General features: G+C 47.2%; 34 protein-coding genes, 1 non-coding gene and 1 pseudogene across 57 annotated transcripts in view; 18 read left to right on the forward strand and 18 right to left on the reverse strand.

Moving 5' to 3' along the window:
• The first annotated feature begins 712 nt into the window (after positions 1-712).
• Positions 713-1,980, forward strand: LOC112890149 (protein MKS1-like). Its single transcript, XM_025957025.1, has one exon. The coding sequence runs from the start codon at positions 802-804 to the stop codon at positions 1,444-1,446; it is 645 nt and encodes a 214-aa protein (XP_025812810.1). The 5' UTR covers positions 713-801; the 3' UTR covers positions 1,447-1,980.
• A 1,076-nt stretch (positions 1,981-3,056) lies between these two features.
• TRNAP-AGG lies at positions 3,057-3,128 on the forward strand. The gene has a single exon. It is a non-coding gene; the product is annotated as a tRNA-Pro (tRNA).
• An 11,380-nt stretch (positions 3,129-14,508) lies between these two features.
• On the forward strand, positions 14,509-15,932 carry LOC112889936 (heme oxygenase 1, chloroplastic-like). The gene is made up of 4 exons (XM_025956740.1): positions 14,509-15,003; positions 15,099-15,322; positions 15,462-15,569; positions 15,700-15,932. Exons 1-4 carry the CDS (start codon positions 14,607-14,609, stop codon positions 15,790-15,792), a joined length of 822 nt encoding a protein of 273 aa, XP_025812525.1. The 5' UTR covers positions 14,509-14,606; the 3' UTR covers positions 15,793-15,932.
• Positions 15,933-18,585: 2,653 nt separating this feature from the next.
• LOC112889740 (heme oxygenase 1, chloroplastic-like) lies at positions 18,586-20,337 on the forward strand. The gene is made up of 4 exons (XM_025956506.1): positions 18,586-19,203; positions 19,376-19,599; positions 19,956-20,063; positions 20,171-20,337. The coding sequence occupies exons 1-4, from the start codon at positions 18,663-18,665 to the stop codon at positions 20,261-20,263; spliced, it is 966 nt and encodes a 321-aa protein (XP_025812291.1). The 5' UTR covers positions 18,586-18,662; the 3' UTR covers positions 20,264-20,337.
• A 9,553-nt stretch (positions 20,338-29,890) lies between these two features.
• Positions 29,891-33,635, forward strand: LOC112888922 (heme oxygenase 1, chloroplastic-like). Its single transcript, XM_025955316.1, has 4 exons — positions 29,891-30,517; positions 32,636-32,859; positions 33,183-33,290; positions 33,387-33,635. Exons 1-4 carry the CDS (start codon positions 30,106-30,108, stop codon positions 33,477-33,479), a joined length of 837 nt encoding a protein of 278 aa, XP_025811101.1. The 5' UTR covers positions 29,891-30,105; the 3' UTR covers positions 33,480-33,635.
• Positions 33,636-34,769: 1,134 nt separating this feature from the next.
• LOC112888920 (NADP-dependent alkenal double bond reductase P2-like) lies at positions 34,770-38,081 on the forward strand. The gene is made up of 4 exons (XM_025955315.1): positions 34,770-35,423; positions 35,515-35,868; positions 37,402-37,484; positions 37,561-38,081. The coding sequence occupies exons 1-4, from the start codon at positions 34,842-34,844 to the stop codon at positions 37,931-37,933; spliced, it is 1,392 nt and encodes a 463-aa protein (XP_025811100.1). The 5' UTR covers positions 34,770-34,841; the 3' UTR covers positions 37,934-38,081.
• Positions 38,082-38,231: 150 nt separating this feature from the next.
• LOC112889190 (protein STRICTOSIDINE SYNTHASE-LIKE 10-like) lies at positions 38,232-39,758 on the forward strand. Its single transcript, XM_025955693.1, has one exon. It carries the CDS (start codon positions 38,715-38,717, stop codon positions 39,756-39,758), a length of 1,044 nt encoding a protein of 347 aa, XP_025811478.1. The 5' UTR covers positions 38,232-38,714.
• A 733-nt stretch (positions 39,759-40,491) lies between these two features.
• LOC112889439 (beta-glucuronosyltransferase GlcAT14A-like) lies at positions 40,492-44,799 on the reverse strand. The gene is made up of 4 exons (XM_025956078.1): positions 43,917-44,799; positions 43,235-43,310; positions 43,044-43,159; positions 40,492-41,530 (listed from the first exon to the last, which is right to left on the reverse strand). Exons 1-4 carry the CDS (start codon positions 44,518-44,520, stop codon positions 41,016-41,018), a joined length of 1,311 nt encoding a protein of 436 aa, XP_025811863.1. The 5' UTR covers positions 44,521-44,799; the 3' UTR covers positions 40,492-41,015.
• Positions 44,800-52,514: 7,715 nt separating this feature from the next.
• Positions 52,515-58,488, forward strand: LOC112889572 (GPI transamidase component PIG-T). 2 transcript variants are annotated; one of them, XM_025956286.1, is made up of 6 exons: positions 52,515-53,182; positions 53,499-53,823; positions 54,819-56,012; positions 56,173-56,322; positions 56,443-56,623; positions 58,000-58,488. In XM_025956286.1, exons 2-6 carry the CDS (start codon positions 53,581-53,583, stop codon positions 58,167-58,169), a joined length of 1,938 nt encoding a protein of 645 aa, XP_025812071.1. In that variant the 5' UTR covers positions 52,515-53,182; positions 53,499-53,580; the 3' UTR covers positions 58,170-58,488. The 2 variants fall into 2 exon arrangements, with proteins under 2 accessions (XP_025812071.1, XP_025812070.1); XM_025956285.1 differs by lacking the exon at positions 52,515-53,182 and adding an exon at positions 53,200-53,383.
• A 921-nt stretch (positions 58,489-59,409) lies between these two features.
• LOC112888466 (adenine nucleotide transporter BT1, chloroplastic/mitochondrial-like) lies at positions 59,410-63,045 on the forward strand. Its single transcript, XM_025954688.1, has 4 exons — positions 59,410-59,649; positions 60,066-60,720; positions 62,018-62,179; positions 62,257-63,045. Exons 2-4 carry the CDS (start codon positions 60,094-60,096, stop codon positions 62,731-62,733), a joined length of 1,266 nt encoding a protein of 421 aa, XP_025810473.1. The 5' UTR covers positions 59,410-59,649; positions 60,066-60,093; the 3' UTR covers positions 62,734-63,045.
• Positions 63,046-63,450: 405 nt separating this feature from the next.
• LOC112888468 (uncharacterized protein At2g34160-like) lies at positions 63,451-65,432 on the reverse strand. Its single transcript, XM_025954691.1, has 5 exons — positions 65,113-65,432; positions 64,784-64,832; positions 63,990-64,052; positions 63,846-63,910; positions 63,451-63,774 (listed from the first exon to the last, which is right to left on the reverse strand). The coding sequence occupies exons 1-5, from the start codon at positions 65,227-65,229 to the stop codon at positions 63,679-63,681; spliced, it is 390 nt and encodes a 129-aa protein (XP_025810476.1). The 5' UTR covers positions 65,230-65,432; the 3' UTR covers positions 63,451-63,678.
• A 3,723-nt stretch (positions 65,433-69,155) lies between these two features.
• On the reverse strand, positions 69,156-74,509 carry LOC112888465 (DEAD-box ATP-dependent RNA helicase 52A-like). 2 transcript variants are annotated; one of them, XM_025954687.1, is made up of 6 exons: positions 73,954-74,509; positions 72,118-72,201; positions 71,549-71,791; positions 71,051-71,218; positions 70,826-70,939; positions 69,156-70,146 (listed from the first exon to the last, which is right to left on the reverse strand). In XM_025954687.1, the coding sequence occupies exons 1-6, from the start codon at positions 74,503-74,505 to the stop codon at positions 69,508-69,510; spliced, it is 1,800 nt and encodes a 599-aa protein (XP_025810472.1). In that variant the 5' UTR covers positions 74,506-74,509; the 3' UTR covers positions 69,156-69,507. The 2 variants fall into 2 exon arrangements, with proteins under 2 accessions (XP_025810472.1, XP_025810471.1); XM_025954686.1 differs by having other exon boundaries at positions 70,826-70,945.
• Positions 74,510-77,478: 2,969 nt separating this feature from the next.
• LOC112888464 (putative cellulose synthase A catalytic subunit 11 [UDP-forming]) lies at positions 77,479-81,392 on the reverse strand. Its single transcript, XM_025954684.1, has 6 exons — positions 80,813-81,392; positions 79,919-80,525; positions 79,714-79,851; positions 79,459-79,584; positions 79,154-79,369; positions 77,479-79,045 (listed from the first exon to the last, which is right to left on the reverse strand). The coding sequence occupies exons 1-6, from the start codon at positions 80,890-80,892 to the stop codon at positions 77,630-77,632; spliced, it is 2,583 nt and encodes an 860-aa protein (XP_025810469.1). The 5' UTR covers positions 80,893-81,392; the 3' UTR covers positions 77,479-77,629.
• A 44-nt stretch (positions 81,393-81,436) lies between these two features.
• On the reverse strand, positions 81,437-84,536 carry LOC112888467 (transcription factor HY5). The gene is made up of 4 exons (XM_025954689.1): positions 84,232-84,536; positions 83,688-83,886; positions 81,927-82,083; positions 81,437-81,835 (listed from the first exon to the last, which is right to left on the reverse strand). Exons 1-4 carry the CDS (start codon positions 84,317-84,319, stop codon positions 81,764-81,766), a joined length of 516 nt encoding a protein of 171 aa, XP_025810474.1. The 5' UTR covers positions 84,320-84,536; the 3' UTR covers positions 81,437-81,763.
• Positions 84,537-89,177: 4,641 nt separating this feature from the next.
• Positions 89,178-90,033, reverse strand: LOC112889316 (uncharacterized protein At1g15400-like). The gene has a single exon (XM_025955883.1). It carries the CDS (start codon positions 89,905-89,907, stop codon positions 89,488-89,490), a length of 420 nt encoding a protein of 139 aa, XP_025811668.1. The 5' UTR covers positions 89,908-90,033; the 3' UTR covers positions 89,178-89,487.
• Positions 90,034-90,266: 233 nt separating this feature from the next.
• On the reverse strand, positions 90,267-93,713 carry LOC112889315 (protein OVEREXPRESSOR OF CATIONIC PEROXIDASE 3). 3 transcript variants are annotated; one of them, XR_003228069.1, is made up of 5 exons: positions 93,492-93,713; positions 92,731-93,090; positions 92,276-92,581; positions 91,854-92,150; positions 90,267-90,352 (listed from the first exon to the last, which is right to left on the reverse strand). XR_003228069.1 is itself a non-coding variant. In XM_025955882.1 (4 exons), the coding sequence occupies exons 1-4, from the start codon at positions 93,669-93,671 to the stop codon at positions 92,001-92,003; spliced, it is 996 nt and encodes a 331-aa protein (XP_025811667.1). In that variant the 5' UTR covers positions 93,672-93,713; the 3' UTR covers positions 91,750-92,000. The 3 variants fall into 3 exon arrangements, 1 of the variants encoding a protein (XP_025811667.1); XR_003228068.1 differs by having other exon boundaries at positions 90,267-90,397; XM_025955882.1 differs by lacking the exon at positions 90,267-90,352 and having other exon boundaries at positions 91,750-92,150.
• A 734-nt stretch (positions 93,714-94,447) lies between these two features.
• Positions 94,448-95,846, reverse strand: LOC112891044. The gene is made up of 4 exons (XM_025957942.1): positions 95,678-95,846; positions 95,330-95,596; positions 94,972-95,242; positions 94,448-94,903 (listed from the first exon to the last, which is right to left on the reverse strand). The coding sequence occupies exons 2-4, from the start codon at positions 95,546-95,548 to the stop codon at positions 94,614-94,616; spliced, it is 780 nt and encodes a 259-aa protein (XP_025813727.1). The 5' UTR covers positions 95,549-95,596; positions 95,678-95,846; the 3' UTR covers positions 94,448-94,613.
• Positions 95,847-97,573: 1,727 nt separating this feature from the next.
• LOC112889191 (peptidyl-prolyl cis-trans isomerase CYP63-like) lies at positions 97,574-103,533 on the forward strand. Its single transcript, XM_025955695.1, has 11 exons — positions 97,574-97,740; positions 98,440-98,571; positions 98,868-98,922; positions 99,166-99,254; positions 99,450-99,474; positions 100,501-100,539; positions 101,077-101,193; positions 101,905-101,944; positions 102,623-102,967; positions 103,038-103,109; positions 103,236-103,533. Exons 2-11 carry the CDS (start codon positions 98,494-98,496, stop codon positions 103,252-103,254), a joined length of 879 nt encoding a protein of 292 aa, XP_025811480.1. The 5' UTR covers positions 97,574-97,740; positions 98,440-98,493; the 3' UTR covers positions 103,255-103,533.
• A 169-nt stretch (positions 103,534-103,702) lies between these two features.
• Positions 103,703-105,752, forward strand: LOC112888771. Its single transcript, XM_025955093.1, has 2 exons — positions 103,703-103,851; positions 103,968-105,752. Exon 2 carries the CDS (start codon positions 104,238-104,240, stop codon positions 105,291-105,293), a length of 1,056 nt encoding a protein of 351 aa, XP_025810878.1. The 5' UTR covers positions 103,703-103,851; positions 103,968-104,237; the 3' UTR covers positions 105,294-105,752.
• A 335-nt stretch (positions 105,753-106,087) lies between these two features.
• Positions 106,088-107,764, forward strand: LOC112888773. Its single transcript, XM_025955095.1, has 2 exons — positions 106,088-106,468; positions 107,655-107,764. The coding sequence occupies exons 1-2, from the start codon at positions 106,246-106,248 to the stop codon at positions 107,657-107,659; spliced, it is 228 nt and encodes a 75-aa protein (XP_025810880.1). The 5' UTR covers positions 106,088-106,245; the 3' UTR covers positions 107,660-107,764.
• A 21-nt stretch (positions 107,765-107,785) lies between these two features.
• On the reverse strand, positions 107,786-116,418 carry LOC112889192 (annotated as a pseudogene).
• Positions 116,419-136,802: 20,384 nt separating this feature from the next.
• On the forward strand, positions 136,803-139,615 carry LOC112888772 (protein CutA 1, chloroplastic). The gene is made up of 6 exons (XM_025955094.1): positions 136,803-137,012; positions 137,667-137,758; positions 137,985-138,047; positions 138,899-138,930; positions 139,029-139,123; positions 139,240-139,615. The coding sequence occupies exons 2-6, from the start codon at positions 137,692-137,694 to the stop codon at positions 139,322-139,324; spliced, it is 342 nt and encodes a 113-aa protein (XP_025810879.1). The 5' UTR covers positions 136,803-137,012; positions 137,667-137,691; the 3' UTR covers positions 139,325-139,615.
• Positions 139,616-140,056: 441 nt separating this feature from the next.
• LOC112888770 (protein GRAVITROPIC IN THE LIGHT 1-like) lies at positions 140,057-143,253 on the reverse strand. Its single transcript, XM_025955091.1, has 2 exons — positions 143,070-143,253; positions 140,057-141,740 (listed from the first exon to the last, which is right to left on the reverse strand). Exon 2 carries the CDS (start codon positions 141,674-141,676, stop codon positions 140,408-140,410), a length of 1,269 nt encoding a protein of 422 aa, XP_025810876.1. The 5' UTR covers positions 141,677-141,740; positions 143,070-143,253; the 3' UTR covers positions 140,057-140,407.
• Positions 143,254-145,216: 1,963 nt separating this feature from the next.
• On the reverse strand, positions 145,217-148,446 carry LOC112889837. Its single transcript, XM_025956613.1, has 2 exons — positions 147,689-148,446; positions 145,217-147,249 (listed from the first exon to the last, which is right to left on the reverse strand). The coding sequence occupies exon 1, from the start codon at positions 148,290-148,292 to the stop codon at positions 147,720-147,722; it is 573 nt and encodes a 190-aa protein (XP_025812398.1). The 5' UTR covers positions 148,293-148,446; the 3' UTR covers positions 145,217-147,249; positions 147,689-147,719.
• A 2,434-nt stretch (positions 148,447-150,880) lies between these two features.
• Positions 150,881-158,170, forward strand: LOC112888665. 12 transcript variants are annotated; one of them, XR_003227894.1, is made up of 8 exons: positions 153,764-153,882; positions 154,145-154,256; positions 155,921-156,320; positions 156,456-156,528; positions 156,642-156,758; positions 156,983-157,069; positions 157,236-157,272; positions 157,723-158,170. XR_003227894.1 is itself a non-coding variant. In XM_025954940.1 (4 exons), exons 2-4 carry the CDS (start codon positions 151,733-151,735, stop codon positions 153,772-153,774), a joined length of 666 nt encoding a protein of 221 aa, XP_025810725.1. In that variant the 5' UTR covers positions 150,881-151,194; positions 151,712-151,732; the 3' UTR covers positions 153,775-154,030. The 12 variants fall into 12 exon arrangements, 2 of the variants coding, with proteins under 2 accessions (XP_025810725.1, XP_025810724.1); XR_003227892.1 differs by having other exon boundaries at positions 156,642-157,069; positions 157,236-157,482; XR_003227891.1 differs by having other exon boundaries at positions 156,642-157,069; positions 157,236-157,337.
• Positions 158,171-158,599: 429 nt separating this feature from the next.
• On the forward strand, positions 158,600-161,509 carry LOC112889767 (BURP domain-containing protein 12-like). Of its 3 annotated transcripts, none has more exons than XM_025956539.1 (3): positions 158,600-160,678; positions 160,823-160,870; positions 160,998-161,509. In XM_025956539.1, the coding sequence occupies exon 1, from the start codon at positions 158,717-158,719 to the stop codon at positions 160,625-160,627; it is 1,911 nt and encodes a 636-aa protein (XP_025812324.1). In that variant the 5' UTR covers positions 158,600-158,716; the 3' UTR covers positions 160,628-160,678; positions 160,823-160,870; positions 160,998-161,509. The 3 variants fall into 3 exon arrangements, with proteins under 3 accessions (XP_025812324.1, XP_025812323.1, XP_025812325.1); XM_025956538.1 differs by having other exon boundaries at positions 158,600-160,673; XM_025956540.1 differs by having other exon boundaries at positions 158,600-160,650.
• An 11,224-nt stretch (positions 161,510-172,733) lies between these two features.
• LOC112889655 (cytochrome P450 734A4-like) lies at positions 172,734-175,672 on the reverse strand. The gene is made up of 5 exons (XM_025956393.1): positions 175,004-175,672; positions 174,670-174,893; positions 174,311-174,558; positions 173,826-174,222; positions 172,734-173,659 (listed from the first exon to the last, which is right to left on the reverse strand). Exons 1-5 carry the CDS (start codon positions 175,317-175,319, stop codon positions 173,195-173,197), a joined length of 1,650 nt encoding a protein of 549 aa, XP_025812178.1. The 5' UTR covers positions 175,320-175,672; the 3' UTR covers positions 172,734-173,194.
• A 29,724-nt stretch (positions 175,673-205,396) lies between these two features.
• On the reverse strand, positions 205,397-208,927 carry LOC112889579 (26S proteasome regulatory subunit 8 homolog A-like). The gene is made up of 8 exons (XM_025956296.1): positions 208,637-208,927; positions 207,892-207,989; positions 207,140-207,364; positions 206,995-207,057; positions 206,739-206,902; positions 206,343-206,598; positions 206,123-206,233; positions 205,397-205,741 (listed from the first exon to the last, which is right to left on the reverse strand). Exons 1-8 carry the CDS (start codon positions 208,842-208,844, stop codon positions 205,601-205,603), a joined length of 1,266 nt encoding a protein of 421 aa, XP_025812081.1. The 5' UTR covers positions 208,845-208,927; the 3' UTR covers positions 205,397-205,600.
• A 4,537-nt stretch (positions 208,928-213,464) lies between these two features.
• Positions 213,465-216,692, forward strand: LOC112890242 (the record flags this gene model as incomplete). The annotated part of the gene is made up of 4 exons (XM_025957144.1): positions 213,465-214,416; positions 214,528-215,051; positions 215,205-215,965; positions 216,092-216,692. Coding segments are annotated over exons 1-4 (2,838 nt in total), but the record flags the coding sequence as incomplete, so codon positions are not given.
• Positions 216,693-235,966: 19,274 nt separating this feature from the next.
• On the forward strand, positions 235,967-244,089 carry LOC112889529 (serine-threonine kinase receptor-associated protein-like). Its single transcript, XM_025956221.1, has 7 exons — positions 235,967-236,389; positions 239,669-239,804; positions 240,605-240,686; positions 241,314-241,489; positions 241,599-241,736; positions 241,814-241,953; positions 243,379-244,089. Exons 1-7 carry the CDS (start codon positions 236,272-236,274, stop codon positions 243,603-243,605), a joined length of 1,017 nt encoding a protein of 338 aa, XP_025812006.1. The 5' UTR covers positions 235,967-236,271; the 3' UTR covers positions 243,606-244,089.
• Positions 244,090-245,327: 1,238 nt separating this feature from the next.
• Positions 245,328-247,693, reverse strand: LOC112890009 (3-ketoacyl-CoA synthase 11-like). The gene is made up of 2 exons (XM_025956836.1): positions 247,508-247,693; positions 245,328-247,352 (listed from the first exon to the last, which is right to left on the reverse strand). Exon 2 carries the CDS (start codon positions 247,349-247,351, stop codon positions 245,786-245,788), a length of 1,566 nt encoding a protein of 521 aa, XP_025812621.1. The 5' UTR covers position 247,352; positions 247,508-247,693; the 3' UTR covers positions 245,328-245,785.
• Positions 247,694-251,187: 3,494 nt separating this feature from the next.
• LOC112888841 lies at positions 251,188-263,815 on the reverse strand. Of its 4 annotated transcripts, none has more exons than XM_025955199.1 (10): positions 263,212-263,815; positions 262,992-263,129; positions 261,841-261,909; positions 261,687-261,758; positions 257,626-257,708; positions 257,400-257,531; positions 256,978-257,188; positions 255,593-255,712; positions 255,352-255,404; positions 251,188-251,817 (listed from the first exon to the last, which is right to left on the reverse strand). In XM_025955199.1, the coding sequence occupies exons 1-8, from the start codon at positions 263,662-263,664 to the stop codon at positions 255,665-255,667; spliced, it is 1,206 nt and encodes a 401-aa protein (XP_025810984.1). In that variant the 5' UTR covers positions 263,665-263,815; the 3' UTR covers positions 251,188-251,817; positions 255,352-255,404; positions 255,593-255,664. The 4 variants fall into 4 exon arrangements, with proteins under 4 accessions (XP_025810984.1, XP_025810982.1, XP_025810981.1 ...); XM_025955197.1 differs by lacking the exon at positions 251,188-251,817 and adding an exon at positions 252,796-253,104; XM_025955196.1 differs by lacking the exon at positions 251,188-251,817 and adding an exon at positions 253,424-253,704.
• Positions 263,816-263,901: 86 nt separating this feature from the next.
• Positions 263,902-267,340, reverse strand: LOC112888839 (protein FAR1-RELATED SEQUENCE 5-like). 2 transcript variants are annotated; one of them, XM_025955193.1, is made up of 2 exons: positions 267,093-267,340; positions 263,902-266,390 (listed from the first exon to the last, which is right to left on the reverse strand). In XM_025955193.1, the coding sequence occupies exon 2, from the start codon at positions 266,301-266,303 to the stop codon at positions 264,288-264,290; it is 2,016 nt and encodes a 671-aa protein (XP_025810978.1). In that variant the 5' UTR covers positions 266,304-266,390; positions 267,093-267,340; the 3' UTR covers positions 263,902-264,287. The 2 variants fall into 2 exon arrangements, with proteins under 2 accessions (XP_025810978.1, XP_025810979.1); XM_025955194.1 differs by lacking the exon at positions 267,093-267,340 and adding an exon at positions 266,528-267,075.
• Positions 267,341-269,086: 1,746 nt separating this feature from the next.
• LOC112888400 (aurachin C monooxygenase/isomerase) lies at positions 269,087-270,881 on the reverse strand. The gene is made up of 4 exons (XM_025954609.1): positions 270,543-270,881; positions 270,143-270,450; positions 269,805-270,015; positions 269,087-269,721 (listed from the first exon to the last, which is right to left on the reverse strand). The coding sequence occupies exons 1-4, from the start codon at positions 270,765-270,767 to the stop codon at positions 269,194-269,196; spliced, it is 1,272 nt and encodes a 423-aa protein (XP_025810394.1). The 5' UTR covers positions 270,768-270,881; the 3' UTR covers positions 269,087-269,193.
• Positions 270,692-273,283, forward strand: LOC112888399 (pentatricopeptide repeat-containing protein At1g31430-like). The gene has a single exon (XM_025954608.1). The coding sequence runs from the start codon at positions 270,867-270,869 to the stop codon at positions 272,499-272,501; it is 1,635 nt and encodes a 544-aa protein (XP_025810393.1). The 5' UTR covers positions 270,692-270,866; the 3' UTR covers positions 272,502-273,283.
• A 265-nt stretch (positions 273,284-273,548) lies between these two features.
• The window catches only part of LOC112890227 (protein argonaute PNH1), a 13,831-nt gene continuing 13,533 nt past the window's right edge, over positions 273,549-273,846 (reverse strand). For both annotated transcript variants that reach the window (XM_025957124.1, XM_025957125.1), the window contains one exon: positions 273,549-273,846. This exon is cut by the window's right edge and continues 100 nt beyond it. In XM_025957124.1, the coding sequence (XP_025812909.1) occupies positions 273,777-273,846 (70 nt within the window). In that variant the 3' untranslated portion in view covers positions 273,549-273,776.

Genomic DNA, 273,846 nt, shown 5'->3' on the forward strand with positions numbered 1-273,846 from the left:
AATATATTAGTGTGTTTCATGATAATAATTTGTACAATGATGATGTTAGTCTTATAATTTTTAGCTTATATGACAATTCCTTCATGAAACAACCACACCCCACTCTCTATGTATCTTACCAGAAATTTCATGATGTAACCTACTCCTTCTGTTTTAAAATTTAGCTACGTCTAGAATTACCCAATCTTTAACTAACAATATCTCTAAAATAATTAATTTTAAATAGAAAACTTACATATTATGATAGTTGGTTTCATGATAAATCAACTAATACTATTTTTATATTGTCACTCTTTATTTTTTTATTCACAGTAAAAGTGTAAAGGGTTTGATTTGTTTAAAAAACTAAATATAGCTATATTCTGGACCGAGAGTGTGTGAACTGGTGTTATGTACCAATACTCGATCCTGATCCAAATATAACTGTACATGTTTCGCAAAATATGGAGAGAGCGAAATCATGTGAGTGAACTGTCGATACCGGAGAGAATGCCGTTTGCCCCACATCTAGGGTTACGGAGAAACGAGCACAATCGATGGCTAGGAGGCACGTGCCACGCTCCATTGCACTGTTGTCCCCTTCGATTTTTCCTGGTTGACCAAAGCCAAAAAACGCCAAGAGCTCAAGACGCCGTCCTTCGCTATATATCCATCCATGGTCCCCCGTACAAAGCCTTAGCTTCTTGCTGTCCGTCAGCCTGTCCCCTTCAAATCTTTCGTGTCCACTTCTACTTGCTGCCTCCATATCATCATCCCACAATAATCCATCAGTCCGTCGATCGTCGTCGTCTCCTCGATCCCATGGCCGCCGCGAGCTTCGACAGCGACGTCCCGCGGCACGGCGGGGCGGCCGGGACCGGCCCCCTCGGCGTGCACGCCGCGTCGCGCAAGATCGGGAAGCCGGGCGGCGGCGGGCTCGTGCAGCATCAGGAGCGGAAGCCGGTCATCATCTACATGGTGTCCCCCAAGGTCATCCACGTCGAGGCCCACGAGTTCATGCCGCTCGTGCAGCGGCTCACCGGCCCGGACGCCGGCCGCGGGGACAAGAAGGGCAGGCCGTCGACGTCCGGCGGCGGCGCTGGGTCCTCATTCCCGAGGCGGGAGCAGGAAGGCGCGGGCAGCAAGGGCAGGGCGGCGCCGCCGGTGCGCGTGAAGGCGCGCGCCCTGAACCGGCCGGCCGGCCCCGCGGTGTCGGTGTCGGTGACGGCCACAAGGCAGCAGCAGGCCGCCGCTCCCTCGGCGGCGTCGCCGGCGGGGCTCATGTTCCACGACCTCAGCCCGCTCCGCGGCGCGGCGCTCAAGGGCGAGCACCACCCCCTGGTGTCCCCCGGGTGGCTTCACCACGTCGGCGACCATTTCCTGAGCCCCGGCGCCCCGGGCGCGCTCGGGTCGCCGTCCGCCGGCTTCCTCGACATCTTCGGGCCGCTGTCCTCGCAGCAGCAGTGATCGGACCGGACCAGCCGGTGAGTGGTGACATGACATGCATGTGGTGGCCAGCACGCGCTAGGGTTTCCCTGCATGCACCAGTACTCGCATGATGCATGGCCACTTGCTCCTTGAGGTTTTGATTACCAGGCTGCAGGTTCATCAGGAAAATTGTACGTAGTATAGGTTTTTTCAGTTTTCCCTTCGATCCAATCATCCAATCGCTTCGCAAGATCAGACAAGAACTTCAAGCCGGTGCCGCACTTGTCCAGAGGGAATGGAGATAGAGATCATGGAATTGGAAGCAAGCTAGTAGGAGGAGGGGAGCAAAGGGGGTAACTACATCATATGTAGATTATTGATGTTCTGTTTGTTCTTTGTTTGCTTTATTACCACAGTTAATTAGTAGTTTTGTGATGTGTATTCTCTCAATTATAAGAAGATGATGGCATTGTTTTGATCTTGGTGAAATCCTAGTCGTGCATTAATAATGTATGTAATGGTACCATTTGGTACGCTGCTCAAGGAAATGACTTATTTTATTGGTTCGTTTTAGTGGCGTGCAAGTAAATCGTCTATCAGCTGACAGCTCGCTAGCTGGCTGGCTAGCGCAATGTATGCAGTGATGCGCTCCGGTCCTGGGGCAGGGGGTGCAGCAGCTGGTTGGTTATGGAATTGGGGGAGCGCTACTTGAATATACCCCCCCTCCTGCTGCAGCTAGCTGGTGTGCCTACCCTGATGCAACTCTTGTTTACTCGTGTGATCTCTGAAGTCATCTAGTATCATCATGGGCACCACTTCTGACCCAGGAGATCGAGAAGAGCAGTTTGGGATTATATTGCAGCAGACATCTCTCTTCATTCATCGGTTATAATAACCTTTGAGCTGGCAACTGATGTATAGTAATATAGGTAATGTCCTTAAATTAGAATCAGCAGGATCCTGCGTGTATGTATGTATGTATGTATGAACTCAGGAGCTGCAAATTTTTTTGAAGCGGCCCTAATATGATTTAAAACAGAATTTGAATCCGAAGAGGTGACATTTTGCCCGCGAAAACGACATTTACCCGCCGGGCTACTTTCACCCTTGCTTACTAATATGGCATTATCATTATTTTTTCTGGCTCCGTTTTTCTCCCCTTACTTGAATTGCTAATTTTCAATCGCGGGGCTCGTTTAAGGGTCTAACCATATACGAAATTCTGCTGTTTCGTTAGGTTCCTTAATTAAGGCCGTCGCCTTCGAAGAAAAGACTAGGGTAGTCGGAGAAATTTTGAATTCACAAGAACCTGCAAACGTGTCCCGTTTGTCTGTACTAGTTCTGAGGATGAACGTGTTTCATCATGAGCTGCTGAGGCAACTTTGGTGATGATGGAGGTTTCGCAAGAGAAACATGAGGGGGTGACGAGGCATTGCATCGCCACGCTTATGCATGCATGTTTAGGCCAGCACACGCATGAAACATACGGATTATATATTAGACATGCCACATCGACACACACCTAGTATATTCTGTAGGCCCACGTACTTATCATAAGAGTCGTGCAAATAACAGGCGCAAGTAAAATAGAAGGCTGACCGCCTATGCCACTCAATGTATAAATTTGCCGGTCCCTCTTATCATCGAACGGGCATTTGGTCTAGTGGTATGATTCTCGCTTAGGGTGCGAGAGGTCCCGAGTTCAATTCTCGGAATGCCCCATTCTTGTACCATTTTTTTCTGTTTCTTTTTTCTTTTTAAAAAAAGAACAACTTCTGCTGACCTGCTCACACCTGCTTAGCAACTAACACCGCCCATCCCAGACGATATAATAAATTTCAGTTCCAGAACGCGGATTACGTAAGGTTGACCGGCAGCACATTACGCGAGGCGACGACACGGATCCGAGATAGAATACTGAAGCTTTCGATAATCCTTCACAGGTCAACCGTCTCTTGCTTAACCGGAGAGAAGAGCTCGGCTGCTGCCGGAGCTGGATCAAAAAAAAAAAAACGAGCCACTCATCAACTTTTTTGCATGCATGCGGTTTAATATTCCTCAGCACAAGTTGATTTGAAAACGAATGTAACTTGAAAACTTTACGGCGTCAGCTCATACGAAATCATCAGGTATTCTCGTTCGAATCACATGTTCACAGACAGGTTTACGATGGCGCCACGACATTATTCTTTTATTTCCTTCTCTCTCTCTCTCTCGAGAAAAAATCATCATCAGGTATTCTACAGTTTTTCTACTAGCTAGCTGTCCGCTGAGTAGTCAGAAGGCCCGCTAGTTTCAGCCAGGGGATTGGAAAGGCTGAAGTACCCGGGCTTAGCCCAACTAGCGAACCAACCTGGGCCCACCCCAGCGGCATAAACTTTGTACATCATCTAGAACAAAAGGTTTCCTTTTCTCTCTAAAAAGACAAAAGGTTTCTTTTAACAAAATTAATCGAACAAATTAAAGTAACTTATTTTGGAAGTGGAATAGTAAAAGTGAAATTAAAATAAAAGATCAGAAAATGAACAAGGAAGTGTGAGTGTGCCCCTCGCTCAGCGGCGGTGGGAAAGGACAATCCTGCCATGAGCCCATGAGAGAGGAGACGACGAATATTGCATCCATGGGCCAACAAAGGAAATGGTCCAACTTCATTCGTGGGCCAGAAAATATGTCGTGCATCCATGGGCCAACAAAGGAAGTGGTCCAACCTCATTCGTGGGCCAGAAAATCTGCAGGGGTCGCAACGCCTGACGGCCTTCCAGTAGCTAGGTAGCGAATGCTGTAAGATTCGTGCACGAGCTAGAGGCCGTCCAATCCTCCTCCTCCTCCTCCTCTGCTCTTCCTCCAATCAGTCGTCGCGCCGCCGCCGAGGAGTCGAGTCCGGAGGTGGGGGGGGGGGGGGGGAGCGGCCGCCGGCGAGGTTGCTGGCGGCCGGATGGTGGTTGAGGTTGGAGGGGCTAGAATTAGGGTTAGGGTTTCGAATTTTTAGAGCTCCATGCACCGCCGGCCGGCTAGGGCCAGATATCTGGTGCGGTGGGCGGCGGCGAGGCAAGAAGAAGAGCGGGATGGAAAGAACGACAACGAATGGTGGACGGACAGCGCGGCGGTGAATGGGTGGGCGGGGCGGTAGCGGCGAGGTAGCCGCCGGCCGGAGTGGAAGACGAGGGGTGGGGCAGAGGACGGCCAGAAAAGAAGGAGAGGAAAGGAAGGAAAAGGAGAAGCTGGTGGGCCTTAATGGGCCTTTAAACTATTTGCTCCTATCTGGCTTCCACAAGCGTTCTCCTAGTGCTTGTGCTTGCTGCCGGTGATTCCAGGGGGCGAGCTGCTACTGGTGTTCTTGCTTGCGCCTATGTAATGCAGTGCAAACCTGTGTTTAGGTGGTTGTTTGCCTTGGACTGGTACTTGAGCTTCCTACCGCGTAGTGTTCCTATGCTCTTATTAACGTGTAGTGAGACAGAATGTGATTGATAGTCTAAGGCTTAACTTTGATACATTATTTGCCTAGAATTCTTGCTTTGTCTTGTGAGCATATTAGTACTACTGTTAGCACTGTCTTCCGAATCGCAGTAGCTTGCGCATGGTAATATAGATGTATCTGGGCTTTTAATTTTTTAGAAAAAGATAAAGATCCGACCTTTTGCATGACTAAATGCTCCTGCTCATGCATTTTGTTTATTTTAATAAAGCTTTTACATGAGTGAAATATTTGTTATATACAGAATTTCTTTAAACATAGTTGAAGAATGTCATTTGTACCTTTAAAATTTTAACAACTGCACCTAGCTTAGGCATTCTTGTTCTCATTAGCTTGCGGAGTAGGAACCGTCTTGTAAATCGATAGGTGAGCAACTTCAAAACTTCAAAAGATTCTCTATATCTTTTCTCGTTGTTAGGAATAGATATTTTGATGGAAAAATACTACCCAACAGCTTCTCTATAAGTGGTTATCCAATTGTAGCCATCTTCCATTCCGTATTTCTCGCTAGCCAAAGATAGATAATAAAAATGGCTTTCTAGAGTGTACACAAGATATAAGAAGCTGGAGAGTGAAAACATATAGAAAACGATTTATATGCAGAAGATTCTCCAAATGATAATTTAGAGAGTGAAATTTAAAAATACTCTTGAAGATGCTATCAAATTATTTTTTTATGGAAGAAGGGGCAAGCCCTTAGTGATTATACATATAAAAAAATAAGAAAAGGAATTGTTTCATTGCAACAAGGCAAAGACAAAAAGGGATCCTATATAAGTAACTCTAGCCATTGGACCAAACTGGGGAAGTATTTTTTCCCCCTTGTTCTATGGATAAACATGGCGAACTTATGTTTGAAGATTGCTCTGCAAGTGTCCAGAGCTACCAGATCGATGCTGCTGGAAAATACAACCATTTCATACTGTCCATATACTCCAAGTATTATCAACAATGACCTTTGCAAATATATTAAATCCATAGAAGCAATATTTGCATACCTTTTTTATTTTTCATTTTGTACCTCGATCTCCCTTATTTCAAGCCCGGTTGGCTCTGCAACGCGCCAACACGCAATACCTAGCATCTCCAAAAGACTCTTTATATTATCTTTAGGAATAAAGATTTGGGTTAAAAATTACCCTCCAACAACCTCTTTAATTAGATATTTAAATATAGACCTCATCTATTTTGGATTTCTCGCTAGCCAAAGATAGAGAGCAAGAATTGCTCTCTAGACTACCCATGAGATATATAAATATTGTTGGAGAGTACAAAGATGTAGAAAACGATTTTTAGAGAGTAGATTTAAGAAAAGCTTTTAGAGATAAGATAGTATCTTATTAAAACCACGCTCGATCCGCCCCCGCTCATATAAATGCAAGCATACTTACTTTTATAGATGCGCATACATATACCTAGTCCCACAGACATCTCTAATAGACTGAAATGGTTGATCTCTTATTCCCTCCATTCCAGAATATAGCTACGTTTAAACTTTTTTAAGTAAAATATTTTCAATTTAACTATAAATAGCAAAATATTCATAGAGACTAGTAACATAAAAATTATATTAGTAGATTTATCATGAAACGGACTTATAATATATAATCTTTTCTATTTGAAATAATTTATTTTTAGAGATATTGTTGGTCAAAGTTAAAAATAATAATTTTGGAAAAATCTAAATGTAGCTATGTTCTGGGACGGATGAAGTATATTGAATTGGTAACAATTAAAATGTACTTGACTTGAGGTAATCTAAAGGTCTGATTATACAATGAAGACATTTTGAAATTTTAATACCCTCTGTAAAAGATAGAAAACAGAGGCAGTACTAGCTACGGTACTACAACTGCTATAGTCGCAAAGACATTGCTCTCCTGAATGACGTAAAGCTTGAATTCAAGACTCTCTGCAAGTAGAAATAACTCAGATACAGACTAAGACTCTCTTAGTCGTCTTTTTGTAACTTCGGTGCCTCTTTCTGACCGTTACTAATTTTTCGTTTCTAGAAACCTGACCATGGCCAGTAATAGATGTTAATTGTGTGTTTCGGACTGAGTCAAAACGTTGGCGCGGTACAACAGCAGGCTGGTATGAGCAATTGAGCGGATTAGTTCAGTTGTATAAGAATCAAACATGAGAACTTCTGGACACAATTTAAAGAAAATTCAGTTGGATTGACTTTTTTTCTTTTTTTTTTCAGAGGAAAGGCCGCAGAGGGGCCTCCCGATGCTAGCGCCAGGGCTCAAACCCGGATCGCTGGCTTGGGGATTGGCTTAAGGAACCACTCGGATTCACCAGCCCCTAGTTGGATTGACTATTGCAATAAGGTAAGATATGAACACGAAGTGGTCAGTGATTGCATTGTCACTGACTCAAACCACATGGACTATTTCAAGCGCGCATTTTTTTACCAAGGAGAGCCGGCCGTTGACATTTATACATGCATATTTCAGCATGTGGGAAAATATTCTTGTTGCATTGCAAGATATGAAAAGGTCCAGTAAGCAGGAAGATATAGAATGGTGCTGCACTTCTTCTGTGGCAGTGACGACGGGCAAACGGATATAGAAGGAACTGTCCGAACACTCGAGATAGAGTGAACACCCAAGGCCAATGCACAAAAACTGGATCTAAAAAGATTGAAGGTGCATCTAAAGGTCATCAATTCGCACCTTTATCTATTATATATATATACTCTCCTGATGAACTGTCCATTCTGTTAATTTTCCTTATTGGTACATGTGTCTGCATTTATTAGAATTGCAATTTACATTTTGCAGGTTATAATACTACAATTTTCATACTAGATTAAGATTGAAACTAGATTGCAAAGTTATGTGCCCAATTAGATAGATGAACCTTTGAACCATAGGTACTAAGTTGAAATTGGTGATCAACAGATTTTTAGAAACAGTGAAGCTGAAAGATAGCAGGAACCACTGGACAGATTTTACACATTGATGGCGTCGTGCATGGTCGCCCGCCGTCGCTGTCCTCGTCGGGCGACCGCGACCGGATCAGCAGGTTGCGCGCGGTCGCGCGCTGTCCTCGTCGGGCGACAGTGGCCGCCGGATCAGCAGCTACCGCCGCCTGTGGCTGTCAGGATCTGGACCGCTCGCCTGTCTAGTTCTGGCCACTAGTTCCTCTGATTGGAAGGGCCAGCCATTCTTTCAGCCGGTTATTTCTTGCACGAGCATCCTGTCGGGATACATCTGGCCATGCCTTAGTCGTCATGTCCGATGAGGAGAAGGCAACCCGTCCGTTTCCCGCCGACGATCCTGTATTCTTTTTATTTTATCCTATTTATTAAATTGAAATGAAATGAAATTTGTTGTTATTGACGCGGTGTGGCACATCAACGCGCCACGTTTCCCAATCACTAGCTAAAGTTGATCAACCTGATAAAGGTAAAGAAATTATCTGCATTTGTGCTTTGTTAGGATATAAATAAATTGGAGAGAGATAAGTAATTTTAGTAGTTGTGGGCGTAAATTATCCATAAATTTTTCTAACACTTATATCTTAAAATTATTAGCCATTATGTGTCCTGCAAACATTGATGTTTATTTTAGACAAGACACGGTCACTAGTATATTCCTTTTTTGACCTTATTTTCATTGAAATTGTATTTATAAAATCCAACAAATTTACGAGATTATAGAAGTATCATGGAGCACAAATATCCAAATTAGCAACTTTTACGTTCCCAGCTAAATATTGAAAAGGTATGTTTTAGGTCTGAATTCAATTATTAATGACAGCATGGGAGGAATATACGAAAAGCATTTTACACAACTTTTCGTTAATCACGCTTGCAGCTTTGCGCGATCTTAGGGATGACAAACTACCACTTAATCCCTTTTTTTGCTTTGAAATTCTTTCTTATATATACACCTCCGTCCCAAAAGCCTATTGTTTTCCACCATAATATATACACACACACACCATGAGTGAGTATGAGTTCGCACAAGTAGCTAGCAACCTCGGAATCCTTGTGGGAACCATTGGTGTGACACATCTTATATTGAGCTATTTATGCTAAAAATAAATGCTTACACTATTTGGGGAATATTTTTGAGGGCATCTCCATCACAAAGGATTCAATATAGCTACATGTTCCCCTACGGCTACTGACTTGTTACCACTATTTTTCCGGAGGAAAGGCCGCAGAGGGGCCTCCTGGTGCCAGCGCCAAGGCTCAAACCCGGATCGCCGGCTTGGGGGTTGGCTCAAGGAACTACTCGGATTCACCAGCCCCTCTAGTTGGATTGACTATTGCAATAAGGTAAGATATGAATACGAAATGGTCAGTGATTGCATTGTCACTGACTCGAACCACATGGACTATTCCAAGCACGCATTTGTTTGTACCAAGGAGAGCCGGCCGTTGCCATTTATACATGCATATTTCAGCATGTGGGAAAATATTCTTGTTGCATTCCAAGATATGAAAAGGTCCAGTAAGCAGGAAGATATAGAATGGCGCTGCACTTCTTATGTGGCAGTGAAGATGGGCAAATGGATATAGAAGGAACTGTCCAAACACTCAAGATAGAGTGAACACCCAAGGCCAATGCACAAAAACTGGATCTAAAAATGTTGGAGATGCATCTAAAGGTCATCAATTCGCACCTTTACCTATTATATATATATTCTCTCTTGATGAACTGTTCATTCTGTTAATTTTCCTTATTAGTACGTGTATCTGCATTTATTAGAATTGCAATTTACATTTTGCAGGTTATAATACTACAATTTTCATACTAGATTAAGATTGAAACTAGATTGCAAAGTTATGTGCCCAATTAGATAGATGAACCTTTGAACCATAGGTACTAAGTTGAAATTGGTGATCAACAGATTTTTAGAAACAGTGAAGCTGAAAGATAGCAGGAACCACTGGACAGATTTTACACATTGATGCCGTCGTGGTGTCGTGCATGGTCGCCCGCCGTCGCTGTCCTCGTCGGGGCGACAGCGACCGGATCAGCAGGTTGCGCGCGGTCGCGCGCGGTCCTCGTCGGGCGACGGTGGCCGCCGGATCAGCAGCTACCGCCGCCTGTGGCTGTCAGGAGCTGGACCGCTGGCTTGTCTAGTTCTGGCCACTAGTTCCTCTGTGATTGGAAGGGCCAGCCATTCTTTCAGCCGGTTATTTCTTGCACGAGCATCCTGTTGTGATACATCTGGCCATGCCTTAGTCGTCGTGTCCGATGAGAGAAGGCAACCCGTCCGTTTCCCGCCGATCCTGTATTCTTTTTATTTTATCCTATTTATTAAATTGAAATGAAATTAAATTTGTTGTTATTGACGCGGTGTGGCACATCAACGCGCCACGTTTCCCAATCACTAGCTAAAGTTCATCAACCTAATAAAGGTAAAGAAAGTATCTGCATTTGTGCTTTGTTAGGATATAAATAAATTGGAGAGAGATAAGTAATTTTAGTAGTTGCGGGCGTAAATTATCCATAAATTTTTCTAACACTTATATCTTAAAATTATTAGCCATTATGTGTCCTGCAAACATTGATGTTTATTTTAGACAAGACACGGTCACTAGTATATTCCTTTTTTGACCTTATTTTCATCGAAATTGTATTTATAAAATCCAACGAATTTACGAGATTATGGAAGTATCATGGAGCACAAATATCCAAATTAGCAACTTTCACGTTCCCAGCTAAATATTGAAAAGGTATGTTTTAGGTCTGAATTCAATTATTAACGACAGCATGGGAGAAATATACGAGAAGCACTTTACACAACTTTTCGTTAATCACGCTTGCAGCTTTGCGCGATCTTAGGGATGACAAACTACCACTTAATCCCTTTTTTTGCTTTGAAATTCTTTCTTATATATACACCTCCAACGTCCCAAAAGCCTATTATTTTCCACCACAATATATACACACACACACACACCATGAGTGAGTATGAGTTCGCACAAGTAGCTAGCAACCTTGGAATCCTTGTGGGAACCATCGGTGTGATACATCTTGTATTGAGCTATTTATGCTAAAAATAAATGCTTACACTATTTGGGGAATATTTTTGAGGGCATCTCCATCACAAAGGATTCAATATAGCCGCACGTTCTCTTACGGCTACTGACTTGTTACCACCTCACAAGAGAATGGCATGCATGTGTAAAACATGTCCTCTTAAATCTAAGCCTATATATATTGTAACTTTTTTTAAAAAAAAGACTAAAAACTCTTCTGCCACTCCACTACGGGAGAAGCCTACTTTGCCGAGTGTCTGAGACACTCGGCAAAACAACATAAGCGCTCGGCAAACACTTTGCCGAGTGTTACACTCGGCAAAGAGAAAACAGCAAAGGAAGGGTTGGCAAAGGCCTCTTTGCCGAGTGTTTTTTGTCGGGCACTCGGCAAAGACTTTGCTGAGCGCCTTATCCTACACTCGGCAAAAAATATAGACGTGATGGCGGAAGAAACGGTGACGGAGGCTTGCCGAGTGCTTGTGCAGGGACACTCGGCAAATATTATACACTTTGCCGAGTGCTGGTGTAGAGACGCTCGGCAAATCTTATGTCACTTTGCCGAGAGCTGGATAAGAGACCCTCGGCAAATCTTATTTTATGCTCTTTGCCGAGTGCTGGAGCAGAGGCACTCGGCAAAGGTTTTTTTTTAAACGTCTGTTTTCTTTCTCCCCGAAACCTCACACAGTTTTACAAGTTCACAATAGCCACACAGATGCATCAAACAATCTGATTGACCACAAGTTTTATAAGAGTTTAATGATGAAATTAATAAGCAATGAAAAGTAGTTTTACAAGAGTTCAACGGATAAATTCACAAAGTTCACAAACAGTTCTCAAAACCACTGATTACAATAAGTTCTCAACAAGTTCACAACAAAGGATTAATTGACTAATTTCGGAAACCATCACCAAGTTGGCTAATTACTTTGATTTGGAGATACATGAGGATCATTTGAGGCCGCCGATTGATTCTGCACAAAGTAGAAGAGATTACATGTGAGACAAGAAAAATGACGATCATACATGACTAAAACTTATCCATACTCACAGGAGTAGAAAACGGATCAGGAGGTAGAGGTGGTGGTCGAGGTGGAGAAAATAACGAAGCCGGCGGAGCAACACCCGTTACGGCGCCAAGGCTCTTCATGTAAGCAAGAATCTCGCTCATCCTCAGCCGCTCGGCCTCACGCTCGGCGCTCATCCTTGCCTCCAAGGCCTCACGGTCGGCGCTCATCCTCGCCTCCAAGTCCACACGTAGCATCCTCTCTTCTTCTAGCTGGTCCTGCAAAATTTTCACCCCAACGTTACAATAATGCAAAGAAAAGATCTATAATAATCAATAAATGACATAAAAAGAAATAATAACCTGGAGTTCCTGTATCCGGTACTGTGAAGTGTCCTGCCGAGGTCGTATGACTGGGCTCGCGCTGGTGCTCCTTGCTCTAATCTGAGATAGAGTAGGAGTAGAGGACGAGTCGATTGCGCCGTCGGCAATCCAGTACCGCCCATGCTTCTTACCTCCTCCAACCCTCATGACAACTTCACCGTCAAGGTCCTCGATGGTCGGATCAAAATCTGGACCATGGACCTCCCTTGCCATCGATGTGTACTCACTGAGGCGGCTGTGGGCGGTCGCGTTGCTGTATGCCTCGGGCCCGTCCTCCGGGTTGTAGTTGACATGGGACGTCGCCTTTCCCTTGTGGGCCATAGCAAATGTCTTGAAGAGGGAGTAAGGCTGGCCACCTTGTGACGACGACTGCGAGAAAACCAGCAAGACAATTACAAATCATGCATAATTGAGTTTGTGAAATTAAATAAATGAATTCGCATACCCATACTTCTGCGTATCCGCTGAGGCTGCGGCTGCCTTGATGGTGTGGTACACCGGACATCAGCAAACGCCGCTCCCGGCAAGCGTTGTGCGACTCCTCCCACTCGTTGGAGCACCACTTTTGCACCATCTGTTGCCAGCACTCGGCATGCGCAGCGCACCAATAAGGAATCATCTGCAGGACAATAAGTAGATGACATATTAGAAGATTACATTAATCGTACATAATGTAAAAAGAAATGAATACTTAATGTAAAAAGAATTAACATTAATATTCTATATTTACCTGCAAGTACCGCTCTTCAGTCAACGACATGGTTCTTGCGTCCGTTTTGGTGACCTTCTCTCCAAGGACGGTGGCGTGGAAACTTATAATGGCCTGGAGACGCGCCTCATAGTGCATGTCCACGACTAGTTTCTTACAGCATCTGGCGGCCACCACATCAGCCTTGGCCTCAAACCCATTCTGACATTTGAAGAAATCCTGCATGCAAACACGATGTATACCATTCATTATTTCAAAAATTTGCAATGATTGCGATGTACTTAACTTACAGATAACTATTATTGTGGTTCAATAATATTGAAAGTTTGCTATAATTGTAGGCTACACTTGGTTAGAACTATTTCCTCGTACAGGAAGAAAGCATCACGAAATTGTAATACTCCTATGTCAGTTTTCTGTGAACAAACTAGTTTCATCTTTACTTACTTGCAAGGTATCATGATCATGCGGGGTCCATTGTGCGGCGGTGGCGGCGGGACGGCAGGGGCCGGGCGGCGGGGGCGCCGCCAGGGCGCGGCGGGCGGGGGCAGCGGGGCCGGGGAGGCGGGGGCGGCGGCGGCGCGACGGGCTGGGCCGGCGGGGCGCGGCGGGGGCACGGCCGGGCGGGGGCGGCGGGGGACGGGGTGGCCGGGGCGCGGCGGGGGCGCAGCCGGGGCGCGGCCGGCGGGGTGCGGCCGGCGAGGGGGGGGCGGCCGGGCGGGGGCGTCGAAGGCGCGGCCGGCGGGGGCGCGGCGGGCAGGGCGGGGCGGGGGCGCGGCGGGCGGGGCCAGCGGGGGCGGCGGGCGCGGCGGGGGCAGAAGTGTACAAGTGCATAAGTGTTTGGGTTGTCTGGGAAGAAATAAAATGGATCTTTTGCCGAGTGCCCCAATCTGGCACTCGGCAAAGGGTCTCTTTGCCGAGCGCCAGATCACGGGCACTCAGCAAAGGGAACTTTGCCGAGAGCTAGATCACGGATACTCGGCAAAGCTAACGACTGTGTTCGCATCTGACGGAGCTTTGCCGAGTGTCTGTCTTTGCCGAGTGTAGGGCACTAGGCAAAACATGATTTGCCTAGTGTTACTGTTTGCCGAGTGCTTGACACTCGGCAAACTTATTGTTCGCCGAATGTTTATTTTTGCCGAGCGTTGCACTTGGCAAAGTTGTTATTTGCCGAGTGCTCGATGAAATACTCTCGGCAAAACTGTTGACACTTGGCAAAGAATTTTTTTCCGGTAGTGCTCGAAGGGAACATCATGGCCCGTCCCACCAGATCCCCCGCCCTTTCCACTGACTGGTGGGGCCAACCAGCGATGAGGGTCCACCAGTCATTGTAAGCAGCACCTCCTCCTCCGCCACCGTTCCTCCGCCGATCATCCTGGTCCCGCTCGCTTCCATTTCCACCACGCGTCCTCTTCTCATCCTCGCGCGCACGCTGCGCGCCATCCGGCTGCCACCAGCGGCGCCTTCCCCCCGCGTCTATATAAGATCTCCAACCCTTGCTGCCCGATGGCCACCCGCAAACGCTCTCCTCCGCTCCACCACGTTCCCCCACCCCCAGACTCGCCCACGCCTCGGGAGTTGCTTCCCGGCCAGAGCAGCCTGCCCGTGCGGTGTCCCGGGCGCCATGGCGGCGCTCACGTTCCTCTCCGTTCCCCGCGCCCAGTCCCCACTCGATCGCGCCCCGCCCACCCGTGCGGTGAATGCCGTGTTCCGGGTGCAGCCAAGGACGGGGTTCCTTGTGGTCGCGGCGAGGAGGAGGCTGGTGGCCGCGGCGGCGGCGGCGGCGGCCCCCGCTGCGAGTGCGGCGGAGCGGGACAAGCCGTTCATCGAGGAGATGCGGGCGGCGGCCATGCGGCTGCACACCAGGGACCAGGACAGGGGCGGGGAGAAGGAGGCGCCCATGGAGCCGCCCGTCGACAAGTGGGAGCCCACCGTCGAGGGGTACCTCCGCTTCCTCGTCGACAGCAAGCTCGTCTTCGAGACGCTCGAGGCTGTCGTCGACCGCGCTGCCGTACCCTGGTGTAAGCGATACATTGCCTGCAGTCCTAATTTGGTAGCATGAGATGCTGCATGCATGATGCTTGTTGACATTCAGTTATCGACGTCTTTCGATCAGATGCCGAGTTCCGGAACACTGGGCTGGAGAGGTCAGAGCCACTGAAGAAGGATTTGGAATGGTTCAGGCAACAAGGTCACACGATTCCTGAACCATGCGCGCCAGGCATTACATATGCTTCCTTTCTGGAAGAGCTCTCTGTGAAGGACCCCCAGGCATTCGTCTGCCATTTCTACAACGTGCACTTTGCTCATACTGCTGGAGGCCGAATCATTGGCAAAAAGGTGGTCTGATAGGAAAAATTCATGTCAGCTTTTTTTTCCTGTTCAATAATCAGGGCAGTTTATAAATCAGAAATAATTCAGTTGCTGCATTTGCTTATCTGTTCCTAACCGAGAAATTATGTGCTCTGGTCGTCAATAGGTTGCTGAGAAGATTCATATCCAAAAAGAGCTGGAGTTCTACGAGTGGGAGGGTGATCTGTCGCAGCTGCAGCAGGATGTCCGCGCCAAGCTTAACCAAGTCGCTTCCGTAAGGACCTGCCTGAAACCTGACTTTGCAAATTGTGCCTCCCCCCCGCCCCCCGCCCCGTTCATCAGTTTCTGAAAATGCGTATGCTCGGAAGAAAATGTCAACTCGGTTTGATTCACTTGCTCTGCAGGGTTGGTCTCGAGCGGAGAAGGACCGCTGCCTGGACGAGATGGAGAAGGCGTTCGCCTGTTCAATAGATCTTAGACGCCATATGTTTCCCTGATAAGATCGTTGTCTGATGCAACCATAAGCACCGCCCATTATAAACAATTGTGTACTAAACCCTTATTGTTGGGTATTCACTAACAAACCCTATTGTTAAGGTGATTTACAATACAGCTATAGATACTATGTTTCACAGAATATGTTATAGAGAAGTGACATGAAGATGATAAGTGTTTTACAGTGCTTGCAAAAAATCATTTCCGAGAACTTGCCTGGACAGCATTTCATTAAGAAGAAGAGAGAGTTAAAGTATACGACCTTGCAATAAGAAAAAGGAAACAGAAAGATATACAGCGAAAGAAAAAAAGAAAAAACGACCTACAACTAGTGATAACAAGAAACTAGCCATTAAAACCTAGGAGAAGCGACAAATCCGCTAAACCTGCTAAGATCCAGCATCTTCCTTCTGCGGATACCTCTGAGATGACGTCCTCCGTCTGAAGCGCTACTCCACTTAACGCCCCCGGTTGTTCCTTTTCCGCCAAATCTTCCAAACAGTGAGCACAACCAGAGTGTTGAAACCCTGCAAATCGACTTCAGTAACCTTTCTCGACTTTGCAGCCACCATACTAACAACGCGCACAATGCGCAGTTCCCATGATTCGGTAATCCATGTCACTACAGACGATCAGAGGTCCAACAGTGCTGCAAATTACCATGATGTTTTTAGACAGGAACATAGGTGGCGATAAACTCTACGAGTTCATTGTCATTAACATTTTTACATTTGCATTCTGCTATATGCAGAGGTCATAATTGCTTTTTAAGACGTATCAACTAGATGTAATTAATGTTCTTGAATATCGCCAATAAAACTTTCTTATGGAAGAAAAAAATAACTGAAATAGCGAAGTTGAAAGACAGGCAAGAATCATGGGATAGATTCAGCACACTGCTGGTGCTGGGGAGTGTGTGGAGTCGCGGTCTCTGTCCGGCCTCTTCAGGCGACAGTGGCAGCCGGATCAGCAGCTAGCGAGCTACAGCCTCCTAGTGCCTGTCAGGAGCTGGACCGCTGATCTAGTGCTGAACTGCTGATCACTAGTGATCTGTAATTGGAATGGTCAGCGATTCTTTCAGCCGGTTATTTCTTTCACGTGGACCTTTTGTGATTCGTGCCATGGCAGTACCCTAGTCGTCGTTTCCGGAGCTGGCAGCCCCCGTGTCATATATCAGCGAAAAAGACAATTGGGTAATTAGTTTCCCACCATAGCTATGCTTTTTATTTTGTCCTGTTTAAATTATGATAGTTTGGTAGATACAAATTAGAGAGAGATAAGTAATTTTAGTAGATGTGGGCTTTAGACCTATCCATAAATTTTTTTCTAATGAAATTACTATCGCATGCATCATAATGTGGACTAATTATGTTAGTATTACAAATAATTGGTGTTTTAGAGAAGACACAGTCCCTAGTGTATTCCTTTTACCACACTTCCATGGAAAATATAATTATAAAATCCGATGAATTTATGAGATTACAAAGTGTCTTAAAAGACAAATCTACATGTGCAACTTTCACATTTTCAAACTAAATATTGAAAAGGTGGTCGTGAGTTCGAACTCCCCTCTGCCCTATTTTTAGCTTTTATTTCTCTTTTTCCGTGCTCCCTCCCACGAAGGACGTTTGTCAGCTGGCGCTGGCTGGTTCATCTTGGTTTCTAATACGCAAAACCGGCCAGTTTTGTGAAAAATCAGCGGTCGAACGGTAATTTAACCGGTTCGATTGCATGCAGGTCTTTTATCTCAAGTGGACCAAGGATGGTTCCGGTTCTCGGTTTCACCGGTTGGACCGGCCAGTCCGATCCGGTCCAAATAACTGTGGTTAAGAGAAGATCTTGTTTTCCTAAGAAAATGAAAAGAGGGCCCTGCTGACATTTAAATTTTTTAAATCCAATGCATCTCCACAGCGGCAGCCTCTACACACTGCACACCTGATGGAGTGGGAAGAAACCTGGTTCGTGTATGCCCCTTGCTGCCTTCGGTTTACAATTAAATATTTTTGTCAGCAAAGTCTTCTATTAGGTTTAATTACCTTTGACAATTAGCCTAAGATAATACTGAATAGGAATCCCGTCATCCACTTGCATAAAATATCTCAGAAAATGTTGCTAATCTTGTAGTGAATGCAACTAGTTGAAAAATAAAGTTCTACAATTTTCCAGCAATATAGCGTATGTGCGCTTCACGTGGGGCGAAGAAACAAATTTGGAGGTTTTGTGTTACTATGTCTGAGTGCATGTAGTTTTTGTGCTTAAAAGTTTGCAGAAAATGTGGTTTTTGTTATAAATAGCCATATAAGTCGTGTTTTGTGAATTTTGCTTTAGTAACCGAGTTCAATATACACGGACTATAAAGATTATTTATTAGTTGTATGGTAAACGCCTGTAAGTAAAAATGCACAAATCTAAAGGTGCCACTACTATAGGTCCAAACCAGTATAATTAGTGCAAACTTAGTCTATCTGGCACATAAATATGGTATCTGATGTGCCTAGAGTGTCATGTATGTATGGAGCATTAGTTGATCAAGTGATTTGGAACTAAAGAGTAAAGACATGCTCAAAAATTTATAGATCCAAATGTGTCTAGATGACACTATGAGATAAGTTATGAACGGTTCCGGCATATTACTGGAACCAAACTGTATGGAAGCAGGAAGCCCGGTCCCACCCTTTCCACTGACTTGTGGGCCGGTCAATGAGCCCACATATCAGCGTCAGCACCTCCACGCTCCCCTCCTTCCTCCTCGCTTGTGTTCCCCATCCCGGCCTCCTCTCCGGCGCGAGCACATCGCTCCAACGACAACGCCCAGCGCCCACCGGCACCTCCTCTCCGCCCTCTCTATAAGAACCCCGGCCCTCACCAAGCCATGGCATTCCCAGGCAGGCTCTCTGCTTTCCCGCGCCAGAACAAGAGGATAGCTAGCCTGTGTCCGTGTGGTGTCCCCCCGGTCCTTGATCCGTCCGGCAGCATGACCATGGCACCCGCATGGCTCTCCGTTTCCCGCGCCCTCTCCCTCGACCGCGCCCCCACGAGCTGCTTCCGCCCTGAACAACCAGCTCGCCCTGTGGTTCCTGCCGTGCTCCGGCGGCCAGGGACCGTCGTCGTCGTTTCTGTCGCGGCGGCGAGGAGGAGGAGGCCGGTCGTCGCGGCGGCCGCGGCCGCGACGACGGCCCCTGCTGCGAGCGGGGAGGAGCGGGGGAAGCCATCGTTCGTTGAGGAGATGCGGGCGGTGGCCATGCGGCTGCACAGCAGGGACCAGTCCATGCACGGGGAGAAGGAGGTGCCCCTGGAGCCGCCCGTCGCCACGTGGGACCCCACCGTCGAGGGGTTCCTCCGCTTCCTCGTCGACAACAAACTCGTCTTCGAGACGCTCGAGGCCATCGTCGGCCGCGCCGCCGTCCCCTGGTGTCAGTGATGCATCCGATAGCTCTCAGCTCTACTCTTTTAATTTCTTCTGTAACTGCTAGCTTGTTTTAGCAGTTTAGTATTTTTAATCAAGATTAGCAAGAAGATCGATGCTGCCATGCATGCATGCTGCTTGTTGACAATCATGTCATGATCTACGCCGTCGTCTTCCAGATGCTGAGTTCCGGAACACCGGGCTGGAGAGGTCAGAGGCTCTCGAGAAGGATTTGGAATGGTTCAGGCAGCAGGGTCATACCATTACTGAGCCATCTGCTGCTGGCATTGCATACGCCTCCTTCCTTGAAGAGCTGTCCGAGAAGGAGCCCCCGGCATTTACAACTCACTTCTATAATTTTTACTTTGGCCATTCTGCTGGGGGCGTAATCATCGGCAAAAAGGTGCACCCTTTTTTCTACGAGAAAATTACAAGTTTCAACGTCACATATGAAACCTCTAACATTGGTATTTTTTTTATTACTATGAAACACTCTGAGATTTGGTAGTGATGTAGCTTCTCACAAAGTAGTTTTTCACAATGTTTATGGTGATGTAGCTTTGTTTGATGTCATGTCAAAATACCCAAGCGTGTTTCTTCCATTTCTATGGAAAGTCCACAACCACTAGAGTTTTTCTCGCACCATCACTTCACGTAGAATTCGTGCTAGGAATATACATGAATTACTGTCACTTTCCTTTCTAATCATGAAACCCGATCTGTAAGCCTGTCGTAATTGCATGGTCTGGTTGACAACAGATTGCTGAGAAGATCAATCTCCACAAGGAGCTGGAGTTCTACCAGTGGGAGGGTAATCTGTCGCAACTGCAGCAGAATGTCCGTGACAAGCTTAACCAAGTCGCATGCGTAAGGCCCTTACTGAAACTATGTGCCTTTAATCTCCTCTCCTCGATCTTCTACTGCCGATCTGTTGCCGAGATGACAATCCCGTTTCACGTAATCGCGCTCTGCAGGGTTGGTCTCGGGAGGAGAGGGACAGATGCCTGGATGAGATGGAGAAATCATTTATCTGCTCAGTAGATCTCCGCCGCCACATGTTTACCTGACTATGATCCTTGTATGATGCAACCTAAGCGTTGCCCATTCTATAAATAAACAAATGTCTGCTAGACTCTTATCACTTGGGATACGCCACTTAAAATATTGTGTTTCATGAAGTATCATGGGTGATTGTATCACTTTCTCTCTCTCTATATATACCTGATACACAGGTAGAAATAGCTACAAATGAGTGTAGAAAGAATTTTTCTACAATAACTTTTATATATATACATATACATATATATATATATATGTATAAAAGGTTGTACATTTCAGTAACTTCTTGTTATGTTATTTCGACAGCTACCACTTATGAAAACGTGCAAGCGTGGACTTGAGCCCATTGTTTTTACATTAATTTCATTTAAAGTGACCCTCTTAGTTCAGTTGTTATACTTACTCTGATTGGAAATATAAGTTGTCCATCTAGCTTTGTCCTAAGTTAGACCGTTTTGCCTTTGACTATGAATATCTAAATTTTATATAGATTGCTAACATCGTATCGGCATTACTAGATTCATTAAAAAAATATTTTTAGTATAGAACATGATATTAGTTCTTGTTGGGAAAATCCCTTCAATCCTGGTTTCTACAACCGGGACTCAAGGATCAAAGGTCCCGGCCTTCTGTCCCGGTTGGAAAACTGGGACTAAAACGTCTACAACGCCTAAAAATAATTGACAAGCACAGCCAACCCATGTGGTCCACCTGAATCGAACTCAAGACCTCCTACCTAGCATATATAGTTTCCTTATCACCCCACCTATACAGCACATGCGAGATGTGATGCTTTCCGTTTAAACTGACCTGTGAAGAACCCTTTAGTCCCTGTTGGTAACCCCAACTGGGACTAAAGGTGACACCAACCAAAACTAAAAGAGTTATCTTTTTAGTTCCGATTGGAGGCTCCAACCAGGACTAAAAGCCCCACCCACCCATCCCCACCCCCCGCGCGCGCGCTCCCCTAACCGTTGGACCCCGGGACTAATGATTTCACTAATCCCGGACCCACGGGACTAAAGAGGTGGATGAAAGGCCTATTCTGTACTAGTGGGTCTTTTTTCTAAGAAAAAAGTTTTATCCTATGTATAATAGTCATGTTAATAGCAATTTTAAATGAGCGGTGCTTGACTTTGTCCCATAAATAAATTATCTTTCATTGTATGCTTCCACTAATAAGGAGTACAATTTGCAGGCCACTGACATATAATGCGTCATTTACTCTTGTTGCTTTGTTCCTGTCTGTTTGCCAAGCATGCCTCTAGTGTTTGATCTCGCTCAAAGTCCTGCTCAGCTAGAAGTAGCTGGAAGGCACCATGCGCGGTATTCAAGATTCAGAACTCGTCACTGCTGTATGTGCGCCGACTGACTTTTTGAACTGTCCAAGTTCTGGATATGTTATCGCTTGACTTCTCTCCATCCCAGATGCCGGTCCAGACGCAAACTATGACTGTGTTACCGAGTCGTCCGGTCTTGCGTTGAGCTACACCTTCAGTATAGATCCAAAAATCTGAGGTCATCTCTCTCCAGTCTCCACCACAAGAAGAAACCTATGTTGAGCCTGTCTTGCAATTTGTCATGGCGGCAGTTCCCAAATGAGTTGAACCCAACGAAGGTGATGTTTATTTAAAAATTTGTGCAAGTTCTTTAGCAAATATGTGTTTTGTTTATTGTGTAGAGAAGTTCATAACAACAAGTTGCCCATGTGATTTGGGCTTACATACTGCTTTCCGTTTGACCAAAAGGTGCATTGGATCACACCATGATGCCAAAGATTCCCCTAAGTGTTTTTTTAAGGCAAAGGCTGATAAGGAGTTTTTATTCTAGTTTGGATATTTTCTAAGAGGGAAAGCAAAAATTAGAAACCAAGAATTCCTGACTTTTCCAACAAAAAGAAATTTATAGGCCATTCGATAAATGACCTTTCATGGATGTGGCTCAGTTAGGTTAAAAACCTATAGCCGCGTGCCGTTCTTGGTACGCACTCGAGGAATTACACATGGAAATCTTGTAGCGGGCCGGGTGAGCAGCCGACTATACATATATGAAAAGTCTACTTGGGTTAGTCAGTTCCGGCAGCGACTGCTATGCAAACAGAGCATAAATGCAATCATGCAATCAACTAATCACCGCCATTAGATCTTAATTCAACGTCATTAGGCTGTTTTGCAGATCAACCCTCCCACCATCCGGACTGTTTTGCAACTCTTCTTGGCCCAGTCTCCTTCCGCGATTCCTCACGAGCCGAGCCGATCCGCCTGGGAAAGCCGTTGCCGCCTGCCTGGGACCGCCGCCGCCGCCGCCTGCCTGGGAAAGCCGCCGCCCGTCATCATGGCGCTGAAGACTTATTTTGTGTCAATATCGATAGTTGGATTAAGTAGTACAAGTTGTCAGGTAACTGATAATGTATCAGTTCACGAAAACTGGTAGGCAACCCTGGGTCCGTATGCAAGTGACAAGCTCCTATACGTCCTACTTCAATTGGGTAACACCAAGTTGTTTGGAAACAGCAAGATGGCTCAATCATTTTATTAGTCATATATGCCCCTTGTTATAACAGTTTTAGTTGAGGCAATGTGACAGCCATGAAGGCAATGTGCGAGCAGCAGATGTCTATTTGCAAAAGAAAATAATTGAAAGTATATATTAGTCCACTACTCTTGAAACGAAAATTACAACATTTCAACAACTCATGGTGGGGCTGCATCTTTATTTGAGCAATTGCGCCTATCGTGTCCAATGCCTTTGCATGATGAGCATTTACGCGGACCTGAACTTTGAGTCCTTTTGTGTTTATCAGCATGGCCTACTGTTCTCTTACACCTCTCCTTCGAACGAATGTCACTAGGTGGATGTACTTGTACATTTTCCGGAATGGACATCCTAATAAAACTTTCTTGTTCCTCCTGTCTTGTACGAGATATAGGCTCAAATAATAAGGACAGCCTCTCCAAATTCTGTATAAGAATGTCCAGACCTTCCTCAGAAGTCTTAGCCATTTGAAAAATATCTTCAAATTTATTACGAGCAGTTGCCATCTTTCTTCTCGTACTATCTTCCATGGACGTAATGGACTTCTCAATTAATAAATTTCCTTCACTGTCAAATGCTGCTTCTCTGAAAGGTAGTTCATGTGAGGATGTTAGTTTATAAGAAATGTTTGTGACGCTACCAAAGTACATGATTTATATTAGTAGAAGGTACCTTTTGCAATTTTTGGTCCATCTCTTGGTGATGTAGTGCATGGGTAGTTCACTTATCCTTGCAGATCTTAGCATCCGTATAATATGGCGATATGGTATTCCTATGGACTCGAATAACATGCATGAACACTTATGTACCTGAGCAGCATTAAAGAAAATCACCTCTCTTGGTCTGTTGGAGTTGTCGACCACTTTAACAATTGTTCTATCCTCCATTCCAGTTGTGGTCTGTATATCACAGTGCTCTCTTGCTGCTAGCAACTCATTCTGAAATCTTCTAAAAACCTCATGTGTGAAAACGGCACCACCATGTCTCTCTAATTCCCACGATGTCAAAAGCTTTGGGTTCGTATGCATAGAAGTGTTATCATCGATCAATTCATCCTGCCTCTGACATTTTAATATTGTATCAAACCTCATCCAAAATTCTACAAGTGCAAGCTTGCAACCAATAAAGCTACTGAAAAACAAATTAGCACTTTCTGATCTAGAGGTTGTTCGGAGTATACCTCCAAGCCATATTTCCCTGAAGTATGTAGGTATCCATGATTTGCGGATTTCATACCTTCCAACTAACCATTCATTGTTCTCAAAGTGATACTTTGCAATCCATGCTTGCCATCTGCTCTCCAATTCTTCTATAGTTTCTGAACCCCATACACATAAGTTGATCGTCTTCCTAAACTCATCATCTTTCAGAAGGTTGGCATCAATTTTCTCAGCCAACTTTTTCATAATGTGCCACATGCACAACCTGTGTATAGTGTAAGGAAGAATGATGGCAATGGCAGCCTTGATGCTAGCATCCTCATCTGTTACAATAAATGATGGAGCCTTCCGTCTCATAGCTCGAAGAAAGGTGTTAAACAACCATACATAGCTCTCAATCTTCTCATCAGCTAAGAAAGCAGCACCAAAGAAAATGGAACGCATATGATGATTCACCCCAGTAAAAAGAGCGAATTTCATGTCATACTGGTTTGTGCTGTAGGTAGTATCAAAAGACAACACATCACCAAAATGGATATAATTCTTCCTACTAGTTGTATCAGCCCAAAACACTCGAAACAACAGACCATCCTTTACCTCATATTCAAAGAAGAAATTATGGTCCAACTTGTTGAGGGTATGTAAATTCTCAATAAACATCTGAGCGTCTGCGTCCTTTATTTTGTGTCTGAAATCACTGTAGTAGTTCTGCAAATCCTTTTTTTGCGCATCCAACATACTCAAAACCCCCTGCACCAATCTGAAGTAACCTGAATGCTTGTGATGTTCCTATGCTAGCCTTGTGACAATTGAAAAGAGCAGTTTTTGCCTTCTCATTGACAGAACGGTTGGATCGAAGGAGGTGACGTTTGCTAGGTGTCACAAAGGCATGGTTATATTCCTCATATAGTGCTGCAATGACATACTTGCCTTCAGGAGTGCGTTTAACATAAATATAAGCTGTACATCCACATCTCGACTCCCTACTTCTGCGACCCTTTGATGATGAACCACTAGCTCCTTCTTCTTTTTCTGTTTTATACCCTTCTCTTGCACACAAGAACCGCTTCCAGATAACCACTCCATTAGCATCTAATTTCTGCTGACCTATACGAACAGAGAAAGCAAGACTATGGGCATATTCCATGTAAAATTTATGAGCCGCTTCCACGTCATCAAACAACATCCCTTTCTGAAAAAATGCAGCATATTAGCCTTTAAGCATTTGAACAAATTTGTAATGAATGATTTTCTGGATACAAATATGTCACCTCAAGAACATGTTTTTTCTTCGTTGGTGTTCTAAATGCATCATTCATTTTGACAGTAGTCTCGTTATCTAATGAAAGACACGACGTCAAATTAGATCAGCTTATACACATATACGCATACGTAAAAAACTTGTTCATCGAAGCCAACAATTACCTTCACACAAGAAGTTCTCTTCGCGAACAGGCGATGATTCACTGTTAAAATCGGCATTCAAGAGTCCCAATGCATCTACCTCTTCTACGGAGATCATGTTGTGAGGCATGGAAAGAGACACGTCAACGTGGTCGACCTCCTGAATGTTAGTCCGTTCAACGACGGCGGCGGCGACCTCCTGGCCTCGTCGATCATCGAGTTCCATGGGATCATCGAGAGCCATCTTCCTTGTATCACCAAATTAACACGCACATACAGCCTGCCTTGCCCTGATTCCGTGACGTCCCCACCCACGAACCCCACCAGCGACCCGGCCCCAGCTATATCCGTCGAACAGAGTCTTCCCAGAGCAGGCGAAGCAAGCGAAAGCGGAACAGAGGAGGGCGCGTGCGCGTGGGGGAAGAGGATGGCGAGGCGAGGCGCGGCAGCGAGATCACGGCGGCTTTCCCAGGCGGCGGCGGCACTGGCGGCACCAGGTGACGGACGGCGGCTTTCCCAGGCGAGGCGGCGGTCCCCGGCAGGCGGCGGCGGCTTTCCCAGGCGGATCGGCTCGACTCGTGAGGAATTGCGGAAGGGGACTGGGCCAAGAAGAGTTGCAAAACAGTCCGGATGGTGGGAGGGTTGATCTGCAAAACAGCCTAATGACGTTGGATTAAGATCTAATGGCGGTGATTAGTTGATTGTATGATTGCATTTATGCTCTGTTTGCATAGCAGTGGCTGCCGTCAGTTCCACTACTTATTTGTACTGCGGGGAACCGGAACCGGAAGCCACTCTTTAGTCTTGAGCTCGCAAAGCACGATTTGTGCGAGACCACCATGCATGGGCCGCACGTAGTTCAACATTCTATACCCCCTCGCTCTCCATGTTCTCGATTACAAAGTCAGCTCCTCATTTTGTTTTTTTCTAATCACTTGCAGAATTGCAGCAGCAAATCCTTGTCCTTGAGACCTTAATTGTACTGTTAATTTCCTTCCCTTTTTTCTCGCTTGTTTTTGCCCCAGTTGCTCCGTTCCCCTGATCCGCCGTGTGTGACGAACTCCAGCGAGCGATCGAGGAAGGTGCCGCCGTGCCGCAGGCTTGCTTGGCGCTCTTATAGAGTCATAAGGCGTGTTTGGTTCTACGCCACAGCACGCCACACCTTGGATGTGGCGCCGCCACAAATGTTAGGCTACTGTTTGATTCATTAATAGAATGCGGCACACCATAGCTTTTCAACTTCCTGCTACTTATTTTTTCTGCCACAAGTGTGGCGCCGGATTTTAGCGCCGCATCTTAGGCGGCGCTACATTTGTGGCGTGGCGATCCACGGCTGCCAACCAGACCTATAGTCTCGCGGGCACAGCACACGTGTGCACATGTGCCCGGCGCAGCTATCCAGGGGTTTACCGTTTAAGCCTCATTCGTCATCATCGATACACGAGCATACGCAACAGTCATTGACCGGCCGATCGATACACACATCGATCTGCGCACATGCACGTCCGGGGTTTAATTAGGGGAATAAAAGCAAAGTGATTAAAAGCAGCAACTAAATTTTAATCACCTCCTGTTTGGAACCTCCTGTTTGGATCAACTGACTAAAAAAGTTCTAAAAAAGTTCCAAACAAAATGACTTGAGGGACAAACCCTCTCAACTCCTCATTTTAGCTCCTTTTAGCTACTCTTTAGGAGCTAATATGACTAAAATATTTTTAGTCATTTTGTTTGGAACTTTAGTCCCTAAACTGACTAAACTTTAGTAAGTTTGTTTGCTTTAGCAAGTGGAAACCAAACAGGACCTTAGGTAGTCTCGATGCACAGTTTCATAGCACGGTTATTAAGACTGAGAATTAGATACCTGTGCCGGCTGGGTTGGGTTTTATAGGAATAAAACTCGTCTCTCATCCCATAAAACTTCTTCCTTCTCTTTTCTCGCTGGGTTTTATGGGAATAAAACTCGTCTCTCGTCACATAAAACTTCTTCCTTCTCTTTCCTTGTCATATCAGCAAAATTGATGATATGTACTGTAAAATTTGCCTTAAGCAAATAAGCTGATCCACATGCATGCAGATCTAGTCCACGAACATAAATTAGATTTGACTTCTCCATTGCCTTCTGTTTAGATCTTTTAACTGCAAATCTCAAATCTCATTTGGTGATAGGGGTAAAAGAGTCACTTCATATTATTTTTAACACCGTTATCGAACTCACGGAAGGATCAAGAATCAAAACAAAATTCATTTTTAGGTCAGATAAGCAAGTTCAATCAAAAAAGGTAAGAAACTAAACCAAACTTTTGTTAGGGTAAAAAAAAACTAATTTACTCAATTTACTCTTGTTGAAGTCACCAAACGTGTGGGCCATTCGGCCTGCATCCAGTTATAACAAAGGGCCCAGATGACTACACATGGGCTCAGAGCACGCAGGTTGGACTAGGCCCGTTTTGAACGAGGAGCTTGGAAGACAAAGTTAAAGAGAGTTTTGTGTGCACTCAACAAGGAATAATAAAGAGAGTTTTGTGGAGTATGTACTGACCTTTCCCAACAACGACATCCAGCGTTTGCATCACAGACCAGAGTACACTGCTGCTGCGGCTCGCAACAAAATTGTAGCGAGTCTTGGATCTAGTACGGGGCAGGCAGCCCTTTTCCACGATCGAGCCCCGTTTCCTTGGATTCCTACTACAGAAGAAGAGGATCAGGATTGGGCAACCTGTTAGTTTAGTTACGCCCCTATCCGCAACTCCCCGCGCGTCGCGATCTCCAGGAAACATTTTTAAAATTCGCACGCAATGATCAAAGCAAACTGATGGAGCACCTAAAACCTTTTTCTTTCTTGAGGGCATGGAGCACCTTCAACTAGAAGTCTAGAACACGCCACAAAAGCGTCGCCAAGGTATTGACAAAGATCGACGCGCACGCCTGCCGTGAAAAGAAAAACTCTCCCGGCCAGGGCCGGCCGGCGCCGTGATTCCGGTGCCAACCTCGCTTTGTTTAACGATCCGTACAGATGGGATTGAAAATTACTGCTAGCAGGTACCCCTACGCGAATATAAATAAATGAGGATCTATTGCTTGGACGGAAGTTCAGCCCTATCGTATAAAGAATTTTGCCATTTAAAAGTATTAAATAAAATTTAATTATAAAATTAATTGTGAAACTTCTAGACTATTTCGCGAGATGAATCTAATGAGATATATAAATCTATGATTAGCACATGTAGCAAATTATAGATTAATTAGGCTCATTAAATTCATCTCGCGAATTAGCACCCATACGTAAAAAAGTTTTGTAGATAAATTTTATTTTATACTCCTAAATTGTAATATTCTCTTTGACGTGACGGGGCTAAACTTTAGCCCTTTGGAACCAAATAGATCCTTAGAGGCTTAGAGGCCATTTGGATCCACGGAATGAACTTTAGTCACCGTCACAACGGATGTTTGATACGAATTAGGAGTATTAAATATAGATTAATTACAAAACCAGTTGCATAAATGTAGGCTAATTCGCGAGACAAATCCATTAAGCCTAATTAGTCCATGATTTGACAATGTTGGCTACAGTAAATATATGCTAATTTTGGATTAATCAGGCTTAATAATAGATTCTTATAATAAATTAGTCTCCATTTATATATTTAGTTTATAGTTCATTAAAATTTAGTTCTTCTAATTACCCTCCACCACCACCACCACCACCGTCGGCTAGCGGTGGATGTGGAGGATCCCAGGGCGTTACGTGTACCCCGGGCACAACTACCGCTTTGCCCAGCCTGATGGAACTCCCGGTGGTGGGTCAGGGCGTAACGGCACCGAAAGCCATGACTCCCCCTCAGGGCTCAGGCCCCCACAAGTCACAACTCACAACGCAGCATTTCCTGCACTGGAGATTCAGGGAAGAAGAAGGTCGTCTGCAACGAGCAACCTGGACTGAAAATCGACGAGCCGCAGGACGAGGACGACCAGATCGCGCTGGAGAAAAGAAGGCCGTCTCCAGTGAGCAGGTTCATGAGAGGAACCGCGCTAAGATCTGCAACTTTTCACGGCCACGCGAGGGCAGGGCGAAGAATCCATCCGTCGCCGATTTGCAGGTGAGGTGCGAGAGCTGATGCCGTACGTGCACAATACGGTGCCTACCCGAGAGGCCTTTTTCTTGCTAAAATATCCGAGAGGCTTTTGCAAAGACAAAAGTAGAATACTAAATACAGCTGTGTTTGTTTATTTTTGGGCATCATCAGTTGGGCCAATCAAAGTGGTAAATTACTGCTCAACAGGAGGATATGGGAGGAGACAGGCCTCATCGCAGTCCCCAGGTCGCCGTCACGTGAAGACCCATTGGCCCTCCATGAGCCAGCGGGGCCCACGGTCAGCGACCAACGCCGGAGCAACACCTGTGCAGCAACTTCACGGTCCCTCCCCCGTTCCCACCAGCAACCCACTGACATCCGGACCCACCGCGACCCTGGCCCCACATGTCAATGAAGCCGTCGCCTCCCCCGCCTCGCCATCGTCTTCCCCAGCGGGGCGTTCCAATCCGTTCCCCCCGGTTATTCTATTCCCACCCCCGCGCCTCCTCACCTCCCTCATCGTCGCGCTCACGCACGCTCCCACTCCACCGCCACAGCACCCGTTCCCCCGCGCGCGTCGCTGTCGCTCGTCACCGGCGCCTTCGCTTCCCCCGCACGGAAGCAAGCGGGCAGCGGCTGCCCCGCGCGCGCTATAAGGCGAAGGCGCACCCCGCGGCCATGGCGCCCGCCCCGGCATCGCTCTCGGCCCCCCGCGCCCTCTCCCTGCTCGCGCCCGCCGCCAGAGTCTCCCCCGGGAGGTGGAACGGCCTGTCGTTCTCCGTCGCGGCCCGGCCCGTGACCGGGGTGGTGTCTGCCGCGCAGACGCGGCTGGTCGCGGCGGCGGCGGCGACGGAGATGGCTCCCGCGGCGAGCGGGGAGGAAGGGGGGAAGCCGTTCGTGGAGGAGATGCGGGCGGTCGCCATGAAGCTGCACACCAAGGACCAGGCGCGGGAGGGGGAGAAGGAGCCGCAGGCGCCGCCCGTCGCCAAGTGGGAGCCGTCCGTCCAGGGCTACCTCCGCTTCCTCGTCGACAGCAGGCTCGTCTTCCAGACGCTCGAGGACATCGTCGACCGCGCCGCCGTCCCGTGGTGTGAGTGGCCCGCTTTGCTTTTCCATCCTCCTTTTTTTTTGTCTCGATCGGGGAAGAGGTGCGGCTCCTGTGCGACGCCATGCTAGTGTGTGGATGATGTTCGTTGTGCTTCGTGTTCCTCTATTGAATCGTTGAAATTCGATTGTCTCGTGGCCATAAAAAATATGCCTTTACTAGTACTTCTAAGATACTGGTAAATTCGATTTGATATCAACGGATCATGTAAAAAAATAGAAATTCTCTGTAGATGGTGCAAAAGATGTCGAGAATAATCTGTGAAATTTTAGAATTTTATTAGACTGAAGGTTCAGTGTCTGGTAGGGTACTAGTGGCCGAGGTTGACTCATGGCACGAAACGATGGAGCTGTATTTTGGTGGTTTTATTTCTGTTTTTGGTTGTGAGTTTAGGTATCTGAAAAAAGAGTTTGTTTCATCCGTCCAACTATAGGTTGCATATTCTTGCAAGGAAGAAGTTAGTTATGCTTCTAGTGAACTATAGGCCTGCTATTTTAGCAAAAATTGCTTTTCCCTTTTTGTGGAGACTTTGTTGCTTCACATCAACAGCTAGTTCTTATATACCTTACTAAGAAATTAAATGTTTCATTTGAATTTCAGTTTGCTATTCAGTACGTGCAAACTGTACATACAAATTCATCAACTCTACTAATTCTTGCTAACCTCTGTGGCTCTCGGAGCCATCAAATTGGGCAATTTATGGATCAAATCACTCGAAGCATAATGATCAGATCCATCATATTTTCATGGCTTTCAGTATTGTTGTAATATTTTTTCTGCACAGCTATCCCTTCTCTCTCTCTTTTTTTTGAAAACTATCTATCCCTTCTTTTTTGCAGTAGCATCAACAGTGCAACTGTTAGTCATTTTGAAAATTCTTCAGCAGCCTTCTTGTTTGTTTTGATATAGAAACTTGAAGATAATATAACCTCTTGAAATTGAAATGTCTAATGTCAAATTACAAAGGTAACATCTGCAGAACCCTTCTCCCCAGGGCATACAAAAAAGACCCTTTCCTCATATTGTTGCCTTGGCGTTCAGCTCGTGCTATACTTGCATACTGTACGCACTGCCTCCAATATTGAGCTAATATATAGGATCAACATGGTTAGGAACTCATGTAGGAAAAATGTTTCTAGTCTTGAGGTATATACAACTCCATTTCCCTTCTTAACATGTTTAATCTGGAAAAGTAAGAGATCATGGTACTGTGATACAAGTATTCAGTTCCAATTCGACACTGCCCTGCCACCCTTCTCTTGTTAGACCCGGAAAACTACACATATTTTATACTTTAAAAATGACCAACTTTCTATAGGGGCATATCTGGAAGTAAAGTAAGAGATAATGGTAGTGTGATACAAGTATTCAAGTTCCAATTCCACACTGCCCTGCCAACCTTCTGTTGTTAGACCCAGAAAAGCTACACATATTTCTGTAGCGGCATATCTAGGGAAAATGGCCAACTTTTTAAAAACGGTATAAGTTCATCCATTTTGGAAAATTTTGAACATGAGTAATTTTTCATTTTTGTATGAATTAATCTAGAAAGATTTTGAACATCAACTTTTGCAGCCATGTACATCATAAGATGAGCTATGGATATGGCGAGTTTCAAAAGAATTTTGAAACACTACTTTTGGATGAATTTCCACCGTTTAAAAAAGTATGCCATTTTCACTGGATACCCCCCCCCCCCCCCCCCCCCACACGCACACACAAAAAAAAGAAGAAAATTCTCTGACTGTTCTTTTTGCTCTCGTTCTTATGCTAGTTCTTCTTATAGATTGGCTTGTCTGACAGAGCAAATCTCTTTGTTGTTGATTTGCATTGCATTTAGAAAAGAACGATGTTTACTGAAAGAAGCACAGGTAAAAGGGTGCAATCAAATTATACGCACCTTTAACTGAAGCAAATATTGCATTACTCTGTCAACGCTTTAGTCGTCTCTGAAAAACGAAGTGGACTAGAAACTTCTGCACTTTTTCATCTACAGGACATAGCTGATGTAATCTCATACTTAGTAGTAGTTGATGGGTGATTACTTCCATCAAGATTTTCAAGATGCTGCTTGTTGACATTCTAGTGGTGAATGTGTTTCAGATGCTGAGTTCCGGAATACTGGATTGGAGAGATCGGAGGCACTCAAGAAGGATCTGGAGTGGTTCAAGGAACAGGGCCACACAATTCCAGAACCATCAGATCCTGGCACTACATATGCTTCCCTTCTGGAAGAGCTGTCTGAGAAGGACCCCCAGGCATTTATCTGCCATTTCTATAATGTGTACTTTGCTCATACTGCTGGAGGCCGAATGATTGGAAAAAAGGTGAGCCCCTCTTATGAGAAAATGACAAATATCTGACATCATGTGGAAACCTTATTTTTGGCACACAAAATTTACACGGCATCAACATATTCAGGATGTTTTCCTTATGTCTGATTTCATCAAATCCCCTAGCATTCTTCTGTGTTTTCTATTGAAAGTAGAAATGCTAATTTTTGGACAGTGCTACAATGTGATTCTGATTAGGAATATTAATCGTTGTGCTTTTCCTTGCCAATCTGGGCAGTTTAGAAGTCTAAAAAGTACTTTTTAGCCCATTAGCGTGTATCATTTTTACCAAACGTCATGTGCTCCTGGCATCGTAGGTTTCCGAGAAGATTCTGAACAAGAAGGAGCTGGAGTTCTACAAGTGGGAGGGCAATCTCTCCCAGCTGCTACAGGAGGTCCGCAACAAGCTCAACCAAGTTGCATCCGTGAGTCCCTAGATCTGAACATTCCATTTCTTCTCTTCTCAAACGAACAGCTTTCTAACGAGGTGGAAAATTCTGCTCCATCTGCTGGATCCGCAGAGCTGGTCTCGGGAGGAGAAGGACCACTGCCTGGAGGAGACGGAGAAGTCCTTTGCCTACTCTGGGGCGCTCCTCCGCCACATATTCACCTGATTTTCACATTGCCCTCTGATCCAATCACAAACGCTGTAAATACTGTTAAGACTCTGTTACTGGGGAGGAGGTGGGTGGGGGATCTCCTCCACCAGGTACGATTTACCTTCAGACGAAATGCCAAAGTGTTAAATAAACCACAGCCCCATTCTCCCATTGCCTTTGTGCTGCCCGCAATGTCAATGCTAGGGTTGGGAACTTGGGGTCAGGTGTGTCTCTTGGGTAGCGCTGGATATGTTCTCTTGGGTACTTGTGGTTGGTGAGCGCTGTCTGCCTGTCTCTGAAGCAAGCGATCTGTTCTGCTGTCACGAGGCCGGACGGCGCGGAGCCGGCAGGGCTGCTGCCTTTGGTGCGCGCCGAGCAGCGTGTGATCACGGGATGGGACGGACCCCCGTGGCCGCTTGTGGTTTCGCCTGGGAGAAGATCCAATCCAAGCGGTCGCACGCTTGCCTCTGTTTGGATTCTGGAACGGCGTCGTGCATCCGTGTGTGCGGTGCCGAGCACGCATGCATTCGGACGGGCACGGCTTCGGCGGACCAGAAGAGACAGGAGGGCGGGAGAATTTATGCGTGGTTCGTTGGATGGCAGTGGCAAGGCTCAGCACTGTTCTGGTGTCGTGTATGTGTTCGTCCCACCTGCAATTCTGAGCGAGCTACGCCGCCGCTGCTGCAACAGTACCCTCCGTATGCAGATTTTCCAAGCCTTGTTCCTTTGGCCTTCCACCGCGTGCGCTTTGAGTGATGACCGGAATGGTCACTCCCACCACTCCAACACACGGCGAGGAGCGGTGTAACAACGTTCACCGATGCCCGATTAAATAAAAAACGGAGATGGAGAAGAGAGACAATGCAACTGTGAGATGCTGAGATATGTGACACTGGCTCTCGTGAGCCAGGCTGAGTGCATGCAAACCATCGCGTTTGGTTGTTTGTACGTGTCCAGGCTCGCTGAGAAGAGAAGAGAAGGTGTTTGGTCACCTATGTGTCATGTCGCATGAGATAAGATTAGAAAAAACAAGTGATTCTATAGTGCTTAGCTTATGGAGTTGTGTTTTAATAGTTTTATTTTACCTTTGTAAATCTTAATCTAATTTAAAATATGTTAATATTACTTAACATATGCTAATTATGTTCTAATACTGCAACGTACTAAGAGTGATGCCAATTCTCATATGTGGGTCCCAATTTTTTCCTGGTACCACTCCACATTGTGGAGAGCCTTAGTTTCCCCCCACAAATCTGTAGATCGTTTCCTGACCACCAGTAATAGATGACCGCTTGTTTTTCGAAAAAAAAAATAATAGACGACCGTTTCGGCAACGCTCTGCCGGATCAGAATGTACGTTTCATTTCATGGCGTACAATGCGTGATCAGGACCGAGCCAAACAAAGACACACTTGCCCGTACCGTCGTGCTCTTTCTGTGCGTGACAAAACTGACGGGAGCCGCATCTCCGCCGGCACCCGCGGCCGCCCCTCGGCATCTAAGCTCGCCGTCGTCTTGTCCTGCTCTCTCCTCTCGTCGGAACCAACGCGCGGCTGGCCGGCTGCGTCCCTATATTTTAGGGAGCCCAACCCGTCTCGCCTCACCTATCACCTACCTCCGTGCTGCACTTGTTTCTTCTCTTCTCGGTCTTGCCGACCATTGTCCGGCCGGCGGCCTTGGTCGATCTTGTGGCAGAATCTCCGAGCGTTGCTGTTGTTCGCCGCCGCTGCCCTGCCGGCGATGGAGGTGAGGAACAGGTACGTGGCCACCCGGCGCCACATCGAGGGCGCCCCGACGGAGGCCGACTTCGAGGTGAGGGAGGAGACGGCGCGGTGGTCCCCGGACTCCGGCGAGGTGCTCGTCCGGAACCTCTACCTGTCCATCGACCCGTACCAGCTCAACCGCATGAAGCGGAGCAGCGCGTCCCACCTCGCCGTCGACGGCATCCTGCCCGGTCAGGTAATAAGCAAAGCAACTAACGAACTCCCCCGCTCTCTTCTAGCGTGACTCACCGAGAGGCTCTTGTCCGATCCGGCCGTCTGGACTGAAGAGGATCGCGGCGTACGCGGCCGGCGAGGTGGTGGCGTCGGCGAGCCCAGAGTACGCGGCGGGCGACGTGGTGGCGGGCGTGCTCGGGTGGGAGGACTACTCGCTATTCCGGCCGTCCCCCGCCGTGCTCATGTCCAAGGTCGACGCCTCGGGGGCCTTCCCGCTGTCCCACCACATCAGTGTGCTGGGCACCAGCGGCATGACGGCCTACGGCGGCCTCTTCGAGGTCTGCAAGCCGGCCAGGGGGGAGAAGGTGTTCGTGTCCGCGGCGTCGGGCTCCGTCGGCAGCCTCGCCGGCCAGTTCGCCAAGCTCGCCGGATGCTACGTCGTCGGTTGCGCCGGGACCAAAGCCAAGGTGATCCAATCAAACTTCTTGTTGTTCCCCCTCCGTCGTGGCAGCAGCCGTGGTTCAATTTATGTGGCTACGTTTATGCGGTGCCTCTCAAAAAAAAAAAGGCTATGTTTATGTGGTGCCCTCAGCCACACGTGTCGACCAATCGGACATGCAAATGGACAAGATTTTCGATAAGACTATTTCCAATAGCACGAAGCAGTAGTTCAATTTAAAATTCCCTATTTTACACTGATAAAGTTAAGAATTACTTATTTAAAATTTAAAAATTCATACTCAACATTGGGTTAAAATTTTATTTTCTATTTGACATTTTCATCCATTCTATTAGTTAACTTGCACAAACAGTAATATATGGATCCTCCCCTCTCATTTTCTAGCTTAAGAGTATCTCTAAGAAACTCTTTATATCTTTACAAATAGAGATTTTTTAAAAAAATTACCTTCCAACAATCTGTTCAATTAGATATCTAAATATAGACCTCCTCAGTTCCAAATTTCTCGCTAGCCAAAGATGGAGAGCGAGAATTGATCTTTAGACTACGCATAAGATATAGAAAAGCTGTTGGAGAGTACAAATATGTATAAAATAGTTTTTACTTAAATAACTATCTAAATGATGATTTAGAGAGTAGATTTTAGAAAGATTCTTGAAGATGCCATAAAATAACTATCAAATCATCTCTAAAAATTATGGATTTGTGTAGGGATATAACGAACGTAATGAACTCATTTTTGATAAAACCACACATGTTGAATTTAAAATCTTAAAATAAAAATTCGCTAAAATAGGTTACTTTTGAAGATTATCTGAATTTTTATGGAAAACAAATATTTTCCAACAATTATGTAAAAATGCATAATATTCCTACATTGTGGGATGAAAGAATTTATAATTACTTTACATGATAAATTACAAGTAAATTTTGAACTTTAAGAAAAATAAATTTTAAAGTTGTTTCACAAAAATAAAATTTTAAAATAACTTTAAGATTCTGTAAGTAATTTATGATTGAAGATAATTTTACAAATAATTTCATGTCATGATAGGATTATTGGGTATATTTCCATAATTTTTGGAAAGTAGTGTTGTGCTCTCGAAATTTAGATAAGCTTGAAAAGTAGCCTATTTTGTGAATTTTAATTTTAAAATTTTAAAAGCTACATATGCGTTTTTATTCAAAATGGATTCATCTCTATTTATTATATCTCTACAAAAAGTTTCATAAAATTGAAGGTGATTTAATAGTTATTTTAGCCTAGAAAAGTGAGAGGAGAGTCCACATTATGTTACTGTTTGTTCGTGTGAGTTAACCTGAGTTAACTAACGGAATGTACGGAAATATTAAATAGAGGATGAAAGTTCAATTCAGTATCAAATAGGGATGTTGAAAATTTTCAATGTTAAATAAGTAACTTTATCAGTGTTAAATGGAGAATTTTCTCTTCAATTTAACACGAGGCACTGAAATTCTTTCAAGATGCAGCGTTCAGAATCCAGCTGATTACTGATGAAACTCTGAATCAATTTCCCAGGTCGACCTGCTCAAGGACAAGCTGGGATTCGACGACGCGTTCAACTACAAGGAGGAGCCCGACCTGAAGTCAGCTCTCAAGAGGTAGTGAAACTGCTGCTCATCACGCTCTCCGCCTGAACCTGAACGGTCTCCTCACCCCCACAGCACATTCCGGCAGGTGTTTCCCCGACGGCATCGACATCTACTTCGAGAACGTCGGCGGCGAGATGCTGGAGGCGGCGCTGGCCAACATGAACCCGTACGGCCGGGTCGCCCTCTCCGGTGTCATCTCCGAGTACACGGGCGCCGGGCGGCGCGCGGTGCCGGACCTGCTGGAGGTGATCTACAAGCGCATCACCATCCGGGGCTTCTTCGCCTGGGACTTCCTGCCCAGGTTCGCCGAGTTCAACGCCGCCATCGGCGAGTGGATCCGGCAGGGGAAGGTGCAGGTGCTCGAGGACGTCTCCGACGGGCTGGAGAGCGTCCCCTCCGCGTTCGCCGCGCTCTTCAGCGGCCAGAACGTCGGCAAGAAGCTCGTCAAGCTGGCGTAGAAACAGGGACGGAGGCTAGCTGCTGACCGTGCCAGTAATTCAGCACCTATAAAGTTTACACGGAATTGATGAAATTTTGGACTTTTGGCCAGCAAACAAAAAGTAAACATAAAAAACAGTTCGTCCTGGTGCCCTTGTGACTAGTTAAGTTCTTGCTTCTTTTTTTTTTTGGTATTAGTTAACTTGCTGGTTAACGCAGCATACTGATTGGAAGAACAATACAGTATGTGCAGAACTGTAGGTTCATGCATAACCAAACAGAAAGACGAGCAGAACTGCATGTTTATGCGTAGGTAACCAGAAAGAACAAAGGGTACTAGATAGTAACTGGAATTGGTTCCAAATCAACACAAACAGTTCCAGATCAACTGAATGTAAAATACTAGAAATCAACGACGTCGCCTGCTGGAGCGGGAGCACCAAGCGGGTGGGCTCCGGCGAACCCGCCGCTGGCGGGGCAACCGAGTCCGTGTGGGCGGCCTGCTGCGGCCGTTCTTCCTGCAAGCCTGTTTCTACTCTGTCCTCTCGATTACACACATCTGATCGTATCGGGCACACGGCCGAAACGGATTCGGAACTCGCTCCGTCCCCTTTGTTCCCATTGTTCGTCTTCGGCGAGAGCGATTCGGAGCTCGGCTGGGCTTCTGAATTCTGATGCCGATTCGGAACTCGGCCCTGCCGGGATCGCCTCCATAAAAGGCGAGACGGGGCATGACCAGCACCAGCAATCGCTCGCACCGATCAAACAAGAAACCTTCAGGCACTCGACGGAACAGCAACCATGGGACGGCGGCGCACGCCGAGGCTGCTGACTCTGCTCGCGTTCTCGCTCGCCGTCCTGCTGCTGCTCGCCCCCTCTACCGCCGCCGGGGCAGTGATGCCAGCGAAGGCCATCGACGCGAGCAAGAGCCAGCGCCTGGAGCTGCCGGAGTCGATGGTGGGCCCGGAGAGCGTGGCCTTCGACGGGCACGGCGCCGGGCCCTACGTCAGCGTCGCGGACGGCCGCGTCCTCCGGTGGGGCGGCGGCGGCTCCGGCTGGGCGACGTACGCGTACAGCCCGAGCTACGCCGAGAACGGCTGCGCCGCGCCGTCCGAGCTCCCGCCGGTCGCCAGGGAGAGCGCGTGCGGGCGGCCGCTGGGCCTGCGGTTCCACCGCGACTCCGGCGACCTCTACATCGCCGACGCGTACATGGGGCTGATGCGGGTGGGGCCGGGTGGCGGGGAGGCGACGGTGCTGGCGACAGAGGCTGGCGGGGCGCCGCTGCGCTTCACCAACGGGGTGGACGTCGACCAGGTGACCGGCGACGTCTACTTCACCGACAGCAGCAGGACCTACCAGCGATCCCAGCACCAAATGGTCACCGCGACAGGGGACTCCACGGGGCGCATCATGAGATACGACCCGCGGACCAACCAGGTCACCGTGCTCCAGTCCGGCGTCACTTACCCTAACGGCATCGCCATCAGCGCCGATAGGACCCACCTCGTCGTCGCGCTCACAGGACCGTGCAAGCTGCTAAGGTACTGGCTCCAAGGGCCAAAGGCTGGCACGTCCGAGGTGTTCGCCGACTTGCCAGGGTACCCAGACAACGTGAGGCCCGACGGGAACGGAGGGTACTGGGTGGCGTTGCACCGAGAAAAGTTCGAGTTCCCCTTTGGTGTAAACAAGCACTTGGTCGCTATTAGGATTGGCGCCGAAGGTGAGAAACTGCAAGAGATGAATGGCCCTAAGAATGTCCGGCCAACCGAGTTGGTGGAAAGAAGAGATGGCAAGATATATATGGGATCCGTAGAGCTGACATATGTCGGCATTATCAGCACCTAGGAAGTTAAAGGAGAACCTAGCTCATTATGAGATTTTCCAAATAATTTGGATCTAGTTTTTATTGACATTTTGGTGTAGGTATTTTGTAAACATTTTGATTCTTTATAAAGTTGACTGGATGGTTGCGTTCGTGAATCATTATGAGTTCAAAGTCATCATTGTTAATCTTGCTGCTTGCCACAATGGTTAACGCACACGATGTTCTGTTATGGGCGGCTGGCAGTCTGCAGGCTCATCTCAGAGATGCACAGATCCTGTGAGGCTGTTCGCCTGGGACGTCAGACATACACGGCCAGGAAAACGGAAATATTGGCAACAAGCTTGTGAAGCTGGCATAGAAACAGAACCCAGGAGCCTGTTGGCTAGCTCTGTTCCACACATAGACAAGAACATACTGGAGTGGTAATTACTTTAATAAAGTGAAAACATACTGAAAACACATACTAAACTGAAAACACTATCTGAAGTGGCGTCGCTGCGACTGAATGCAGTTCATATATTTAGTGCACATGCAAATTAACGCGTACTGATTGGAAAAATAGGCGCAGGCGTATGCACAGCCAAGCAGAGAGAATCTCACCTGATGGCTCCTAGCATTGTTGCCTGAAAGTAGCAAACCAGTTTAAACGATCCAGACTCCAAACAGTACAAAAAACAGGTATTCAAATTTCAACAGCATTTCTAACCCTCACTCAACCAAAACCGCAAGGCACAAACAGAGACGCACGTGGTCACCAAATGCAGGCAAGACAACAGCACAAACATTTTGCTATACTCATCAAAAAGGAGAAGAAATAAAAGAATACATGTGTGCAATCAAATGTATCAGTTTTCCCAGAAATATCCGCTAGTCAATACAACGAAGTCTCTCGCGCTACCAGTTGGTAAACACCCGGTGGTTGGTGCCATGGTTCCCAGACAAGACAAGCAATGGGCCACCTTGCACAACCCGCAGCGCAGAGATGTCAAAAATTCCAAGATTATTGATGGTTGGGGGCTGATATAATCATCTACCATAACCTAATGAGCTACTAGTTCTGTATAATCTCCGCCTGCTACATCCGTGGTCTCCCGCTGTACGGTAACTCAACTCAAGCGGTCTGTCTATAAGAGCACCTATCTTATCGTTGCATCCGCGCGGACATGAGTTTTGTGCTGCTTCTTCAGCTAGTAGAGATTACTAGCAAATGGCTCAATGCCCTCACCTCAAATTTGACCGTGTAAACCTAATGCCCCAGAATCATCTTACTGGGAGTTTCACAAGCAATGCTTGTCATCAAAACCTTCTTGGGTGAGCAAGCCTGTGACAAGTTTCTTTAATCTGTCCACACCAGGCCCTGGGCGGAGATCTTGCACACGTTCAACAGTGAAGGGTCCTCCTTTCTCAGTTGTATTCAATAGATATGTCCATCCACCAGGCACAAATCCATCAGGCTGGCGGCCCAATAGTTCCTGGTCAATCTTGTCTAGCACCGGATCTTCTCTTCCGAACTTCCTTGCAAAGGGAGCATTACTGTTAAGCATACCTTCAAAGTCATCGACTGTGAGATAATGAGGATGTTGCTTTGGTGGGTTGTCCCAAGAAATGAAATGTAGATCATGGTTGACTGTGGTGTTGCGGAACTCCGGGACATTGCAGATAACTGTGTGGAAGTAACCCTCTGGTGAAGAAAGAAAGTTGGCATAATACATCAGGACTGTCCTTGGTAGGTTGTCCCATCCCCATATGCAGTATTCAATAAACTGATGCGTAAGCATCATCCATGCTGAACCTGAAATTGTAAGCAAGCATTTATATTCAACAGGTGCAAAGTAAAGAAACGAAGATATGGAACAAAATGCTAAACCATATAGGACGATTCCAAGACCCTTTCAGAAGTAACCAAACATGTAGCCCTTTCTTGTTTTTTAGAGGAGCATGTAGTAGTTGGTTGTGCTGTCTTTACAAGATCAAAGTGACAGAATTTTCTATAATGTCTCATGTTTCCAATTTGGTTGCTTAAAAGGTAACCAAATAAGAAATAGGAACTCCAACATCACTCAATAAATACTATTAGCATGGTTCCTCCATACATGGAACATGCTGAGCAACAACCAAGGACTTCTGTGACTAAGCATAAAATAGAGTTGTTTGCTTTGCATTGAGCAAATTGTGAAATTGGAGGGGATGCAGATAATGTCATAATGATTTTAGATGAAGAAGAAAGCTTTCACCAATGCAAGATGGTGATTGCCAAGGTGATAACTGGATGCTATCTATATGCAGCCAATCCAATGTTCCTTCTGCAGCTCCTCATCCTTGTCTCTACTTGTTAATTGCTCGCATGGCTCATCATGCCAATACACACAAACAACATAAACTACACATAATTTTCTATCAAACTTTTATGAGACCCTCACTCCCTCTCCATTAAAAGGCTGTGATAGTTAACCATCCAAAATCCAATAGATCTATAAGAGGAAGCAATTAAGCTTAGGTGGAGGCATTACTGTCGGGACAATTTTAAGATTACAAAAAAGAATAAAATGAGGAGAAGGGCGTCTTATATTTAGATAACTTCTATTCGCAAAGACATATATATAATAATTTGATTACCAAATATAAGAGTAAAGGATCCGAATTTGATAGTTGGTTGCAGATCCTTGCTACTGATCGCGGAGCACAAAATGAAAAGGTTACCATCTGAGTCATATTTGTATTGAAGTTTTTTCCCCCTTTATCCAGAAAACAAGTACCTCTGCTAATGTACCACTAGAACTAAAAATAAAGATTACTGGCTCCATACTGTTAAATAATGCTCTAGGTTGCTATAAAGCAAATTTAGTGTCTCATAAAAATTGGTGACCAAATTGTTAAGTCCATGGATAGCTAGACTGAAGCTATCTAGTGCCATCTCAACAGTCTGCTTTTAGTTTCTTTTCCTTTCTTCGAGATATGGTACTGGAAATGATGTATCATCCATTTTCTAACTAACCATTTTATCTAAACAAGAAATTATGGTAGTGCAGCAATAACTCATATATTTAATCAAGCGACAGTAATTGATGGACCATGAACATCACAATAGTGTCTAATTCTTCAACTTGGCACTAAGCCAGCACTGCTGGACAAACTAGGCCTACAGTATCTGATGACAGAAGTACCAACATCACAGCTGATACTCCACCCAAATAACACACCAAGGTAAGCGAGTGAAATATAGTGAACATCCCAGATGGCGCGGAAGAAGAAAACTCAAGGTGAGAGAGCTCATGTCAGAACATCAGGAAAGAGGATGTATTTACCAGTAAAGAGCTTGAATGCAGTTGGGACACTTCTTTTCTCTGTAATCCAGAAAACGTCAGACTTCTGCAGGCTGTATAGCCCAGGGTCGATGATCACTGGTTTTGCCCTCTGCCACCTATATAGACAAATTTAGCGACTGCACAGCTCACTGGAGCAGATAACAGAACTTTCAGAGAAACTCCATGCTTACTCCTTCCATCCGATGTCGCTGGTATGCTCGATGAAGTTAAGCTGCCTGGGCAACTCAGAGAGCACATGCAACAGATCTGCCAAAAGGATAGGCAAGTCAGAAAAACAAAGAGGCATGTTGATCACAAGTTCACAACAACATTCCATGAACAGGCCCAATACAGTGAAATGGAGAAAGATATGCACCAGGGCGCTCCTGAATCGAGTAGATCGGAATAGGTGAGGCAAAACAAGACTACAATCAGGTGGGGCGGAGCAGAGAAGGTCTCTATTTAAGGGGGAAAAAAATACGCCTCAAGATTTGACTTTCCCCAGATAGTACCTAGAAGGGGCAAAAGTAACCAAATCTTACCAAATTCCCAGACCAATTGGGAAAAAAAATGTCATAAATTAATCGAAACATCACTCCGTTCCCCACCTGGCAACTCGAAGCGTATAAAATCGCATCTTTGCAAAACACTTGCTGGCAGGCACTGTACGCCAAGTTTCAAATCCCCAACCCCACTGGTATCTCCTCCAGTGGGGTGATGCCCCAACTTGGAATCGATCTAGCCTAATCGGCACGCAAAGATCGCGCCTTTGGAAGCACCAGAAAATTCGGATCAAAGGTCGCGGCTTGGCGCGATCGATCGATCCAATCGCGAACCTGGGGGCGTAGGGAGACAGATCGCATCTGCGCTTACCGTCCTGGGTGACGAGCGGGTAGTCGGATGCGGAGAGGTTGATGAACCAGTCCCAATCGCCTCCCTCGCGCAGCAGGATGGCCGCCGCGTGCAGCGTGTTGGCCACCATGGTCGGGCCCCGGTAGGTGACGAGGTTCGCGCGTGTGACGACCCTGACGTTGCGGAACCTGGCGTAGACGGGGTCCGCCCGTATGGCGGCGGCGAGCTCGGCGCGCTCGGCGGCGGGGGCCTCGAGGTCGAGGTGCACGACGTAGGTGTTGGCCGGGTGGTAGAGCGCCCTGAGCGTCCGGCGCAGCGCCGCGCCGTCCCCTGCGGAGCCGGAGATGAGGTAGGCGATCCTTGGCACGGCGGGCGGCGGCGGGCGCTCCTCGGCGCGCATCTGCTGGCGGAGCTTGGCCTCGACGAAGAGCGGCTCGGCGGAGGCCGCGGTGGGGAGCGGCGAGAAGGAGAGGAGCAGCGCGCGGGAGGAGGAGAAGAAGAGCGACGCGGAGATGAGGAGCGAGGAGAGCAGGACCGACGCGAGCAGCGGCGCCGCCCACCGGCGGTGCCCGTGGATGTGCGCCGCCGCGCCGGAGCCCGGCGACGGCGGCTTCGCCTCTAGCATCCCCCCCGCGCTCCCGCTCCCCCCTCCCCTTTCCTCCTCCTCGCCTCCGGCGGGGCAGCAGCGGTGGCCACCGGATCGCGCTGCGGGGGCGGCTTAATTGGGTGGGGGTGGGCCGGCGACGGTTGGGGCTCGCACGCGATGCGGCGTGGCGTGGTGAGTTTACCGCGGGCGCTGCGGAGGTGGAGGACTGGAAGGGGGGGAGGAGGTGGGCACGGGCAGGAGCGCGTCGCGGCGGGCGGCCTCGTGAGTGGGTGTGGTCGGGGCGGGTGGGTTAACCTTTGGCTTTGCGTTGGTGCGCCGCTGCCCGCCGGTCGCGTCGGGTTGGCGTGCGCGCAGGCGCTGCCGTGGCCTCGTGCCACGGATGGGGATTGGGGACGGGCCGAAAGGGTCGTCCCGTCCCGTGGACACGGAGCGGATCTTGGAATTTTTGGTTGTCCGCTAGAATAGGTTACTTTTGTTTTTAAACAAATCATTTCTTAGATTTGCCAAAGATTAAAATCAAATTGAGTTTCACCGGTTTGTTTGCTCGCTTTAATCAAACGTAAACCAAGGGCATTATGTTGTGTGTTTATTTGAGTGACATGCTAGCTAACTGCTACCCGGCCGGCTTTGCTTGCATTAATGGTTCCCAACCAACCAAATTTGATGCGGTGGATGGGTCAAGTCGGTTGGGTTAGCAATAACGAAGCCGCGGTTTTAGAATAATCCCAAACCAACCACATAACATACTTTTTTTTTTGCGAGGAACCAAATAACATGCTTTAGCAAGGATAATATGATCCGGCTAAACTATCTTAACACGCAAAACTCACGGTTCTTGTTGTGTAAGGTTGACAAATCATTGGGCCCTGACGCTTAGGGATGGAAACAGGGATACGGATATTCGAAACATCCGATATCCGTATCCGTTTAAACATCAATATGGATATCACTATTTGAATTTAATGTGGTAGTAAAGTGGATGTGTACGAATCCGATTTTTATTGGTTTTCCCTATCCGATTATACATTCGTATTCAACAATATCCAACACTATCCGTATCCATATTCATTAAAACTATTTAAAAGTCATCTCCATTTTCCATAATCAATGTTATATTAATTTTATAATAAAAGTAGAAGGAGATTAAGTTTACTTTTAAATATTCTTATTTTTCTAAATTGGACAAACTACTTTATAACTTTTACTTATATATTAATAAAAATTGTTTATAAATTTATTTAAAATATTTTTATTTTTAGTTTACTTTTTATATATTTATTTATTAAAATATTTGTTGATCAATATGCTATTTTTAACTTAGCTATCTTTATTATATTGTTACACTTTAGTTTCTACATGTATAACGATTTTGTATTTTAAAACTACCAATAAAGAAAATAGCAAAACATTTCTTACATATCGAGTAAATATCCGAATCTAAGGTATCCGTTTTGCATTCATATTCGAGAATATCTGAATCTATATGCGTAATCGAATTAAAAATATAATAAAAATGCTACTCGAATATGATTTCATACGTATCTGATTCATTTCCATCCTTACATGTTGTACAGTAGGGCCTCTATATACGTATTTTTTCCCTTCATCTTCATGAAGCATGACTTGGAGCATACAAGCAACTACTTTGTATAGTAGGTTTGACAATTTAATTATTTCTTCACTTGCTTGTTTTAAGAATGTTTCTTCTTTGCTAAATGCACAACAATGCTGCATATGTAGTTTTCTTCGCGGAAAGAACTAATTAACATGTGTATTTTGCCAATGCAATATGTTTGGCACAAGAATCTCTCTTGCCGTCATCCCTCAATTCAATGAACCTCAAAGCCATGAGCCATGATCACCTTAAGAACAAGTCTTTGCTGCCATCATAGCACTAAAAAGAGCAAAGCCTCGGAGAGAATGCAGGGCAAAGAAAATTTCCCTAGTAAAAAGGGAGGAAAAAGGAATACAATAACAAGGAACACACCGTGTTGGATGCTATCACCTGCCGTGTACTACTTCGATTTCGTCTACAACCCTTTTTGGGCTAGTACTCAAGTCTCGCTTTACTTGAGTGGCACTAAAAAATGCCATCCTGGTAAGGGGGAGGTACACGTGTCCAAGAGTGCGCGAGCGCATCTTCAGCCATCCATCAGAAAAGTGTTTTTAGTTGTTCCAGAAAGGACTGCTAGTACAGTTGAAAATCAGCCCCCACTTGTTAATTTGCTGTTCAGTTACTGATCATGTTAGAAATCTACACGTTTTTATAGACATCCTTTTATTAATGGCCTAATAGTTGATACCTCTGTTCACAAAACGTATGGATCTTGTTGTTTTTACTAATTTCTTTTTTTTTTGACCACTGAAGTACCATCTAGCAGCGCTGCGCATACGTGGCTTACTTGGAGTGGCATGTCAGACCAATGGCCGGCTCGTTATATTTCTGCCAACGAAGGTTAGGTTAATCTTATACTTCTAAATGTTACTGTAAGACGGATTAGATCCATGCAGATATTCTCGTATACGGAGCCGTCGCAAGATACAGTGGGTGGCACCGTTGTTGCTTAGCATCTGCCATCTGGAGCGGAGTATTTCTGCTTGAAAGGGGATTGGATGCAGCGGAGCTCACGCCACGTTTAGATTGCAAATTTGTATAACATTTGGAACTTTTTGCTACTGTAGCGTTTTTGTTTGTATTTGACAAATTTTATCTAATCATGGTCTAACTAGACTTAAAAGATTCGTCTCGTGATGTACAATTAAACTGTGCAATTAGTTATTTTTTTACATACATTTACTGCTTCATGCATGTGTCCCAAAATTGATGTGATGGAGAGAGAGTGTAAAAATTATAACATTTGGAAGCGATCTAAACGGGACCTCAACCTGCCCTAACAGCTGACAAATGGTGGTATCCGGTTAGCCCCAACCTTTACAAAAAAAATTGCTCCTAGAATCCTGTGACATTTGCAACAACGTGTGCAGGATTCCCTGATCGTCTGAGATTGCTTTGCCATGTGGTACCTGCTGCTCCACTCTAGACAGATAGTGGTGCTTCTAGTGCGGTTGTGGCTTACTGAATAAAGCGAGGGGAAAAACAAAAGTAATAAACACATTGTGATGGGCTCTGATTATTAGAAAAGTTTGAGTCTATCCATATATGTGAATTAGCATGTCTTCATCTACTCTCCTAACCGGAGCTTGAGAAATAATTTTTTGAAATAATTTTTTTAACAACTCCGATTTCATATGTTGTTGTCTACCCGTAAGATAAGATATACGGTGATACACAATGGCAGAACAACAATCCCATCAAAACTGTACAACGGACTGATTTTAACCTAGTTTGGAACAGCGTTCATCGGACGCGCTACGAATAGAAGCCATAATTAGCATAAGAGCCTCATTCGTATTTTTGTGCAGCGCCGTTCGACAGATTTTCCTTCTTTTATCCATCAAAAGCACCGCCAACCCGATTCCGGACATGGTCATGTCCATAGTACTCGTGAGTGAAAATTATGGTGAGCTGAATAGTAGAAGCAGAAATACACACCGCGAGAGAAAAGAAGAATGCCACCTGTATTTGCCATCGCGTAGTACGTTCCACCACGGAAACAGCTGCAGGCGCGTCTGCCGCAGCGCATCCGGAGAAGGGACGCGACGCCAGGTGTGGTGGACCACACACCCCGCCGCCGCTGCGCAAAGGCTGACGGGATAGCCCGGCTGGCCCGCCGCCGTGACGGGCCGCGCCGCGCCCGGACCTAGGGCGACGAGGCCGGGCCAAGGCGCCAAGCCAACGGGAGGGCGCCACGTCCGTGCCAGCTCCGCATGCCACGGCGACATCCCGTTTTCTTCTTCTGCTTCTTCCGTTTTCCCTTGTAATGCAGCTCGACGCTCTGCACGCTCATGCTCCCCTGATCGCGTGTCGTTACTCCTAGTACCTGGTGTTAGGTTTGTCACCGGGGACGGACAACGACGTGGCCGCTGGCCCCACGGACCGGCACGACGGCCGTACGGCATGTTCTGTACGTTGCTGTGCGTAGAGAGTTCGACGTCCATCCTGAAGCTCCTGCCGGATTCAAATTTCAAACTGGACTCAGGTGTTGTAGCTTAGGGTGTGTTCGTTTGCTATTAGAGTTCTCTAAAATCTTTAGAGTGCTCCCCCTCTAAAGAATCGCAGTCTTATTAGAGGCCGAATTAGAGGGCTGTTCGGTGCCGGACCTCTAAAGTTTAGATGTTTCGGGTTTTAGAGGGGTAAAACGAACACACCCTTAGTTTCGTTTGAATCCACCAAGCTAATCAGGAATTAGCTGTATTAGCTAGTTAGAAAGATTTTAGCTGAGTATTAGCTTGTTCTGATTAAATCCAACTAGCTAAAATTAACCATCTACCAATTAGATGGATCCAAACAAAATCTTAGTTGTATTCTCCCTACTTTAAATTTTAGATTATTTTAACTTTTAGGTGCATAGATTCTGCTTACGTATAACTATACGCTATATTTAAATGTATAGAAGTTACATATCTAAAAAGAATAAAATGATTTATAAGACTTGCAACTTAGAACGGATGAAGCACGTCCAAACGCATCAAGATGTTGCTATCGGTGTCGGTGCATTGTACCCTCACGGATATGATGCGCGGATTATTTTAGGTACTCTCTGTCCCAAGTCAATTTGATTTTTCTAGATATATAAATATATATTATATTTAGATGTATTAAAAAATAATTTGAAATAAAGAGAGTAGCGCTGATTCTGATTCGGCAGCACCTTCCCTTTGGTGGCGTGCAGTCGCGTGCAATGCACGGCCGGTCCGGCCGTGGCGGCCTGGGTACCTAATCAACAACAGGAAGCCAGCTAATAAACTCGGCTTCCACCATCATCAAATCCGTTCGCTTGCACTGTTGTTAATTTGATTTTCTTTTTGATGAAAAGTTGTTTCTTGATTTTTCTTTTGGTCACGCTGACTAGCAGGTAGCTGCAGCCTGTACTGCACGCAAGAAATGGATCCGGCCGGCCGTGGCCATCCTTGAACCGCACGCATCCATCTTGTTCTGCACCCTGCCCCGTCCGTCAGCAGCAGCAGACGTCTGCGCCCACGTGGTGAAGATCGGACGTACCGGATCAACTGCGTGTGCATCCGCGTCAGTGAAGAACCGAAGCCCTCGGTACGGCCGGAATGGTTGCCCGTTGGCCGTTGTGCGGTTACCGGCAAGGCGCGCGCGCTCGACGCCGACGAGCTCCTCCGCCTTGGTGGTGGCGTCGACCACCGCCACCGGCCGAGTCGGGCCGGCCGCTCCCCGTACGCAAGCGGAGCGGGAGGTTGACGAGACGATGACACGGCAGGGTGGGTAGTCGCCGTGGTCGTCGTCCGCACCAGGGTCCTGCCGCGTGCCTGTGTACCACTAGTACAGAGCACCGTATCTATCTTTAGCATTTATCTCGGGTACAGTCGGGTTCGAGGCTAATCTAGCTATCCTCTGGTAGCACCAATCGGATTAAATTGATATCCTCTGGTAGCATCAACCGGGATTAAATTGATAAAAATGAGAATACTACACTAGCTACCGTGTTTTTAATAAGAATCTTATGTAAGTGGATGATTATGGATCATTATCACTGGATACGCAGCGCAGCGAAACTAGAATTGGGGTAGCTCGCCCCAACGTAGTCTCGTGTCAGTGAAGAGGAAGCAGATCACTGCTCGCACCTCCTCCTCCTTATCCTGCCGATCAGCACCACAGCAACGCAGCAGCGTCTCCTTGAAGTCCACACGTACGAGGCAGGAACGCCGGTCACTGTTGTGCTAGCACCGCGTGCTCGCTAGGATTGCGTGGAGAAGAGGGACGATGGCAGATAGGGTTTGTGGCGCAAGAGTGTTCACCACCACAGCCCCACCTCTCATTATGTAGACCCTACTCACGGACCTTCACGCCAGAAGTCCATTAAGATTCTAGTCCTCCTTAAATCAATATCCGACCCACGTATGATTGCCTCTTGGGCATATCACTAACATAAGGTTCTCTACGGGTTAGTTCAAAAGAAAACATTCCAACTAGAATTATACGTGTTGCGTGTCATATATGCTGCGTAGATAGGGTGGTAAGAAAACTCTGCACAAGGTAAGGATCTCGGATTCAAATTTTACGAGACACGGTCGTCTGACCTGTCCTCGAATTCGGCTAGCCTCCTGCGTCCATAAGAAATCTTTTTGGCTAACTATTGTTACCTTGTAATAAGCCCGATCTTGGTTCCAGTGCTGCCATGGTAACCGGATCAATCTCAAGATTAATAGTTAAGCACAGGTTGAATTTGAGGTACGATGAAGTTTACATTATCAAGAAACAAGAAACAGTTCATGCATGTGGATTAATTATAACTTACACAATCAAGATCATTTTCCATCAGTTTAGGTCCTAGAGTATGTTTGGAGGAGTTAAAATTCGATACTAAATTTTAGCATAAATTAGCACTCATGCACATGCTAAAATTTTAAGTGTTAGCTAAAATTTAACCCATCACGCTATCACTTCTATTTGGATGAGCTAATGCTAAAGTTTAGCATTTTTATCTATTAGCACTTGGATCCAAACAGAACTTTAAATAAATAATCCTCGCAAACAATCTTTGTGCAATTTTATCATCTTGTTCTGTTATTGCCCTTGGTATATGCAGCAGCAACGACGATGACCAATTGGACTCGGTATGCAGCATGCTCGAAAGTTTTTTCTTTTTAAGAAAATCTGCTTGAAAGAAAACCTGCTTGAAAACCTGCTTGAAAGGTTGTTGTAGCTGTGCACGCCCATAGCACATCCGGAAAAGGGATGTGAGGTGTGGGATGGGGTAGCCGAGCTGGCCGCCGTGACGAGCTGCCACACGCGCCATCGTCTGGTCCGCGCGTCTGGCCCGTCCAATCCAACTTCCGGAGCGGCTGCAACCTGAGATATCTTCGCTTGGTCTCCTCGTCGGCGCCGCTGCCGCCGGCGGTGTCAGATTCGGCTGACAGGACTGTGCATATAGTCTATATTTTTGTTCCTTACTTTTTCGAGTTTCTAATCTCGACGATACTCTACCTACAAACTCACCATCTTAAGATATTTTTTGATGGGCGTGGTGGTAAAACACCGATAGATGGTGCCCAGACCGTAAGTGATGTCCAGAGATTTTGAGGATGGGGAAAGGTTTTGGTGATCTTGTTTAGGATGGGTTTGTTTGGGTACGGGTCGAGGTCAGAAGAGAGGCCGTGTTCATTGCATCTGCCCGTGCTTGTAGTGTTGTTAGGTGTTGATGTCCGATTGTTCCATCAGAATACAATTGTTTTGACCACCTTCCTCTTGTGATTTCGAAGTGGAGGGCAGGGTGTATTCTTGGTTCGTAGTGGAGGGTAAGTTACAGCGTGACTTTTACTGAATCTCGCTCGTCTTCGCCACCCAGTTCCCGGAGCCAGATTCAGTGACGTTCCTTCGTCAAGTCACGGCGTGACTGGCGGCCCTCTATCCGACGTCCACCTCCCATCCAACGGTTGTAAGTAGATTTCTCCTTTTTTTTTTCACTGGGAAAGCAATGGTTTGACCGATTGACTCAGATTTTGCAGGGGCGGACTCTCGTTCTCCTACGTAGCGCCATGCTCCTGGACATACAGATTGCTAATGCAGTAGTCCAGTACCTACACGCCACGCATGCTAATGCAGCAAGCAAAGGGACTCAAACGCATCACCAATTGTGTTCACGGCTGCGAGTACACCGGCGTGAACCAGAAGTCCAGAAGCACGGCGGCTTGTACCAGTCCGCCGTCGAAAGTGCCTCACTACAGATCTCGATCCTCTGCTTGTGCTTGCCTGTGAAGCTGTACCTATACACCCATACCCCGCGTCTCTCCCTCGAGGTCCACGGCGAAGTACACGGTGACGACGATGGTGTGGGGTCGCAGCGCGGGGCTGTCCGTCGCGTCCCCGACCACCGCTGCCGGTAGATGGCGAACACCATGACCCCGCGCCCAGGACCGCCCAGGGTGCGCACGAGACAAACCTTAGCATCGACAGGGGCAGCACCGCTACTGCTTTGATGGACCTGTGGAGGCCCTCGACGTCAGCGATGAGCGAGAGCAGCTTGCGCCCCCGGTGAGCAGGCACATCCCATCGGGATTGTCCGCGGCCATGATCGATATCACACCGCACGCGAAGCCCAGAAGCACGAACAGACGCGAGGTCACGAGCGGGCGAGGCTTGCTGGAAGGGTGGCCATGAGGACCTCGCGGGGCAGTAGCTGGCCATGGTTGCGGTCCGCGGCAACATCGGTGGGGAGAAGCTAGGGGCGTTCAGAGCACGGTTGGCAGCCGCAGGTGGTAAAATTGATGATGGTGTGGAAGCGGAGGAGGCCGAGGGATAGGTGTAAGCGATGGCGCAGCGGAGGAAGCCGAGGGTGGCCCCCTCCTGAGTCCTCTTGAGCTAAATCTGAGTCAATTCATTTCTTTCCTTGAGAAAATTCCTTGAGAAAAAGAGAGGAATCTGCTTGCAACCCTTGGATTGGAGGTGGACGTCGCCCGCCAGTCACGCCGTGACTTGCTGAAGGAACGTTACTGAATCCTTCTCCCCAGTTCCCCGTCCGAGCTCCGTTGCTGCTCCCCTGATTCGTGCTCGTCCAGCACCGGTGGGCAGTGGTAGACGGCCTGTGACGAGGTGGGTCCTCCTCTCTCTCGGTTTGAGGCATGGTGCTGGCTGGGTTAGGGTTAGGGTTTCGGGTTCGGGGTTGTCGGGGGAGGGCTCCATGGCCGGCGGGCTTTTGAGGAGCATCTGGCGGCGGATCGAGGGTGGCGAGGCGGTGCGGGCGCCTCCGTCCGGGCGGCGGATGAGAACCGGCGGGGGCGAGCGGCTCCCTCAGTTAGTGAATGGCGGGGTGGAGGGTGGCTTGTGGGAGGCGCGGCCGGCGGCGGGGACGGCGGCGGGGCCTGGAGCGGGCTTAAAGGATTAACTCTTCACTTTTTTGTCTATGCAGTCACGCTACTGGCGGACAGCCCCCGGAACCAGTCCACGCGACGCCACCCTTCAGCAGCGCCTCCCTTCCCTCGCCGGCGCTGATGGCGCCACCGTCTCCACCTCCCGGGACGGTCCTCTTCATGCACCTCGCCATCCTCTTCCTCCTTGCCGCCGCGGCGGCGGCATCGGCGGCGGCGCTTGAGGAGGAGTTCACGGAGGAGCTGCTCCTGCGGCCGCTCCCCGACCGCAAGGCGCTGGCCCACTTCTACTTCCGCTCCTCTGCGCCCCCAGCTGCCTCCGTCGGCCGGCACCACCACCTCTTCCCCAAGGCCATCTCCCAGCTGGTGCGTGCCCCGTGCGGCCCCCTTCCACTCAGGAGCAGATCTCTTATGCCCCTGACTTAGGGTTTGTGTTCCAATTGTCTATGGTTTTCAATTTGGCGTGCATATTGGTGGATTAGCTTGGACTAGCATATAACTAGATAGGTAGCTATTGATGTAGAACAATTGACACGAACAATCTGTTTGCGGGTACTTCACTGGGACAACGAGATTAGCAATTGCTGCAAATTTACGCTTTTGACACATTCTACGTAGTTGCAATAATATGAGGATCTTTACTTTTCATTTATTTCATTTTTTGCGCAGAATCGTTATGCATCAAGTTGCCGAGGCACTAGTTGAATTTTGCAATCCAAGTGCCTATTTGTTCTATGCAAATTTGAATTGAGCTGCTCTGCAATCTCTGTAAAGTCTGATAGTTGAGATTGCATTTGACTACTTGTCTTACTGTTTGGACTTCTTGATCATGCTTTGGGCTATGGCTATGCTACCATAATTTAAGTGGTCCTGTGAAACACCGTGTATGTGTTGATACAAGTCATATAATATGCAGAGAACCTCTGTGTGTAACAATTTGGCAGATACCTTCTGGATTGTTGCCTTAGAATGCCAATGCTGTAAAACATATCATCAAATTCTCAAACCTTCAATTGCCCCTAGTGTGAACTAGATCCTTGAGGAGCAGCACATAGGTAATATGAAACAATGGAGAGATCTGTGTAGCATAAAATTTGCATTTATTTGTGCTTGCTGCCATTATTCTGTGATATGCAACTGTTTAGATTAGCAAGCTTTCTTCGTCATGCACTTAGTATCTTCAGTAAACAACCTGAAAATCTCTGTATATGTTTTTTCATTGCCTGTTACTCATTTAGGCTTTTAAGTCACAACAGAATGCATAAGGGGCTTCCATTTCTTAAATACTGTCAATACTTTATACCACATTTTAAGAATGTTTAGGTACCACTATTAACATCATTCTGTTTTGTCAACACCAGGTCAAAAAATATCATATTAGTGAGTTGGAGCTATCTTTCACCCAGGGAAGATGGAACTATGAGCAGTGGGGTGGATTTGATCCTATGTCAACAAGTAATGCAAAGCCTCCTGGTGTTGAGCTGTGGGCGGTTTTTGATCTTCCTTTGTCAGAGATTGACGCAACATGGAAGAACCTGACCCATACACTATCTGGTCTGTTTTGTGCATCCATCAACTTTTTAGAGTCTTCCACTTCATTTTCTGCTCCTCGTTGGGGATTTAAATCAAATGAAGGCAATTTGCGATATGGTGCATTGCCTCGTGAAGCAGTATGCACTGAGAATCTGACACCTTGGCTGAAACTTCTTCCATGTCGTGACAAAGCTGGGATAGCTTCTTTGTTGTATAGACCTTCAATTTACAAAGGATATTACCATTCCCAGAAACTGAAACTAAGGTCATCCCAGTCACTTGGTATTATTCTTGATCAAACACTGACTGTTGTACTGCAACCAAATACTATTAACGGTAAACAGCTACATTCTAGTCACAGACAACTTCAGCCCAGCTGGTCCATGAGACATCTTTTCAACAGAAAGTTGTCAGGGAAATGCCTTGTTTCTAAATCCAGCAGAATATTCATAGAGGTTGATAAAGGTATTGTTGACAAAATTAACAAATCTGGAAGTGATCTTTCTTGGAATAATGAATTCTTTGTATTGTCCAATGGCCCGGATAGGTTGACCAAAGACCTAAATAACTTGGAAGTTCAATCTTCTTCTATATATGAGTATGATGTTAGTAACTGCAGTGAGGAAAAGCCTTTTGATGTGGGCATAACTTGGAAGCTTCCCCTGATATGGTCTTGCACCCCCTCACCTTTTCATGTAAGCAGATTTCTTATGGGTAGTGGAAATGAAAGAGGGTCAATTGCTCTGTCCTTTACATCCACTAATCTTCATAAGAAGATATTTGGCAGCCCAAATGATTGTTCAATAAAGGCAATTATTTTCCAGATTGTTCCATGGTATGTTAAGGTCTATTATCACAGCCTAGAAATATTTATAGATGGGAACAGGAAGGCTGTATCAGATGTAGTTGACAAGATTCATGTCACTCCTTCAGAAGACAAGCTTTTGCCTGGTACACTGGAGATGCTACTAAGGTTCCCTTGCAGTATGCGGTCGGCTACTCTGGCATTGGATTTTGACAAGGTGTGTTCTGCTGCTTAAATTACTTGAGTGTACCTCCCCATTGGGTAGGAAATTCAGATATTTGTTACTTGGTGCTTCTACCTGTCTTCATTTGTTATTTGTCCCTTGAGCAGTCTTAATAAGATGTTCATGACTAAACATTTCCTTCATGAAATTTCAGGGATTCCTGCATATAGATGAATATCCTCCTGATGCTAATCAAGGATTTGATATTCCATCAGCTCTGATTAGCTTTCCTGAGTTCAACTCCGCTAGAAATTTCCCTGAAACTGATCCATTACTTGGATCTCCTTTACTAGAAAATTTCCAGGTACATCCTTCAGAGATGTCATGAGCGGATCAGTGGCCTAGTACTAGCTTATTTCCGTGTCGTACGTGAATATAAATATTTTTTGCTTCATTATCATTGTAATATCTTTGTGTTCTGCAGGAAGATACTGTTGTGAAGTCATATACGGAAGTATTGCTCGTTCCCCTGACAACTCCTGATTTCAGCATGCCATACAATGTTATCACCTTCACCTGCACTGTTTTAGCTCTTTATTTTGGTTCATTATTGAATGCTTTGAGACGAAGGATCAGTGAGGAAGAGAGGGAGTTGAAGAAAACAGGTATTCATAAATATTTATGTTGCAGAATACTCACTCTGTTCCAAATTGTAGGTCGTTTTGGCAAATCTAGATACATAGTTTTTGCTATGCACCTAGATAAACATTGTGTCTAGATACATAACAAAAATTATGCATCTAGATTTGCCAAAACGACCTATAATTTGGAACGGAGGGAGTAATGATCAATTCAGTCTTCAGATGATAATTTAGCTGATGGTATTCTTCCTTTATACCTGAAATGTAAATTTAGTGCTCCAGGATGATAATAACGTAGGCATCAGGGGATGGTTGATGTTATTTCTTTGTTTTGAATCTAAAATTCAAAACTAGTGTTCTTCTAGAGTCATTAAATTGTCAAATTTTTTAAGATTAGAATAGGTTGATGTGTATGGTACAACACAGCTTGTGCTCTAAATGTACGGAAACGAACGATACCTGTACAAAAGTTATATTCAACAAAGAAGAAACTTTATTTTCGTTACGCTTTCATTCATACCTGCTCTTAGAGAGATAAAAAAGTTGTTTCTTCAAAATTTGATGAAAAGTATGAAATGCACCTTGTCCTTTGGATGTTGAATGAATTGAATTGTTAAAAAATATTTGTTCTAGTTCTACTTACAAGTTTTAGCCCTACCTCGAATTACACCCAAACCAGATTACTTCTGCACAATATGCCCGTTTGCTTGCCCTAGGTTTAGCTGGTCAATATTTCTGCTACAGTGGTTATAGTGAAGAAGTGGCGACTCTTAGCGAGCATCTGTTATAGAAAATTTGTTGATGAATTGTTCTAGGAAAATTAGATGTAATGGCAAAGTAGACAATACCTGGTTTGAAGAAAGTATTGTTCAAAACAGGTTCAGAACTATGCACTATTTTATGAATGTGCTGTTTCCGAAATTGCACGGTCTCTAAGACAGAAATTTACTGTTTGATCTTTATAACAGTATATTGTACTTAGATTCTTAGAACTGCCTTTCTATACGCGAAGAGAAAATAATGTTAGGAGCAGGACCTTTTTAGAGAAGAGGTTCCCTGTTCACTATGTGTATTCTAGGCCTGCAAATCTACTTAGACTCTCTTAAATCATCCTCGATGACATCACAAACTGCTCTATCATCTAGACCAAGTTAGGAGTGGGACCTTTGTTAGCTGAACCCTCACCACTAAATTCACTGTGAATCCTTTGTATTCTGTGAACTGACCTTGTCATATTTTTCTGCAACCTACTTTACATATTTTATATTGATGTTTACCTCTTATTTCAACTTTATTGTGATGTATATTAACCTTCTGAATTTCTTCATCACAAATATCGTCGATAGTTTTTTCCCCTGGATAAAAGTAACATGCTTCTTACCAGTCTTTAATTCTGTCAGCCACAAGGCATGGCCTCCTTCCTCTGTTGCTAGCTAAGCTAAGGGGGCAGAAGGTTGATCCGACGGAGTCAGGGTCTTCATCTGAATCGACTGGATCAAAGAAGCTGTTATTCAAGGTTGTGTTTGTTGCCGCAGCTGCAGTTCTGTTTCACTATTTCTCAAACAGTTGAGAGTTAACATTGTTATCAAGAAATCGGCTAGTTTGGACTGTGGAGCCACAGCGGTAGAATGTACCATCTGTAGTATATGTATTGCCTGCCTGTAAATTTGGCTGCATCCAGGCATTGTTTTGCCACCCTAGATTCTTGAAAGCAGCAGGTCGATTTTTTCCAGGGACCCAATACACATTTCTGAAGTTGATGTAACCACATTTTTTGCCGCTTTGTTTTGTGGCATTGTGCATTTGTATGTAACAGCTCACATGAATCTTCCATGAACTGCGCCAGTGCTGATCTTGGATTCAACCTTAAAGGCACCGACCTGTTTGTTGACGTGCTCCGCACATCCTTGACCTGCACTCATCCATCTTATCCGTGTCTCTTGCACCTGGCCCTGCCCTTCAACAGCAGCAAAATCAAAAGCACGCGTGCACGTGCAATCGATCGGAGCAGATTGACTACATGTGCTTGGTTCAGTTTGCCGGTTGTGTTTACAAGTTTCGGTGAGGCATCACAAACGATGCGTATTAAGCTTTAGTTCTGGAAAACTAGATGCTGTCGGTGTCGTGTCCTTCTCCACGGTCCACGGTATAAAAACGCGTCCTGCGTTTCATGGCAAGTCAGAAAACATGTTTTGGTCGTAGTCTTGGCCGCCACCGCCGACGTAGAATTTGAAGGTTCGACACATCGTCACTCAGGTCATCGAAAGTACCCTCTCTTGTCCTTGAACGTGACCAGGTGGTCGAAAGTCGTAATCTTATTTTATTTGTGTGCCAATCAAATCTCCTTGTGAATCAGCAAAAATGGCTAGCTATTAGCTAATCCTCGTAGCACTTTAGCTAGCAGAATTTGACTAACTATTACTTTAGCGGTAGATGACGTGTTCGTCGATCTTATTCCGATGTGTACTCTTTGTGCTGACTTCGTCAATTTTAACGTTTATCATCCTAATTTTATAGGGCATATGCTTGCGTGTGTTTTATAAAATATGTGTGTGTATGTATGTGAACTTTATGTAAAAAAAGATCTCTGTAATTGCGCTTTAAAAAACTTTTTTCCGAAATTGAAACAAAGTTGTAGTCTAATTCCAGCATATAGGAGGAGTACTCTGTGAAATCGTCGCCTATGGGCCGACGGCCCATACCCGGGGTCTCGAACCAGCGTCCAACGGTCCAATCCAGCACCCTAAAAATCCTCTGCGAATTCCCGGAACTGCCCTCAAGTTGGTCCAGCAGTAGAGAAAATTCTGGAACCAAGCCCCCAAAAGGGAAGGGGATTGGGCGCCTCCCCTTCTCCCCTCACAAAAGGCGGCAGCACCTCCTCTCCTGTCGAGTTCAGGGAGCAGCGCTAGGCGGGGGAGGAAGACGCCGCCGCCCGCCGCCCCCCTCCTCCGGCCTCCACCACCACCAGCCCGCCTCCTATCCACGCGGGGCCGAAGGAAAGGGGGAGAGGCGCCCGCCCAATCCAGCTTCCGGAGCGGCTGCAACCTGAGGTATTTTCGCTTCGTCTCCTCGACGCCGCCGCCGCCGCCGGTGCCCAGGACGTAGGGTGCTGTCCTGGGGGTTTTGGGATTGGGGAAAGATTTGTTGATCTTGTTTAGGATGGGTTCGTTTGGGTACGGGTTGAGGTCGGCGGAAGAGAGGCCAGGTTCATTGCTTCTTCCCCGTGCTCCTAGTGTTAAGTGTTGCTCTCCGATTGCTCCATCAGAATATCAACTTTTTGACCACCTTTCTCTTGGGATTTCGAAGTGGAGAGGGTAGGTTGTATTCTTGATTCGTAGTGGGAGGCTTTTCATTTTATAAAAAACAATGGTGTCTAGCTTTTGGAATTGGTGGCTGAGAATATGCTCCTTGTTGTGACCGTCAATGCATTGCGGCTGAAAGCCTGAACCCCCACTGTCTGCTGCAGGTTGAGCCAGACCTATATTTTCTAAGCAATGGCGGCAACGATGGTGGCGATGATGGCCAAGAGCAAGAACAGCGTATTAGCCATGGAGAAGAAGCAGGGATGGTCTATTCAGCTCCCGGAGCTCCGGTTCCCGTGGGATTCGCATGAAGACAGGGGCTTCTCTCTAAGCTTGCAAGGCTCTGGGCCTGGTTATGGCGGGCTGTTTGCTAGCGTTGGTCTTAAAGTGTCGACGGGTGCGCCAGCAGTGGCACCCAGTCCGGGGGAGAAGGACATTAAGATTCCCTTCGCTGATCATTGTATAAAATATGTCTCTGAGGCGGTTGGGTACCAAGTTATTAGTACCGAGGCTGAGCCAGTCGAGGAGGAGGTGGTCGATGGTAAGGCAAAGAAGAAGGCCAAGAAGCATGGGCTGAAGCTCAAAATCAAGATTGGTAACCCACATTTGAGGCGGCTGGTTAGTGGAGCTGTTGCGGGGGCTGTTTCCAGGACTTGTGTGGCCCCGTTGGAGACGATTAGGACTCACTTGATGGTTGGGAGCAATGGGGACTCGATGACAGAGGTGTTCCAGTCGATCATGAACACTGAGGGGTGGACTGGGCTGTTCCGTGGGAATCTTGTCAATGTTATCCGTGTTGCGCCAAGCAAAGCAATTGAGGTAAATTATTACCTTTTGTTTGTTTCTTTGTTACCATTTCAGTTTCCAGGAGACCATTTGTTTGTTTCTTTATTACCATTTCAGTGTCCAGGAGAACCTTGTTTCTAGAAATTATAATGTGGTGTCACTATTGTGTGCTGCTGTGTGTCAGTGATGCTAGAAGACGTGCTTTGCTCATTATCCAATTCACTAGTGTGTCAACCTCACGTTCAATTTGGAATAAAACATGCTATTTTGGGTGCTAATTCTAGGTGCATAAATTTGGACAAGATGAATAATGTTGGGTACTATTGTACAGTCAGTTCCATTGTGCTTATGGCTTGCCAGAATGAACAGCTTTCATGCTGAATAAGGCTGCACTAATACTGAGACAGTGCCATTCAAGTCAATTTATGTATTAGCAGCACCCAGGCTAGAGTTCACTCATTGGTTTAATTCACCTGGTTAGAGAAGATGGTACTTACATCCTTGGTATTATCTAGATCCTTGACAAGGATATATATCAATATACACCCTCTATCCCAAAAAATAAGTCATTACAGGATTCAAAATTTGTCCCAAAAAACAAGTACTTTTACCCTATTTAGTATGTGCATGCAACAATCTCTTCATGCCAAATATGACTAATACGTAGGGGCAAGCATGGTCACTTTACCTCCTTGTTAATCTATCTTAGAATTCCTAAGATGACTTGTTTTTTGGGGCATAGGGAGTATGTTGTAATATTTCTAACAGCGGTCTTCGTAACATTTAAGTCAAGCTATGGACTTGTGTTTGGTTCTTAACAGTTGTCTAGTTTGCTAGTTTATGATCGGTCAACTGAGTTGGACTATTTTCCTTCCTATTATTTGAATCTTCCATTTCTTCTAATATTTTGATCTCACTCTCTGGTCAAGTGCCACAGGTTTTGTTAGGTACTCTGTAGGTGGCAAATATATAATAATATGCTACTCTATAAATTTTTGCATGCTTCTGAGATGCCTCAAAATGAACTTTTGGATCAGCAGTTCACTTGTTGAATTTTCTGTGTTTATGGCCTCTACTGCTAAAGAAATTTATTTGGTTATGGATTGGCGAAAAGCTACTCCTTCAGTCATTAATCGGACTTTGGTTGTGAGATGCCATGACCATTTTTTTCTACTCATGAATTTCAAGATGGTTGGAAATCTTGTTTTTCTTGCAACCCGATCAAACGTACTGTCCCCCTTTTTGCAACAACTGATCAAAGCAACACCTTTACTATTCTACAGACATAGCAATACTTTTATCTAGCTGACAAAGGTTTGTCCAATTGCAGCTGTTTGCTTTCGATACAGCCAAGAAATTCTTGACTCCAAAGGCTGATGAGTCCCCCAAAACCTTCCTCCCTCCATCACTTGTTGCTGGAGCACTTGCTGGAGTCAGCTCAACATTGTGCACATATCCTTTGGAATTGATTAAGACCAGATTGACGATAGAGGTGAAAGGAGCTCTTTCTCAACAGCTTGACTAACTGATGTTTCTTTGTACACTTCAGCTTACTCCTTGTTTCTGCAGAAAGATGTCTACAACAACTTCCTCCATGCTTTTGTCAAGATTCTACGAGAGGAAGGCCCATCGGAGCTGTACCGTGGTCTGACACCGAGTCTGATAGGAGTGGTGCCATATGCCGCGACTAACTACTACGCGTATGACACCCTGAAGAAGCTCTACAGGAAGACATTCAAGCAGGAGGAGATCAGCAACATCGCTACTCTCCTCATCGGCTCAGCCGCCGGTGCCATCTCAAGCACTGCCACTTTCCCGCTCGAGGTGGCCCGCAAGCAAATGCAGGTTGGAGCAGTTGGTGGGAGGCAAGTCTACAAGAACGTGTTCCATGCCCTCTACTGCATAATGGAGAAGGAAGGGATTGGCGGCCTGTACAAGGGGCTTGGTCCCAGCTGCATCAAGCTGATGCCTGCAGCAGGCATCTCCTTCATGTGCTACGAGGCCTGTAAGAAGATCCTGGTGGAAGATGATGATGAGAGCGAGTGAAGCATTTGCCCCTGATGAGTCCTGGAAGAAGGCAGCGAGGAGATTATACCATCGTTTTCTTTCTACTGAGAATTGGATTATCAACTCATGAAAATTTAGGTCTAGTACTTGAAGTATGCTAGGTAAATTTTTTGGCTTAAGTTAGCTTTGGGTTGAAATCCATAAACAACACTCGCAGTTGATGGTGCATGTTGCGGAAGCAGTTTTGACATCGCCATGTCGGGTCGTTGGTTCCCTCACTGGTACTTTTGTTCAAATTCTGCCTGCTCGATAGTCGTTCCATTCAATTTATGTTTATTTGGCTTTGTAGCAGGATTATTCTGTCAAAGAAAGGCCCTTGCATAAATTGCCCCTTTCTCTTGCTCTTGAGACTGGATTCAGACGATCTGTTATTTGGAAATTTGAATTCATTTCTTGATTCAAATATTCAACTATAGCATACATATATCAACGGATTGGCATAATTTTTCTACCGCATGTACAGCCCCACAATAATAGCATTTCTCCAAAAGAGAAATCCGTGTTCCGCATCTTGGATTAACCATCCGTATTGTCAAAAGATCCTCTTGAGTTAGCATTGTGTTAAAATCAATAATAAAATATTCTAAGCTAGGGGGTCACGTTGCGGAAGCAGTTGTCATGGCCATGCCTGGTTTCCCCCCCTGCTACTTTTACTAAGAAAACTTGTACTTCTGCAGATGCTGAGACCATGAGCCAAACGCAAATATCATCACCATAGCTATTAAGCATACAGCAATAAGTGTGCTAAGCAAACAAGTTGCCATTCAAAACGAAACAGCCAATAGATTAACCAAGTTACCATTCCAACTAATCGATGAGCAGAGCTCTTGATTGATAACAAAGGATATCTCTTGTTAGCCAAGAGATACCAACGCAACTGCATGATACTAATTAAACTACAACAGCAAAATTTAAAATAGATGTTTAGCTCTGCTCCTCAGCCTTGGCAGCTTCCCTCTCCTCCTCAGCTGCTGCCATCAGCTCATCGAATTTTTCTGTCTTGCCCAGCACTATTTCAATCTGGCCATAGCAATATATCAGAATCAGAAAACAATATGATGAACCAGAGGAAATGCTATTTTATTTCATACCTTGGCCTTCTGAATAGGGCGACTCCTTGAATCATCCTTGACATCAACTGTGGACGTCATGATCTCTGCAAAACATTTTGATTGAACAATTAGATTCAGATACAAAGGTAAACGATACAAGTGTATAGGTTACAAGAATCTTACTCTTTTCAACAGCAAGCCCATTATTTTTCAGAATTTCAGCAACAGTCACCACTGTGGCAATGGCTGAAACGATAAGAGGAGGTCCATCAGCATATTGTAATGAAGAAAGTAGGACAGGCATTGACAAGGTTAAGAGAGTACATTGCAAAATAAACTATGCGTATGAAGTGAGAAGGCAAGCCATGAACATTATGTTATGATTACATCACAAGGTTAAGAGAGTACAATTGCAAAATAAATGTGTACAAAGTGACAAGGCATGCCATGAACAATATGTTATGATGTTTGCATATATGTAACTTTGACCACAGGAATATCCTTAAAACAATACCACAATGGAAAGGACACCATGATAATCAAGCTAAAAGCTAACCTTACACCCGAACAATAAACACACTAACGTACCATCATAGATCCAAAAATCTGATGACCAAAATAACTAGATGACACTATTGTCTGATAACAGTGTGGAGTTTGAGAGTCTACATTTATGGCCAACAGTCATCATTCATAACAGAAGCAACCTCTGCTGACCTTTCAAAGCAACTTACACAAGGATTACCACATTCATTAAGTGGGGCAGTTCACATGAATGCCAGCAGATAAGACACTACAAAAAATCCCTAAGGCAACACAGTCAAACCTCAAACTATGAGCAATCAGGGAGAGACATGGTAAAAAATTAAGTAAACTAATCATGACACCACAAACAACTGACTTTCGAGATCCAACTGTTCGCTGTTGGAATAGAATGATATCATGGGTACGCCGGGGAGGGGGGTGGAAGCTATTACCCATGCCAAGGGCCGAGAGCTCCACCTCCTCATGCTGCTGCATGTACCTCTGCAATCATCACAACGAATTGGTCTTGTTTAAAACCCTAATAAAAAAACAGAACGCAAGCTAAACCCGGCTATATGTTTTCAACAAAAAAAAATGATGAAATCGGGTAGGTTTTCCCCTCTAGGGTTTAAGACTAACACCTCGTGGACCCACAAAAACTTTCTAATTATTGTTAAACAAATTCAAAGCCGCATCCATCCGCGCTGTTCGCTCAACAACTCGCAAAAGCCCCACAAAATTTGAGCAGAGAAGAAAACCGAACTGGGTGGATAATCCTCACCTTGGCGAGGTTGACGTAGAAGAATAGCGGCTTCTTGGTGTTGGAGACCTGGATCCGGTTCTTCTTGTGCGGCTCCGTAATCGCCAGGTTGTTCACTCCCTCCGTCACCTCCTCCATCTCCGGCTCCTCTCCTCCTACTACTAACCCCCTTCTCCGCTACCGCGCAAACCCTAACCCTAACTCGGCGCGGAACCCGCCGCCGCGATACGGCGAGAGGCTGGTGACTCGGGGGGCTACGAGGCGAGGGCAGGAGAAATCGAACGGGCGGCGGGGACAGAAGGCAACAGCGAGTCGGAGCAGCCCTATCCCGTGCGGCGCGGTTATATGGGAGGAGGCGGAGGAGGAAGGGGACTCGAGTCCGGCGCGGCCGCGGTTGCCGTTTTTCTCGCGTTCAGGCCTGTCGGGCCTGATTGTCCAACTTGGCCCATGGCCAGACCTGGGTGTGTGTGATTTGATGGGATTGGGTCAGGCCGGCCCATGAAGGGCCAGGGACCACAAACGCTAATAAAGTACGGAGAAAAAAAAGTAAAAGACCGCTTCAAATTCAAAAAAAAAAAGAGTAAAAGACTGTGTGGCAGGCTTTAAAACCTTTTCAACTTCTTTCTATCAATCAGCAGTTTGATGTTAACCTGCCTTTATAACCTTTTCAACTTCTTTCCCTGTCATATTTAAGCAAATTGTGAAACGTCAATTCATCATGTGCAAACATGAGGCCCATTTTCCAAAGCTCGCTAACTCTGATAATTGACAGTTACTTTTGACTTCCTATGTGCTCCGTGAAGGTTTACCGGCTCAGCCAAAGAATCTGGAGTCACCGCAGAAAGCTCTAGCAAAGTCTACCGGGGAATTGAAGTCTAGGTATTTCCCTCTGTACAGTACAGTGTATCGATAGTAAGACCATAAGTGCATCTAACATTGTGTTGTGTGTGTGCTCCTGACCATTTCGCACAGCAGCTCCATTTGCTCCCCTAGCACCGAGAGCAATGGACACGCAGAGCACCTCTCTGTTCCTCATCACGTTGCTGATCCATCTGCTTCTGCGCGTTTCAGCCCATGACTTCCTCTGGATGGCACCTTCACCTGTGGCTTCTACAACATTTCATCTAATGCTGCTGTCTTCTCTATATGGTTCTCCAGATCAGCTGAGAAGACTGTCGTCTGGAGTGCGAACCATCTCCACCCTGTGTACACCTGGGGATCCAGAGTGGAGCTAGACACTCATGGGAGCATGGTTGTGAAAGATTAATTACAACGGCCAGATCGCATGGACCAACAACGTGAGCGGCTCTTCCGATGCTGATCGAGCTCAGCTGCTGGACACGGGGAATCTCTGAGTTGCTACCAATGCAACCTCTGGTAGCTGCCGTGATGTTCTGATTCAGCAGCAAAGTGTCAGTAGGAGAATCGAAGCTTTGCCACAGTGGATTGCTGGCTTCACGGACCCCAGGTTGAACGGCCACTTCAATGGCTTCCAGGCAAGAACAATGATCAAGCTGGCTGTTTCATGCGTGCAGGAAGACCGGAACACGAGGCCCGCCATGGAAGATGTGGTGCAGAAGCTTTCAGTTGATGAAGCCGGTAGCACTATGCCGAACTATGCTCTCGGCTAAGACAGTTTGCTGCTGCTTATTGACGATTATGTATGTTGTGTGTATGCTTCGTGATGGACCCATTGATGGTATTCGTTGGTTCCGGAAATGATCGACGGTTAAAATTACTCAAACATGCGTATCGCGCATCGTGATCGGATGTGATTTATACACAATGACTCAAGATTTATACCGGTTCAGTTAATCGTGACCTACGTCCAATTGGGGATTAGTTGGATGTATTGCTTAAATCCGGATACTCGTAAGAGTTTGGGAGTTACAAGCTTTTAAGTGGAAGTTGTGAGATTTTTTTTAGAGATCGGATTTTTTTTCTACCTAGACGGAGGTCCCTCCCTTTTATAGTCCAAGGGAGGTCTCCTTTACAGGGTGCTAAGTAAGAAATGAGGTAGAGAGAATTCCACGCTTTAACGGCCGGGACCGTCAACTGTGCCAGTTGAGGCCCTGCGACGACCAGCATCCAAATCTTGTGTCGTGGGGTGGCCGTCTCGTCTGGTCCCTGTGCGTCATGCTCCATCGATCAGAGGTCGTGGGGGCGTCGATAGGTACGGTACGGCTATCACGCCCCGCCCCTAGCGCCTCTCATGATCACTTCATCATGACGGGGGCATTCCAACAGTATCATGATGACGTTTCGTCCATCCCTTCACGAGGATGGGCAGGTAGAATAGTGGCATCCTGTTGCCACAGCAGAGAGGATTGTAACCCCAGGAGGTGGTTGGCCGCGTACGATAAGTTGACCCCGAGGCTCATCCTTATCTTCCGCACCTACTCCTGGGGCCTGTTGGCAAGCTGAGTCCAGCCTTCCGACTGCCCTACCATTCGAGGAGGCGGGCACGTGTTAGGCTGAGCTCAATCGGAACCCCCTAGTTGGAGCCAAGGTATGGATCCGACCTTCGACTGCTTTGCAGGACACGGCCCTTGGTTACCCCAACCGAGTAATCAGTTGGGGTTGTGGGCCGAGGCGGCCTAGATGAAGTTGTTGCCAGAGGCGGAGCCAGTGCCGAAGGCACTGGATACACTGTTACTCGACTTTGCTAGTCGAGCCTGTTTGATGTAGCTGCTCAAGAGCCGCTGTCGTGCAGGTGATCGCAGTGCAGTTGCGCCAGCCACCAAGAAGTAGTTGTAGTAGTCGAAAGTGCAGTAGAAGTAGTCCAAGATGTAGTCGAAGCACTCGGAGATGTATTCGAAGCAGTCAAAGATGTATGCTGGCGCTCATTCCAGGTGTGGCCTTGAGCTGGCCAGCAAGAAGTAGGCCCGCTAGGATCCCTGGACCGTGGAAGCAGTCCCTTCATGCAGAGTGACGCTCGTTCCTGGTGCGGCCTTGTGCTGATCAGCGAGAAGTGGACCCGCTGGGACCCCGGGTCTCTAGACCCGTTAGTATTCTACTTCATAGGCCAACAAAATACTTCTTTTCCTCCTTCAAGTTTCATACTTAATTTTTCTCTAATACAGTTTCATACTTAATTAGGTTATGGCATGTTATTATGTAGCTTCAAAATCCTAGTATTTATTCAAAAACCATGCAATTGTCTGTTGTAATACTACTAAAATGCCATGGCATGTGAAGAAGTTCACAGTTCAGTGTCGGTGAACAGTAAGCTCACGATATAGTTGCATCAGAAGGTAACTGTACTTGGCATCAGGGTCTGATCTTAGGATGCATGACTCAGTGAGCTGCTTTGGTTTGCAGAAAGCCACATACAAAGATGCTAAGTTCGTAAGCGTGACTGAAGTCTGGTATAAGCTGACCAAACTTCTTATTCTCATTTCTGAAAGCCGGGGTGTGAAGCTGAGTTGGGCTGGGCTGGAAGCCGGGTATGATATATTGATGGTACTTCCAGTGGGCAGAGAGATAGATATAGTCATGTGATTAGCTCCTTTGAATTGGGCGCGTGATTAGTGCATAAACATTTCCTACTGTTTGAGAAAGGGTCAATGTTTTGCCATGCTGCCACGTTATCTGCTGCAGGTTGGATACTTGATGTTGCAGACAGCTCCAGGCCTCTTCAGCAAAGGAGCTCACTGAGTGCTTGTCGAGCAGATTCGAACAGTGCCCTTTCGGCTGCAGAGCGAAGCGGCTCCCCCATTCTAAAAGCTCGTGCAAGTGTTTGCAGAACAAGCAGCCAAGTACGCATAATCCTACAAAAAGCGTCCGAGCCTCCTTTTCGAAAAACCAAAGCGTCAGAGTATCCAAGGCTTGTTTGCTTGCAATCCTGGAGCGGGCAGCTCCGCCCAGGCAGATCGCCACCCGCATGCATCCGAAATCGGGACGGCTGGAACCGCTGCCCGGAGCAGGCAACCTTTCTAGGACTTGAAGCAAACAAGCCCGGAGCATTCAAATTCAGACTACATGGAAGCCAGGATCAGAATTGCTAGTCTGCACATCCAAGAGTTCATTTGCAATAAACATCAGAGGACCAGCAACTCAGCAACTACTGAACGGGGGTCTGCCTTCGATTGAATAGCAAAAATAGCAGGGTCACTTGCCCCCTTACAGACCATACACCATAGTAATACTGCAAAAGCCTTCAAGTTCAATCACCAAGAGGATTCCCATTGTGACAACACCGTCACCATACCAACGCAAAACCCAAAACCCAAACTTGAGCATCTGCCAATTGCCCCTGTGCACCACCACCATGGCAATGTCTATCACAGGACAAGACGAGGACCAGCAAGGCAAAACGACCAGCGAAGACCGACTACTTCCAGACGTGCCTACGTATTTTAGCAGGGCAATGTATACATCTATACGGCATGTGCACTGAGGATGCGCTCGCGCCGGCTAGTCCCAGCCAGAGGCGCTGATATCAGTGGTGCCCATGGGGTACGTTGGGTAGTACCGCGGAGGAGGAGCACTTGATCTGTAGGAATTTCCACTGCCTCCACCTCCACCATGAGAGCTGCCCCCACCGCCACCACCAGAGTAGCCATCACCACCGCCAGAGTAGCCACCGCGGCCGCCTCCACCACCTGAGTATCCACCACCACCGCCGTAGGCACCACCACCATTGTTGTAGTCATTACCGCCATAGCCGTAGTCGCTGCTGCGGCGATAGTCTCTGCCGCCAAAACCACCACCGCCCCTTCGGCCTCTTCCATTGTAGCTTGGCCCTCCATAGCATGGCTTTTCCGCGTACTCCACGAGCCACTTGGGCACATCCCGCTTCGCCTCGGTCATCAGCTCCAGCAGACCCTTCGCCAGGGAGTGGTTCGTCTCGGTGAAGAAGGCGGTGGCATTCCCAGCCTTCCCAGCTCTCCCAGTTCTTCCAATCCGGTGGACGTAGTCCTCGACGCTCTTGGGGAGGTCGTAATTGATCACATGAGCCACGTTTGGGACGTCCAGACCCCTTGACGCTACATCAGTAGCTACCATGATTGGAGTAGCGCCACTCTTGAAAGACCTCAGGGCGCTCTCCCTCTCCTACAAAATGGGAAGCACAAACCAAAGAAATTATACACAGAACAAGTGGATTCTTCAAATTTGTAACTCAATACTTCAAAACAGGATGCAAAAACAGGTTAATTCAGTAGAAAAAACAAAATAGCAAATGAAAAAACATTCACCAGTAGCAACTGATTAAACAGTTGTGCTGAAAGTACCAACAGCGTCATGTACCCTACACTATATCACGGTAGTAACAAGTAACATGTGAATAATGAACAGTTGGGGTCCAAAGGTCATGACAAGTAAAATTAGCAATTTCGGTCACAATTAATAGTCACAATAAATACAAACACTAATAATCAGCTAACAAGACAATTGAGGAATTGGACATTAAGATAAGATAAAGCATTACTGGCAAATGATGGATACTGAGATAATATAGAGGTGCATGTGTGTTGTGGGGGGGGGGGGTGTTGGGGGGGGGGGTCCATCATTTTGATGAAGCAGAATTACTGTTTGAAGCCTTCAATGTACTGGAACTGAAAACAGATGATCCAGTACAAGCTGAGTGCTGTAGCAGTGAGACCACAGACATATAAAACCAGCAATGCATCTATCTCAAACCAAAATTGTGTACATGTTCCTAGGTCTATGTAATGTACAGTTCTTAGTTAAGAACCAGCTAGGCAATTACTAGAGTGCCATATGCATTCACCTGCTGTGTTCTGTCACCATGGATCGCTGTCGCAGGGAAACCTTTTGAGTATAGCCAATACCGCAATGTGTCAGCTTCCCTCTTTGTCTCCACAAAGATCAATGTTAGGGGTTGCTGCAGCTAGACAAGCATGCAAGTTAACATGAGAAGAAGTCTTAAAGCAAGAAGTGGTTGGTAAAACATCAATTTAAATCCATGATCAAAACAGCTACCACTACCACATACCTTGCCATTAGCCCCACGAACTGATTGCTTGTGTAAAAGATCTAGCAGGAAGCCTCTTTTCTCCCCATCATTAACAAACTCAATTTTCTGCTCAATCAGGTCTGTGCTTGACCCAACCCTCCCGACAGTGATAAATATGTAATTGTGCAAGAAATCAGAAGCCAGTCTCTGAGGGGAGGGAAAGCATCAAGTAAACAAAAGTGTTGAATATTAGTGAAACATGTATTGATTTAACAACAAATAAATCAGACTATATAATTATAAGCCCAAAACTAACATTATTTGTGCAGTACCAAATTTAAGTGCTATCCACTTCTGTTCAGAATGATAAGTGCTATTTACTTGCCAATGTTTTTTATAACCATGCATGCTATAGGAACTAGAAAGTATGAAGTTTGCTTGTTACAATAGAAAACAAGAAAATAATCCAGCTGTAAGAAAACCACTGCTCATGCTACTTCACATACAAATAGACAGTAAGTAAACATCTCTTCTTACCTGTATTTCGGGAGGGAAGGTTGCACTGAATAGCATAGTTTGTCTTACAGACTTTTTTGGCATATTCATCATATCAACTATCTTTCTTATCTGAGGCTCAAACCCCATATCCAGCATTCTGTCAGCCTCATCCATTACCAGGTACTTAATCGCCTCAAGAGAGATCCGTGATCGTTCAACCATGTCCACAAGGCGTCCAGGTGTAGCAACAAGAAGATCGACACCCCTCTCTAGATCACGAAGCTAAAAACAGCAGGCATGGAAAAAAAACAGAAGTCACATAAAAATTGGAAGACAGCCAACATACACATGACATGAACATATCCTACTTCATTGCCTATTAGTCTATCCATGAATGCCCTATATCCTTACTTTTGAGCGCCACATCAAGAAATTCCAGGTAAAACGACCTCTGGCAGATATTGTAAGTTAAATTTTCCAAAACTCTGCTCTACTTCTTCACTTACTGAACATCTGAACTGCTTGAAAATTAAACTAGATTGCACAAATGGACAACGAAACAAAGTTTGTTCAGAAAAATAGAAACCATTCAAGAAAGCAGCACCCACCTGATCATACATTGGTGTTCCCCCATAAGCTACCACAACTCTGAGACCCGTTTGGGAAGAAAACTTCTTGGCCTCCTCATTAATCTGAAACATGAAACCACAAATCACTAAGTCCCACCACAGGTAACAATATAAATATGAATCAAGGTAAGATTACTTCATAGTTACCACTTAATTGCCTTGAAAAAGGGAAGTTCAAGAAAACATACAAAAGGTAAGGAAACACAAGTCAAATTGAAAGACTAACAGGCACATCCTCAGGCCCAAATATCAACACAGAATTGCAGATACTGATTCACACAACAATATATTAAAAAGTGACCAACAAAACTAGCATTCTGACCAAGATCACACATGCACAAAGTGCTTGCAGAAAATAACCTCAACCTAGGGAACAGGAGCATGCGCACTCACGTATGCAAATTCACACATCAATGTTCCAAATGATACAAGATCAAATGCACGTAAGACATGACTGATGGAACAGAAAAACAACTCGGGTCAGAAACATAGTCAAAACTGCACGAGGGCTTTCCTGATTTATAAAACATCTCCAGTGTTTTGTGGAAGCAATCAAAGCAGCATAATGCACAATCAAAGCAATTCAGAAAGTAGTGATTACAGTTTTAATCCACACACTGAAACAATACCAACAATCCTCGACCCAGAGTAAGAAAATAAAAACAAATCCTAACACCAGACTTCACTTATTCGGAAAACTGCAAATGGTCTGTTGTTTTGGACTATTGCAGTTGTAACTAATAGATACTAATGCTACCATGTACTGACTTGTACAGATAGAAGTTTCTAGCATGCCAGAATGGATGATAAAACATGCCCGATGATAACTTGCTCCAAAATAAACAGCTGCAGCAAAGCATACACTATATCCTTCCATTGAAATCTACTGTGTCAATAAGAATTTCACCAATTCATATCAATGTGAAAGTCAAACTGCAAGTAAAATCATAAGCACCATGGCAGCTACCTGATCAAAACGAAGTGTTGAGACCTGAGACAAAGGCAGGTAAGTAATTGAAATTCTCAAAGGATACAAGATCTCCGCAAGCAATTGAACCCAAGCCCGTCCAAAAATCAGCAATACAAGTATAAATGCAGCCCACTGAGATCATTTTCCTAATGAGCTCACTGTGCAGTATGAATCTGACAACTACAATAGCAGATGCTCTAGAGAAACAATACAGTAAGGTAAAAATGTAAAAGAAATCCATACTGCACAAGGCATCATATATAAAAGTTGCTCCTACAACATATACAGTGGGCATCAAAATGTGGGAAGGGTCACAGAGTTCTTACAGGAACGCGATCTACCAAAATCAACGCCCAACATATGCAGTTAGCAGAAGCATCAAGGGATGCAGAAATCACTGCCACAATAACAGGCAGCACAATACAATCTACATTAGCTAGGCGCAATACACCCCAATTAAACAACCGAGTAAGGTACTCGAGGCAAAACCCCAATTCACGAGTACCAACTCGCACACGTACAGACCTACCAGCGATACACGGTCGCGCATTCTCCAAAGCCCAAACCAGCTTGCACATCATACGTGAACATCCGCACACGCACAGAACAGCTACGAAAGCGGGCATGCACCGATGCACGCCAGACAACACCTAGGACTACAAGGACGACAACAGCACGGTGACATCTACGCATACTTGGAACAGGCATGAACGCACAGACGAACAAAATCTACGAACCGCAAGGGCGCATGGCCGCACTAATCGGCACGAGGATACGCCCGCACCACATCCCACACAAACGGCGACGAATATGCAAGGGAGAGAGCTGAAACCTCGAGCGTTTACCTGGGCTGCAAGCTCCCTGGTGGGCGCGAGGACGAGCGCGCGCGGCTTCGCCCTGCGCTCGAACGACCCCTTGTCCCGGCGCCCGTACCCTCCCTCCGCCGCCGCCGCCAGCAGGCCGCTCACGACGGGGAGGCAGAACGCGGCGGTCTTCCCGGACCCGGTCTGCGCGCACGCCATGAGGTCCCTCCCGGCCATGGCGATCGGCATGGCGTAGCGCTGCACGGGGGTGGGGCTCTCATACCCGCAGCGCGCGACGTTGCGGAGCACGGCCTCCGCCAGCCCGGCCGCCTCGAACCCGTCGGCGGGGGGCGGCGCGCCCTCCCCGCTCACCTCCACCGGGATGTCGTACTTGTCCAGCCGCCGCTCCCCGCACCCGCCGCCGCCGCCGATCTCCAGCCCCTCCACCGCCTCGGCGAGCTCGCCCGCCCCCGGCGCGCGGCCATCGCCTCCGCCACCGCCGACGCAAGGAGCAGGGGCGGGCGCCGCCACCCTGCGGGAGCGGGACGCTACCGTGCTCCACGCGCCGCCGCCGTCGCCGCCGTACGCCTCCATTGGTGGCCTCTTCTGCTACCACCAACCCACCACTAAACCCCAATGCCTTTTGGTGAGGAGAGGTGGAAGGGGAGGGGACGAGATCACCACGCCTGGGAGGCGGAGAGGCCGGTGTGTGTATATGTAGGCGTGCGTGTGTGTGAAGACTGAAGCGAGAGAGGGGTGGCGGTGTCGTGGGATGCGTGCGCGAGGAGTGGTTGGCGAGCTGGCTGCACAGGGTCCATGCCCCTCTCGTCGACAGTCACCGTTGGATCGCGGGCTCCGCGGCAGGCGGACGGTGGGCGCTCCCGGTGCCAGAAGCAGGTGAGGCGGAGTGGGTGCGCGCGGTCTACGAACCTGCATGCGCCCTCCGCCGTCGGATGGGGAACGCAGGCCCGTGATGGAGAGGTAGCGCTGGTGTACGGGGATATGGTGGACGCGGCGCTCGGGCTTCCCGGCTTGGAGCGTGGGTGTGGAGCCCACACGCGCTGCTGTTCTGACACCTGGAGCACGGCGCCTATGCGTACCTGTGAGCTCCCTACCCAACCAATGGGAGGCGAATATGCGCGGGTACGTCATGGGGTAGCATGTGCCCTCCGGTTTCTTTTGGGTTCGTTGGAAACCAAGGAGGCTTCGGGGTTTTCCGTCTGCACTACTAGAGGATGCTGCCAGGCATTGGGCCTGTTTCGAAACCCCTGGATTCTAAGAATCCAGAATTCAGAATCTGCGCGGCTTCCAAACAGCCCAGATTTTGCTGCAGATTTTAGTAGTAGGATTTTTGAATTCTCATAATCCCGGAAGCTGGAGCAGGGTGGCTTCCGGCGGCTAATGGATAGCGAAATTACAATTTTGCTTATAGTCGTTTTTAAAAAATTACGCAAATCTGCCACCGCCGATGCCCTCCATCCAACTCCTCCCCGTCCGGCGCTCCAACTCCCGCACGTGATTTCACGCCTCCCTGCGCTCGGATCTGCCTTGTCGGCCTCCTCCCCGATCTCCTGAGGCCGACATGTCTCTCCATTTTTCTTTAATTTTTGAAATTTGAATTGAATAAAAATCCTCTTCATAGATCATAAGTTCACCTCGTTTTAAACCAACAGAGAAGGTGAGGAGCGAGGAGCACGTGAACGCAATAGTTGCTAAAATGTATATTTAAAATTTTAGATGTAAATCCTTATGTTACATTACAATGGAAAGATTAGCATGTGGGTTTAGTTATGTGTCGTTTTTATTTACCATTAAGTTTTGACGTTAGACAGATATTACAAAAATATTGTACCGCAATTCCTTTACACGATGGAATTTGTGATATTATAGGGGTTTCTTTTCACATGACATTAACAATCTTGTTCGATGGGTGGGATCCCAAACACATAGCTGTATACTTGCATTCATATTGCATTTATAAATAACCTATTTTATTATGTGTATTTTACAATTCCAAATACAAGTGTTTGTGCATGATAAGTAGATTAGCACGTAGCCATCTTAACTACCACCTCCGTTCAGTTCCACAGAAAGCATAGTTTGACTATCTATATATACATAATCGATATTTGACAGAACTTTTTCCAATAATGTGTTTGAATTACAAAAGCATAGTCATTAGCAGGTGCTTTTAGGTTCAAATTAAATGATGTTAATTTGATGGTACGTACTTTATATGCTTCAAATTCAATTGTTCCGTCGATAGCCTTGATTTGGGTTCTCTCAACGTGAGCTCGGATGCTAGACGGTCGACTAGCATTTTCTTCAAAATAGGAGCTCAATAATTCGACATGAAGGTGCGAAACCGTGCTGAATTATTATGGCCTGTGGTCCTATTTGGTTTCAGGGACCATCACATCATATGTTTGAACATCAATTAGGAGTACTAAATATAGATTAATTACAAAACCTATTGTATGAATGGATGCTAATTCATAACACTAATCTATTAAGCCTAATTAGTCCATGATTTGATAATATTGTGCTACAGTAAATATGTGCTAATGATGGATTAATTAGGCTTAATAGATTCATCTCGTGAATTAGTCTCCATTTATGCAATTAGTTTTATAATTAGATCATATTTAGTCATTTCAAACATGTGATGTGACACGAACTGCAAATAAATCACTAGATCACCCTTGCATGTATATCAAGAAGAACGCACCTGCTCGACAGTCGACACCATCAATTGTCGGCTTCTTTTTCAAGCAGCAGCTGGCCCAAATCGTGATAGGGCTTGCCGAGTACGTGGAACCGCCCATGCCCTGCTGCTGTAGCCGTTTCGGGCAAAAGGGTTAAGGCACTGCCTGCGGAGCACTAGCCCGTGGGGCGTGCAGCAGCGTGTGCTTGACCAGGGACGTCTTGGACTGGTGACCCGGACCCTTTTTGTGCTTGTGCTGCCGTGCACGCTGCTGCTGAAGACCGACACGGCCACACGGGCCACTCTGAACAAGGTGGTCGTGTCTATTTCTCCCAAGGGGAACACAGGTGGTAAATGTAAATGCAGTATATATTTGAACATTGGTGCTAATCGCGTACAGACCCCTGAAACTCGATCTGAATTTGTGTACTGACGCTCAACATGTGCGTACACTTGGGCTGTTTGGTTGAGCAGAGCACCAGATTATCCCCCACGGTACCTTACCAAAGTTTGGCCTCATCCATGGTTTCGCCAAACGTTAGCGAGGGAATGTGAGCTAGGCAACCAGCATTGACAATGTCAGGAATATTATCAGAGTTTGGTAGCAAACCAAATGCTTGCAAGTTTTAGCCTTTTTTTTTAAACTAAATGCAAATTTTAGTCAACGCTACCAGATTTTGATAAGCATTGACATGATTGGGTAGAGAACCAAACTACTACAGGTGCACGTGTTATACTTCTGTTAGAGTTCCACGTGACTGCATGCATGATTTAGAGTTTTGGGATTTAAGTGGCTACAACTTCAAAGTTGAAAAAGACTGCATTGGACTCTTTCCTTGGAAACAACCAGTTCCAGAGTGATTTGTCTCGATTTTTAGAAGCTAGAGAGCTTAGCATTTCGGTTTTGAAATTATAAGCCGAGTGGAGAATGAAAGTGCACAAATTGGGCCTCATGGCCTAGACACACGCTAAAGCGGCACGGCCCAGCCTGGAATCTCCTCCTCCTCAATTTTGTCACAAGACCGGCTGCTGCGACGTCGACCGCCCGGGCGGCGCCGAGTAGGAGTCGACGTTGACCCAGAGCAGCGAGAGCGCGGACACGAAGAGCACCGACCAGAGCACGGCGATGGTGGGCGCCCGGTCCCGCCGCGCCAGGAGGCCCCTGAGGAACCCCTGCAGGTGCGCCACCACCCACCCGGCGAGCGCCAGCTTCCCCAGGACCGGGCCCCACGACCGGTACCCGTGGTCCACGCCGTACGACACCGCCACCACCACGCCGGCGAGGTTCCCCAGCAGCAGGCTCGCGGGGGGGATCAGCAGGTTCGACCACCGCAGGGACCTCCGCGCGTCCGAGGTCTCCTCGCCGCCGCCGCCCTCGTCATCCGAGGACGAACGGATCGCCGTCTCCGTGGACGTGGAGAAGCCGACGTCGATCCCGGCGCACGCGCGCAGGATGCCCTGGAACACTGCGGCGAGGCACGCCGACGTGCCGGTGACCACCCAGAGCTTCTGGTCCCGCCACCACGCGCGCAGCGTCACGCGGCTCCACCGGAGCTCCAGCGCGGCCGTGGCCGCCACCGAGGACAGGAGCAGGATGAGCAGGACCGCGTCGTAGTAGCTCACGTCGTCCGGGAAGATGGACCTGCCGGTGAGGAGGCAGGCCGCCGGGAGCGCGCAGTAGGCGGTGAGCGGGAGGGAGGCCAGCGGGGTGGCGACGCAGGTCGCGTAGCCCAGACGCTGCAAGAGCCGCATGCGCCCGCCGGCGCCGGCCCAGACGGGGCAGTGCCGGCTCAGCAGGACGCCCATGGCCGCCACCGCCCGCCGCGACGCCTCGGCGAGGACGTCCGAGGGGCTCGGACGCGCGAAGGTCCGGAACGCGGTCCGCGCCGGCGCGCAGTACGCCGACGCCCACCCACGCGCGTGCATCCTGAACCCCGTGGCCACGCCGCCACCGCCGGTGCCGTACATCCAGCCGACGTCTTTGCCCCACCTAGTCCGCTCCTCGTACGCGCAGCTGACGACGTGGATGGCCTCCCTGAGGAGAGAACAAGCAGCCGCGGCCGTGGAGTCCGACCCGCCGCCGCCGCCGCCATCACTGCGCCCTTGGCCCGCGAACGCGGACGCAATGAACGCCGGCGAATGACCGAAGTGCCGCTCCAGCGCGGCGTGGTAGGAGCGCAGCCTCCGTCTTGTCCTTGCGCTGTCGGCTCCGGTCCGCTCGTCGGAGTCCTCCGAGTCCAGCAAGGGGACCGTGGACATGGTCCTCCTCAACGCGCGCCCCTTCCCGTTCCCGAAGCAGCACCAGTTCCCGTGCGCGTCGTCGTCCTCATCCAGCGCAGGGTCGAAGCCGTACAACGCTTTCCGGTTGAAGAAGCAGCCGGAGCCGACGTACACCGGGCCCTGGATGCCGTCCAGGCACTTCATGTCGATCTGGCGAGCACCGCAAAATCGTGAAGTACAAAACTTAGAAAGCGGCAGCGCCATGGCGGACAGTGATGAGCAAGTAGTCTGATCGAGCAAGTAAGCTTGATCTCTTACGTCGAAGAAGACAGAGTCCCGGCTCGCGTGCCGGTCGCCGCCATCGTCGTCGCCGCCGACCCGCAGGGGGAACTGGACGAAGCACGTCCTGTTCCCGGCCACAGGATCCATGAGGAAGCACATCGCCTCCCTCAGGGCGCCGCTGTTGGTGACGCAGTGATCGTAGTCCAGGTTGAGCACGTACGCGCCGTTCGTCAGCAGAGCAGACACCCGGAGCTGACAATAAACAATGCAGAAAAGCATTGCAGATTGCAGCTGAAGAACAGTGATCAACAACAACATACTGCTCCAGACCAGAGGCGTACCAGGGCGTTCAGGGCGCCGGCTTTCCTGTGATGCTGGAACCCCGGCTTCTTCTCCCGCGACACGTAGAACAGCCGGGGCAGCTCGTTCCCCTCGGCGTCCTGATCGCCGGGGTGCCCCAGAAGAACCTGAAGATCATGCACGAATCTAACCCCATGAATTGCTACAGATCAACCACCAAGCCAGTTCGGTAAAATCCAGGGGTTTGCCAGGCATGGTCTCTCGGTGACCGGTGGAGCGAAGCGAAGAGTTTTGACCTGTATCATGGCAGGATGGTCTCTGGGGTTGTTCCCCGGCCACGGCGTGCCGTCCGACATGACCCACCCGTCCTCGGGCACCTTCCGCGCCTTCGCCGCGAGGTAGTTGATCCTCACCTTGAACTCCTCGTACTCCCTCTGCGCTGCAACCAATCACGATCAGCCACCGCCCGACTAACCGATCGAGGAGCGATCGATCGCTCACCTTCATGGCGCGGCGTTCCTTGACGAAGGACGGCGCAGCGCGGTCCCTGAGGTAGTCCACGCCGCGCGCGAAGTAGAGCTCGGGCGCCCTCGGCTCCACGCCGTGCCGCCGGCAGAAGGGCACCCACCGCCGCGCGAACCCGGCGGCCGCGAACAGCGCCTCGAACACCAGCATGTCCGCGCCGTCGTCGGAGACGTAGCACGCCAGCCTCCCTGCGGGGTAGTCCGCCGCGAGCGCCGACAGTACCGCGTTCGCCGTCGCCAGCGGCGGCTCCCTCCCCGCGCCCGCCGCCGTCACGAGCACGTCCACGCCCGCCAGCGACTCCTCGCCGTACCGCGACGCGAGCCTGCCGAGGCGCGCGACGCGGTTGGTCGGGGAGAGCTTGGGGAGCTGGGCAAGCAGCCACGCGAGGGCGAGCCAGAGCTCGCAGGCGAGCGCGGCCAGCCACAGCCAGGGCGCGTCGCGCACCGGGTGGGTGACGCGGTACCGGAAGAAGGCGGCGAGGAGGAGGGCGCGCAGCGCGACGGCCGCGCGGTACAGGCTGAGCACGCCGGGCGGGACGGGCAGCTTGTCGCTGAGAGGCTCAGGAAGGACATCGCCATCCCCGCTGCAAATTCAGTCATGGCGAAATATGTAAGATCCAGGAGCGCACAGCTCTACATGAGACCTGATGATTTGTGCAGGATTGCAGTGAACCTGACATGCGTCAATCTTGCCAAAGAAAGTAAAAAACTTCTAGTGACACGAAACAAACTAAAACCTTTTTTGTATACGCATGGTGATTCTGCACGAGGATGAAATTTGATCTGTGGTCTATTTGCAGCGTCATTGAAATGGCTGGTGCGGCATTGATGCAAGATCAACAGGTAGAAGCATGGGATTGCCAGTGGTCACCTTTCTGAAGATTCAGGCTCCTGGTCCAGGTCCGAAGCCGGGGAGTTGGCAGGCACGATCTCCGGGCTCCCTTCGTCCATCTTGACCCTATCTGACAGGTGAGCAATTCAGAGTGCAATAGGCGCATCTCATTGTTGTCTCCCCAGTAAACCAGCGGATGTACAAGAAGCCATGCGTGTGTGAGAGGCCCAATAAAAACGAAAAAACCATCCCGATCTCTTTTGTTCTCTGGCATCCATTCCTTCGTCTTCATCGAGTCAGACGCAGGAGCCCAAACAATTCCACCCATACATCCCAGCGGGAGCGACAAGATTGGGGCGCTTCAGTTATTTCCCGCGATGTTCGCGAGGCGGTCTCAGCGGAAGAAACGACACGGTAAGACAAAAGTTACTTCCGTTCGCTAGCTGCAGCAGGCGTGACTGCGCGCGGTAACAGACAGGGGATGAACTGGTATGTGCCGAGGAATCAGAGGCGGCGGCATCTGCTTGCCCCTGCGCAAACCAAGCGAAGGGACCTGGTCAGCGCCTCAGCGGTGACGGCACGAGAAGGAACGAACTGGATCGTGACCCCGTCTTGCCGGCGCGAACACCACAAGCCTGCAAGTGTCGCAATTTTCAGAGAATATTGGAACCCTTAAGAATCTGATCACGGGTATGAACACAAATTCTCATGGTTTTTACAGACGAGACAGGAATCAACAAATCAGGCACCGCTTCTAAAACAAACCTAATTACATTTGCAACAGCACTGCGTCCATGCCGTCTCTTACGTGCTGTCTACATGTCGACGGACGGAATGAACTGCATGTTGGCAAGGCGACATTGTTACATACACCTAGAGGATCTGTTCCAGAGCCGGCTGAAGTGCTGAACACTTGCAGATGCAGCAGGGACCGAAGATTTTTCACCTAAACAAGGGACCAGTTCCTCCGGTCTTGCATGCAGAGGCCAGCTATTGGCTGTCTCCGCCGGCGCTGCTACCGCCACCCGGCCCTCTTCTGTTGACGGTGGTGTTCTTCAGGATCTGCGGCACGTTCAGGGAAACAAATTCATATCAAACTGCTGCCGTTTGCAAGCCCAAGCAGAACCGGTGACTGCGACACGTGTGCACGCACCTGTCTGAGCATCTGGTTCTCGTTCTGCAGCGTGGAGAGCCTCTCCTCCAGCTCCGAGCTCCGCTTCTCCAGGTCCTTCACCCTCACCTCCAGCTCGCTCAGGTACGCCTTCTTCCTCTCCCGCGCCTGCTGCGCCGACACCCGGTTCCGAAGCAACCTACAAGAATTGAGAACGAGGTTGAGCAAGTTCTCCAGGTCCAGTTCGGGGGGTCTGATGGTGGTGGGCTTAATATATCTACGATTACGAGCAAGCCCATATATCATTTGGGCCCATCTGTGATTTGGGCTATAGATCTGACATCCTTTGTCACACCATTCCCTTAGCATACAGCGGCTAGAGCAAGAAAGACTATAAACGAAAAGCTAAGAACCAGTATAGCATCAAGTGCTTACTTTTCAACCTCAATAGCTTTGCAAAACAAGAACAGTGCTCTCTTCAAGATCGCTTTAAATCTAAATCATTTAAAATGTAGATTTGCAAAATACATATATGTTATCAAAATCATCGTGAAACCGCATGTTACGTCATAAAACTAGGGATTTAACATGTCAATTGATCACAAGAATATAGATTCAAGCGTACAGTGTAAGTTACAAATTTAGCACCTGTTGCGTCTCAAAACTATAGTTTAGATAGTGAAAGTGGTTTGATGTCTCAATTCATTGCAGAACTATTTAATACTCCCTTCGTTCCAGAATATAGCTACGTTTAACTTTTCTCAAAGTCAAACTTTTTTAACTTTTACCAACAATATCACTAAAATAAATTATTTCAAACAGAAAAGTTTATATATTATAATAGTTTGTTTCACGATAAATCTACTAACGTAATTTTTATTATTAATCTTTATGATTTTTTCATTATTTGTAGTCAAAGTTGAAAAGTTTGGCTTTAAAAAAGTCTAAATGTATCTATATTTTGGGATGGAGGAGTAGTTTTGCGTGCTCCTACCTCCATCTTCCAATTTAAATATATGATGTTCAAGAGATGCTAATTAGTTTATTTTAAACTTATCAGATTATGCTAAACAATCATATATTTGAAACGGAGTGAGTATATTTTTACCAACTCACTTGTGTTTCGTGAATTTTACTTCAATTCTACTAAAATATGTTGATAATTTTTTAAAGGAAAATATGATGCTAATGGAACTTTTGAAATTTTAGTTACATATCATATCCATTCTAAACGAGTACTTTGTGAGTAGAGGATCATTAGCAAGAGCTTTAACCCGTCGTAAGGGAGAGAGTACTTTGTGTGTGTCTACAAACAGCTACCAAAGGGCCACCCCCCCCCCCCCCACACACACACACAAACTTGGCCCAGTAACAAAAAGAACTAGAGGGAAGTGTGTGTCGTATATTTGCGTTTGTACAGTGGTTCGAAAAAATACAAAATGGAAATAACTAGGTAAAACCAGTCATGAAACGCCCTGGCATCTCCAACTCATTCTCTCACTTTTTTATGCACCGTCCATGTTAGCACCACAGCACGTTATTATCGATCAAGTTGGTGTCGTCCTTGGCCCGGCCTAAAGGCAACTTTGTACGACATCAAGTTGCGTAGTACGTGATCGAGGTTTCACGCCTTTGCTCATCGGGCACTCTATGCCACGCCGGCACAAGCAGAAAGCTCAGCCTCGCAGCGATCGTACGCACGAAGCCGCAGCAGGTGATGCCTCGCAGGCTCGCAGGAACACACGCTCGATTGCGGTACGGATTGGAGAGGCGTGGTAGAAAGCTAAGCCAAATTACACGCACCTCTTGAGGCGGCGGTGCTCCTTGTCGGCCGGGCTGCGGCCGCGGCGGCGGGCGGCGGCGCTGGCCGCCTGGGCCGCGGACGACGTCCCGGCCGCGGCGCCCGCGGCGGGGTCGGCGGTCTCCCTGCCGGACGTCGACGGGCCGGCCAGCTCCAGCCCGACCTCCGGCACCCGCCCGATCTCCTCGTCGCTCTCCATCCCTACATACACCGCGGCAAGCGATTTCAAATCAATCCCTCTCCTTATTGTCAAAAAAGAGAGAAAAGAAATCAATCCCTCTCTCATGCATGCATGCTTATCGACGTAATAGGAGTACTCTCTTCGCTTACAAATCTACAAGACAGTAGACAAATAGCTAACCTTCCTTTTCCATCAAAGAGGAAAAGCTAAGGGAGCAGAAGAATCAAGAACATAGAGATCAAGAGAGGCATGCTCGAAGAAATGGGCCGAGTAAAGATGATAAACGGAAGCAACTTGCATATATGTAAGAAGATTCAAAGGATGATCAAAGAAGAAAGAAGCAACAGGCAGTGTACTGTGCGTGCCTTCTCTGGCCTCCTCCGTCTGCGGCGCCGAGCTCGAGGAGCGCTCGCTGCTGGAGGGCAGCGAGCTCGTCGTCTGATCCTGCTGCATATTCTCTCTCTCGCACTCGCTTGCTCGGAGCTCGTCGGCACACTGCAGTCGGCAGCAGGGGGGATAGATTTCTTATTAATTGTGCGCACGTTTCCGTGTCTCCCGACCCCTTATTGGCCCCCTGTTTCCTTCGCGGCTTCGCCTCCCTGAACTCGGAAAGCGCTCGACGATTCCATCCGGCTCATCATGGGCGACCCTTTTGTTTTCTTTTGTCGCAAACGTCCAGAAACTCTTCGCAAAACCCTCATCGTTCCTCGTATTAGACACGTTCATGTGATCGTGTTTGAACTCCAGGCAAGAAAGAAGTAGAGGGGAGTGGGTACAGAATTCGACGAGAAAAGGGAGGTCTGGAGGAAAAAAGCGCGGTGTTTTTGGCTTCCGGGGATCCAGCTCCGCCGACGTGACGCTGACAGGGCGCCCGCGTCCAGTTCAGCCGCCGGGGGGGGGGGGGGGGTGGGGTGGGGCGGGGGTGATCCGAGCGGGCGGCGGCGACCAGAGCCATCAGCCATGCGCACCCCGCGGGAATCAAACGGCCGGGACCCCGCCCACGTCGCGGCGGGCGAGGCCACGCGTTGGCGCCGCCAAGCGGAAGGTGGCGAGGCGCGCAGCGTGGCCGCGCTCCCGGCCCCCCACCCCGCTAGCCCGTCGCCGACCGCGCGGGGCCGCCGCGTCAGCGGGTGGGTGCGGCGCGCGCGCGCAGCCGAACCAGCAGCGAGGAGCATCCCGCCGGCACGAGGCGGGCAGCTGGGCCGGCGCTCCGAGCTGCCGCTGGCGTGCGCAGCTGTGCGCGCCCCCTGTTTTCAACGCGAGCCATTTCGGCGTGCGGGTGCCGCGGTGGCTCGCCGTCGGCCACAGGACCGAGCGCGGGGAGACCTCGGCGATCGGGGATGGGGGCAGTTGGATCCGACGGCGGATTTGTGCGCTTTGTCTGGCGGACCCCCGCGTACTGTCGGCGTCAGCGTTGGCTACGACAAGTCCTCGTGCCATTGCTCCTGCTCAGGTTGGCGTTTACACTGCCGCCGCTGACATGAATGAAGTCATGCTGGGCCGTCCGTGGGGATGGCCCGTCAAGGCACCGAGCAGGCCGATGGCTTCGGGCTGCGCGGGCTGAGACCTCACGCAGCAGCCCATGGGAAATTAGCGGCCCCGTTCCGATCGACACCATCAGACAACGTAATTACGGCATACGAGTGTTTGCACTTTATGAAAAAGAAGAGACCGCGGGACACACGAAGCTGTGCTCTGAAGCTTGACATGAAGAAGGCTTATGATAGTGTGGAGTGGGCTTACCTATGTGCTGTCATGACTCAGCTTGGTTTTCATCGTTTATGGGTTGACATGGTAATGCGGTTGATCACAGCTGTTTCTTTCTCAGTGTTGTTCAATGGTGAACTGACTTGACTCCTTTAAACCGACAAGGGGTATCCCTCCATATTTGTTTCTTTTGGCAGCAGAGGGCCTTTCGTGCCTCTTAAACTCAAGACTACAGTCATCGAATCTCAAGGGTACCAAGGTGGCCCGATCGGATCCGGTGGTAAGCCATCTCCTCTTCGCGGATGACAGCCTGCTGTTTTATAGAGAAAATATTGAGAATGCTCAGGAGATGCTGATCAGGGCACATCACCTTCTCGGTGTGGCGTGCAATCATTGAAAGGAAAGAAGTGTTGACACACAGCATTATTCGCAGAATCGGAATGGGAGAATCGACGAGCATCTGGAATATGAATTGGTTACCGAGGGATGGCCAACTCCGGCCACTGTTCAATCCTCGACCAGATGCGCCACAATGGGTGAACGAGCTAATTAACCCGCTGAACCTTTCATGGGACCATCACTAGCTACAACTGTTGTTCACCCTATGGATGCAGAGGGAATCAGTTCCATCCCATTGACTACCAGGAGGCAAGAAGATTTCTGGGCAAGGCACTACGAGAGAACAGGTATATTTTCAGTACGTTCTGCATACAGGATGCTTGTCCAAAAGAAGGAGAACTGTACAGCATGGCTGGAACGAAGATCAGGGAGATCAGATGTGCGTGCAGATGAGAAGGAGTGGTTAGCTATCTGGCAGCTAAAAGTGATAGACACTTAGGGATCTACTAAACGTGAATTAGCTCGGTAATTACCAACAAGACAACAATGTTTGACTGATCTGGATAGAATCAGAGAGAGACAGATGGGGAAAATGCCGTACCACCGGTTGAGGCCCCTGCCTCGGCATTGTTGGCCATGGGGTTGAGGGAGAAGCGGATCGGAGTCGTGGACGAGGGCGCACGAGCGGTGGGGAGGTCGAGCAGTGTCGGCGGCGATGGCGCAGAGGCGGCGGCGGTGGTCGGTGTAGAGACAACGGCGGCGCTTCCCGTCGCTTCAACGCCTCCCCTTAGATCGGATCACCTAGGGTTTTTGGTGGGGATCAAGCACGGCGACGAACTTCGTTTTTCGTGCCCCGGCCCCCCACCTACTATTTAATATGGCGCTGCGCGACGGGGGCCCACGTGCCATTGACTTGGCCGTACGCCCCGATCGGGGCGCGGGTCTAACGGACTCCGGATCGGTCGTTGGACCGATCCGGGTCGAGATCAATCTAACAAAAAGTTCCTCCAAAGATCAGAGTATTTCTCTGGAGATTGGCAAGGCAATCAATACCTACCGGGGATATCCTCCATCACCGGCATATGGCACCGCAGGCATCATGCTTGATATGCAGAGCACCAGATTCATGGAAGCACTCTCTTCTGGAGTGTAACATGGCTAAAAGTGTCTGGGCATTGGCGAAAGAAGAGATAGTGGAACACATATGCAATGTCCAAGAGCAGAATGCAAAAGCTTGGCTTGCAGCAGTGACCTCCTCCCCGCCGAAAGATGAGCTAACGAGGACGATGGTTACACTGTGGGCGATTTGGCACGCCAAGAGAAAGGTGATCTACGAAAATTTGTTTCAGAGCCCACTATCGACGCATAGTTTTGTGGAGAGATTCATGACTGACCTAGAAGTATCAGTTTCTCGACCGGAGGTGAGGAAAAGAGCAGACACCACTACACTTCGCTGGATTCCACCTCCGCAAGGTGTAGCTAAGATCAATGTGGATGCCGCGTTATCCAAGAACACGAGTACGACCCCAGCTGCTGCAGTGGCCAGGGATGCGTCTGGCATTTTTCTGGGAGCGTCTTCAGTGGTGATACAGGGGATTATCGACCCGGAGACCATAAAAGTGCTGGTTTTCAGGGAAGGCTTAGCTCTGGCAAATGACTTGTCTCTACGCCGGGTTCGGATAGCGAGTGACTGCGCTAATGCAGTTAGAAGTTTGGCATATGATATTCTGGGAGTCTACAGTCACATTGTGAAGGAGATTAAAGCAGATCCTGCATCTTTCCAGGGGATGGAATTTGTTCATGAAAAGAGAGAAGCCAACCATGACGCTCATGTTCTGGCGAGGAGCACGCTGTTCAGCTCAATCGGCCGGCATGTTTGGTCTTTTTATCCGCCAGATGGCGTTTGTAACTAATAGATGAGTGCCGAACCCCTCAATAAAAAAAAGAAGAAGACAATTTCACAATTAACGCGCCCTCAGCTTCCTTCTTCCCTGTACTCTCTCCATCGTCACCCACCGGCGCAAGATCTTTCCCCTGCCCTTCCGGGACAGCTCGAAAGCAGAGGAGGGCGCCCCATGAACGCACGCAGGAGCAGCGTCAGGTTGGCCGGTTTGGTGCCTAGCGCCCCCACGGAACCAAATTAGGTGAACGGTCCAGGTCACGAATCTCTGCAGTCATCATGCGCTAAGAGACGGAGTTGGGGGCTTGGAGCTGAGCATGTGTGTGTGTGTTTTCCATGGCATGGAATTGGAAACATGGAGCCACAGTTTTGGACCAGGAAGGAAGGCAAACAAACAGGCCATTCCTCTAACATACGTCATGGCCTGCACAATGCAAAATTCGAGACTGATCGTTTCATGTTACCGATCGATCGATCGATCGGTGGACGGGTCGTTAATTTTGGCCCGACAGAGACGCGACGGGGGTGGGCGATGCGCGAGAACGTGCTGGGGAAAGAGACGGCCACCGGTCCGTACAGAGACGCGACGCCGCCGAAATGTCGCCGACGGCATGAGGAGGCCCGGGCGGCGGCTCGGGTAGTCGGATCGGCCGTGTGAATCCACGACGGGATCGGGACGTACATTCACACGTCGACGCCGGGGATGGGCGGGCGGATGGCCGTCGCTCTCCGGCGCCACGGCGCAAGCAATCATGCCGCCCACCAGCTCGTTATTACACCCCCGGATTATCGTCGTCGCCTAACTGCTGCACCGCCCACCAAACAACCTGTTTCTGTGCGCGCCCTCACAGAAAAGGGAAAAAAAATTAAAAAAAAGAAACAAGTTGCCTTCCGTCCCAGTGTGGCATGCATCTGCTCCCCAACAACTGCGCGGGCTCTGCTTGAAAGTTGAAACGCGGGGGGTTTGAACTAATTCCTTGCAAATTTGTGTGGAGACCCCGTCGAATTCCTGGAGCTCCGGGGAGGACCTCGGTCCCGAACTCGAAGCGCAGCCGGCCAGGCCGACCATGGCATCTGCGGCCATCATGTGCACCCCCAGCAAACCGACCGAAATCATCGGTCCATCCCCCCAGTTCCCAACAAAACCGCCTCACAAATCACAAGGCCGGCCAACCCAAGCTCCATCCACATGGGCGCCCACCCCGACTCGCCCAAACTCTTTACGCACGCAGACGCAATCCGGGCACCCCCTCCCCGCCGGCAAAGGCACGCGACGCCACACCTCACAGGCACGCTCACACACCCACATGGAAGCAATCAAGATGGTTTCAAAGGCGCAAGGACCAGCGCCAGAACACAAGGGCAAAAAAGAAAGGGTTCCACCAAGCCAAGAACAACAATCCCGGATCTCACCAGCTGCTGCGTGTACCAGTCGTAAGATCTGACCGTGGCGATTCCTCAAAGCATGGATCTGGATCAAGAAACCGACCAAAAAGAGAGAGAGAGATAGAAACTGCTAACCTTACTGACTGAAACGGTGTGTATCGAGTAGCAAAGCTCATATGACTGTGACTCTAGTATACACATGTGCGCTCACATCCATGGCTCAAACTTTACAGTGGGGGGAAAAAACTAGCAGCTGCACCAGCAGCGTTACGTACGTGTTGAGGCGCCGTCACTTCTTCCTCGGCTTGCTGGACCGGCGGCGCGCCGTGCCGGCACCGGAGCCAGAGCCGCCGAAGATGGTGCAGAGGATGCAGCCGGACACCCGCGGCGACGGCGGGTCGACGTCCGGGGCCACGTCCTTGGTCCGGAACACCTGCTGGTTGCTGCGCGATTCCTCCTTGTGCCCCTGCTTCTGCTTCTGCTTCTTCTCCTTCGCCTTCTTGTTGTCACCGTCGCTGGCACCGCCGCGGCGCAGCATGCCGATGCTCCCGACGCTCCGGGAGTGCCGGAGCTCCGGCTGGGGCTCCTCCACGGTGCCATCGGCAGCCTTTGCCTCCGCGTCAGCCTCGGTGAGGAAACGCTCGTCCCAGACCAGGCCAGAGGAGCCCGACCTTCTGAAGGTCGTCGCCGACCTTTGCAACCCGGCCATGGGCAACTATCCACCTCCCTTCTCTGCAAGAGGAACCAGCTTATCTGCAAGTGTGGATGGAGACCAAAGGCTAAGGATGAACTGGATGGGTGTGCTGCTTCTGAGTTGCCCGCCTCTGCAGGGCCTGGCTGTGTTATATATGTAAACGGACAGAGACAGCCATTAGTGTGCAGACAGGAGAGCAGTCAACAGCCGGTGCCATGGAAAGGTGCCTGGGGCTGTTTTCCAGTAACTAACTGGGTTCTGCAGAGATTATTTTATCTGCATGAAGAACAGCATACAAGAACACATCAGATTAGAATATTAGGCACACATGATTTTCTATTTTTGTAGCACATGTCAGGGTTTTACTTTCCCACCATGAGCATGTGGAGGAAGAGAAGACAAGTGCATAGAAGAAGCTAGATGTCCATCACCAAACCCACTGCAGGTGGAAGACAATTTCCTGAGAGTTACCAGAAAAGCGTTCTTCAACAGTTTCTACATTCCACTGTAAAGTTTGACAATGTTATGATAATAATTGATATAACAGGACTTTCATTTAGATTTAAGGTCTATGATATGCATTGCCATGAAAACGTTAAACATATCTGAGAAAGATTGGTTACAAACCTTTGATATCGACCATCTCTACCAGAAATTGGTTAATGATAGACTAGTACAAGTGAAGAAAAAGTCCAGAGGGCCCAGGGGAAGAAACAAAGGAAAATGGCAACTGTACTCAACTCTAGTTAGCATCAGACTATCAGTTGACATCCAAACATCATTCTACAGGCTAGAGGAAAACAAAGGCTGTACGGTAGTGCCCTTAAAAGACAAGTCAATGTGTACCGTTGCTATTCACTAGATAACAAGGTATGGCATACCGCCCCAAAAAAGTCAGACTGTGTATAGTGCAGTATACAAAATTAAACGTTCATTGTACTAAAAAATGATTTTATTCTTAGAGGGAAATAGTAAAAGCTTCCGTTGTAGCATATGATTCGACATATAAATTAGCAACAATTATAATCACGTTTCCTTTTTCATGTCTCCATGCTCTCATGTATTTCCAGCCTCCCTCAGGGTATACCCTAATCACAAGAGCCCCACAAGCATTCTCTTGCTTCCCAACCTCACTACACCGTTGTACATGTACCCATATGCTACCAGCACCTATACAAGATGTACAGTGCTGAGTAGTAAAAGCATCAGCGTAACAATAAAAAGATCCATCATAGAGGTAGAACAAATTTTGCCCTAAATAAGTGTCAAGGGATCTCTCTGGATACACCTATCATCTAATCACTGAAAATTATTGCCTACCATCTGACCCTGATGATGCGATGACCAGTCCAGATTGCAGACTAAATAACAAGACATTTTGATTGAAGTTAGGTTCAGAGCAGCATGGGTTTCAGGCAGTGGAGGCAAAAGTACAGACTATAACCGACCTACCCAAAACCCAAGATTCAAGCAACGACATGAACGGGTCTAGTAGAACATATAGATACAAAAGGTGCCATCCCAGTCATTACTATACAATTAACTAGTTGGACCACAAAAATAGTTGGTTAGGCCATTAACACTACTTCATGCTTCTTATGCATGGTGTGAGGTGTCAGTTATGCTGTCACTGCCTCTTCCTAATCTCTGATATTGATTGTCATAAATCTTCACTTTTAGCTCACCTAATAGACTAATACCGTGGGAAATCTTGCATCACTTGCACAAAAATAAGAAATAAAAATACTGGGCACATGCCCCACAGAAACCAGGCTACGATAAAGATCATGTGAAATGCCACGTTAAGGCTCTAAAGAACAAAGTGAAATAATCTACAAGCATTTACCACTCAGCAAATCAAGATCTGGTCAGCAGACCTATAACTTTTACTGAAGCCAATAGTCAAAATGGTGGTCCAGTCTGAAGCTAATTAAAATGCAAGTGACAGTTAGGAGCAGTACCTGTCACACTGGCTGATCTGATAGTATTGCTACAATCTAAAGATACTCCATGTTGGGCTTGCAAAACTTGTCATACTTTAAAAGTTCAAATTACAGGCTCATAAGAGTTTCCATGCGAACACTATAATAAAGGCTTATCTGAAGAAGTTATGAACTAGCTACAGTCTCAGATAGGGATCTCTTGAATGCAACACGATGGTCAGGGACTCCATCTTGTTCCCTTCTATCCTCAAACCACTTGACAATGGTCTTTCGTGGAAGGTTTGTCACTTGAACTATGCTGCTGATCATTGTATTCTGCATGAAATGAAATAAAGTAAGTGATTTTATGTTGCAGAAGAAGAATACAAAAAAACCACTACTCGAGAGATAAGCTATTGAGCGGTATTCATAATCATGATGGAAATGGAAATCCTGGTTACCGTGGGGCGTTTGCTCCGCAAGTAGACTCTTTCCAAGGTCTCAAGTTGCACCTTTTTTAGTCTTTTCCGCGCAGACCATTCTGCGCTCATGACATGAACCGGAAGATCCACCTGTGGCTCGATTTCACTGGTATCAACCTCATCAACAGTGGCTGAATTAGGGGGTTCTTGTTCCTTCACTTCAGGCTTAGAAGGGGCTTCATCAGGCAAAGAATCAGACATGAGTAGAAGTTTTGGTGGTGGATTGCGGAGCAGTTCAATGACCAAAGCCCTATCTAAGCCTAGCTCCCCTGCAAGATTCTTTATCTGCAACATAAAATGGAAAACCTTCAACAGTTTGAGTTTTAAAGGTTTGCCTATTCCTACAAAAGGGTGCACAACTGTAACATACATCATGCTGATTTCTAAAGGGAGAATTAGGAAGAAAAAACTCAAGTGAATATATAGCTGCTTACACTAGTTTTACGCCGACCTATTTTCAGTGCACGAGCCAATCTCCTGAGTTGCCAGGTTTTCAGCTCTGGTCGTTGGCTCCCATCTATTTGCTCATCATTACCATAGTCTGCAGAGCTCAGTAATGAATCTCCTGCTGATTCATCAACGCCACCGACTTCTTCAATTGCTTCTGCCAACTCCTTTTCAAATCTGGCCATATCTTCTTCTGATATCTCATCTTCATCGTCGTCAACAGATAAATCATCATTCTCAAGATCTTCTTCCAGCTGCTTGAAAAGTGCTTCCAATGCACCATCCTCATCATCGTCGTCCATGACAGCTTCTGCAGGCACCACCTCCTCCTCACTCTGGATTTTAGTCTGGAACAAGGGAAATTTTGTCAACAAGACTTCCACTTCCAGTTCATAGCTATACATATAGGAAAATGAAAACCAAAAAATTCAAACCAAGCTGAGGTAGAAGATAAGATCGGAAGACAACAGTGTTGGGGTAATAAACGCACTTCGCTAAATCCCCCAAGTTAATTTTGCAACAACAGATAATATAGCTCTAGGATTGACACGAACAAGGTCACATCTCAAACAACTGTACGACTAACTACATCTAGTACCAGCTCCCCCAACCTACTATTCCCCCACAATCTTAGCCTCCAAGGTCATTTCATGGTTCATCAAGCAACGACTAAACAGAGACGCACCAATCCGGGCAGCGGAGATGAGAGACAAGGTAATTAAGCAGCGCGCGACGCGAGGTTGGCTACCTTGTATTTGGAGGGCCTACGGCGGAGGGCGCAGGCGACGCCCCGCGGCGCGCTGCGGAGGCGGAGACGCGCGAGGGTTCCGAGGAAGGGCTCGGGGACTGAGGCGCTGGAGATGCAAGTCCTCGGTGCGGCCGAGGCAGGGGCGGCGGCGAGCACGGCGAGCGGCAGCACCGTCGCCATTTCCGCGAGCTCTTCGGATATTTCGCAGCCCTCCCTTCTACCCTCTCAACATGGGTTTTGCCTTCTCGAAATCTAGATGGGCCGCCTCGCTCCGCGTGGGCTTCACTGGATCGTCATGCTCCCCCTCCTCGTAGGCCTTTGAAGTTTGAACCCACACTGGCCCGTGGGTCGGAGTGGGTAAGTGGGCCTTTGGGTGGCATGTCCCCCAATAACTTTTTTTTAAAAAAGGTTAAAAAATTAAAATTCTAAAAAGGGTGCCAGCTGGGAAAAATTTGAAAAATAGGTGCCTCCCGCCTGTTGATCGAGCGGGAGGTGTGGGGCTGGGGACACCCCGCCCATCCAGAGGGCGGGATGTTCCAAAAAATTTTTGCAGGCCCCTCCAGAGGACCCCTTCGCGAATAAGAAAGTTTCTTATTCGCGAAGAGGTCCCTGAGGCAGGGATCTACAATCTATATTTTTTTTATTATTTGTTGGAATTTATGATTTACAATCTATATTTTTTATTATTATTTGTTGGAATTTATGATTTACAATTTATTTGAAATTCGGACTATTTTCAAATACAATATTGATTCGCCATGCTCTTTTGTATACATATAAAATTTTAATTCAATTTTATGAAGAAGATTGCTCTATCTAAAACTCGTATGAATATGGTTAAACGATAACGTTTTGCGACGTAGAATCCAAATATTACGATAGTACGATAGATTAACCAATTAAAAAAAAAATAGTATCATATAAAAACAGTTTAAATATAAAAAGTCCACCGAATCAGAAGTATCTACCCCGCATGTCCCGGACCTCGCGCTCTCTTGGTCCTCCCCCTAGTCCTAGCCCGTCGGCGTATGTGGTCCTCCGAGTACGTAAATGCATCTGGAGCACGGTGAGAATGAGGCGGAGGAGGTGCAGGCGTGAACGGGTCATTCTGAGACTGTGCACTTAGAGCGTCGTACGTCTGGGATGGACCAATGATGTCAGGCTCGGCGCCGCTGCCCACCAGCTCCGACCAAGTAACGGAGCCGCCCTCCCAGTCGTCCCAGTCCGGCACACCGAATGGACCACCGTATGCAGGAGCTTCCGTCGACCATGCATGCTGAGCATAGCCCTGAAAGTACGGTGCAGCTGGTGCAGCTGGCATCGTGACGGGAGAGACGTTCCTGGAGCATAGGCGCCAAAAGTCTGAGGCTCCATTCTTGCAGGAGGAGGTCCCATTGCCGTCGAGTGCATGACTATAAAAACAAACGAAATTAGTCGTGTAAATCAAAGGTGATCGAAATGGCAATTATAAAAGACTTACAGCTTGAACTAGCGGCAGTACCGCTGGACGCTGCGTGCAGTGCTGCAGAGGATGACGGGCCAGCTGCGTACACGTGAGCGGACGCATGAGATGAACTGGAGGCCCCCACGTCGTCTCTGCCGCGACACGTCAGTGCACGTAACGCTCGCGTCAAGCTGTCTTGAATCTTACGCAAGCTGTCCTTGTATTGTGCCTCCGGTACACGTACTCCACGGTCATGCAACGTGATCTGAGATGTAGCTTCGATCTCCGCGAACTTGATCAGATCAATCTGCATACGTAATGGGATGCAGAGTGATATTGTTATCGATCTGTTATAAAAAAAAAGATTTAATAATTCGAGTTGCGATAGACGTACCGCGCCACGCTGCTCCTGATCACGGTACGAGGGATACGTGTCCGAGATGGTCGGCTGGTGCTGATGCTCCGCGTCATCAATACGTGAAAGAGTGACGTACGGACGCATGCGAAGGAAGTACCAGCGGGGGTATGCAGCGTATGACGCCTCCGTGTGTGGCTGCCCCTCGTCCCACACATCGTCACGTGCGTCAAGCCACCCTTCTACGTACTCTTGCATCTTGAGACCCAGTTGACCTTGCTGGCATGGTATCCTCTGCGCAAATATCTGTTGCAAACATTTGAAAGACAACATTGCTTTATGATAACGAATATATAATTAATATAAAGCGAGTTATCACAAACTTACTCGTGTACGTTGTGCGGCACGGCCTGGAACGCTCGAGGTAGGAGAGGAAAGTGCTGTCGTCGTCCGAACTGCCTCATCACACGCTCGACGCAGTACGGCTCGACGAGAATATCGAACATTAGGTTCGCCTTTGTCAGCCAGTACTCCTCGTCATGCGTGCAGAGGGAAGACAACCCGTGCGGCGCACGTGTCTGGATAGCCGCAGCGGTGTACGGTGTCCAGATGACATCCTATGGCCGCATCCGATCAAATTCGGACACGAACTGAGGGTATGCTTTTCGGACCTGCCGATGTGCCCAGCTCATCTGCAAAATTACACAACTGCATTGGTACTGCTCGTATACATAAACGTACAACAATAAATTAAAGAGCTTAAAAAAACTTATCCGTCGATCGGTCCAAAGCGAACCCATCGTGGGGCTATCCTCGTCCCACATCCCATACATCTCGGGCGGATAAGGCTCCTCGCTTATTAGGGGACGTGCTATGGCGAATCGCTCGTACGACCATAGCTGCAGCAGAAGTGGGCAGCCTGTGATGACGGCGGTCCTCTCCGTCTTCAAACAGGTCGTCCAGGTGCAACAACTCCTTTGCTACACGAGAGCGCACCTCATGAAGCTCCTGCCCCTCCACCGCTGCCAGGTACGATCTGTGCCGTTCGTCGATGTGCGCGTGAAGGAGCTCCAGTGTCTGCGCCATATCTGCATGGAAAATATAAGTACCGTAAGACATATTCCTACAAACAATTGAAAATACTAAAAACTATTTATAATAGAACTAACGTAACAATTATTTCTAAGAGCTATTAAAAATACTTAAAACTATTCAAAATATAACTACCCTAAAAATATATTTGAAAACTATTGAAATTATAAATACTATTCAAAATAAAACTACCCTAAGAAATATATCTAAAACTATTGAAAATACTACTAATAAATATTTCTAAAAGCTATTAAAAATACTGAGAACTATTCAAAATATTACTACCCTAAGAAATATATCTGAAAACTATTAAAATTATAAAAACTATTCGAAATATAACTACCCTAAGAAATATATGTAAAAACAATTGAAAATACTAAAAACTTATAATAGAACTACCCTAAGAAATATTTCTAAAAGTTATTAAAAATACTGAAACCTATTCAAAATATAACTACCATAAGAAATATATCTGAAAACTATTCAATTATAAAACTATTCAAAATATAACTACCCTATAAAATATATCTAAAAACTATTAAAAATACTCAAAACTATTTAAAATTGAACTACCCTAACAAATATTTCTATAAAAATACTGAAAACTATTCTACGTATAACTACTCTAACAAATATTCATAAAAATAATTAATAATTATACGATTATAATACCTCCAAACTGACGTGTGGACAGGGTTTCGCCGCTTCCTCTCCTCTCCTCTCTTCCTCTCCTCCTTTTCTTTTTTGTTGATTTTTGATGAATATTATGAGAATTGGGGGTGGGTGGGGGGCTTAAATAGTGGGGGGTGACATCCCGCCCGTTGGAAGGACGGGATGCCCCTCGGGGCAACCTCCCGCCCGTTGGGGGGGGGGGGGGCGGGATGCCCCTCGGGGGAACCTCCCGCCCTCCCAACGGGCGGGAGGTCCCTCGGAAGACACCCCGCCCGTTGGAACGGCGGGACGTCTTATAACTTTCGCGAAGAGGCCCCTGCTAATAATTTTTCGACCCCCCGCCGACCCCCCGCCCGTTGGATGGGCGGAATGTCGTATCCCGCCTGTTTATTGGGCGGGAGGCACTCATTTTTCGAAATGTTCTCAGCTGCGACCCCTTTTTCGAATTAATTTTAATTTCTTTTAACCTTTTTTTTAAAAAAGTCTGTCCCCAATCTAGTACACTGACGACCGGCTCCGTCTTGATCACCGGCGTCCCCGTCTCATCTTCGCGGCGTCCCCGCACCTCCCTCCTTTTCGCGCCCTCGCCTCACCAGCGCGCGAGGTCGCTGCGTGCGGCGGCGGCAGCGTGTATTGCTGCGGGTGCGGAGCTGAGGAGTCCCGTCGGACCCTCGATCCTGTCTACGGTTCGTCACCCCCCTCCCCTCCCACTCTTACTCCCGTGCACCTCGACGTGCTCCGTATGATCACGCGGCGCGCTTGTGCGCTCCATGCGGATTCGTTTGCGCATTTGATTCTGGGGGTTTGGGTTCGATGCGTTGGGCTTTGGGGGATGGCGGCTCGGGTTGAGAGCGAGCTAGGGTTTTGGGTTCGTAGGGTTTAACTGTCATGTACTCTTCAGAGTTGGTGCTTGTATGTATAAATTGGGGAATCGGGTGATTACACTGGTGAATTGTACCATCTTGTGATAGGAATATCGAATTGAAACTGATCCTAGCTCAATTGGTAGGAGGTGCTGGGTACAGTCCTCTTTGGCTGGAATTTGAAGGCCAATTTCTTCATATTTACAATGCTACCTAGTTCCTTCTAGGTTTTCAGTATTTTTAGTAATACCGAATTGATAGATTGGTTACCAGGCCAGGCAGTTATTTGTGCTAGTAGTACTTCTGAAACAAGGCTTTGGAACGTGTAGAGGATTTGGAGACTCGTGGAGTCATTTCTGAGAAAGGAAGTGCTCTGTATTAACTGTGGGTCAGTTAAGTTGCTCTTAGGACTTAGGGGGTTTCTGCTTTCAACTAAATTCTTTCAGCTCCACCTATTTGAGTACACTGGATGTCATGTTGGATGTTGCATACTAACTTGGCTCTACTCTTTCTTCAAATCAGAGTGAAGCTTCTTGTAGCTCCTGTTTCATTATCAGCCAGGGAGTGTTGTTGAAGATGGCAAGAAAGAAAAATCCCTTTGTTTTCCTAGATGTGGCGATTGGTGATGATCGTGCAGGGAAAATGGTTTTTGAGGTATGGTTTCCCTCTTAAGTGGGTGTCTGATGGTCTCCCCTTTGGATTTTTTCACAATTTAATTCAATTTCATACTAGTACCTAACAAGAATTTAAATCCCAATTCATGTCCGTAGAGACCTTAGATGTTGTTGATCTTATTCATTTAAGCGATCACTGGAGGATATGTACTATCCGTCCACTGTAGCTTTTAGTTTTCATAGTCTTCTGTCATGAAGCCTCAAGGCTCTTGTCAGGTTTTTTTCCCTCCCTGGTTAACAATAACAAATGAATGAATGATGTTGCTTCTCTTGCAGCTGTTTGCTGATGTTGTTCCCAAGACAGCTGAGAACTTTGGAGCATTGTGCACAGGTAATCTTCCTTAACCTGTTTGGTTGTCTGCACCTTTTGGTGAGCACAGAGCTCTGAGATAAGATGATGCTACTGTTCATATCTGTTTACAAACCTCAACTAGATGAGCATTTTGAAACCTTTACACAAACTGTCTGGTCTTTATACCAACTCACTCAATATTGTTGCACTAAATTCCCAATATTCTTCCTGTACATGTGATTTGTGCACTATTGCTCTTACTAATTGTTGTATTCACTGTAGGAGAGAAGGGAGTTGGAAAAACAACTATATCACCACTGTATTATAGGGGCACAAAATTTCACAAGATTATGAAGGGACTCATGGCACAGGTATTATGCCATTTCACTTATAATTTGATGTCAACATTTAGCCAACACTCTTCTTCTTGGTCAGTTTCATATTTATTTCTATGAGGGTCTCTACTCTCAGTTGGTTTCTTTTCATGTGATATTTTACTATACAATCTGCTCATTTGGGTTTGACTTTAACCTTATCATGTGATTAATATGTTTTATGTGGTTTAGGGCGGCGACTTCTCGAAAAACAATGGTGAGTGATATGGTTCTATGCCTAGCTTTGCTAGTTTGGCGGATAGATTGTGGTCTGATAAATTATTGAATTCTGTGCTACTATGCAATTACTATCTGTATTTTACCATGTTTTTCTGCTGATCTTTTGGTATGGGTAGACTCTGTCCATGTGCACGTTTTCTCTGTTAGGCCTAAGGTTACAATGATCTTGTTTTAGCTTCTCAAAAGTTCAAAACTAAGGAATCTATTGTGGTTATTGATGGTGGAGGGCTGTGGAAATTCAACCTTACCCATTGAATCCATTCCTTTCCGTGCAGTTCTTACAAAGCAAAGTTTTATTACATGCCTTTTTGTTTGGTTTTTATGAGTCTCGCAGCTAGTAAAAGCAAACGCTAAATCTTATGGGCAGCAGTTATGTGTTCAATTTTCAATTTAGTGGTACTGTGTTATCAAGACATTATTTTGTTTCTTTTATGCACATCGCCACATCGGGCTTTCTTATTCCATTTGCTATTGTTATTGTCCATGACGATGTGGCACTTTAAGAAGTTATAGGCAACCACAACACAGAGTACGAAAGAATATAGCCAGTATCATGATTTTAGTCTGATTCAATGTGCATGCGTTCTATGGCTGTCGTACATTGTCATAACGGTTTCTGCGAAAATGTTTGTACCCAGTTGGGGTGCATGCTATGATTTCCTGAAAAGTCTTTGCTTCATATAAGTTTCTGAAGTTTAGTCCCCATTGAACTCCCTATATGGTATTTTCCTTCTTTTACCTCTTTCTTCTTTTCTTTCTTTTTTTTTCCATTGTACATCTTAGCAGCTAGCAAGTGTTGCTCCATGGTGCAAGTTTTCTGTTTGGCTAGAAATTATTGAAGTGTTCAACAGTACTATTGACGATTTCTTTTATTTTCCAACTATCTGTTATTTGATGCACCTATTATAATTTTTTTCTTGTACACCTGATTGTTTGATTTCTTGTATGGAAACTTCCAACTCACTAAATGGAGAAATGATTGCTTAATATACTCCTGTTACAGGGACTGGTGGAGAGAGTATATATGGTGGAACATTTGAAGGTATTTATCTTTTTAATATCTCTTCTTGAGCCTTGTAATTCACTATATGTTTGTTAACAAGCACTTCGTAACAGTAAAATTTCGAGTATTTGGATAGGCACTTATTTAATTTTAGATCTTGTTTTTCTTAGATCATACTCCATCTGATTCCAAATACAATTCGTTTTAGGATTCTACTCCCTCTGTCTTTACATATATATAACATTTAGGACTAAATGTCATGTATTTAAAAACAGATGGAGTAGTTGGTCATACTTCTTTAACTTGGGCCATCAATATATAAAAAGTTACATAGATTCATCGTGAAAAATACTTTCACAGTATAATAACACGTTGGTGATGGTGATATCATAAACAACTTACATTTGGAAGCAGAGGGAGTATTAAGGTTTTCAGACAAGAGTAAGCTATTATTGTTTTTTCATCAAATGATGCCATATTAAGAGGTTCTGTAAAGTTTGTTGTTTCCTTTCCTTTTCTGTTATCAACCTTATTACGTTAGCTCGCTGTGATAAATATTCCGTGTTCACACTTCAGATGAAAATTTTGTCTTGAGCCATGATGATCGTGGTCTATTATCGATGGCAAATACTGGACCGAACACAAACGGTTCGCAATTCTTCATTACATTCAAGCCTGCACCTCTCTTGACAGGTTTATTCCTATGAACCTGATTTCTGGTTTTTATACATGTCCATGGTGGGTGATGCTTTAATTTTCCTTCAGCATGCAACAAACACAGAAGTAAGCACTCATGTTCAATGCCCAGAGCTTGTAGTTTATACACTGAGCTACCCAACAATTTGTGGAAAGAAAGCAATCCGTAGTACTTACAGAATTGGGTAACAAATTTCCAAATAAACATTAGCCTCTGAGTTTAATTTAACATTTGCCCAATGAGGTATTGACAAAGTGACTCCACTCAGGCTCAGGAAATGTTGTGTGCTACCCTGTTTTGCAGCCTATAGATGCGTAGAATTATTATGGCGTGGAAGTCCCTTTGACACATGCTTGACAGCTCGAGCAAGTAATTTGCATTCTTAACAAGTGAAATACGTCACTTAAGAGTGAGCAAACTTTGTTTGTTATCATGTTCTGACCTCTTTAATTTTGGTTGTCGAAGATCTCAGGTGTTACGACCTTGGGTTAGTGACTTGTTGTCTGACTCTACTTGTCCTAAGCATCGTGTGATTTAGTTAGGCTTTGACAGCAGGGCTACTGCAACCAGCTTAGCATGTTAATATCTAGTTAACAGAATATGAAGGTTTGCTTGAGAATCTGCAAGAGCATTTTCTTTGGTGCAGATCCCAAGATATCTGAATTTAGTCCAGCTTTATGAGAAATAACTCTTGATGCATTTTCCAGGAAGAATACTGTCTTTGGCAAGCTTATTCTTGGAGATGATGTGTTAAAGAAGATTGAGTGTGTTGATTTTGATGGTTTGACACCTCTTGTTCGAGTGAAACAGTGAATTGCGGTATGCATATGGACATCAATGACCATGGATCTTTGGCAAGAAAAAATGGTAGGGTTTTATACACCACAAAGAATTTCAACTTTTATATATAGATTACAGATATTCTATTCTGCTTTGAGTTATTTAACACCTTTCCTGTTATGTGATTGTTTTGCCACAGATAAAGTAAAAGTTGATAACTCAAATCTCTCCAACTACATAGCTTCTGGTGGAGATAATAGCGAGCATAAACTAAGGAGTTATAGTAGGAGGTCTTCAAAAGAGAGAGAGTAGTATCAGTCCGAGAGGCCCAATCAAAAGGCCGTCCATTCACCCTGTAGAAAGCAGTAGGAGCACTAGTCCAATCAGGCAGAGCATCAGCATGGGGCCTCGTGGACAAAGCCCCAGCAGGAGCCCGTCTAGAAGTGCTAGCAGAAGGCTGGATACACCACTTTCTAGAAGCAGAAGCAAAACTACTAGTTCCTCTGGTGCTCAAACAAGAAGTTTCAGTGGGAGATCGGGGAGTCACTTGCCACAGAGGAGCCAGAATGCAAGCCCAGAAGGATCTCCTGTGCAGAGAAGAATGAGCAGAAGCCCAAGCAGAAGAAGCGTAAGCTCAACTTGAAGCGTTAGCAGGAGCCCATCAAGACGCTCTAAAAGGAGACAAAGCCGAAGACACAGGAGATCATCTGGGAGAAGTTCTGTGCATAGCCCTACATCACATCATCAACCTCGTAGGAGCAGCAGCAGGGGTGCTAGTCCACCTTGCCGTCGCAGGGCAAGATCACCCTCACCTGATAATGGTAGAAGCCTGTCCAGGAGTGGTGGTTCTTCTCATGGATCTCCAAAGCGCATAAGAAAGGGCCGTGGTTTCACTCGGCGTTACTCCTTTGTACAAAGATACCGATCACCCACTTCCAGTCGTTTCTCTGTTAGGTCAGACCACTATGGTGGAAGAAACAATCGTGACAGGTAATCAGTTGAATTTATGCTCTGTGTCATTTTTTTACTTTTAAATAGCTATTGATATTTCCTTTTGCAGGTACGCAACCTATCAAAGCTCCCATTATCACAGACGGTACATAAGCCCATCCATAGGAAGAGCATCATCTCGGTAATTTCATGTAATTGATTCAGAACTTCACACTTACCAGTTAGTGTCTTTTTCAAACATTTGGTTAACTATTTGATGCCACTATATTTGCATTAATGCCAATATCCACTGCTCGAATTCATGCAGGCGTAGGAGCCGTTGCTGAAGAATGTCATGCATCACTGTTTATTACTGCAGCAAGGCAAGAGTTTCAGTATGTGCAGCATTAGCTCGGTAGCTCATCTTTCACCTTCTGCCGAGTGAGGGATCAACACAATGATGGGTCCAGATCACCATCATCAATACAAGGTTGCTTCATGTCCCCTTTGAAACGACCAGGGAGAGAGAATGTGATTATCGGTTTAGGTGAGGGAACTGTTGGGATAATCAATATTTGATGCCAGCTTAATCAATGGTCCTTGTGCACGTCTGCACGTTATCACAACTACTGTGCTTATAGGTAATACAGGTTACGCGCCATTGCTCAAAAATAAAATTAAGCCTGCGCGGCATGCATGAATTCTGCAACGCGGTTGACCCTGCATTGGCAACTGAAATGGCTACCATAAGATGCTGCATCTCTTCTCGACTTCTCCCCAAACCGGTGTAGTCAACGGACATCAGACCCACCTTCGATCGGGAGTTTGTTCTCTGTGGATCGTCAACTTCACGGCTAGCTCAAGCTTCATTGTTAGCATGGGGGTTGTGCACAGCGGCAGAAAGGGGAGTGGATCCAATACGCGCACCATTGTCAGCACTTCAGGTACCCTCTCGACTGGCTATACATCTACTACTACAGCTTCTACTACCACAACATCTACTACTGCATCTAGCGGCTTCCATCCGTCCTCCGCTCTAATCGAAGAACAACTTACGAAGACGGCCAAGCGCGAGGTGCCCGCGGAAGTAAACACAGAGGAGGAGGAGCGCTTTGATGGCCTGGTCCGGGAATTCTTTGGTGCACCGGCAGCGAATTGCAGCGTCAACGGTGGCGCCATCCAAGTCCTGGTGAGGTGGTTCAGAGAACTTGGCATCCCATGGGTTCTCCACCTCGCTGACGGTGCAGCTGCAGGGGAGCTCGAGCGTACTTTTCCTTCTCAAGGACGTCCTTATGCTGTGTCGCCATGGATCCGGGTTCTCACTAAAATAATGGGGACCAGCCATTCTGCGAGGTTGCTCTTTCCTGATCGTTCTTCCCAGCTTACAAGATTTACCCAGGAAGCCATTTCGAAAATGCTCCCTTTTGTCGACGTTATTGTTGCTACCAGTGATGAAGCTTTTCTTAGCAAATGGGAGGATGCACCATACAAGAAGCTCAAGACCTTGCTGAATGTACGCGACGCTCTGTGCCAAGCCTTGTCAAAGATCCAGTCGCCATCCATGCCGGAGACCTCTGAAGAAGTTCAAAGGATACAGAGTGAGATGGTGACCCTCTTGTCAGCAAAGGAGGGCAAGGTAGATGAGGCCATCTGGAACACAATGGAGGAGATTCGGAGACGTATCCTGGAGCCGATGGACCGTGGTATCAACTCGTCGGGTACTCACACTCCGCGAGTATCCCCGATCATTTACAACGTCACTCGGTCCGTAATAAGCTATGTCTTGTTCCTGCGGACCAATTACTCGTCAGTGGCTCCAATCCTATACGAAGCAGCTAGTCTTGGTAAGATTGTGACTGAGATTGGCAACACAAACCCTTTGTCTAGTCTCGCAGTGGAGATGATCTCCTGTGTAGAAGAAAAGGTCGACAAGAAGTCGCAATCGTTCCTGGACCAGAGCATCAGATTCCTATTCTTGGCCAACAACTCATACTTGATACGGGAGCTGCTGCATCACTCAATTTCTGAGTCGGTTCCCGAATCACATATGCAAGCACTCACCAACAAAGTCGAGGGCTGCATACGGGATTATATACAGGTATCTTGGGCACCGTTATTATCTTGCTTGAACTACACTACACCTTCTCGCCTCGGGAGAGACTCCCCGCTTACCAAGTTCGAGAGAGAATTTCAAAAAACATACAATACCCAAAAGCTGTGGCCGGTTCGAAACCCAGCGCTGAGGAGAAAGCTGCGGGAGGCTATCGCTGAAAAAGTCATTTCAGGCTTTACAAAATACTTGGTGGATAACAACATCACCGCCCGGAAACGGAAAGTCACTCCCAAGAAGATGGAGGAAATGCTACAGGAGCTATTCGAAGGGTGAGCAAGTTTCCGTGTGTGCGTGTAGGCATGTATGCTTCCATATGTGTTTTAGAGTTTCATTTTGGTTTTGGAATAAATTGCGGCTGTTCTAAAGAGAAAGAAAGAAAGAAAGAAAAAAAATCCATTTTACGGCCTTCACTATAGCTAAGTCTAGTTTTCAACCCTCAGGCCCAGTTCACGTTTTAACTCGGCTCGAATGTGCAAGAAAGCGTGTTGAAAATGCTCCCTTTTGTAGACGTCATAGTTGCTACCACTGACGAAGCTTTTCTTAGCAAACTGGGTGGATGCACCATACGAGTACAAGAAGTTCAAGACTGCTGGATGTGCACGATGCTCTTTCCAAGGCCCTGTCAAACATCCGGTTGCCATCCCATTCGACGCCTTCTGAAGAAGTTGAAAGGACACGGGGTGGTGAGACAGATGGTCGCCCTCTTGTCGGAGCACAGGAATGGCCTCCATGTTTCGGCAGCTCCTCGCTCCTGCATGCCAAACGGCAACGGGCACTTGGAATGGATGCATGCTGACCCCATGTGGTCTTCGCTCCGTCCAGCCTTGCCAGTCCACGCAACATGCCCAGCCCTTGGTTTTTAGTTTCCAGCTTGCCCTTGTTTTATTTATCGTTAGAAAAACTCATCTCTATTCTATTTCTACCCACAAAAATCTCGCCGACGCGGAGGCCGGAGGGAACGAACCCGAACAGGTCCGCGTCCAGGAGCCAACGCGAAGCTGCGCGCGCGCCTGCCTGCCTGCCTAAACGCTGACGCGGCACCAAAAAGCACACCGCGTCGCGCCACCACGCCACCCCTCACCCACCCCTTGTTGCCCAGCGTCCACCCATCCCCGCCACGGCCGCGGCCAGCCACATCGGATCGGCTGCCGGAGGGCACGAGTCCGCACGGCCGCCGAGGCAGCCGCCGGCCGCGTCTCTTTCTCGCTGCTGGGCGGGCGCGGGGATGAGGCGGTCGTCGAGCGGGGCGCGCGTCGCGGAGGGAAGTGGCGGCGGCGTCCCCAGCGTGAGCGAGGCGGCGCTGCCGACGTACGACCCGCTGTCGGCGGCGGGACGGCGGGAGGCGGCGCGGGCGCGGGCGCTGGCGCGCGCCGTGCACTGCATCCCCGTGGTGCTGCTCGTCTGCGCCTTCCTCCTCTGGCTCTCGGCGTCCTCCCGCACCCACCTCGGTAAGGGTTCCGTTCAGACTCCCCCCCATCGGCCCTCGACTCGGAGGTCCTTCTTCTCCTCCCCGATTTCCAGCGGAGCCTGAGGTGATGGTGAATTGGCGACTGCCAAGGGGTGGTAGCGTGATCTGAACTAAAATGAGAGATCATTTGGCGCCAGAAAAATGGAGCCTGATTCTATCCCATCAACGATTAGGACGCGAGAGGAATATTTCAGATGGAGGGCGATGTGCCAAACATATCGATCCCATGCCCCTAATACTAACGATCCAAAATAAACTACAATGAGCATAATAAGTTAGAAAAAAAAACAAGTTAAAAATGAGAATAGGAGAAGATGAAGAATGTACCTGCCCGCCTGCTCCTGACGCTCCTAGTCTGTTTCAGTCTTGCAAGTTCAGGAAACACGGGGAAAACATTTATTCTCTTAGATTAATTTAATTATAGTTTACAAAGTGTTCCTTTTGCTCTGTGAAATGGATGCACTAAAAATTGTCAAGCCACAGCCTCAATTCTTAGTTGTCACCAAGGAGGAAAGTATCTATCAGACCGGCACCACTAACCTGAGAAGCCAGAACATGGGATAGCGTGCGGTAGACGGGCATCTTCAGGTTTGTGGATGGCCATCCTTGTTAAATGCAGGCCATTGCCCTGTTTCCTGCAGCCAGCCTCCAATGTTTCTTACTATATAAAGTCGTTTGCTCCTTCTGTCATTATTTGCATCGTTTTTTTCTGTCTCCATGTTAGCTTTTTGCACGATAGCTGTACAGAACATGCTTTCTTGTAGAGTTGCCGTGCACTATAACAGGGCACGGAATGCACATGTTCTTGAAATAGTGTTGTTGTGTATGCCAACGCTGCAAGATCACAAAACAAGTTCACCATATGATTACTATTTCAGAACTCATGACCAATTTAAAACATCATATATTTGATCTGGATATCTGTCTCCAGCTCAAAGTGTCTTTTGAAATGTGCATCAGTTGTATTTGGAAAATTTCTTTTTTGATTTGGGTATCTGTCCATGCCATCCCACTTTCGTTGACAGTTATGGTCTTTCAGTTTCTTCAATTCGTTTGATTGTCACCCACCACTGACCATAAAGTTTAGCATAAAAATGTTCCTTTTCTCTGTGAGTTTTATGCCACTGAAAGACATTCTAATGTCAATGATTTTGCTATGTATGCAGATTGAGATTTAGTGGGAATCTTTAGTGGAGCTGACAGCTAGAATCTGGTTCTGTAATACAAGTGAAGTAGCGTCTTAGTTCAAAAACAGAAGCAAAAAAAAAACAAAGAAGAAGGTAAACTAGATCAGACATGATCTGGCAATACATAGGCATGCCAAGACTGAAGTTTGAAGGATTAGGAAGAAAGAAGTTCATCAACTAGCAGGTTTTCCGACACATTCTTTTGAGGCCATACTAAGCTGAGCTGTTTTGGCTCAGTGTTACATATTGTATACAAAAATGTCCTCTTTTATTCTTTCCCAACACTATGCATACAGTGCATGTTCTAATATTCTTTCTGTACAAGTTGCGCCATCCGTTGCTCATTCTATACATGTGAGCGCCATAATTCGTTATTGGTAGCGCAACCACATGCAGTTGCTTGCTTGTACTTGCCTCAAAGAAGCTTCTCACTGGAAGCACCTTCGTCCAATTGTCTTGCAAGTAATCCACGTCCAGCTTGTACTTCACAGATCTACCTCTGTTACTTGTACGTATGAACAAGACACTGTAATTAGGCGTTCAGAGGTGGAACTAAATCACATCTACGCATCTTCATCTAAAGGAACTATTGATGGTTTTCTGTACTCCCAAGTCTAAACCATAGTAATCTGTACTTCTATGCCGTTTACCTTTTGGCACGTACATACCAAACAGTTATTTGGGTGATTTGGTGGAAAATGATACCCAAAAAAAAAGTGAAATGGCATCTGTTCGAAAGCCAATTTGTAGGCTTTTAAAACAGCATCATTGTAACATAACCAAAATCTTGACGTGACATCTCCTTGCAGCTGTTTGGTTTGGGCTAATGGGCTTAGGCGAGAATCTCAAGGCGGCCTTTGGACGTTGCCATCACCCAATTTCTCTGCATTTTTAGACAGAGAGCGACGGCGGATAAACGCTCGCCGAATCTGCAAACCAATGTCTCCACGATCACGAGGCTCCCGCTATAACCCGACGCCTCCGGCAGGCTGGGTTTGGTTGGCGGTAGGCGGTGGTGGTGCCGTGGAGCTCGGTGATCTAGTGGGGCCCACTGGGGGTTGCTGGGCCTGCAGGATGCGCAATGACGAAGTTGCCCCTGCCGTATTCCGCCCCTGCTCAGTCTCTCTCAGACGCGTGCCCTACGATGGAAACGGTCGGAAACAATCGGTCAAAGCGCCATCATTTTTATTTTTATATTTTTTTCATCGGAAACAAAAATAATATGATATCATCAGTATTACGGTAATTTCAGAAATGAAAATATACAATCAGGAGTGAAACTATCCATAGTCACCATAAATTCAGGTCGACTAGGTTGTGGATTAGAGTTAGGATACATGACTAACTTTCGAAAAGTATAAATATAGATATAACTCTTTAAAAATAAAAATATAGACAGCAGGACGTACTAGCATTGTACGTGAACATGGTATTTCTATCGATAAAATACGGTAGAATACCGAAGAAATACAATATTTCTCGAAAATGATCGGAAGATACTTAAATCGTCGTTTTTATTTTCATTTCCATATTTCTTTTATCATTTTTATTTTTGTTATTTCGATAATTGTATTTATTTCGTTTAGTCTTAAAAGTTGATAAAATCTTAAAAATAGTTTTTGAAAAATAAGGAATTACCGTTTTCGTTTTCATTCCTATCCGTGCTATATCCTCAGCGGCGGAAGAGAAGCGGGAGCATGGGATTTTTGTTTTCCTCCTCGCGGTGGCAGGATTTGGTGATGCTGAGCTTCAACTTTGGTTTGATTAATGAATGGCAGTTCCCCCTGGAGGCCTGGACCATCACGGCAGTATATATATCGCTCTCGGGCATTTGATTCTTCTTAGTTCCTTTCAAATGTGCTTTTGTTTCAACGACAATCAGTTTTGTAAAACGAGTGCTTGTGGATTTTTGCAAGCAAACTGAAGTGAATTGAGAATGGTTGGAATTGTTGCGTATACTTGCTGCACACAGAAGCGCATCTCGCGGCCGGCGACGACGACGACGGTGTCTTGGAGTGCGTCTCGCAGACCTTGTGGCGGCGGCGGTAGCCTCGGCACTTGCTGAGGTCGGCCTTGCAGCCGTCCACCGCGCACGACGGACAGTGCGCCCCAGACCGCTGACCGCCTAGCTTGAGGTCGACGGAGCACTCCGCCCAGCTCGTCGCCCCGCGCGCCGACGCCGGCACAGCCGCGGCGGCGGCGGCAGCAATGCCCGACGACGACGCCGCGGCGGAAGGCGCTGCCCCGTCGGCGGCGATGGCCGGCACGGCGTCGTGCTCCAGGTCTGCTTGTTCTCCACATTCAGAGATGAGGCCACGATAAGAAGGATAAAAATAGCATTTTTGCAAAAATATGTGGCTAAATGAACCTCCGACGGCAATTCCAGCTTACGGAGCAAACGAAAATGGCACACGAGGAAATAGAAAGTTGGCTCCATGGTACGGAAGGTGCGACAAGTTTCCCAGTGGCAGATACGGAATTCGAAGCTTTTATAATGGCATGTGCGGAATTAACTCAAAAATTATCTCGTCCAATTCATGCCCCCACGTGGTACCAGTATCTTACATTCGAGTTCGATGTGAAACCATTTTACTTATTTTTGTCTCCGCCTGGTTCTCAACGGATCATGGTACTACGATGATCGCTCAAAGTCAAATTTATTGAAGATGAGCAAACTTTTTTGTTCTATTGCAAAATCTACTGAATTAATAAGATCCTATTTATTCGCTGCAAGTTTCGTTAATACCGAGCTTTTCTTTCTCTATGAAAGACGAGAGTTTCAAAGCAATTGTAATCTTACCGTGACATATTGTTGCTGCAAGAGATTATGCTAGTTGATCCTACCTATGAAGAAATGGCAGAAGTACCCTTGCTGCCGGTCCACTTCCACAATAAGCCGCGTGCACCGAGCATCGAATGGCATTTCTCCTGCCCCCCAAGATACTCTGCCTCTGGAATAGGAATTGACACGTTAAACTCACCCATCAGAATATTTGTTCTCCAATTCCTTGTACGCCTGTTGAAGGACCTCCCTTCCAGCAATGATGGTACTCTGTTGAATAGCATGGTTAATTTGATTTTTCTTCTTGGCAGATCAACTTCCATTTCATCTTTCGAGCAAAAGACGTGGCAACAATAAGTTTAAGCTTGCAATCCCAAACTAGCACAGTACTTACCTGCTTGCTGACTACGGCACCAAGCTGACTTCCTTGTGGGTGGCTGTGGAAATATTTCTCTATTCTTCTTCTGGAACCTTCTCAACTGATCCTTCAACTCTTACCTGCATCCCACATGTCTGCCAATTAGAGCCTGCAAGTAATTTTTTATAACCCCAGTTTTGCAACACGGTTCATTCAATGTACGAAAGTGAACGAAAATTACAGGATGCATCAGTGTAGTTGAAACCCAGTCAATAGTTAAAGAGTTACCCAACCTAGTTGCGAACAACAATGTGACATGAAAAGGGTTCAGAAAGGCAAAAATGCACAAAAAAAGGGAAATTCCTAAATGAACCGACCTAACTAGGAGTAACAAACCAGATTCTGATAAAATGGTAATGAGATCTTGTTTGACACATTCAACACCACACATTATTAATGATTTTGAAAAGGAGTAACATAATATGTTGGAGAAGCGTTAACGTATCAAATTTTGTTCTGTTAGTCTGGTTGGAGTTTTACCCTTGCTAGTTACTATGTGATACTGCAGACGGCAGAAACTGTCCTTTTAAATAATGTAGGGATTGGTTAATTCACCTGACTGTTCATCTCATTCCAATAGAAAAGGAGTGCTCCATTAGGATTTTCAGATAAGTCATGCGCCTTCCGGCTTGTGTACCTGTACAAGAAACTATCAAACCATGTCTAAAAAATTCTATAGTATTTCACTGGGACAATAATGTGTCTGTCACATACCAAACAAATCTCTGCTTATCAACTCCCTTTAAAAGAACCATTCTTGAAGAACTGCACACATAATGACAGGACAAGCAATTATCATATTGAGTTTCTGCTACAAGAAGAGGTAACCAGCTTAGCTGGCAGAAATATGTTAGAAGAACATATAGCCGTACGGTTTTCCCTCCTTGTTGACAGTTGTTAAAACCATAGCATTGGGCTCACGCAGGCCAGCCGTGACTGCTTCATCAAACCATCTAAGGAGCTACACACATATGAAAGAAACATTTGTTAACAATATAAGGTTGCTCCAAGAAGAAAAATGGATATTTTCAAAGTTTCTTCCAGTTGACCATACCTGATCAAATGGATCAGGCATCACTTGACTCTCAAGAAGTTATGGGGAAATATAGTTCTCCCTGAGAGATGAAATGTCAACAGATGGAGCTTTTCCAATTCTCAAGCACATCGATGTGCTACGGTATGGAGGAAGCTTAAGTCCATATTTGTTCAAAATAGGTGGGGGAACAAACCTACCCCCAAGAAAATGGTGCGGGCCAGTGAATTTTTTTGCACTGGGCTTCGGGGCAGTTAGTGACACCTAGACACACCGCAGGCACTAAAAGATGAACTTTGGAATTTTCAATCAGCATGTCTTATTTTATAAATGAATTTTAATCCATAAAGCTTCTAAGTAGGATGCTAACCAGCATATCAGGTTTAATCCCTCCTCCATCAGCATCTCCCTCTTCAACATGCCATCCAGAAGGGATATCAACAGAAACAATTGCTGGTTTTTTAACTGAACTTCCAATAACACTCAATGAAATAAGCCTTTGGATAATATCACCAAAGGGTGGTGTCGGTACATACAGACAGGGGTACCTCCTGCTAGGGTGTCCAGGCTCTTGGCGCCCTATAATCCATAATTCCTCCCTCGCCTTCTGGGTGACGTGGCGCATGACCCGGGCCTGACAGCTGGGACCACGGTCTCAGGACCCTCCCCGAGCCCTAAGAGGTCCGGGGCCTCCGCGCACCCAGGAAGGCAGGAGGGCCCTCGGGTTGCCCCCGCGGCCCCGGACTCCCCAGGGGGTCCGAGACCGCCACGTGTGACGGCCGCGCCACCGCTTGCCAGGCAACTCCGACCCGCCCACGGGGGCCCGGACCCCCCTTCCCCCGGGAAGGGGTCCGGTGCCGCCACGGGCCGCCCTGAGGAAGGTGCGGAGTTGGCCCCGGCCACGTGCCTGCTGCTGAAGGCCCTTCGCGGGTCTCCGCCCCACCTACCAGCATTTAATGCGGTAGCTGGGCCGAGCGCGCCCAAGTCAAAAAGAGCGGCCTGCCACTGACACACGGGGCAGGTAAGCTGACACCACGGTAAGCCCGTCTGATCTGAAGGCGGCGCGTCGTATCACCGTGCACAGTGCGCGGGCTGTGTGCTGTCCCGTCACGGCGCTGCGCGCGTGATGATGGCCTGTAATGGGCGTGCCACGGCGTGCGCTGTAACAGTGCATGCGCGACGGGTCAGTGCTGCTTCACCGCCAGACGGGAGGTTCCATCCCAACAGTGACAGCACGGCTACACTGTTGTGCAGCACTGACGCCGGACACTGTGCAAGACAAGGCTGTACACGGCCATATCCTGGCTATGGATATGCACATCAACTTCTCGATCGAGAGGACTACGGAGAGGAGCTCGAGGAGAAGACCTCCTTATCTCTCGTAGAACGGCCCCTGTTGGTCGGGCCCACCTGTCGGGGTCCCGCACAGTGTAAGCACTCCCCTTGAGCTATAAAAGGGAGAGTGCACTCGTTAGAAGACACAGGCACAAGACCAGGCTAGGTTCCATCCAAAGCTTTCACAATCAATACAATACCATAGTGGACGTAGGGTATTACGCTCCGGCGGCCCGAACCACTCTAAATCTTCGTGTCCTTCCTGCGTTCATCTGTCCACCGATCGAGCGCTCCTAAGTCTCCTCCAAACCCAACCTTAACTAGGATTAGGCGGGTGCTTTCCGCCACCCGGCTGGAGAATTCCTCCGACAGGTGGTCTAGGTGTTCCTGACATGCATCGATTGTGATTCCATGCTCTTTTGAGTTCAATATGATTCAATTTACTCTAAATGATAGCACTGACAGCATTTTCTTAATTAGCAACCTGTTCTTGATTTGATAAAATTCCGCAATAAAATAGGCCTCGGTTGCTCCGTAAACTATGCTTATTACCCAGTCCAAAAATCTTGTATGAGAAAGAACAAGAATCCAGCCTGTTCACCCAAAAATGGCATTGTTAATGAGTTCACTCAGAATTTAACAGCAGTCAGTAACTGCATTTTCCATTTCAAGAAACATACTTGTTTTAGCTGAAAGAATAACTATCACTTTGACAGTCTGCTTAAGCCACGTGATATGGTAGAACTAGGGACAGCACGAGGAACCTGTTCGTCGCCCTCCCTCTGGAGGCTCTGACTACTTTTAGGGTTCTTCTTGCTTGATTACAACTGATGATGCGACTAGATATTTATAGCCGCCCAGACTAACAGATAACCCTAACAAACTAACAACTCGATCTAATCCTGGCAGAGCCAACAAACCAACTAACTTAGGCCACCAGCAGTGGTGAATCGAATCATGCGATTAAAAAAAGCGACCATGTCCTGATGAATCGACTCCTCGACTGGTTGAGTCCGTACCTGCCCCACCATTGAATAAAAATGTCCAATCTTCCTCTCCAGCTCAATGGTAGGCAGGCGTGCTTCACTGCAAATTCTGGTTTTTTATTCGTTATGAGTCGATGCAAGATTGAGAGTTGATTCTTTCTCTCTCCTGCTATGGTTCAGTTGCTGCAGCAGTGAAGATTCGCTTCGAGGAATCCTCGTCAGATGATGGGTCAGCCTCTGGAGATGGCCTGAATCCACGGTATTGTTCACGCGCCACAGTAACCGGGTGAACAGTACACCCTATCCTTTAGGGTCTTGCTGGTGGACCCCAAAGCCAAGGCCAACCCATTGGCCATAACACCACGTCTAACTTGTTTTCCATGCTGAAATTCAATTTCTCAACTCTGTTAATGAGGGAACAGCAAGGTTGTAGTTTGATTGAGAATCTATAACCCTGTTTATAAATCATATTATGTGGAATCTTCACAAGGAATAAGTCCAGGTAGCAACAGGGAAACTATTAATCTCTCGCACAAGCTTCACACTAAATTGAGTGAACATAAACTAGACCAGCAAGGAAGATTAAAAAGCAAATTTACCATGGAACGAGAAACCAAACATTGCATCAACAATAATATCAAATTCCCTTGATAAGTCATCAGGTAGGGCTTCAGCAGGTATGAATGGGATCGACAGTAATTCAAGCTAAAAAACACAAGAATGGTAAACCTTGTATGTTCACTCAACTTGTAAACCTGTGTTGATGATGAACTTTTTCAGAAACAGTCAAGTGTGCATGCAGAAACCTTGAAAAAGGTTTGGTTTAAGAAGAAAAAATAATGACAAACTAACATATGCAGGCACAGAAATGCTAGCTCCTAAGTCCGAATGTGTTTAGTAGAAGCTCACAAATACTAAGCTACTGCAGTCATGAGTTGTTGTATCCATTTTTTAGATAGCATCATAGTAGCAGTAGATGATATCTCGAATCAATTAACAGAAGATTCTACTTTCAATCTTATTCATCCAGAGCAAAAGTTCAACTAAACTTGAGTCCTGACAATTTTGATCTTGAAACTAGCTTGCAGAGTAGCACACATGAACCATGGAAGCATTGCCACTGTATTCCACCATAGGATAGATAAAGAGGCCTCGATAGTGCCAAGCCCCTAACATAACCTGTCGACCCGATCAAGTTCAGGTAGCAGATTACCAACACGTGACAGCATGGATAATATGCAATTTGTTAACACTACAGAAGCCTCCAGCTTCCCAGAACTAAACACCATTATAGACTATCACTACCATCAACAATGATGCAGGGACATGGACATTTTGGCCGATCCGCCAAATCGCCCAAGATGCTGAGGACCAGTCACTCCAAAGGGGGAAAAGGAATGGCAAACGCAGCAGTGCCCGACGCCCTTACCTCCGCAACGGCCGCTGCGACGCTCAACCCAGCGAGCTCCTGCAAAGACAACCAACCAGACGATTAGCACCAATCCGTCCGTCCCCCCACACAACAACCGAAGGAACAGCAACAGGGGAGGGTCCCCTGACCATGAGCTGGTCGACGCTGAAGCCGAGCGGCCCCATGAGCAGCTCGTCGACCTCCGCCGCGTCGCGCTGCGTGAGGTGCGTCACCTCCGCGGCGGCGGCCCCGCCAGCGACGCCATGCCTCGCCTCGGCGGGTGTGGGGGAGGAAGGGGGCGCCCGGCGCGGCGTCGGGGAAGCCGGGGAGGCGGGGGGCGGAGATGGGGAGAGACCTCGGCTCGGGATGCTACAACTCTCTCGCTCGAGTCGGCTCATTGTCAGGCTCGCTCGCTCGAGTCGGCTCATTGACAGCCTTCCCCGCCCCAGGCGAGATTTTTGCTATTACCAGACTACGGGAACCCGAAATCGGGCTTCGGTGGCAGGGGATCGAGACAGGCATCGACTTGCTCGTTTGGCACCGGAAGAGATTGACCCCGGTAAGCCTTTTTTCTCCCACACGGTCAGACATTTCTACCCCTCCCTTCGTTCACCGTAGTGAGAGACGCTCGCAGGCTCGGTCGCTCGGTCACTCCCTCTCTCTCCTGCTGCGCCGCGCCATAGGAGAACCGCCGCCGCCTCCATTGCCGCCGCTCGGCGGTGACGGCGTTCCGGCGGGAGGGGATCTGCTCTCGGTAGCTCCACCTTGGTCGGTCCATCCCCGCTGCGGCCTGGGAGATTCAGCACCCCCCGCAGAACCGAGGATGCAAGATCCGGCGCCGCCCCCATTGCCGATGGCCGGTAGCGACCGCATTCCGGCGGGCGGCTTCATCCCTCTGGACTTCGAGTTCTGGCAGGCATTGGCAGTGGTGCCACCGGACGGCGCCGCCCCCATTGTGGACCCAGTCCCATCGCACCCCCTGGACGGGAGCACAGAACCGGCACCGCCGGTTCCCGTCGTTGTGGCAGCTGAGCCGCCGGGCTACACTGCGTGCGACGGAGCGGGCGTTCATAGCAGCAGCTCAAGTACAGGGAGAGGTGAGAATGGGTTTTGTTTGGCGTCCATAGCAGAATGTTGGTTCCATTTGATTGTCAATTGATAGAGAAAGCTTTTCAATTTCATTGTAGGATGAGGCATTGCCTTTAGCACTTGTTGAACCATCACAAATTGATTGGGATGCACTGGAAATTGAACCTAGATGGGATGAAGAAGGAACACGTGGAGTTTTTAGTGAAAAATCAATGTATGCTAAACTAGGGTTGCAGAAAGAGGATGAAATTGAAAAAAAGGCAAGGGCTACAGTTGAAAACAGAGATGGAGGAAGTGCTGAAAATGAAAATATTGATGACCATGATGCCATGGGGTATTGTGAGTACATACTGGAGGAGAGGGCGGGCATGTATAGCATGTTGAATCCAGTGATAAGAGTTGGCAGTTTGTATCCAAATATGAAAGTGTTTAGGCTTGCTATGCGACACTATGCGATTCAGAGAGAATTTGAGTTAGGCATAGAATGTACTGGTACGAGTCGATACAGAGGCTTCTGTCGGGGTGAGAATAGTCAGGGAGAGGAGTGCCCTTGGAGAATTTATGCTGTATTAGAAGTAGAGGGGTCACCCACTATCATTGTATGTATATTCTTCCTATCATCGCATATTTTTCATATGTCCTTTGTTGTGTTGGATGACTGACTTGAGTCATTTATTTCCTCAGGTTACGGCGATGACAGATCGCCACAATTGTACTTCCAGTGCTAGGAGAAGGACAACCACTCCTACTAGTGAATGGGTTGCTGCTCTTTCTCTTCCAATCCTACTGAAGAAACCCAACATAATAGCCAAGAAATTACAGAAAGAGTTGCAGGACACATATTGTGACGCCCTGAAAATTTACCGAATTAAATCACGCGCTAGAGTGTTTCAATTAAAAACCACTCGACGTCGAAACCCTAGCTCTATCCCCTTCTGACCGACACTAAAACCTTATTGCCACCCCATCCCGCGCCGCTCGAGGCCTGCCGCCCGCGCGTGATCATCCGCCGCGATTAGCGCCGGAGCGATTCCTTTCTCGCGCAGCGCGCGAATACCGCGCGCGCGTGGCCGACCGACCACGGTCGCCGCCGCAACCGGCGCTGACACGCGCTCTCTTTCTCTTCTCTCTCCCATCTCTTTTATTTTCTCTCTTTTCTATTTTCCTTTCTTCCTTTTCCTTTCTCCTTCCTCCCTTCTTTTTCCCTTCCCCCTTCTCTCTTTCTTTCCTGCCCGAACGCCGGCCGTGCGCCCGCGTTGCCTCGGCCGCGCTGCGCGCACGCGCTCGCCCCGCGTGCCCCGTGTGCCCCGTGCACCGCCGTGCGCCGCGCCGTGCCCGCGCCCCGCTCTGGCCCGCGCCTCGCCGCGCCGCGCGCCCACGCGCCGCGCCGCCCGCCGTTGCTGCGCCCCGCGACGCCGTGCCGTCCGCCGCTGCCGCGTCCTCCCTCGCCACTGCTCCCACGTGCGCACGCTGCGGTGAGCACCGCCCCGCCCCCTGGCCCGCGCCGTGCCGTGCCGTACGCGCACGCGCGCACGAACGCCGCGCCGCTCGCCGCTGCCGCGTCCCGCCCCGCCGCGCGCGCCGTCGCCTCCCCGTCCGTGCCGCACAGCGCCACCCCACGTGCTCGCACGCGTGACGAGCCGTCACGTCGCCCCGGCCTCGCTGCCCGCGCCGCCGCTCGACGACACAGATGCCACGACGCGGCCGCCATTAAGGCGCTCCGCGCCGCTCGCCGGCCTCCTCACCGGCCACCGCCACCCGCCGCCTTTGGGCGCCTATAAATAGGCCCTCACCCCTCTCCTCTTTCCCCCACGGCCTCCACTGCCACCGCCCGCCCCTTCCCTAACTCACAGCGCCGCCGCCCGCAGCTCCACCGCCGCCCGCTGTCCTCCGTCGCCCGCCCCCTCGTCGCGTCCCGAGCCAAAGTGAGTAGGGGAATCAAGTCCCCTTGCCTCCCTCTCCCTTTCCCCTCAACCCCGGGCCGCCCCCGGGCCCTGGCCGGCCGGCGAGAGACCGCCGCCGCCGCCCCTGTCCCCTCCTCTGTTCGGTCATGGGAGAGAGGAGGAAGAACAGGGCAAATTGCCCAATAACCCCCCCTTTTCCTGTTTTCTCCAAAGAAACCCCCCTATCTACTCCCTTTTGCAAAAGGAGCCCTATTCTTTCCGTTATTTCAAACCAAACCCCCGATGCATAAACCTAGATATACTTGACACCTTTTAGCCTGCTCAGGGTATTTCTAGGATTTACAAATAGGTCCTTACTCTTTCCAGATACTTACGAATAAACCCCTGGAACCCTGTTTAACCACCCGAACCCTCTTTAACTCGTCATTTTATGTGCGAAACGATCTCCGATCGACCCGAAACTTTACCACGCCCTTTCTAGTATATTTTTAGCCATGCCATTAAGAAACCACCCAAAGATATCACCCCTAACTCCGTAACTAAATTATTTCCGATTCAAGCCCAACGATAAAAGCTTTTAGTTCTTTCGCTTGATTGTATGTCTGTTTGTTTGCGTCGTAGGACACGGAGTGAACGAAGAAGTTCCCGACTGCGACCAAGCAAATGAGGACCAGTTCTGCGACCCCGAACCCGAGGGACAGTGCTTCGATCAGGACCTTCCGCAAGGACTTGACGATGGCAAGTTCAATTCCGCCCTTTGATGCATGTTTTGTCCTAGTTTTTATAAACACAACCCGATGGCCTGTTTTATAAAATTGCATGGTTTTGCGTGCCGTAACCATGGTAGGATAGCCACCCTTGTTGTGACAACCATACCTTGACCACCTGGTTTTGCAAAGAAAGTGTGTGTGCGTGTGGGAAGGGATAAAATGTGGTTTTGAAAAGTGAGTTAGACGGGATGGATGGCATTTCTGTGTGAATTGCCGATGGTGTGCTCGTACCTGTGTGGTTGAGCGTGGAGGGGAGATATCCATCTTGTCACCCCTAAGGACCGAGTTGATGTGTCGTCTCACCTAGCTTCCTGTCGTGCAAACCACTTGACCGTTGTATGGGCAACGGCTTGGCCTAACCCCACTAGTTAGTCTGATAGCCATCAGGAGAGCTGGGAGCAACGGGTGATCAAGGAGACGGGATAAGCTCTGTGTGACTTATGCCCCGGTTAAACCTCGGTGATAGGTCGAATGACCCCTTGATAGATCCCGTGGTGGCTAGTCAGGTCCAGCTAAGGTGGGTAAGGGCTTCGATGGGATCTGCACCGGCACTAAGGTGTTCGTGCTGTGATACCCCACCTGTGGGTAAAGTTGCACACCTCTGCAGAGTTGAAAATCTATTCGAATAGCCGTGCCCACGGTACTGGGCAAGTTATGGTGTGGTCACATAACTAGTGTTTCTCTCTGGGAATGGTTGAACTGGTGTGAGTCGTTTGGAAAGTGTCCGGCAGTTGTGCCGTGTGCTACGGCGGACGGGGAGTCCGATAGCAGTTTAAAACTTGGATCCGTGAGGATCAACACCGTGTGTTCCTTGGAACTAGAAAACCTGTTTTGGAAATGTTTTTAAAACGAACCCCTGCACACAACCGTGTTTTCCGCAAATGAACCATAACCTTACCCTTGGATTATCCTGTGCATTAAATTCTGTTATACCCCTCCGTGGGTGTGATTGGACTTGCTGAGTACGTTTGTACTCACCCCTTTCTTACTTTTACAGTGGAAGACCCAGACTACGTCCCCGAAGACAACGAGTAGGGTTTCGTCCTGCACCCAGTCTTGCCTGTGGTTGAGTCCACCATTGGATTCCGCATGGTGCAAGACTCTGATGACCCTCTTTCCGTAGCTAGTATAATAGTGTGGGTTTTAGTTGTAATCCTCGCGATAGTGGCGCTTCACTGCCCATTACCGCGTAGAGTTGTACGGTGATGTACCATCTGATGTAATAAAAGTGTTATCAGCCTCCTGGGACTGATAAATCAACACTTTTAAGTCTTCCCTGATGGGGGGGCGCTTCAGGTGGTATCAGAGCCGTAGACTGGCCGTAGGACGTGACCCTAGGAGCGAGACCCCTTTTCAGGCCCTAGAACTTGTCCCGATTTAGAAATTTTCTGCACAAACACTCACCACTGGTCTTTGCCTTGTTCCAGATGGCTGGCAATGGATGGGTTAACGGAATCTGCCACGCAGAGCCCGGCCTTCCCAAGTTACTATTGCTCAGCCTGGAACGCGTCGGGATTATGGAACCACCGGAGTATGCCTACCGTGAGTACATCGCCGGAGGCACCCTTCGGTGCGACATGATGGTTTTTGTGGAGAGAAGCACCCGCTACCCTGATGTGGACCCTTGGTTCATCTCCACCGTTGGTTTCCGTTTCCCCGACACCTATCGGAAGGCCGCCCGTAAAGCCCTGCGCCGGCTGCGTGTGCTCTACAGGCGACACCTTCAGCAGACTCCTATGGGATTTTTCCCACCCGCTGAGGGAAGAGGACGCACTTGGATTGCCCGGATGAGGGGACCTGGACGTGAAGAAGAAGACCTAGAAGATACGGTCTCCCACCTGTCTATCTACCTCACTGGCTTGGATGCACTCTACCGTGAACAGGCGGCGCAACTGAAGCAGCTAATCCATGGGATTGAAAAGATAACCCAGGAGCTGGAGGAACAACGAACAAGAGCCGCAAGCGCCGAGTATTCCTTAGCCGCCCTCCAAGCCCAGATGCAAGAGTACGAGAACCGCAACGGAATAGGTGGATGGATAGAGGAAGAAGAAGAAGAACCCATGGAAACCCATTGGGATAAGGGTACTCAGACCGAAAACGAGATGGATCGGTTCCTTCCAATAAAGAAGCGCTCTATCAGGACCGAGGAAGAATCCCCGTGATAGGATTAGCACTCTGAACTAGAACTCTACCCTAATAAGCCACGTAGCCCCGGAAACTGTACCCCCCATGTTGCAATAATAAATATTATCTACTCCCTCGTTGTACCTATGCAAAATTGTTTACCCTATTCATGTTTCAGATGGCTGAGGAAGGATGGACCCAGGGCGATTGCCAAGCAGCACCTGGCTTTCCCGGCCTCTTAATCAACACCCTGGAGGACCTTGGCGTTACAGAACGCCCGAGGTACTACAGCCGAGAGTACGAACACCATGGTACCCTCCGCTGCAGGGTGATCCTGGTCATCGCCAGGAGCAACCGCTACCCCGACATCCAGCCTTGGCGAGCGACCGCCACAGGGTTTAGACACCAAGACACCTACCCCTTGGCCATCAGAAAAGCACTCCGTTATTTGTGCCGGATTTTTGAAGAACACCTCGCCCCCACGCCAGCCAAGTTCTTCCCGCCGGCCATCAGAACTCCAGTCTGGGAAGCACGCATGAGAAACCTGGAACGACGTCGCCACGAAGAAGGCCCCCTGTACCAAGTGGCTACTTACCTAGCCGCCCTGGACCAACTCTTTGATGAGCAAGCCAACCTTCTAAGGGAGCAGACCCATCGAGCCGAGCAAGCAGAGCTCACAATGAGGATACAGCAGATCCGAGCCGCCCACGCCGAGGCGAGAGCCGCAGCCGCGGTCAGTAGCGAAGCAGTCGCCCAAGAGAGCCTCAGGCAAGCCCGAGACCGGCGTATGCAAGATTGGACCCGAAGTGGAACACCAGTCCCGGCAATTGGAGAGGACCATGTTTTACTCGGGACGCCCATCATAGGATGGGGACCCCTTTTTGGAAACACACAAGCCCCACCCGAGAACCCTGAAAGTTCCGCTGCCGCCATCAAAGTGGGTGCTGCAGCACAACCCTTGCCAGATGGAAACCCAGAGGACGGCGAACGAGGATCACTCACGCTTTCCGCCCCAGAAGAAGGCCTGCCCCGCGAGTAAAATGACCGACGCCACCCTAGTGATGTGTCCCCAGCCGCTTTTGTTTAAGTCGTGCCGGATCCCGGACGAGTAGTACGAGACCTAGCCTTACCCCAAGCTGTACCCCCTTGCAGTAATAAAGTTGTTTGTGCTTGTTGTTTGTGATGTTGTGTGCTGGTTTGTTGTGTGCTGCTTGTTATATAAATATTGGCAGAAGGTAGGTCCTGCCTTATATACGAATTAAAACAACTTAAACATCACATAATAGTAACCCCACTCTACCCAATCAACAGATGGCTCCCCGAAGCGTCGCAAGGGCCTCCCGTAGCCGGAACCCCGCAGCCGCTGGTGCCGGAGCACAGCCTGCTGGACAAAGCCCTCCCCAGGCAGAACAAGAAGTAAGCCAGAACCGAGGAGGAAGTCAAGAAGGAGAACAACTACCACCACCCCCACCCCTCGGAGACTTGGCGCAGATAATCCACAACCAGACCCTCATTCTGGAAACACTGGCGAATGCCCTCATTAACCGGCAGCCACGAGGGCAGAATATGAACGACAAGCTGACAGCCTTTCTAAGGACCAAGCCGCCCACCTTTGCCGGATCCTGCAACCCGTTGGATGCAGACGACTGGTTGCGAGTGATTCAGAGGAAACTCGAACCATTCGAGTGCCAGGACCGAGACAAAGTCCTTCTAGCAGCCCACCAGCTCACCGGAACAGCATTATCCTGGTGGGAAAACTATTGTGTCGCAGCCGAAGATGCCTCTACCATCACCTGGGGAGAATTCGTAAGGGAGTTCCGCCGCTACCACATCCCTTCGGCCACCATGAAGCGCAAGGCGGATGAATTCCGCGCACTACAACAAGGAAGTATGACAGTGGAAGAGTACACCCACCGGTTTATAGAATTGGCCCGATACGCGCCGGAGGAAGTGAACGACGACGATAAGAAGCAAGATATGTTCAAGAAGGGATTAAGCCCAGAACTCCGGACCTTGCTTACCCCCCAGATCTACCCGGACTTCAACACCCTGATGAACAAGGCTATCCTCTTGGAAAGGGCCAAAGCCGAAGAGAGGAAGGATAACAAACGCAAATTCCTGGAAAGTAAGGCCCGCCTGCAGGACCGCTTCCAAAAGCCGAGAAACTCCAACTACACCGCACCAAGATCTCAGGCCCCAATGCAGTATAGGACTCAGTCCCAAGTGACAGGATCACGGGCCCCTGAAGCACAGCCTAAGAGTCAGAATACCATGAGGGCCCCATAGAGCAACACAAGCCTGGTTGCCTCCGACAACAACAATGTTAGGGCCTGTTTCAACTGCCGTGAGACAGGGCATTTCATCGCCAATTGCCCTTATGCCAAGAACAAGCCGGCTACATCAGCCTTCTCCAACACGGTGAATGGGCCCAGACCAGCCCTGACCGGTGCCAACCGAGTGCCCATCCGCAACAGTGACAACAGCCAGCAAATGAAGCAGCAAACATTTGGACGAGCCCGCGTCAATCACATCGATGCGCAGGAGGCTCAAGAGGCTCAAGGCGTAGTGCTCGGTGAGTACCTAGTCAACTCAGCTCTGGCAACAGTACTATTCGATTCTGGAGCATCGCACTCGTTTATATCCTCGAGCTATGTGGAGAAACACAAAATACCTACAGTACTACTAAAAACACCCCTATTAACCCGGACGCCTGGAGGCGACATCAATTGTCAATTAGGTTGTCTACGGGTAAGGATCAATTTAAGTGGGGTAGACTTTCTAGCAGATTTGGTAGTACTTAAGTCTGAGGGAATAGACGTGATCCTTGGAATGGACTGGTTAAGCCGGCACAATGGTCTCATAGGCTGTACCGACAAAGTAGTACACCTAACAAACTCCGAAGGAGTACAAGTGATCTGCCATACCTGGGATAGTAAGTTCGACCCAATGGTGTTTAGCCTGGAAGCCAAGCCCTTAGAAGGAGTCCCGGTAGTAAACGAGTACCCGGATGTATTCCCCGAAGAGCTTCCCGGTATGCCGCCGGACAGGGATATAGAGTTCGTCATAGACCTTATCCCCGGAACATCCCCTATAGCCAAGAGACCCTATAGGATGGCGGCCTCTGAGTTAACAGAATTAAAGAAGCAACTAGAAGAACTGCAACGAATTGGCTTCATTAGACCAAGCTCATCGCCATGGGGAGCCCCAGTGCTGTTTGTCAAGAAGAAAGATGGGAGTATGAGGTTGTGTGTAGATTACCGAGCCCTGAACGAGGTTACCATTAAGAATAAGTACCCCCTCCCCAGGATCGATGACCTGTTCGATCAGCTAAAAGGAGCCAAGTACTTCTCTAAGATCGATCTAAGGTCAGGGTATTTTCAGCTCAAGATTAGGGAAAACGATATCCCCAAGACAGCTTTTGTCACCCGTTACGGGCAGTTTGAGTTCACCGTAATGTCCTTTGGACTAACCAACGCCCCTGCCTATTTTATGAACCTCATGAATAAGGTGTTCATGGACGAGCTAGATAAGTTTGTCGTAGTATTTATCGACGACATACTTGTCTACTCTAAGAGTATTCAGGAACATGAGCAACACCTGCGGGTAGTATTGGAAAAGCTGAGGATGCATAAGCTATATGCTAAATTCAGCAAGTGTGAATTCTGGCTGGAGAGAGTAGCTTTCCTTGGTCACATTCTGACCGCGGAAGGCGTAGCCGTGGACCCAGAAAAGGTTGAAGCGGTCTCTAACTGGCAGCGGCCGACCAACGTTAGTGAAATCAGGAGTTTTCTTGGATTAGCCGGATACTATCGGAGATTTATTGAGAGATTCTCCAAGATAGCCCGACCCATGACGGAACTTCTTAAGAAGGAGAAGAAGTTCGCCTGGACGGAGTCTTGTGAAAGAAGTTTTCAAGAATTGAAACAAAGGTTGACAACCGCCCCAGTGCTGACCCTACCGGATATTCATCGGGACTTTGTCATTTACTGTGACGCATCCCGACAAGGACTAGGGTGTGTACTGATGCAAGACGGAAAAGTCGTTGCATATGCTTCCCGCCAACTCAAGACTCATGAGCAGAATTATCCGACCCGTGATTTGGAATTAGCAGCCGTAGTGCATGCCCTTAAGATTTGGAGACATTATTTGATTGGAAATAAGTGTGAGATTTACACCGACCATAAGAGTTTGAAATATATCTTCACCCAACCGGATTTGAACCTAAGGTAGAGGAGATGGTTGGAGTTGGTTAAGGACTACAATTTAGAGATCCATTACCACCCCGGAAAGGCAAATGTTGTAGCCGACGCCTTAAGCCGGAAATCCTATGGACCCGAGGATGACAATCTACGCGAGGAAATGGCACGATTAAATGTGCACATTGTTCCTCGAGATTCCAGCCAAGTGCTGAATGTCCGATCAACACTAGAGGATAGGATCAGAGAGGCTCAAGGATCGGATCGAGAGTTAGTAATGATTTGCAAACAAGCTGGAGAAAACAAAGCACCGGGTTTCAGAGTGGACGATAAGGGAACGTTATGGTACGAGGATAGGATTTGTGTCCCCCAGGATGGGGATTTCCGGCAATTAATCATGGACGAAGCCCATAACTCGGCCTACTCCATCCACCCGAGATCCACCAAAATGTATATGGACATAAAGCAAAAATATTGGTGGAATGGAATGAAGGCGGATATTGCACGATTCGTGGCTCATTGTGATACCTGCCAAAGGATCAAGGCCGAACATCAAAAGCCGGCAGGATTATTGCAACCCTTGCCTATCCCGGTCTGGAAATGGGATGAAATAGGAATGGACTTCGTAGTAGGCCTACCCAGAACACAGAAGGGACACGATTCCATATGGGTAATAGTGGACCGACTCACTAAATCGGCTCATTTCATACCCGTACGAACCACTTATGGCGGAGAAAAGCTGGCAAAGATTTACGTGGAGAACATAGTAAAGTTACATGGAATGCCCAGCAGAATTGTCTCGGATAGAGGAACCCAATTCACCTCTAAATTTTGGAAAAGCCTGCATAAAGCCATGGGCACTAAGTTGGATTTTAGCTCCGCATACCACCCACAGACGGATGGTCAGACCGAAAGAGTAAATCAGGTCATGGAAGATATGCTGAGAGCATGCGTCCTGACCTATGGAAATGATTGGGAGCAGAGCCTACCTTATGCAGAATTCTCATACAACAATAGCTACCAAGCCAGCTTGGGCATGTCGCCATTCGAAGCCCTCTATGGAAGAAAGTGCAAAACCCCCTTGATGTGGTCGGAAGTTGGAGAACGTGCACTAGTAGGGCCCGCACTAATAAAAGAAGCGGAAGAAAAAGTAGCGGAGATCCGCGAGAAATTGAAAGCAGCACAGTCGCGACAAAAGAGCTACGCAGACAAGAAGAGGCGAGAAATAAGTTTCAACCCAGGCGATTTTGTCTATCTCAAGGTCTCACCCATTCGAGGAACGCGAAGGTTTCAAGTACAAGGAAAATTGACCCCTCGATACATTGGATCGTATCGAGTTTTGAAGAGAGTCGGAGCAGTAGCGTACCGACTGGAGTTACCAGAAGAAATGTCTGATATACACCCAGTATTTCATGTCTCGCAATTAAGAAGGTGTTTGAGAGTACCCGAGGGAGAATATGTGCCAGTGGAAACAATAGACCTGCAGCCGGATCTGCGATACCAGGAAGTACCGGTCAAAATTCTGGACACCGTCACTAGGAGGACAAGAAACTCCGAAGTACGGATATGCAGAGTTCAATGGAGCAGACATGGAGTAGAAGAATCGACATGGGAACGCGAAGAGGCCCTAAAGAAGGAATTTCCCCATCTGTTTAGTAGCCAGCCGAATCTCGAGGACGAGATTCATTTAAGTGGGGTAGGTTTGTGACGCCCTGAAAATTTACCGAATTAAATCACGCGCTAGAGTGTTTCAATTAAAAACCACTCGACGTCGAAACCCTAGCTCTATCCCCTTCTGACCGACACTAAAACCTTATTGCCTCCCCATCCCGCGCCGCTCGAGGCCTGCCGCCCGCGCGCGATCATCCGCCGCGATTAGCGCCGGCGCGATTCCTTTCTCGCGCAGCGCGCGAATACCGCGCGCGCGTGGCCGACCGACCACGGTCGCCGCCGCAACCGGCGCTGACACGCGCTCTCTTTCTCTTCTCTCTCCCATCTCTTTTCTTTTCTCTCTTTTCTATTTTCCTTTCTTCCTTTTCCTTTCTCCTTCCTCCCTTCTTTTTCCCTTCCCCCTTCTCTCTTTCTTTCCTGCCCGAACGCCGACCGTGCGCCCGCACTGCGCGCACGCGCCCGCCCCGCGTGCCCCGCGTGCCCCGCGTGCCCCGTGCACCGCCGTGCGCCGCGCCGTGCCCGCGCCCCGCTCTGGCCCGCGCCTCGCCGCGCCGCGCGCGCACGCACCGCGCCGCCCGCCGTTGCTGCGCCCCGCGACGCCGTGCCGTCCGCCGCTGCCGCGTCCTCCCTCGCCACTGCTCCCACGTGCGCACGCTGCGGTGAGCACCGCCCCGCCCCCTGGCCCGCGCCGTGCCGTTCCGTACGCGCACGCGCGCACGAACGCCGCGCCGCTCGCCGCTGCCGCGTCCCGCCCCGCCGCGCGCGCCGTCGCCTCCCCGTCTGTGCCGCACAGCGCCACCCCACGTGCTCGCACGCGTGCCGAGCCGTCACGTCGCCCCGGCCTCGCTGCCCGCGCCACCGCTCGACGACACAGATGCCACGACGCGGCCGCCATTAAGGCGCTCCGCGCCGCTCGCCGGCCTCCTCACCGGCCACCGCCACCCGCCGCCTTTGGGCGCCTATAAATAGGCCCTCACCCCTCTCCTCTTTCCCCCACGGCCTCCACTGCCACCGCCCGCCCCTTCCCTAACTCACAGCGCCGCCGCCCGCAGCTCCACCGCCGCCCGCTGTCCTCCGTCGTCCCGCCCCCTCGTCGCGTCCCGAGCCAAAGTGATTAGGGGAATCAAGTCCCCTTGCCTCCCTCTCCCTTTCCCCTCAACCCCGGGCCGCCCCCGGGCCCTGGCCGGCCGGCGAGAGACCGCCGCCGCCGCCCCTGTCCCCTCCTCTGTTCGGTCACAGGAGAGAGGAGGAAGAACAGGGCAAATTGCCCAATAACCCCCCCTTTTCCTGTTTTCTCCAAAGAAACCCCCCCCCCTATCTACTCCCTTTTGCAAAAGGAGCCCTATTCTTTCCGTTATTTCAAACCAAACCCCCGATGCATAAACCTAGATATACTTGACACCTTTTAGCCTGCTCAGGGTATTTCTAGGATTTACAAATAGGTCCTTACTCTTTCCAGATACTTACGAATAAACCCCTGGAACCCTGTTTAACCACCCGAACCCTCTTTACCTCGTCATTTTATGTGCGAAACGATCTCCGATCGACCCGAAACTTTACCACGCCCTTTCTAGTATATTTTTAGCCATGCCATTAAGAAACCACCCAAAGATATCACCCCTAACTCCGTAACTAAATTATTTCCGATTCAAGCCCAACGATAAAAGCTTTTAGTTCTTTCGCTTGATTGTATGTCTGTTTGTTTGCGTCGTAGGACACGGAGTGAACGAAGAAGTTCCCGACTGCGCCAAGCAAACGAGGACCAGTTCTGCAACCCCGAACCCGAGGGACAGTGCTTCGATCAGGACCTTCCGCAAGGACTTGACGATGGCAAGTTCAATTCCGCCCTTTGATGCATGTTTTGTCCTAGTTTTTATAAACACAACCCGATGGCCTGTTTTATAAAATTGCATGGTTTTGCGTGCCGTAACCATGGTAGGATAGCCACCCTTGTTGTGACAACCATACCTTGACCACCTGGTTTTGCAAAGAAAGTGTGTGTGCGTGTGGGAAGGGATAAAATGTGGTTTTGAAAAGTGAGTTAGACGGGATGGATGGCATTTCTGTGTGAATTGCCGATGGTGTGCTCGTACCTGTGTGGTTGAGCGTGGAGGGGAGATATCCATCTTGTCACCCCTAAGGACCGAGTTGATGTGTCGTCTCACCTAGCTTCCTGTCGTGCAAACCACTTGACCGTTGTATGGGCAACGGCTTGGCCTAACCCCACTAGTTAGTCTGATAGCCATCAGGAGAGCTGGGAGCAACGGGTGATCAAGGAGACGGGATAAGCTCTGTGTGACTTATGCCCCGGTTAAACCTCGGTGATAGGTCGAATGACCCCTTGATAGATCCCGTGGTGGCTAGTCAGGTCCAGCTAAGGTGGGTAAGGGCTTCGATGGGATCTGCACCGGCACTAAGGTGTTCGTGCTGTGATACCCCACCTGTGGGTAAAGTTGCACACCTCTGCAGAGTTGAAAATCTATTCGAATAGCCGTGCCCACGGTACTGGGCAAGTTATGGTGTGGTCACATAACTAGTGTTTCTCTCTGGGAATGGTTGAACTGGTGTGAGTCGTTTGGAAAGTGTCCGGCAGTTGTGCCGTGTGCTACGGCGGACGGGGAGTCCGATAGCAGTTTAAAACTTGGATCCGTGAGGATCAACATCGTGTGTTCCTTGGAACTAGAAAACCTGTTTTGGAAATGTTTTTAAAACGAACCCCTGCACACAACCGTGTTTTCCGCAAATGAACCATAACCTTACCCTTGGATTATCCTGTGCATTAAATTCTGTTATACTCCCTCCGTGGGTGTGATTGGACTTGCTGAGTACGTTTGTACTCACCCCTTTCTTACTTTTACAGTGGAAGACCCAGACTACGTCCCCGAAGACAACGAGTAGGGTTTCGTCCTGCACCCAGTCTTGCCTGTGGTTGAGTCCACCATTGGATTCCGCATGGCGCAAGACTCTGATGACCCTCTTTTCGTAGCTAGTATAATAGTGTGGGTTTTAGTTGTAATCCTCGCGATAGTGGCGCTTCACTGCCCATTACCGCGTAGAGTTGTACGGTGATGTACCATCTGATGTAATAAAAGTGTTATCAGCCTCCTGGGACTGATAAATCAACATTTTTAAGTCTTCCCTGATGGGGGGGCGCTTCACATATAAATGCACCATTGGCTACGACACCGTTTGGAAGGGAAGAGAGAAAGCTTTGCTTGAGTTGCATAGTACTTGGGAGGACAGCTTTCGACTTCTTTTTAGTTGGAAGGAAGCGGTGTTGGAAAAAATACGGACAGTGTGATTGAGATTGATGTTCGTCCAGACGTTGACAAGGTTGTCTTCAATAGATTTTTTGTGTGTGTTTGGACCTTGCATAAAAGGGTTTCTTAAAGGTTGCAGGCCATATCTTAGTATGGACTCGATAGCTTTGAATGGCAGATGGAATGGACACCTACCATCTGCTTGCGATGTGGACGGTCACAAATGGATGTTTCCGGTTGCATTTGGTTTCTTTGACTCTGAAACCGATGAGAATTGGACTTGGTTCATGAACCAGCTTCATAAAGCTATCGGAGACTTGCCAGTACTTGCAGTTTGTTCTGATGCTGCCAAGGGCCTACTGAAGCGTCCCCCCATCAGGGAAGACTTAAAAGTGTCGATTTATCAGTCCCAGGAGGCTGATAACACTTTTATTACATCAGATGGTACATCACCGTACAACTCTACGCGGTAATGGGCAGTGAAGCGCCACTATCGCGAGGATTACAACTAAAACCCACACTACTACACTAGCTACGAAAAGAGGATCATCAGAGTCTTGCGCCATGCGGAACTCCAACGGTGGCCTTAACCACAGGCAAGACTGGGTGCAGGACGAAACCCTACTCGTTGTCTTCGGGGACATAGTCTGGGTCTTCCACTGTAAAAGTAAGAATAAGGTGAGTACAAACGTACTCAGCAAGTCCAATCACACCCACGGAGGGGTATAACAGAAATTAATGCACAGGACAATCCAAGGATAAGGTTATGGTTCATTAGCGGAAAACTCTGTTGTATGCAGGGGTTTGTTTTAAAAGCATTTTTGAAACGAGTTTTCTTGTACCAAGGAGCACACGGTGTTGATCCGCACAGGATCCAAGTTTTAAACTGCTACCGGACTCCCCATCCGCCGTAGCACACGGCACAACTGCCGGACACTTTCCAAACAACTCACACCAGCCCAACCATTCTCAGAGGGAAACACTAGTTATGTGACCACACCATAACTTGCCCAATACCGTGGGCACGGCTATTCGAATAGATTTTAACTCTGCAGAGGTGTGCAACTTTACCCACAGGTGGGGTACCACAGCACGAACACCTTAGTGCCGGTGCAGATCCCAACAAAGCCATTACCCACCTTAGCTAGATCTGACTAGCCACCACGGGATCCATCAAGGGGTCATTCGACCTATCTCCGAGGTTTAACCGGGGCATAAGTCACACAGAGCTTATACCTTCTCCTTAATCACCCGTTGCTCTCAGCTCTCCTGATGGCTATCAGACTAACTAGTGGGATTTATGCTAAGCCGTTGCCCATACAACGGTCAAGTGGTTTGCACGACAGGAAGCTAGGTGAGATGACACATCAACTCGGTCCTTAGGGGTGACAAGATGGATATCTCCCTTCCTTGCTCAACCACACAGGTACGAGCACACCAACGGCAATTCACATAGAATTGCCATCCATCCCGTCTGACTCATCTTTCAAAACCACATTATATCACTTCCCACACACACACATTTTCTTTATAAAACCAGGTGGTCAAGGTATGGTTATCACAAACAAGGGTGGCTATCCTACCATATTTTCAGCAGGCAAAACCATGCAATTTTATAAATTAGGCCACTGGGTTGTGTTTATAAAAACTAGGACAGAAACATGCATCAAAGGGCGGGATTGAACTTGCCATCGTCAAGTCCTTGCGGAAGGTCTTGATCGAAGCACTGTCCCTCGGGTTCGGGGTCGCAGAACTGGTCCTCGGTTGCTTGGTCGCAGTCGGGAACTTCCCCGTTCACTCCGTGTCCTACGACGCAAACAAACAGGCATACAATCAAGCGAAAGAACTAAAAGCTTTTATCGTTGAGCTTGAATCGAAAATGATTTAGTTACGGAGGTAGGGGTAATATTTTTGGGTGGTTTCTTAATGGCATGGCTAGAACTATACTAGAAAGGGTGTGGTAAAGTTTCGGGTCGATCGGAGGTTGTTTCGCACATAAAATGACGAGTTAAAGGTGGTTTCAGGGTTAAACGGGGGTCTAAGGACTTATTCGTAAACTTTCTAGAAAAGAAAGGGCCTTTTCGTTTATCCTGGAAACATTGGGGGCACAACGAAAAGTGTGAAGGGCCTACTTGAAAATAGGTTTATATCGTGGAGGGGTCTAATTTGGGAAATGTCAAAAGGAAGAGGTTCTTTTTGCAAAGGGGTCAAAGGGTGGAGGGGCCTTTAACTAAATAGAGGGGAGGGGGGTCTAAGGGCAAAATTGCCCCCTTTCTTCCTCCCCTCGCCAGCAGGAACAGAGGAGGGGGAGGGGGAGCTCGGCGCCGGCTCAATCCGGCTGCCTAGGGCTCAATAGCAGCTAGGGATTGGGGGGGAAAGGGAGAGGGGGAGGAGGGGGTTCGATCTCCGGCCTCACCTCGGGCCGGGGTGGCGCGTGGAGGCCGGGCGGCGACGGACCGAGAGCGGCGGCGGGGCTGTGAGCGGCGGCGGCGCTGTGAGCTCGGGAGGCGACGGGCGGTGGCAGTGGGGGCCGTGGGGAAGGGAGGAGTGAGGTAGGGGCCTATTTATAGGCGAAGGGAGGCGGTGGGGAGGCGGGGCCGCGCGGTGACCGGCTCCCGGGCTCGGCGGGGCGCCATTAATGGCGTGCGGCCTCTTGCGGCCGTCGCGAAGCGGCGTGCGGGCGGCAGGGTCGTCGAGGCGTCGTCAAGCACGTGAGAGGAAGGGCTGTGCGGGCACAGGCGATGGCGCGAGCGGCGAGGGGGGCGTGGCAGCGGCGGGCGGCGCGGCGTCGCGGGCCTGGGCGCGTGCGCGTGCGCGTGTGGCGCGGCGTAGCGCGGGCCAGGGGCGGGGCGGTGCGTACCGCAGCGTGCGCACGGGGAGGCAGTGGCCGGGCCGGGGCCAGCGACGGACGGCGCGGCGTCGCGGCGGGCGGCTCGGCCGCGCTCGGGGGCGAGCACGCGCGTGCGCGGGCCAGGCGCGCGGCGCGATGCGCGGACGGCGCGGCACGGCGCTCGTCCACGCGGGGCACGCGGGGCGGGCGCGTGCGCGCAGCACGGCCGGGGCAGCGCGGGCGCGCGGCCGGCCGTCGTTCGGGCACGCGGCAGGGGAGACAGGAGAGAAAGAGAGAAGGGAGGAAGGAGGAAAAGAAAGAAGGAAGAAAGGAAAAGAGAAAAGAGAAAAAGAGATTGGAAAAAGAGAGAGGAGAAATGAGAGAGAAAAAGAAAGGGGAAAAAAAAGAAGAGCAAGAGAGAGAGGAAGGGGAAGAGGGGGTTGCGTCGGCGCCGACCGCGGCGGCGACCGCGGCCGGTCGGCCACGCACGCGGGATTCGCGCGAGGAGAGGGAGAAAGGAAAGGAATCGTGTCGGCGCTAATCACGGCAGGCGGTCACGCGTGTGTGACAAGCCACCAAGCGGTGCGGAACGTAACAGCGATCCAGTTAGGGTTAGGGTTTTGACGTCGAACAGTTTTTACACGAATCACTTTAGCGCGTGATTTAATTTAGTGAATTTTCAGGGCGTCACACCTACTCAAAGCTGTGAAGTCAGTTTTTCCCAATGTGGAGCAGCGGGAATGTTTCAGGCACCTAGTACAGAACTATATCAAGTACCATCATGATGCACAACACTTGTTTCCAACTGCACGCGCATACATGCCTGAGGTGTTTGAGAAGTAATATGAAAATGTCACATGTATTTCTGGTGTTAAGCTGTGGTTCGAGAAACACCATAGGATGCTTTGGTACAGAAGCGGATTCAACCCAGACATAAAGTGTGACTACATCACCAATAACATCGCTGAGGTATTCAACAATTGGATCAAAGACCAGAAGGATTTGCCTGTTTGTGACCTGGCCGACAAGATTAGAGAGAAATTAATGGATCTTTACCACAGAAGGAGGAAGATTGGAGAGAAGCTTAAAGGGAAGGTTCTACCCTCTATCCTCAATGTTCTGAGTGCAAGAACTAGAGGGTTGGGTCACCTGTCTGTTACACAAGGTGACCATTTTGATGCTGAGGTCATAGACCATAACGATTGCATTACTAGGCACATTGTGAAGGCCAAAGACATGTATTGTTCTTGTGAAGAGTGGATGCACACTGGCCAGCCATGCCAGCATAGATTGGCTGCAATCATAGGGCAGCAACATAGGAATGTCAAGATGGAAGACTTTGTGCATGATTACTTACTCAGTGGAAAAGTTCCAGAAAGCTTATGAGGGGAGAGTGGAACAGCTAAGAGACAAGTTCTACTGGCCAAAAGTGTCGTTTGCAAAAGAAGTGTGTTTACCAATTGGGAAAAGAGGTGTCGGCCGCCAAAGGAAGAATAGGATAAAAGGATGTCTTGAAGGTGGTAGCGGGAAGAAAAGAGTTGCAAATGAGACAGAGAAAGATAAAAAGTTGCTTCGAGGAAAGGTCAAGTGCCCAAATTGTGGAGAATTAGGGCATCACAAAAACAGCCCCAAGTGTCCCTTAAATGGAACAAAGAAAAGTTAAGTGTATTAAGTTCATATTTTCTGTTTGTATACAATTTACTAATACTTTTAAATACACAGGAAAAGGAGACCTAGGAAGAATACTATAAAAGGTTGGTTCCCTCGACCTGAAGCCGCCACTACGTCTTAGAAAAGCAAGTGGAGTTGTTGTGTAATTGAGCTACTATCCGTGTAATTGACACTATCTGTTAGTTTGGTTCTATATTGAATTCGTATCCATATTCAACTGATTATCTATATCTTCTGCTACTAGCTGTTATCTATATCTATCTATATAAACACAGAGATAAATATCAGTTGCTCAGCATACATAGTGAAAAATCATTTGTTCAGCATACATAGTGACACACATCCAGTTCAGCCCAAACACACATAAGCTAAAAACAACTGATACACAATTGCATAGCTGCATCTGCATCAGCCACATCTTCAAACTACGACAACTTCTAATTACATCTTCATACCAGCACACAAGAACACAAGAGCAGCAAATATTGCCACGGTGAAGCCACAACAATTATGCTTCAACTTCCGTTGACGCTCAAGCCTCAACATAAGCTCCTCCTTGTCGGCAATAGCTGCATCGCGCTCCTTCTTGCATTGTGCAACCATTGCCGCCTGTTCCTGCATCTTCATGGCCGCATCGCCCATTGCCATGTTCAGTGCCTCCTTTTGTCGCTTCAATGTCCACACGATATTCCGCAAATCAACCAACAAAGAAGCAACAAATGGATCCACCGGCCCTTCGTACCATCCATGGAAATCACATCCTCCTTCCTGCAAAAATCACATGCATGCCAAGGCATTCAAATCCACATCTAAATCGATCAAAAACTGAACTATGGACAGTAGCAGTGCACATACACGAGCACGGTAGCACTTGAAGTATCGACGACCAGGGTTGTCATCGCTCCATGAAATCCACATTGCTGCCTTTTGCCCGCAATGGCAATTCATGGGAGGATGGTATTCCAGTGGACCAACGCGGTAGGCAATAGGAGAATGGCGTCTGCCGGTCGAACCTGAGCTGTGGGACATCTCGGAGCCTACAGGCATGGCGGCGACCGACGGGCGGGCTGGGGGCAGGGGCGAGCGCCGGGCAGTCGGCCGGTAGCCACGGGCGGGCTCGAGGCGGGGCCAAGCGCCGGGCGGCCGGGCGCTAGTGAAGGGTGGGGGCCAAGCACCGGGCGACCGGGCGGCCGGGCGCTAGCAACGGGCGGGCGCCAAGCACCGGGCGGCCGGGCAGCCGGGCGCTATCGATGGGCGGGGCCAAGCACCGGGCGGCTGGGCGCTCGCGACGGGCGGGGGCGGGCCCGAGCGCCGGGCAGCCAGGTCGGGGCCGAGCGCCGGGCAACCGGCCGCTAACGACGGGCGGGGGAGGGGCCGAGCGCTGGGCAGCAGCACGTGACCGGCGGCAGGCGCTATGGATTCTCCATAGATCGATCTTGAAGGTCACGGGAGTACAGTATCTTGCTCGTGTGTACGAGGGACGAGATAAGGTGAACGAAGGGAGGGGTAGAAATGTCTGACCGTGTGGGAGAAAAAAAGGCTTACCGAGGTCAATCCGGTGCCAAACGAGCAAGTCGATCCCTATCTCGGTCCCCTGCCACCGAAGCCCGATTTCGGGTTCCTTTCGCAGTGAAGCCGCGTCGCCATAGTCTCGTAATAGCAAAAATCTCGCCTCAGGCTCATGTCTGTTTCTTGATTCTTCCCCTTTCCCTTCTCTCTGACTCCCTTCCTCCCATCCAAAAGAAAAAGGACTCTCTCCTCTCTTGGTCTTCCTTCCCTGGCGGCCACGCTAGGCGAGCGGCGGCGCCATTCGTCACGTCTTCGCCCGACCCTTTGCCGGCGACGAGCATCCACCAGGTATGCCCGCCCTTTCTCTTCCCTTCTGCTGTGCGAGACGGAGCACCCCAAACCCTAACATACCTACTAACTTCGATTTCGTTTGCAAAAATTATCGGGTGTCCATGTGTACACCCATGTCCTTTGCTGGGTCCGCCCCTGATTAGCCGGCGTCCATATATTTTTGTTTTTTTTTGTAAATATAGGTCATTTGGTTGTATGATTGAAACTCTTGAGGATACGGCCGTAGTTCTCAGTGAACTTGCGAGTGATTTTTTTTCTTTTTTGGGAAAACTTGCGAGTGAATTGATAGGACCTTTCTACTCCAGATGTTTATGTCCCTCTTGAATTGTTACTTAATATCTGTGTCAAATTGTGGTTGATTGATGTAAAGCAATGAACATTGGTAAAATCACACTAGAAGGAATCTGATACATGCATTGTAACCCAAATGAAATGCCCATCTCAGGTTCCTGCAAGATTGTTAATCTCAATGCATAACTTTTGAAATATGGATCAAATGCTGAACTGTGGATTTTGACTTTTCTAACTTGAGGGATTAATATAGTGTTTGGTTGTTTGCAGTGTGGTCATTCCTAATGAAGTGCATGACTGGTGTAAATTTGTTGTGTAGAGTAGGCAGTGTAATCAATACCGAAATTTAAATTTTTGCAGGGTGAGAAGTCTAAGCTCTGCTCAAATGGAGTCTGCTTCAACTACTGTGCCTTCCATTGTTGTCTATGTGACCGTTCCAAATAGGGAAGCAGGTAATCACATTTGCTTACTGTCCTATATTGTTATTATCCTTTGTCATTGAAGTAATTGCATACTAGCAGTCATATTTTTCTTCTCATAACTGTACAGAACTAACTGGAACTTATTTCCACATCCCACCATATATTTGAGTCGTTTTTCGTTTAAAGTTATAGTGTTCTATGTTTGTAAGTGTTATATCTTTTTCTAGCAGCACTAAAAAGATTATTACCCCTGCAGGCAAGAAGCTAGCTGGAAGCATTATCAGTGAGAAGCTCGCTGCCTGTGTTAACATAGTGCCTGGTAGGAACTAGTACATTCTTTGTCTGGTTTCTTTATTTCCAGCTATACATGCATAGTTAAATGGCTTTTGCCAATTGGCAATCTTTCAGTGTACATTGCACTGCAAGCAACCTTCACTCCAATTGACTTCTCTATTACTTCTGTGTAATGTTATCGATTGAGTGCCCTATTTGGTCAAGTAATCGCATAATCTTGTCATCTTCATGTTCTTTTGTTTGGCAATAGCCATGTTAAATTTCATTTTCCAAAATAAAAATCAAGTCCAATATCATGGCTGTCCAAGACATTTGGCCATATGTAGTGTTTTGCAGCACCACTGTTTCAACTTTTTTGTGCAATGTGGATCAAATGAGTTTCAGATGAAACCATAGCTGAACTTATATTGTCAAGAAACCTACAGAGAGGTACCTGAAGATAACATAATTAGTGTTCGTCTATTAGTTGAATTCACTTGAGCATCTGACATGTGGGAATATTCTTCTGCTTGTATGCTTGCACTGGAATGGATGTGGACAAAGTGATACCTTCTGTGTGCACAAGTTTTCAGATGCATGCTTGTCTAGTTGTCTATGCAGACTTAGTCACAGTTCCCAAAATTTCTCAAGTAGTCAAGTTTGGTGATCTGTAGTAAAATGAGAATCTGATTACTGTATTTTGAGATTTGCATTTGACTTGTTAACAGATGGATCTAAATCTACAGTCAAGCAATTTGATGAACTTGTCTTGTCTATATATTTCCTGTCACTAATACATTGATACTTGACTAGCTCACTTTGTCTGGGCAGTACATTATCATCTTTTTTTACTTGCTATGTTGCATTCTATACTTGTCTGAACACCCCTCTTCACAGGTGTTGAATCCGTTTACTGGTGGGAGGGAAAGGTATGCTCGTTAAGTCCAACAGTTACAGTGGACACCTTTAGATGAACAGTTTTATATTCTATGTGTTAATTAGTGACCAACAATGGATCTGTTTGCAGGTGCAAAGTGATGCTGAGGAGTTACTCATTATCAAGACAAGGGAATCTCTTCTAGATTCCTTAACTGAACATGTGAAAACCAACCATGAGTACGAGTAAGTTCCATATGATTCTTCAAGCTCATACTGCTTGAGTATGAACCAGAGCCAAGATGTTATACAACTGTTACATTGCCTTATACCAGGATTTACAGATTGATCTTTTGATGCAGTGTTCCTGAAGTCATCGCTCTGCCCATACAAGGAGGCAACCTGAAGTACCTAGATTGGCTCAAGAACAGCACTAGGGAAAACTGATGCAGTGTTCTCTGGATCTCAACGTGCTTGTTAGTAGAGCGAGTGACTAGCTCCAAAGATGGTGCTTGTGTAGTAGGATGTGGCAAGCTGCCATGCATTTGTTTGCTTTCTCCTCAGCCCATGCTGCCTTCCAAGTGGAATAAATTGCAGTAGCGAGTATGGGAGGGAGCCTTGTACATGAGATCCTCTTCTTCGTGTTTGTGACCACATTTCCTTACTTTCAGTTTAATTGTTCAAGAGGTACTTCTGTTTCCAAGATGATGGCATGCCAGAACTTCCCATTGATGTGCCGATAAATGCGTTTAGACTGACTCTCAGTACTATTCCGTTGCATCCTTTTGTGGTCGTACAGCCCCATAAGCAGTGTCGGGCAAAATGATTGTTGTGGCCGCCATCTAGAACGCTCAAATCATAACATGTTTGTATATGCAAAGCTCCATATCTGCTTTCCCTGTCGTAGGATCCTAGAGAAGATTGTCATAATAGTCATCACACTCAGGATAGGATGGATTGTCATAATAGTCATCACACTCAGGATAGGATGATCTGAACCTCCTAACAAAAAGATCCCCAGCGTGAGCGTATCTCCACATCAACCTCTGGAACAAGGAACCGCGCTTCGATTGGATGTACTATAGCTGCCTGTGACTGTTTGATGATCTAAAAGAACTTCCAAAAAATATCTCAAACAGTTCTGTTATGGAGCAACGCAAGAACCTTTTAAGCATCTGATACAATAAAACCACCTGACTGGGCAAAAACGTGTGAGATGAAAGTGGCTGCCTGTACAATCATCAATCACACTGATAACATGTTTATGACATCGGGCAGAATTACAATAGCACAAACATTGAGAAACCAAAATATATTATGGTCCTGAAAACGACAAGCCAATTGGACAGAATTACATAGCTCATGGATATCTTCACAAAGGCATCGATGCCCACATTTCAAGAGGAATAGCATGTTGGAGAGACAACAGGAAGCATCACATAGAAGACAGACACAAAGACATATTGGTCGATATCCCAAAGATGCAAGGACCCTCAACCTCCTGGTGTTACTGGTGCAGGGCATCTTCAGTCAGTCAGCACACTTGATACCTGAAAGGTACACCCGGGACTGTATGATGCTGGTCCCAATCAAGAAACCAGGCATCACCATCAGGCCAACTTTCAGCCTCTCTGCACTTTCATCTAGGATGATGTTCTTCACAACGCTATCCATGTGGATATCCGAAAATTCACTTCCCTTTTTCACTTGAAAGACCTTGACCTTTGGATCAAAGGAGTATGCCAGCCTGTGCAACAACCATATTGACTTCGCTAGCTTTAGAAAAGCCTGATAGAAAGGTGTCCTTGGATGGCCACCGCTCATGACATAGTTCCTCTGATCCATATTACCGAAGAAAGAACCTTCCATTTTGGGGTGCACGAGTAGTAGGTATTTGCTTCTGCAGAACTTGCCAAAAATTGAATCAGGGTTTTGGCTGAGGACATCCAAAGGATCCATGGCTCGTACGGCGAGGAACTGATGGAAGAAAGCCTCATTGGATACACTGATGTTAGAATCTTTGATAGAAAAGCTCTCTTCTTGGAACCCACTGAACATTCTTTGGCAAATATAGGATTCAAAAGCATACTTCTTGTGAGCCCTTCTTGTGTAAACTACAGCAGGTTCGATTGCATTAGCAGCTGCATCAAGATCCCAACCTGCAGCCTTCATCATGTTGATCAAAGGCTTTGAAAAGTCATGCATCGACTGGTATGCGTTATCAACAGCAGATGTAAACAAACTTGGTGTCAATTCAATGGAAAAGTAGTTCTCCTCTTCGTCAGATTCCTCTGATTCCTTGTTAAGCAGGCCCCTTTGTTTCAGTTTCTTCTCCAGCTTTGACTTTCGAAGTTTAGCTTCATCTATTTGCTGCTGTAAATGGGTAATCTCAGTATCTCTAGTCTGGATCTGGGACTGGAACTTCTTTACCATGACCTCATAGGTCTTCAACAAATTCTGCTGCTCTTGTATTTCAGAAAGTAAGCGTGAATCTTGAGGGGATGCTGCTACAGGCTTGGGATTTTTTTCTCTGTAAGCATGCTTGAGTTCTGAAAGCTTTGTAAGCTCCTCTATGACAAGCTTATCAGCTTCCTGGATCTTGTCAGGGTCATATGGGGTGTGGGCTTCTTGCAGTTGAATGTATGCAGATTTCAAAGAGGATATGTTGTTGAATATCCTCCCGATCATAGTGTCCATCGAGTCCCCGTTCTGATTCATATTCTCATCGATTGGTTGAGGATGAACCTTTTGGTTATTATTATCATAATTTTGTGACTCCTTAGAGCCTGGGCGGATCATTACTTCTTCCCCTCAGGATCAAAGAAGTTAGTAGTCTTCAACTATGCAACCAATCGACATCCACCTGCAAAGCAACTTTTGGGTTCAGATCACAAATTTACATTTGGAGCAAAGAAAATTATGGAAAGCTTTGATTGCTGAAATCTGATTTCAACAACAGATCTCCAAACATGACCTCAACTTTGGCCAAACAGAATAGGAAACTAAAAAAAGTATAATGGACTCTGGGAAACTATACATTGGTTGGTTCAAAGCTCATTCACCAAGTTAAATCCTTTTCTCTATTCTTGATACAAGGATAAGTTTTGGATCCACTTGGTCGATTGAATCATTAAAGACAGGTTACGCAGAGAAGACCAGTGCTACACAACCAACATGATACACTTGGTCTGCACTTTGCATTCTCACAAGGAAAGAAGGGTTTCAAACATGGTTCTTAAGGTGGTATGGTGAGAAAAGGCGACCCGACCCCTTCCAAACACCTAGGCATAAGGCGAGGTAGGCGACGCGATACCACCAAGGAAGTAACCAACAACAGCAAGAAGTGGAGGAAATAAAAAGGAAAAGAAAATAAGGAGGGGAGAAAAAGAGAAGCGGAAGGGACTGGGCTGGCCCAGCCCACTAGTGAACCCACCATACCCCTTGCCTTATCTACTTCTCTGCTGCTAAACCACTCATCTCCTAGAAGCAGCAGCGCCGCCGCCGCTCGTCTCTTTCTCTCCCTCCCTCCCTCTGAAGCCACAGCGCAGCCATCAAGCGATCCCTGCCATTCCCATGCCCTTGGCCCTAAGTCCAACTGCGTTGCCCCTTGGATGCGCCACCGCCATCCTCAGATCAGCCACCGCTGCAGCTGTTCGAAGTGAAATTGCATCGGACACCAGCGCCCAAGAAGGCAGGGATGGTGCAGGCAGCTGCTGCTTGGCCCTGTCGGTCGATTTCCATTCCAGTCTTCCCCCTCCCTCCCTCCCTCTCTCTTGCTATTTTTTAGTTAGGCGGCGCCTTTAAAACCATGGTTTCAAACAACTACGGCATGATTTTGATTGCTCCAGAACATAAGTCCTAATCTCAACATTAGTGTCAAAATCATAAGTGGGGTGGCTAACACTAACAAAACTATTGGTCAGACTGCTCAAGCTCAAGATGCGTGGAATAGACTACAGTTTACTTATTCAGATCTTATTCGCATAAGATGTGCTCACGCCATCTAATTTTAACACGGGTATCCATCCTAAGCGGGGGGATCCAGCATCTGACATGCGATAATTTTTGCAAACGAAATCGAAGTTAGTAGGTAACATACTGTAAGTGGATCAGCTCCGAATACAAATAGTTTTGTTAGGGTTTCGGGTGCTCCGTCTCGCACAGCAGAAAGAAAGAGAAGGGGCGGCCATACCTGGTGTGGATTCTCGTCGCCGGCAAAGGGCTGGGCGAAGACGTGACGAATGGCGCCGCCAGGGAAGGAAGAGCAAGGGATGAGAGAGTGAGAAAGAAGGGAAAGGGGGGAGGAAACAGAGATGAGCCTGAGGCCGTCCCTGAGCCCTGAGGCCTGAGGGGGAAGGCTGTCAATGAGTCGAGCTCGAGCCGAGCCGTCAGTAACTCTGGTGATGACTCAGCCACTCAGGTAATCAGGTGCTACCGTCCGTCCAGCGAGGGCCGTACAATGGAAAAATAACGGATCAGATCGATGCTGTGGGAAGTCTCCGCAATATTTTGCATCAAACCTTTTATAAAAATCATCTATCTCATTTTAAAACTGGTTTTTTGGCAAATTTTCTTCTTACACCCCTCAAATGAACCCCCTCCTTTACATTTTTTTGGCAACACATCCTGAACCTTCTCGCTATCGTAGTAGGTGGCACGTGATACGTGGGTGGATAAAATAATAACGTGTGGTATAATAATAGCGCGCTACGTAGCCGTATGCTAGCTCACCATGTGTTGATCCTCGACACGTACCTCACGACACGTCACTTGTGAGCGTGGACGAAGCCACGTGGCGTGCCAGCGTGTCCTGATCACGTTATTTGCCAGCGTGAACGGCGCTATGTCAGCTGCCAGCGTGGACTGGAACACATGGATTCGGTAGTTTTGTGAGGTTTTTGCGACGTGTCACAATAGAATATGCTTCCGTGATGAAAGTTTTTTCGTCACGGATAAAATCTGTTCTGTGAGTTTTTGGGCATGTAGATCAAATTTGACGTAACTTTTTTATGAAGAAAAATTCATCACATAACTTCCTTTATAACATATTTAATTTTTATAGTGACAAAAGTTATTCATCACTGAAGTTTTGATTTCCACCGGTGATATCCTACACTCACGCATCTCGTCCATACTAAGGATGGCAACGGGTACAAAATATCCGCGTGCCCGCGGATAGCAAACCTGACGGGCGCGGATACGGGTTTGCATTTATGCCCGCGGGCGCGGGCGCAGGTACATCTTTAAACCCGACGGATATCTGCTAACTGGTTTGAAAAAATAATATATGCATCCGCAAACCCGCCAAATCCGATTTAGCGGCTGATATGTGGGTCCTAAACCGACTTTATTTAGGTTTATGTTAATGTGTGATGTATCATGTATGAGACTAGTTCATTTATATGCTTAGATTTATTTGTTTTCTTAAATAAATGGTGTTTATTTGCTGTTGAAATGTAATGTGTGCTTGATTTCCTAAAGCTTGCAGGTACATGGGTGTGCCCGCGGGTATGCGGATATTCGCGGATAGCGGTTACGGGCGTCATTTCGTGCCTGTGGCGGGTTGCGCGCGCGGATGCGGGCATGGATTTTAATATACGGGTACGGATTTATAAAGTTAGTATCCGCGCGGATTTTACCCGTTGCCATCTGTAGTCCATGCCACTAACCTCGATTGGGAAGTTTTCTTAGGCGTGATTGGTTAACTGTCCTCCGTAGCCCGGCTCGTATCATGTATCCACGCCCGCGGTGGGCAGATACAATGACGCTAGTTTAGTTGGTGTTTGTGGCGGGCTAGACCGGCTAGAGCTGGTGATTGGTTGCCAACATGGAAGTGTTTTTCACTGCGCACGCTTGCCCAGGCACCGCACGAGCCAAGCCCGCCGGATACGACCAATTTTCCCGTATCCCAACAGCCAGCCTGCCGATTGGCTTTTGCATCGCAAGAGCCAGGATAAGTAGGTGATGCAGGTAATCAAACAGACCGTTGTTGCATCTGCTTGGGGGTGATGCGGAAACCCAGTCACGCCCATAGTTGCCTGGGGGCCTGGCACCTAATGCTACATGTAGATCTCGTTTGTTTCCGTTTCTCTCAGCCACGCTTAGATTATAATTTAAATGAAGATTTTCTCGCTTTTCGCTTCTCATAGTAATCGAAACGTTTGGTGGGATTATCGCTTATTTTCACCGATAAACAGGCCGTAGACTGCTTCAGGGAACTGAAAACCAACAGGAATACAGTATGCTTAAAGTAATACCGGCAGCCCAGAGCATCACTCGCATGTCATCCGTTAAATTGATGCCGCATCAAGCACTGAAAATTACAGGCAAACAGGCATCACAACGGAACTACCTAAAGACTGAGTTATCTTGAAACCAAGTCTGGAAGCTTATCACCCTGTACTCATGTTAATTTACAACAAACATCAGGTGCAAGACCAATACATTTGTGCAAAACTCGTTTAGGTCCACATTTTCATGATGAATCTCCAATGCTGAGCATCACTGAATCAGATCTTCAGTCACTGCCACATTAAGCACTGAAAGTTACCTACAATATCTACATTATGAGCAGCAAGGGAGCCACTCAACCATCTCATGTGAAAAACGAAGCTATCCCACCAACCTCGCATTGGAAGTTTCCTTGTTGCTCATGTATCACGCCAAACGCTACATGTAAAAATGCTTCATGTATCTGAAAAGTGACAGGATGCAAAACATAATACCTGCGATGCAGAGCTGATCACCTCACATGTCTTCTGTCAAATTGATGACAAATTAACCAAATAAAGCTGAGACAGGTGAAACCCTAATCAAAAGAACACCACAGCAAAAGAACCGAAATGCTAATCTATTTGTAGGACTCTCGATGTTTCAAGCATCCTAAGTTGCACACTTGCACCTGGAAGGTTATCACCCTAAACTTCTGCGGACAGTGAGCAAGAAACAAGTAGCATAGCAAAAGTCCCGACCCCTTGGCCCCTGATTTTCATCACCAACGCAAAAAAGAACAACAAATCTGCGAACCGGAAGCAAAAAGCTTAGCAAAAGTCACAACTTCTCCACTATAGGTTTCATGATCAACGCAAAATAAACACCAAAATATCCAAGTTCAGAGTAAAAAAACACTAGCTTATAAGCTTAGCAAAAGTTGCAACCTCTTCACTCCAGATTTTCATAAACAATGCAAAATAAACACTAAATATCCCAAATGGAAGCAAAAATCAGCATTGCGACATAAGCTAACTTTTTCTTTGTAAATAAGATGCTGACATTGCCAAACTTGGAGCCTATTTTCTTGTCCAGGTAATCTATTATATGGCTACAATCCAAGCGATACCGGCATTATCACAATTCACATCACTAACCAAATATATTTATCTAGGAAGTAGAGTGAACATCAGAAGCTTCACCAAAAAAGCATAACTGTATCCACATTACAGGCATCTCTAAGATCAATAGATCACATGCAATTTGAACATAAACGAAAAAGGAAATGCAACAATTTGTGTGCTTCCATTCTCATAGAACATTTTATCTTCTTGCAAATAAGATTCAGCACTGTTAAGCTTGATAAACCTAACAGATCACATCTTGAGGAAGCCACCCTCCGATAATATTATATCAAAACTATACACCAAGGGTTCCTACTATTATATCATCACTAACCAAAGATATATATGAAGCAAGGATAATAAACATCAGAAGCTTCAGCAACACATGTCACAGTATCCAAATTATGGGGATGCAAAGATCAGATAAAATTTGAGCATGAAAGAAATGGAAAGCTGCAGAAATGTTACATGATTCCTGCTTCCATAAGTGTTACGTGATTCCTTAAAAAATATATAAATATCAAATATGCCAGTTCTTCAAGATGGGGCCATCTAGATCCATTAAAAATTTGAACTTTCAAGGTACCAGATTGAATACGAAACTACATTGATGCAAAATGCCAGAAAGCCTAATCCTTTGATTGAATACAATTGGGTTGCACACCAACAGAGGGCCTTTTCCTAGCATTTTTTTTAAAAAAAGCACATGAGTCAAACTCCCAGGAACATTGCATCAGAAAGCCCACAAACAAGTGATGCGAGTAGGACCAAGCATCAGTACCTCACAATTAATTTCAGCAAACACAAAGGACATCCTCAAGATAGCAGCACAATCAGATGATACTGGGCACAAACAAAAACTAATAATTTCACATACGTTGATGCGAGATTAAGTAATACTGGGCAGAAACAAAAACTAATAATTTCACATACGTTGATGCGAGATTAAGTAAATTCCTTGTAGGAAAGGCACGGATCTAACCTTACACTTTCAACTCCTCCCACAAAACAGTGTCTCAACTCTCAAACTCCCAGAATCTTTGCATGAGAAAGCCCACAAATCAAGCAATGTGAACAGCACAAAGCAATGTCAGTTAACAATTCGTTTCTGAAAAGAGCAACGATAATAAAAAGAAATCCTTAGGAGAACAGTACTATCAGATGAAACCAAGCACAAACAGAAACCATGATTTCATATACATAGACGCAGCATAAAGCATGGATCACTTAACACCTCAGCACAAAAAGGAGGAACATTCTGTATCTCCACAGCCATGATGTTCGATCAGAAAAATCTAACAGCTTTGCAACACTGAACCCTACATTTCCATCAGAAACTAAGCTAAGCTTAGGCAAAAGTACACCAATTCAGTAACACAGTTTTAAGTTTTGGTTCCAGCAAACCATCTACCATTTGTTGGGCTGTCAGTTAGTAGGCAGCATTGCCAAGAGCAAGATTACGATTAAAAGGCAGAACCTTTCCCTTGTTCCTCCGCCCCAAAACTGGCTCATGGCAGGTCGTGGAGGACCCCCATCTCGTCGACGCGGAAACCCAGGTCGCTGAGGTCCACCGTCTCGTTGATGTCGATGCCGCTATCGTACCTTTCCCCGAGCCCACCCGCCTCGGCCTCGAAACTGATGGCGGCGGCGGTCGCTTCCTCTTCCTCCTCCGCCTCGGCCCGTGCCCTGCCCTTGAGGCACACCCCCACCCTCCTCCTGGATGTCGGGCGGGATGGCGTGTCGGCGGATGCGGCGGTGGGGTTTGGGGCGGGGGCCGGGGAGGGGGAGGGCGGGGGGTTGAAGTGGTGGAACGGGGTGAAGGGAACCCAGCCGTCGGCAGTGGCGGGCGGTCCGAGCGGGAAGAATGCCCAGGTGCAGAAGTACATGTCGGCGCCGGGAACGACGGGCGGCACGGCGGGGAGCTCGGAGGCGGGGAAGGCGCGGCGGCAGGCCGGGACCGGGCAGCGGAGGCGGAGCCCGAGGTAGGGGCGCGGGTACGAGTGCACATGGCAGCAGTGCGGGCACGCCGTCCAGAATGCCTCGCCGGCCGCGGCAGAGGCGGTGCCGCCGGCGTCAGCCATCTCCCTGCCGTTCCCGGAGAAAACGAGACGAGTGAACACTGAACAGCCGTGGTCGTGGTCAAACAAAACTTACGACTCGTGTCCGGGGAGGTCTGTCTTTGATCGCCGTCCGTCGGCATCCAGCACCAGCATCGTTGTAACTTTGTTGCGCATTGCTACAGTACCATGTCATCACTTTTTGGTCTAATTAAATCCTGAACCATCATCAATATAGCCAGATATGAAAAAAGATTGTTTGATACAACCACGCTATTATCCCTCAAATACAGAAAATAAGAAAACAATGGAAACACCTAGTGAGAATGAAGATAGGGATCACTCAATTTTATTCCACCACGAGTAATAGAAAAAAGAAAAGATTTATTCCACCACGTGTAATAGAAAAAAAAAAGAAAAGCTGCCTAGCATCTGAATGGTTTTCCATTCAGTCATCACCAACATTTTTAACAAACCAAAGGATCAAGTAATACATAAATAATTTGGAATGAAAACAAAGAGACAAATCACTTATATATCCAAAAGCACAACATAAATAATATAAAATATTTTTCAATCAAATAACATAAGAAATAAAATATAAAGAAATCTCTATCTCTATTTCTACGTATCTTTCCTTCTAATCTAAAGTGAGGACTGTTTCTACGGTACATTGACTTTTGGTACAGTCGTATGCCATTGACAGATGGTCCTCCAATGTGTATCCCTTCCTCCAGTTTAGAATTCTCTCGTTATCTAAAAAAAAGAATTCTCTTGTCTCGTTTTTTTCTTCTTCTCCATTTTCTCGTCCGTGGGGCAGGAAGACACCGGCTGCCTTCCATCCTTTGCTTTGCGTTCTTCTGCGAGAAAACGGCCCAGCAAGGTCCTCGCCGAGCAGGAGACGAGGTTGCGTGACCGCTGCCACGAAATATGGGGCCCGCGTGCCTGCGTGGCACACGTCCCTTCCGCGAGATCATCACGTCCCGGAATTCCCGATAGAGCGGGGCTCGGTCTATCCACCCGACGGGATAAGCCCGCCGCCCGCTGGCTGGCATTGCTCCATGCGTGAAGCGAATCCGCATGCGTCGCTCTCAGACGCGAGTCGAGGGGCGTCTCCGTCTGTCCCGACGGGCAACCGCCTCCATCCAGGAAACGCAATGCGGCCTCGCAAGAGAGAGAGAGAGAGAGAAGGAAACGCAATGCGGGGGTACGGCCAGTGGCAGCCGCTCGTTCGTTGGCCCCAACCAAACCGTGACCTGAAAGCTACTGGTATCACAAAATTTCTGTTTTTTCAATGATTTTTAAGTGGACAGCTTTGTTTGGAAAGAGTAGAGTGTGGAAAGAGGTAACCTTTGTGCTGTGTGTGGGGTGTTTGTGTTTTTTTTCTGCTGTTGTGGGGTCATCTTCCTGGCACGCAAGGAATATGAAAGCCAGGTAACGAAGCAAAGCAAAACCGTCACCAGCTAATGTCATCGGGCAAGCAAAAAAACCGTATGGCGGCTGCTAAACGTGCCGGCCAAGCCATTACCACGCCGCTCATGGGATGGAGATAGAGGGGTATGGCTTGGGGCAGACTAGAACTTGATGGCCACGAAAACTTGAGGGAAAAGTCTCGTTATCACAGTCACATGGTAAACCGTCATATACTCTTCCCTTGTACAGTAAAAGGCAACCATCTAATCTTCTTCATTGCAAGAGTATCTACACGAATACTTTGAGCTCCAGTGTAGCAGCGATGAGTGGGTATGGTATATTGCTAACATATCACAACATTGCAATTTAGTCTGCGCGACCATGTCAAATAATGATTTCATCGAGTTCTTAGATTTTTCCAAAAGGACTCTTAAGTTCACTATTCGGTTTTCACCTCATTTTTAATCTTCCTTTGAATTGGAATGATACTGTTTCGTGCGATTTTATTATTATTTTGGGCTATACATGTCGATGACTTGTCCCTTTTCATTTCAAATCAAATTCTATTAAATTCATATAACACGAGTAGGAGCGTTAGGATCGCGCATCCTCACCTAAATTAATTAAAATCATGTTGTTTCAGTATTTTGTTGAAGAAAAGGAAAAAATCGAAGGATGTTTCTTACAATTGGACAATTAGGTTAAATATGGATGTCGTCTGATATGTTATTCTTTAAATGAGAGGCAACATGTCTGTTGATATAGCAAGGCACTTTTGATAAATTTGTTAATTTTAATTTTTTTCAAGGTACTTATACGGCTAGGATTACATAGGTGCATGTACCGTGTTTTTTTAAAAAATAGGCTGAACGTGGATAACAAGTTGAAGTTTGGGCATACCGTGGTAGGAAAAAAAAAAGAACTCCCGACAACCCATTAGACCAGGATGACAACCGAGAAACCCCATCCGACGATCTCAGCCGTCGAACCCCGATCAGACGGGCCGAGAGCGGCGGGCTGGCAGCGGCCCAAACGAGGCTCCTGGGCCGTTTCGATCCGACGGCAGTGACGAGACTAGACTTGTCGCCTCGGATCGGAGTCGGGGGGCGGCGCAGCGCAACCACGCGACCCATCGCAGCCCATCCCACGTATATAACCGCCTCCAGCCGCACCCTCACCAATTAATTAGGACTATTTTTTATACAAATCGGCTAAAATTTCCTATTTCCGGCCCTTGAAACCGCCCCCCTAATTCCTCCTCTCGTCAAATCCTCCTCGTCGTGTGGCAGTTCCTCTCGCCGGCGAACCACCGAGAGCTCTTCTCCCCGGCGGCGAATCGTCGAATCGTCCCGCTCGGTCCGGCAGCCGCCCTCCGCCGTCCGCCGAAGAAGGAGAACGGGAGCCGCGGGGCCTCTGGCGGTTCCACCGAAGAACGGCAGGCAGGCGGCCAGTCGCGCGCCCACCGCCGCGTCGATTGGCATTGGATTTGCCGATCCATTGCTTTCGTTTGTTGGTAAGGGGGCCTAACTTTGCTTGGATGGATTTTTGCTCTGTTTTTTTCGTGAGACTAGTTTATTGTGTAGATCGATCTATTACCTCCTCCCATGAGCAATCGAGTCCAAATTTCTCGAAAGAGAAAAAAGAAACGAACGGGTGTTCAACTTGAGCGTTCATGCCCAAGGCTAAGTCTGCCCACGGTCGATACGCTGCCTCATGTTTTTTTTGGAAGTTTGGAACACCTCAACCGATTCGCTTCGATTTTGTTCTTCTGTTCTAGTAGCGGATCGGTACACGCCGATATGCCTGCGCTATAATGGTTCCTTCACTCGATTTGTCTGGTGTTAGTTTTGCGCTGTTCGAGTCAAGGATGCGATTTCTTTCCAGAAAACCTTAAGGGGCTCTTGTGGGCTTGACATTCGTATTTTGAATTTTGACTCCTGTTAATTTAATTTTTTCCGTCAATATTCTGAAGTCCGTTAAACCGATTTGTTCGATTATTGATAATATCTTTGATTTATTGTTTGCAACAGAGTTCGAAGCGAAACGATCCGATGAGATTCTTCAAGGGGAGCAAGGTGGAGGTGTTGCAGGAGGCAGAGGTGCCCTTCGGTTCTTGGAGGCCCGGTGAGATCGTCTCTGGCAACGGACACACCTACTTGGTGCGATACGATGAAAGTCCGGTTGACTCTGGCGTGGCTGTTGAAAGGGTGCCAAGAAGGTTGATGAGACCTAGCCCTCCTGCGGATGATCCAGTATGCTGGGCTGTGGGTAGTATTTTTGAGGCCTTTGATAGCTACTCGTGGAAGGTTGCGGAGGTAGTGAGAGTGCTTGGCAAGAACCAGTATCTTGTCCGGCTCCTTGGGTCCTCCTTGGAGTTGATGGCACAGGCATCGGATCTTCGATTGAGGAAGCTTTGGCTAGATGACAAATGGATTGTGACTCAGAAGGTAATGCTTTGTTGCTTAATTTCTCAAATTAGATTATATTATTTATAATAAAGTGATTAATATAAAAATGCAACATTACTTACTTCCATTAGCTCAATCAAAAGGTTCACCTGGTCTTACTGTTGTATGTTCAATGAATTACCATAACTTTTAGGTTCTTTGATGTTCACCCACTAGCAGTTAATTTCATTCCAATTTTATCTCAAGTATTAATGGGAATTTAGATCCTAATGAATTGTCTTTCCATCCATTTTCAGTATTCCGCAAAATGCTTGGATGGTTCATTCAGAGGTGGATCGAAAGATGGAAATTTAGGCTGCAACTTTGGAATGGACTGCCATATTCAACTTGAAAACCAGAATGCTTTTGAGGGTGCTACATCTAGAGGCATAAAAAGAAAATCATCTGCTATAACAACACATCCTCAATGCAGTGAAATCACAAAGAGATTGCGGACGCCGCAAAGAAATGGAAGGCACTCAAAGCTGGTTGATAGAGGTTCACTCCGTTTGGCTGAAAAGGTAGATGCTGTTGATTCCCCATGCTTTATGCTGGGTGAAAAATACATGCATGCTAGTTATAAAGGGCGTACTATAACAGCTGAAGATTTTAGTGACACTGAGAGTATATCATCCTCTGTTGCTAGCTGTAGTCCTAACAGTAGCCCCCATAAATCACAGCATTATAATTTGGTCTACGAAACTGGAGATATCTGTAGTAGAACTGATGATGATGAGGCTTCTACATCTGAAAGAGAAACATCAGAACATGATAACGATGGATCAAGGGAAGAAACCCATTTGCTGGAGTTGCATGCTTATCGTGCAACAATGTTAGCCTTGTATGCTTGTGGGTCAATTAGCTGGGAGCAAGAGGCTTTGTTGACTAACCTAAGGTTAACATTGAACATCTCAACTGATGAACATCTAGCTGAATTGAGGAGTTTGGTTACCCATGCTGTTACTTCCAGATAGCTATTGTAGTTACTTTCTTGGTGACATTTTCATATCTTCTATCTTGAAATTATTGTAAGTTGGGAAATCTCATTAAGGGTTTGAGGTGTTGGAGTACTTCATATGTAGTATTACTTGTGAAAAGAGTTAGTGGGGAAATTTTGTACTACAGATATGCCAAGATTTCTGAAATTTTGCGACAGTCTCCATCTGTTTATGTTCTTCTTACTGGAATGCCTCTGTTTTTAGTTTTGCATTAGCTTATTTTGATGTTTAACACTACCATTATACCAAAATATCCCTGATTGTGCTTATGACTGAACATTACAATATTTTGATCAAAGCATGTGCAAGCAGCTACTATTATCTCAAAGGTACTATATAAGTCTTCTTCAGGAAGTGAAGTTGTGTAAATGTTAGTCTTTGTGGTGTCAATGGTTCTTACTCATGCTGTGCTATACTTGTTTCCGAATGTCATGAAAATTTGTGAGTATGGAGAGTGAAATATCTGTATATACTCTTGACTTTGTGTTGTCTAGTGAGCTGACTAATTCCTATGGCATTTTTTCTGTTATTTAGTAGCGGCTGTTGTGAATGGGCAGTTCCACTTTAAGATTGTTCTTGACAAATTTTGCAACAGCAAAAACTTGGAGAAAGGAAATCTGATACTTCTCATGAACTTTCCAGGGCTGAGGTTGGAGGCTTGTAAAGCATCCTTCCATAGGTTCATGTCGATGGAGGAGTCTGCCACATGGTTTGCAGTGCGATAAATGTGGCAACATTTCCATCGAACTTCCATTGGTACTTCATTTATTTTCATTTTTTTTTCTTTTTAGGATAGTGTGCCAAGATAATTCAACGCAACATTAGTGAACTGTAGTTTCCATGTGAGCTTCCATACCGCTCACAAAACAATAGAATAACGATCTAAGGAGCACTCAGTTTGTTACTTATAAAGTACAAGTATAGTAACACAAAAGGGCTATCCCATGTGGCTACTAATATTTACTTACCTTAAACTTGGACCTGAAGATTTATTATGATCTTTTTGTTCGAAATTAAGGTAAAGCAGGATCAGAATGAAAAAGGTCAAATTGGATTGGTTTATGATCCAAAGACAAAAAGGTGATCTGTCTGTTGCGTGATTTTCACAGAATGGGCATGTTCCCTCTTTGGTAAGTGCTACCGGAACTCTTTCATTGTAACACTTTTTTGAGGACGCAACACTACTCCTTTCATGTGTTGATGCAACCAACAGTCTTGCTGTTTTTATGCACATTATGGTAAACAGTGCTCAGGTTTCCAGTAAGTTAAATTGCAACTGATACCTACTCTTCAGCAAAAATAGCAAAAATAGCAGTTATTGAGGTCAGCAGTTTTTTTGGTCGCTTGAATAAAGTTCACAGATTCATTGTGTTGGAGTTAAGAAGTCTTTATTTCGAGACATGTTACAGTATGCAGATTGTTTAAGTTAAAAGTAAAATGTGGAGTAGGGCTAGAACATATTACTTCAACCAGCAGACTTGGGCTATACTACCATTAGGGGGTGTTCGCATAAGAAATCATGCATCAGGATAAGATGTTGTTCCGTGGATGGTTATCATCATATACTTTTAAGTCTTTGCCAGATAATGGAATAGTAATATCTCATATATGCTTGAAATCTATTTGGAGATCTTTGTCGAAGATCTTTCTTAGCAACCACATTCACAATAACTTTGCATTCTACAATATGCTTGTTCTGTGTGAGTGACAGGTCTTGTGTTGAAACACTACGGTTTTAAATACTATTTACGGCCTAAAATTGTTTTGTACTCCATACACGAAATGGTGTATTAGACTACTGAAATGCATTGCAAGGCACAACTCAATACTTATAATTAAAAATTGATGCATATTCTCTTATGTTAGATCATTGCTTCCGTGATCTCCTAACAGCCCATTGCAGACAGATGCTCTGTAGGGATTCTGTGTTATGGTGTAGTGCCAATTTATTTACAAGAGTTTAACCCATTATTACATGGTTATTGCAAAGGGCAACCCTGAACAGTTTTCTGCTATGATGAGCTTTCAACGTGCAATGTTTCCTGGACTTCTATAAAGAGAAATTATCATGTAAGAGAAAGTGGTTTAGGCGAGAGGGTGTGGAAATCAAACATACAAGTTCCCAAAAGTTATCAAAGTAGATATAGTGCATGCTCATACAAATGTGGGCTATTATGTGTTAATTTGCACGCTCCTCATACATATTGGTTTCATTGTGTACGCTCATACACTATATGGTGTTTTTGGGGGAATTGTTTCTTTTGCAATGAAATTTTTTATTTGGTATATGTTGACATTTGCGGAAGTCGGGGAGGTCTCTAGGTTTGATTCTGCAGTGGTAAACACTGACAGTCATCATTTATTAGGAGTTCCTTTAAAAACTCATACAAATGTGGGCTCAGGGCTTGCATCTGATTTCTGTGTACACAAAATAACATTTTTGTTGCCTTATGGTATTAAGGAAAACTAGAAAGTACATCCGTACAGTGATATAGCCGTATTATTAATACTTGTTGCATTGAGGAAATGCTCATCTGTTCTAGTGTTTTGTTGGGATGTTTCTAATCCAGACATTGTAGTTCATGAAAGATGTACCAGACCCAGGTGTATTTTGCTGGAGAATTCTTGGCAACCTTACTTTTGTGCTTAAGGCCTTGAAGCTGTTGTACTTGAAGGCCACCTAGCCATTCAATTTTTTGTTGGTGTACTGCGCCATTATTGACTTGTTTGATAGGTCTACAGTTTGAAATCTAATTACGCAGATAGTGTATTGATGACATTCCCCTTTTTTCAGAAGTGGTGGTCCACCTGTTGGTTTTGATGAGCAAGCCAGAAGCAAGTTAGTCAATGTTATAAGTACAAGCGAAGAATTTCTAAGTTGTAGGATTATGTACCTTTAGGCTTGCAAGTGGCGCGCACTTTGCTGCTAGCCTGCTGGACTGACCACACTGCAAGCCCGCATATCGCCACTATTCATTCAGCGTAGCTGAAGCTGCTCTCCGCGTGTAGCACATGGGACCCTGCAGCGCTGCAGAGCCTGCAAACAACACAGTCGAGGTTAGAGAGAAGGTTGTGAGGGGGAGAGCGGCGCCATCCGCTTGTCCATTGCATGCGTGCCTCATCGCTGCTACCACCGGTTGCTGGCGGATCCATTACTGACCCCAGTGTCACCAGGATAGCAGATTCTCTTAAGTGTATGCACCCGACTACTCACCCGCCTTAATCCCCAAACTGGCAGCCATCACCTCTTCATTCACCTCTTCCTCAGTCCCTTCGCAGTTCTGCAGAAGCTCTTTCTTGATAAATTTTATTCCTGTTTGGTTCCATAGTTTGGAGGCCAACCAAGACAAGAGCATGTGGCAGCAGCAGTTGGACTATCACAAGGGGTGCAAGAAGAAAGAGGTTTGCCATTTCACTATCTGATTCCTCTGCAATTGTTTGTTATGATACTCAATAGATGCCTTCAATTGTTTAACATACTTTATCTACTGCATATGCATATGATTTCAACACAGATTGGTACAGCAGCTATCTGCACTCCAACGGGAAACTGATTTTTCTGGGAATCTTGGTGCTGCAAAATGCATTTTTTCTCTTTACATATATGATTGATACTGAGGACAAATGCATGAGTAAGGTGGTAACTTTGTCGTCTACATACAGAACTGGACACTGATGTAGCACAAAAATTGTGCTTAGCTGTGTTCAAAACTCTCTGTAGGATGCATTTGTCATCAGTAGCTTGCATGAACTCTCTTAACTTGTTAATTGCAAATCACATTGAACAGTAGCCAGGTTAATGAATAGCCTGGCACAATTTTGTTTGCTTTGATTGTTCGCTATTAAATTCTTGCAGATCCAATCATCTTTCCCTCGGACTCATTATTTGACTAGTTTGTTGATGATTTCTGGGTTGGTGCAATGGCATTGGAATGTTAGAAAGGTTATCTATGTTCTATCAGAATGAAAATTGACTATGTTATTTTTATTCATGTTATTTCAAAATCTTAAACTGCACTACTTTCAGTCTTTTGATAAACAGTTCTTGATTTGACCATGCTTGAACTGAACAGTGTCTGATTTTTTGTCTCTGTGACTTGTATTTGCAGGGTATTCAGCTCTTGCTACCGCCCCGAGTCCAATTGTGTACGTCTATCAATGATGACTACTGATGTTGTTTCATATACAACTCTCAAAGTCTGAAGATTAAGGTTTAGTTCACAATTTTAAGCACACTTAGGCATACGATCTCTCACCTTGTGTGCTATCTCGTATCCACTTATCAAACCTGGAGATATGGGTAGGATTAGAATATTTTCCAGCATTTGCAGGCAGACCAGTACAATCTTGCTCTAGGTCAGTGTTCCAAAGCCTGGAGATATGGTATTTTTAGGACCTTGCTCCAGATTAAAAGCAACCATAATAAGCTTGCTCAGAACTTTTAGGTTCTGTATGTGGTGCTCATCCTGCCTGCTACATTGTTCAAATGTGCTGTCCATATGCACAGAGCATATGCTAGTGCATTTAGTAAAGTTGACCTTCATTTCTCAACTGTTGGTTTTTTTAATGATTTTGGGTTTCGCTTGAGATTTGCAGGTACTTGTTTGATATCGCCAAAAAGGTCAAGGAGCATCGCGTTGCTGGCCGATTGCATATGATTTGACGTGCTGCTTGGAGCAGTGTAGATTTAACAGTTGCTCAGAAGACTACTGTGACATGGACTCTGAGCTTGTACTTGTTTTAGCTGATTGGTCACATGATGCATGCGGACGACAGATTAGCTGGCAGACGACGCATGCAAATGCAAAGCTCGCGGGGGGAACGGGAGGCCCGTGAAAGACTTGCGGCGGCATGCGGGCTGCCGCATGTGCCCGCGGCTACGCTGTTCTCGTGTGTCTGGAAATTCATGCACCTTGCTTTTTTAGCAACCGTGCCTGAGCACATTTTGTCATTAAGAGGGATAAAATTCATGTACCTTGTTACATTTGAATCTTGTTACTACCCCATGAAATTCAGCTGTTTTATGCTTCGTGTTTGACATCAAGTTCGGTAACGTTTTGTGTTCATATACAGTTTTTGTTCTATCTTTGCCTGAACTGTCATTACGATAAAGCGCATTAGTCCTTCGCCAAAAAAGATAAGATAAAACGCATTAGTAACAATGCCCATTACCGTCAAACGCGTGGCCTCACAGCAGAAAACCCGTCCTCTCAAAGATCAAATTCGACGGGATGAGTAGGAGGAAACACGAATACAGTTTCACTGTTTTGTTTTCTTTTTCGCTACAGATTTAAAACTCAGAAAGACAAGTAAAGATTTCCCCATAATAAATACCTAAATATCGTATGAACTAGTATAATACTATAATGTTTTAGGGAAAGAGAAAATAAACCAGATTTCCTGGACGAAAAAAATGTTTTAAAAAGAAAGTTAGAGAGAGAGACTAGAGAGAGAATGAGAGAGGCAAAGAATTTCCCATTCTTTCCAAAATCTGCCTTTTGCCACCCTGGAACTCACTCCCTCCCTCCTCACTCTTGCTCACTCTTCTCTCAATCCCCAAATTCCCCACCCCACAATCTCCAATTCGGCAATGCCTTCTCCCCCTCCGCCTCCCCGCGCCGTCCTCCTACTCCTACTGCTGCTGCTCCCGCACAATGCCGCCGCCGCCGGTGCCGGAGCCGCTGCCGGCGCGTCATCGGCGGTGAACCCGTTCACGGCGAAGGCGGCCTTCATCCGCTACTGGAACCGCAAGGTGCCCAACAACCGCCCGCACCCCGCCTTCTTCGTCGCCAAGCTCTCCCCGCTGCCGGCCGCCGACACCGCCTCCTTCCCCTCCGCACTGCCCGACATCCGCGCCCGCCTCCCCGCGCTCTGCTCCAGGGCCGGGCTCCTCTGCGCCGGGCCGGCCGATGCCCACGCGGCGTCGCTCGCCGCGGCCGCGGGCCCGTTCACGGGCTACAGCAACGCCAACTTCTCCAACTACGGCACCGGCGGCGGCGCGGGGGCCGACTCGTTCCGGAACTACTCCCCGGACCTCAACATCGCAGCCGATTCCTTCCGCCGCTACGGGCGAGACTCGTCCGGCCGCGCCGACCGCTTCGAGTCCTACGAGGCCGACGGCAACGTCGTCACCGCCAACTTCACCTCCTACGCCGGCGGCGCCACGGGCGGCTCGGGCTCCTTCGCCGCCTACGCCGCCGAGACCAACGTCCCGGACTCCACCTTCACCAACTACGACGCCGCCGCCAACGGCCGCGGCCGCGGCTTCGCGTCCTACTCCCAGGAGGCCAACCACGGGGAGAACGGCTTCTCCGGCTACGGAAAGGACGGCAACGGCGTGCGGGAGACGTTCGCGTCCTACGGCAACGAGTCCAACGTCCTGGCGTCCGCCTTCGCCAACTACGGCGAGTCCGCCAACGGCGCCACCGACACCTTCACGAGCTACGGCGTCGAGGGGAACGTCCCCGAGAACACGTTCCGGAGCTACGGCGCCGGCGCCAATGCAGGCGTCGATACCTTCAAGAAGTACCGCGACGACGCCAACGTCGGCGACGACAGGTTCTCCTCCTATGCCAAGGGCGCTAACGGCGGCGCCGCCGAGTTCCAGAGCTACGGGAACTCGGCCAACCCGGGCAGCACCACCTTCAAGGGATACGGCGAGGGCACCAACGCCAACCATCACATTGGCTTCAAGGAGTACGCTGGCGAGAACAACACCTTCAAGGGCTACGCCAAGAACGGCGTCGACTTCAAGGAGTACCACAACACCTCCAGCTCCGCGGCGGCGCTTACTGTGTCAGCGGAGGCAGCGACATCGATGCATCACCAGCACCTCAAGTGGTCGACGGAGCCCGGGAAATTCTTCAGGGAGCGGGAGCTCGTGGCCGGGAACCGAATGCCAATGCCGGACATCAGGGACAAGATGCCGCCCCGTGCGTTCCTGCCCAGGGAGATCGCCACCAGGATACCATTCGAGCCCAATGCTGTCTCGGAGGTGTTCGGGGTGCCCCTCGACACGGCGATGGGGAAAGCCGTGGCGTCCACGGTGGCCGAGTGCCAGCGCGCGCCCAGCAAGGGCGAGACAAAGCGGTGCGCGACCTCGGCCGAGGACATCGTGGACTTCGCCGTGGAGATGCTGGGCAACGACATCGTGGTGCGCAGCACGGCCTCCACGGCCGGCAGCGGCGGGGACATCCGGCTCGGTGCCGTCACGGGCGTCGACGGCGGCAGGGTGACCCGGTCTGTGTCGTGCCACCAGAGCCTGTTCCCGTACCTGGTGTACTACTGCCACTCGGTGCCCAAGGTGCGGGTGTACGAGGCCGACATCACCACGGCCGACGGCTTTGACAAGATCAACCATGGCGTTGCCATCTGCCACCTCGACACGTCTGACTGGAGCCCGACGCACGGCGCGTTCGTCGCGCTCGGCGGGAAGCCCGGTGAGGTCGAGGTGTGCCACTGGATCTTTGAGGGCGACATGACGTGGACGGTCGCGGATTGACGTACCTGTGTGAATAAGCCTCTGTAAATTACCCACTGCTTTCTTAGTTCGGTGAATCTCTCTTTTCTTATTCTTATGTTTTGCTCTTTAGTATTTCGATCTTCCCTGACTTGATGTGAACTTCTAAAATGTACCATTATTTTGTATGTGCATGCGTTCTGTGAATGACAGTGTAATTTATTTGACTACCTGTAGGTCTCCCTGCCTCTCCCAAAAGGAGGAGGTGGCTGTCAAGAATTCAAGGTACCATCTACTCCTGTAATTTGTTTTTACTCAACCAGAAAGTGGTTACTGTAAAATACCCACTGAAATTTGTCAGTGTGCTATTTTACTATTGAGTAGCCAGCTTATTGTTTTTTTCTGATCTCAGGGGAATACTTATTGTAAATCTGCGTCCGGGGCAAGAACTAGGGTTTCATGTATGAGCCTGACATACGTATCAATGAGAACTCATGGAGACATTGACGTTTGATGAAAAAAATAAGCTGGGCGTAAAGCAGCCCTACATGAATCTTTTAGCTTGATCCTAATACTCAACAGCAGCTTGTTTTCTATAGTGCTTCAGAATTATTTGTTTGTGGTAACTATCTGTTGTACCATTTGGTCAAAATCTGTCACACCATTCTCGTGGGCAGTTAATTGTAAAACAGAACTTGTGGTCTATACTCTCAAGCGATTGGTGATTATTGTCTGCTTAGATATATCAAGTCAGGATTAAATCCATTCAAATTCCTTCGGCTTTAGTTTGCCGAGGAAATGGATATATTTAGATCATATCTTCTGTCATTTGAGAATGAAAGCTTTTGACAGCAGCTATTCCTCCTGGATACTGAACACTGATTACTCCTCTGAATGCTTATCTTGATGGAATGGTTAATGCTTTGATATGGTAGCTTAACTCTCTTTGCTGGAATGATCACATCTCTGCCCTGTACTTCGCCTCTAATGTCAAGTTGAGGACATCCCAGAAGCTATTAAGATTTTTTAAACGTAGTTGTATTAAGCTTGGGTTATATTCAGAATCATCCATGTAGGAATGCTACATGAATTTCCGTCTCCATCCTCATGCATTCCATTTGTCCTAGTTATCATTGAATCGTACTGCATTAATTTCTTGATTTCAGCTTTGCTCATCAGCAATTTGGAGTCACACGTCTGGCATTGTATTTGTTTGTTCAGGAGCACATTTCACTTCGTTGTATTTCTATAGGTTCCAGGCTGCTGAACTGATGCTCGTATTCCGTTGCTTATTCAGGAAATTTTTATGGATATAACCTGCAAAATGTGACTAAGTTTTGTGCTGTAATTGCATAAGACAATAATAGGATTTTTTTTTATGGAAAGTAGCATCAAAATATGCCTAAACTCATGCTGTACCAGGAATTTAGTACAAGGCTGAGTAGGAACTGCAATTCTATCATATTGGATTTGCTGAACTGCGCTTCTATCAGGTCTGGATAGAATAGATCACTGATACCGGATTCTGATGTTTTATCTTTCCTTTTATTCCGCTCTTTAGTCATCCATAGACCACAGTGTACATGGACATGCACAAATGGCAATGTCAGTTATCTTTTCTGAAAACAATAAGGATTTTATTTTAGAAGGGAAATATGCACCAACTAAAAATTTTCACTTTCTTGAAGCATAAATGGGAAATATGCACCGATAAACATGAGTACGCACCCATAAGCATGATAAGATGCCAGTGCAAAGTTGCCAATGATCAAGTCCAATCCCAAGTACTGAGTCTCCAGCGTGTAACGTGCATGCATAGTACGTATATTGTATGCACTTGTATAACTTCGTAGGCCTAATGGGCCAACCGATCAGGCCTGGGCTCGTTCGTCCAAATTTCGTAGGCCCAATGGGCTAACCTAGCTTGAGCCAGATTTGCAAAGCCAGGAGGGCTCATCCAAACTTCGTTATTCTCAGAAGAAAAAAAAAAGATTCCAAACTTCGTAGGCTTAATGCTCAAACCTAGCTGGGCTCATGCAAACTTCATAGACCTAATGAGCTAACCTAGCTGGGCCAGATCTAATTCATCAGGCCTTCAAGTACCAAAATCAGTTGTTGTTTTTTCGAAATAGAGATGCATGTGCACACATACACGGAACTTTACTCACCTCTATAGAGGCATGCACATACACCCTCTCCTGTAAGCACCAGAATAATACTAGCATTCATGACGAGTTTAGGGTTTCAATCCGAGCGGACATGTTCATAGCTACATGCCTACATTTAGTTTGCACCACACTCGGTTGCTGTTGTTTGATTTTAGAGAAAAATATATTCCTTCCTGAAATCTTTGTGTTTAATCGAAGCAAGTACGAAAATTTTCGCTGCACCATCGTCCATCCATTCGCTAGCACTCACCTCATAAAATCATGGAACGAAGCATTTTCGTTTCCTTCATCAGGTGATGCTCCCTGTTGATGTTTCTGCGTTGGATTCTTACACAAAAGGAAAAAAAAAGTTTCTGCTTTGGATGATACGCATAGCATCTCAGTAGAGCACCATCACCAAGAATCGGATATGGCCAGGCGCCTCAGTTTCCATTCCATGGAAGGCATGCCGACGTGTCCCAGTCTTGCAAGGCCAGTAAACGAGCCAAGTGGAAGTGGAAGGAAGGCCCGGCCTGTTCCGGGAAGGCTGCTTCTGCACTCTGCAGCCTGCATGTGAGATCGATCAATGAGCCAGGCCATCACCACAAGCTGACAAGCATATCTCGCCGCCCAGCAGGTTCAGAGAAGCTGGGGCCACGCCGCCGCGGGGATCAGGCGACCGCGGCGCGACCGGCCGGCGCGGCGGGGACCAGGCTGCCGCTCCGATCCGGACGGTCCCGGTGGTGCCCATCTGCACTCTGCCGCCGCCGCTGACGCCGCCGCCGACGACAAACGACGTCGCCGTCAGCCATAATGGTCGGGATGTTGCTGCAGGCGCCAGGCAGCCCGCAGAGCTGCCACCACCCTAACGAACTCCTCAGTGCTCTGCTATCTGACCCCGTGCCGCGTTTGCAGCCGCAGCGCGTCATGGGCCTGGGATGGCTGCTGATGCGTCGTGCTACGGGGCAACTTCTTCTGACCAACAAAAGCATCATCGTAAAGGCTTTTGCGCAATATCCTTCTGCTACTCTGCACATGCAGAGTACACTCCATGTCAGTACTCTGCAAGCAAGAATGTGGCTGGCAGCACTGGCCGTTGGCAATTCGCCAAGGGTTTGATTCATCTCGCCGGAAAAATCTTTGATCCATCCTTCAGTCTCATGACAGGTGATCTGGGGATTGCTTGCTTCAGCGGTTCAGCCGCTGGAACACAAGCAGCCAGCAATCGAATTCATGGGGATGCATGTCCAACCATTGGATCGGATCAGCGGTGGCGAGGTAAGGCGCATGGCAACAAAGAAACTTACGAGGTGTGCTGCTGCTGCTAGCCGTAGGACCTGCCGTGTCTGTAGCTTTCGCTCCTAGATAGCTACATCCATGATAGGCTCCACTTCACCTGTCCGTTTGGAGCAACTCATGTTTCTGACGATCGAGCCCCGTACGCCCCGTCCCTGTGTCTTGCCATGTGCCCGGCATGTGATGATGGGCGTGAAGAAGGTAGAGAGCTCCACAGGCTGATGCTGCCGGCATGATTAGGCACTCGTTGTCTGACGTCTGATCCGTTGTGAATCGGGTCAGCTGATTGCTTTCCGAGTGTTAATTGTGTCACATGGGTGCGCGACGCAGACGCTAGCAGTACAGTGACATCTCTTAAGAAGCCGCGGGTTTCCGGTGTGTTCTGCTGGGGCTCTGATGCTGACGGATAACGGAAGGTTGGTCATTCGGCAACGGAATGATGGAGCTGGGTTTCAGTTAAGGCCAGTTCATTCATGTGTCGGCAATGAGCTAACTACTGGATATATATGGTGGGAATGCAGATCAGGTGGGCGAGTAAACCAGTACTCAGCTACTAAGCCCTAACAAAATATTTTTACGACAATTTAATGATTTTATCTAAAAAGTTTACTGATGGTTTCCAAAGAAAGAAATTGACAAGCAGGTAAGAAAAGGTTTGATACCTCTGCATGTTCTTGTGATACCACTGACTACTACATGGTTCATCCGACTCATAGGCTCATAGTCATCATAGCACATTGTGTTTAGCTCAGAGTGTATGTATATAACATCGTCCACGTGTGAGATTAATTTCTTGTCAACGCAGCATGTGTTAGTTGGTGAAAGATTAGCAAGAACCTAGGGCAGCCCAGAGGTAATGACTCAGCTAGCCCACCATAGGCGGCTATGGAATCAGTACCAGTAAAGAAGACAACTGAACCACGAGTCATGTTATCAAGCAAGTTGTATTGTCCTTTCAAAAAAAGAAAATTCAAGCTGTATTGTACCAACTAGCTAATTGTTCATGTGCCCTATTACTGGATTTATGTAGTACAGCAAGCACTGGCATGCATGGTGATCTTGATACTGCAGTTCAGCCAATAAGTTAAAACCATGGTCAACCACCACTCTGTCGGTTAACCCATGCCGGCCAGCTCTAACCAGCCCTTAATTTTGTAGTAGTTAGTGTCAGTGTGCCACTATGTTCGAGTAGTTAGTGTCACTAGCTATTTCAGGGCTTGTCATGCCTACAAGGCTACAGCTAGTTTTGTTCGCTGTCATGTGCTGATGATAACTTAAAGTAAGACAAGTTGAAAGGAATTGGTCTCGGTGCTCGTAGTCTAAGAGGGGGAGAGGATGAATTAGGTAATTCTAAGATTTTAACCTATGGCTGACTCCGACTACGAGGAAGATGAGTCCGACCAATCCGTAAGTGAAGCTGCTCTCTGCTCAGTTCTTGAGACATAAGATTTTGCTCACTAATTCAAAAACTAGCTGCACCGTCATAGTCCTGGGGTATTGAAGTGCAAAACCCATCTGATCGAGCCGCCTTCTTTTTGGGGTATTTTTAGATAGTCCGACTGTAAGCTAAAACATATAATCTAGATGTGCAATTAAGATTCAACTAGTGTGAAAATCTTATCCCAAAGAATTTTGCAATCTATAGCTAATTCTACCAAGATATTACACTAAGAATGTAAAGACACGTAATATTGCAATAATAAATAAATACGGATGCCTCTCGATACGAGATTTATCCTGTGCTATCGGTAGGCACAAAGCCACTCCTAGTCCATGTTGTTGAAGCACTCACTAAGAGTATTGCTTCCCGGTCACCGAATCTCTTTCAGAACTCTTCTTGACTCGCCATCAAAGCTTAGCCTCCAAGGCTCTCGCCAAGTTCCCGATTACCTGGATGCCGTCTCTACCAAGGAGCTTCTCCATGAAGGAAGGGGGTCTCCACGTCCCCCGCACAAAGCTGTCGCTGCCGCCCCACACCAAGCTGGAGGGTCGATGACATGCCGGCGAGCCACCAAGACACCAAGAGGCCGGCACATCGAGATACAACTTATGGTTCACTCAAGAACCAACACACAAGGTAGCAACATCTTACTCTCTCACTTTCTCTAGAGCTAATCCGAGCACTAACACTCTCAAAGCTTGTGCTAAATCTAAGGATGTGATCAATGAGCTCTTGGGTGACTTGGAGAACTTTTTCAGAGTGTGGGTAGCTTCTCACAAACTCCAGCCACCTCAAATAATCCGGGGTGAGGCTTTATATAGGTTAGAGATCCACTCCTAGCCATTACATGATTTTTTCCTAAAAAGCATAAAGTGTCGGTTAAATCGGTCGCCACCGTCAGATTAACTGGTCACACTCAGCCTGCTTACTAGCCGTTGAACTCCAACTATCATCTTCTGCTGATGTTATTGCACCGACGCAATGCACCGACGACCGTCGGTTTAACCGGTGCTAAAGACTTTGCTTGAAAATCCTTCTAAAACCAAAACATGCGTACTGACTAACCACAGCACACTTGCACCGACACCTTCTTTTGCACCATCGATTTAACCGGTACCTCTGTCATTTCTCCACTTGATCGCTATGTCATCTCATCATTGTACCAACGCCTCCATTTTTGTAGTGTCGGTTCAGCCGGTGCAATTGTGATCTTCTGTACTTGATCGTTGTTTCAACTACCAATGTACCGACCCGTTGTATTCTGGGACCGTCGGTTCAACCGGTCGACTGATTTCAGCTGGCACTCGTCCAATTCATCTCTGCATTTTCACTACATCTTGGACATCTTGACAGCGAATTAGGCCATCTTATATATGGATTGGACTCCATCCATGGGACCAAAAAATCCTACATATTAAGCTTACAGACCCATTGACTATATTGTCACACAATCATCAAAATCACAATACGATGGGGCCATGTTCTTTACACAAGATAAATGGTTGTCCTTTGGATCACGGGCCAGTAACGCCTTAGTTTTGTCAGCTTTGTTTCTGGACTGTTTGGTAGGGAATACTCCTTGTTTTATTAGTCAGTAACATTAGTACCAAGTTGTCCTTCTTTTGGTGTGGCATTTCTTAGTGCTCAAGAAGCATGCCTGCCTCTCCCGGCAACATGTATTTCATCATTGCTCCTTCCCATTGCATCTGCTTAATTAATTTATCCTCATGATTGCACCATGAGTTTCTTTCACTGAATCACAGATGACTGCATGCACTGGGATTCAGAACTCAGAACCGATGCGCAGGACAACCAACCCCTTAACTGCACATGATGTTATGCCACGTCTTGCAACTTTCATTTCAAGGCAGTGCTGTGGGACCGCCAGATGATCCAGAGGCAGAAGGGAAGTGAGGAGCAGTAGTTGTTTGGTACAAGTTTATTCTCATCTTCATCCGTAGCATAATTATATTCTACTATCCATGGCGGCATGCGAATTATTATTGCACAGTTACTAGAGGGGATTGGTTTTTCATTCAGCCTTGTTTTCAGAGTCAGCACTAGTTGGATTGTCATGAAAGATAGCCATCATTCTGAATATTTCTTCCTTTATTCATGAGATGAGTCAGGCAGATACTCTACATGATGCTGTTCAGCTTTGCATATGCGCCATGTTTCAATGCAAACCTAAAACTTTAGGATTGGAACTGTGACCGGCGAACCAGAATGAAATCATGCGACGATTGCATCAATCACACCCCATCTTAAAGTTGTTGAACCATCAAAGGTCGACCGTATGGGATGTTTCCTCGGTACACTTCTAGCTAGGGTGGTGTGATTTGCAGGCATTGCTTCAGACATCAGAATGAAAAAAAAAAAGGAGAGCACTAAATATGCATGATGGAAAAGCCGCTGCTTGTGAGCCACCAAATTAAAAGGGATCTCTATCTAGCTTCCTACCTGACATGTCTTCCTTGATTGAAGGGCTAATCTTAGTCCTAGAAGGCTAGAACCCATGCTTCCACCGGTAAGTCCGATCAACTTCAGTCGCCTAGGCCTTTTGCTGAAAGGAAAAGTCTGACCAACTTCAGCTAGCTAATCTGCTGCTTCTACGCTGCTTACACCATCCATGTCCCTAGAAAGGTAAGCACGCCATATTTTAGCCATAAGAGTAAGGTTAATAATATAGTCTGCTGTTGGCTGTAAGGATCTTTGCAGACCATCTTTCAGCCTACTCGTACATGGTTAGCTTTTCATCATTAATATATGGTCCACTTATCTCTCTCATAAAGTTTTTTGGTTTTTGCGTCAAAGCCAGCTGTAAGCTTATAGCCCGCTTTCTCTCCCCCCCCCTCCCTCTCCTCCATCTCAGCATTTAGTCTGCATACAGCATGGTATAATACTCACTCTGTTCGTCCTTTGAGAACAAGCAATGTGGTGGCTACCATCATAGGAATTGAAAGGAAAGCCTTTCAGATCACTACACAAAAGCAAGATGATTCAAACCTCCATGCACCTAAAGATTTGCTGAACGCTCTACGTCGATCACGGAATTGAGTCACATGGGCTCGATCCGCTCTCTAGTTTATGGATAGCAAGCACTGTTGCGGAGACTCGCAGCAAATGCTACGCTCAGGAGGCAACAAAGGACCCGTCCTGCTTCTACTGTAGCACATGCCTCCCCAATCCCTCTAGCTAGGGGACCATAGCCATTGAAGTACACATGCCGAGGAAGCGCTGCATGCCCATCTCGTACATGGATAGCGCGCACTTCTCTGCGACCTTCCAGAGGCTAAAACCAGCGTGGTAAAATGATTGGATAAATTTCTTACCTTGTGGTGCACTTTCTGCCTGCGTTACAAGTTACAACTGAACAATGCGTTGCCAATCATACAGGATTGCATGCTGAAGAAGCACTGGATGGTCGATCCCAGAGTGGTCGTCGTCTTTGCAGTGGCGCGACGCTGGCTGCAGTACGCTTCCTGGCACTGCATGCAGTGGGCGCTCTAGCCTGCCCGCCCGGCCGGCCGGTCAATCATTGATGCCCGGAAGGATGGACCAGCGATCCGGCGACGAGCGCGAGGACGCGCGCCTTTTCCGTGCACTGCCGCTGCTAGCTTCTACTCTCCATGGCCGGCCGGGCGCCCGGGCAGGCTTGATGGCGGCCGGGCGCCCGGCATGCATGCTGGTGGCGGCAGGCGCCGATGTCTTCGGGACCGTCCGTCTCTTAGCAGCCTACGATTCCTCTGCGCTCTAGCTACACCGTAGCCTCCTGTAGTAGTGGAGTCCGGGATCTGGATGTAGAGTAGCTTGGAAATTGAATAGACGTCGTCGTCGATCTCCTATTGTGGCTAGTACCACGTTTGGAGCTACCTGTTCCAAGAGCCATGGCCGCCCTAGCCAGCCTGGTTTTACACGATCTCTGGTAAACATTCTTTGCAGTAACTAAGGTGAGAACGCTCCTTGTCAGAACATCTTTTTTTCTTTGTCCTTGTTCTAGCACATTGCTGTCATCTCCATGCGTCAGCGTAGTCATATGCCGGCCGGTCGCAGAATTCAACGGCTGTCGCAACGGACTCGGACTAATCCTGTACTGCTACTATCTACTACTAGCGTCATTTCACTGCCGTCGTCACCCCGTCGGAATTAGCGGCCGGCCGGTCCCCTCGATCACGCGCCGTTTCCGCATCGCTCGCTGATGAGCGCACTTCCCTTCCCTACCGGCAGCAGCCAGCAGGTCAAAACTGCACGTCAGTCCCTTCCACTCCACTTTGGCGCGCCAACTTTCTGCTCCTTTCCTGGACGTTCTTCTCCATCGATCGATAGATTTCGTTTTTCCCAATTTTCCTCGCCTACGGTTTGCGCGCCGCATGCCGGTCACCAGATGAACAACGTCGGAAAGTCCGGCGAGCAACCGATCACGGCGGCGACCAGGCCGGCGAGCGACCGCGACCCTAGCTTCATTGCACATTCGTTGTCTCGGGTCACGCGGTGGTCGTCAGTCGCCATCGTCGACAAGTAGACGGTCAATCCACCGGAACATGTTACATGCACGCCCCTGGGCGGACCGGAGGAGAGGAACACCGGGCGGCGCCACCCGCGCCTTGCGAGCGGCGATGCATGCACGCGCGGCGCCGCCGTCCTCCGATGCCGACCCGACGTCCGAGATCGGACCGGTCACTAGCCGCCAGCGGCCAGCGGCCGGGAGCCGACGACAAGTACGGGCCACTCAGCAGTCAGCACTGGTAAGCAGCGATCAACTGGGGAGGCCAGGCCGGTAGGCCACCACCCGCAGCCAGCGCGGGCCGCCGGGTCACGCGCGCATGCGGAACACATGCCCACGACGGCACGCGGGGACCCCGTCCCCCGTTCCCGGGGCTTCCCCCCGGGCACGTACGCAAGGGATGGAGCCATGGAGGGGAACGGAGAACCCGGCGCGTGTCGGGCCCACCGCGGCAGGCAGGCGGCAGTGCGCCGCGGGCGGGGCGGCTCGGCAGCTAGCGACGCCGACTCCGCACCGCGCTCGCGCGCGCGGGCACAGCCACACACACCCGAGCGGCCGCGCCAGCCAGCCACCGGCCCCCGCCCCCGCCCGATTCCGTGGTTGCTTGCTTTGCCGGTCGCCGCCTGCCTGCCTGTGGTCGGGCACCCACATGTCGCGACGTCGCGCGCCTACCTGTGGCTGGCCGCTAGCGCGCGCGCCGTCGCGTCCCGTCCCGTCGCCCGTCGGAGCCGTCTCGCTACGCCATCGAGCAAAGGCTGCCGCGCGCGGCTGGGGCCGGCCGCCGGCCGTCTGGTTTCTGGACGGACGCGGACGGGCACGGGCAGGGACGGGCCACCGGTCCGTGACCGCGCGGCCGCCGGCCTGCGGATTTTACCGGTCACGGCAGCGGTGTCAGCAGGCTGCCCGATCGGGGGGATTCCAGACCCGACCTGGCGCCCCGCCGTACGTGACGTCCTTTCTCCGGCGCTCCATCTCTCGACCTTTTTTTTCCCGTGGAAACGAAGTGACGGAGCTTGTTTGCTTGCATGTGCTCGCATAAAACTTGGACGCTTCACATCGGCAGGTCCGTTTGGGGGCGTCGCCGCGTAGGTACCGCGCGATGTAACTCCGATGGAAACAGGTTGCAAAACACAGTGTCTTGATTTTTAATCTGCCTAGGTACCGCGCGTTTGGGGTCGGGCTGTGCTGGCACAGGGTGATGGCGAGGCAATCGTCCGGGGCAACGGCTACGAGGAGGCTGCTCCCGCCTGAAGAAGATGACCAAGAAGACGCTGAGGAGATCTGAAGATGGACGTATTGCTCGTGGCGCTGCTGAATGTGTTCGGCCTTTCAGTTGTCTTTTGTGCTCCTTCGTGTGTAATGACTGCGTGATGCTCCGGCCTGGGAGCCCTGGGTTAAACTTAGTCGCTTGTATCACCTAGTCTGAAGCAGGCTAGATGATGCTCTTCCTGCCGACCCCTTCTCTTTTCCAACAGTCTAAACTCTATGCACTCTAGAACTTCCGTTTCTTTGGAATGGAAATGGGGTGGAGCCTCGTATCGGAAAAAAAAACGCGACACAAGAACTACATCATATTATCTTTACATGCTAGTATTTGCTTATGTCACATTTGCCCACTTTGAATTTTTGCTATGAAAATTTATGAAAAAGAAGACGAGCAAGGTAAAAGTGAGTGTTACCCATGTGGGCATAAGGTATTTTTTCTTGGAGGGGGAGGGGGCTCAAGCCCCCTCACGCACCGGAGCGCCATGAAAGAGGAAGTGAAGAAGGAAAGAGCGAGGAGAGGCAGAAGGAGTGGGAGAGGACGAAGGACGGCTGAATAAAGGAGAATGAGATGAACCTCTCAGACCATCTCCAATAGGAGTTCTAAATTGGATTCTATCTTAAAATATAGGGCTTAAGAGAAAAAATAGCCTCCAACAGGAGTTCTATTTTATAAAAAACTGGCAAATCAATTTAGAACTCAGTCTCCCGGGTCCTAGATATAGGACTCAATTGGTTGGGTCCTATCTCCCTTTTGCCACGAAATCTAACTGATAGAGACTTCTTTCCCCGATGCCTCCGCTCCAATATTTCCCCAGTTAGTTGTAAATGACATGATTTGAGACCCCGCTGTTGAAGTATAAGCTTTTTTTTGGGTCCTAAACACATCAAATATGTCCCTAATACAAATTATAGGACCTAAATATAGGACTCATGGTTGGAGATGCTCTTAGCCAACTATCACGCAACTACACTCGCATACAAATGCTAGCTAGAGATGGTGACATCTGATTTTACATTATTATGGAGGTTGCTAGATGATTAAGATGTATGATGATGGGCTAATATATATGGGCGGGAAATTCTGATATTATATTTACAGTAGTTTGGTTCCCGGTAATTTCTCTCATAAAAAGATTTCGAATTTGGTTAAACCTATTTAGGCATTTGCTAGAGCAATTAATGATCAAATTCTCATCCGCGTGGTGTTTTTCTTTTACAAAAGAAAAAATCCTGACGTGTCCCATGGTTCATGTTTCTTGCAAGCCCTCTCTTCGTCCTCCACCAAGATTAATAATATTCAGGGTGCGGGTTCACTAGCCGGACTACCGGGCTAAACACAAGTCCACAGTGGCGAGGCTGCCTGGAGAGAGTGGCCACAAGTTGACGCGAGCGGTGAGGCGTCAGAGACGATGCCGACGACAAGAGACCCGTTTCCTTCTGCGCTGGGCTTTTTCTCCTTCCAATCAGTCCCATCTACTTATACACTACAAAAACTTTTGTAAATACATATATATAAATAAAACGAACAAACAAATACTAAGCCTGTTCTGCATACACACATAGACATGAGAAAAGAATCCGGGGAAGGAGAAGCCAACAAATGGAACCGACCCGACAGCAGATGTGGGGTTGGTTTGCTGGTGTTGCTCCACGCCATCGTCAGGTCCAAAAGTCGCTGCCACTCTTCTGCTCTGGAGTCTGGTCTAGTCTACCACCGGAGGGGCATTTCCGGCAACCAGCCGGCCGGCCCAGGAGGCAGGCAGGGAGGTCCGGCCGCCGGCCACCGGCCATGCCATGCCACGACAGGACAGGACTGGACAAGCTTTTTGTTAGCGGTCTAATTTTTTCTCGAAGAAATTAGCGGTCTAATTTCCTTGGCTGTTCTGTTGCTCTCTATCACTATTCACTAGTCGCTACTACTCGTATGCACATCGATCAGGGTCATCTTCTTGGCATCAAGCTGCCATCCCCGGCGCCGGTCGCTCGGACGGTGAGACCACCGGCCGGAAGATCACCGGGGCGCCGTACTGCGGGTGCAGCAGCATCAGCACCGTCGGCGCGTGCACGTAGTTGGGCGACCGCGCGAGCTGGAACCGCTGGAGCAGCACCGCCAGCGTGAGCTTCGCCTCGAGGAGCGCCAGGTTCTGCCCGATGCACATCCGGGGGCCGAGGCCGAAGGGGACGAACGCCAGCGGATGCGCCGCCGCCCTCGCCGCGCCGCCGGCGAAGCGGCCCGGGTCGAACCGCGCGGCGTCGGGGCCCCAGAGCGCGGCGTCGTGGTGCATCGCCATGATCGGGATCAGCAGCTCGGTGTCCCGCGGGACGGACAGGCCGCCGAGGACGACGTCGCGCTTCGCGCGGCGGATGGTGGCCACCGCCGGCGGGTACAGGCGGAGCGTCTCGTTCAGGATCATGCCCAGCTGCAGTGGGGGAGGGAGGAACAAAACAAAGTGAGACTTTTTGTCGTAGCGGAGTTACCGAAATGCCCTTGGTTGGGAAAGAAAGGGACTGCAGAAGTGTCTGGTATGGTGGTGGTTTAATTTGGGGAAAAGAAATGCGGAGGGGGAGTTCCGGGAGTTGGTGTACCGTCTTGAGCTTGGGGAGGTGCTCCTTGGACGGGAGCTCGTCGGCGCCGCACACGGCGAGGACCTCCCGGCGGGCGCGCTCCTGCCAGTCCGGGTGCATGGCGAGGAGCACGGTGGCCCAGGTCAGGAGGTTGGTGGTCGTCTGCTTGCCGGCGAAGAAGAACGTCTTGCACTCCTCCAGCATGTCCGCCACGGGTATCGCCGGCGCCTTCTTGCCGCCGCCCGCATTGATCATGAGCCCCAGCAGGTCCCGGAAGCCGTTGCTCCCCTTGTCGTTGAGGCCCGCGTCTTCGTCTTCCTCGGCCTCGTCGCTGCGGCGGCCGATGAGCGTGACGAGCCCCCGCCTGATCTCCCTGTCCAGGCTCCACGACAGCCGGTTCTTCTTGGTCGGCAGGAACCTGCGAATCGATTCGAATCCCGGAGCAAAGGAATTGAGACAGCCTGCGGGTGATCTCACGATTCCGGTTGCTGGCGACGCTGACGTACCGGTAGCCGGGGACGAGGACCTTGCGGAAGGCCTCGGAGGCGAAGGCCATGAGGCGCGCCTGCATGCGGAACACGACGCGGCCGGAGTCATAGCTGCGCCCGAACGTGGCGCGCGTGATGGCCTCCTCGGCCACCGCCTGGAACCACTCCGCCACGTCCACCTCCACCTCGCCGCCGGCGGCGGAGGCCATCGCCCGCCACCGCTCCGCCAGCGCCGCCACCGACCTGCCGACGTGCGGCGCCAGCCGCTGCGCACGGAGGGAAGGACACGGCACGTGTCAGTGTCGCGCGACCATTGGTTGCCGACAGCGATCGGATTAAAAGCAACTGGAGGAGGAGACAGAGCGGCGTGCGCGTACGTTGAGGTTGTCGGGGAAGAAGGCCGGGGTGAGGACGCGGCGGTGGAGCGCCCACTTGTCGTCGTGGAGGCTGACGAGGCCGTCGCCCTCGAGCTGCCGGACCACGGGGTGCGCCTCGTAGCGGTCGAACGCGTCCGCGCGCGTCAGGAGGATCTCCCGGACCAGCTCCGGGTCCGCCACCGTCAGCCGCGGCGTCGGCCCGAACCATATCAAGAACATCGGCCCTGCACCGCCGTCACCACGAACGAACAGCCATTAATCAGCTCTCCAGAGCTCGACAAGTCAATCGACGACGATTCGGACAAGAACAATAGAACGTGGCAAAGGCGCGTACCGTAGATCTTCCTCCAGTAATGGTAGAAGGCGAGCACCCGGGGCAGCGCGTCGTGCGAGTCCGGCGGCGACATGGGCTTGGCGGCGGCCTCCGCCATGAGCGCGACCATCTCCGTGACGCAGCCGAGGAGGAACCGGTAGGGCGGGCCCCGCACGCCCTGGCGCGCGAAGTGCGCCTCCAGCCGCCGCGGGCGCCACCAGAGCGCGTCCGCCACCCGCGCCGCCACGTGCAGGAGGAGGAGCAGGCACGCCCCCGCCGCGACGACCCCCGCCGTCCACCACCACCCCGGCGAGTACCCCGCCGCCGCCACCCCCATCGATCGCGCGCGCCTCCCCTGCTTCCGGAACCAGAGAGGTCGAGGGTGCCGCCGGGAAGGAAGCAAGGAAACACGGCGCCTGCTTTCGCGGGTGCTTGTCCCGGCCACTGCAGCAAGGCTGTTTTGTTTGGAGGTGATGACGATGAGCGGTCAAGCAGGAGGGCGGGAAGCCGGAGGCCGTTATATAGCAGAGCTGCCGGCGGCGGCGGGCCCCGCCGCCCCCACACACCCGGGGAGGAGTCAACGAACGCTTGCTTGAGCCTGCTCGGCACCTTCCCGCATGCACTTGACCATGTCAGCCTGCTGACGTGGCATCTTGCTCCTGCTGCTCAGGCGAGACGACGAGGAAGTTTTTAAGACTCTGTGTGCGTGCGAGCAGGTAGGTGGTGATGACCTGCCATGGACGAGTTGTCTTCCTCCTCCGACCTACCAATCCTGGTGTGGTTTTGTCAAGGCGCTTGATGATTGTCATCACCTGGTAATGATGAACGGCGGGTTTGGATTAGCGTGTTGGTTGGGAACGCCCGGGCCTGATGACCGTTTATCTCGTTGAAATCAGGAGGGCGAGCGGTTAGTTGTACATGGACACTGATACGCAACTGGTTTCAGAATCTCCAGGTGTTCGCGTCTGAACCGTGTCCATCAGTTGGTCGACATCTGACAAAGAGATAGGCCGAGCATGTCTGTAACCAAACCGTGACCCTGATTAGCCTCTGGTTTCTGGTACTGTTTTGATGAGATATAAATAGCTTCAGTTTAACTTGAAAGCAAACCGCAATATACACGAACCAAACATGTAAATAAGGATTTTCCCTTTTCATTTGTTTTACAATGCACTAGGATTTGTGTTTTAGTAGTACAAGAAAGAGCACTACAGATGCCCAAGCGAGATAATAAAAAAGGGGGGGAAAATCACCGAAAGCCCTAGCTTTTTTTCCCTGTAATAAAATACCACTGAAAGTCCTTGTCTTAGAAACTTGTGAGACCTTTAGTACGTCCTTTTTGCTGCGGTACAAGTGTTCCACTACGGGAAAAAAGCAGTAAACTTGAAGACAAAGGCCAGAGATGTCGTTATATTCGCGGTTCCTTGTCTAGCCAAGTACTCCTAGAACATGCACGTCAGTTACCAACTTTTGGGCAAAGGACGAACAGATCTTTGTCAAAAGTCAGAAGTACCAAGAAGCAATCCCCTGCGAGAGCCCACATCTCCACCTCGTTATGTCGTCCAAGTCACGCTAAGCTCGTACGTTGGCCTGGCCTTTGCTTTCTTGCGGTCACAAACCAGAAGAAAATCTGGACAATAGCAGCAGCTGACAAAAGAAACCAACTTGGCATTACGTGTGATAAGTAGTAGCAGTAGAAAACAAAATCTCCTCAACCGTCAGATACATGGCTTTTTTCAAAAAAAAAATCGAACTCTACCCGAATGTCGATCAAAAATTCATAACACGATGGTAAAATAAGCTTCAAATAAGTTGCCACCTAGTACAACTGCAAGGTTTTTCCTGAACTTCACATGTAGCATGTATGTGTTAGTGTTCCTCCATATGTATTATGATGAATAATCGAGATTATATTTGACCTAATCACATGTCAACAATATTCCAAGTTGATTTTCCTGATGCCTGATGGTGCGAAGAAATCTGTTAGGCGACAGCCTTACTCAACCAGAGGTGGCATGTCCAGGTCCAAGTACAAGATCTAAGGGAAAACAAGTACGACGACAGGGAGACCCAACGGTAGGTTTTTCCGGCCCGGCCGGGCAGGGCGGTTGCGCGCGGCGGCAGATGGCGACCGACCAGCGCCGCCGCCGCGCGCGCGCCACATGGAGTCCGCGTTGGCGTCGCGCCCGCCCAACCGCCGGGATCACGTTCTGTTCATAATGCTGGATCACTGAGCTTGCTAAGCCAGCAGTGTCTGGTACTCGCACGCCATGATCGGAGCTCGCAAGGACACTGACGCATGCGGCGGCATTTCCGTTTGGGAGGTCTGGGTGACGTCGTCGTCGCGAAGAGCAGTCAACGTACGTTCGGAGCGCAGGCGGCGGCGGCGGGCCCCGCGACACGTCGTCGCCCGTGCTGCCACCTGCCAGCCGACGTGGCGCGCGCGATGCATGCGCCGGGAGCAGCCGCGCTATGGCTGGGTGTCGCTGCGGCCTGACGATGCACGGATCAGCGCCCCGCGCGCGCCGGACCCGGCGGGAAACGAGGTGGGCGCGCGGAAAGACAGACCCCGCCCGCCCGGGGCAGGCGCGCCCGTGTCGCCGGCTCGTCGCGGCGCGGCGCTTGGAGACGGCGGCCGCGGCCCGGCGCGAGGGCCGCGTCGCGCGGGACGGTGCCGGGCGCGGGCGGAGCACGACGCTCGGGTTCGGGGGGGCCTCGGCGCGCGGACCCCCGGCGAAGGTTGCTTGCCGCTGCCGCCGGTGGCCTGCGCTGCGCGGCCGGCAGGCCTGCTGCGAGGAACATTCCTGCGCGCGCGTGGTCGCCCGTTGGCACGGGACACGACGGGGCTCTTGGCTTGTCGTACTCGGCCTCGAATGAAGTTGCTAACCATATCCGGTTCACGACATCGGCGACAGGGAGATCTCGAACTGACCATCTTTAACAATGGCTGCTCATCGATCAGTCCCCCGCTGCCCGGTCGATCTCGGCCATGTCGTGCGCCCACACGTTCGTTGCCTCGCGTCCAGGACCTTTCCCTGACGCACACGCATCTCGTTGCCAACGAGGCCGCCATCGTGCTCACCGCGCCGCCACGACGGCCTGTTCTGTTGCCTCCTGCAGCAAGGAACTGGTTCCGGCGACGCCTCAAACGGTTCAATCATCGACAGGTCACTGGTACAATTTGTTCGGATGGTTCAGGTAACTAGCCTTCCACTTCTTTTTATCCATTTAAAGTGGAAGGCCATCACCTGCAAAATTAAGTAATTAAAAAAATATCAGTTTAACTACACTAAACAATAATCCAACTTAGCCCCGAATAATTTTTTAGTTTAATCACACCTCCACGAATTATTTTAAATTTTGTTCAATCTGACCTAATGGAATTTGTGTTTTTTATTTCTCTGCATACAAATTGAGTTTAAATTTTTTGTATAATAATAGAGCGTGATATCCGATGTTAGGAAAAGACTAAGCATTTCCATCTTTACTATTATTCGTGTGAATGTAGCATCTACAGGGTTAATCTGTCTTAAATTGTCCTAACATATAAATTTATTCATAAAAAATCTTGATGTATTTTTTAACATATTTATAATGTCCTCTACAACCCACCAACCTTGAACTTATAATTCAACAAGTATGTGGAGAATGGAAGAAAAAGATAAATCTTGGTAGATTAGACGACTAGTTCCCCCAAAGTGAATCGAGTCAAAATTTGTTGGGAGGTTAAATGGATAACATGAATTGTTCAGGCCTTCCGGTTAGTAAAACGGATTTTCTTTTTCCCGCAAGGCCAGTATCAGTGCACAGTTTTATGACACAGTTATCTAGGTAACTGTGCCAGATGAGTTTCATGGTGATGAAACTTCTCTCACATTCTATGAAACTCTCTTCTCTCTCCTCGCCGTATCAGCAAAATTGATGATGTGGTATGGAATTTAATACTATGAAACTCTGCATGAAACCTCCGTTGAGATTGGCCTAACTAAATACGTGCACACGCATGCAACGGTCTACTACGTGCGTCAAATCCAATAGCTTGAGGGTGACACATTATTGCCGCCACTTCGCTTGTGGAACACTACAACTAACGTAGGTCACGACCAATGATTGCGTAACGTCATATCTTGCTAGAGAAGTAGAGATACGCATCCGCTCATCTTCAGCTCGACCGGCCGGCCGCATTGAATCTCGGGACCCGCACTGCAGAGTGGAGTGTTGTTCCACGCTAGCATGAGCACGTAAATCATCCTGCATGTGTGCCCGTGCTAGCATGCAACCTATCCTATTAACCCTAGAAAAAAATCTGTCCTAGCTATTGCTCCTTGCATACAAAGTTTAAAACGGATCACTTTCTACATTGTATTCATAGACCATGGAAGAATTGCCAAACTATCAGCACTCCAACTATATATGCACGTGCCTAATAAATTTATTATTGTCCTTCCTCTCTTTCTTTTACACGATGATTTATGGACATTTTTGTTAATATTTAATTTACCTTTTAGGTTCATTGTTTGTACTCGTGCGATTGGTCCGGTTTCAATATCTTCAGTTTTTTTTTTGAAAGACAGTATCTTTAGTTTAATATGTAACTTATTGATCTTCATGAAGTCTAGTACCCATATGGACCGTCAAGCATTCACATCAAGGATCAATTTTTTTTATATAATGTAAGTTATGAGAAATTTAGAAGCAAATCGAGAATACTTTTAGGTTAATCTTCTCATAACGGCGTATGTGCATTGGTAATTTAGAACTTATGCTTTTTGTAGTTAATGGTGACTGATTTCACCTAATCGATGATTGGAGACGTCCGTTTCGTGGGAATTTCTAAGGTTCCCTTTTTCTTCCAACACGTTTCCGGCGATGATTAACGTAGACAGTAATAGCAAAGATAAGATGGAACAAATCCAAGGCACGGCTTCGATCCGAGTGCGGTTCTGCAAGCAACTTTCAGAAAGGCAGCAGCAAACTTTCGGTCCAATAATCTTGTGGTAAAAGTAGTGTAATAATCGTGCTTCTTCGAGGATTAGCTAAGCAAAGTACACTGACAGAGTAAACGAAGAAGCGATCGATCTCTGCTGGCTCCGGACGGCACTCTGCAGCTGGGTCAAGCTGCGAGTGCGTGTGCCTACGCGATTTCGCGTCTGCTTTCAGGGCCGGCCGGCCGGCAGACCGCCCCCCTCCGTGTAAACTGTAAAGCGAAAGGAGCAAGTGGTTGTGATGGTTTTTCTCGATCCCCTGCAGCGTGATGCAAGCTCGACGAGCGACGAACACCACCTGAAATCGGTCAAAACGCGACGCCTTTATTCAGACTAAAAAACTCCCCGTAAAAAGTTCGCCCAACCACTGTGTCGTCGGTCGGCGTCTTCACGCACCGCCAAAGCAAGAGACTGAAAGAGATCGTCGCAAGGCAACACGCTGAAGGAACCAGAACGCGCACAGTGCAACTAGCCAATGCCAGCTAGGTCGAACAATACAGTATGTTTTTTCTGTCAGAAATAGCACAGGCTGTTCTTTTTTTCCTGAAGCTGATGTAAGGATCGTCGTCAGAATGATGGTAGTGTGTTCTTGGCTCGAACTGATCTGGTCTGAACTTTTCTGGACCAGTGCAGCTGAACCACCTGAAGTTTTCAGACTGCCTTACTCTAAGTTTTATACAGAGTTAACAGCCTGGTCGATCAGATCGACAGGGTCCAAACGTGCGCACACACACACACACCTGAATTCTGAATTTCTGATCGGTCTCCAAATGGCGACGGCCGGACGGTGTTGATCGTCTACGCGCTGCTTGGACTTTGGCGTTGGCGGGTCACGATCGCAAGCTAGCAGCCTCCAGCAAAAAGTGCGCGCGCGTGCCGGGATCGAGCTCACCTTCGTCGTCGTTACCTCTGGCCGTAACTTGGCCTGATTGCCAGACGAACAGAAAAACACGGCGCGCTGTGCGAGTAGCCTGACGACAAGAGGGGAGTGCCAGGGGCTTTAGGGGACAGCGACGCGACAGGGCGCGTACCGGATCACGTGCGGATGATCGAACTGGTGGCCGTGCACGCGGGGGCAGAGATGTGTGCTCCTCGTGGACCACAACTTTTTCGTTCAATCTTGGACTAGGGGAATGTCAAAAACGGCTTCAGAGAAAGGCACTCGATCAGCAGCTGCACTGCGTGTTTGTTTCCACGTTTGCTTCCGGCCCGCCCGGCCGGCAGGTAGAACATGTCACCCATCGTGTAAAAAGCGAAAGGAAGAAGGCATTTCTCCCCTGCCGGCTGGACACCAATACGCATGACGCCATGGACGCCCTTCTTACACAAGAGAATGAAGGTTTGGATCAAGTAACAGGCGCAACGTCAGAAGTCAGAACCGTGCCAGCTGGTTGGTACTTTGTAGGGAAGAACTGATCAAAGGGAGTAGGAAATCCTCGCTTGTCAATTCTCATTCATGACCAGTAAAATAGAGACATTTTCATCTCTTCTTATGTAGAAGAAAGAAACCTTCTCTATTAATACATAGATCGGGCTTATTTTTCTAAAAAAAAAGATAAAAAGGAAAAGCTAACACCAAATCACCCCAAACACCAGCGTCAGGCGTCAGGCCCCATTTCTGATCGAATAACAAGTTCAGTGACGGAGTACGAACATGGTGTAAAAATGACAAAAAAAAAAAACGACGACAGCTAGCTGCATATCGATACTTGGGTTACATATCTTGTCCATCAATGCGATATTATTATTTTGCTTAACCCTGACGATTCTGAGATCATGCATACATGCATGCATGCATGCAATCTTTTATATTAATCCATACACATAAAAAGTTGACCCCCTCCGATCCATAGCAAGTTTTGACTAATAATTGGCCACCCTGACGCTACGGCTCTGGCTCTGTCATCACTGCATGTAATGCCCGGTCTTCTTCCATGGCCGGCGGCCGAGACGCACACTTAGGGCTGCAGGTGAGACAGTTCGCCCTGCATTTCTCCATCGTGTAGTAGCACTTCTCAGGCTGCACGCAGCAGTAGCAGGGGGCCGGGTGCACGCATATCTGTGGCTGGATGCAAAAGATCAGTGTCACCTTGCTCTCATCTGACGGAGAGACGATGGCTCCGGTAGCATTAGCACTTGTGTTGGTAAGGCCATTGGGGTCGTAGCTCCTTGCTGCCTCCTCACTCGTACCGAGCAGTAGCCCAGGACGACCTTTTGAATTGCAACATTCTGCATTCGTCAGTGAGATAGGGCGGCGTCTTGTCATGAGCTAAATGGGAAGCTCGAGAGAGGGTACTTACATTGTGCTGGCAAAGGAAGGCATCCGAAGAGCATGAAGAACACGATGGCCATCACACACACCAGAGTGCAAAAATCTGAACCCCTCATGTTGGAACTTAGTTTGTTACCTCTTATCTGACCTGTATATGTTTGAGTTGTATGGAAGTCAGATTGGGAAATGGCCGTTCGCCTCTATATAGAGAGATATAGAGAGAGGAGAAAAATCTTCGGTGTGAGATTTGTCGATTTATTTGGATGCGTTGGCGTAGAAGCCTATAAGGTTCATGGACATTGATATACATGAACATGATCGATCTATGAGATACCATAGCTAATTTGAAGATTTTATATATAATAAATTAGCATATGCATGCATGACACATGAGACTTTCATGCGTGCTTTCTCTAGTCCGATCGGAGTCCTTGACGACATATATTGACTTGGTATGTATCGCGATTCTTTAGCTAATTTCTATGAAAGTTAACACTGTATCTAGTATCAATTTTACGGTTTAACCGTGAGGGTCGCAGTGGTCTCTTCAAAATCTAATTTGGTTCTTATATATTTTTAGCTCAGAACTGTATAAGATTAGAGTCTGACCCTTTTAGAGTCCGCCCTTATATTATCTAGGCTAAATTTTAAAATCCTTTACCACCCCTGGATGTAGCTTTCCTTATTGTGGAATTGTTGTCGGTCAAAACCCGCCGGCGGGCAGCGACAGGCAACACGAGGAGCCGGGAGGCTTCCGGGACAGCTGGTGAGCCCCGGTCCCTCGGTCAACGGCCCAGTGATCTGGCGCGCGCCCTGGCTAAGAGTCGCTAGGCGTGCCACCTGATCCTACACCCGATCAGGAAGGTGTGACGTGTCAAACTCCTGCATACACAGACATGTGCATAGGTCAATCCGAGCCGTGATCGGCTCATTACCCCCTCCCCGGCATCGGCTATAAAGAGCCGATTGCATCAATACCGGATCGGATCTTTAGAACAGGCAATACGGAAACTGGTACGTGTATATATATTTAAATAAAACTTGCTTCATAAATACAACCTAATCCAATCTGCAACAACTAAGCCCTCACTACACGATTGGAACATCCTACACGTAATTGAGCCTAACAGATACACAAAAGCATCGACAAAGCGATCCAAACAGAAAGCAAGAGAATAACGGAAAGCCGATTCCCCAACAACCTCTATTCAAGCACAAGCCGATACGGAGCATACTATCGGATCATTCAATTCGTTTGCAAGGCCTAATCGTGCATATATTGAACCAAGCTTCTGAATACATAGAAGCCAGCCATAACAGATTGGATCTACTGACAACTACGAAACAAGATAAAACCATCACACCCACGAACAGGTACGATGATCAAACATGCGAGAGTAACGCATAAAGCCCAATGAAAGCACCAAAAGGAAAGATTGCTCAACGCATGCCAGGATAAATAACACTACTCGCCATCTACAAGGCTTCAGCACGAGTAACGTATAAACGAACGAGCAAGGTATCACGCTACCCCGATCACGCAAGACGTGATCGGGGTCGCGTGGCGCTTACCCGATAAAGAACCCTAAACAGGGAAGGCGATACGCCGAGAGTTGATGATGATTGATCTCTTTTTTCGTTTATTCACGGTACATATTTATAGTCCGTAGACTTGTTCTCTTTAACTAACCCTAACCTAACGCAACACGAATCTTAACTGTTTACTCCTAATTTACACGGCCTTATGGCCTCCATCTTCCACGCGGGCCCAATTCGCAAGCTTTGTCACGACCGCCTTCCAAGCCCATCTTGCTCCGTGGCCCACTTCTGACCTGGTCAAAATACGGTGATAACACATGCCCCCCTGGTTTCGGTAATGGAAATTCCGAAATCATCACTACCTTGACCCTTCGTCTTCCGATCCGTACGACCATACCCTTTCGGCTCCCGATGGACGTGACTGCTCTGCATCGGCCTCCTGGGGAACCGTTACGGTGCCGATTCATTTCATCCACTCGTTAGCTTTATAAACTTGTTTCCAGCACCTTCTTTACCCACTTTCCCTCACAACCATCGCCGACTCCCTCTCCTTCCTTCACCATGGCCTCTTCTTCCTCTGCTTCCTCTGTCATCTCCTACGAATCCGGAACAACACGAGAACCCACTCCAGAATATGACCCAATCGCCGCTTATGAGGTCCGTGCTCCCCTGCATTGGGACACAGTGGAGTGGGACTTTGATTATCAGTCCGAAGATGACGGCTCTCTGACTGACGGCGAGGATCTCGCTCTCCTCCTCGGAGCCGAGCTGGAGGAAGAGGAAGATGATGTCCTTTGGGGAGAAGACCTTTCTTTCTCAGAAGAAGAATCCGATCCCCTCTCCTCCGAAGAAGATCCGATGGCAGGTAACTTTCTCCTTGACAGGTCATCGGACGACACTTCCGACAGCCGCGGAGGAACCGACGATGACGACGCCTTCACCAGTGGCAGCGGTGGGAACGACGCTGACAATGATGGCGACGACGGTAGCAGCAGCAGCGGCGCCAGCATCGCTCCACCGTCCAAGCGCCGCAAAGCCTCTGATGTGCACTGGTGGTAGATTGTAGTACCCCTGTTAGGCTGGTTCCAGGAGTAGCTAGTTCCTCTTTTGTTCCTGCTGCCTTGCTATGAATACACTCTGCTTTTGTATTAATCCCTATTATTATGCACAACAATTTATTCAAGAGCCGATGGCCTCGCATCGGCTTTAGAATATACCACCCCGGATCTGAAACCGTTCTTCAATTTACTTTACCTTCTGCCAATCAATCCAGCGCAAACCCCTGTAGATCGATTCCGATCCCCTTTTTCGCTCGCAAACCCTAGCCGCAAGATCTCCCCGGGTCCTTGAAACACACACTCGATCTTGCGCCACCAACCCTAGATTCATTCTCCAAGGCTTCGATCCAAATTTTCCGATGGCAGAATCTTCGCGTTCCGCCGCCGCCGCCTTTGGTCTGAAGGTAAACTCCGACCCCCATTGATCTAAAACCGCGTCCGCACATTTCTTACTGCGCAGTTAAATGACTCTTCCCCCCGGTGATCTTGATTTTTTTGGAGTTTTTTCAGGCTTCCGATATCTTCCTGCCACATCCTTCTTCTCCCGATTCCTTTTGCCTTGGACCTCGCTCCTATGAGAAACCCTTAGATCTGATCTCATGTGAGGCCAACCGGATCCCCTTTGTGAGTCAGGATGTAGACCTAGAATCTTGGTCGGATAGCCTCCGCGCCTGGCCGAACCCTCCTGAAGGTTGGATGGCTTGGTATAATAGGGTAGCGAACACCTACCAACCTTTATGGGAATCAATTGGAATAGCCGATGCCTTGTCTTTGTCACTCTCCCCTCTTGAGAAAGATGAAAACCTTCTGAAGACCATCGGCTATTTCTGGTCTGATGCCTTGAATTGTTTCCTCTTTGGGCATAGCCCATTAACGCCAACACTGCTAGATGTTATGATGATTACTGGCCTAAACATATCTTCAGCCTGCCCTTCTGCTTACAGCCTCCATGTGGTTCCTTACAAATTATCCTCGAAAACTGAATGCACCAACTGGAGCACATACCTGAGCCAACACCAGAAGAGCAAAGGCCCTGTGTCGGAAAAGGAGCATACAGCCTTCCTGAACTTGTGGCTTGAACACTTCCTCTTCTGTGGCCCTTCCCTTGCCCCGACTAAGAACTATCTTTCTTTGGCTTATGGATTGGCCAGGGGTCAACCCATTGGCCTCGGCAAATTATTTCTGGGGGAACTCTACCGTTATCTTCACCTGATGACTTCCAGCCTCCTTACCCAGAAAAAGATTAGAACCGGTGGTCCATGGTGGTTCATTCAGTTGTGGGCTCGTCTTTACTTTCACAATTCTGATCCTGATTTCCCTTCCTTGGTCGGTAATTCCTTCCCTGATCTGAGTGGGAGACACATTAGATGTACTAGCTTTGGGCAGGCCCTCTACAGTCTCCCTGGTGGCAAACTGAATCCCCCGGATGCTTCCCGTTGGTTCAAGATTTTCTACCGAGGCCTTGATGACCCAGACTTCCTTCCTTATGCCGACTCTGAGCTCTTTGAGAACCCAGCTACCTTCCGTTTGGCTGATATTGCCGATGATGCTGACACCAGACGTCTTTATTCTATCATGGTTCGGCCTTGCCTTCTCCCAGTTGGCATGAGCACCTCTAACCGGATTCTTAAACCCGGTTATGAGTTTTACCAGCCGGTCGTAGCAGCCCGGCAATTTGGCCTTGCGCAGGTGCCTCCCCACTTCCTTCTCCACCTGCTAACATCCAGCAGGGTGGACCTTCCCGATGCTCTAACCGCCCAGAGGTGCTACAGTCTGTTCACAGACCTTCCCCTGTCCGTTCCTGCTAACCTTGCCTTCACCTTCTCGGCTGTTGACTTTGATGGATGGTGGACGATGTGGAAAACTCATGTTTTCCGAGGGGCTCTGGGTCCGATGCTTCAACAGATCGACCCTGAATATGATGTCCCCGATGGAGAGGTACCCCCTTTCTGGACTAGCACTCTTTCTTTAAATTGCGTTGGATCCCTCCTGAATCCACCTTACTGCTACAGCAAGAAGATGGCCCAGAGCCAATGAACGAGGATGGATCGCTTTTCTGCTTCCGGGCGGTCGCTCCCGTAGTTCTTTTCGGCAGGAACGCACCCCCTCCCTCGAAGAGTATAATGCAGATCCAGCCGGGCACCGCCAAGTTGACCCCCAAGCGGAAACGGCTTTCTGAAGCTGCTGCCCCCCGGGTCTGTGCTAAAACGAGGAAGATCCTTGTCAAAAAGGTCCGAAAGGGAACCGCGCCGTCTTCTCCCAATCCACCACCTCCAGTCGTCGACCAGGCTCGGCCCCTCTTTCCGCTTCGCAATCGGGTTTTATTCATCCCTCTTTTAGTGACACTCTTTTTTCCTACAGCCTGCTGTTGTAGAAGTCTCCAGCGGGGAGGAGCCTCCATGTCAGAAAGGTTCGTCTGTGGAGACGCCAGAGGACGTGGACGTACCCATCAGGGCCCTGATCACCCTTTGCAATCCTGATGTGACAGCCTCGGAAGGCCCTTCTGTATCGGCTGCTACCCCAACTGCTTCGCTAGGTCTGCAAGTCATTGACTCCTGTCTGGAAGGGCCCTTCCCCGCCTCGGCTATCGCTGATTCCCCTGCACGGGAGGTACGCCCAACGGAGCCGATCACCGTTTCATCGGCTGTTGCTGATTCCCCTGCACGAGAGGCACGCCCAACGGAGCCGATCGCCGTTTCATCGGCTGTTGCTTCTGTAAAGCCGACTGCTGCTCCATCGGCTGTCGCTCCTCCCTCTGGAGGTGCAATCCGTGCGGCTTCTGCTACCACCGCTCATTCCTCAGGAGGGACATCCTCCCGGGAGCCGATCACCCCTTCGTTGGCCATCGCTGCTTCCTCCTCGAGACAGGTACATTTTCTCTCTGTAACTATTTTGGTCTTTTCTGTAACGCCTATCTCACTCTCTTCTCCTTCAGAACCTGGATCTTTCCGAGCTCCTTGCGTTTGACCCTGCCACGATTGGGTCCACCATACTAGAGGCCGATGATTCTTCCTCAGGCCCAGCCAGCGCTGCCGATCAACTTCTCCGTGTGAAGGACCTTCTATCGGGCCCTATCTCTGCTTTGATCCAGGATTCTAGTGCAATCAAGCAGATCCTTGACGAGGTCGGCTCCCAGCTCCCTGTCAGCCTCCAGGTCAAACTTTTGCCAGCAGGGTACCTTTCTTCCTTTCAAGCGAAAGTAGCGGAGGCTCGCCACAGGATCGAGACCCGGCGCTCCCAATCGCTCCTGAGGACCATTATCGCCGAAATGTGTCAGTCGATCAACAAGAAGAAAGCCGCACTCGACGCCAAGATCGATACATCTGCTTCCGCCCATCGGCTCCACCTCTTGGAGAAAGAATTGGAAGACCTTGAAGCTAGGGTCCAGGCCACCAAACAGCGCATCCAAGAGGAGAAGAATCTCATCGCGGGTTCCAAGCAGGAGGCAGAAATCCTAACCACTGAACTGAAGACGGACTTGGCCCAGCTGAACAGCTTAAACAAACAGGTGGTGCCGGGGGCGGACGAAGAGGACGAAGCAGTACTTGATGAGGTTGACCGCATCCGTCTTGATGCTATCGCCGCTATCGACGCCTTCCTTCTGCAGCCTTGTCCGAGATAAACCTTGTGTTTGTGTGGTAAACCTATGGTGTTTTTTTTTTTATGTAGCGAATCTAAAGTCGATGGTGGCACATCGGCTGTTTGGTAACCTGTGACTTCTGATTACCACAAGCACAATTCTAGAGCCGGTGGCACCGCATCGGCTGTTCTAATCTGATCGGGTCGATCGATATTTGTTGTTCTTTCTTCACCTCCTATAATGCCGACATTGATCCCAGTCGACTCGGCCTTTGCCCCCCTACTTAGCTTGCTGGTCGCATTGGCTTCATCGTTCATCAGCCCACATACTTGGGAAGTACCTCTTAAGGTGTTGGCCATTGACTGCTACTGGGAATTTAACGCCGTCCAGTTCCTCAAGCATGTACGCATTCCCTGGTAGGACCTGATCGACCCTGTACGGCCCATGCCAATTTGGAGACCATTTGCCATAAGCCGCGTCTTTAGTTCCCAATGGCAATACTGCTTCCCAAATCAAATCTCCCACCTGAAACTCCTTCGGCTTAACCTTTTTATTATATGCGCGGGCCACCTTAGCCTTATTTTCCTTGATCTTCTCTAGTGACCATAGCCTGAGCTCCGTGAGATCTTCCACATTGTCGCTCATCAGGGTAGCATACTCTTCAGCGGACAAATCATTCTGGAATTCTACACGCCTTGATCCGGCCGTAACCTCCCACGGCAACACGGCCTCCTGCCCGTAGACCAAGTGATAAGGAGAAGTTTTTATCGCTCCGTGACATGATATGCGGTACGCCCAAAGCGCTTCTGATAGGACCTCGTGCCAACGTCTAGGGTATTCATCAATCTTCCTTTTGATCAACTTGATAAGACTCTGGTTGGACGCTTCGGCCTGTCCATTTGCCTGAGCATAATATGGAGACGATCTAATCAGCTTGATTCCCATATCAGCAGCAAACTTCTTGAATTCTTCTGAAATGAAAACCGAGCCACCGTCCGTTGTAATAGTCTGTGGAATTCCGAATCTGTGAATGACGTGCTCTTTGACAAACTGAATGACGTCCCTGGACGTCACTGACTTCATCGGAACCGCTTCCACCCATTTGGTAAAATAATCTGTGATAGCTAGGATGAACTGATGACCCTTGCTAGATGGGGGACTAATTTTGCCGATCATGTCCATACCCCAGCCTCTGAACGGCCATGGTTTAATGATGGGGTTCATAACGGACGCTGGTACCATCTGGATTTTTCCAAACTTCTGACATGCCTGACACCCTTTATAGTATTTAAAACAATCTTCAAGCATGGTGGGCCAGTAATATCCTGATCGCCTAATCAGCCATTTCATTTTGTGTGCCGATTGATGGGTCCCACACGTTCCTTCATGAACTTCATGTAGGAGCCGATTGGACTCCACTGGCCCCAAACACTTAAGCAGTAACCCCTCCAAGGTCCTGTAGAACATATCATCCCCTATGAGAACATACTTCATAGCTTTGTATCGTATCCTCTTGGGTGCCCCCCGAGCCGAATCCTTCAAGTAATTGAAGATATCGGCTCTCCAATCTCCCTGGTCCAGGAAGTATACCTGATGAACTGACCCATCGGCTTTGTACCCTGAAGCCAATTGTGCTAGGTCATTGGCTTCGGCATTCCGAGCCCTGGGTATCCAGTAAAAGTTAATGTATCTGAACTGGGCTATTAGTTCCTGGCATTGGACCCACATTGGGAACAGCAGCTCGCTTTCGCACCTGTATTCTTCTGTAAGCTGGGAAACTACCAATTTTGAATCCCCAAAAACTTCCACTGCTTCAGCTCCAGCCTCCAAAAGCAATTCCAAACCTTTCCGTACCGCCTCATATTCTGCAAGATTGTTGGTACAGGCGACAGGTAATCTGATCGAAAAAGAATACGTTGCCCCCCGAGGCGATACCAGTAAGATGCCGATGCCGCATCCATCCCCACAAACTGATCCGTCGAAGTACATGGCCCAGGCTCGTACAGAAAGTGCTGCGATATTGGTGTTAACCCTCTCAGCAATAAGATCCGCTAACGCCTGCCCTTTAACTGCTTTCGCAGGTTGATATCGGATATCGAATTCTGATAACGCGAACATCCACTTCCCCAATCGGCCTTTCAAAACAGGAGCCGATAACATATGTTTTATGACATCCGATTTGCAGATGACGACCACTTCGGCCGATAGCAGGATATGGCGAAGCTTGGTGCACGTAAAGAATAAACATAAACAAAGTTTTTCCATGTCGGGGTACCTTGTTTCCGCGTCCAATAATCTTCTGCTGAGATAAAAAACCACCTTTTCTTTGCCATCATACAATTGTACCACCACTGAAGCAATAGAAGTGTTGCTCACTGATAGATATATATGAAACGGTCTATCCTGTTGCGGTGGCACCAGCACAGGCGGCTTCGACAAATATTCTTTGATGTCCTCAAATGCCTGCTGTTGGTCTGCCCCCCAGCGGAACTCGTCGGTCGTTCTAGTCTTGACTAACTCCATAAAAGGCTCGATCCGTCCAGACAAATTAGAAATAAATCTCCTGACAAAGTTAATCTTACCAATGAGCTGCTGGAGCTCTTTCTTGGTGGTGGGCGGCACCATGGTGCGTACGGCTTCCTGACTTTTTAGGCCAATCTCTATCCCTCTTTCATGAACCAGAAATCCCAGGAACTGCCCAGCCGACACACCAAAAGCACACTTCTTTGGGTTCATTCGGAGCCCGAACTTTCTAGTTCGTTCCAGAACCCGCCGTAGGTCGTCTAAATGTCCCTCGACCGATGCTGACTTTACCACAACGTCGTCGATATAAATTTCTACTAGATTACCGATCAAATCATGGAAGATATGGTTCATAGCCCGCTGATATGTAGCACCAGCATTCTTCAAGCCGAAAGTCATAACCACGTACTCGAACAAACCCACGGCTCCAGGCACTCTGAACGCAGTCTTGTGTATATCTTCGGGGGCCATGAAGATTTGATTATATCCTGCATTACCATCCATAAAACTCAAAATCTTGTGGCCGGCGGCAGCGTTGATCAGTGTCTCTGCAATGGGCATCGGGTATTCATCTTTTGGAGTGGCCCTATTAAGATCCCTGAAGTCCACGCACACCCTCCATCTGCCATCTTTCTTCTGTACGGGCACGACGCTCGAAATCCATTCGGCGTACCTGCAAGTCCTAATAAATCCGGCTTCCAGCATTTTTTCTATTTCTTTCTTCACCTCGACCAGAACTTCTGCTTTCATCTGTCGTGCTCGTTGCTGGAACGGTCGAAACCCACTCTTGAGGGGAAGCCGATGCTCTACTATTTTCCTATCTAGTCCAGGCATCTCTGTGTAATCCCATGCGAAGCAATCAGCATATCCCTTTAGCAATGCTATCATCGGCTCTCGTAGTGCTGGGTGTAACTTCCTACTTATGAATGTTGGTCGTAGCTTATCCCCCGGGCCGATGTCTACCTCCTCAAGTTCATCAGCCGATGTGAAACCATATCCTAACTTTCCCTCTTCTTCCATTAAATCGACATCGCAAATGGAAAAAGGACACAGCATAAAAAAATTCGGCCGATCGTTAAGATCGGCCGTTCCATACATCCCTTTATTTTCCAAGTTTTTGTACGCAGAACAGGGCCGGCTATTAATGCTGGCCATTTTATAACGCCTACGAAACACATTTGTATTTACAACTTCGACCCTTTGGGGCCGATTGCAAGAAACGGCCTTCATAACTCCACTACCTCGTGTTATCTCCTTTTCTTTTACTCTGTGAGGCCGGTGGATAAGACCAGCCTTACTCCGTTTTTTGTAGCTTCGATGCGATCACATCCTTCCAGGCTCATTCCTGAAATCGGCTCTTGATCTTCCGCATCCCAAATGCTCATGGCCGCATGTGAAATTTCGATCGAGTCGTCTGCCTGGACTACTTCCACCTCGTCTCCGTCCCATTGGATCAAACATTGATGCATCGTGGAAGGGATGCAACAGTTGGTGTGGATCCAATCCCTGCCAAGTAAAACATTGTAGGTACTCTTGCTGTTGACGACGAAGAACGAGGTCGGGACAGTTTTGTTTCCAACGGTGAGATCCACACTAAGGACACCTTGGGCTTCTGAAGTCTGGCCGTTAAAATCACTTAGGGTGACATTGGTCTTGATCAAATCTGCGGTGGACCGCCCCAAACGGCGCAGGACTGAGTATGGCATAATGTTGACCGCTGCTCCCGTATCCACCAACATCTTATTCACGGGCTGTCCGTTAATAAACCCCTTAAGATACAAAGCTTTCAGGTGTTTGTAATTCTTAGCTTGCGGCTTCTCGAATATCACTGGCCGGGGTCCCAAATCAAGTTGGGCCACCGACAGCTCCTCCTGGGGTCTCGCATGAAACTCTGCAGGAAGCACAAAAACCATGTGTGCATCAGCCGATACCTTCTTGTCGGCTTTTGATGACTTGGGTCGCCATTCCTTCTTGGGCGGGCGCGACTCCTTTTCCTGCACATAGTGAACTTGTTCTGCCAAATCTGGTCGTGCCTTCCTTAAAGTCTCGATGTACTTAGCTTCGGCCTCCTCCAAGCTACGCAGCCGTTGAACCCTGCGTTTCTGGGAACGACTAAGTCCATCGGGACACCAACGAGGACGATGATACTTGTCCTCTTCTTCATCTTCCTTTTGTGATGACCAAACCCGCGCTTGCTGGAGTGGGGCAGGTCCTATCCGCTGAAAAACCGAATCCCTTGCTTCTGGTTTCCTTGGTCCACACTCTGGGCAATCCTTGATTGTAGGTAATCGGCTCATACCTGAATCCCAACAGTACCTGAAGAACGGGCAGTGCCAATGATCGCGGGCCTCTTCGTGCTTCCTCAAGCGCTTCCCAGTTCGGCGCTCATACTCCTCTTCCTCAGACTCCCGATGGAGGCGCTGCTGGTACTGGTATTCGTACTTCCTGAGAAGATCAGAAGAAGTTGGCCGTTGGTTCCTCACGTACCTTACTTGCCTTTCTGTAACATATTCACTCTTTTTATTTTGGAGCCGATTGCTTGAACCGGCCTCTCCGTCTCCAATCTGGCGGCGCGGTGCCACCCCCGCCATGTTGATGCCCAGTGCGAAATTGAGTTGTCGCCTTGCCGTCCGATCGTTGCTTTCCACCATATTGACACCAGGGAACGGCTGAGTGTCGACTTTCATAGCGGTCTGTCCCAAGATCAATCGGCCCTGCTCAATAGCCGTTTGGATCTGCCGACGAAGCTCCTTACAATCGCTTGTGCTGTGGGTGAAGGAATCATGCCATTTGCAATATGATCTTCCTTTCAAATCTTGCGCCGTAGGGGTTTGTAACCTTCTGGGAATTTCAACTGTTTTTCTTTCAGCAATAAATCAAAAATTTGTTCCGCTTTACTTACATCGAAATCAAACCCCTTTGCCGGTCCCGTTTGCTTTACCCACTTACACGATACGGGATTCGCACCACGAGCCCATTCCGCAACCGATATTTCCGCTTCTTCCTCGGAGTCATCGGCTTCTTCAGTATCAGCTAACGCTACTTGACGCTTGAACTTTTCCTGGTACAGCTCAGGGTGACGCTGCTCGTACATCGTCAACTTCTGGACCAGATGTGCCAGCGAAGTAAATTCTGATTGAAAAGCCAGATCTCGAATCGGCTTCAACAACCCTAGAGATGCCAGTTCCACAGCTTCCTTTTCTGGGATCCGTGTTGAATAACACCTATTTTTCATCTCCCTGAAGCGTCGAATGAATTCCGCCACAGTTTCTCCACGCTTCTGTCGCATTTGGGCCAAATCGGCGATCCCTGCATCTGCAGCTTCTGAGTGATACTGAATATGAAATTGTTCTTCCAACTGTTTCCACGTACGGATGGAGTCAGGACCCAATGACGTGTACCACCCGAAGGCCGATCCCGTAAGCGATTGTGAGAAGAACCTTACTCGTAGCGGATCCGACACAGAAATCATACCTAATTGTGCCAAATATCGGCTTACGTGTTCGATAGAACTAGCACCTTCTGCCCCACTGAATTTGGTAAACTCGGGGAGCCGATATTTGGGTGGTAATGGAATTAGGTCATAATCACTCGGATACGGCTTTGTATAGCCGATCGCTCTCCTTTTCGGCAAAATACCAAACTGATCCCTCAGGATAGCACCAATCTGCTCCGCTGTTTGTAATCCGGGGGCCGAGTGCACACTATCATGACTCGGCCCTGTAGCATAGGTCGCTAACCAAGCTTGCTTATCCGCATCAGCTCCAGGAACTCCTCCGGCTACTTTCTGTGAGAGATGCATTGGGTTATTGCTATCCGGGATGTAAGCGCACATGTAACCATGTGGGATTTCTTTGGGCGGTTCGCTGAAAAACTGGTGGTCTGTAGGATCACCTCCCACTTTGTAAACCACGTAAGCTGGAGCGCCATGTGATTCCACTGCTGCGAGCGCGTAAGGCAAAGGAGGCCTAGTCTGGAACGGCAATTCTCCCTTATGGCTTCCCAGAGCGGGTCCAGTCGGAGAATGTTGATGCTTCATTATTTCTTGGACCACCCGTAAAGCCACACGCTCAAAAGCATTAACCAGACTTTCGGAATGCCGGTGCAACGAATGAGCCACTGCATAATTCACTTCCTGCCGCAAAGCTCTGGTACGATCTTCGGACGGGATAGACAGATCCACTCCATCAAGAGCACCCTCAGGTGAAAAACCTCTCCACCTGATACCATGGTTGCGAGTTCTCTCGAAAGAGCCGATGAGATCGGCTTCAAACTGAGCCTTGATTTCGTCGTACCTTTGCTTGTGCTCAGCAGAAAGCTCCTCATAAGAGATCGGATCCTCCCTTGCCATCTTGTTGACTACCACTGACGGAGTCAATGAAGATGATGAAGTCGATGAAGAAGATCCCGATGATGATGACGAAGTCGATGAAGAAGGTCCCGATGATGATGACGAAGTCGATGAAGACGGTCCCACTGGGCGTGCCAGAATGTGTTGTCGGTCAAAACCCGCCGGCGGGCAGCGACAGGCAACACGAGGAGCCGGGAGGCTTCCGGGACAGCTGGTGAGCCCCGGTCCCTCGGTCAACGGCCCAGTGATCTGGCGCGCGCCCTGGCTAAGAGTCGCTAGGCGTGCCACCTGATCCTACACCCGATCAGGAAGGTGTGACGTGTCAAACTCCTGCATACACAGACATGTGCATAGGTCAATCCGAGCCGTGATCGGCTCATTACCCCCTCCCCGGCATCGGCTATAAAGAGCCGATTGCATCAATACCGGATCGGATCTTTAGAACAGGCAATACGGAAACTGGTACGTGTATATATATTTAAATAAAACTTGCTTCATAAATACAACCTAATCCAATCTGCAACAACTAAGCCCTCACTACACGATCGGAACATCCTACACGTAATTGAGCCTAACAGATACACAAAAGCATCGACAAAGCGATCCAAACAGAAAGCAAGAGAATAACGGAAAGCCGATTCCCCAACAACCTCTATTCAAGCACAAGCCGATACGGAGCATACTATCGGATCATTCAATTCGTTTGCAAGGCCTAATCGTGCATATATTGAACCAAGCTTCTGAATACATAGAAGCCAGCCATAACAGATTGGATCTACTGACAACTACGAAACAAGATAAAACCATCACACCCACGAACAGGTACGATGATCAAACATGCGAGAGTAACGCATAAAGCCCAATGAAAGCACCAAAAGGAAAGATTGCTCAACGCATGCCAGGATAAATAACACTACTCGCCATCTACAAGGCTTCAGCACGAGTAACGTATAAACGAACGAGCAAGGTATCACGCTACCCCGATCACGCAAGACGTGATCGGGGTCGCGTGGCGCTTACCCGATAAAGAACCCTAAACAGGGAAGGCGATACGCCGAGAGTTGATGATGATTGATCTCTTTTTTCGTTTATTCACGGTACATATTTATAGTCCGTAGACTTGTTCTCTTTAACTAACCCTAACCTAACGCAACACGAATCTTAACTGTTTACTCCTAATTTACACGGCCTTATGGCCTCCATCTTCCACGCGGGCCCAATTCGCAAGCTTTGTCACGACCGCCTTCCAAGCCCATCTTGCTCCGTGGCCCACTTCTGACCTGGTCAAAATACGGTGATAACAGGAATATGACCGCCTAAGGTCCAGGATTCCAACGACTCGGTATAGGTGCTTGTATTTTCGGATAATTATTCTTTCGGTGGTCAACAATGTGGCACCTGTAGTGACTTTATTAAGTAATCTTAAGATTTGCCAGCTAAGTTATCCGTATAGGCATGTTCAATTCGGCGGTGGATGAGGCGTCCGATTATGGCCGGTCTATCGGACGCCCTAATCATAGCATTACCGTCGTGCATTTGGAATGTGTTTTGTATAAAAAGATATTTTGGCTAACCGCTAACATACTTTTTTAAAAAAAAGTTGGCTAATATACTTATTAATATAGCAAGCAATAGTCAAAACCAAACATATTTGACCGATTAAAATCCTTGCCTTTGATCCGGAGGGATCGGAGGTGAGTTACAATCCGGGATGATTACTTACACAGTTGTGTACAGTACGTTACATACATGGTGCCAACCATGCAGCCATATATGTATTAATTAATATTTTGATGTGCTGAGATTTATTGCATGTTCTTGACGTTGCCATACATGATCAATTCATTAGTTATCACATCATCTGGAGATTTTACACAATAAAGTTGCATATATATGCATGCATGACACACGAGATTTTCATGTGTATTTCGTCTGGTCCCTCGGCACATTGATCCATCAGTACGCAATGTGATATTGTAACTAATGATCTTGATGAAAATAAATGATGGATCTATCAAGTAAATACAGAGAACTGATAAGGCGAAGTCATGTGCAAAGATCATTGCTAGCTGACCCTTGCCAGAAAGGCAGAGAGAACCGGCCAACCTGCAAGGAAGTCAACAAGGGCAAATCAGCCCTAGGTGCTCCATGGGGATCCCAGCTTCCCCTGGCCGTGCAGTCACGTTCTCGTGTGTTTCAGAGGAGCGCACTAGATTACTACATGGTGGGGTAATAGGCTAATAGCTCTTTCTTCTCTAGAACCAATGGAGGATTTTGAAATGTAATTGCTGCTGATCCATATTGATGCGTGCTTATTCTCCTATGTTTATGCTCGCGAAGATACACATTTGATCCATATTGATCGCATACATTAATATAAGTAAACCACAATATTTTCTTCTAGTTTCTTAACAGAAACATGTTGAGCAGAAAGAATTTACTGAGGAGGAAGCATAAGGTCTTAGAGCAGGATGAGAAGTTATACAAATAACAAAGATTGGTTATTTTGATCCTGAGATCATGCACATAACCTCTTATCAGTATACATAGCATCAATTATTGATGTAATGGCCGACCTTCCACAGCTGTTTGAGGGGGGCATTTTGGGTCACAGACAGGGCAGTTTAGCCTGCAATCGGTTTCTGTTGGCCAACATTTTTCATGATTCAGACAGCAGAAGCAATGGATAAAACAATCGTTGCCCGGTTGTTTTTCGCAAAAGATCAGTTTCAACTTGCTCCTATCAAGCGGGGAGTCCACTGCAGTAGCATTACTACTACTTGTGTTGGTAAGACTTCCCGGAGAACTCCTTGTGCCTTCGGCTTTGAGCGGCAGTTGACGACCTATTATTTTGATATTTTTAACTTCATCAGTGAGATCATCCATGTAAAATTTATCGTAAATTTAAACGCACAAGGATAGCTTTGCAAGAAGACAAGACGGCGGTGGTGTGTACTTACATTGTGTTGGCCGAGGGAGGCATCCAAGGAGCACAAGGAACATGACGGTCATCGTACATGCTAGACTACCACTGCCTACACCCCTCATACTGAATCTTTAAGGGTATGTTTGGTTTGAGGGATCGGGTGGAATGGAACCGTTCCATCCCACTTTTTGGGTTGTTTGGTTGCTGGACGAGATGGAACGGATCGGTTCTGGAACGGAATATTCTATGCAGATGCGGAACCGCGGGGTACCCAGAAATCGGCGGTACCCGCTCATCCCGGAACGAGCATCCAGCCCCGCGTATACCAGAGACACCGCCCATACTCTCTCTTCTCACCGCCCCCATCCCGAATCCTCTTCACCGCCTGACCCCGTCGCCCGAGGGGCCGCCGGCGCCGGCCGTCCGCCTGCCTCCGGTGAGATCTGCCGCCTCCCCTCCTCTGCCGCCGTAGATCTGCACCTCCCCTCCTCTTTCCCTCTTCTTCCTCCTCGTGGGGGGCCGTGGGGAGCAGGCCGTAGATCTGCGCGCGGCCGTGGGGGAGCAGGACGGCGCGCGGGGGGGAGCTTCGCGCCGCCGCAGGGGGAGCTGCGCGCCGGGCCGGGGCCGGGGGCAGGGGAGCGCCGCGCGCCGGGGGGGGAGCAGGGGACCAGGGGAGCGCGGCGCGCCGGGGGGGGCAGGGCCGCGCGGGGGGGGGAGGGGAGCAGGGCGCGCGCCGCGGGGGGGGGGGAGCTGGGCGCGCCGCGGGGGGGGAGGGGGAGAGCTGGGCGGGGGGGAGGGAGCAGGGCGTGCGCCGCGGGGAGGGGGGGGGAGCTGGGCGCCGCGAGGGGGGGAGCAGGCGCCGCCCGCGGGGGGCTGCGCGCCGCCGCGGGGGGGAGCTGGGCGCCGGCCGCGTTCTCCTTTGCAAACGTTTGATTTTATCCTCTGCCACTGATGCAAACGTTTGATTTTCTTATCTTTTTTCAGGAACGACCTCCCGTTTGATTGGTAACAGAGGCAACGAGTCGCGAGCTCAAGGTATATATGAAACTTAACATTTATATGTCGTGAATTTATAGTTGGTGTGTTGCCAAATGATTGTATGTTTGTTGTATAATATAGATGATGGATAGTGAGAACCAGCTATTAGTTTTTGTCGCTGCGGCACATCATTTTCTTTCGATGATGGCCTTGGTGATTGAATCTGCAAAAAGAAAACGGCGTGCTCCTGTAGGAAGGATTACTTATGCTCCAATTGATGAGAGGGATAGGATAAGACTCGTTTATCTCAATAGTAAGATATGGAGGGATGATGTAACTTGTGTGAACATGCTAAGACTTACTAGGGCATCATTCTTCCATTTTTGTGAACTTTTTAGAAACCGTTGCCTTTTGGAAGACACCATTCATATGTGTGTCGAGCAACAAGTTGCCATGTTTTTGCACACAATCGGTCACAATGTTGGGAATAGGGTAATTGCTACCAATTTTGGTAGGTCTAGTGAAACTGTTAGTCGCTACTTCAACAAAGTATTGCATGCTGTTGGGAGCTACGAAAGGACTACATTAGGCCACCATCGTCAGCAACACCAGCTAAAATTGCAGGGAACCGAAGTGGGATCCTTATTTTAAGGTTCAGCTCTATCTTTCATATCATTTTTCAGGGCACAAGTCATTTTTAGGGTGCTTTATATGCTCTTATACTGCTACAACAGGATTGTATCGGTGCTATTGATGGTACATGTACGAGCCACAGTTCCTAAGGCAATGGAGGCTGCCTTCCGGGTAGGAAAAGTCACCCTACCAAAAATGTAATGGCAGCCATTGATTTTGATGTTCGATTTACATTTGTCTTGGCCGGATGGGAGGGGACAGCCCATGATGCGTATATTTTACGGAATGCTTTAGAACGACAAAATGGTCTTCGTGTCCCACAAGGTAAAAATTAATATGTTAGCTCAACCATTTTAATCATGACATAGCCATGCTAGCATTGTCACACACATCTCCCTTATATGATAGGCAAGTTCTACCTAGTGGATGCCGGATATGGAGCTAAACTAGGATTTTTGCCGCCTTACCGTGGTGTGCGGTATCACTTAAATGAGTGGGGCAACAATCCTGTGCAAAATGAGAAAGAATTGTTCAACCGTAGGCATGCATCTCTCCGCCAAACAGTAGAACGCGGTTTTGGGTCATTGAAGAGAAGGTTCAAGATTCTTGATGATGCTACTCCACATTTTCCTTTTCCTACGCAAGTTGAAATTGTTGTTGCTTGCTGCATTGTTCACAACTGGGTTATAGATGATGGGGGTGATGAGATCATAATTCCGGAGGATGAGGAAGTGCCTACTATTAGCCACGAAAGATCATCACATGGGCAAGCTGTTGAACATGCCTTTATGGTTAATTTTAGGTAGGAAATTGCCAATACCATGTGGCAAGAACGACTTAACTCTCATAGCAACAATATGTGATCTATGTATTTTTTTTGTTTATGGACCTGTGTATCTTTGTGTGTTTATGGACCTATATATCTTTGTGTGTTTATGGACCTATGTATCTTTTTTTTATGGACCTATGTATCTTTGTGTGTTTATGGACCTATATATCTTTGTGTGTTTATGGACCTATGTATCTTTTTTTTATGGACCTATGTATCTTTGTGTGTTTATGGACCTATGTTTGCTCAAATTTACTTTACTTTGGTGTTACAAAGCTTCATCCAATGGAGGTAGAGTCCAAAAGTGCTGCTGGGCAAACAGTTTGGACAGCAAGTCAGTCAACCTTTGTGCACACTTTTCTTGCAAACTTTATAGATGAGGGCCTCAAAACATCTACTGATTTCAAGAAAGTCCATCTCAACAAGTGTGCTGAGGCTTTGAATGAAAAGTTTAAACTTAATAGGATAGGTGATCATATTGGTAATCACTTGAAGAGACATTGAGGAGAAGGTATGTCAAAATCAACCAACTTAGGAGTTTGAGTGGTGCACTTTGGGATGAAGAGCAATACATCATTTCTCTTGATCATGAGCACTACCGGAACCATTTTGAGGTAAAAATGTTGCTGCCATCTTCTATTATAATTGCATGTATTGTTGCTGTCATCTTCTAATAAATATTCTGTTTGTTGATAGAATCCTAAAAACAAGGGTGATGATGAATACATTAACAATCCTTTGCCTTACTATGGGAATCTAGCAACAATATTTGGCAACAGTGTTGCTACAGGGCAGTTTGCAAAGAGCTCAAATGAACCTCTTGGTGTAGATGCGGATTGCACTGCTGAAAATGATGACAATGGGGCTGCAGTGATGACTAATGGACAGGCACAAAGTGATGTAAATGATGCCAATGGGGCATCATGTAGTGCTGCCACTAGACCATACAAGAAAGCCAAGGTTGTGGAGGCTGCAAACGAGAGTTTGGCTGGAGTTTTGGAGCGTAGCACTCAAACATTAGCCAACGCCATCAAGGAAGCTGCTGTAGCAAACCGTGCTTTACCGGAAGGATTGTTTAGCATTGTGGACAATCTTCCAAATTTTGAGATTCAAGATAAGTCAAGGTACTTTGCTCACTTGGTGGCTAATCCTGATATTGCTAGAGCCTTTGCCGACCTGCCACTATTGTACAAGATCAGTTGGATGACCATGTTTATTAATGCGAACTTCTAGTTCATTGCTTGTGTATCTTACTCTAATATGGATCTATGTACTTTTAATTAAGTAGACCTATGTACTATTAATTAAGTGATCTATGTACTTTGTGGATCTATGTACTTTTTAATTAAGTGGGCATATGTGCCTTTGAAATTTGGACCCATTTATATGTGTTATTGTAGAAATGTGCAGCACAAGGGGGCACCAAATTCTTCTTCATTGTAAACATACAGGTGAGATATTTTTTGGGTGTACAGATGGGATGATACTTGATATATCACATGTTGTACAATGATTTAAATCCTTGCTTATAACCTGATGGATACAGGTTCCTGGTTCAACCACATACAGTTTAGCTTTGTATTATATGATGGATACACCATTAGAAATGGCTACTTGAATAATCTGGTGATCGAAATGGCTTTCTTTTATCACTATCTTGTGCTTGGCTACTTGAATAATCTGGTGATCGAAATGGCTTTCTTGGTACAGGTAACCAACTTGCTTCTAACTTGTTCACAACATCCGTTAGTATAAACATTTGCTTGAGCTTGAGCATGAGCATGTCCGTAAAGGTCCAGAAGAGTTATGCTTCTTTCTAACTTGTCACCTGTACGCTTGGTTTCATGGTTTGCCTCATGCAGGGTAACACATATGAAGAGCTCTTAGAGTTCCTCCTACGTACCTGCCGACTGAATTCTCAAACCAAACAAGAAATGGAACCATTCCGTTCCACTTAATTCTCGAACCAAACAAAAAACTAGAACGGTTTCGTTCCGGCTACCAAACAAGAAATGGAACCATTCCATTGCAATAATCTGGAATGGAACGGTTCCGTCCTACCAGGTTCTCCAACCAAACAGATCAGTGTCTAAATGTCTAAGAGTACGATAAGAGACGTGAGAAATGGCCTTGTGCCACAATAATATAGGGAGAGGAACAAAATATTCTACGAGAGATCTGCTGATTGATGACATGTTTATGAACATTGCTTATGTGATATATTGTGAGATATGGTAGCTAGATAATTCGAGATTTCACATTAATAGTAGTATATGCCTGCATAACATGAGGCTTTCATGTATCTTCCTCTGATCCCATATATATTTGATGAGTCATTCAAGAGATACAGTTTTATTTGCCAAGTACTTTAAAAAATATTTTATTTCTATAAAAGTGATTGTATGATATAAATGTCAATTTATGATGGAACTACCTGGCGCCTATTTTGTGAACTCAGCGTAACTCAATTTGCTATGTTCCTTGTTGGTGGAAGCCTCACCCGGGTTCAAGCTATTCAGCACTACTACTCGTATTTTTCTAGATTTATTTTAAAAATTAATGGTACTATTCTTTTGGCTATTTTAGAAACTGGTTTATATTCTTTTGTTATATTGCTCTAGAGAATATAACAACCATAAATTGAAACAGACGATAGCCAGCTATTACAGAATTAAACAAGCTTCACCTGACGCTACGACAGTAATTCTGAAACAGAGATAGATGTCTCTCTTGAAACCATCAGCTAGAGTGCTAGACCTAGAGCTACATTAAACTAGGGCAGCCTGACACAGCATCTGGCTGAGCTCAGTCCATGCTGTCTTCATCCTCGTCCGGCAGGCGCATCGCCGCTGCAGCTGCAACTGCAACTTCTGCCTCAATCTTGCATGCCATGAAAAACATTCCAGAGTCAGAACTCAGAAGGCACTCGACATTATAAACTATATATTCAACAAGGATAATATCACCGTCAGATAAACATGCTGCCTTGCAAGGTTCACCCTTCCTCGCCGGCCGCCACCGTGCAGGCGACGATGGGAGGGGGGGCATCGAGCGACGCACCTCCTACACTGCACGGTACCCTACCCGGTTCCCATCTCGCCTGAGCACCCCCCGTCCCCCGGCAGGCGGGGAAGGACAATATCACCGTCAGATAATCATGCTGCCTTGCAAGGTTCACCCTTCCTCGCCGGCCGCCACCGTGCGGGCGACGATGGGAGGGGGGGCATCGAGCGACGCACCTCCTACACTGCACAGTACCCTACCCGGTTCCCATCTCGCCTGAGCACCCCCCGTCCTCCGGCCGGCGGGGAGGACACCTCAGTTGGAAGCCACATGGCGCGAGGATCCCTTGATCCGTTTGGCCACAACAAATCATTAGCATGAACTAGCACAGGTTTGCATGGGCTTTCCATACAACAATGGGGAAGAAGGAATGCCGATGATATGATTTTCGAATAAAAACCAAAAAAAATGGGAAGAAAAAAAGACCAAGCTCAGTAAGGGCTCCAGCCATCTGATATGGGTCAGATGAACGTGACGACCCATGTGTCACGAGAGCATTTCATCATCACTTGGTGTAATTATTTTGGGTGAGAGAGGCTCGAACTCTCGACCTCAGGATAACTCAAGCTATGAGACCTACGCGCTAGCCAACTGCGCCACCACCCCGTTGATGCAACGGATGAGGAAATGTTCCTAGATGTTCAGTACTCACCAGCATGTGTGCCACAGCTTACACAAGGAGCCGAGACGAGAATTCGATTGTTTGGGAAGCAAATCGCCACCTGTATCGTCTATTGCAGAAGTAGAATTTGAAAAGGAATGAGCCCATTTACAAATTTGAAAACGTAGTTATATTTGTGGATAAAGGAAGTAACTTTATAGTATGCAAGTTTTGCTCAACATCTAAATTAGATACTACCGGTGCAAATTGGTGACCCTTAAATCCAGCCCCAATCCTATTTAGTTCAAATATTTTTACTGCTTCTTAAAAATAGAATTTCAATTTAAAAAATTAGCACAAATATTTAAACTAAAGAGGGTTGGAGGTGCACCTAAAAGTCACCAATTTACACCCCTATTAGATACCACCTATGAAAAATTGAGTTTTACCAATTTGATTATATGCGCTTACGCTCATTTTACATGCTGTGATATGTTAATTTATGTAACATTCAATGAATTGAACCCTTTTAAGAGATTGAATACATAACTATTACATAATGTTTGAAATTAAGTGGACTGAAAGAGAGGTAGTCAGAGGCAGACAATACCCACCCCGCGAGCTTCCTTGCAAAGTAGAGGAAAGGTTTCTCGAAGTTGTAGTTGCTCCTGAAATCACAAGATTTTTAGTTCTTTTTCAGGAAACGACCAAGATGTAATAAGAAGCATCTAAGATTGTTTAGTTCATGCTTGCTTCTTTTTAATGTACTTCTTTTGATCAGCACTTGTAACCTTTCATTCATATGCACCGGTACTGTCATAATGAAAATAGGTAGGTGCATCCCCTATTGATTTGCTCCAACAAAAAGAAGCCTCCAAAGAAAAAAATAATAATATCCAGCTCCAACTTTTTCTCAAACCCAGTCACATAACGCAGTCGCTAGCAATCATCAGGGTCAGTTTCATAATGGCACATGAGCAAATCCAAATTCCGGGATAGCATTTGGACGAATCCCAGTTTTCATGATGGCAAAACAGTGGACTGCGACACGATAAGAGCACAGCACCAGAGGCATGTGAAAAACTGATTTCCATCTCCACTCCTCTTTGATGGACCAATAAACGAAATTTCAACTAGTAAAGCTGTTACACGACATTGACAGGTTTGACAAACATTTTCAGAATCTCACTACAGCTAATCCGACAACGCACGGCCATTCGCTTCAGGCCTTCAACTGTTTCGGCATGTAAGCTTTGACCATGGCGCGAAAGGTGAGCTTCTCACTTCCAGAGTTTCCGCAGGGACATGTTCTTCTCTATATCCTTCTTCATCACCTTCGCCACTGCCATCTCGAAATCCTCCTGGGTGACGTGCACCCTTCTCTCACGAAGGGCAAACATTCCCGCTTCTGTGCAAACAGCCTGCAAAATACAGTCAGGATCAACTTGAGAAATTCATATATACACGCTACATATCTGTTGGTTTCGACTTCCAGTACATAAATGGTTGAGCAATTGATGGCTGGGACACAGGACTTAAGTTTTGCCTAATTGCGCAGCTGAAATGGTGAGGATGAATCAGGACAACAGCTAAATTTGCACTCTTTACCCGAACCAAGTCTTGCTTGGATGGCATTTTAACTACATGGACTAAAATGGTACCTGGACCTGCACTACTGAAGATGCTTAAAGAAGTAGTTTTTGTGTTTATTGTGTACTGTCCAATTCTGAATGCATTTTTTCTATTCTTAAGGCATGCTTTCTAATCTAGGATGTTGGCCTATTAGTGACACCAATACACACCTTCAGCTCTGCTCCTGATGATCCATTCATCTTCGCAGCGATCTTTTTCAGATCAATGCCACGCATCAAGTTCATTCTTCTGGAGTGGATCTTCAGAATATCAACGCGAGACTACAAGAGCAAATGCTTACAGGTAAGTCAAAATTAGCAGTAGATGCTTAGGCCAATACAAAGCTAATTGATCAAAAACTAATAGCGTGCTGAGTGCTGCACCACTTACAGTTTCACTCGGATTTGGAAATTCAATCTTCCTGTCAATGCGACCAGGCCTCAGGAGGGCTTGATCCAATATGTCCATCCTGTTTGTTGCCATAAGAACCTTAATCTTATTTGTTGATTCAAAACCATCAAGTTGGTTCAGAAGCTCAAGCATGGTTCGCTGAACCTCACTGTCACCACCGCCACCTCCTGACCCCATCCTAGCAGATCCAATTGAGTCTATTTCGTCCATAAATATAATGGATGGTGCATGTTCCCTGTCAAAATAAAATGAGGTACTTAAGTATCTTAGACTATGTTTCTATGCACGCATTTATCTCAAGAAATTATCTTAGAATCCCATTGAAGTAACGCTGACAGCAAAGAATTGATTGCAACATAAACTGAGAGTGGTTACCTAGCCATCACAAAAAGTTCGCGAACCATCCGGGAACCCTCTCCAATGTACTTCTGAACCAGCTCAGAACCTGACACCCTAATGAAGGTGCAGTCTGTGTGATGAGCAACCGCACGTGCAAGTAAAGTTTTTCCAGTACCTGGAGGACCATAGAGAATGACACCCTGAAAGATGAAGGGGTAAACATTAATATTAGTATCAGCCACAGAATAATAACTAGAATAATGGCATCAAGGGGCTAGTAAACAAATCTAACCTTTGGTTGGGCAATCCCAAGACTCTCGAACAACTCAGGATGCTTAATTGGAAGCTCGATCACCTGAAGATTGAGTTTTTATGAAAGAGTGCTAACAGTAGTAGAAAACAACAAAATGTAGTGTGCAATGAAATTCTTCACACACCTCTTTGATCTCTTTAATTTGCTGATCAAGACCACCAATCATATCATATGTGGAATCAGGAACCTTCTCGACCTTCATAAGATTAACCAATGGATCGACTTTACTGGGCAGGATAACATGAAGCATATAGCTGCCACTTCGAAGAGCAACTCTTGTGGAAGGCGTGAGCTTTGCAATATCTATATTTTTATCAACATCTACGATATATTTGCCTTCTGGATGCACCTGAAGATTGCCATAACCAGTTAAATACAATAGGATGAGTGGGAAACTCTGCTCCATTCAAAACATATGTGCCGATACAAATACATCTGCTATAATAATATTCGTACTCATACTTTGAGCACCCTATGCAAAACAAAAGGAGAAGGAAAACAGAAAATAATTCTGTTAAAATTCCCATGGCATTCTCTGACTATGTATCAGATTTAAATTATGGATATTTTCCACAGAAATGATAAGTAGTATGTCGTGTGAAATCATGAGTGCCTAGATCTAAAATATAATATGGATTCCATAGATAAAACATCATTCCAGTTTTTATTCCATTCCCTATTTAGTGACATCACCAAGTACTACTAGATACTTGAGTAATATTTGAAATAAAATAATCCACATCTACCTAGTTCGTGTGTATTATTTTTTAACAGCATACTTTCGGAAGTTGCAGGAAGGAAGTCATTTTTCTTTTCCACATAAAAGTAATGCTCCATCAAGTAACCAGAAAAGTAAAGCAAAGAAAGGAGATGTACCTTCACTAGAACCTTTGACTTGCTCATCACCTTCACAACCTCACCAACATGTGAAGCCGGCTCTTGAAGCAGATTCAACTCTTCCCGGCAAAATTTAACTGCAAAGAGAATTTGAAGACAAAATTTGAGAGTGGTCAACAATTGTTAGAACTAGCATAGTGCATTCCAAAATCCTCATTAACAATTTATCTACAAAGTAACATCTAGTATCAGCACCTCATCTAAAGAACGGATTCCACGGGTGCTCTGCACAGAAAGCAAAATTCATGCTAATCTAGAACTAGATACAAATATACAATACAACAGTGAAATTTAACCATAGAAGCCGCTGGGAATTGTTAAAGTTAGAAGGTTTTTGAGCAGTTGATTGGACCGAGTTCAGTGCCCTAGCAGTAGGTAACTTTAAATTCTGAAAGGAGATGAAACGATCTTCAGGACAACACACTAGCAAAATTCATCAATACTCAACATGAAATACAAAGTCACAAACAACAGAACAGGACCAGAAAACTCTCCACGGCAAGGGAGACCTATACTTTAAACCTAACCGGTGAATACTTGGATTAAACATGAAATTTGCGAAGAAAATTCTATTTCTCTGAAAAAGAATGAAAACATGAATCCGCGGATCGTCTTTTGGGTACACTCCACACGCCCGAATTAAACCAAACAAGGAGTCCCACCTACGCGCTAGAGGGTGAGAGATGAGGGTTTAGGGTTTGGGGGAACCGGCGCTCTTCGATACCTCGGGAGTTGAGGACGTTGCGCTGGGCCTCCTGGCGGCGGAGGTCGTTGATCTTCAGCAGGAGCGCGAGGTCCACGTCGTGGATGTGCTGCTTGTAGTACCGCCCCAGCCCCTCTCCCACGCCACTCCCCTTCGCCGCCGCCGCCGCCTTGGAGCCGGCCGCCGGCAGCGCCGAGGGCTGCGAGACGTCCATCGCCACCGTCGCCATCGCGCGATTCGCTTCGCCGCTTCGCCGCGGCTTGGATTTTGTTTGTTCGAGTTCGGTTTCGACGAGGAGCGCTGCTGCCTTCGTGGGCTGGTGGGCTGATTCTGTTCTGTTCTGGTGCCTGGACTCGTGTGGGGATATATCGGAGGACCGAGGGAGAGCCGACTCGGATGCCCGTATATCGCATATGTTACAAAAATAATGATCCATTGGCCCAATTAAATTTTCAGCCCAGCTCTTCCTCTTCTTCCTCCTTGCGCCGCTGCTGCTCATGCTACCACCACCCTGGGGTGGGGTTTCGGGTTAAGGTTAGAGGTTTCAGGGTTCTAGGTTGTCAAGATAGGGTTGCCTTCGGCGTGGCTGGCTCTAGAGGAAGGTCGCCGGCGGTAGGATGGCGTGCGGAAGTGGCGGGTTGTGGGCGGGGTGGCGAGGCGGCGGAAGCCGCTGGCCGCAGGCTGTGGAGAACAACCGGTGGCCCGTGGTTGTAGCCGGCGGCGCGAGAGCCGGTGGAGCAAGAAAGAAGTTGAGCTCGCTCCTGGGCCGATCTTCTTGTGGCTGAAGTTAAAGTCTCGGACCGGATCACCGGATTCGATTCAAACTGAATTTGAATGTTGATCGGATTATTCTCTAAGTTGAAGCTGGCTTTTGGGTTTCTTTTTCAGTGAAGCTGAAGTTAATCTGCGACTAGAAGCCAACCAAATTCTATAACAAACTGATTACGGAAGAGCTCAAGATCACGTAGCCACTTAGCCAGAGCAGCGCACTGTATTTTTCACCTTTTTTAAATTTTTTTGATGGTCAGCTGTAGGGGAGAGAATCCCCCACCTTTTTTATTTGCTTTTTCTTTCTTCAGCCTGTGCGGAAAAATGAATTTGGAAATCCATAATTTCAGCTAGTGCAAATAAAAAAATCTAGAACGTATTTGGTATATTTGAAGTTTCTCTAGGAAGAGAAAGAGACAAAAACCATACCATGAGTAATAGAAATATTAATGTAGTGACTTCTAGACACGTAGTCGTAGCGGCTACGGGAACGGGTCGCGGTAGGGCTAGGGTCATGCATCAATTGGCTACCATTCTTCAGCGAGCTAGGCTGGAAAGAGGGTGGTGGCGGCCATAGCTAAAGGTGCAGCGTAGTGGCCACTCGCACCCTCTATAACGGGTAGTTAGTTTTTTTAAGATTACATATTACAATTCAGATATTCACAACGCACGATATTTATCCCTCTAATCTATAAGTATTTTCGAAGACTGAGCCGGTAAATTTTTAGAATTGATAAAATCACCAAAGACGTCTCGCTGTCGATAGAAACATCACATGCTATTGGTTCGAAGTCCAAACTAAAATCGCACCGAACTAATGACAGTTGTGCTCAGCAATAAAACCCACCAAACCAATCTGCTTGCGTCAAAAACCAAACTGAACTAAACTGCCTACGTCAAAAACCAAAACGGATCCAATTCATCGATGTGCGCTGTGACTCTCCTACTTCTTCTAGGCTTGATCGACGCGCCAATGACGAGGCATTACCGGCGCTGCTATGGGATGCTGCTTCCTTGCCCGCCGCAATCGACGGGGTTGCAATCGAGCCGCACGTATGGGACGCAGGTCAGACCGAGCCGAACCGTCCATTCTGAATGCTAATCCCAACCAAACCAGATCACCAGCTCTCTCAACCCATTTAGCACCAAACCAAATCGACGTAAAAGAAAAATCAAACCATAATACCTGGTTTTAACCGAGACCATTACCAGCTTGACCTAATTCTAAAAAATTCGCTCTAACAGGGAGTAGTATTTTGTAGATTCAGTTGAGGAAAAAGGCAGATTTATTTCAAGCCTATAAAATCAGTAGAGAAGCCCACCTAATAACTCTATAGGACCTGTTTTGCTCCGGTACCCACTGAATGTGCCGAATCCAAAGTGAGAAATCAAATAAAATATTGCCCAGAGTTATTCCAATTTTATCTTATTCTCACCTTTCATCGGATGCAGGGATTTTGACGTTGTTACCCTGTTTACCCCTGTTTTGAGTGCTAATGGTAATTTTACCTCTCCTTTTGGCTTTGTGCAATTTTGCCCTGCTTTTTGAAAATAAAGCTTCAATTTGCCCCTATTCTATTAAAAGGAGTTAGCGGTGTTAAATTTGTAGAAAAAGATAGGTATTCCCTATGTGATTTTGCCCTGGCCAGGCCCCCTCCGACCGGTGGGGCCCGCTGGTCAGGTGCTAGGAGTGCTTGATGTCAAAAGAAGGGCAAAATCACATAGGCATACCTGTTTTTGCTACAAATTTAACATTGTTAACTCCTTCTAACAGAATAGGGGAAAATTAGAGCTTCGTTTTCAAAAAGCGAGAGGAAAATCGTACAAAATAAAAAGAAGGGATAAATCACCATTGGCATTTAAAATAGAGGCAAGAACACCAAAGCCCCTCGGATTTAATGGAGTTAACATCGGATTTACGATATGTTTGATTGAATTGATCTTCGTATACTTAAATAAACAAACAAGAGCAGTGTTAAATATTCCTTATGAGAAGGTTATTTACACGTGAGACCCCTGTCAGTAGGCACGATCGAGGGATGATGTTCTTACTTGAAAATTGGCCTGCGGTACACTACTAGAAAACGGTCTATCGGTACCAGCACGTTAGTGCCGTCAAAAACGAGCCGGCACTAACGTGCCTCAACAGTGTCAGGCGGGCACGTTAGTGCCGGCTAGAAATACCAGCCGGCACTAACGCGCCATCCCCCCAACTGTCACACGGCTGCCACAGCGGTCAAAACGCACGTTAGTGCCGGTCGGCATTTCTAGCCGGCACTAACTTGGTCAATTACAAGTTAGTGCCGGCTGTCAGCTCTAGCCGGCACTAAAAGTAGACAGTTAGTGCCGGCTAAAGCCACCAGCCGGCACTAACTTGCCCCATATATACCGGCCACCACATCCCAGCCCTCCCTCCATTTCATTTGCCACTCTTCTTCTTCCCGAGCCCTCCTTCACTCCCATGGCGTGTTACAGGGGAGGTGCTGCCCATTTTTTCCCAAATTTGTGAGGATTTCACCCATCCAAGTGCACCAAAGGTTAGTAGCTTCTTCCACTCTTCTTTCACGGTGTTTATTCTTTGTTTCATGCTTTCTAGATAAAGAAAATAGTGATTTTAAGGTTGAGGAAAAATGAGCATAATTTTCCGATTTGTTCATTAATTTGAGCAAAATAGAATCCATTTGTTACTTTTTAGAGAAGGTTTTCTAGATAGTTTGACCATCACATATTTAGAATAATTTTTTTGAATTATTTCACGGGGACATGTGTATATGTTAATGTGCAAAATTTTAGGAATTTTAAGGATATCACGGCGAGTACATCTATTGGACAACCCGCACACAATAAATGCACAAGCCATATAATAATCTCTAGAAAAATTTCTGCAAATTATAAATATTCCGATGTATGTATAGTTCGAAGCTTTGCAAATAAATCTTGAGTAAAACTACAGAGGCAATTCATTGTAGAACTTTTCGAACTGTACGGCTACTATTGAATGCAAGTTGATAAAGATTTCGTGTATTTCCACTCAATATACATGTACTAGATGTATTTCTTCCTATCCAACAAAAGGAATGATGCCATATCTCATTGGGTTGATATTGCTCCCAAGTCCCAATCAATTCGAACTCAAATCAAAGCAATGGTATGGCATATATTATGAAAAATTGCACATTAACCTTAGATGTCACTACACTGAATAAATCCAAATGGCTGCAAATAAAAATTTCTCAAAACGATATATATGGATATTATTGTCATAATGCAAGGAGATTTATGTACTTAATACATAAGAATGGGAGGGTGTGAAGTGGGCACATGATTGTATTATAAATTTTTTAAGAATCATCAAAATCCTTCCCAAAACCATATTTAGAGGTTTCGAAAATGACATCCAAAAACGCAAGTCGTCACGAGAAAGCAACAGGGCAGTTGTAAAATAACAGAAATGACCCGGAACAACCGCCACCACGAACAAAAACCACCAACAAACTCGCAAAAACACAAGTCATCAACAAAGCAACAGGGCACTTGTAAAATCACATAAAATGACCCAGAACAACCGCAAATTAGAACTCGCAGTACTCGCCACGATTTAGGGTGTGTTCGTTTTCTGGGGCATAAAGTTTAGAGGGGTGACATGTGTATATGTTACTATGCATAATTTTAGGGATTTTAAGGATGAGGGACAATGAGCATGATTCACTAATTTGTTCATTAATTTGAGCAAGGTAGAATTGATTAGTTGCTTTTCAGAGAATGATTATTATATAGTTTGAACATCACATATTTAGAATGATTTTTTTGAATTATTTCATGGTGACATGTGTATATGTTATTGTGCCAATTTATTTTGCTATTTAGTTTAAATTTACTAGATAGGTGGCCTATGACACATTTACATTTTTTTAAATTACTTCATAGTAACCTGTTTTTAGAGATAATGAGCATGATTTTTTTTTAATTTGTACAGATGGACCGGCAATGGATGCACGGAAGCCGGAGCACCTCGGCGTGGATTCAGGGTTTAGATTCTTTTCTCAAGGCAGCAGTGGCAAATAGGTCGCCAAAGGGTTTAATGTGCTGTCCATGCAGTGTTTGCGAAAATAAAAAGGAATTCCGGAAAAGAGAAACTCTATGGAATCACCTGGCCTTGAATGGTTTTATGAGTAACTATAGCCTTTGGACTAAGCACGGCGAAGTTGGAGTTATGATGGAAGATAATGAAGAAGATGACGATGGTGATAACAATCTTCCAGATTGGGCATGGGTTCATGAAACAGGTAGCTTTCAAGATGAACCAATGGACGAGGGTGAAGCAAATGTTGAACAAGAGGAGCCACCTGACGAGCTAGGTCAGGCGTTGCTTGATGCACGGAAAGACAGTGACACTGTGAAGGAGGCATTAAAGTTTGAGAAGATGTTGGAGGATCACAAAAGGCCGTTGTTCCCTAATTGCAAACCGGAGCAGAAGAAGTTGGGTACCACGCTAGAGATGCTGAAATGGAAGGCAAGTAATGGTGTCACCGATAAGGGATTTGGTGAGCTATTAAAGATTGTAAAGAACATGCTTCCTGAGGGTAATGAACTGCCGTCAACAACATACGAAGCTAAAAAGATGGTTTGCCCTCTTGGATTGGACGTGCAGAAGATTCACGCATGTCTTAACGACTGCATCCTGTATCGCGGCGAATACGAGAACTTGGAAGCTTGTCCTGTTTGTAGCGCATTGCGGTATAAGATCAGGCGAGATGATCCAGGTGATGTTGATGGGGAGCCGGTAAAGAAGAGAGTTCCCGCAAAGTTGGTGTGGTACTTCCCTATAATACCACGTCTGAAGCGCTTTTTCAAAAACAAGGACAACGCTAAGTTGATACGGTGGCACAAAGAAGACCGTAAGGAGGATCACATGATCAGACACCCAGCAGATGGGTCCCAGTGGAGAAACCTTAACCGAGAGTATCCTCAATTTGACAACGACCCAAGGAATATAAGATTTGCTCTAAGTGCGGATGGAATGAATCCGTACGGTGAGTTTGGCAGCGCTCATAGTACATGGCCCGTGACCCTATGTATGTTCAACCTTCCTCCTTGGTTATGCCTGAAGCGTAAGTTCATCATGATGCCGGTGCTTATAGAAGGGCCAAAAGAACCTGGCAACGATATTGATGTGTTCCTGCAACCCTTGATGGATGATCTCTTACTGCTCTGGAAAGAAGAAGGTGTACATGTGTGGGATGAGTATAAACAGGAGTCTTTCAACCTCCGAGCTTTGCTTTTTGTATGCATCAATGATTGGCCTGCACTTGCAAAACTTTCGGGACAGTCGAACATGGGATACATGGCCTGCACCCACTGTTATGATGAAACCGATAGCATTTATTTGAAACACTGTAAGAAGTGCGTATACATGGGCCATCGCCGATTCCTTCCTACCGATCACCCCCTAAGAACCGAAGGGAAGCATTTCAAAGGAGAGTCCGAAACTCGTCGTAAGCCTCTGTTCCGTAATGGAAAGCGTGTGTTCTCGATGATCAAGGATGTGAAGGTAGTATTTGGAAAGGGTCCCGGTAGCCAACCTGTTCCGAAGGATGACCAGGGACATGTTCCAATGTGGAAGAAGAAATCTATATTGTGGAACCTACCTTATTGGCAAGTCTTACAGGTTCGCAACGCAATTGATGTGATGCATCTATCGAAGAATCTTTGCGTCAACCTACTAGGCTTTCTGGGAGTGTATGGTAAGTCAAAAGACACATTGGAAGCAAGGCGCGACATGTGGATGCTAGCCGGGCGACAAGGCTTGCAACCCGAGAAGAGAGACAAAGGACGCCACTATTTAAAACCTGCCAGCTATAATCTGAGTAAAGAGGAGAAGGAAATCATGTTCGATTGCTTGAACAGTATCAAGGTCCCGTCTGGGTACTCCTCAAATATACAGGGCATAATAAATGTGAAAGAGAAGAAAATTCAAAACTTGAAGTCCCATGACTGCCACGTTCTGATGACACAATTACTTCCGGTTATACTGAGGGGTGTTCTACCGGAAAATGTGAGATTGACAGTTGTAAAGCTTTGTGCATTCATGAATGAAATTTCACAGAAAGCAATTAATCCAAATAATCTAATAAAGCTGCAGAAAGACATTGTCGAATGTCTTGTCAGCTTTGAGATGGTCTTCCCACCTTCCTTCTTCAATATTATGACACACCTTCTAGTTCATATTGTGACAGAAATAACTATTCTGGGTCCTGTTTTTCTACACAATATGTTCCCTTTCGAGAGATTCATGGCAGTATTGAAAAAGTACGTGCGTAAACGTTCTCGCCCAGAAGGATGCATTGCTAAGGGCTATGGAACCGAGGAGGTCATTGAGTTTTGCGTTGACTATCTTCCCGATCTCAATTCGATTGGGCTCCCCGTGTCACACCATGAGGGGCGATTAAAGGGAAAAGGCACACTAGGAAAGAAATGTAATGTGCACATCCCTTGTAGTGAATTCAGCCAAGCAAACTTCACGGTTCTTCAGAATTCATCCAAGGTGGCTCCATATATTGATGAGCACATGAATATTATACAGTCTGAAAATCCACAAAAGAATCTTTCTTGGATTACACGCCAACATATAAAAACTTTTGACGGCTGGTTTAGACGAAAATTATTGGGCAACAACACAGTTGATCAAGAACTTCAATGGCTGGCTAGGGGACCATCAATCACTGTCCAGCAATACCAAGGGTACGAAATCAATGGGTATACATTTTATACGAGAGCTCAAGACAAAAAAAGCACCAACCAAAACAGTGGTGTCCGTATGTGTATAGTAAACAGTAATGGAGAAAAGAACAACTACTATGGTGTCATAGAGGAGATATGGGAACTTGAATATGGACCCATAGTTGTCCCTTTATTTCGTTGCGAATGGGTGGCTGGAGGAGGCGTAACGAAGGACCGGTATGGGATGACCATAGTTGACTTTAAAAAGATTGGATATAAAGATGAACCATTTGTTCTAGCCAAGGATGTGACACAAGTGTTCTATGTGAAGGACATGTCGAGCAAACCGAAGAAGAAGTCAGATAAGACGTCTGAAGCAGACAAGGCTGGAAATGAGCCGAAACGGCACATAGTTCTTCCAGGAAAAAGAAAAGTTGTTGGAGTTGAGGATATTTCGGACAATTCGGAAGATTATGACCAGATTGATGACCTTCCTCCATTCTCAGTTGACGTTGACCCTAGCATCCTCTTATCCAAAGAGGACACACCTTACTTACGCTGTGATCACGCTCAAGGCACTTTCGTCAAAAGGAAGATTATCAATGTTCCAGTACATAATGATAATGAGTAGTAGTTTTTTGTAAATTATGTATTGAATTCTCTCAATCAGTGATGTAATGTAACGCACCGCATCGTACTTATCTCAATTCTTGATATTATTTCTCCAATTATGACATAATATCATCTTCAGATAATATTATATTTTTGCATGGTATAAATATTATTTACATTCACAAATTTTGTATTACTAGAAGCATTGAAACATTAAATTACAAACAAATAATCAAGTAATATGAGAATTGATTACATCATTGTATAGGGTACTATTGAAAAGTTTTTTGAAGAATTTTGCATGGATCAAAATGAAGTGTTTTCGATTTATTATCAATAACAGAAACATATACACATATAAACCCTTTACGCTACACATAATTGATAATGGTTGCATATTCGTTAATTTACTTCAATTACTATTATTATTGTGTACATATAATTACTATAATTATTGTGTAGCTAAAAATAAGATATAAATTTTTGTTATATTATTCTAATTATTGAGCCTATGTTGAATAAATTTATGAATACTGCAAATTTAGTGAAAATGGGAACTGGCCACGCCAGTTCCCGCGCGCCAATTCCCGCGCGGATGACACATTAGTGCCGGCTGGTAACTCTAGCCGGCACTAACCGTGGACAAGTTAGTGCCGGCTGGTAACCCTAGCCGGCACTAACTTGCCCACGTGACGTCAGGTGGGCAACTTAGTGCCGGCTGGTAATATCAGCCGGCACTAAGTTGCCCACCTGACGTCACGTGGGCAAGTTAGTGCCGGCTAGGGTTACCAGCCGGCACTAACCGCGCCATCCCCCCAACAAGTTAGCCCCTTCGCCCAGTTTTCAGATCGACGTCGCCCCAACTTACCCGCCGCCCCCGCCTCCTCGCGCCCCTGCTGCCGCCGCCCGAAGCTCCGGCCGCCGCGCACGTCGTCGTCCTCGCACGCGGCCCCTTCCCCGCAGCCCGGCCGCCCGTCTGCCTCTGCCGCCGGGTCCTCGCGCCACTGCTCCGCGTCCTCGCGCCCCGTTGCTGCCGCCGCCCGAAGCTCCGGCCGCGGCGCACCTCGTCGTCGTCCTCGCGCGCGGCCCGTCCTGCGCAGCCCGGCCGCCCGGCTGCCCGTGCCGCCTCGAGGTCCTCGCGCCACTGCTCCGTCTCCTCGCGCCCCATTGCTGCCGCCGCCCGAAGCTCCGGCCCCCACCGTCGACCCCTCCCTCCGGACCTCCTCCTCGCCCTCCGAGCGCAAAAACGGGTTCGAGGTGAGCACATCAACTTGCGTAAGCATCTGGTTAATTGCACATCAACAATGTGCCAACAATGTGCCGAGTTATGTGATACCCTGCTTCTTACTGTCAATTGCAAGAGATGGTGGTAGTAGACTACCACTGTATGTATGATAATGATACTATGTTTCTTAATATCACCACATTTTGACAGGCATAACTTTGGCTAAATTAACTTTTCCATTTCTTCAGGATAATATATGAGCAATCTGGCAGTTCCAACTTGTATTGGCAGTGTAAAATATATGCATCATGTTGGCTATTGTGGTTGAACAAAAATGACACCAGATTCGGCACATCTTAGTACCTAAAGCAACAAAGTTCTTTTTAATAACTAAGTTTTGGTGACAATACATCTGTGCTAATTGCCAAGTCAAGTGACTTTACCTGAGTTTCCTCTGTCAAACTGTACCCGCAACGAGTCTGCCCTGTTCCTCAAATTGGCATTATCATCAGCAATGTCAACTTCATATGAGGATGATAGGCCATTTTTGTGTTTGTTCTTTTCAGAGAAAGAGCATAGCTGCTGACTGGTATTGAGTTTAGAAAAATATGATTCCAATGCCTTCAGTTGACTTCTTTCTTTCCTTTGAGATGGACTAGAAATAATCTTATTGTCCTCATGGGCAAATCTGGAGCTGCAATTCTCTTCGACATCTTTATTGTTCACCTTGACAATAACACACTGTCTTGCCTTTGGTTGTAACATTGACTTCAAAGAATGTAAAATGAAATTGGCATCCTTCCCATTAGTATAAAATTGATTTGACCAATGTTCATTTAGTTTCTAAAAGCTACAATGATTATTTGTTGTTCTATGCAAAAAGCAAAACAGCGATTTAGTTTCTCTTTTATATATGCCATTAGTATAAAATTGATTTGACCAATGTTAATGACAGCTCACCTCGTCGTCCTCGCGCCATTGCTGTGGCGCCCAAAGCTCCGGCCCCCACCGTCGACCCCTCCCTCCGGACCTCCTCCTCGCCCTCTTCGGTAATTGGATCTTCTCAACTTTGATCATTAGTAGATGACTTATATTCTTAGCATCCCAGAGCTTCTCAAGGGAAATAGTTCATTTCTAAAAGCTGTAGATTTCATTTGGAAATTACGCTTTGATGGTTTAATAATTTTATTGCATGGAGTCAAGATCGATAATGTTTGCTTGCCACCTATTCTACTGTTGTAGTATGTGAGTGAATCTAGTTGCGCATAGTTGTGCAAATGGGATACCAGTAGAAAAGTTTACATCATAGAGTTTACTATGTTAGTAGAAAAGTTGTTCTGGCTCAACTTTTTCAGTGGCACTATTTCTCCCATCCTCCCATCCAACATTGTCAACTAATATCATCTTTAACCATATTGATCACCAATATTTCATCTCCTCGAATGTTTCTATTTTCTTGTATTTGGTAAGAGTGAAATCTTGACGTTCGAGTACTAGCATTGCCCTCCAATATGAGTGACGAATGGCTCTAGGTTCTGTTAGTAAATTTGGAGTCTGAATTAAATTTAAGCATATGCATAATTGTGTCATAACATGATTAAAGGTGATCCTATCAACTCATGAGAAACAATGTAACTTCTCCGCATTTTGTAACCTGAAAATTCCACCACAACACAACTGATGAGGAAAATTAGCACAATTGTCTCTTATTGCCTGCACATCCTAAAATGGGACCAGTAGTATCTAGGATGAACCAAGGTGCTTTAATACTATCCAAGAATTTGGTTTGTTCTATATAATAAACCTCACACATGTTTTCTCCTCTTCAGGTTCTTGAGCTAGAGGGTGCTTCATTGGATGGTAATAACAGCACGTGTGCACACTTTTCGATATGCATACGTTCTGGATGGATGAGTTGTAATAAAAATGTTTGGATGTGAAGTCTTGCCTTTTGTTTTAACTAGATGGTTTATATGTTGCTTCCGCTGGCTCTTTTGTTTAGTTCCTTCTTGTTACTAGTGAGGCGTACGAATGTCCTGTTGAGTCAACATATCTATGTCATATTATATTAGTCTAATACAGTCATATTCACATAATCTATTCATTCGTTATCAAATTTCAGGGTATGTGCACATGAGCACTTATGTGTAAGTGGCACATGTATATCTGCCCTATGTAGTCCATAGTGTAAGGGCCCACGTAGTTTAGTCCAGAATTATTTATGAAAGCTATTCAGTCTGAGACGCACTGGCCCCGATTCGCACACGGGAGGCTCGATTCGCACACGGGAGGCCCGATTCGCACACGGGAGGCTCGATTCGCACACGGGAGGCCCGATTCGCACACGGGAGGCCCGATTCGCACATGTATTTGTTTTGTTCAGTTGTAAAAGATATTAACTTATTCTGGATCTAAATAACCATGTGAGCATTTATGAATATAAACGTGTGTACAATATTTTTGCAAATACATACATTTTATTAGTACTAGAAAATACTTAATGTTTTTTTATTGTTTCGGGTAGTGGAAATGGATCCTACGGACAACCAAGACGAGTTAATGCACGAGCTCATTTGTGGTAGTACTGGGCAAATAGCTCCAGAGTTTCATGAGGACGAGAACGATGGCAGCCAATTTTTAAACTTGCATTATCCTGGCGACCAGGAGCAAGATATTAGTGGGGAGGAAGAAGAAAATGTCGAGGAAGCCGAGGTATGAAATTTAGTGATTCTTCTAGGCATCAGGATAAACGTTTTGTCAATACTTGCCGTGACGTACACTAGTTGCTAGCAACCCGCTTGATAAATTTGCGATTCTTTCAGGCATCAGGATCGACGAGGCCTAAACGGAAACGTGGCTCCAAGAGGAAGATGGTAGGATGTACGACCATCACAGAGATCAACGAAGCAACCGGCGAGCCACTAGCCCCTGGTCAAATTAAGACGACCTTTGTAAATCAATTGGGATATCTTGTTAGGGAGAACGTCCCCATAAAGTACAAGCTTTGGAAGAGAAATAAAGTCTCTGATCGACCTGAAGATATCGTGCCAGATTCAGAGAAAGATTTGTTATGGAAAGAGGTGTCGTTGCACTTCAACTTTCCCCCAGGCAAAGCTGACAAAGTAAAGGGATGGGCATTTAAGAAGATGGCAATTCAGTTCGCCTCGTTCAAGAAAAAATTGGTGGCAAACTTTGTGAACAAGGGCCTCACACCAGATTTTGATAAAGTCTGGAAGAAGCAACGAGAGTGGTGGAATGAATTCGTGAATTACAAGCGCAGTGCTGACAGCATGGCAGCCTCGATTCAAGGCAAAATGAATGCTAGCAAAAAGACAAACTTCCATAGACTTGGGCCTGGAGGTTATAAGGTTGCTGTTCCGAAATGGGAAAAGATGGAAAATAATTTAATTGCAAAAGGAATCGTACCGCAGACCTTGAGTTGGCCCAAACGAGCAAGGTATTACTTCTATGCTCATGGAGGCACACTGGACCCCGACACTGGAATGTTTGTGACTAGCGACGTACTAAGAGAGGCTGCCCAAAGACTTGACGAGGCAATGAGGCGTACGGAAGAAGGAACCTTCCAGCCCAACAGAGAGAATGACGAGCTGACTTACGCTCTTGGGAATGCGGAACACACTGGACGGACCCGAGGCATGGGCGTAGTTCCGTGGAAATATGGCTTTTCCGGAGATCTCGAAACCTACCGAAGCCGATGCAGAAGCAAGGTAGTAGTGGCAGAGAAGATCTGTAGCCTAGAAAACCGGATAATGTCACTTGAGGCAGCAGTTGGGCAACGCTCGGATCAACCAGCTGCCAATGTGGAGTTCAGCACCCCTTCCCAGCGTCGTAGCAGTGTTGCTTCCACAGAGCACCCTGCTTTGGGTGCCGACAGGACGAGGGACCCCATCGACGACATTACCGTTAGGACCCAGTGTGAGCTTCTGGTTCTTTATGGGAAAAAGCTCAAAGTTTGTGCTGAGGGTTATGCGGAAGTCCAAGAAGAAGGCAGTACAATACATTGCCAGCCAATTCCTGAAGGATTCGCCAGAGTCTTTGTTGACCGAATTACTGAAGAACGCTGGGAAGACTTGGACCTCCCGATCCCTATAAGTCCTGAAGAAACAGAACTACAACATGCCGTACACACATGGATTGCGTGGCCAAAGCGCGACATAAGATTGGTGCAAGCAGCCACAGATTCCGCTCGGTGCTCAAGGCAAAGATCACCAACGCCACCTGATAACAGGAATCCTAGTGTTGGCCCACCTTCTCCACCGCCTGCACGGGACCCCAGCATGGATCCGCCATCACCAGCCGCACAAAGCGAGCCAATTTCGGCATCATCACCAGCCGCACAACAGAATCAGAGTCAGCGACAGAAGGCATACACGGTACCTTCGGTCCAGCCATCTCATAAGCAGCAAAGAAAGAAGAAAGCGAAGGCTCCAGAAGAGAAAGAGGCAGAAGAATCGTTTCAAACCTTCTTGCTGAAGCGCAAGCTACTGAGGGAGGCTGCGAACAAGAAGCCAGAAATAGATCCGGCTGCGAAGGCACACTTCGTTAAACACTTCAATAAAGATCCCACCAAGGAGAAAGAAAGGGAGTCGGATTATGATCGGCAGATCAGAAAGTGCTATAACAATCCCAAGAATCGACGGATCAATGCAAAGACCGTTCCCCAGCTCGGAGAGCAGTCCAAACAATCGATCGCTTCGTTGATAGTGCCGCGTGAAGAATGTCCTGATGAATCAAGAGATCCGTTGACCATGGCTGGGATGATATTGCAAACTGATCTAACAAGGGCTCAATTGCTTGGGGAGGCCCTACAGGATGCCCGCGGCAGGAAAAAGTTTGTACTTGGTGAACCTTTGATATGGCCAGAGTTATTACCATTCCTACCAACGAGAATGGCCGAGTTACACAAATGGTATGCCGTGCAATCTAAAGCTAATCAATTAGAGATGTTCCCAGCCCGGATTAAAGATGAGCATTTCTGGCGGGGGGCAGGTGAAGTATATATCGAGTTTGAAGCACTTTACGATTTATACCATCAAGATGCCCTTGACAAGTCCCTCCTGAGTGTATGGTGCATGTGAGTATTGTCTCTCGTTTCATTATTTTTAGCCTTGTGTGTTGACTGATCCCCGTTTTTCTTGTGTCCCGTAGGTCAAAAATTCAAATTTGCCGAAAAAAGAACTTCCATAACGTCGGGTTCTTCGACCCCGATATTATACACGAGAAAACGGTAGAGCAAAGCCCTGAAGAAATAGTCAATATTATATACAGGGGGTTGCGTAAGAATAGCATTTGTCCCTTCATTCTCTTGCCATACAACCATCAGTGAGTCAGTCTTTGTTAGCCTCTTGTTTTCAATCCCTTCTTATTAATAATACTATTTAATAACTATTTTAATCAACATTAATTGGTTATGCGTATGTATATGCACAGCTTTCATTGGATATTGCTTTGTATTCGGATTGAGGAGCACAAGGTCTTGGTGTACGACTCGTTAAGGCAAGATAAATCAAAGTACCAAGATCTCATCGAGGTGGTAAATACTGCATGGCATCGCTACCTCCGCAAACACATAGGCTTGCCCATAGGTGAAATCGAGCCTCTTTGTTGGGTGACTGATTTTCCGGTATGAATATACTCTCGCTACTAATGTCATTCGTAATAAACATCAGAAAAATTCTATATCTTAACCCACATTTGTCCATAGTGTTGGAGACAGGGATAAGGAAACAACTTATGTGGATACTACGTATGCGAGTGGATCAACACTTTTGCAAGTGAAAAAGGGCAAATGACAGTGGAGGCATTCAATGTACGTGAGCACAATCACATCTGCTCATCATTTTAATTCATTATCTTTTATTCTCATGTTTTTTCGAAAAATGTGACAGCATTGGCGGATGAAAGAAGAACTCATTGAAATGGCTCGGATCAGGGCAATTCAAGAAGCAATATGCGGATTCCTGCTCGATGAAGTCATAAATCCTAAGGGCGAATTTTATGGCGATGTCCGTACAAGCGTCGCCGAAAAAGATCCGACGACGGGGAATTTGATAAATTACTATAGTTGATGTTCTTACTAATTTGTAATATCTCAAGTACTTTTAAACTCCTAAGTGTTCCATACATGATGAATATATATATATATAATATTAGTGTAATATGCTGTCCTAATATTACTGTGCAATGCAAAAAGTACGATTATGTAGTCGCATACGGTACAAATACGCATAGCCATACGTATAATGGAACGAAAAACGAAAAACAAAAGGTAAGAACATCAACCCTAAACCCTAAACGCTATACGTATAAAAATGAAAAACAAAAGGTAAACAAAAAAAGATTTAGTGCCGGCCAGTTATACCAGCCGGCACTAACCTTGCTGCCAGGAGCCGGGCAGGGTCGGGCAAGTTAGTGCCGGCTGGAGTAACAGACCGGCACTAACAGGCGCCAGTTAGTGCCGGTCAATAAAGCCGGCACTAACGGCTGTCACGTTAGTGCCGGCCATTTAGTGCCGGTCACAGGGACCGGCACTAAGTCTCCCTGTGACCGGCACTGATGTGCCTATCTCCGGCAGTGGTAGCGTTCGCATGGTTCTCATCCCAAAAACGGCGGAGGAAGACCGGTTCAATATTTTTCCGGTGACAAGTCTAGCTAGGATAACGATCTGCGTGCGCGCGGCACCCCGTAACGTGACGCGTGAATGCTACCCTCACCCCGCGTCGTTGTATAGTAGCCTCGTTGGCAGTTGGCACCACACACCAATAGTAGGCTTCGCTTTGCAAGTTGGGAGTGACCTGGCGCCGGGAGAGAGAACGCTCACTTCCAGCGGAGCGTGTGCATGGCAACGTGGCATGACAATCTGTCAGCTGTCAACCGTCTCCGGAACCGCTGCTTGGCCTTGCCGGCGATGGCGAGGCCATGTCCATGTTCTCGGAAAGTAACGGGAGCAATCCAAACTGTATCCGAGCCAGGCAGCCACCGCGGCCGGCGCGACGGACGACGCCCGTCCGTCCACGTCCACGCCTCTCCCGGTGCCGGTCGTGCACCCACCAACTTGGCACACATCTGGCACCTTGCAAATTTATACTATAAAAATTGAAATAATTAAAACTCTTTATTACAAGATTAGGTCCACCGTACTTTTCACAGAAACCCCAATTGCAACATCTAGAGATTTGATGAAAGTGGGTGGTGACACACTTTTTGAATGAAGAAAAATGTTTCTACCAAAAACTAAAGTTTTTTTTCACTGGAGTTTACCTACCCACACACAACGTATCCACATAATACTTTCCATGTATTTGGATTGGCAATTTTTTTCTTTCCTTATTCATAGGAGGCGCACACACGTTTTATGTTTTTTGAGGAATTTGGACTTTCCTTATCCTCCATAGGCACCGGTATCTCCACATGTTCTATATTTTATTTGGAAGGATTTTAGAAGGAAAGGTACCCCCTGCCACATATATATTGTTTCCTAACCGTGCTTCCAACTCCTCCATCAGTAACTTATCCCACACTATGGCACGTGTTTGGGCAGGTGATGCATCAGGCGGGGGTGTTTCTATGCGTTGAACCCTACGGTGTTGTTTGCCATTTCGGTCCATAATTTTTTTATTATAGTGCATGGTCTTAATATCCGCCTAATTTTATTTTATCATATATAAAATGTCATAATATCTTATTCTCTAAACTTGTTATGCAAACACTGATTTCTGTTGCGTATAGGATGTGGGTTCTATTTTTTTTACGCATAGTAATGATAAGATGACACAAACATTGAACTGATATGCGCGGTGAAATGTAAGATTAAACTGCATAGTTTGATTTATTAAAAACAAAATACACGACTCAAATTAAATGTCTCGTACTGGCGGGATGTTCGATGATTGTAGGAGAGCCGGTGATGGGTGCACAATGTTCTTCATCTACGACAATCATCATCATAGTAGAAAGATAAATATACAAGCCAGCAGAGTAGTGATTCATAATACAGATAGAATAATTTATTCACTTATAAGTAAAACGAATCTGTCATTGAAATTTGCAGCATCTATACATAAAATGAATCTGTCATGTTAACCTCCTTGTGCTCGTCCATGAAAAATGTTGGGTCGAAATTGACCGGAACAGTTGGGCCGAAATAAGTTTTGGACCAAAATAAACTGCTCGCAGTATTCCGACTGCTTCAACTATACCTCTAACTACTACGACTACATTGCATCTGTAACTACTTCAACCGCATCTCCAATTGCTTCAAGTACATCTCTTACTACTAAGACTATATCTCTGACTGCTTCAACTATACCTCCGACTACTACGACTACATTTTTGACTACACTGCATCTGTGACTACTTCGACTGCATCTCCGACTGCTTCAACTACATCTCCGACTGCTTCAACTACATCTCTGACTACTATGTCTATATCTCCAACTACTTCAATTATACCTCCGACTACTACGACTACATCTTCGACTACATTGCATCTTTGACTACTTCGACTGCATCTCCGACTGCTTCAACTACATCTCTGACTACTACGACTAAATCTTTGACTGCTTCAGTTACACCTCTGACTACTACGGTTACATCTTTGGATTGGCAATTTTTTTCTTTCTTTATTCACCGGAGGCGCACACATGTTTTATGTTTTATTTGGAAGGAATTTGGACTTTCCTTATCCTCCAGAGGCACCGGTACCCCCACACGTTCTATGTTTTGTTTGTAAGGATTTTGGAAGGAAACTATTGTTTTGTTTAGAAGGAATTTGGACTGGTACCCCCCCTACCATTGGCGCCCCCACACGTTCTATATTTTGTTTGGAAGGATTTTGGAAGGAAACTATTGTTTTGTTTAGAAGGAATTTGCACCGGTACCCCCTGCCACCGACGGCCCCCTGTTGCTGTTGCTCCCTAGCACGTCTAGGTATTCCTACCTCTGTTGCTCCCTGAGACCGGCACCCTCCTGCCACCGACGTGCTGCTTTCCGTGGTCCTTGCGAGAGGCGTCCAGGACTCTCCACTGGCGCCCCAAGACACCGGCGCCCCTATCCACCGGCGCACACATCTCCCAGGCTCCATTGTCCCAGCCACCGGCGTCCAGGTCTCTCCACCGACGCCCCAGGCCACCGACGACCCTACACACCGGCGCGCACATGTTGACATTGCCCTGCCTTCGTGTCGAACCATCCTCCCGTTCTTCTGCGCCTCCTATCATCGTACATGACGTGATCATCTTCGTCAGGGCCGTTTTTGTCCGTGGAGGGCACGAGCTCCCCTATCCCTAAAACAGTTAGAGGTAAGATTATATTCTCATTCAACTTTTGATACTTTTTTCAATATAATATGCTAGCTAATAGGGAACCATGTATTCTAGATGTTTGTGTTAACAAAAATCCATGATCCATGATCAGTTGAATATTTTTCTTGGCAATGGATGGCCGTCGACCATTTGGAGATATCAAAAACACATTGAATTTTCGTAAGCGACAATTACATGAGGAGCTTGTTACCCATGATGCGGGTGCAGTTATTTTTTTCATGTATTCTTTTAATAAATGTAATTATAAGCTTTGTGCTTCATGGTTGTGATGAATAAATAAATGATCTGTTCATGATTATTTTACAATTGCAGTTGATTCAACTGATCAAAGGGAAGATAAGTGGCAAAGGGCAAGAGAGAAGTACATAAGCATGCTAGCTGAAAAAAAACGGAGTTGAATGCAAAGAGGCGAGAAAGTTACCAACAGAAAAATGCTGAGAGAGAAGCTGCTTAGAAAAATATTGAGAACCTCGGTATAATTGTTTTTAAACCTGACCGTATCAGTTTGTGTGTCTGCTAACTCAAAATGCATTGAATTGACTATATGTAGGTGTTCCCTGTGTGATTAATGAAGCAAATATGTCCAATAATGTTATTCTGCAGCCGACTTTTGATTTAAATGAGAGAACCATGGATGATTTTGATGATTCTCGGTTGCATCGCAATGATTCTGGTATTATTGAATCCAGGTCTTATACATGGTATTAATTTATTTATTTGACTAATGTTCTAACATTTTTTGAACTAGTTGTCATGCAGCAGAGGGAGCGAAACAAAGAAAGATGCAGGAAAAGGTACTATAATATGACAGATGATCAAAAGGCTGAGAGAAATGCCAAAATTTGAGCAAAAAGGACCATCAATTTATCTGATCTTGTATCCAACGAAGGTTATCACATTTCTTGAAGCATTATTATTTTTATATCCATCGAAGTATAGATATAAGGTGTATTTCTTAAATTATTATATTTGCGTAAATATTTATATGTGTAGATGGAACAGATGGTACCTCTGTCATGCTATTTTGTACCGGCGCATCAGGAGTTGAGGATAACATTACTCCTGAGGAGCTGAAAAGGGATATGCTAGGAGAAGATATTTTGAAATGACAGATTTAGCAAAGCATGCGAAAATATTGAAAGTTAATGTATGCCGAAAGGAAAAAAAATACCCAATTAAGGTAATATAATCTATAATCCAGTATGAAAATAACTATCATATTTTTTATATGTGAACTATAATATTTGGTCTACAATTTCAGGTGAACATATAAATACGCGGTTCAAGATTCCAATAAAGCTGAGTGGGAATACTATGTGTAGGTTTACAAAGTAGAGTGGCACAACGGAGCTGCTTAGAAGGGCATCTTTGATAATATGGGATGAGGTTGTAATGACTAAGAGGCAGGTAGTTGAGGCTCTTGATAGATCGCTGCGGGATATAATGGGTTGTGATAGACCGTTTGGAGGAAATGTTATGTTGTTTGGTGGTAACTTCAGACAGGTTCTTCCTATGGTGCCATGTGGTACGAGAGCCAAAATCACACATGCAACCTTACTGAGTTCATACATATGCGAAAGTGTTCGGCGGATCAGATTGTCCCAGAACATGCGAGCTCAGGCTGATATGTGGTTTGCAGATTACTTGTTAAGGATTGGTAACGAGACGGAGAAAGCATTTGATGGTGACTTCATGTGGCTTCTTGATGACATTTTAATTTAGAACCCTCCGGAGGATGATTCCATTGATGTTCTTATTGATTGGGTGTTCCCGGATCTCATTGCTAATTGCAATTCTGCCACTTATATACGCAAGCGTGCGATACTATCCACCAGGAATGAACATGCTGATGTGGTGAATGCACTTATGATTGATAGATTTCTAGGAAAGCAGAAGATTTTCTACAATTTTGACTCTGTCGATGATGACTAGCGTAACAATTATTCTATTGATTTTCTCAACTCTATTACTCCTAATGGGCTGCCTTCTCATGAGTTGAAGGTTAAGAAGAATTTTCCTATTATATTGCTTTGTAATCTCGATCCTCATAATGGTCTCTGAAGTGGCACTCGACTGGTGTTACGTGGATTTCAGAATAATTCGATTGATTTTGAGATTGTTAATGGGCAGCATGCAGAAAAGAGGGTGTTCATACCGAGGACACCAATATCTCCTTCCGAAGATCTCACTCTTCCGTTCAAGTTTTTCAAGTTTAAGAGGAGTAGTTCCCCATCCGCTTGAGTTTTGCATTGTCAATTAACAAGGCACAGTGTCAGGCCATACTTAATGTAGGTATATACCTCCCCGAGCTTGTGTTTTCACATGGACAGCTGTATGTTGCAATGTCAAGAGGTGTATCCTGTGAGACTATGTGGGTTCTTGCAAAGAGGAACATGAACATCGATCCTATTGAAAGAGTACGAAAAATATTATGTACAGAGATATCTTGGAATCATGAGGTGTGTTTGTGCTGCTGGTTTATATAACCGTCATGTGTAATAATATATGCATTTATTCACTTATGTAGTCATGTGTTAAAGTGCTCTTCTAAATATATGTTGCTCTTGCAGGTCACGTGCTTGGAGATTGTGACCTCGCCGATTATCCAAATGTTTCTAGATGCTATAATGCATGATAATATTTTTAGATGTTATATAATGCACGATGGTTGAATAAATGTATGGTGTACACATGTAAATATACTTATTGTATCTGGATCTGTGACGTATCTATTATTGGATTAGTCTTATATATATTTTTTCTAAAATTTTGTTGATTGTGAATAAGATTATGTATATACAGTGCATTGGTAATTTTTTTTACATGGCTGTATCATGTGGGGTCCCCAATAATGTATATATATACGAAAAATATTGCGGCCGATGTGGCTTTCAAAAAACATTGGCCTTTGGGGGTTAAGGGCCGTCAGGTCATATCTCCGCACTCTACACCAAAGTTATCTCTACACGTGGAGATCGTTGTAAACATAGGCAACTAGAGTATTCTCCATGGACGCAACAAAAAAAACTAATTAACAAATGTGGAAACCAGAATATCTTTATTTGGAACCTACCCTGGCCCCGCTAACCACGGTGCTATATTATCCCCTCTCGGTTCAAATAGGGTTTTGTTCCTTCCATGTCCACTTCCATGCCGTCATCAACAAAACCCTTACCTATGCCGTCACAAAACCAATCCTGATGTGTCCTCTCTTCGCAGTGCCTGCTGATCTTCACATCGACGATTGTACCTAGCGGTAAGCAGCTCCACGGTCCCATCTCCAAGTGTCGAAGATGGCGTGATTCGGATGGAATGAAAAATAGAGAAAGGAAATTTGCATGTCTTGATCCGTTATTGACTTGCATGTGCAAGTCAACATGCATGATGTGATTTGTGATTAATATATGCATGAAAACAGCAGCAGATAGGGAGAGGCAAGTGTGCGCTGCATATGGCAGGCCACCAACATGTAGCCTGGATATGGATCATACGATAACATTTCTTTTTTTCTTTGCCCCCACGAGTTGCAGATGCATATGGGCAACCTATCCTGACTCTGCACACGAGGGACACCATAAAGGGAGCAATCATCTCCTTCCTTTCAACATGCACGCATGTATCATTCATATATGGAAGAACAGATTAAAGCAACACATTCTGAGCTGTATGTTTCCTTTCCCCTGCTTGTACACCGGCACATAAATAGTTCATGTGACCGCTTGAGTCCAGTGCAAAATCACATGAACTCAAGCTGCAGGCCATCCCCTTCCCGGTAGACGACAAGCGGATCGCAAGCCACAACGCCCACGTAAAAATGACTCTTGTGTCTTCTTCTACTTTTCAATCCCTAGAATCTGCCATGGCACATCCTCATGGAACTGAGGTTGATGTCGTAGCGGTGGTGGCTTTTGTTTGTCCAGCAGACTGCAGCTTTGCATCTACAGCTTGTCGCTCGCGCCGAAGAGCTAAAAAAGTTCCATGAATTTAGGCGTTTGGGTGCTGAAGGCCATAAATCCATAATGAAATACGTGTACGAATACATGAGATGCTGCGGGAGTCTTTAAGGAATCAAAACTGAAGAAATTTCATACAAGAACGTGGATAAGTTTATATTTAGAATGGAGTGGTTTGCTAAGTTATTAATTATTAATATATAATTTAGTTCTTTTTAGAATTTAGCTGTTTTAGTAGTCTTTACGATTACGATAATCCAACTTTGCTTTGTTATATCCTATTATATTGTTATATAATATAATTATATAATTAGTGCATTTGTTAAACATATATAATTTTGATTTGCATTTATTGTTGGTTGAAGTTGATTGAAGGAAATAAAGTAAAATCTTGGTTATTTATGGAACCTAAAGCATTCATTTCCCATCTTGTAGACACGCACATAACTCCCATACATGAAATTACTTGGTGCAATGAAATTTTATTATTTATTAATAAGATTTTTTAGTAGTAGTTCGATGCAATCCAATTATTTTAAAATAGTTTAACTTTAAATACGTGTGTGTGGTACTAAATAAAAGAGTAGCCTCGGAGAGAGGTGGAGCATACAGAAAGAAAGGGGGAGCTCGTCTCACCCTCACCCCCGTCCGCTCAGCTCCCCTTCCTATAGTACAGTATCCAAGCGACCAATCCTCACGCGGCTCGTCCCGAGGCGGATGGCCGCTCCTCCAGCGACGCGCCGTGATCTCGGACGCCTCCTCCTCCCTCCTGCCGCCCCAGCGCCGACCGCGAGGCCAGCGGGCTACGGCATCGACGACCTGCTCCTCGACGCCGACCGCGTCCTGATGCTGCTCGGCGCGCTCGTGCTCACGTGGCAGCCGCCGCCGGCCGCCGTCACGGCGCCCCTCGACGCCGGGCGCCTGTTCGTCGTCGCAGCGCTCCTCCTCTGGCTGCTCGGCGCCACGGCCGCGACGCTGTCGCTAGCCGGGCTGCGTCGGGTCATCCCCGGGCTCGCCGCCGCTGGCGCTGTCACCGCTGTGGCGGCCCTGCTCTCGGCGGCTACTGTTGCTTGCCGAGGCCTCTAGCTTGCTAGCCGGCGCCAGGAGCTCCTAGCTAGCTAGGGCTCCATGACGCAGCTGGCCGCAACCCCGCAGATCTCGCCCCTGCTGGATTATGTCAATCTGACCACACTACACATTGTACTATAGTTGGCGCTCCAACACATGTTATATTTTTGTAATATAGTTTTGCTATAAGGAATGAGGGTGAATTTTGAAAATACCTTGCTCTCTACCATCCACAAAAGTTATTCTCGCTCTACTTTCCATTTTTGTCTCTTGTCACTGTCGCCTAACAGAAAAAAAATCTTGGTCCTATAGTCTATCCTTATGAAATAAATAAAAACTCGACCGGGTGCGACGATCCGACCATTTTTCATTAAGAAAAAGTGAGTTCGTCTTCCCAGCTGAGAAAATCCCCTCAACTCAGGCTTCTCTGACCAGTGAGGGGGATTTTTTTTTAATGCCAATTTGAAATTCGCTCTCACCTAGAGTCGAATCCAGAATCTGAGAAATGCTACTGAAGTTGTATAACCAAATCAGCTAGAGACTCTTTCGCTCCTTAGAAATAAATCATGATCTCTTTGTAAAATCACGGCAGAGATGATTATTAAAGGGAACAGGCGCGTTCGAAATGTTTCTTCCATGGGACACCTGAGCAAGTTTGATCACTCGGCCCACTTGCTTTCCTCAACAGAGTAACGGACGATGATGTTTAATGCGCGAATTAGGATAGAGGACAAGAGAATACTATAGCGGGGAGGTGAGAAGGGATTTCTCATCCCCACAAGGAGGCGGCGACTATAAATTAAGCATTGCTATATCTGATCGATGCGGCGACTTCCAAAATGAAAAGAACTTTCATTCATTATTGATAAGTTACCGTGATGATTTGCACAGACGCTGAGGCACACCAGGGTGGTAATAGATTATGACCCTAATAATCTCTTCACAATTCGACTTGATTATTAATATTTTTAATTTAAAATTGTATAAGATTAGAGTCCAACGGGCTAAAAATTAAAATCTTTACCATCACACCGCATGTGTTGGTCGTCCACGATCATCAGTTCTTCAACAGAGTTCGTGTAACATATCTTAATTAAGTCCAGTCTCCTGCGTCGCACAGTACAGTATGATCCCCTTGTTTCTCATCATAAGCAGCTAAATTACGGCGTCATAAATTGTAGGTGTAGCTGCCAATTGCCATCCAAAATGAACCACAATATGTACTGTTGTAAATTGTACTCTTCAGTCTTCACGAAATCATGAGATGAATACTCTGTCTTTTGTGGCCGGCGGAGTGGGCCGTCTCATCCGTCGTCCGCTACAGAAAGCCCTTGTAACTGCACCTCTCCCCGGCCCAGATCCTCGAGCCCCCATCGCACTTCATTTTTTTTATTGGCTGCCTCCTGCAACTACGCTATCTTTATTTTTCCCTGCTATATACGACTCTATTTTACAAATGAACACCGTTTTGTCTTTTACTGCAGCTATTGTGTTGCCCGTGGAAGGTAATTAAACTCGACCATACGCGCACGTCGATGGGTAGGATTCAAATCCGGAACCTCTTGTCTTGCATGTACGGACTTACCATCTTACAATCTGACTAGAAGAGAACTTTTACCTTTGAATTAATTTGTGGAGGATTCTTTTGTACCGGTTAGTATGTGAATATAAGCTTTTATTACCGGATGTTAACATTAACCGGTAATAATTTGAACTCCAGCATTAATGTGATCTAATTCATATCGGTACTTTTAGGTGGGATGGAAGACTGTTTTTCTAGTAGTGCTCGTACGTGTTGGTACGGCTGGTAGAATTTGTTGTGGACACAGTTGAGTCTTGAGATAACATTATTGTCTTATAATCTTTTGGCAGTATGTTTGCGGTTTTTCCTACGGAAAAGAACTGCCGAAAAAGATAAAGTGCAGTACATTCAAACGGCTCGGCTCTCGCTCATCGGGAGCCAAACCAACTAAAAACTATGTTGCTCCCGATCTGCGTATATCCAGCTAACATTTTTGAGCCAAAGTGGATCCTGTCAAACCCACACATCATTTTGGGGGAGTTCAACCACGGGTCTACGAAAGCATCTACGAAAGGTCTACGAAAGCGGCGAGACGACCCACTTGCCTATATAGTAAGGAAATTAAAATCCACAGGCGGAAATGACACCGCGCCAACGTCACGATGACCACCGCTCGATTCGATCAGCACCCAAGGTTCGTTGGCCGCACGGAAAGAAGCATCACCTTCAACCCTGACCAAGTGTCATGCCGTCGTTGTTTCTAAGAATTATACAATTATATAATTCCGTCGTGGTCTCCGGCCACGGTGGCCTATAAAAACACATTTTGGGGGAGTTCAACCACGGGGTGCGCGAGAAGATCAGAAAAGGCAAGGCCCGGGCAGCGATGGACGGCCGCGCCGCCGCGATCGAGCGCCACCACCACCAGCTGCTCGCGGACTCCGGCCGTGTCCTCATGCTACTCGGCACCATCGCCATCACGCACCAGCTGGGCGCGAGGGAGGCCGCGCCTAGCAACGCCAGGCACCTGCTCCTCGCCTACATCCTCTGGCTGCTCGGCGCGGCGCTCGCCATGCTGTCGCTCGTCGCCCGGCGGTTCCCCAGACTCGCGGCCGCCGGCGCCGCTCTGTCGAGGGCGCTGCGCAACTACTTGCTCGGCGGCCTCTGATGGCAGCCCACAGGGCCATGGTGGCAGATCACCAGTGGGCTCTGTTCATCACTTAGGCAGTTACCGTTGCGTCGTTCTGCATGCAGTTGCATCCTGCAACTTTATCGCGTGTTTGGTTCCCACGTGTTTTCTAAGGGCTGTCATATCAGATGTTTGATGTTAATTAAAAATATTAAATATAGATTAATAATAAAATAAATTCCATAACCTCTAAGTTTATTCGTGAAATGAATCTAATATGTGATTAGCCCATGTGATGCTACAGTAAACATGCTAATCATGAATTATTTAGGCTTAATAGATTCATCTCGTGAATAAGCCCTAGGCTTATGCAGTTAATTTTATAATTAGTTTATATTTAATTTTTCTAATTAGTATTGAAGTATTCAATGTGACAGGGTTTAAAATAACCTCCAGAGAACCGAACACCCTCTAAATACCACATGCCATTTCTTCCAACCGTCACGTTTGAACTTCTTCACACATAGATCTGTTTAACTACCAATAGAATTTCTTAATAAATGATGATTTTATTTCTTTTGGAAATTCTTTTCATGATTTTGGTTTTGCCCATACGATGAATCTCGATGAAAATGATCATCATTAGAATTCAGAGGGAGGGAGGGTGTGCTATGTTTTTCTCTGCGGAGTGCGGTGAGTCCGGAGGCCCAGCCCAGGGGATAGATGAGGAGGAGAAGGCCCAGCCACTTGTCGGGCCATCATATAATCTCACAGTAACGAAAAGGCCCATAGAATGGCAGTACATCTCGGCCCAGACCAAGTCTCCCTGAAGCGTTCATGGAAAATCGCAACCGTCAGAAAATGATCCAGCGGCCCACAACGATTCCAGCCCGACATGGCGACAGCTTCCCACACCCACCTCCCGCTGCGACCGCTCGAGCGCGTGCCGCTTCGCCCCGTCCCGTCCCTATATAAGCACGGCGCCCGGGTTCCTGCCCCCTTCCCCACCCTTCGCCCACGGAGGCCGGCCTCGCCTCACCCTCCCTCCCTCCCGCCCGCCTCCGCCGATCCATCCACCCAATAAAGCGCCTGTACAGATCCAACCCTCAGGATCCGGATCGCCCCGCCCCGCGCCGATCCGCGCGATTTCATTCGATTTTACCTCCGGTTTTTCGCCCGAATTTTTTTGCGGGTTTTCTCTCTTATTCGATCGGAGTGCTAGGGTTTGGGCGCGCGAGGGGCGGCGCATTCCAGGGCCATCGTCGCCAGGGGCTAGGGTGATTTCTCACCGGGGGAAGGGGACCGAACCGAAGCGATGGAGAAGAAGAAGGTGGCGATCCCGCTCGTGTGCCACGGCCACTCGAGGCCCGTGGTGGACCTCTTCTACAGCCCCGTCACGCCCGACGGCTACTTCCTCATCAGCGCCAGCAAGGGTAAGCGAACCTCCCACATCACCTCCCCTCCCGAGTCCCGAGCGATGCAATTCCATTTTAGTTTTGTGATTGGTTTGGATCGGGTTGTTGATTTTGACACGATGGCCTGCTGTTAGCTATATGCGTATATGCGTTTACGAGATGCTGGTTGGACTGCATGTGCTTAAGTGATGATTTCTGCACCACAATTAGTTTTAGCTGGATGGATCAATTGGTTGGTATGCAGTCTGTGCCATAATAGTTCCCTTGTGATTTAACCGCGTAGTTTGGTTGGCTCATAGGCTAAATTTTTCTAAACTACCTCTAGGCCTGCATAAATTGGACACTGGTCTTTTGAACTGCATCACTAAATGTGCCTACACACCTGTCTTAATCAATTTAGTAAGGAATCTACCATTTAAGGAACGGAGAGTCAAAAGGACACAACACCATAGTTTCCTTTTTCCGGAAAGCATCCACAGTGAAATGGGCGAAATTGATTGCCAATCTAGACATGTTCTAGCTTTTTTCCTTTTTGCCATGTTTTAAAGCGCTAGGCGGGAATTGGGTTGGCGTGTAGTGCTATCCGCTGATTATTTGAACCTGGCAGCCGCTTTGTCGTTTAGGCAGATGGCACTTATTAGGCACTTGGCGGTATGGACCGTAACGGCTACATGTGCTACTTGGTTGACATGTGGGGGATAAGACATTTTAACTGTTACAGTTATCAGCCCCACTCTCTGATTCAATCACAAGAGATCCAGACTCCTTTATTTATTTCATTGTGATTTTCCTGCTCCATCTATACCCCTATACTCTACTTTATGTTGGTAGATCAAACCTCTACTTGTTACTTCCATTCATCTGCTCAAGTAGCCTCCAACTGGGTTATGGCTATGAAGGGTGCTGATATTATGCAATTTGTGTTGCTGGTTTGGTGACTGCAATATGCAATTGAGACCTTATGTTCATGTGCTTCTGATGTGTAATATTAGTTATCCGATGCTAGGTATTGGGGTTGGCATGATTAAATATCTGAACTTCTGAAGTTTGCCTTATTGAACTCATTTGGAGGATGAATTAGTTATTGCAAACTTGTAGTTTATACAATATCTTGACAATTCCTTATAGAAGCCCTATTGCTGGCCAGTTATGAATCATAATTGCACATGGGTTCCTCTTTGGAGTGTGTCAATGATATTTCTGGTACTAGATATTTGCATGGATAGTTAACTAATGTCAGTTTAAATGGGTATTATTAAATCAATACTAGGTAGGAGTCAGCATTTTTATAGCTTCATGTTTTGAACACCACAGTTACAAGGGATGGAAAAAAATGAAATGGTTAGAAAAACACAAAGTTCCAACTAAGTATATTACCCTCATCAAGGATATGTACAAGGATGCGATGACTTGTGTTCGAACATGTGATGGCGATACCAGTGACTTTCCAATTAAAATTGGACTACATCAGGGGTCAGCATTGAGCCCTTATCTATTTGCTTTGGTGATGGATGAGGTCACAAGGGACATACAGGGTGATATCCCTTGGTGTATGCTCTTTGCTGATGATGTGGTGCTAGTTGATGAGAGTAGGGTAGGGGTTAATATGAAGTTAGAGCTGTGGAGACACACGTTAGAGTCGAGAGGGTTCAGACTGAGTAGGACCAAGACCGAGTATACGATGTGCGACTTTAGCCCGAATAGGCATGAGGATGGGGACGTTAGCCTCGAAGGTCAAGTGGTGGCCAAGAAGGATACTTTCCGGTATCTAGGATCAATGCTTCAGAAAGATGGAGACATTGATGAAGATGTTAGACATAGAATTTCAGCCGGGTGGTTGAAGTGGCGGCAGGCTTCGGGCGTCCTCTGTGACAAGAAGGTGTCACAGAGGCTAAAAGGTAAGTTCTATAGGACGGCGATTCGCCCAGCGATGCTATACGGTGCTGAATGTTGGCCTACAAAAAGGCGACATGTCCAGCAACTGAGTGTAGCAGAGATGCGTATGCTGCGTTGGTTCTGCGGGCATACAAGAAGGGACAGAATCCGGAACGAAGAGATTCGAGATAGGGTCGGGGTGGCACCTATCGAGGAGAAGTTGATTCAACATCGGTTGAGATGGTTTGGACATGTACAACGGAGGCCTCCCGAGGCGCCGGTGCGTAGTGGAGTTTTAAAGCGGGGCGATAATGTAAAGAGAGGTAGAGGTAGACCTAGACTAACTTGGGACGAGACGGTTAAGAGAGACCTTAAGGAGTGGAATATCGCTAAGGAATTAGCTATGGATAGGAGCGCTTGGAGATTAGCAATTAATGTACCTGAACCGTGACCTTTGTTACTTTTTGTTTAACCCCTAACTCTTCCTTTGGCTTGTGCACTTTTTGTGTTTCTTATTCTTGTTTTCTGTGGGTTTCATCTCTAGCCTACCCCAACTTGCTTGGGACAAAAGGCTAAGTTGTTGTTGTTGTTGTTGTTGTTGGTTAGAATTAGATATTCATGAACACCATATTAAAAGCTTGATACAGAAATGAGTATGGGTACATAGAAATATGTGTATGCATCTTGGTTATGGATAACGATGCGTGGATTACCAAATAACATCTTGCTTTATAGGTTCATGATGAAGATAATACATGGGTTTTTCCCCCCGAACCCTATACAAGTAGGAAAACAGATTGCATGCCAACCTTTGCCTACCAATACCCTGCCCCCTTATTGGTATTTAAATATTGTCATGCCGTATCATTGGGAGTATTCTCCATTATCTCAACTAGTATTTTCCTTGCGATGTTAGTTGCACCCCCATTTTGTAAGGATATAATTACCTTTACGTTCTATATTCGAATTTCCTTGCTATTACTTTTTATAGTAGGCATTGGGATTTATTTATACATGATATATTGAAAAGTAATTTATGATTGATATACTGAAAAGTATCTTAGAGGAAACAATAATATTTAGCTTATGTTATGTGTTCTTTGTTGTAAGCAACTAAACATTCTAACATTGTGCCTTAACTGATATTATGCATTGGGGAGGGAATGGATAGGTACTAGGCTAGGTCATGGGACCAAGCGTCATTCCAAAAGGTGTCAAACCCACGTGTCATGAGAGAGGGAACTGGTGGACATGGGGAAGGTTTTTGTTTCCTTGGACACATGTGCATGTCCTACGTAAGCCAGCATTGAATGTTTCTACATTGTTTGCATACTGGTGAAATATGCAGTAGGACAAGCATATCTGCCTTTTGTTATGTTGCTAGCTACTCAATGAATCTTTTATCATTGTTTTGATCTGCAGATACAAATCCAATGCTTCGTAATGGTGAGACTGGTGACTGGATTGGCACATTTCAAGGTCACAAAGGAGCTGTTTGGAGCTGTTGTCTTGACAGAAATGCTCTCCGTGCTGCATCTGCATCTGCTGATTTCTCAGCGTACAGTTTTTTGCCCTTGAAGTTCCAGTTAGCATTGGTGTTAATTTCAATTTCCTTTTTTAGGGAGTTGGATGCATCTTGATTACCATATCGAATCATGTTTATTTGATGGATAATTTCTATGAATGCATCCTTGTTATACTTCCTAAGACCTGTATTACTGTACGTGAATTTAGATGTGTTTTCATCATGCTAATCTGATATGCTAGTATCTTTGAACACAACCATATGTATACAGTGCATATTTGTACTCAAATTGTGTTTGGTTAGGACAAATGATTTGTCATTTATTTGTAGGCCTTACTATACATCCTTTTTAGCCCAACTATTATGGGAACATAGGTTAGAATGAGTATGCTGACGACTTCATCCGTAAATTATTTTGTTCTTGACATCTTATAAGATCAGAAGTATATAATAGCTAAATAAAATTTTACGAGGATCGTTTGGGATTGAAGAATTTAGGAAAGGGAACATGAATTTTTTTGGGGTATAATCTTTTCTTAAGCTTTAGGTGCAAGTGGCCTACCATTGTAATTACGATAGTCTATTAAGGAACATTGTGGATCGTACAGAACTGAGGTTAGTGAATATGTTGCTTTTGAATAGGATTTTGTTAATTCAATATGATATCCAATTTCATGCAAAGCGATTACTGCCTAATTGGGAAGTTTGCATGAAAGTGTGTCTGTTGGCAGGTGTATATTTTATACTATATCCACTACAAGAGATGTTTCAATGTTCGTTCCTAATATCAATTTTCTCTTTCGGTAACTAACATCGATACCTTGTTTTTCCAGTAAAGTATGGGATGCACTGACTGGTGATGAGCTACATTCATTTGAACACAAGCATATAGTACGGGCCTGTGCCTTTTCTGAGGTAATGCTTGTTTCTTGTCCCCATCTTACGCTGAAATTTATGAGGAAACTATGATTATCAGTTGTCTTCAGGAGTGTTGTTTCACCCTAGAATGATGTGCATAATTTTTTTATAGAGTTTCTTTAATATGATTATTAGGCATTGCGGACTACTTGGTCAGTTATCTTAAAGCCTGTTCTAAGATGTTATGCTTACTGCAATTTTTGACCATCTGAAAAACATATTGGTAATATGGTTTGTTTATATCCATGGACGCATCTTACTTAGCAGCAACAGTATTTGTTCGCTTTCTTTACTTTGTACTCCTGGTCCAAGTTAGTTGCTATTTTAGTTCCATGCTTATAGAGCTATTAGTTTTCACATGGCCTACCATTTTAATTGTATTTCCATATATCTGGCACTGCTACCAAGAAAGCTCGGGGGAATTTGCTGCATCCTTTTTCCTTTAAAGCCAACAATTATGTATATACAAACTGAAATCAATTTGTGATCATATGTATCTGATCTTGGGGCAACTGCTTTACATCTCGTCCTTTGAGATATATTTTTTACATGCTCTTCTACACAATTAGTGCTGCCCTTCATTGTTAACTTCCAATCTGACCTCAATTGCCAATTACGCTGCAGGATACCCACCTGTTACTCACTGGAGGCATGGAGAAGACTTTGCGTGTGTATGACATGAACCGCCCTGATGCAGCTCCAAGAGAGCTTGACAAATCACCTGGTTCTGTCCGAACTGCTGCTTGGCTACATAGTGACCAAACTATATTAAGTTCCTGCACTGATATGGGTGGAGTAAGGTGTGTCCACAAAAGATATGCCTCAATTAATAAAAACATGCACACTAGTTGGCCGTTTAGGTTTACTGCAGCCTTGTTCCTCTTAATTAATTTGTATGGCTCTATGCAGGCTATGGGATGTCAGAACTGGAAAAATTGTCCAAACTCTTGAAACCAAGGCTCCTGTCACTAGCGCAGAAGTAAGCCAGGATGGCAGGTTCATCACTACAGCTGATGGCTCAAGTGTAAAATTTTGGGATGCAAATCAGTAAGTTTCTTAAAATCATCATTTTTCTTAACAAATTTAATTCATTGATTCATTTCCAACAATATTTTTTTCATCAGCTTTGGGCTTGTTAAAAGTTATGCTATGCCATGCAATGTGGAGTCAGCTTCACTTGAACCAAAGTCTGGGAGTAAATTTGTCGCTGGAGGAGAAGATTTGTGGGTTCATGTATTTGATTTCTTCACTGGTGAAGAAATAAGTAAGTTTATCTACTTTATTAGTTCTTATTCGTTCATAGGACCAGCACCTTAGGACCCATGGTGTAGCTTTGCCCTATTCAAATAGAAAGATTAGCATATAACATAGCATGTTTGTTCGGCTTTGAATGCTGTGTTATCGGTTATGTTCTGCTATTGTGTCTTTCACTGTTGTAATTGTTAGTTATATATTCTGGTATTTTAGCTTCAACGCCAGTCCTAGCTCACAAATCTGTAGTACAAATAATTCTGGGTAGCAAAAAATGTGTGCTCCAAACTCTTTCAGTTTGAGTATCACTGGCACATAAATTCAAAAAGGTGAATGTGGCAATGATAAACTATGGACTATTGTGTTTCAGGAGTTTTCAGCAATTGCCACCCTGAATCACTTAGGCCCTGTTTGGAACCTTGGAATTGAATTCCATTCTAATATTTATAGTTTAGACATAAATCTATTAAGCTAATATGATTATATACGGAATATATCTTTAAAGACCTAAATACGGTGAACTTTTCGAGCACAGATTGGGCCACGTCGCCTCGATTTATTGGCTGTTCGTTTCAGTGCTCGGTTAATCAGGCCGTTGCCCGTTGGTCTAGGCGTCCAGCTCTAGCATTCTCCTGATCCTTCGCGAGCAGCTCGGCTCCTCTACTGTTCCTTGTACTTGAATCACTGAATGCTCAAAATAATACTAAAAAAAGAATCACTGAATGCTCACAAAGTCACGACAGGGGCAGGGGCCAAAGCTTGGCTCACTCTTCCTCTGCCTGTCGCCATTTCCCTCTAAACTATTATTGACCATACGAGGGAGATACTTATGCGCTATATTTCTACTATAGAGGAGTGAGCCAAAGAGCATGCTATAAGTTACGGAATAGAAACATAGCTTGGTGGTGTATAGAATCAATTTCCATCTCCCATTCTATGAATTTTGGATAGGCTTATATCTAAACTTTGGAAAGTGGTGGGTGTCAAATTCTAAGCCAAATAGCCTAGTTTATTAAGTAGATTTCAATTCCTCCAAAATGAGAGGATCCAAGCGGCCTCTTAGTATTTTTCAAATAGTTTGATTATATTTGCTTGATAATAGCTATAATTTTGGTTTATTGGCAATCTAATTGTAGGCAGTATCTTGATGGCATTTGTATTCTGTTTTCTATTTTCCTTAAATTAAATTGCTATGATTTTGGTTTATATTGATAAACAATTGTAGACATTATCTTGATGGCATTTGTGTTCTGTTTTTATTTCTTAAATTGAAAAGCTTTTGTTGTGGTTATGGTTTATCTTGTAGAAATGTTCTTTGTACCTTAGTGGTTCTCTTCTCCCATCTGGCCATCTTCGGTATTTCTAAGGGAGATAGGCTTTTTTATTGTTTTGTTCCATTACACTTGCCAGATGAATTGACGAATGTTCTAATATGCAGCTTGTAACAAAGGGCATCACGGTCCAGTCCACTGCGTCCGGTTCGCACCTGGTGGTGAATCATATGCATCAGGTTCAGAAGATGGCACCATCCGGATCTGGCAGCTTAGCCCCCCTAATGCTGATGACAGTGAGGCGGCCAATGGCAAGGCAACTGCTGGGGTGAACGAGGTTACAACCAAGATCGAAGGCTTCCACATCCCCAAGGAGGGGCAGACCGAGGGGTAGGACTGTATCACATCTTTGGCATGCTTAGTGGTGCTTGGTTCGTATTGGGAGGAGATTGCCACCAGAGCCGCCATGCTTATTCAGTTTCTCCCATCCGAGTCGTCATCAAGGCCTGTTTGCAATCCAAGGATAGCCTGGCTTCTGAGTCACCATCACAGCACTGGGGGAAAAAACCATATCCCTTCATGAGCAATTGGTGGTGGGTTTTTTTGTATGGGGCCCTCGCTTTGATAGGACAATATCAGCATAGCGCATTTAGTGTCGGGAATAAACCAAGAGAAAAAAGCAAGTTGGGTAGCTTAGGTACCGTGCCTGCGTTCAGAAAGGTTGAGTATTTTGTACCGCCGCTGGTAACCGTGATTGTGTGTTGACCTGTTTTTTCCTCGCCGTTTTTCAGTCCGTACAATACAATGCATGAGGGCTTCATTGACCTGTAAGTTGTGGCTTTTGATGTTTGAATGCCGATCCCCGAAGTTGCCGAACATTTCCTGACCCTGAAGTAGCTCAAGAGCGTCGTACTCTGCTGCTCGACAGGTGACAGATTCCTCCTGTTCTGAAGGCTTGATCTCGACATGGTCTTGTTATGGTTGATCGGAACGTGAGGCGGTGCTGATCAGTGACCAGATCCGCGAAACCTGCAGCGGTATTTGCAAGCATGTTACTGATCTCGTAGCTAAGGTCATAATTGGTTCCTGTATAGCATAAAGATACCTTTTCCCGGGGTCATCTGGGAGATGGTGCGGGCGCATGTTGTGCTAGAACGGAAGCACTCCATCCTCGTCACTGCGTTCGCAAAAGGGAATCGCGTCACATGCCCCGCGCCATGTGAGCCGACCCATGGCGGCTGCTTGTATCTGATGGACCTTTTCTCCGGCCGCGGCGTGCATCAGTGTGCATGTGGAATCACTGTTCATGGCCGTCTCATGATTGGCACCAGTTGTATGCAGTAACCCTGGTACTATTATTGCCGAGATGTCGTTTCGTCCGGCAAAGAAACTGGAGTTTTGTTCTACCAAACTGCTGTCGTATTGGACCATAATGGCCTACAACTTCAGCTTTTTTTTTCATTTCCTGAAAGAAAAGAGCCTCAGATCTGAGGTGTCTACCTAAACGCACGCCGCAAATTGTTTCTAAGAAAATGGGTGCTGCAATGGACAACCTTGCAGTTCTGATCTTGTCTCGGTGCCTCGTCCTGTACTGGCCTCACGTGGTGCCGTTGTCACAGGACGTTGTAGGCTTCTGCGTCGCTCCCTGCAACAAACAGGAAACGGGAAGCGCCGTTCGACACCGATCCCGTTGCGGCGCGCCTGCACAGCAGCCAGCCAGCACCGCTTCCACGAGAGGAGCAGGGGGCGTTTCAGGAGGATGTCAGGATGGGGTTGGCACCCGGAGCTGGGCGCTCACGCTTCTGCAGCCACAGATGCCAGGCAGCAACAAATTGGCCGGATGCAGGGCACGGGGGACCTTGCAGTGCACGCTTGGCTGCAGGCTGGATTGATGTGCGAGTTCCATGGCCAAATTCCAGTGCCATCATCATGCACATTGTTCTTAGGTGCTACTACCAAATGTATATTTTCTTCAAAAAAACACCCCTAGCAAATGTATATCGCCTTCTGAGTTCTGACAGAGCACGAATTTCCTGTGTAAACATAAAGAGCATCCAGTGATGCCAAGATCACGTGGTCAGCTCTGGTTTTAGTTCAAAATAGTGCAGGGACAGACTATCAAGCAACAGTTTGACAGCTTGGATACTGATTACAAGTATGAGTGCATGATTGACAGGCTCTTCCACCTAAACCCATCCGAGCAAGCTCAGATCCACATCAGAGGCAGCTCAGATCAATTGAATAGGGGAATTCAAGTTTCAGCTGAGCCTGCAACCGAGACATCTCGATCAGGTGGCAAAGAATGTGACACCGATACTGAAAATCAATTGCTTTCCCCAATCTGAATAAACTGGACATATCAGACATTCAGGCAACCCTAGCGAAGAAATCACTCACACCCTCTCTACCTAATCCAATCGTCTACATCGAGTCCCTCCCCCACGGATGCCACGCCACAACTGAAAACAAGAACTGACGGTGCGAACGATGGGATCACAAGCATAAACCTCTTGCCCTGGCACCTGACGATGACCCAACTCCACTTGCCACCTGGGAACAGCCAGCGCTAGTTCTTCACGCGTTGCCAACCTTTGAGATCCTTGGAACATCCACCGGGAAGTTGTCGATCTCATCCATCCAGGGGTTCTTCTCCTTGGCCGGGTTCACGGTCCGGAGCGCCTTCCAGACGGCGCTGTTGCACTTGAACCCGGACCCGAACGCGATCTGCCAGATCCTGTCGCGCTTCCTGATCCTCCCCTTGGCCTCGGAGTACGCCAGCTCGTACCAGAGCGAGCTGCTCGACGTGTTGCCGAACCGGTACAGGGTCATCCTGGACGGCTCCATGTGCCAGTCGGCGAGCTCCAGGTTCTTCTCCAGCTCATCCAGCACCGCGCGGCCGCCAGCATGGATGCAGAAGTGCTCGAAGGCCAACTTGAAGTCGGGGATGTACGGCTTGATCTTCATCTTGAGCACCTTCTTGGCAACCAATGTGGCCATGAAGAGGAGCTGCTCCGACAACGGGAGCACCAGCGGCCCCAGCGTGGTGATGTTGGTCTTGAGGGCATCGCCGGCGACCGCCATCAGGTCCTTGGACAGCGACACGCCGATCTTGCCAATCTCGTCCTCCTCCTGCGTCACGCAGCCGAAGCACTTGTCGTCGGCGCCCTTGTGCGTGCGCACCGTGTGCACCAGCTCGTACTTGGACCTCCGCCGGTCGGACCGCTTGTTCGAGAGCAGGATGGCGGCGCCACCCATCCGGAACAGGCAATTCGACACGAGCATGGACCGGTTGTTCCCAAAGTACCAATTCAGCGTGATGTTCTCCATGCTGATCACCAAGGCGTACGAGTTGGGATGCACCTGCAGCAGATCCTTGGCGAGGTCGATGGACAGCAGCCCGGCGCTGCAGCCCATCCCGCCGAGGTTGTAGCTGACAATGTTCCCCCTCAGCTTGTAATGGTTCACCACCATGGCTGACAGCGACGGCGTCGGGTTGAACAAGCTGCAGTTGACCACGAGGACGCCAATGTCCTTGGGCCTCACCCCGGTCTTCTCGAGCAGCTGGTCGATGGCGCCGAACATGACGGCGCGCGCCTCCTTGCGCGCCTCGTCCATGCACGGGTTGGGGGGCACCCGGAGCACGGCGGCGGGCAGGTAGGTGTCCTCGCCGAGGCCGGAGCGCTCGAGGATCTTGCGCTGGAACTCGAGGTTCTCGTCGGTGAAGGAGCCGGTGAGCTTGGAGCAGTGCATGAAGGTCTCGCGCGTGCACTTGCGCTCCGGCTCCGGCTTGTAGCAGGCGAAGTCGAGCAGGTACACGGGGCGCGGGCGGGTGAGGAAGTAGACCGTGGAGAGGAAGACGAGCAGGGTGGAGCAGGCGACCACGGAGAGGAGGTTGAAGCGGAGCTGCTCCCACAGGTCGCCGAGGTCGCGCGGCGAGACGGTGGAGAGCTGCACGGCGACGAGAGCCATGAGCGGCGACAGCAGCAGGTACATGCCGTGGGAGATGAGGTAGTGGTACCCCAGCTTCACGTACTTGAGCCGCACCGACTGCTGGAAGTCCGGCATCCGGCGCCGCGGCTGCGTCGGCTCCGCAGCCGGCGGCGCGAGGGCAGCATTGGGCTCCGCAGCCGATGTCCCCATTCTGAAAAAGAAAAATAAAGATGCCCGTCAGGAAATCCCAAATGCCAGGATCTCAGGCAAGAACTTCTGGATCTCCGAATCGAGGTTTCAGATTGGAACGCCCAGAGAATATAAATCTAACGCGGCCGGGAGAAAGAGGGAGGTTTTCGCGCGTACCAGGTCAGGGATTGGTTTCCCGGGGTGGAGCGGGGAGGCGGCGACGGCGGAGGGGAGAGGAGAAGGCTTCAGCCGGCAAGCCGCCGCCCTTCCCTCTCTTGTCTCTCGATCTCCGCGCTAATGCGGCCGCGAGCGCCACGGGGAGGCGCCCAGCTCGGTGGTTTAATAGGGGGCCAAAGGAGGCCACGCGAAATGAACAAACGGAGAAGACAAGGCCGGAGAAGAGGAAAAAATTTCCCTTCGCCCCTCCATTAATCATTCAATTTTAATCTCGATCCTGAAGGATCACACTGTATTTCTTTGCAAGCTAATTTCTGAGTTGGCAACTAAGAATATTTAACACCTTCTTTTACCAAGGCATGTTTCCATAAGGAATCATTTTCTAAATGTACATGTGTTTCTTTTTTTAAAAAATAGCTCGCTTAGTTGTATAGAAGGCGAGCACTTCGTAATCACGGCACTAATGGATCAAATCGTGTTTATCTCCCTAAAATGAATCTTTTCATTTTGGTAAATCGTACAAAAATTTCGATCTAGATTTCAGATCTTTTGAGTGTATGACTTCTAAGTAAGGGTGGTTTCTTTTTTCTACTTTGTATAGTATATTTTTAAAGATTTTAAGCGATTAAGGAAACAATTCTCTCATCACCTCAACGATATTTGACAGCTATACTAAACTATCGGGCAGTTTGTAGTTTCGCTTGAACAACAATAAGCAACCCAGACACTTCAACTCCGATTCATCAAATTTCAATCAAAATAATATTTTGAAAAACTTGAACACAAAGACACATCGGAGTTATTGCCAGAATTGCAGCCTATAGAGTCCCATGATTTAGCAGAAGTTCCATGAAAAGCGTGTTTTTCATGTTTAGTACCGTGCCACAAAATTCTCTGCAAACGTGGGGGCTAAAGTGCGAAGGGGACAACCCTTTAGGCAACGGTTTACGCAATTATGCCTGCACAAATTCTGCGCGTTCTTTCGCAAAAAGACGAGGAAATTCTGCGCGTACAAGGATCAACGGCTGCCAGGGCGGCGCGGGCTGCTACGGACGGCTGGATCGGGGCCCAGACCGGTAACAGGCGCCCACGTTGCGCCGGTACCGTTTCCATAGTGCCCGTCCACCCTTTTCCAGATACCCGTAGCCTCTTTCCTTCTCACGTGCATGTGGGGCCCACGTGGTGGAGCCGGTGGAAACAGCAGTACTGGACAACTGGGCCAACGGAACGGGTGGGGCCCCTCTGGCTGGACTAGCCTGGCTGGTTGTGCTCAGGAGTCAGGAAGAGTAGGATAGAGTGTGTCATTTGAAAACGAAGAAAGATGCCCTTTTCACAACATTATTTCTAGGAAGGTCACTCTAGGTGTTTCCACATGGAAATTTCTCTTCAATTCAGTTGAAACTAAATCAAATTTTATCTCTACAGAAAACTAATTTTTCAACGACAAATACCTCAGCAGATAAAGGATAAAAATCAAAGGCAACAATTTTTAATATGTAAACCATAAAAATCAGTTTGTCCCCTGACTTGATAGATGGATCAAATTTATGTACAAGCTAATGTTAATTGAGAGTACTTCTTGGTGAGGTTCTTTGTGGTGAAACCTGCCCTGTCCACCCGGGTTCGAGTTCTCGGATCGATACATGTGCTCGTATTTTTTTGAATTTATTTTAGAATTTAACAGGCGGCAGCACAGCTCGATCTCTTGGATGTACTTATAAAGGTAGAGTTGCGCGCGTATTTGTACAGGTAAGATGGAATTATAGAGGGCCAAAATCGGCATAATAGATTTTTCACGAGCACACTTGCCAAATAATCCTTTCGTTCAAAATTATTAGTCGTTTTGATTTTTCTAGATTCATAGATTTTGCTATGCATTTAGATATAATATATATGTAGATGTATAGTAAAAATTATGAATCTAGAAAAGGTAAAATGACTAATAATTTAGGATAAAGGATAGAGGGAGTAGATTTTAGAGTTTTACATATGAATCTTTTGTGAGTATAATATTACCAAAAGGACTCTTAACTCTACGAGGTGATGATGTGTTTGATGCCACCTCGCTATCTAAAACAAACCTATCCGGCAAGGAGATGTGAATCGAGTGTGGAAATTTTTGCGTTGGAACCAGCAGATTAATCTACTCGCGTTAGGTGGAGCGTTCCACCGTCAAACGTTCCCGGTCAGCCGCACGCAAGGACACATCGCGCAGTGAAGACGGAGCCCAAGTACAAATGGACGCGGCTGCGGTGCTTCCCGTGCCGGTGACGCTCGACAAGTGTCCAGCCATCGCCGTCTCCTGCCATCACAAGCCACTGAATTGAAACCAGCTCGAGAGGACCTTGACTCGCCCTCAGCGACGAGGGGTGGCTGCGGCCGGGGATCGGGAGAGACCGACGACTCTGAGCGGAACGGAGGCGCGCGCCACGTCTCAGCACGGCCACGGCCGGCACGGGCGCGGGTGTTGATGAGCCTGCGAACCTGGGGGTCCGTACAGAAATGGGTCGATCCGTGTGGTTCCTCCTACCGGCCTGCGGCACCTGCCCGTGCACGGCCTCGGCATTTACCTCGCCCCGGCCCGGGAGGTGAGGTGAGGAGGAGGTGTCGGGTTCTTCCAAGTTCCAACTAGGCGAGGTCGCCCTTGCGGTGAGTCACGACAGGCTGGTGCAGCTTGAATGCCATGCACCATGCGTGGTTTTTTTTCTTCTGTTCACCGAACACGGTAACAATGATGAGGTCTGCCGCGCTAATGCTTTGTTGTACTCCACCGTTTTAAAATGTAGTTTATTTTAATTTTTTTATATTTATAGAATTTGCTATGCACGATCTAGAAAAGCTAAAAGAAACTATATTTTGAAAACGGAGAGAGCAGTTACGAGCACTTATCTCTAGCGGCAAACGAGTGTTGACGAAGTCGCGGACAGGGTAGTCCAAACAGAATGGAAAGCCTAGCTATTTTCCATAATTCACGCTCTCCTCGTTTAAAATCATAGATCGTTTTGGGTTTTCCATAATTACCTATATATCTGGATAAAATGTATATCTAGATGCACAACAAATATTATGTATCTATAAAAGTCAAAACAACGTATAATTTAAAATGGAGGAAGTAGCATTTAATACATCGTTGTATCAACAATTCAATGATCGATGTAGAAGTCTTTCAAAAAAACGATGTAGAAAGATGTGAATAAGGAAAGAGAAAGAAATCGTTTCTCAAATAATGAAGAAACTACTATATGTGTTGACCTATGTGTTGGGGGCGAGTGGTGTTTCCCACCACTTGTCTTGTGGGTCCCCACCACTTGGAGGCGGTGGCCTTGCTATCGCCCCTACCGGAGAGTTTAGTGTCATCCGGGTAGTTCATGCATCATACAATGTAGTTCTAAGGATATTATTTGATGAGATGATAGATTTTCAGTTGGAATTGCTCTAAGATCGTATAGATTGATCTTAATAAAATGTTTGGTAGGAAGAACTTCATTTGATTTAGGGAATGCACACATATCCATTGTTGGGATAGTTTTAAGGTCTGGTTTCCTTTCTAAATTAAACTGGTGGCTGATTCTCTTTCGAAATAATACTATAGCAAAATTTTATCAGTTGTCACTACTTCTACAAGTATATATAGGGAGACAATTTGAGGTTTACTTCGGATTATTTCATCTTCCTTGCCTCTCTAAGCCTAGATATTTGACAAAACCTCATGTCACTAGGCAACAATCTCACTTTCTCCTCTCTACTCTAATGACGGCGGCGACTCCAGTGAAGGAAAACCTCTGATAGTGACACTGCTCCAGTTGAGCGTACAGAGACTCCACTTCCAGACACTATCAGTACAAGTGTACTGTTCAGCTGCTAATGCATACACCCCTCCCAGAGAGCAATGAAACCGTTATGCTGCCAAGCAACAAGCTAAGGACGATCAATCTGCCGTGGGTTGGTGATGGTCCGTCCCTTGTGCTGCATCGGCACCGCATGCCCCGGTAGCTCATGTAAATGCGCCCCCCGCCAGCCACCGCGGGCACGCCGCGCGCACCGCAAGCGTGAACTGGCTTGCACTTGACGCGGCAGCCCATGTGACCCCTGCCTGGCCGGTTCTCCTCATCTCCGTTCGTTTCCCCCGCTCTTCATCAAGCTGATGAACCACCAACAATGGCCACATATGGTATGGCATGGTGTACCTCCAACGTAACCCTAGTCTCTGGTCCATGAGACCATGGCTGGCCACGAGAAGGCGTGGCGAGTCACCACACCAGAGATGACGATGTGCTGCTACCAACCATGCATGGCTCCAGTTCTGGTTTCTACAAAGAGGAACAATGGCTGAAGATTAAAGTACTTAGTTAAGACTGTAAAAAATACAGAGAGGGACAGAGAGGCAGCCAATGCAATGAGCAAGATCCCCAAATCCTAAATGCAGTTAAAAGGTCATCTCCCTGATGAGGGCAAAAGGGAAGGTAGTACAGTAGTCAGTAGGGCTGGCTGGCAAGAGGGAATCCATTTGCCTGCGTCGCATGTGCACTGTTGTACCTTGAGCCCGGACCGGACCACCCGGGCCAGATGGCAGGGAATGGCGCTGCCTTTGCCTCCAGGGAGGCCCATCTTGATTTTTCTTTTGAGCCACGACGACACTGCAGTGGGCAGCCAATAATTTTCTTTTGAGATCCGGCCCGTAGTCAATGACCTGGATGGTCCTTGAGGGTACAAATGTACTGACTACAGGCCGGGCGTACGTACGCCGCCTAATAAACACGCATGCCGCGCGTAGAAGACATACAAGTTGGTCCCTTCTCTGATGGGCATCAAATTTCAGACCACTGTGCAGCTGGGTATGTCTCGCTGCAGCACCAGGGAGGCATGGTGGTGCCCAGCCCAACCACAGGAATTACTACCCTAGCATGCTATACCTCTACCATATTCTATGTAGCAACAGCTACTTCACATTTTTTTTCTCTCTCCAAGTACATGTACACATATCACACTTATGTCTTCTACCACAAGTCTATTGATAAACTAAAAGGCCGTTTGGGAGGGTTTCTCCCAAAATGGCTTCATCGGTGAAGAAAAAAAGTGGTTTCATCCAGCTTCTGGTTCATTTTACCTCCGCTTACAAAACGGCTTCGTGCTATAGTATCTCGATCTGTGCAAAATAGGTGAAGCCAAAACTAGTAAAAGCCCTCTCAAACAGCCGTAATACACAGACTTTGAAGAATCACACCAAAAAAAAGTGTGATTATGTTGTTGTTAGGAGAAATGTAGATGCAATCCAATACAGATTTATCTTGACCAGAGAGGTACTTAGATAAACTGTTCAACCAAAATCTAAGGTAGTAAGGTTCAATTTGGGAACCAGAGGTCAGGGACCCTAAGATCACCAATGATTTCTTGTACTTGTGTACGTATTTGCAGTGGTAGGCCCTTTCAAAGAAAAATGAACTAGGAAACTCAAGTGTTTGTTAGCTAATGAAAGATTATTGTACATGCGCGAGCATGCCACGGAAGGAATTGAAGCCTATTTATGGAAGAGCTGCTCTCACACTGATGGCGCCGCCACATCATCAACTGTTCATACGCTGACCCATCGACGGCACCTGCTTACAGAAAATAACTCACAACTTCCCTACTGCTAGCATAGCTACATCACAGGTTATGACAAATAAAATAAAATGTAGTAGGTACGGTGTCTTTCAATCTTCACACAACTTCTTGAATTGTTAGGCCAACAAAAGCTTTTAAGAAATAAGAAGGGGCATTTTTTACATCAGAAGAAAGATTATGGCAGTCAGCTTTCAGAGTTTCAGTGTTGACTTTTATGTTTGTTTGCGCTGTGTACTCGGCATTGGGAAGTGGATAGGTTTTCGTGTTTCAACACGTAGACTTCAAGCTACCAACCTTCCCGGAAAAGGCACAGATTAAACCAACCAAGCAACAGGCTTGACTTGAATTTTCATAGTTATGAGTTTTGACAAAGCAGCATGATAAAATCACATGTGTAATACTAATATAATATGCGCGCCTAATTTTATCAATGCAACCATTGACTAGCACAACAACGAACTCCCAGGCATAATTTTGGTGTTACGTATGAAAAGCAGCCAAATTGTAACTTTGGAGTACTTGTGATGGAAGGTATCTGTATCTCTGATGTCATGTTCCTGGCTTTGTTTTCCAACTGGTGATCCCACTCTCACCTGGTAAGCAGTAGCTTTCATGTGATCATTCAGCCATTCATGGAGCAAGATCAGATAGCTGAGATTTGACATGTTTTAGCTTGGAATTGCAGCAAATTACATGAAGTCAGACGACTTTGATTATTTCTGTATTCATCATGCACCATGTGCAATTTCTTGCAACTTTCAGATAAGTTTCTTGATATTCAAGACAAATTGAGCTAGTTCTCCATGTGCAGCTCCTTTTCTTTATGTGTAAAGCAAGACACAAGGACACTTTAAGACGATATTCAGAATCCAGGAGAGGAACTGAAATTCAAACATCACTTGGAGGGTTTCAGACTTTTCTAAGTTTTTGTAATTGAGAGTTTAGTTCCACAAGGAAAATGGCTCACACAACATTCATACTAGTAGTACACTCAGTACAGGCCTAGCCAGTTGTATTCATGCTACTCACGCCGCACGAAACATGAAACACTGGTTCACTCAACACCATGCCGTCATGCGTGAAGGCCAGTCCATTGGCTTAACGCATGAGCGAAAGATGGATGAGAACACGCGCACAAATCATATGATGTAAGTTAGTTATCAATTACGTGTACCATGTATAGTTCTTTAGACTGCCTATTTCCTCCCCCTAGTTTTTCACTCTTTTATTTCACATATTTTTTTGCAAATAAACATAAATACCTCACTATAAGAATGCTACAATGACTTGCTTTTGTGAAACAATGCAAATAAATCAATGTTACATTCAAATTTAGTTCCCTCAACCATCTTGTCATATCTTCTTGAAATTCTCTATTGCAGCTTTACTTTGATCAAGTATATGAAGCAGGTAGCAATATCATCCTCAACAACGATTTTGGGGGTGTAATATTCAAAGTGTTACCTTCCAGGGTTTCTTAAACCTTTTCGGTTACGTACGAGTGCAAACGAAAAGGGGATGAATGGTTCTGGAGGCATCGCCAGTTCTCACCTACTACTAGGAGTACGGGTTGCATTCCTGGAAGGGAAGGACAGCTTGACAAGGATACAGACACACCAACCTTCAGCATCTATGGGCACAGACTGGATTTGCATGCACGCCTGGGGCTAGAAAACATGCAATGCAACAATCGCTATCTGACCAGACATACTTAAGGTAGTGCTGAAACCTGATTTGGATGATGTGTTTGGTGGTCAGTCAGAACTCAAAGGAGGCAACTGCATTTCATAATTAGACAGCCTGTATATTCTTCTTGCTAGATTATGCAGATTCAGGCCTCCACCGAAATGGCCCATTTATTGTGTATGCTTTCCGACTGTGCATGGCAAGTGTATAATTATAGATGGCAAGTGTATAATTAATGTTATCAGCTAAAACGTACAGACAAGCGTTGAATTCTAGTTACACTTGAGCACAGTCGGTTCTGCTAAGTTTTCATCGTCAGCGAGTCCTAGTTCAGTCAATGTTCAGCGTTAGATTGTACGGGGCCAAGTTGGCCCAAAACAGATCAGTGCACCCAGGATGTGACAACCTAATCCAATTGTAGAAGCACGAGAAGTTAAGGCCCAGGTTAAGAGTATTTCTGATCTACTTTTATTCTAATAACTTTTTCTGTCAATTCAAAATCTGGTGTATAAACATAATAGAGTGATCTATTGTTTTATCATGTAGCTTATTACCTTTCAGAATTTACATTTACATAAAGCACATCCGCCCATCTACATGATTTGCCCTGCACAGAAACCAAAACCAAATGCAGCTCAGGCTCAGACAGACTAAAAATGCAGCAGTAGCCAGTAAGAATGGTGCAATGTTCAGAATTTAACATGTAAAAAATGTTTCAAATAAAAATGACAAGTAGCTATACATGACTTCTAGTTCATGTGCAGGTGATGTTCACAAACAAAATATCATATTTACCTTTCTAATGATGCACTGAAATCTCCAAACCCAACGCCTAGTGTTACATAAATCTGTTGCCAGCTATGATGATTACAACTCCAGTGTGAACTCATTTAGCCGTATCAGCACCTCATTCCTCTTTGGACCAGAAAGAGCAGACTTTTAGTTAAAAAGAACAATCGACAATACAACTATTCAAAGATCAAAGTGGTTTTTTTTTTGGAACCGTGGGCAGAGATGGGTAAGGCAACATCCTAGAACACGAGCAATCTAGTTTTCCGAAGGAAATCCATGTAGTTTTCCTAGAATTACGAGAGGGGAATTCATCTAGGAATTTCATAAATCAACATAGAAGGCACAAAAATTGATTAGTTTCATACATTAATTTAAACTAAGAGAAAAGTTCATTTTACACCCCCCCCCCGAACTTGTATACTCAACTTTCAATACCAGTTAAATTACCCCCCTGACCATTTCAAAGTGGTTTTCTGCGCTGGTTTTGCTTATGTGGCAGTAGAGCCCACGTGTCAGGAATATTTCTCCCCTGCCTCTCTACCCCCCTCTCTCCCACCTCTAGGCCCCACCTCGACCCCCTTCCCCCCATTCCGCCTCCTATCCTCCTCCCGCCCTCCTCTCTGCTGCCGCCGCCCTTCCTCCTCCCGTGGGTACTGTTGCGCCGCTGCTGCGCCGGCATTGGCGGCGGCGACACCGAGGCCGGCACCACCGGAGGCTTTGTCGCCCTCCTGGTCCTCCCTCTTTGCGCCTGCCTCTTCTTGCCTCCGCGGGGGCCCCCACTCCGCCACCTCCCCTGTTCCCACCTCATCCTCTGCCTTGCCGTGGCCGCTGCAGTGGCACCTCACCGCCTTGGCTTCCCCTCCTCACGCCCCGTTGCGCAGTCACCCCACGCCAGCCCCCTCGTGCGCCTCACCCGCAGGCCGGCCTTCCGCCTCCGCGACACGGCCGCCGCCGAAACCGCAGCAGCGGCACGGATCGGGTGAGACAGATGCTGCCGCTGAGCGGCCGCCGCGGCCGCATGCAGGCGCAGCAGGAGCGCGGTGGGGTGGGGGTGTGAGCGCCATCCTGGAGCAGGAGAGAGAGGGAGGGAGGGAGGAGAGAGAGGGTAGAGGAGAGAGGGAGGTGAAAATTCCTCACAAGTGCGTTCACTTCCACGCGTTCAACGAGATGGACTCCGACATATGGGTGGTACTACCACGTAAGCAAAACCACCGTAGAAAACCGCTTCAAAACGGTCAAGCGGTAATTTGACCGGTATTGAAAGTTGAGGTGTGCAATATTTTTTTTTCTAAGTTCGGGGTTGTTTTTTTAGATTTGGTGACAAGTTTAGGGGGGTAAAATGGACTTTTCTTGTAAAGCTAAAATGGAAGATATACAAGGAAACATACCATTAAGAAGCTCTTCGTCCTGGGATCATTGTAACGTGCAAGCAAACAGCCTTGTTGAGGCTTCAATCCATCTTTAAGTAATTGGGAGCGTAGATCCTTTTCCTTCTGGAGCACAATTTCTTCTTTTGGTCGTCCACTGAATTTTTTTACTGCAACAATGCCTCCTTCTACCTTCCTCAAAGTAACCGCTTCTGTATTTGGAGCTGGTAAACTGAATAGAAAATACCATTAGCCACAAAGTAATACTATACAAATTATTAAAAATATCCCCTTCATTTACCTTATCAAAAAAAAATAAAAAAGCACACCCTAAAAATATAAAACTCAGAAGAGAAAAGTGGAAAGTGGCAAAACACACTGGAAAATCGATAACAAGAAATAGTAGGGGGACCTGGAGCTGAGATCTGAACCCCTGGATATACCTGTTCAAGTCTTTGTTCATTGGCAGAACTATCTGGATGGATACATCTGAAAGTGTGCCATCAGAAGCTTGAGTGAAGACAGGTGTAGTCATCGGAATCTTTTCAGATGAAGCATTCTTGCCAAATATATATCTACATGTATAAGTATGTTGGATATTGAGACACATGGAATTTCAAGAATCTGTTTGACGTATTTACTGATACTGTAACGTATAGAACAACTCACCCAGTTACATTATTGAATCCTGAAGATCCTGTCAGTTTATCTCCTTTTGCTTCAACTATTAAGAATGGTGAATAACTTCTAACCTGAAATTAGTTATGCTCATAAATTTCACCTCCTGCAGAAGTATCTGAGGAACTAAAATTTATAATTAACCTTTCTACTGAGTACTACTCTACAAGTGTGGATTATGAGGGCATGCTAACGCTTGCTGTATACTTATAAATCAACATCAACACGTGGAATCCATGTTTTCGAAAATGTAAGAATAATATTGTTATTCATCATCGAAAGAACCGGAAGAAGTGGTTTGGTTAGACATAATAGTGCAGTGGTATATGAAATATATTTGTCTACAACAACAACAACAACAACTTAGCCTTTTGTCCCAAACAAGTTGGGGTAGGCTAGAGATGAAACCCACGGAAAATAAGAATAAGAAATATAAAAAGGGCACAAGCCAAAGGAAGAGTTAGGAGTTAAACAAAAAGTAACAAATGTCACGGTTCAGGTACGTTAATTGCTAATCTCCAAACGCTCCTATCCATAGCTAATTCCTTAGCGATATTCCACTCCTTAAGGTCTCTCTTAACCGTCTCGTCCCAAGTTAGTCTAGGTCTACCTCTCTTTACATTATCGCCCCGCTTTAAAACTCCACTACGCACCGGCGCCTCGGGAGGCCTCCGTTGTACGTGTCCAAACCATCTCAACCGATGCTGAATCAACTTCTCCTCGATAGGTGCCACCCCGACCCTATCTCGAATCTCTTCATTCCGGACTCTATCCTTTCTTGTATGCCCGCAGACCCAACGCAGCATACGCATCTCTGCTACACTCAGTTGCTGGACATGTCGCCTTTTTGTAGGCCAACATTCAGCACCGTATAGCATCGCCGGGCGAATCGCCGTCCTATAGAACTTACCTTTTAGCCTCTGTGGCACCTTCTTGTCACAGAGGATGCCAGAAGCCTGCCGCCACTTCAACCAACCGGCTGAAATTCTATGTCTAACATCTTCATCAATGTCTCCATCTTTCTGAAGCATTGATCCTAGATACCGGAAAGTATCTTTCTTGGCCACCACTTGACCTTCGAGGCTAACGTCCCCATCCTCATGCCTAGTCGGGCTAAAGTCGCACATCATATACTCGGTCTTGGTCCTACTCAGTCTGAACCCCCTCGACTCTAATGTGTGTCTCCACAGCTCTAACTTCATATTAACCCCTGCCCTACTCTCGTCAACTAGCACCACATCATCAGTAAAGAGCATACACCAAGGGATATCACCCTGTATGTCCCTTGTGACCTCCTCCATCACCAAAGCAAATAGATAAGGGCTCAATGCTGACCCCTGATGTAGTCCTATTTTAATTGGAAAGCCACTGGTATCGCCATCACATGTTCGGACACAAGTCATCGCATCCTTGTACATATCCTTGATGAGGGTAATATACTTAGTTGGGACTTTGTGTTTTTTCAAGGCCCACCACATGACGTCTCTCGGTACTTTGTCATACGCCTTCTCTAGGTCAATAAAGACCATGTGTAAGTCCTTCTTCTCCTCTCTATATCTCTCCATCAACTGTCGTACTAAGAAAATCGCCTCCATGGTCGACCTCCCAGGCATGAACCCAAACTGATTTTGGGTCACCCTTGTCAATCTTCTTAGTCGATGCTCGATAACCCTCTCCCAAAGCTTCATCGTATGACTCATCAGCTTAATCCCGCGGTAGTTAGTACAACTTTGAACATCTCCCTTGTTCTTGAAGATCGGTACTAAAATACTTCTTCTCCATTACTCCGGCATCTTGTTTGACCGGAAAATTAGGTTAAAAAGCTTAGTTAACCATACTACCGCCCTCTCGCCCAGGCATCTCCACACCTCAATGGGGATGCCATCGGGACCCATCGCTTTACCTCCCTTCATCCTCTTCAAAGCCTCCCCGATCTCTGCCTCCTGAATCCTCCTCACAAAGCGTCTGTTGGTGTCATCAAATGAGTCGTCCAACACGAAGGTAGGACCCTCATTTTCCCCATTAAACAACTTGTCGAAATATTCTCGCCATCTGTCCTTGATCTCCTCATCCTTCACCAGAAGTCGATCTGTCTCATCCTTGATGCATTTGATTTGGTTTATGTCTCTTGTCTTCCTCTCGCGGGTCCTAGCTATCCTATAAATGTCCTTCTCTCCTTCCTTCGTACCTAGCCGTTGATAAAGGTCATCAAAAGCCTGACCTTTCGCTACACTTACAGCTCGCTTTGCAGACCTCTTCGCTAATCTATAGCCCTCGATGTTGGTTGCGCTCTTGTCGAGGTGAAGGCGTTTGAAACACTCCTTCTTCTCCTTAATAGCCCTTTGCACCTCGTCATTCCACCACCAAGTCTCTTTCACTTCCTGCTTGCCTCCCCTACTCACACCAAACACTTCTGAAGCCACCTTCCGAACACATGTCGCCATCTTTAGCCACATATCATCTACATCTGCCCCTTCTTCCCAAGGCCCCTCGCCTAGCACCCTCTCCTTAAACGTTCGTGCCTCTTCCCCTCTAAGCTTCCACCACTTCGTTCTCGCAATCTTGGCACGTTTGTCCCGGTGGGTACGTACCTGAAAACGAAAATCCGCCACCACAAACTTGTGTTGAGGGATTGGGGGACAACACACTCCCCAGGTATCACCTTACAATCTAAACAGGCGCGTCTATCCTCTCTCCGAGCAAGAATAAAATCGATTTGGCTCGAGTATTGTCCACTATGGAAGGTCACTGGATCGGACTCCCTCTTTCTAAAGAGGGTATTTGCTAACAGCAGTTCGTAGGCCAACGCAAAATTCAAAACATCCTCTCCCCCCTCGTTCCTACTACCATACCCGAAACCCCCGTGTACTCGCTCATATCCTACATTAGTCGCACCTACATGGCCATTGAGGTCTCCTCCTATGAAGAGCTTCTCACTGGCACGGTACTAACCATGCTATCAAGATCTTCCCAGAACTGACTCTTGGAGCTCTCACTAAGACCTACCTGAGGGGCATAGGCACTGATCACATTCAGGACCAAATCTCCAATGACCAACCGCACTAGGATAATCCGGTCATCTTGCCTCCTAACATCTACAACCCCATCCTTAAGGCTCTTATCGATCAAGATGCCTACACCATTCCTACCCGAAGTTGTCCCCGTGTACCAAAGCTTGAAGCCAGAACCCTCCACCTCCTTCGCCTTCTAGCCCTTCCATTTAGTCTCCTGCACGCATAGAATATTTACACGTCTCCTAATTGCTACATCGACTAGTTCTCTTAACTTACCTGTTAGAGACCCTACGTTCCAACTACCTAGACGAATCCTAGTTGGCTCGGCTAGCTTCCTTACCCTTCGCACCCATCGAGGGAAATGCGAAGACCCTTGCTCATTTTTCACTACACCCGGGCGCAGATGTAGCGCGCCACAGAGGCTGCGACGACCCGACCCTTGCTCACTTATCATCGTACCCGGATCACGATACGACGCGCCCCTGAGGGGATGACGACCCGGCCCTTGCTCATTTAACACCACACCCGGGTTCCGATGTAGCGCGTCGCTAAGAGGGTTACGCCCCAGCAAATTTCTTATGGGTTTCATTTCCATTAGAGTGGCTGATTTTTACGCTGGTTCGCCAAACCTAACACAACCCTCCACATTTTCTCATCGCGGGCTTGGGACCGGCAACGACAGTGTTATGAAATATATTTGTCTAATATAATAATTACTGATAAGCACCAGTATTGGCCATTAGATGCCAATTGCCAACAACCTGAGGCTTAGATAGCTCTGAGTACACAAAAGTTGTAGATAAAGCAAATTGTCAATCCGTATAGATGATACATTATAGTGCGCTGAGTACTCCAAATATTAGATCAAGCACATAGTAAATCAGTAAGATGATGTATTAGATTGCTCTAGGTACATGAAAATTGTAGATCAAGGACATAGTAAATTAGTATAGATTATGCACAAGATTGCTGAGTACACAAAAATTGTAGATCAAGCACAAATCAAATTGGAAATCAGTATAGATGATGCATTAATACCTCATAATGTGCGGTCCTCTTTAGAATAAGGTAATTTGGCGTTTCTATGTCCGGGGTCTTGTAAAACCGTAGCTGTGCAAAATGCCAAAAAAATAGTCTCTCTAAATACTTGTTAATGTGTGAAAAGGAAAATAATAGGTTGATGGAAGATTACCTGCTTGAAAACATCCCATAATCCTTCAAAAGAGAAGTATTCATTATTTTCAATCGAATCCCAAAGATCCTGCACTTCAGCGTATCAGAAAATTACAGTACCATTTAATGAAAACATTACATTGCTGATCATTACAATTTAAATGAAGGATATTTGGCCAGCAAAAAACTACCATAGCCCATATAGCAGGTGACAGCAGGACCAATATAAATCACTGAGGTGGCAAGCATTGTCATATCTCAGCAAAAGCCTAATGTACCGGTATTTTTCCTTGGTAAAGTAACTAAACTGCTAGTGTAGAACTTCACAAGAGGGTAGACAAAACTTGACAACTGGGAAATAATTATCCTTGGCTTTTTCTTAAATGAGGGAGTACCAAACGTTGTCTGACCACAGAAGACGCTAAAACCAGTTCTCAGGGAGGTAAGTAAGAAGCACTGTAATGTAGGGGGAAGATGTACCATGAACACTGTGATAAAAAAGCCTTTGTGTGGCACAACTACCAACTAGAAATGGGTACACCACACGGTGGGAGACTAACTATTGTGAAAACAGGCAGGCAACTCGTTGGAGAAATCTCTGATAATTTTTGTGGTGTGCTAACTAGTTGACCCGACAAGTAACTGATAGTCCTGATTGCTCTTTATATTCACTACTACTATCCATGGTCCACATTGGCATGTACATACATGATTCATCTTAATTCTCAAGGGAGGTACTGAACTGTGCAAATACTACTATACTGCGGACTGCCGGACTGCGTAGAGCGCGGCCGCACCACTAATTCTTCAGAAATTGCCATTGGCCCTGTTTGTTTACAAGCAAGATTATATAATCTAGTTTATAGGTGATGGATTATGTAATCTGGATTATTATAAACTTGAGAGAAATAATCTATGAGCAGTTTGGCAACATAGATTATTTGAGGTCTACATTACTATAATCTAAAATAAGCATGTTTTCAGCAGCTTATGGATTATTATAATCTAGGGGGTGTAGATTATATAATCTGATGAATAAGCTGGATGGAGCCTGGGGTGTTTGTTTCCTTGTAAGATTATTTTTCAGATTTTAAGCTGGATTATATAATCTCATGGGCAAACAAACAGGGCCACTGTCCTTGTCCCTTGATGATAAGCAACAGTGCTTACCACATGGCTGTTGAACTTGAGATTCTGCGGGTTGAGGCCCATTATCGACAGCCCGGTGAAGACCAGCTCCGGCTTCCATGGCAGGAGCATAAACTTCATCACCATGGTCCACCTCGTGGTGAGCTCGTACGGCCCTGTCTAAAACCAAATTCAGCACAGTCAATAGCCGCCACGGCCGCAAAATCCCGCCGCGTCCTCGCCAGAGCCGAGCGCGCCGAACCTGCTTGACGGCGTGGAGGTAGAAGTCGGGGCGGAATAGCAGCTTGAGGAGGCGGATGTTGAAGAGGTAGCCGTCGATGGTGTCGTGGCGGGTGATGGGGTCGCGGAACCGCACGCGGTCGTCGTACGCGGACCGGTCGATGCCCACGTCGTCGAACAGGTGCGGCAAGTCGGCGCGAAGGAACTCACAAAGCCTCTCCGCGTCGGCCACCGACAGCCCCTCGCCCCCGCCCTTCTCATCCTTCTCCTCCGCCGCCGCGGGGGCCGACGACGACGCAGGGGCCACCGCGCCGCCGGGCGGCGCCGCACGTGCCACGAGGCGGAGGTTCCTCCTCCGGGAAGAGGAGGGGAGTGCGGAGGCGCATGGGCGGAGACGGAGGGAGACGGCGGTGGGGGACGCCGGTGGCGGTGGGAGGATGAGGAGGCGGGAGCGGAGGGATGTGGTGGTGGCCATTGCTGCCGTTTGGTTTCGTTCGTGCTGGAGCTTCTCCGCTTCACTTTTTCTTATTTTTTCCTCGCTTCATTTTTTGGGCGCGTGTTAAAATTTGGGCCAGGAGATCACTGGTGGGCCTTGCCAAATTCCTAGCCACAGGTGACAGGCCCGGAGTGAACGAGAGTGAAGTTCAACAGTCAACAAAGTCCTCACAGTTTGCCCGTAAAACTGAACAAATTCCCCTTAAAAACGGAACAATTGAGCACACCGTCAGATTTTTTCCCCAAAAAAAATTAGATAAACTGTACAAGAGCAAGCACACCATTCCTGTATATGAGTAGATGTGATTTGTGACGTCATAAACACAGCCGCATCACTCAGGCACTCAGGCAGGAGGCCAGAAATTACTATCTGGTTGCCACAAGTCAGGTAGAGACGTAAGGATACACTGTAGCATTGACATATACAACTCGATCAGCAAGATTGGATTTTCTTGACAACAGCCTGACATGTCGATAGGTCATCGTTGCAAGCAGGTAAAGACGTAAAGTTTATCCTCATGGTGTGGTAACAAATTCTTCACAAAAGATGCCCAGATCAATCTCCCAAATGCCCCCTCCAAGACATCAAATTGCTGCTATCTGCTATCTACTTGCTGCAGAGTGCAGAGCATCCCTGTTCGGTTTCTCCCCAAGACCCTTGATCTCCATGAACGCTTTACTCAGCACTTCCTTTGCAACTTTAAAGGCGCCGGCTGATACAGCTCCCTTCTCTGCACACTTCATCGCGTCACGAACAAGATCATTATATCTGGAAGCCACTGAATCTGCGCTGCCACTATCATTTCCTACATTAAGCCCAATCAGTTCTGGCCCCATCTTGGCCTTCTTTGTCCATCGCTTCGTGATGCATGGCTCTGGAAGCATGATGACACCAGCCAAGACGAACACCCCAAGGACATGCCTGCAAAGTATCGCTGAGAAGGCAAACCGGCAGCAATCGCACCAGGCCTTCTTCTCAGCTACGTTGTAGAAAACGGTATGCCTGGTAGGAGGATCGCCATCTCTATCGACGTAGTACTTCATGTATGGTCCGTCCTGAACTTTGACGGCATAATGCTGCAATGCTTCAATCAATTCCACCTGGAATGTTTCAAATGCAGCTCTGGTGTAGATGCTCGCCGCTTGTTTTTCCAAGTCCGTGTTGATTTTCAGAAGTTGTTCAGGAGGAAATGAAATGATGTCTTTCTGGGCTTCATTTGCATACAAACCGTCCATGTACTGATCAAATCTAGTGATAAAAGTACTCAAAGAAACTCTTGCAGTGAAGTTATTCCTATGAAACCTGCTGACTGTTTCTACTCTATGAGTTAATGACAACTCGGCGAAGAAGGAGCTGGTTAGGTATGCAGGAACCCATTTGTGCCTTATCTCATACAGTGACTGCAGCCAAGTATCATCTCTCAGGCCATACTTGTCAAGAATGGAACCCCAGACCATGTCAAAAACAGGTACAGTATCACACCTGTTGATACATCTCTTTAGCTCATCATGGAACCCGGGAAATCTTGTGTAGACATCAGTCAATTTCTTCTTACATCTGGACAAGATTCGCCATCTGCAAAGACGATGGAAACATTGAGGAAATACTTTGGCAACTGCAGCTGCCATACCCTTGCCTTCATCGGTAGTAAAGGAAAATGGCAATCGTTTATCCATCGCTGCCATCCATGTCTCAAAAATCCAACCATATGAAGATTCTGTCCTGTCCAAAATTAAGGCACAACCAAAAACAACAGTGTCACCATGGTGATTCACACCTGTGAAAGCTGCAAAGGGCAGCATATTCTCATTTTGACTATAAGTAGTGTCGAAGTAAACAGCATCCCCAAAGTATGTGTAGGCCATTCTAGCTCTTGCATCAACCCAAACTGCATTGGTTACACAGTTCTTACTGTCGACTTGTATAGAACAGAAAAAACCGGAGTTCACTGACTGCATTCTCTTGAAGTAATCAAACAGTCCTTGAGCATCTGTATCTCCAAACACATTCCTTCGCACCTCCTGCAATTGGTTCTCATGCTCCTGAAATTTCCCAGAGAGGCGGCGGAGTTGGACTTCCCGTGCCCGATCTGCACTAGCAATAACATGGTTGTGCTCCAGCACCAACTTCGTGATAACCCACTTATCTGGGCCCCTACGCACCACCTCCATCATCGCTGGGCACCCATCCCGTATAGAGAGGCGCTTCCTCTTTTTCTTGTTGCTAGGCTCCACAGGCTTCTTCTTGTGATGACCCTCTTTCAAGCACACAAAACGCTTCATAACGAGCACCTCAACACCCTTTCTCCGCTCGCTACGGGATCGTGCAACACGGATCCCAAACCCAAAACGTAAGGCATATGCGTTGTAGAACACCCGGGCAGCTGCATCAGATTCAAACTCCATACCCATGCGTGGTTCATCATTGTTTCCCACCATATCAGCTGCCATCAGCAGCTCATTTCCAGTTGGTGGCATGGTTCCATCAGAGGGATCGATAGCATGAATCTGGGAAGCCACCACACCAGTTCCTTGGTCAATATTCTCAGTACCCGTATCATCCTCAACATCGATGAAATCTTCAACCAATTCCTCATCTTCACTTGACGAATACTCCATTCAACAGTTCCAAATGTCTAAAATTTCCAATTTTCAAGGGAAATGCAGTCCTTCGAGTGCAATAAATCACTGCAACAATCAGATAGCCTGGCCAGACAAGGATAAGACATTAGACATTTTGACTTGAGTTTCAGTGGGGGGAAACACACTTGCTACAGAGAGGTAATAATTTGGAGAGAAAAAAAGGATAGCAAAATATCATGGGTGTGGCACAAATTTGATACCTGAACACCAATAGAAGAACATGTACCCTCAACTGAAGTGAAAGACAGCTTAAATTTCACCATTTCTATCAGCAGCCAAGAGCACCCACATCACATACCTTAGTAGACCCGCACGTAGCACGACTAATTTCAAATTGCTCTAAGCATCACCATCCATACAACTCAATCTTCAGGCAGTTCAGTTGCACAACCCAAATAACCACAAACCACTCAACTGCAGACGCATAGCTAGGGGGCACTGGAGGTACAGTTAAACCCCAAAAGTTAATGGAACATAAACCGCACCAGCACCTCGGCACCAAGTTTCCTACTGACCCAACTGAAATTGATCTCGCGCACTGAACAATAAGGTGGAGAATCCAACCAAACCATGGACTGATTGATTCCGCTGGCAGGGTATCACTCAGCAAGGCGAGCCAGCAAATCCGCAACTAAGCGAATAGAGACAGAAGGTGCCCGAACTAGTTTCATACAGAGGCACACAGCACATGCTCACTATGACGAGGTCCCCTAGAACGAGACGAACTCTCGGAGCAACCCATCGAGGCAAGGCAGGGTTGATTACCAGCTAAAGGAGAATCAGCTCGGAGCCCGGATGGATCTCCACTCTGCGCGCCGAGCGCCGGCACAGACTGCGGGATGAGGAGGGCAGAGACGCCTCTCGACGAGAGAGGGCCCGGTGGATGCAGGAACGGCTCGCGGTGTCCCGTCGCCGGCGGCGAGGAGCAGGTGGTGGGGCACGACAGAAGGAGAAGCGAGTGGGGAAGAAAACAGCAGCAGTTTTGGTATTGCTACTGGAAATTGGAAAGCAAGACGATGGGCCGCCCTCGCGCTGCTGGGCCAAGCCGCTCGGAAAAGTGAAATATGTTATCGTCCGCTCCTGGAACCAATGGGCTCGATTAGATCTGTCTTGAAATACCCTAAAAAAAAGATCTGTCTTGAAATTTGGATATGTGTTTCCCTATCTCTGATATTATGATCAGCTTGAATGAACTCACGTAGTCCGTGAGTACTCCATCCATAGTTGTTTTAGTTTTTCTAGATGCATAATATTTATATATTTATATATATATATATTATATCTAAGTGTATAATAAAATCTATATATTAAAATATTAAACGACTAATAATTTAAAATATTATGATGAAGAAAGTAAAAAATTTTAAGGGTCTCACAAGCTTCCCAACACACATATAATGGAAGTTCATCTTCATCTTGCTCGTATTCAATAGCTATTGAGAGAGGGAAGGGGTGCAGGGGAAGTTCAATCCACCGAGAAACTTAATTCTTCTTAAGCAAATCACAAAGAGCTGGATCTCCAAATAGATTCAAATTTTTCCGTAACCAAAAGTTTGGGGTACTTACGATATGTTTGGATGAGTTAAAGTTGAGTGCTAAACTTTAGCATATATTAGCACTCATACTCTATGCTAAAGTTTTTGAATCTTAGATAAAGTTTAGCCTACCCACTCTTATTTAGATGAGCTAGTGCAAAATTTACCACTTTTGTATATTAGCACTTATATCAAACACCTCTTTACTCGAGTCACCACTTGCTAGTAGGGCAATGCAAACATCTAGGGCTACACCACACGATCTTCATGCTCTTCTTACCACCGTGATGCTAATGTCTACAAATGTGCTCTGCAGATAGTTGAGACTCATGCGTTGGTTCCTTATGGTATACCACTGTAGTTTACAAATGGTAACTACAAATGGTTAAAGTCATATACTTACTTCCTATGTCATATCCCTAAATCAGCATGTGTATTTTCTAGGAACGAGATCCTCTTAACATTTTTGCTAGTACGCTAGAAGAGCGTCAAACTTGTAGGACCCTTGGTCGCAAAACCAACGACAGGAGGGAGTGAACAACTTCAATAATAATCCTTAAATCCTCTAAATACTAAATTGAGGTTGTCTCTATTTTTAGACTCTCAATTTTAACTTATTAACTCCAGCAATATAAGGGGTTGCCTCTATTTTTTAGGGGCTTCCAAATTTACTTCAACTCCAGCAGTAGACTTCAATTGTAACTCAATTCTAACTTATAATAGAGGTTTTCTAGAGACCTCCTAGGAATAGAGTGTGGAGGAGAGAACTTGAAGATCTTCCAAAATAAAGGGTCTACTAGAGGGTCTGCTGGAGTGCATATTTTGTTTAACCTTCTAGACTAGTTATACGAGTGTGTTTAGAGGGTATACTGGAGTTGCAATAGAAGGCTCTCTAGAAAGCTCCTAAGAATGAAAAATGAAGCTCTAGAAGGCCTAGTAGAAGGTCTGATGGAATATATTTTCTTTAATCCTTTAAACTTAAAATAGAGAGGGCTGTTTAGAGATTTTAAGAAGGTTTAAAATAGAGAGGGTTATTTAGAGATTCTAAGAAGGTTGTTTAGAGGTCTGTTCGAGTTACTCTAGCCACGGTTTTCCTTCCTACCGTTGGTCTTGAGAAGAAGGGTCCTGCTGGCTCGACATCTCTCTAAGCAAAAATGTTAGAGGATCTTGTTCCGTTTTTTCTAAGTTTTGAATTTTTTATCCTTAGCTTTCATGGAACTTTAGTTTGATGTGAAATGTGTTGTGCAAAAGTTGAGGTTTATCCTCCTCCGTTGTGGTTGCTCCTTGGATTATACAAATCAAAATTCAACACCTTGAATTTCTAACACAAATCAGAAACCACCATCTTCTGCGGTCGGCACGCCTCCAAAGTACGGCATCGTCCTCTGCCGCAGCTCCAGCGCGGCCTCCGCGGTCGCCGTCCTCACGTCGAACCCCTCCGCCTCGCCGTCCACCGGCAGGCCCTGCTTGATCCGGCCGAGCCGGCGCGCGTGCAGCACCTGCGCGGCCACCACGGGCAGCCGCACCGCCTCGTACTCCGCCAGCGCGCGCGCGGGCGTCGGCTCGGAGCCCCACCTCACCAGGCACCGCCCGAGCGCGCGCGCGTCCATGATCGACATGTTGGTGCTCCGCAGGCCGTGCGGGGTGGTCGGGTGCGCCGCGTCGCCGGCCAGCACCACCGCGCGGCCACCCGCCCACGACGGCCGCGGCGGCAGCGGGTCCGCGTCGTAGATCACGTTCACGAACGGCGCCGCGGTCTCCCGGACCAGCCGCGCCAGCTCGGGGCACCACACGCGCTCGGCCTCGTCCCGCATCCGCGCCACCATGGCGCCGGTCGCCTCCATGGTCACCGAGCTCCCCTGCCCAAGCGAATCGCGCCGGTATCAAAGGGAGTGGCACGCTAGCACGGCGTGAACGACGCGGCGAGGGGAACGGCTGTTACCGTGAGCTCCGGTTCTGGGCCATTGATGTACCAGAGCCAGTTGAGCCTGCTCCCCGGCAGCTCGTACAGCACGGCGTGCGTCTTGTAAGCGAGATCGAAGTAGATGCAGTTGCCGAGCTCTGGGTAGGCTCTTCGGATGCCGATCATGGTGTCGGAGCTCTCCTTCCCGGCGAAATCGAACACGCCTCGCCACGCACAGTACCCGGAGTACCTGCAAGTGCAGTGGCCACGGCGAGCGAGGAATGAATCATCTTTCTTCCGGAGCCAATCGATGAATCGGATCATCAAGCCAAACGCGCGAGAGCGCCACGGGTCCGTAGGATTGGTAGGCAGCTAACCTGAGCTTGAGGTCGGGGAGGAAGCGGCGGCGGATGGAAGACGTGGAGCCGTCCGCCGCGACGAGCAGGTCGCCCGTGACGTCAACCGTGTCCCCCGTCCGCAGCACTCGGGCCGTCGCGACGACCCCGCCGGCGTCGCTCAGCGCCTCGAACGACAGGAACTGGTGGCCCCAGAGCACGGTCACCGCGGGCGGCAGCGCCTCGTGCAGCCGCCGGTGCAGGTCGCCCCAGTGCGCCGCGAGGAAGTTGAAGCCGTCGTCTCTGGCCAGCGTCCGCGCCGCCTTCGTCACGCTGTCCGTTGCTCTGTTCTGCGGCCGACAACAAAGATATCACAAATCTCGCACCCCAGATCTCACCTCCCTACGAGCGGGGGCTATTCGGAGAGCACGGTGGGGCTTACCAGGTCGACGGCGAGCGGCAGCGTGGCCTCCCACCCGGGGATCCAGCGGGCGAGCGTCTCCATAGACTGCGCGTCGAGCCCCAGCCCGGCGCCGGTGCCGCCCCCGGCCGCCGGCGCCGCCGCCTTCTCCAGCACAACCACGTCCCATCCCGCGCCCGCCACGGCGTGCGCGCACGCCAGCCCCGCCACGCTCCCTCCCACCACCACGGCCACCCTCTTGCCCATCTCGCCAACAACTGCCCCCAACCATCCGTGTCGCTCTCCCGTTTCTATACGGCACCCAAAAAGATTCCGCCTTGGCGCCTCCTACCCACGCGTTCTCCGATGGCGACGGCGTGCCACCATGCCATGCCGCTGCGCGACTGCAACGTGCTGATCAGGACCCTGGCCAGGCGCCGCAGCTTCCCGCGCGTCATGGCGGTGTACTACGACCTCCGCGCGCGCGGCCTCGTCGCCGACAGCTTCACCTACCCGTTCGTGCTCAGGGCGATCGGCGTGATGAAGCTGTCCGTCGAGGGGCGCAAGGCGCACGCGGCCGCCGTGAAGACCGGGTTCCGGTGGGACGCGTACACCGCGAGCTCGCTGATGGACATGTACACGATGCTGGGCCGCGCAGATTTCGCGTGGAAGGTGTTCGACGAAATGCCGCAGAGGTTCCTGGTGCTGTGGAATATGATGATCAGGTGCTACATCAGGTGCGGCCGCTTCACAGCAGCAGTCGCGTTGGCTGAGGAGATGGAGAGAAGCGGTGCCACACCTGACAGGGTCACCTTGGTGACTGCCGTGACCGCTTGCTCCAGGGCAGGAGACCTGAGCTTGGGAAGGAGGATCCACGCATACATGGATGCAGTCTTTGGATTCAGCCTCCCAGTTGCCAATGCGCTTCTGGACATGTATATGAAGAACGGTTGCTTGGAAGAGGCAGTGAAGATGTTCGAGCAAATGCCGGAGAGGAACATCATTTCTTTGACTATACTCGTGTCAGGATATGCCCTTGCTGGTCAGCTGGACAAGGCAAGAGCACTCTTCTATCAATGCACGGAGAAGGATCTAATTCTGTGGACTGCAATGATCAACGCTTGTGTGCAACATGGAAGCTCTGAGGAGGCATTGACATTGTTCCGAGACATGCGGTTGCAACAGGTGGAACCGGACAGGTTCACTGTTGTCACTCTCCTGACATGCTGTGCCAATATCGGCGCTCTTGATCAAGGTGAATGGATCCATCAGTATGCTGAGGGTAGGAAGATGAAGATTGATGCAGTTCTCGGCACAGCATTGATTGAGATGTACTCGAAGTGTGGGCATGTTGACAAGGCACTGCATGTCTTTGGGCGAATGCAGGGCAGAGACGCTGCCGCCTGGACTGCCATCATCTGTGGCCTGGCCACACATGGTCAGGCCAGTAGAGCTCTTGAATTGTTTGAGGAGATGCAGATAAGCAAAGTGAAGCCTGATGGTATTACGTTCATTGGGGTACTGAGTGCCTGTTGCCATGGTGGCTTGGTTGACGAAGGACGCAAGCATTTCCAAGCCATGAAACAGGTCTATCGGATAGAACCGAGAATCGAACACTATAGTTGCTTTGTCAATCTTCTAGGCCGTGCCGGTGTGCTAGATGAAGCCGAGAGGTTGATCAATGACATGCCTGTAAACAAGGACACTATGCCACTGTTTGGAGCACTCCTCACAGGTTGCAAGGCTCATGGCAATGTTGAGATGAGCGAAAGGCTGGCCAGACGAATTGCCGGGCAAGATTCACCAAACCCTGGTGTCAATGTCCTGATGTCTAATGTGTATGCAACAGCAAGTCGATGGGAGGAAGCAATAAGAGTAAGGAGCGAGATGGCGCACCCCACTGTCAAGAAGACTGCAGGGTGCAGCTCGATTGAGGTAAAAGATGCTGACGATGGAACCAATACTGGGATATATCTAATGTTTCAGAATCAGAATGGTTAAGCATTCATCGCGTTCAATTAATCACAAAGTGTTGACCAACAGCATGCTTGATCATGTAGTCAAAGAAATTCAACTCAGTAACAATTTTAACCAATTTAGTGGTCAGCCTGGTTTATCTTCCAAAGCTATTAAACCAAAATGACCATGACACTGTAGATATTGAAGTGCCCAGAGTCTCTTGGACGAAAAGTAAAAGAGTACTAGACCTGATGACTCACAAAAAGTAGGATCAGGGGTCTACTAGAATCAGAGGAGAGCGAAAATTAAGTGGGGAGAGCAGTTTATGAGCATTTTAGGGCCTTCTGCAATTAGCTGACTGAAGGAACATCAGTTGACATTGCTGTATTGATTGCAGCATAGTCCACCGCAAAGCACGGTGTGTCGGTGTATGTTATCATAGTCATCAAATCCTCTCCTGTAATTTTTTTTTCATTTTGCTTGAAGCAGTTCACACATCTGCAAGGAAAATGGCGTGCATTTCTTTGTAGGGAGGGTCGTTGCCCAGGTCATCAGCAACAACAGATCAAATCATTAGCAGTCCTAATTAATTTCAATCCCAAGATGGCATGCCAAGTTCTATGCTAGTATATCTTAAGACCTCAATGCTCCTATGTTATATGGGTTAGGCTACTCCCAGGATTAACAAGGAAGATGGGAGGCCGATACTTGTTAACGGCCGGTGGTTGACTGGGAAACATTGTAGTTCGTCTACTCCATAAGTCCGGAGTAGGTGAAGTTAGCCCAACCGGAGTTCAGTTTGCTAGAATTAACCAAAACTCTAGACCCCTGATAGATCGAGTTCAGTCCGTTTCAGTTGAAGTTTCAGACATTCATCCTTACTTACAGACTGGGCGTACAAATCGCACCAAAGTTACTGCATTTTAAAGTTTATTATGCCTGTTTGCTATATCCTAAGGTCACAAAAAGAGATCATCATATATGACATTTTTTCGCTTCAAAACCCTGCTGCATTGGTAATAGATCAATCATATGCATGGATCTTAAGCAGTGCGGTCAGCAGTCAACAAAATCAACCAGAAAAAGATCTGCAGGTCTGTACACCATCTTTGATTCTTAATGTACTTTATCAGATTGGATGCCATCTGGTCCAAGAAATATTATACAGGCGCTTCAGAGTACTTTACATAGGCAGTCAACAGATTGGTTGTTCAGGATCCAAATGCTCTCCTCTTCCATTCCCGGAGAAAGCTAATCTAATCACTACTAAACTCTACCAAGTTAGCTACAGCATGTGAGTTGTTAAGTGTTTCCTTGTCAGCAGTAGAACATCACCCTCTTCACCTTTTCCTTCAGGGCGGGCAGGGGCTTCACCGAGGCTCCATTG

The sequence above is a fragment of the Panicum hallii genome, chromosome 4 (genome assembly GCF_002211085.1).
Source record: "Panicum hallii strain FIL2 chromosome 4, PHallii_v3.1, whole genome shotgun sequence".
Classification (NCBI taxonomy): Eukaryota; Viridiplantae; Streptophyta; class Magnoliopsida; order Poales; family Poaceae; genus Panicum; species Panicum hallii.

Excerpts from the sequence above, each read along its gene's own strand:
- LOC112889316 (XM_025955883.1), bottom strand. The coding sequence starts at position 89,907 with ATGGCCGGGTTGCAAAGGTCGGCGACGACCTTCAGAAGGTCGGGCTCC.
- LOC112889767 (XM_025956539.1), top strand. The coding sequence starts at position 158,717 with ATGCCTTCTCCCCCTCCGCCTCCCCGCGCCGTCCTCCTACTCCTACTG.
- LOC112888400 (XM_025954609.1), bottom strand. The coding sequence starts at position 270,767 with ATGGGCAAGAGGGTGGCCGTGGTGGTGGGAGGGAGCGTGGCGGGGCTG. Across the intron at positions 270,451-270,542 it reads TGCCGCTCGCCGTCGACCTG|AACAGAGCAACGGACAGCGT; the intron begins GTAAGCCCCACC and ends TGTCGGCCGCAG. Across the intron at positions 270,016-270,142 it reads CTCCCCGACCTCAAGCTCAG|GTACTCCGGGTACTGTGCGT; the intron begins GTTAGCTGCCTA and ends CTGCACTTGCAG.
- LOC112888839 (XM_025955193.1), bottom strand. The coding sequence starts at position 266,303 with ATGGAGTATTCGTCAAGTGAAGATGAGGAATTGGTTGAAGATTTCATC.
- LOC112888468 (XM_025954691.1), bottom strand. The coding sequence starts at position 65,229 with ATGGAGGAGGTGACGGAGGGAGTGAACAACCTGGCGATTACGGAGCCG. Across the intron at positions 64,053-64,783 it reads GCTCTCGGCCCTTGGCATGG|CCATTGCCACAGTGGTGACT; the intron begins GTAATAGCTTCC and ends TTATCGTTTCAG. Across the intron at positions 63,911-63,989 it reads TGGGCTTGCTGTTGAAAAGA|AGATCATGACGTCCACAGTT; the intron begins GTAAGATTCTTG and ends AATGTTTTGCAG.
- LOC112888466 (XM_025954688.1), top strand. The coding sequence starts at position 60,094 with ATGGCGGCAACGATGGTGGCGATGATGGCCAAGAGCAAGAACAGCGTA. Across the intron at positions 60,721-62,017 it reads CGCCAAGCAAAGCAATTGAG|CTGTTTGCTTTCGATACAGC; the intron begins GTAAATTATTAC and ends GTCCAATTGCAG. Across the intron at positions 62,180-62,256 it reads AGACCAGATTGACGATAGAG|AAAGATGTCTACAACAACTT; the intron begins GTGAAAGGAGCT and ends TTGTTTCTGCAG.
- LOC112889655 (XM_025956393.1), bottom strand. The coding sequence starts at position 175,319 with ATGGGGGTGGCGGCGGCGGGGTACTCGCCGGGGTGGTGGTGGACGGCG. Across the intron at positions 174,223-174,310 it reads GTCCTCGTCCCCGGCTACCG|GTTCCTGCCGACCAAGAAGA; the intron begins GTACGTCAGCGT and ends ATCGATTCGCAG. Across the intron at positions 173,660-173,825 it reads ACCTCCCCAAGCTCAAGACG|CTGGGCATGATCCTGAACGA; the intron begins GTACACCAACTC and ends CCCCCACTGCAG.
- LOC112889572 (XM_025956285.1), top strand. The coding sequence starts at position 53,271 with ATGGCCGGCGGGCTTTTGAGGAGCATCTGGCGGCGGATCGAGGGTGGC. Across the intron at positions 53,384-53,498 it reads GGGGGCGAGCGGCTCCCTCA|TCACGCTACTGGCGGACAGC; the intron begins GTTAGTGAATGG and ends TTGTCTATGCAG. Across the intron at positions 56,624-57,999 it reads GAGGGAGTTGAAGAAAACAG|CCACAAGGCATGGCCTCCTT; the intron begins GTATTCATAAAT and ends TAATTCTGTCAG.
- LOC112888920 (XM_025955315.1), top strand. The coding sequence starts at position 34,842 with ATGCGTGATCAGGACCGAGCCAAACAAAGACACACTTGCCCGTACCGT. Across the intron at positions 35,424-35,514 it reads ACGGCATCCTGCCCGGTCAG|AGGATCGCGGCGTACGCGGC; the intron begins GTAATAAGCAAA and ends TCTGGACTGAAG. Across the intron at positions 35,869-37,401 it reads GCGCCGGGACCAAAGCCAAG|GTCGACCTGCTCAAGGACAA; the intron begins GTGATCCAATCA and ends TCAATTTCCCAG.
- LOC112889936 (XM_025956740.1), top strand. The coding sequence starts at position 14,607 with ATGGCGGCGCTCACGTTCCTCTCCGTTCCCCGCGCCCAGTCCCCACTC. Across the intron at positions 15,323-15,461 it reads GCCGAATCATTGGCAAAAAG|GTTGCTGAGAAGATTCATAT; the intron begins GTGGTCTGATAG and ends GGTCGTCAATAG. Across the intron at positions 15,570-15,699 it reads AGCTTAACCAAGTCGCTTCC|GGTTGGTCTCGAGCGGAGAA; the intron begins GTAAGGACCTGC and ends CTTGCTCTGCAG.
- LOC112889191 (XM_025955695.1), top strand. The coding sequence starts at position 98,494 with ATGGCAAGAAAGAAAAATCCCTTTGTTTTCCTAGATGTGGCGATTGGT. Across the intron at positions 98,572-98,867 it reads CAGGGAAAATGGTTTTTGAG|CTGTTTGCTGATGTTGTTCC; the intron begins GTATGGTTTCCC and ends CTTCTCTTGCAG. Across the intron at positions 101,194-101,904 it reads GCCTGCACCTCTCTTGACAG|GAAGAATACTGTCTTTGGCA; the intron begins GTTTATTCCTAT and ends TGCATTTTCCAG.
- LOC112889740 (XM_025956506.1), top strand. The coding sequence starts at position 18,663 with ATGGCATTCCCAGGCAGGCTCTCTGCTTTCCCGCGCCAGAACAAGAGG. Across the intron at positions 19,204-19,375 it reads CCGCGCCGCCGTCCCCTGGT|ATGCTGAGTTCCGGAACACC; the intron begins GTCAGTGATGCA and ends GTCGTCTTCCAG. Across the intron at positions 19,600-19,955 it reads GCGTAATCATCGGCAAAAAG|ATTGCTGAGAAGATCAATCT; the intron begins GTGCACCCTTTT and ends GGTTGACAACAG.
- LOC112888665 (XM_025954939.1), top strand. The coding sequence starts at position 151,733 with ATGAGATTCTTCAAGGGGAGCAAGGTGGAGGTGTTGCAGGAGGCAGAG. Across the intron at positions 152,129-152,385 it reads AATGGATTGTGACTCAGAAG|TATTCCGCAAAATGCTTGGA; the intron begins GTAATGCTTTGT and ends ATCCATTTTCAG.
- LOC112889439 (XM_025956078.1), bottom strand. The coding sequence starts at position 44,520 with ATGCTAGAGGCGAAGCCGCCGTCGCCGGGCTCCGGCGCGGCGGCGCAC. Across the intron at positions 43,160-43,234 it reads AGCGACATCGGATGGAAGGA|GTGGCAGAGGGCAAAACCAG; the intron begins GTAAGCATGGAG and ends TTGTCTATATAG. Across the intron at positions 41,531-43,043 it reads TGCATTCAAGCTCTTTACTG|GTTCAGCATGGATGATGCTT; the intron begins GTAAATACATCC and ends TTACAATTTCAG.
- LOC112888464 (XM_025954684.1), bottom strand. The coding sequence starts at position 80,892 with ATGGACGAAGGGAGCCCGGAGATCGTGCCTGCCAACTCCCCGGCTTCG. Across the intron at positions 79,852-79,918 it reads AGGAACGCCGCGCCATGAAG|AGGGAGTACGAGGAGTTCAA; the intron begins GTGAGCGATCGA and ends GTTGCAGCGCAG. Across the intron at positions 79,585-79,713 it reads ACCATCCTGCCATGATACAG|GTTCTTCTGGGGCACCCCGG; the intron begins GTCAAAACTCTT and ends CATGATCTTCAG.
- LOC112888399 (XM_025954608.1), top strand. The coding sequence starts at position 270,867 with ATGGCGACGGCGTGCCACCATGCCATGCCGCTGCGCGACTGCAACGTG.
- LOC112889579 (XM_025956296.1), bottom strand. The coding sequence starts at position 208,844 with ATGGCGACGGTGGCGATGGACGTCTCGCAGCCCTCGGCGCTGCCGGCG. Across the intron at positions 207,990-208,636 it reads CAACGTCCTCAACTCCCGAG|TTAAATTTTGCCGGGAAGAG; the intron begins GTATCGAAGAGC and ends TTCTCTTTGCAG. Across the intron at positions 205,742-206,122 it reads CATCAGGAGCAGAGCTGAAG|GCTGTTTGCACAGAAGCGGG; the intron begins GTGTGTATTGGT and ends TGTATTTTGCAG.
- LOC112888465 (XM_025954686.1), bottom strand. The coding sequence starts at position 74,505 with ATGGAGGCGTACGGCGGCGACGGCGGCGGCGCGTGGAGCACGGTAGCG. Across the intron at positions 72,202-73,953 it reads CCAGGGAGCTTGCAGCCCAG|ATTAATGAGGAGGCCAAGAA; the intron begins GTAAACGCTCGA and ends TTCATGTTTCAG. Across the intron at positions 70,946-71,050 it reads TTCGTGGGGCTAATGGCAAG|CTGCAGCAACCCCTAACATT; the intron begins GTATGTGGTAGT and ends ATGCTTGTCTAG.
- LOC112888922 (XM_025955316.1), top strand. The coding sequence starts at position 30,106 with ATGGCGCCCGCCCCGGCATCGCTCTCGGCCCCCCGCGCCCTCTCCCTG. Across the intron at positions 30,518-32,635 it reads CCGCGCCGCCGTCCCGTGGT|ATGCTGAGTTCCGGAATACT; the intron begins GTGAGTGGCCCG and ends AATGTGTTTCAG. Across the intron at positions 33,291-33,386 it reads AGCTCAACCAAGTTGCATCC|AGCTGGTCTCGGGAGGAGAA; the intron begins GTGAGTCCCTAG and ends CTGGATCCGCAG.
- LOC112889190 (XM_025955693.1), top strand. The coding sequence starts at position 38,715 with ATGGGACGGCGGCGCACGCCGAGGCTGCTGACTCTGCTCGCGTTCTCG.
- LOC112888771 (XM_025955093.1), top strand. The coding sequence starts at position 104,238 with ATGGGGACCAGCCATTCTGCGAGGTTGCTCTTTCCTGATCGTTCTTCC.
- LOC112888770 (XM_025955091.1), bottom strand. The coding sequence starts at position 141,676 with ATGATCCGCCCAGGCTCTAAGGAGTCACAAAATTATGATAATAATAAC.
- LOC112889315 (XM_025955882.1), bottom strand. The coding sequence starts at position 93,671 with ATGGCGACGGTGCTGCCGCTCGCCGTGCTCGCCGCCGCCCCTGCCTCG. Across the intron at positions 93,091-93,491 it reads GTAGGCCCTCCAAATACAAG|ACTAAAATCCAGAGTGAGGA; the intron begins GTAGCCAACCTC and ends CCCTTGTTCCAG. Across the intron at positions 92,151-92,275 it reads TGCGGAGCAAACGCCCCACG|AATACAATGATCAGCAGCAT; the intron begins GTAACCAGGATT and ends CATTTCATGCAG.
- LOC112888772 (XM_025955094.1), top strand. The coding sequence starts at position 137,692 with ATGGAGTCTGCTTCAACTACTGTGCCTTCCATTGTTGTCTATGTGACC. Across the intron at positions 138,048-138,898 it reads CTGTGTTAACATAGTGCCTG|GTGTTGAATCCGTTTACTGG; the intron begins GTAGGAACTAGT and ends CCCTCTTCACAG. Across the intron at positions 138,931-139,028 it reads TTTACTGGTGGGAGGGAAAG|GTGCAAAGTGATGCTGAGGA; the intron begins GTATGCTCGTTA and ends ATCTGTTTGCAG.
- LOC112891044 (XM_025957942.1), bottom strand. The coding sequence starts at position 95,548 with ATGCAAGAGTACGTAGAAGGGTGGCTTGACGCACGTGACGATGTGTGG. Across the intron at positions 95,243-95,329 it reads ATCAGGAGCAGCGTGGCGCG|ATTGATCTGATCAAGTTCGC; the intron begins GTACGTCTATCG and ends TTACGTATGCAG. Across the intron at positions 94,904-94,971 it reads TACTGCCGCTAGTTCAAGCT|TCATGCACTCGACGGCAATG; the intron begins GTAAGTCTTTTA and ends TTGTTTTTATAG.
- LOC112889837 (XM_025956613.1), bottom strand. The coding sequence starts at position 148,292 with ATGGCTGACGCCGGCGGCACCGCCTCTGCCGCGGCCGGCGAGGCATTC.
- LOC112890149 (XM_025957025.1), top strand. The coding sequence starts at position 802 with ATGGCCGCCGCGAGCTTCGACAGCGACGTCCCGCGGCACGGCGGGGCG.
- LOC112888841 (XM_025955199.1), bottom strand. The coding sequence starts at position 263,664 with ATGGCCACCACCACATCCCTCCGCTCCCGCCTCCTCATCCTCCCACCG. Across the intron at positions 261,910-262,991 it reads TCAAGTTCAACAGCCATGTG|GATCTTTGGGATTCGATTGA; the intron begins GTAAGCACTGTT and ends GCTGAAGTGCAG. Across the intron at positions 255,713-256,977 it reads GGACGAAGAGCTTCTTAATG|AGGAATGAGGTGCTGATACG; the intron begins GTATGTTTCCTT and ends TCTGGTCCAAAG.
- LOC112890009 (XM_025956836.1), bottom strand. The coding sequence starts at position 247,351 with ATGGGGACATCGGCTGCGGAGCCCAATGCTGCCCTCGCGCCGCCGGCT.
- LOC112888467 (XM_025954689.1), bottom strand. The coding sequence starts at position 84,319 with ATGCAGCAGGATCAGACGACGAGCTCGCTGCCCTCCAGCAGCGAGCGC. Across the intron at positions 83,887-84,231 it reads GACGGAGGAGGCCAGAGAAG|GGATGGAGAGCGACGAGGAG; the intron begins GCACGCACAGTA and ends CGGTGTATGTAG. Across the intron at positions 82,084-83,687 it reads GAGCACCGCCGCCTCAAGAG|GTTGCTTCGGAACCGGGTGT; the intron begins GTGCGTGTAATT and ends CAATTCTTGTAG.
- LOC112889529 (XM_025956221.1), top strand. The coding sequence starts at position 236,272 with ATGGAGAAGAAGAAGGTGGCGATCCCGCTCGTGTGCCACGGCCACTCG. Across the intron at positions 236,390-239,668 it reads CCTCATCAGCGCCAGCAAGG|ATACAAATCCAATGCTTCGT; the intron begins GTAAGCGAACCT and ends TTTGATCTGCAG. Across the intron at positions 241,490-241,598 it reads ACTGATATGGGTGGAGTAAG|GCTATGGGATGTCAGAACTG; the intron begins GTGTGTCCACAA and ends GGCTCTATGCAG.
- LOC112888773 (XM_025955095.1), top strand. The coding sequence starts at position 106,246 with ATGAGGCGGTCGTCGAGCGGGGCGCGCGTCGCGGAGGGAAGTGGCGGC.